Raw genomic sequence first — 241321 nt, forward strand, 5'->3', positions numbered from 1 at the left:
TACCCCGCACCTCCCCGCCTCCCGCCACAAGCCTTTCCTTACTCTTTCCTACCAATTCCCCAAGAGCTGTCTCCCTTTCTGGGACAGTGGAGGTCTCCCACACAGCTCCCAACCCTTTCTGCTCCTCCAAATCCAAGGAGCGTCCTTAGGGCAAGAGTTTATCCGCCCGTCAGATCACGGGCTGCTGTTAAAGCGCTCCTCTGAGGGAAGTGGGCTGTTTCAGAACAGACTGGAGGGACGAACCTTTAAGATCTGGTAAAAACATCCTGGTTTTTCAAGCGAACAGGTAAAAGCTGACAATAATCAAGCAATTATAAGATTCCTTCCCTAATACGGGAGGCAGCTTCACAGAACTAACTTCAACTGACTTCTTCATGGTGTGGAGTTATTGACAAGTTCTTTTAAAATTACCGGTTTGACAAACGCGTTTTAAAACATAAAACGGGCGTGCGGAAATAACAGTTGTGGTTTTTTTGTTTATTTATGAGATGGTTATTACTTCGCATGCATTTACCATGAAGGGAAGGGTTCAGGTTTCCCCCCGGCTCTGCTTCACATTCCCTTTATTCTATGTATTTATTCGAGCTGCCTGAAATCACTACTGTATTTTCATTACGTTTAACTTAAATAAAAAAATAGGAAAAGCGCAACTATTTATTATTCGCCGAGTTTATTTTAGATAAGCTGTAGGTAATGTATGAAGGTGATTTGCTACTATGAGAACAGTATCAATAAATTACCACTGGTAAAACTTCATGCACATCCACGCATTTGGGTGGTTAAGAAACATTTTATACTCAGTATTCAGGAGAAGAAATACATTTCCTTAAATTAGGAAACTTTTTAAATGATGAAGTAATTTAAATGGGCATATTCTCAAAACAGTATTTGTTAAGCATTTTTTTCCAGAAATAAAGCAAAGATGGGTTATTCTGCTAAATGCCCAGCGAGGATTCCAAATCTGCAGCGCCAGTGACTCTGAGCCAGGGACCGAGAGTGCAGCCGGTGAAATTCCAAGTCTCGTCTGTGCTATTCCAGTTCGGGAATCATCGACGTTTGAACTTCTTTCATAGTAACTCACACTTAAAATGTGTTGTATCGCGGCTTGTAAATTTGGATTAATACGGGTACATATGATACTGCCCACAAGCTTAAAATACTTTTACAAGGGTATGTAGTGATAGGACAAAGGGGAATGGCATTAATCTATAACAGTGTAGATTTAGATTAGACATCGGGAAGAATTTATTTACTGTGAGGGCAGTGAGGCACTGGCACAGGCTGCCCAAAGCTGTGGCTGCCCCATCCCTGCCAGTGTGCAAGGCTTTCAGCAACCTGGTCTGGTGGAAGGTGTCTCTGGCCCTGGCAGGGAGTTGGAACTGGATGAGGTTTGAATTCCCTTTCAACCCAAACGGTTCTGAGATTCTATGAATACCAAGATGCTGTTTTTATCCAAGTGTCTTACATAGAACTGAAGATCCGGAGGCGAGAGCCCAGGCGTGTTAAAAGCCCCGCTGCTGCCCGACCCGCGCACGAACAGCCGGTCGGGCGCCGCCACACCGAAAAGCCGGGTGCGCTCGATCTTGTCGCACTACCCCTGCACCGCCCGCTGTCTTCTTCGCACACCGGCAATACGATTCAGCCGAAAGCTTGAGCGTTTAACAAATGCCACCGAATATTCTGCGCTTTCGTCATAAGCGGTTAACGCTCACACTCGTTATAAAAGCATTTATTTCTTTCTCGGCTTCACTACCGAGAGGGGAGGAGGCTGAAGGTGTCGGGATTAACCTGCCGCGCAGAGATTACCCGTGTCGTGCGCACTTCAGCTCTGCCGGCCGGTACCACAGCGGCACGCCCTGGTGTGCAGGGCGGCACTGGCGCACGGTGTGTCGTCATCAGCCGGCGCCGTGGGCAGAGCGGGGCGGGTGGAGTTGCTGTGGAGGCGAGTGGTGGTCTGGGTTTTGTTTGGGGGTTCTGGGATTCTCCCGTCGCAGCCGGTAGTCCCCTTCGGAGCGGGAGCGGGGAGGTGCAGAGACCGTGGCGAGTAGGGAAAGGCCTGGCCTAGCCTCGACCTTTGCTCCTGCGTAAAGCCCCCCGGGGAGGTAGGGAAGGCGCCGGTGCGGAACTGGGGCGGGCTGTTGTTCCTGCAGTTGAGGAAGGCCGCTGGCCGTCCCCCTCTGTGGGTGCTACGGGACGTAAAGTAGCGGGTTCGTCTCTCACAGATACGTAATAGCTCGGCCGGCGTCTCGCGTCTTGGCGGTAGATGGCGGCTGCAGCCGGGTGCATCGCTGTGTGCCTTTTGCCTGTGGCACCTCGGCAGCACTTGTAGTTGCAGGGTACGTGGAGGCCGGCCAATCCATGGCACCTCACTGCAAAATACATAGCTGTAGTCTTTAGTAGCAGTATTATTTTGTTGCATGAGCAGCACTCAGTGTACTACTGCAGCTGTGGTCCTTAGTTCAGCTCTCTGGCTTGGAAATTGCTCTTTTCAAGTGCTAATGAATTACTATAGTATATTTTACTATAACGTACTGTTACTATAATTATCACTGTAATGTTAATCTTACTATAGTGTACTGACACAAAAAGGCTATAACACCTGTGGATCGAGTTGCCACTGTGGTTAAGGTAGAGCAAAACCTTACTTGAAAGCTGTAGAGTTTAATGAATTATTTCCAGTTCCCTCAAATGGAGTGGCATAATGAGATTTTAAAAAGGTGGTTTGTTAGGTGCTGATTAGACTCTTAAACAAAAACATGTACAACTAGATCCTAGTCTAGTCTTGAATTGTGTGGAAAAAAAGTATTGATTATCTGTCTAGAGGTTACAGGAGCAACCTTGAAACTTATGGTTGCAGCCATATTTCTGTGTTAGAATAGGATTACTTAAAGGTTAGTAGCATGTTTTTGGAGGATATGTAACTATTTAGTCTGATATACTGCAAAGGAATGCTTGTCTTTAAATAAATCCAAACAATAAAAAATGTCATAGGGCATTAAGTGTTTGAAGAGTATCACTGCGTTACCAAACTCTTGATCAGTTTTGTGATTGTCCACACCTATGTTAGGATTCTGAGGGTGGAATTTCTTCTCTCTGCCCCTTGACACCCCCCCCCCCCCCCCCCCCCCCTTTTTTTTTTTTTATTCCTCTTCTACCTACAGTCTGTTCCAAGGATTTATAATTCCTTAAATCAATGAAAAGGTAGATTAGGTTAGCTAGTGTTGTATCAGAGGGTGAAAGGGAAAATGCAAAGCTTATCTTGTTTTATGATAACACTGTTGATAATAGTGTTACATAAGAAATAATTTCTTTTTATGTTTTTAGTAGGGCATTGGCAAGAGGTAGGAGTAAAATATTAATTGGGCTTTAATGTTTAGAATCTCATTAAATAGAAAATGTCATGCTGTCTGCTGTAGAGTCCTCAGTACAGGAAAGTCATGCACCTGTTGGAGGGGGTCCAGAGGAGGCCACAGAAGTAATCAGGGGGATGGAGCACTTCTGCTATGAGGAAAGGCTGAGAAAGTTGCGCATGTTCAGCCTGGAGAAGACTCTGGGGAGACCTTATTGCAGCCTTTCAGTTCTTAAAAGGGGCTTATAAGAAAGATGAGAAGAGACATTTTAGCAGGGCCTGTTGCTATAGGATGAGGGGTGATGGGTTTAAACTGAAAGAAGGGAGATTCAGGCTGGACATGAAGAAAAATTTTTACAGTGAGGGTGGTAAAATGCTGGCACAGGTTGTCCAGAGAGGTGGTGGATGCACTGTCCCAGGAGACATTCAAGGCCAGGCTGGATGTGGTTCTGAGCAACCTGATCTAATTGGAGATGTCCCTGTTCATTGCAGGGGGTTTGGACTGGATGACCTTTGAAGGTCCCTTCAAACTATTGTATGATTCTATGATCTTTGGAGGTTTTCTATACCAGATTGGTAAAGCTCTGAGAAACCTGATGTGACTTTGGTTTTGAGAAGCTGAGCTTTAGACTGAGATATTGAAATGATTATGTACGCCTTGAAAAAGTAATTAAAAAAATACATGATGTGCATGTGTGTTTTGTTTAGAGCATGGATTCACAGAAGGATGTTCAGCCTCCAAAGCAGCAGCCAATGATTTACATTTGTGGAGGTAAAGAAAAGACATCAATTTTTTTACTTGTTACTGGAGATTTGGTGTTTTAATAATGAAGAATGCCTAATCATTATACTGAAGAGTGCATAAATATGAATAGTTGTAGTGTGGTTCCTGGTGTTCTTTAAAGTTTTACACACTGATGGTACCATATACATGGAGTGTATTTGGATAGCAATGTGGAAGTAATTCATAAGAGCTTGTGGAGATTGCTGCGCGGAGGTCATCCACCTCCAGAGGATGCTTTCTCCAAGTGTCTGCTTGTGGTGCAGACAGTGGACCTTCTATTTAGTGCACTTCAAGAGTTTTTTGAAAGTGCTAGGTGCACAGATGCTACTCATCTTTTCTTGAAGTGCAGTAGTCAAATCTCTCTTATCTATATATGTCAACAACTTAAGAACTGGTGATTTTGAGCCATCACTTTGGGAATACCTGAAGTATTTTGTCTTTAAGAAAATAAACTTGGGTTGGGAGAATGAGCTGAAGATTTCATTAGTAGGCAGTCTAGTTGTATCAAGAGTGGAATATATTCTGTACAGTAACAATCTGGTGATTTTTAGCAAGATCCTCTTTGATCTTAATAGAACTGAAGATTGTGAATTTCTTTTTTTATGCAGTATCTTGATACCATTCAGCTCTTGCTACAGATCCTCCGCAGCTGGTTTTTGTTACATTTGCCACAAATAGGAATTTGACTGTTACGATTTTTGAAAGTTACTGGTTTTGTTTAACCACTCTCTTTATCTTCATCATGTCAGAATGTCATACAGAAAATGAAATAAAGGCAAGAGATCCCATCAGATGCAGAGAATGTGGCTACAGAATAATGTACAAGAAAAGGACAAAAAGATGTATCCTTTTACACATGCACTTGACAGCATTTGGAAAGTTGTGGATGGAGACAAGGTATATATAAGGGCAACAGAGTGGAAGATTTGAGTAAGGATGTAAGAATCTTTCAAGGCCAGAAATCAGTATAGTAGAGCAAAGTACTATAGGGAAATCTCTGCAGTGTGATTGGGCGCCTTGTACTTTTTCCTGGCACTTTCTCTCTTTTTGACATTTTCTATGCAAAATATATTAAGCTATGATAGTATGCTGGGTGGTGTACTATGGATTGTTGGTATTATTCAGCCTTTTAAGAAAAGATGCTGTGGGGTTAATTAAAGATGAGTTTTGAAATGCTTTTATGTAGTTACTTGTGATTTTAGATTTAGACAATCTTCTTCCCCCCCATCTTTTTGTTTTCAACCACAATGCATTTTTTTTTCTTTAACTGCACTATTTCAGTGGTGGTTTTTGATGCCCGATAATGTCTGCTGAAGATACAGTGATGTCATGAGGGCAGTTTAATCTTTCTGATAACTTTGCTTTGTAAATTCATTCATGTACAAATGCACACTGTTATTTGTGTTTTAAGAGATTGAAATATTAAAGTTTACTGTTATACTAAATTATGTCTCTATTGTCTTCCAGCAGTAGATTTCTAAACTTATCCTTTAAATTGTAGTTGGAGTATGCAGTGGTCATTTAAAGTTCAGTGGTATTGTGTTCTTTTTGAGTTAACCTCGTTTTCATTACTCTCATCTAAACATTATTTGCATTTTAACTTCTGTTACATGTTCTCTGGACTTTTATAGACTCCATAAAGTAACAGTGGTTTGAATAAATTCTACTGAAAATAAACAGGTTACACAAGGCTAGGCCTGGAATGCAAATCTCCATTTCAAACGAGCAAATCTCAAAGGACTCAAAAGCACCCAGTTCAGGCACCTGTTTGTAAAGGAAGTGTCAAAAAAATAATCTCTCGGAAAAGAAGAGGGGAGGCAAGGTAAACATCAGGAACAATGTGTAAATGGGAATTCCAGTGTGCTTCTTGTCTTGGTTGTGCCTGGGAAAGAATTAGATCTGTGCTATAATTTGGGTAGTGTCCCAAAACAAAAAATAGCATCTTGTTTTGTTTTTCTGGTGGCTTCTCAGGGGACTGTAATAAAAACATCAAAGTGGTTTTGTATTGATGAGCCAGTACTTTTTTTTTCACCTGTTTGGAGTGTGTGTTAAGATAGTTTATCTCTTATCATTATAGTGAGGTATCCTTGTGCCAGACTGCATGGCCATGTACTGGCTCATAAATGAACTGCAGTGGGTCATTTCCTCTGATAAAAAAGCATTCTTGAGATTGTATTTTGGAGCTGTTTGATAAATATTGTCTTGGGTATCTTATCTCATTTTAGCTGTAAATACATTTCTCATCTCATTTCTTGGAAGCCAGATACACTTCGGTGTAAATGCATGAGAATACAGCAATTTTACTGCACAGTTGCAATCGGTTTGTTCTCCCTACTGGCACACGTAGCATGCAGTGTGTGCCTGCACAACAGCAACGAGGGCTCGAAGGCTTCTGAGAGCTGCCCGCTGGGGAGAGGGCAGTTTTCATGCTGCAAGCGGCCTGCTGGCACGAAGGCACGGGCTCTGCGGGGCTGTGGGCAAAGGCACAGATGAGCATCTGCTCCCATTAGGAAGTGGTGCGGACGTGCTTCACAGAGCAGTGCTGGGGGCTGCAGGGCAGCACCACTGCAGGCACCAGAGTTGGGAGGGGATTGTTCTAAGCTAAATAAAATACTACATTGTATACTGTAGTATACAGTAGGGCTGTAGTTTTAATACAACATAACCTAAATGTTGTGTTTCTGTGTCGTGACCCCGGCCACGCCGTGCGAGGGAGAGGAGCGACCCCGACGCCATTCTCCTTAGGCCTAGCGTTTCGCTCCCGCCCCTCACCCTCCACTCCACACGGCTCAGCAGCGCATGCGCAGCGGGAGGCGGGTATTGGCTGAGGCGAGGCCTAGGTTGCGCTCGTCTCCCGGAGGCAGTGCGGCACCAGGTAGGTGAGTGCGGGTGTGCGCTGCGGCGGTGGCGCCGCTGCTGCTGCTGGAGCTCAGCGGGGCTGTGCGGAAGCCTCGCAAGGCGGTCACCGAGGGGGGCAGCTGCACTGCCCTGCCGTTGCCCCGCGCCCGTCCGTGCGAGCCGCCGGCCGCCATGTTGTACGTGGCAACAGTTGCTAGGGACCTGGTGGCCGCGCTGTGGTGCTAGGGGAGCCGGCGGTGTCGGCTTTAGAGTAAATTCCTGACGCCGTGGGTAAAGACGGTACTCTCAGAGCCGCGGAGCAGGGCTCGGCGGTGCGGCTGCGGGGAGCTGCCCGCAGGCGAGGAGCGCGCTGGGCTGCGGCGGTGCCGTGCGACCGAGGGGTACGTGTCACCGCCTGGCCCGAGAGCTGCTCCGGGCAGCTGCCTGACAGGTACGGAAATACTGACACGGGAGAAAGTGCTGCAGTCTGTGATGAGTGCCTTTCTTGCTTTTTACTCCTATTGTTTCCTGTATTGCTCTGTTTCTCCTCTACTGAAACCGCACATTCTCAGGACAGAATCCTGTCTTTATGCAATACCTAATTACGACCAATTACAATCGAGTATTGCTTAAATAATAAACTTTTTTTGTGCAACTAAAAATTAATGTAATTGTGTTACTTTAATTGAGTTTATACGTTGCTATTATTGTGTACTAGCTAGCTGTTCTTGTTAAAATAACATCACTTTACGCACTATATAACATGGGGAGGAAAAAAAGAATAACATCTGCTTCACAGAGCTTGAAATCAAAATAGAAGAAGATGCAGATAAGCAGTTCAAAGGTACAGGGAGACAGGAAGTGTCCCATTTGAAAACCTCATTTCATCAGCTAGAGACTTACTGGAAAAGATTTAGATTGGTAAACTAAGATAATCAGAGGTCTAGAAAATGCAGTTAGTGAAGAAAGACAATTGGTTTTATTTTGGCTAAAGAGAAGGCAAAAGTTACCACACCATTACATGCACTGAGTTGGTTAACATCTTGCCTCTGAAAAAAAGTACAGGGTACTGCACCATCCACACCACACTTGCTTAAAATAGATAATACCATACTGTGTTTAAAGAATAATGGAGAATCTAGTAGGCAAAAATTGATATCTTTAAGCACTCTTTCTGACATGTTCTGCCTTGCAGAATCAGTAGGCTTGTCCATATTCTTTTTTCCAAAGCATATCTCATAACTGTACTTCTGTAAGAAAATCTCTCTGAAAACCAGTTTGTGTGGTCAGGTCTTAAAATTTGAATTTTTTCTTTTGTGGCAATAGTTCTGCTTGCATAACAGAGTAGTACTTCTGAGCATGAGTAGAGTTATTTCTTAAATTAGCATTGCTTTAAAATATAACTGCCTATGGAATTGCTACATTTGTTTCTTTTTAATATTTAGTTATGGGTGATGAGTCAGTACCATTTTTTATGGATCAAGGAACCACTAAAACATTTCAAATACCCATTGGTCACTTGGACTACAAGTTCATTGAAAAATGCACAGACGTTAAACACCTGGAAAAGATTCTCAGGATATTAAGGTAAACATATTTTCTTACCTTCATTACTAATTATATTAATGCTCTGTAAAATTCAACAGAACCTGTACCTAAATATTCTATTTGTCTTGAACCTTTTTGTGACTCTCTAATTAAAAAAAAAAAAAAATTTTGTTAAAAGTGTCCGAATGATAATGCTAGAAATCCAAGTCTTGTTCTAACCATCCAAAAGATTTGAGTAACCCAGTGCCAGTTTTTCTCAAATACTGCCATCTTGCCTGAGTGTGGTCATTTCAGGTGAAATTCTTGTTTAAATTCTACAGAAAAAAAAAACACAATCATTTTTTCCTGAGCACTGTGATGATAATTTTGAACTGTGTATGTATGTGCATTGGAAAGTGGTTGAAGCCTAGCTGACTGGAATTTTCTGGTTATAGTCCTGAACCCAGGACAAATTGTAACAGGAAAATACTCTTCTTCAGTCTCTGTGATGACTATACATGAAGAGAAATATGGAAGATCCAGTGCAGTTCAGTTCTGTAACTTTTATATCTTTGAATTTTAAAGGTCTGGTGAGGAGGGATGTTATCCTGAACTGACATTGTTTTGTGAAAAGCGTATTGAGCGCTTAGATCCAAGGAGCAGGGCTCTGAGAAAAGAAAAGCCTGCAGCCACAGCTTCTGATTTCACAGCTGAAGAATGGGAGATAATTAATGGTGAACTGATGGTACAGTATAACTAATTTATAATGGTCATAATACAATCTCATTGATGTTATCAATCTTCCTCTTCTTGTGCATAAGTAGAATGCAATTGTTTGATTAAATGAGGAAGTGATCAAAAGATTATGGTGGTGGTTTTATTATTTTCTTGAGTTGGTGTCATTGAATCTTTACTCTCCTTTTTAGCTCTACAAATTTTTTTTGTAGATTTCTTTTTATTCAAAAAAGCACAATTGCTTTTTGTCTTAATTGCTTTCCCCATTAAGAGCACTGTATTATAAAGACAGTTATTAGTGTCATTGTAGACTATGAAGTATATCTGCTTTACTGCCTTAACGTACAGATACTTATTTTTTTTCAGAGCTGGGTGACAGAAATGAATGAAGATTATAAGAAACCGCAATTCCTGAGAACAGATCCACTACATGAAAGACAAGATAATTTGCCTCCTATTCGTTGTTCCAGTTGTTTTCCTGCTAATCAGGTATCTCTAGTTTTCTATTGTGTATTAATCATATGCCTTTCTAAAATCTGGAAATTTTATCTCCATAGACTTCCAGCCACTGAGCCTTTCTTACTAGTTTCATTTTGTTAACCAGGAAATATAAACCTTTTAAGTTTCTCTACAAAAGACTAATGTGCCTCCTTAGTACTAGCAGGTGTCTTGTAATAATGTTTTAATTCTGATGAAGCAATCACTCTGGAGCAAATCTTCTTAAATACCCTTTTATGTTCTTTGATTCACATTTCAAAGTGGTGTTAAGCATATGAGCTAGGTTCCTTTTGGAGAAGATTTTCTCCAGCTGCCAGTAGGCTTTTGTTCCATGAGACCAGACAGGAGCTAGTCCTGTTTGTTTGGAAGTGAGAAATTTTATAAAAGGATCCTTATAGGTCATGTGATATTTTTTATTAATTGATAATTTGAAAAAAATTTTTGGAATAATTATTTATTATTATAACTTTTGTTTTCCATACAAGGTTGAGGTGTTAGCATTATTACCCAGAAAACCTAGATACAGCTTTATGCCTTGCCTGTGGTATATAATTTCCATCCCTTTTGTCCAAGCAGATGGCTTCAGAAGTAATTGTAACCTGTCCTGGAAGAGTTCTAGAATTCAGTCTTTTAATATAGCAGTGTGGTTATAGCACTACTAGATAAGTACTGAATAAAAAGAAGCTGTTTCTATAGTATGCACTAAATTTATACCTGTAAATATAGATTTTTTTTTTCCTTTTTTCTTTTTTTTCTTGCTGATAAAGCTGGGTGTAATTTCACAAATTTTAAACAGTTTTTTGCTAGTCATTTAGGACTGTAATTATTATTTACACTGGCATCACATAATTTTGCAATGTGGTATCAAGTACAAAGTCGGGATGATAAATTTCTACTCTCTACTAGAAGAAAATCCACAAGCCCTTCTATAATTTTATGTTGTTATTTGATTGGAGACTCTTCATCTGATCTGATGCATAAAAAGTTCAGTATCTTCAATGAAGCCAATTCTGGAGAAAACCTTACTGACCCTAAAACAGTGGATTGTACCAATGGGTACGAGTTTGGTAAATGAAAGCATCTTGTGTCTGTAACCAGATTTTCTTGCTGATGTAGGTACAGTTTCAATTCACTACTAATAGCTTATAACTCTAGATGGTGGTCTCTTTTTATTGATGTGGCGTCATAGGGAATATTTTCCAAAAAAAAGAATAGAGTGAACTTTATGCCATATTTCCCTCTTTAACACAGTATGGAATTTTCTTATACCCCTGTTTTTCTTTCACACTGCCCAGAACTGTGAGGTTATATGTATACCCCAAAAGAAAAGAGGACTGGAGAGACAGCTTGAGTTTTTCTGTTCTTTACTGTCCACATTGTTTAACTGTTACTTTTGCTGCTTCACTTTTTCCAGGACAGAACTAAAGCATTGGTTTAAAGATACTTCCCAATGACTGCTGATGGGATTTCAACAGACTTGGGTTCCTTTGCCAAACACAGTTCTTAATACTATTCCAGAATGATTTCTGTCTTCAGATACCTCCTCACACTAAAGTCCAAGTTTTATGTTACAGAAATCCACTGTGATAGTATCTGTAGTGCCTTCATATATTTTGGATATTCTGAATTAAAAAGGAATACCGGTTAGCTGACACCGAGTAGTAATGTCTTACACCATAACAGAAAGCCCAGAAGAGAGCCAAGGCCTAATTCTGTGTCATCTGTACTGAAGCCAGTCCATGTTTTGATATTTGGTCTAGAAATTGTTTACTGGGCTTCAAAACCTGTGGGATCAATGCATTGTGAGTTGTGGCAAAAAGAGGACAAGGGCAGAGATTTTTTTGTTTCAGTTTCTTAGCATGCAAATGATCATTTTTCACCAAAGCCTCTTGGATGGGATGTTCTGAAGTATTACTCATTGAGAAATTCCTGACTCTCCTGGAGCTACAACGTGGTTACAGTGGTCCCAAGAATGAGACCTAGAACTTTAAAAATCATGCATTTTGAGTAAACTCTTCTGCCTTAGTCCTTAAAAGGACGTAGAATCATACAATCATAGAATGGTTTGGTTGGAAGGGACCTTGAGATCACCTTGAAGGTGTCACAGGCAGGGACACCTTCCACTAGACAAGGTTGCTCCGAGCCCCATCCAGCTTGGCCTTGAACACTACCAGGGATGGAGCATTCACATGCTGTAGTTTTCTCCCTAAATTAAAGTTGCATTAGTAAATACCTTAAATGAGTTTTCTTCAGAAAGTTTCACTATTTTTGTGTTCCTTTAAGATAAGGACTTCTTGTTTAAAAAAAAAAGATTTAACATTTATTAAATTCCTAAGTTTGTAATATAAGCCAGGATGTAGAATGGTAACTCATGTTTCAGGAAGCCATATTTAGGAGTTACCTCCTCCAAACATGCATTTAGACAAAATGTGTTTCTCATTTTGTCTAGCTTGTCATAGAATGGTTTGGGTTGGAAAGGATCTTAAGATCGTCTAGTTCCAACCCCCTTGCAGGGAAGCCTCACACTAGACCATGTTGCCCAAGGCTCTGTCCAACCTGGCCTGGAAGCTTCTATAAAGACTCAGAGCATTAAGAGTAATTCTGAAGTTGCATACTGTAAAAGTTTGTGTAACCAAACTTTATAGTTAGAAGTGTTCACAGGAAGGGCCACATTTGCATTATGTAAATTGCGGTGTTTACTTCAACTGCAGAGGTATTTCCTAGTTACAGTGTCACCACTGGTAAAGCTAGTTTAAGAGGTTGCTGCTTGTTTCTTTGGTCCAGTTTATCATGTGCTCAGTTGAAGTGCTACAGATATTTAGGGATTGTGCTGCAATTTCTATCAAATTGTATATTTGATCCCAGAAAATTGTAAATCTGCAACTCTACAAACAATTGCAGTGCAGCTCAGTGGATGTTGGATTGCAAGGTTAAGAAGAGGGCTGAACGGCCAGGACAGAGTAGATGGTAATATTTTGAACTGAGTGTTCTACCTGTTTGGAACCACACCTTGCTATTAAGTATTGTTGAAGTCAACAAGAAGAGAGGGACATAGCAGAAATATAGTCTCAGGACAGAGGTAGAAGGGTTGACAAAGGTGCCAGCTATGGAAATAGGTGCCATTAGTGTAGGAGATGGGTTGTGATACAAGCTAGTTGAATCTGTTACTGGGACTGATTGTTGCAGGAAGGTCCTAAGGATGAATTTTAGGTAAGGCAAACCTCAATGATGGATCTTATTTAAAAGCTAGAATGAGTGTAAATTATCTTGGGAATTTGCTTGAATGGAGTGTGACATAGTCAAAAGAAGTCCAGACACTATTTTGAAGTCAAAACATTGTAAATTTGTTTTGAGGGTTCCAGGGACAATATTAATCTGTGCATTGCATTATCTTGGGAATGGCGAGCCTAAAACAAGGTTACTGCTGCCAAACACCTCATCACAAGGCTGTGTTTTCCCAACACTGAGTTTTCCTTTGCTGTGTTGAAAAGATGGTTTGCAAGGTGGCAGCACAAGATACTAATTAAGAAGAGCAGTTTCCTATCTGAAATTTTTATCCTATTCCTCTGTGACATTACCGGCCAGTGAAGATAAAGTGTGAGGCTGAAGAGTTCCTCAGATTACTAGGATATGTGAAATACATGAAGATTTTCTTTAAAGCAAGACAAAGTTTTGAAGACTATGCTGAGAAGAGTCATGAATAGTGTCAGTTACTAGGAATATGTATTGCAGAAACAAAACAAAAGGCTGTGAATTTCCACTTCAGAAACTTGTTTTACAGGCTGGCTGTTTCTTTTTCAGAACAAAAATTTACAGAACAAAGAAAGAAACAAGAAAAACACACCACGGGATTACAGTGAATGGGAAAAGTATGTTAAATCTTTTATATATATATTTAATCTTATTTATTTGTTAAATGGAATATTGGTTGTTGGGATGAGGGAGAGAGGAAGTAATGTAAAAGCAGGGCAAGTGCACACACACGCAAAAGAAGCCAACACAAGGAAAGGAGATAAGATGAAACATCTTCTTCCTAAATAGTCATGGATAACTGAACACAGCCTTAAACTCTCTTTTCCTTTGGTTTATAATAGAAATATAGTAACCCTTTCTATTAGTAAAGGAGTCTTGTTATGCAGTATCATTAAATCTGTAATTTTATTAATTTAAGGTTCGATGTGGAAAAGGAGTGTTCAAAAATTGATGAAAGCTGCGAAGAAAGTAACTCAAAAGCAAGATTCTTTAGCAGGCCAAGTCCACCTATAATCAAAAAGAAAATAGACACAACTGGTAATGTCTTAGAAACGTACAGTTTTTCTTCAATTGTAATACTGTGTTGTAGAGTGTGAATACAAATTATAGAGTTGAAGGTTTCTATCTGCTTCTCAGTCCCTAGAGATGTGAAACATTAGGAGGTCAACTGAACATGAAGCCATATTTGAAATAAAATCTAGTCTTGGTGTTGATAATCAGTTAAATATTTATGTTGTGTTTAGGTTGAGAGTGCTAATTAAAGAAGTAGAGCATACATCTGTTACAAACCAGTGGTAGAGGTTAGCTGAGTGCTTTCATCTTGCACTCTGAATGCTCATTGGAAGAATTATTTTTAGAATAATTTAGAATAATTTTTATTCTAGAAAATACAATACAAATTTGTCTTTTAGTAAGTCATGTTCTTTTAAAAAATAATAAAGATTATGGCATTCAGAATATTTTAGCTGATAGTGTTTTGATTACATCTGTGCCAGTTATTAGTTTTTTATGTATAAATATTTATTTTTCTAGGCATGACAAAGAAGGAGAAGATTTTTATTGCTACTCGTGAAAAAGAAAAGGGCAATGAAGCCTTTGCCAGTGGTGATTATGTGGAAGCAGTGACATATTATACTCGGTGAGTAAATACTGTTGTGTTCTTTCATTTTAATGGCTATTACTTCTGAATATTATTTTTAGAGCAATGTAATTAAAGCAGCTTCTTACTGAGACAAATAGTGACAATTAGATTATTTTTTAAAAGGGCAAAAAGGTTTGACAGAAGAATCCTTAAAGCATTGTTGCATCCTGATAGTAATTTTTATTTATCAGGAAGAGAAATGGTTAAATAGTGATGGGATGTAATTTGCAGGTTTCACAAACTTCCTCAGATTTTTCAAACCCTGTGAGAGTCAAGGGCAAGTTTACAAAAATAAAAGGATAAGCAGTGTGCTGAAAAACTAAATTCATTACAAATTAATTGTAAAAAACCATATTGGTAGGATTGCTTCAGTTGGTAATAAGTAAAATTAATAACCTCTTCTTAGGAGAAAGAAAAATCACTGTGTACAGCATCACCATAATACAGTCTGTAATTAGCAGCAGTCCAGAAAAAAAGTATATAGACAGAGGATTAAAAAGAATTAAGACTCTTTCAGGTTACCTTATTTAGTGCTCAGTGCACTACATTCAGACATCGGCTTTATATTAATAGAGGTTGTTGCTACAAGATCTCTGTTGTATTTGTTTCAAAAGAAGAAGAGCATAAGATGGACAGAACAGACAACAGGAAGAGAAGGATACGATGGGGCAGCCACAGCTTCTCTCAGCAACCTTTGCCAGTGCCTCACCACCCTTACAGTGAAGAAAGTTTTCCTTGTATCTCTTGCAGTATGCTGTCACCCTGACACTTCCCTATTGTCCCCTCTTCACGGTGAAGAGTCCTTCTTGCTAGGTTAGCAAGGGTGTGGGCAAAGATCCTCTTGTACTATGTCATATGCATCCCAGTTGTCCTTGTTCATCAGAGATGATCCTGTTGTTATAGAAACTAAAGCCCTACCTGCAATACCAGCCACATAGCCAAACCTGGAAAATTCATCCACTGACACCTGGGTCTTTCCCTTTTACAAGCAAGATCAAGGAGAAGCTCGTGTGCCCTCCCGTTATAACTTCCAAAGATCTGTAGTTAACTCTTGATACTCTCAAAGGTTTCATTTGACAGTTTTATTAAAGACTAGATGGATGGTAGCAAGAGGTAACAGTTTAAGTGATAGGTGAGCCATAGCATCTTTCTGCAGCTTCTCAGACCTAAGCCCTGGCAAGCAACAGACCTCTGAAGATGGTAAATCTAGTTGGTGGATGGTTGCCTCTGGTCTCACAGGAAGGAGTTTAGAGTATCAGTACTAATATTGTTATAATACTGTTTTCAGCTTCTAATAGCAAAGTATTTCTACATTCAGGCTTTCTAGCTATGAGCCTACCATAGTCAATATTCCCTTCTTTCAGAAGTATATCAGTAATACCCACTGCAGCTGCATATAACAACAAAGCTCAAGCAGAAATCAAACTTCAGAACTGGGACAGTGCTTTGCAGGATTGTGAGAAGGTACTAGATATGGAACCTGGCAACTTAAAAGGTAAAGGAGAACATAAACTTGCTCTTCTATGTGGTACTTTATTTCTAGCAAATAAAATAGTACATGTCTATTCATGTTGTCCATTGACTTAACTGAGCTTTAGATCAGGTCCAAGTATGAATAAGGAAACAGATGAGCTCCCCAAAGTAATTTTAATAGTATTTCTGAGGTCAGGGAAGTTTTAGGCAGTTCATTCTGTTGATCTGTAATGCATATTCTTATGTGGTAGCATGGGGCTAACTTGTTTTTCATATGACGACTTAAGCCCTCTTTTGTGCATGCAATGCACTGTTTCCATAATACCCACACTGAAGTTTTAATTACTTTAAAAGCAACATGAAAACAATAGAAGTTGCTGATTTAATCTTTTCTGAAGGAAATGGCTATATTTGCATGGGTGGAGGAGAAGAGTTGGAAAAATGTAAAAAGATGCTTCACAGTTCATGATTGGCATCTCAAAAGGCATTATGTGAAATTGCATCATTAAAAATGATCAAGAGAACAGACACACTAATACAGTCATTATGAAGTAAATGCAGAATTTTAAAAACTGGTTTACTCTTGAAAAAAAGTGTATTTTTATCCACTTTGTGATTCAAATACATAAATAATACTCTTTGTTCCTTTGTAGCTCTTATGCGTCGTGCTACTGTACACAGTCAGCTGCAGAATTACCAGGCAGCTACAGAGGACCTGAACAGAGTATTAGGTGTTGAACCACAAAATGCTATAGCTAAGGTAAAGACCAGTGAGTTTACTATGTCTAGCAACAGGCTGTATGCAGTTGTAGCATGAAGTACGTAGAGCTTATATTGTTTGATTTGAATATGAGTTTTGAGGACGTGCTCTGCTGTGACAGCAGTCAGTTTCTCAAGATCACATAGGTACCTGTGGTGGAAATTAGGTACTTGAATGTGACCAGATCTTCAGCCTACTGAAGTACCTTTACTACTTAATTGTGAGAACTTGTAGGCACTCAAGTCTTCTCTACCAGTGTAATTTAGGTGCCTGAATTTTTGCTGCTGAACATGATTACAGTATTAGTGTCTTAGCTGATCAAAGTTACTTGGACATTTGGCTCAAGAAGATCCCTGGGATAGGTATATTTAAACCTGACACATAATTCACACGAAAAATCTAAAGAGATGATAAGCTTTTATTGTTAACCTAAAAGGAGATTACTTGGGTTCTGTCCTTAGTTCAGCATGATGTTATAAATCCTCATTTCTCACCCCCAGGCTAGAATGAAAAACCTTTCATACCTTCTGATGAACCTGGACCCTCCTTAGCCAATTTTGGATCTAAGAAAGCCAGAAGCTTTCTTTGGAAACTCAAGGTCAGGATGTGGTCCTTGTACGACTATTACTTCAGCTATTTAGGAGAGGATTGTTTGTGTCCTTTCATTGGTAGCTTCTTAGGGGTGTTTTGTGGGTTAGAACCTAAGCCTTGCATTTGGGCTCTTCTGTGTCCTGAGAATCTTCAGGACCAGGCAGTTCTGATACTAAATGTCTCTTTGTCAATTAGGAATCCATCAAACTGCTACATTCCCTTGCTTTTTTTCTTTTTTTTTTTTTTTTTACATATGACTTCTGGATGCTGTGCAATTGCCTCATCACCTGAATTCTGTTCAGCTGCTTTTGGCACATTTTGCCCTGCTATCAACTTGCTGATTGCTGCTTTTTTCCATGGAATTATATGATCGCTGCTATTGCTTGCACCAGTGAGGGAGGTCCAAGCCTATTATGTCAAATTCACTATATACAGCATTCATCCCTTTTAGAGCATTCTTGGAACTGAATTCCTGTCCAGAGTCCTGTTCCACAGTTTCACATCAACCAAGGAATCAACCTGCCTGATTTCCCCCTCCTTTCTTTTTAAACACCTGTCTCTAGATTTGAATTCTGAAAGGGCTTTTGGGATTTTTTTTTTTTCAGTCTGCAAGACTGAACCACTAAATAGCTTGTGAGTCTGTGTTGACAAACTCCACAACAGTCTGTGAAAAGATTGTCAAATCGGCTGTACTGACACTTGTTATAATATCAGGCATAAGGTACTCCTTCATTTTGAGTACTCTTCCAGAGATGTAAATTCATTAGTAGCTTTGCTGAGTAATGCTTCTGTAGCTGAAAGCAGATGTCTGTACTTTGTTCTTATCTCTGCCTGCTACTATGCCTTGGCTGAGACATTTAGAAGTGACAAGTGCTCGACAGGGAATTTTGTCAGTTGGTCTTTGCTTGAAGGATCCTCAAAACCCTCTTCAGATAAATATGAATGTACTGAAGACATGTAGAGTTAATGTTTATGTGCAGAGTCACTAATATAAAGGTAAATTGATTGTCTCTAACTGGAATTCTTCAATATACTTTGTTCACATGAATCATTGCCTGTTCCTGTCCTTGTTTTACCTTTTCCTTGAGGAAGTGGGTACTGAAATGGCATTTCCTTTTACAGCATTGAATTCAATTCAGAATAGTGCATAATGTTGGGTCTCTGCTCTGGAAGTGTAAAGTGCAGTTGGAGTATTTTATCTTGAGTAATCAAAAATGTTTATGGAATGAGAGGCTGTTTGGTCATCTAATTTGCAGTTCTTACAAGAGGAGCAAACCTTTTCATTATTCAACAGTGTCCTTCTGCTAACTGCCAGAAACCATAGCATAAATTTTGCTAAACTGATTTTAGGGGTTTTTTTTTGAGATTCTGGAAATAATCCACTAGAAATAATCTGTTTTCTTACTCTTTTGAGTAGACCATGCCAGATACTGCTATAATGCAGTTTGCTCTTTTTCTGTCTGGGTTTTGGTTGGTTGTGTTTGTGTTTTTGTTTTGTTTGATTGTTTGGTTTAGGTTGGTTTTTTTTTTTCTCTTGAGCAGTTCATTCAAGAAAAGTATTTGTGTGATATCTTCCGAGTTTCTAAGAGACAGAAGTAGAGTGTTAATCTTGGTTTTGATACTGTCTCTTGGAAAAGTAATGTCATGTTTTTTTTCTGTGTTTTTATATTGCAGAAAAATCTGCTAGAGGTTGAAAAGAAACTGAAAGGTTTAAAGCCTATATCTGAGACTCAAGGCAAAGGAAAAAGGATACTTATTCAAGACATAGAGGATTCAGAAAGTGATGAAGAAAGAGGTGAAAATACAGTTGAATGTGAAAGAAGCAGTGGAAATAAAAGTAATGTCAGGTTACTTTCTGTTTACTTTCAATCTGAGAAAAAAATCTTTGCCTTTGTTATTGCTATCTTTATTCACACAATTCATCCATATTTGCTTGCAAAGAATTTTGCCTGTTTGAAGACTAAAATTGCCTTCACTACTTAAATTTGAGTGAAATCTAGAATTAAGTTTTATTACACATCTTTGGAATTATTTCTAGAAGGCGTATAATGGATGGATGGAAAATATTGCTATAAATCACCTAATTCCCTGAGTTCTGTATAATTTTATACCTATCCTTTGGTGTGGACCCAGTTGGGAATGTTCTCGGGTATTAGAGAACATTGTGTGTTCCTTAGCTCTTTCTCTCACACAGGTCTCCTGCCTTCCCATCATTGCATTTTTCTTCTGCATGTTTCTTCCCGTAACTGGATCAGAGGGTGTAAAAATAACCAAATGGCATGTAATTTGGTTATTTTGCTGCTGTTTGTTTTGAAATCTATCAATCTTTGTTTGTTTGTTTGTTTGTTTAACCTAACAGATCATCTGGTCTGAAAGTATGTATTAGAGGTGAACAATATGTAATTCTTGTACTGTATATAGTTTCCAAGCAGCTGAATGCAGCTCCTGTTCCTGGATTAGTGTGTGAATAACTGCAAGACTGCTGAGATGAAGCTACTGGTATAATCAGAATATATGACTTGGAGGAGGAAGGGAAGCAATAGGTGCTACTGAGGCTTGCACTGGCAGGTTGTTTTTAGATTCAGCTGCATGTCTGGGCTCCGGCCTTCGACAGAGTGACATCCTTAGGTTGATTCCCACCCTTTCTCCTTTCTGTTGGTTCTTTAAGGTAATGTGGCTTGACAACTGTGACTTCTGTGTTTTCTGTTGTCGATGTAGCTCTTTATCTTGAAATTAAATCAGTGTGTGGCTTTTACAGGTTAATTGTAAATATTAAACTGTGCATGTGTGAGTTAATAATGCCTTATTTGCAAAGAAATTTAAGGAAAATATATTTTTCAAAATCAGTAGGTATCTACTAAGTCACCTCAGCTAAAACCCTGGAAGAAAAGACGGATCATGTCCTTAGTCTTAAATACTAGTTAATTTGGGGCTGCTTTCATTGGGAGCGTTCAGATGACTAAGTGCCTTCTAGCACCATAGGAAGACTCCCATTCTGTTGATGAAAGGTTAGGCTTTTAAACAGGGGATTGTCAACTGACGTAAATGTCGCATGTGTTCATGTAGGTATTTCTGAGATTTAGGAGACAAGCACCTTCATATATTACTCTGTTTTCAAGTACAACTAGAAGCAAATACAAACTCAGTTCAGTTATTGAATAAATCTGGTATGTTCCATGAACCTAACAGCACTAAATAGACTAAACGTCTTATCTGTCTTTTTTATACATCTAGTCATGTAGTCACAGTCAGTCCAGTAGTCCATGTAGTCCAGTCATGTAGTCACACTGATTTCACATTCTAGTTGGTAAGCGTTGTGCATTCCTACTAAACTTATAGCATGGAGATTGGAAGAAAACAAAATATTTTTGTTTTCCTCAGCTCTGAAAAGTTGATTTCTCAGACAAAACAGTATATATAAAGAGTGTAGTCTCTCTTCATCTGTGTAACTGAGAGGAAAAGTAAATCCTTTCTGTACAATAGAAATGGAAAATTGCTTATGTCTTAAGACTGTAAAAACTAGCAGACACTGTAAAAACTAAAGATCTTGTATGTGACAAAGCGCCTGATATTTTGACATGTTTATAGAAGTCATACAGTGATAAATACGGTTTAAAGATAAATGTATTTTAAGTAGCCCTTTTAATTCATAAAAATTTGCTGACCATATAAAAAAAAAAGGAAAAAGAAAAATTATTATTAAAATTTAATCTGTGGAAATGTGGACCATTCCAGTTGTCTTCATATATAGCCAGTCCAGTGTGGATAAAAGACTTGGAAGTGTTTCCTGGCTTCATAATAAATGAATTAACTGTGAATTGAACTTAGATACTTTTCATTCTGCCACCATTATTTTTGTGCCATGCTTCTGGAGAATAAAAACTTTGTATAGTTGGAAACTACTTTCAAATGAAAGACAATGTCATCCATTAAAAAACCCCAAACAAATATTCCTTTTGGAGTATTCAGTAGCTTTTGTTTAATGACATTCCTTCCAATTTAAGTTTGCTATTTTAATGATAACATGAATTAAAATTCTTGCTAGTTTGTATTTGCTGTCATTCTAATCAAAATCCTGCCCACACTTTTCACTTTTTATACTTTAATTTTCAGTAACTTTTCTTTGGAATTTATGATCTATCCAGAGGGGTTTTTTTTGGGTTGTTTTTTTTTTTTTTTTTAAGCAAAGTTTGTAAGTGCTTTTTTTTTATTTATTTTTTTTTCCTATGACAAGCCCAGAATACTGCTTTCATTAATATATTTCTCTGCAGCGACCAATACAAGAGTAGCGGTTATGTTATTAAGAGCGAAAGTGAAAAACAGTGAGAATGAGATTTGAGAAATATATATCTGAGCAATTTTGTGCATGGTGTTCACTCAGTTCAGAAATACTTAGGCAGTTAGCATAACCTGACAGCTAAACCCGTTGACTATAACTACTCGTATTATCAGGAGGGCTCCTGATAATAAGGCTATAAATGTCTCCTGTCCATCCAGGATCAGTTCTCTGCACTTTATCTTCAGGAAATTTTCTGCTGTGTTCAGAAAGTGATGTTCATATTAATGACATTCACGTCATTACCTGTCATTATTCACACATTATCGACTTTTCTGTGGCTCAGAAAGTTGGGCTGTGCTTCTAGAGTGTTTCACTGCCTTTTCTAAAATCTTGTCAAATTGCCTGTTTGTCCATGGCATTTAAAATGTTGGGGTTTTTTTTCCTTTATTTTGCTAGAAGGTGTACAGAGTATTGTCTGGTTTCGTGGATGTAAAGCAAAAAGTATTTTAGCATGTATCCTAAGGAAATTACTGTGATACTATCACTGGCTTCGCTCATTGGCCTAGCTAGCTTTTCTCCCCTCATCCTCTCAACCAAATGGACTTTAAACCTTTTTGGCATATTGGGCACTGCCTAACTGCATGGATGGATGTATGTCTCAAATAGAAATAATTTAAGTTTTATAAGGAGTCTGTGTGAGTAGAATAGATGTATCCTATCATTGTTCCCACTGTGTAGTATGAACTTATTATTAAACATGCTATTTCAAGACAGAGGCCAGAGCTAGGAAGGACAGTTGGAGCTTTTGTCTATTAGGCACAAGAGAATCAATTGTTTTTAAACCTCTTATGTTTTGCCATTCTTTTCAGTTTGATTTCAGTAGCATGTTGTGCCTTAAAAAAATAATAATCCTGTAATTTGGAACAACCTGGAATTCATCCATATTAAATCAACTTCATAAGTTTAGTTTGAATTATTGGAAGTGTCACTGCAATATACAAAGGCACAAAAAATGCTGTTGGACAGATGAACACATCAAGTTAAGGGAAGGTGAAATCCCAGCACCCCAGAATACCAAACACAGAGTTGCCTTTGTGTGACTGGTACTATCACTAGTCAGGCATTCTGCAGAAATCTGTATTTGAATACTGTGGTGGCAATCTGGTAGGAATTCAGGTGAAGAAGGAATATATATGTTAATATCTGATACTTATATGATTTTTCTGAATTAAACGAGTAATAAAGAATAGTGAAAGTTGAATCATCAGGATTATTTGTAAAAGGCTTTTTGACACTATGTTTAAATGAAACCTCTGAGAATGATTTATAAGCTTTTATGCCTCTTATGTTGTATTTGAGAGTTTTGAAGTGTGCAACATTACTGGTTTCCTAGCAGTGTGTTTTAATTTTAACATGCAAGCATTTTGATTTGGTCACGGAAAATCGAAGTACTAATACTGCAATAGCCAGTATGTAAAGAGTTAATTTCAAGGTGAACTCTGTACCATTCTGACACCACAGAACAGGGGTTTATAGTGTGCCCGGTGAGGGGAAATTACATTTCATAGTAATACCTTCTCAGTAATAATTGCAAGTTAGTTGTAAGTAGGAAATTTATCTGTGTTCTTGAAAGTGTTTTCTAAGGCAAATAAATCTTTATAACACTAGGATGCCTGAAGGATTTGGTCTTTAGCTGTGCACCCCTCTTTTGCCAGGACGATAGTTTCTCCTGATGATGCAAGCTCTAACTCAGCTCATTAACTTCCTTGTAGGAATTGGCGTGCCAGTCGGAGGAGAGGCGGCAGCGGGAGAGGCTGCAATGGGCAACGCGCTGAGGAAGTTTCATAGCAAAGGAGGGGGCAGTAAGGCGGAGGACAGGGAGACACAGAAGCAGAAGGAATCCACTGAGAGCAGATTAAAAAAAGGCACATCAGAGAAAAATACGCAGAGGCAGTTGTCAGACTGTGAAGGTGAAGTTAATGGCTGTTTACACAGTGATCAAAAAAGTGAAAGCCCTGAAGCTGAGGAGGTCTCCGGATCGCTTGAAGCAGGGTCTCCGTCGGCTGGTGGTGGCAATTCCATTTCACTTCCTCCTGCTGCAGCAAAACTAAAAAGTGAAGGAAACGAGTTATTTAAGAGTGGGCAGTTTGGAGAAGCTGTGTTCAAATACTCGGAAGCAATTGAGTATGTCAATGGTCTAGGTGAGTGTAATACCTTATACTTAAATCTAGGATTGTTGTCTAGATTATTTAAAGGGAATACAAATGAACTAGCCTAGCCTAACCCTGGATTTTTGGCAAGAGTTACTGAGCAGTAAATTCTTCGTGATTTCAGTGAAGGACAGTTTACATGACACGAAATAGAAGATTATGACTGAAACAATACTTTTAACTTCCTAGGGCAGAGCTGTTTGTATTTATTTATGTGTTTGAATAATTACATATTCTAAGTGACGTGATAAAGGAAAGCTGCTTGCAGCTTTGCATTGTCAGCAAACTACATCACTGCAGTGTCACAGTATGTGAGTCTTTAATTTTTGAATGTCATTTTAGTAACCATCTTTGATTTTAATTGTAACTTCTTCTAGGAGAACAGAGTCCAGATGATTTAAGTATCTTGTACTCAAACAGAGCAGCATGTTACCTCAAAGAAGGGAACTGCAGTGACTGCATTCAGGATTGTAACAGGTAAATTGCAACCTCCCATGTGGGGCGACAGCATTCCTGATGATGAGTAAACATTTTAACTGATATATTGTTATTGTAGTTTGACTTTAGAACAGTCAGTAAAGACTGATTCCCTAAATCTGATCTCTCTAAATAAGGGAGATCTTTGTCAGTTATGTAAACAATCACATGGAACCTAGGGACAGAGTAGCTTTTAACTTCCTGTCTTATGTGAGTGCAGTTGTTTGTTAGGCTTCTTGTGTATGCAGAAATGCATATCAGGATTAAAACTTCTAAGACAAATGCAGGTTTATTTCAGTGATGCTCTGTAATAACTTATGTGCAGAAACTTCGTTAAGCCAGATGGATATCACAGTGTTGGAGATTGCTTACAAGCATGTGCATGGTGTACATGTGTGTATTCTCTGTGTTTGGTTTGTTGTTTTGGTTTGGGTTTTTATTTAATACATACTTGTCATAGTTATAAACAGTAATTACAGCTGTTCAGGAATTGAGCTAAAATCCTTTCTGCTTATTGTGGCTTTTAAGGATACCAGATTTAGAGAAGATTAGACACCTTCAACAACTTTGAAACACTGCCTTCCACTAAATTATTAGTATATTTCTAGAAGTCTTTTTTTATATTTTCATAGTTAGGCTTAGTAAGACTGATGCTTAACATGCAAGAAAGGATCCCAAGGCAGTTAGAAATCATACTAATTAATAATTTTTTTTACAGCATAACCCAACTGTTGCAAATCCCCCAAAAATAAAAAAAAAATAAAGTACTTTTGTATTAATTAAATATTTGACTTACTGTATATATTCTGCCTGACAGAAAAGTTTTCTGAAAATGTAATCTGAAAAAAAAAAAGAATGACTTGTAAATAATATTTTGTTAAAATAGATGAAGGACCAAGCACAGCTGGCTGGTAAAACAAGGCATACTTAACAGCCATTGCATTTTTCAGGAGGTTTGAAGTATGTAAGACTTCAGTTGAAATCAGTAATAGGACAGGGGGTTTTGGATTCTTACCAGTTGGAAGCTTATTTTCTTACTGCGTAATGATAGTGTCCTTAATGTCATGCATATTTTACAGTTACACAAGGAGCCATGATGCCTAGTGAGCACAGCAGCGGTAGAAGTAATTTAGACTGGGAAGCAGAACTGCAAAACTGCAAATACACAGGAACCGGGAAATGTCAATTAAATGTTCTCTAGGCAGCACAACACAAAGAATGATCTATGAATAGGTTACTTGATTTCAAAGTAAAAAGTGGTGTAGTCCTTATATTCATGGCATAAAAATAAGTACTGAACATTTTATCTTTTATTAAGTTCTGGCTATTTAGGGCTTAGAAGTGTATAAAACCCCCTCTGTTGGATCTTGGTTTGTAGTGCCTTTTGATTCTTACTACAGAGGTGAAATAGAGCTTCTATGCACTAATGTTAATTTATTTAGTACTGTAGTGTGGTTTGGTCCCTGGCTGTATAGTTGCATTCTACTCTGGAACTGTACTTTCCCATTCCCACAGATGCTGTTCTTCAGGCTGTGGCTTCCTCTAAACTTATTTATAGTTGTTTTTTTTTTTTCTTGATGTTAGGAACCTGAAATCACATCAATACTCTTCTGAGTTACAGAATGTCAAGCATTTTTGCAAAGGTTTGCAGGTGCTATGATGTTGTGTGCTGTTGTAATTTTCAAATGCATCCAGCAATTTGCAAATGCAATCCAACATAAAGACAAATGGAACAGTAGTGATATTTATGAAATGGAAATTGGAAATATTTTTTCTAGTAATCTTTTTTCTCTAGCTTTAGGAAGAGTAATGGTGCAAAGCCAGTTCACAGAAAGGGCAGCCAGCAGCCTCCTGGGTTTCATATGAACAGGAGCACAGCCACTGGACTGAGGGAAGTGATTATCCCCTTGTACTCAGCCCTTGTTAGGCAATATCTAACTAAATTAGATGTTGTCTAACTGTGCTGGTTTTGAGCTTCACCAGTACAAGAAAGACAGTGATCAGCTGGAGTGAGTGAGTTCAATGAAGTGTCACTGAGGTGGTTGTGAACTCTGGAGCACTTGCCTGGAGAGGAGAGTCTGAGGGAGCTGGGTTTGTTCAGCTTAGAGAATGGCTTCTAGAGGTCCTAACAGCAGCCTGACAGTACCTGTGAGGAGGGGTACCTAGAGGATGGATTCTGACTCACTCTGGCAGCGGCAGGACAAGAGTCAACAGGCAAAACCACAAGGTTCCAACTTTGTTTTAGGAGAGATCTTTTCCCCATGAACAGTGTGGGGCATAGCAGCAGGTTGCTCAGAGATGTGCAGAGATTCCTTTAAAGGTTTTCAGGGCCTGACTGGATAAGGCCCTGAGCAACCTTGGCTGATCTCAGGGCTGACCCCACCTATAGCAGATGGTTGGACTAGGAGTCTCTCAGCTTTAATTACTTTACGATTCCATAAAATCAAATTGGCTAGATGCATCTTAATTTCAGTATTTCAAAATTTATATCTCTTCCTCTGTAGTAAGAATCACTGATTTATAGAAGGTAGTCTTTAATAAATAAGGCCTTTGTGGACTGCTTCTTCATATTGCTGTAAAAGCACATGGTATTTGGGAGGCGCTATGATTGCACTGTCAGGAGTTGAGCTCAATGTTGACTAGGCACACAATCAAAAGAGTAAACAGGCAAAAGACAGGCAAAACAAAAACAAAACAAAAAGTCAAAAATAGGTGCATATTCATGTCTTATTAAATGTATTTTTTACATGCACGCTTCCATGTAAGGAAGAAGGATGGAAAATCATGTAGGCAAAAGCACCCTGTACTTGAAATCCCCATACGTCTTGGCATTGAAAAGAAAGATAGGTTTTGACTTAAGAAAGTTAGCTTTTGCTCTTGAACAGCTACCATTACAGTAATCTTTTCTCTCTGCTAAAAGCAGTTTTCCAGATGGAAGATGGGGATTTGAGTAGAGTAAGTTGTAAAAGCACTAACAGTTTCAGAAATGTGTGTCATTTGGAGTATTAATATAAACCACTTAGTGCCATTTTCCTTGCTTGTGTTAGTGTAAGACCCATCTGAAATAGCAAAGTTTTTGTGTATATCATAAAAGAATATTACTAATATTATTTCAGTTACTCTGTTTCAATCCTGCATTTTTCTTCTTTTCCTCCAGAGCTCTGGAGCTTCAGCCGTTTTCCCTTAAGCCTCTTCTACGACGAGCAATGGCAAATGAGTGTATGGAGCGATATCGACAGGCATACATAGATTATAAAACAGTCCTACAAATAGACAGCAGCATCCAAGCAGCAAATGATAGTGCTAATAGGTAACTCCACTTACAAATCTCGTATCAGTCCAAACAGAAAAGTAGAATTCAGTAGTGTTTGTTTTACACACACCCTCAGTTCAAAGTCAGGATCCTCACAAATAGTGTTATAACTAGAGGGCTGGCTGTCTCATTTGTTTTCCTGTAGCTTCACAGTTTTCCTCTGCCAGCAGTAGGTCGCTTTCTGTTTTAAAAACATATTTTAAAGTTTTTTTTTCTGGCACTTCAACATGTTTTCTTTCTTTTATTTGATACCACATAAAGTAGTTCTTTAAGGTCCATATTTTTTATCTGACATTTCTGTTTCCTTTTCATATTAGCAGTCTTCCTGTGGCAGCTGGAGATTTATGTTAAGTGTGAATCCTTCAGCATGCTGCAGTTATGGAAACACTGAGGGAGCTTGATACAGTGTTTGGCTGCAAAACTTAAAGGTGTAAAAAATAGGACTGAATATTATCTTAAACTGAAATGTTAATACTTCCAACATGAATTTTTGCTGCCAAGAGAGACTTCTCAATTTCTGTAATTATATTTTAATAGTGTAAAATTGGTGTATACACACCATAGTGACTGTCTTATTAACCCATAGTAAGTATTTAAGTGCATGAATGATAGGTTTTTCCAATCCCTTTTCTTTCCTTTTTTTCTTTAATGGGCAAAAAAAAAAGTATTTATGAAAGTGTAAGAGCCATTAATTGTTGAGCAGGAGCCCACATGCATGCAAGTCTTAACAATGGAACCTAGTACCTTTTTAAGACAAAGTCACGAGCACTTACATTATGGCTTCATTAAAAAGTGGATAATATCTTTAAATTCTGCTTACTTGACCAGAGGTGGACATGATGACACTTTATCATCTGCTCTTAGAAATCTTATTTTTGATAGCAACAAATTGTTACTGATCTCCTATATCTGTCCCAGTAATGGAGCACTTGGATTGGTGGGATGCATAACTGCTTGTCCTTGTATCTGTGCAATTATTATACTTTCTTTTTTTTAAATCTTACTGGCTTATTTTATCTCCAGATACTCTTTTCATACTTCTTGACTTGTAACTTGCTTAGTAATAAGCTTATTTCCCTTTATTTCTCCTAACACTCTTCCTTTTCTCCTCTCTAGGCCTTCCTTATACTTTTAGCTTCACTGCTCATTACTCTTTCCTCCCTGGCAGCCCATCACCTTATTTCAGCTGCTTCTTCCTTCTCTTCTGCTGGTAATTCATTTTTGCTTGCAGATACTTAGTTTCTAAAGCATAGACCTCCCGCATAAGTGAACTTTTGCTATAATTTATTTTTTTAATATTTATGAATTAAGCTGAAATTGTTTCCCAAAGTATTATTTCCAAAGAGACCTTTTTTAAAAATAAATGTTAACAAAAAATGCTATTTCCTCTACTGCCTTTTAACTTAAAGGGACAACCCCAAAACATAGTTCAATTTATTTTCTTTTTTCATTATTTTAGGAATGTCAGGTCTTAACAACCTGTTTTTATTGAATAATTTCTTTGTTTTTAATTTCTGGTGGGAAATCGGGTGGTGATGCTGAAGGAGAGGAAAAACTCATCATCCTGCTTGTGTCTGAGGGTGGGTTTGATAAATCATGTTAAGGCTTGTCTTTCTGTACTTCCCTAACTAAGCAGGCTTTCCAGAAATCTTAGAATGGAATGAGTGTTCAGTCTGATAGTTTTAATCTCACGTAAAAGACAAATATAATTTTTAATATAAACCCTTTACCTGGTTATTTTGCAATCAAAAGGAAATAATGATTATCATCAAATACTGTGGGATTCTTTCTGCTGATCTAATTCTAGATCAGGTTTTTCCTCAAACTTTTTAAGCCCATTATGATAAATAGAGAAAAATTGAACAGTGGCAGCATGTTTTACTGTAGAACTCTTGGTTTACTTTGTGGGACTTTCTAAAAGACCAAAACTAAGCAAGAAAACTGGATTGGATCCTTTATACTCATTCTAGTTCATTCTTCATGTCACATTCTAGGTTAGTTCTTTTTTGGGGAGATGTGTATTCATATAGTGGTTTTTATACCTGTGTTAGATAGAAGTACACCTAATACACAGATTTCAGGTTTATTTGCTGTGGTATCATGTAACTTGACCTGCTACTCAATTCAGAATTTTTCTTTGTTAAAGTAGATATTAGACTTGTCCCCAGTTGAACTTGACTCTTAAGATCACTTTGAGATTAGAAGATGTTTACCCCACTGTTATTTTCATTCTCATAATTGATGAATATGTTTTGGGTTTTCTCTTGGTTTGGTTTTCTTTTTTTTTAACATCACAGAAGTTGTAATGGAGCCATGAAATCTTATATGGCTTTAATCATTATATTGACTTAGGACTTATTCCAAAATGTATCACAGCAATGGGTAACTCCCACTTGAATGGATTTTGAATTGAACCTCTCATGTACAGAAATAGTTGACCTATATATACATGTACATATAATACATATATAGAAAATAATATATAATATATATGTTATATGTAATGCATACTGTATAATGGCTAATACATAATGTATAATATATAAACGTGTGTGTTGTAAATAGTTTTAATATATTTTATTATTTCCCATTTTTAAATGGGGATAAACAATGATTGATTGATAAATATCTGACTATTATTTAAAATGCAGCTTAATACCTGCTTTGTGACCTGCACTAGTTATTTAGAAAACTGTTGTGTAAGAGATTTCATCTGATATTGGCAAATCTAGGTATCACACTTTGAGGGTGTTGTAATCTACACTTGTTACAAATAACCTCTATGAACAGGTGAGAAAAGTAAACAAAATAAATCTTTTTTTCCGATTTATTTATAGCATGTGGTAGGCAGCATTTCAAGCTTAGTTGCAAAATCACTTGCTTAAATATTTACAGATCCTGCTGAACTCAGCTTCTTACCTTCTAAATGCTAACATAAATACTCTAAAAAGCAGAAAAAGTATAAATCTGAAACGAATGCAGCACCACCACTGACTGCTGTGACAGTCGTTTAAACTTATGCTTCAGGATAACTGCTTGGTTGTTTTTTTTAAAATGAGAACATCGCATTATTTAATTTGGGTGTAAGTCATTGAAGTGTGAGTTAACTATGTGAAAAGTCATGTTGGTGGGACTTTCCTCTTTCAGAATAACGAAGGCATTAATAGATCAGGATGGTCCCAGTTGGAGGGAGAAACTGCCACCAATTCCAGTTGTCCCAGTTGCTGCTCAGCTACACAAATGGGATGGAGGAAACTTTACTTCAGAAAATATGCCAAGATGTCCTACAGAGAGCGAAAGAGAACGGTTGTCGATGAATTGTACGTATAGCAAATGCATATATTTTGTGTGTGTGTGTGTATATATATATATATATATACATACAAAAAAGGAAAATGGCTTCTTGGCCTTTTGGCTAAAATCAAGTGTAGTATCTGTTCTTACCAGTTTAATGTCTGATATGATGAGAGGACTTCGCATTAAGTGACTTTTTGTCACTAGGAGTTGAAGCTGGAGCTTGCTCCTTTTTTTTGGACTTGATGACCTTAAAGATCTTTTCCAACCTAGTTGATTCTAAGAAAGATCCTAATTATAAAATGGAATAAGATTTAATAATGTCAAAGAAACTGCTTTAGAAAATATTTACCAGAGACCTTTGTGATAAACCAATTTAGGTGATTGTCATTTACATGATTTGGTTTCATGTGCTTCAGGGAGCCACAGATATGATTTATTTTAATTTCTTTTAAATTTTTATTTTAATTTCTTTTTTTAAACTAAGTGATGTAGTTTGCAGCATGTAATTTCCGAAGTTACATAAAATACATCAGAAATACTCATCATCGGTATACTGAGTCCTCTCACAAGTATCAGTGGTTTCCCTGACATCATACTACAGTTATATACAGTTTTAACCCCAAAAAACACCACACAAACAATCACTCGGTAACATAATCAGCTGCATAATCTGTAGCTGTCATTTAATTCTTCATGAAAGCATTACTCAGTTCTTCAGACTAGAAAGGGTAGACTTGTAGATGATAGTTGTTTGTGACATGGGCTATAGGAAAACACTTCTGAGTTTTACTTTTTTACAATGGATTCTAGCTATGACAGTGGCCAGTAGTCACCTTTCAAAGGTGTTAGTTCTAGATTTGTTTGTATATAAGCAGTGTGTGCTTAACTCCTTTAGGATACGTTCTTCCTTTTGACTTTTTTTTTTATTGCAGTTTCTATTTTTCTCTTCCTGTAAATCAGGTGAAGGAACCTTCCTGGAGCATTCTTTTTGCAAAGGCCTTAACTATGATTTTTCACTCAACTATTAATAGGTTCCCCTTCGAGTTTATTTAAATATAAAGAAAAATAGTGTTGAAGATAATCTTCACCTTGATTAATGCAGGGGAGGCTGCAATGCTAACTACTGGGTTGCTGGCTAAATAAGTAGCAGTGATTGGGTTATCTGTCCATAACACATTACTGCAGTAATGCATGTCCTCAAATAATCTGCACTTTTGGGCACTACAGATTTAATTACTTTAAAAAAATCTTTCAAATAGTATTGAATTTATTTGTACCTGATGTAAAACAACAGGCAACTTACATGTTTGTGAAAACTGGATGTTTTTCTCAGGAATAAGATGTAGTTCTAGAAACTTGCAGTAATGTGGTTAAGAAATTATTTGAATAGTAGTGTGTACTAAGCTTCAGTAATGCTACAGAAAATTGTTTTTCATTAAAGAAACGTGAGGCATGATGCTGTATAATTTAAGCTCAATTAAACTGATAAAAACTTTACTTTTTTTAAGATGTCCAATGTCAAGTATTTTCATTACAGTTGCCACTATATGTTGTTACTGATTCATGGATCTTAAGGAACAGGCAGCAATTGGGTTTAACACTTGGATTATTTTAATGAAATAGAAAACTGATACCTTACAGTCATTGCTATTAAACATAAATGCTTAGCTAGAAAAGTGCTCTTTGTTGTACTGATTGTACTCCAGGCTTTTTCTGCTATTAAAGAATATGACTTGTTGGATTTTTATTTCAGTGTATAACCAACCTTCTTAAACCTTTCAAGTAGTAAGTTTGGATCTGTGTAACCTTGTGTAATTTTGTCAAGAGAGAATTTGAAGATGCTTGTAGTGAAAGGTATACACATGAGTGACTCCTGAGAACAGTGGTGATCATGTTTAGCCTGTTACAAAAGTTAACAAAACCAGCCATCACTGTGTTTATGAAGTGCGGTATTTTGATGCAAAACATGCCTCGGTCTGTTTCAGATAGAGTGGGACTTTGGTTAGGCTTTGAGTTTAGAAGTACTAAATGAAGACTTTATTTTCTTCACTGCAGGCTGACCCTAAGGTTGTGGTTGCCTAGTTCGGCCTGTACTAAATCACTGGGACCTGTGCTGATGGCACAAGCATGCCAGCAATAATGATCAGTCAGTAGTTAAAAATTTCTCATGAATTTAATTAAATTAGTAAGTAAGGCTTTCTGTTGCATGACAGGGGTTTTTTGCAAGTTGTCTGTTGTTTTTTCTGTTTTACAACTTGAGTTATAATTTAGTTGTGTTTCTTGCAAAATTTAGTTCTGGTTTCTTGTTAATTTTTGACCCAACCACGCATGTAGTTTTTTGGCATAGAGGACTGCTATATTTTTATGAAAGAACTCACTGAGTTCAGTTATTGGTTAAAAATAACTGGTTATATCCATCATTTAAAACGTGATGGTTATTCTTTAGCAAAGTACAAAAAATAGATTTTTCCATTATGATTTACTTAGAGCTATGTTACTAATTACTGTTTGCTCACAACAGAGACATGAAACTGCAGTCAGGATTGGTTTTCCACTGCAAACATAGCTAAAAGTTGTAGTCTAACCCAGAAACATATGTAAGAAATGATGGGGAGTTTTGAAGGAAAGAGAGTTACAAAAGAACATAATATTAATAAAAAACCCCTAGTTAGGTGTTTTGAGGTTCTTCAAAGCATCTTTTATAAATAGTTATTAACAGGATATTACTGATAAATCACTAACCCCTGCTGATGTGATGATTTGTTTGTCGTTTGTCAGTTTAGCATAGTAATTGTGATAGATAGTTGCTTGTAGAAAGAACATTAGCTCAAATCATGGCCACCTTGGTGTGATGGTGGAGATTTAGAAGGCTTTTAATCTTGTTGATTAAATCTCCACCATTGTAAATAAAACTGGTATCCCAGTAGAGATACACAGTCCCTCTGCACACAGAAAGTGTAGAAAGAGGGAGATGAAAGCATAGAGCTGTCTGTTGCATTCCTGTTATTTTCAGCAAGGTAGTTACACTGGTAGATGGGGAAATATGTGTTGTGCCAAATACAGACATGGTAGTTCATGCCTTTCTTAGAGCAGGAGATCTGGGACAGAAATGGCAATGTGCAGACCAATAGATACTCCAGTTGCCAGGCATTTATTTTTAGTGTGGGTAGGTTATTCAGCTACCATTAATGAACTGACCTTCTTATGTAACACTGTGATCCTTTTGTAATATAGGTGAAGAAGCTGAGCAGAAGTTCAAGACTTTAAAAACTGAAGGGAATGGTTTTGTAAAAGAGGGTAAATATGAAGAAGCTGTAAACAAATACAACGAATGCATGAAGTTAAATACCAAGGAATGTGCAATCTACACTAACAGGTAAAGATGCAAAATATAAACCCACTTTTAGTGGTAGTAGTTGTATTTTCTCACTGGAAATACAGATTTTTGCATCCCTTCAGTCACTGTTGTAAAAAAAGGAATTTTTTTTTCCCACTTGATGAGTGTTTCTAACTGATCTTTTTGTTAAACCACATTATTCTTCAAGGGGATCAAGTAATAATGCCACTAACACGTATCTTTATATATCTCTATATAAATAGAGTATGCAATAGTGAAAGTTACAATAAGTGTAGCATTTTGCAGCATTTTGGAGAATACTGATACGACTTTAATGAAAAGCTAACGTGCAGTAGCAGTATCTCAGATATGAAAAGGAATAATTGAGAGAAAATGTACATTTTTGAGAAAATGAAAGTAGGAACATGGCCATACAACAGCGTTATTTTAAAGTTTGACCTAATTCTGCATCATAATTCTTTATGCTGCAGTCTTACCAGCTTTCACAAACTAAGAAGGATTTGATAAGGCTACTACTTGAAGAGGAGACTTCCAAGTAATAATTACGTGCAGAAAGAAGTATTGTTTATTTAATCTAGAACACTTCTATCAGCTACTGTACTATGATATTGTACTAGCATAGGCTCTGCCTTTAAAATACTTACATATCTGCCTAATTTCAAGCATTAGTCATACTTGAATTTTGACTTTTATTGCAGGAATTGACCTTCTCTATGCAGAGATGTCATTACTACCTACTGGGTTTTATGTGCTTTAAAAAATAACCACATTGAGAGTGAATTATGAGAAGTATTATAATGAGCATTTATGAGTCAGATACTGTTGGCACTACAGCACTGTAGAATTTACTTATGTTGCAGTGTATTCTGTTTTTCTGTGTTAGAGCTCTCTGTTACTTGAAACTGTGTAAATATGAAGAGGCTAAGCAAGATTGTGATTGTGTTCTTCAGATAGAAGATTCTAATATTAAAGCTTTTTATAGAAGAGCACTAGCGTACAAAGGATTACAGGTGAGGAAAAACAACATGGCAGGTATTCTTAAGCACTTCTAAACTTGCTTATCCTCTTCAAAGACAATCAGGTAGTTGCACTCAATAGGTGAATACAAAAATACAGAAGTATGCCATGCTGATGTTTTATTACTTTTTAGAGCATTAGGCATACATAAAATCTTATATAAATATTTTTGCAACATAAAAACCTGTTGACTTTATTACAGGAACATTGGAATAAATGAGGTTTGACTGGAGATTGGTTATGCAAGTTTCAGCTCTGTTCTAATGTTCTAATATTCTTCTGGGTATCCCAGTCTGTTTTTTCTATCAAGGTGTTCACTGTATCTTTGCTGATGACAAATGGATTCTCTTCAAGTCTGCCTGCCACTGTCCATACTCAAATCTCAAGCTGTCTTTTGGCATCTGCTCATATTTGAGTGCTTGTCATTATTAAACCAGGGTTTTAATTATCTCAGTTTTCTCTCCCTTCCTGAAGCACATTAAGAACCTTTGTTAGTGATCTACTTTCTCACTTTCTGGACAGTGTTGGTATTCAGCCTTTTCCATCTACACATTGGTGGTGGTTTCCATACTGTGCTCATCTTACAGTTTTTTGAGTATCCTTTTACTTGATCATCATAAATGCAGGCTTACATTGCTCATATCCATCCTAAATGTGACTGCAAATCTCGTGTTCCATCACTTGAATGACTTCATTCCTTTTGTCCCTGTTGGTTCCCATTCTTCAGTGGTGTTAATTAGCCCCTGCACTTCGTAATCCTTTGATAGCAGTCTTTACCCTATCTGTCAGCACTTACCTGGTATTGAATTATCAGCTTCTCACTTCTGTTGGCTCATGATGGCAGCTATCCTCATCTACTTTGTATGAAATTTTACAAGTGTCTTTTAAACAAGCATCTCACCAGCTTTCTCCCACGCTGCTCTTCATGACTGGAAGTGATCACTCCAGGCATCCACCAAGGTTTGGCAGTGCCTATCAAGTGAATACTTACCTCAGACCTCTGTTATATTTAATGTCTTAATAATTACCTGATGGTCTCTCAGCCCTTGAATCACCTGAGGAGGATTGTGCTTAGCCTTATAATAGGCCATTCTTGTCCCATGTTACAGTTCCAAATGCAAGTCATAGAAGCCATGAGATCTTCTGTTTGTGATAAATTTGTTCCTTTGTTGCAGTAGCTATGAAATTTTGAAAGTTTGCTTTAATTTTCAAAGGTGTTGAAAAGTCTTATTTTTCCATAAAATTTTTTCCATAATTACACCAAGCTACCCAGTATTAATCATCTGTAACCTTATGCTGTTGAAGTTGATAAAAAATTAGTATAAATATGAGGAAAGGCAGATAGTGATTCTATCAGTCAAAATAAAGGTAATTACCCGGTAGTGAAGAATGTTAAGGATTAGAGAATTTACGGCTTTTTGAATATCCTAGGAAAAAAATGCTGGTTTTGTATTATTGAAGACATAACGTGAAACACACTGCTTATGGATTCTTTCAGAACAGTCTCTGCTGGGGACTCCCAAAATACTCTGTTGTGGTTGGATTTAATGCCTTCATTGTTGCTAATTCCAGGAATGTGAGTGATTTGGAAAGCCAGAGAAAATAACAAAAGTGATTTGAAGTTGACTAATGATTCCGTTATGAAAAAATTTAAGAGCTAAAAGCATGTAGCTTGGCAAAGAACTGTGCTGGGAACTGGTTTTCCTGTATAAATATGCAGATACTTAACCACAAAGACTGCAGTGGAATTTAATGGAGTAAATGAGATTTTTTTAATAGATTGACTGAGATGTATTTAAGAGAAGATCTTGAAAAAAATCATGCTTGTGTGATGAATCAAGCCTGTAACGTAGGACAAACATAGTACATTTAGAGGACCCTGGTCTGCGTGTCCTTATAGTCTGGCTTATAGTCCAGTCTCTTGCTTTGGGTACAGCCTTTTTGTATGATTTTTGTTGAGAAGTCCGTCAGGCTGTATTTTTAAATCCGGGAGAGTTGGTTGTTTGCTGACCATTGTGATCATTTCCAGAAGACTGTTCCAAAATCTCGTTTCTCTGTAGTTGTGAATGCTCATACCTGTAGTTCAAATGGTTTAGCTTAATTAGTAGCTATGTCCTGATTGAAGCAGTATGCCCCTTCCTGCATTCATTTGCTAAAGCTAAATAATTCTAGTTCACTTAGTTCATGCTATAGCAGGCTTCAGTTCACTTACAGACTTATTGCAGTGTCTCTGCACCTTGAATACTGGTCATCAGTTTTGAACAAAATAGTTCGTGTAGGAAACAGAAAATGAGTGACTTGTATACTAGTGCTTTTATTTCAGTTGAGATGCTGAGGAAATACCTCAGCTGGTACATGAGGATTTTTTTTCATGCTAATATACATTACTTATAGTAACTTGATGATACTGCTTAGCAACAGAAGAAATATGAGGTCCCTCACACAAAGAAATGACATCGATCTTTTAATGTCTGCATGGTCTTCTACTATTTGCTGCTACATTTCATCCTTATTTTTAACTGCGGCCATCAAGGTGTCTTGATTTTCCTGTGGTATTCTAATCTTCCACAGAATTGATGCTGTTAACTTTGTCTCTCCAGAAAATTTAGTCTAAACCCCCATAATTTTTAATGGTAATATTTGAAATAAAAACATTAAACACAGGTCTGAGTCCTAATAACACTCTACGGCTGTGTTTGCCCTCCTAAACCTGTTCATCTCAGAGTTCATAACGTCATCCCAGTCTTCTTAAGTATTACCAAAAATTTACAGTGTTACACTGTAAGCAGTTGTGCTTAAAAGCAGCAATCTTCAATAATCTATTCTCTCATATAGGGAATTTCCCCTGAAACCATAATGAAATTACACTGTCTGTATTTAGATTATTTTTGTCTGCTTAATGTTGAGATCCCAGTATTTTTATTCTCCTTAATTGTAAAGGAAGTTATGGGTAGTTCACATTTGTTTTTCTAGTGGTGTGCATATGAAAAAAGTATTTTTCCTTCTGCTTATAGAATTATCAAGCCAGCATTGATGATTTGAACAGAGTACTTCTAATAGATCCAAACGTTCTCGAAGCAAAAAAGGAACTAGAGGAGGTAACCCAGCTGCTTAACGTTGACAGCAGTGCTGCAGCTGGCAGTCAGGAAAAGCAAAGGAGGAAAATAACCATACAAGAGGTATGTGTGTTCATTTGTAACAGCAGGCAGTATAGAAACCACACATTTGAGAAGATAATACTGAATCTTTTGGTTTGCACTTCTTAGCTCTAGCTTTTTTGGGTGTTGGGATTGTATTTTTCATGTTATCTTGAGGGCATGTTGGAGGATTCTTGCCATATGTATTGAGTGTCCATTATATTCCCTAGTAAAGCTTGGACTGCTTTGAAGTGTGTTCAGAACCATAGCAGGAATGGAGAAAGTACATTTAGAGGCCACGAAACTTGAGGGTGTGCTCCTTGTAAACAAAAACTGCTTAGACTTAGAGTACCTGTTTTACAGAATGTAACAGCAGTTGTGCTCTTAAATTCCGTGCTACTCAGGAAGCCTCTGGGGTTGTGCTGGCAGAGGTTCATTGTGTTCATAAAGTTTCTGAAGAATGAAGTCCCGCCTTAAAGAGCAAAAGTATGGGTAAAACATCTGTAGGATCTTGTAAAAGAAATACGTGATGTAATGTTCCGTACTGGATCAAAATGTTAGCATTGCAGAGTTCTGGATAGAATTAGGCGACGAAAGGATTTTCTCAGTCATCTGATATTTTTGGATTGTAGCTTTGCTTGTCCTTTAAGAATGTTTCGGGTTTGGGGTTTTTTCCCATTTAATTTTGAAACAGATAAATACATAGTTCCCAGTCTGTATGGTGATACTGTAATTTGATAACATAATTTCAAAATGCTGGTGTAATGGAAACCTCAGTTATTAATACAGAAAAAAATTGTTTTACTGAAACACTTCACATTGTCGCGAGTTCATGGGATTTTATGTAACTGGCGTAAGCTGAGTGTAGTGTTAGTTAAGCTCTCAGTTGTGACAAACAAAGGGTCCTGGAGAGTGTTCACAGGAGGTTTGGGAAGTGACCACATTGTTCAGGGACTACGTTACTGGCAATGGTAATTTTTCCAGGGGTGGGGCAGGAATCATTCATGTTTGCTGTCATAATTATAGCTGCCCTCTTAAGAGAGCTTTCCCTAGCTCATCTGCTGTAGTATAAGCTAGGTCCATGAAAACAGGCTGCAAAGTAAAGAAAGTCAGAAATTGGGATTTATCGTTATTATTCCATTTTAATCAAGCTATAAATATATGAGACAATCAAGATTTCTCTTGTGATAGTAAAGATTGTTGAAAAACAGAACAAAATGGCTGTAAGCCCAGTGCAGTATTTTCCAAAAAAACCAACTTAGCCCCCCTGTACTGTGCAATACAGTGCCTTAGACTTTCTAAAACACTTGTCCTCCTTTGAAGAGACCCTGTTTAATGAGTTTTAGTCAGTTTATACAAATTCCATGACTCCTGGTAACTTGAAATAGAATTTAGAAAATGTAGTTGGACCCATGGTTAATTTTCTAGTGACCGATTCATGAACCTCTTTGCAGGCTGCACACTTGGGAGAAGTTAAGTGGGTATTCAGGCAGTCAGACCATGCTGAGCTTTCTCTTCCACAGCGAGGCTTCACCAGCAACCTGATGTAGCTGCCATATATAGCTGTGCTGTTCTGAAGGCACAGCAGTGATGAAATGGAACATTGGTGTCTGATGACTTGACTTGCATGTAGAGTCCTCCTTAGATTTCTCCCAGTGGTCTTCAGTTCTCTTTCTACAGTGGAATGCCAAGCAGTGAAAGGAAATGTAAAATACACACTTTTGACTACAAACCTTTAAAGATGAATTAGAGAGGTACTATTCTGGGGGGAAGTAGAACATAAAAGAGCATGGGTGCCTTTCTTTTATGAAGAGTAAAATGCTGACTTTAATGTGGTGACATTGATGGATTATATGCATATAGTTTATGAAGCTTCAGGTTGTCTGTATGTGCACGTTAAAATGATTTGTTGCCATTTTGTTTGTGAAGGTGACTGGATCTGATGAAGAGGAAGAGGGACTGTTTGCTACATCAGATGTGACTGATGGCATTACTTCTAAAGAAGCAGTTCAGGAGAGTGTGTCACTGAAGACCTCTGAGAAACTGCCTATTTCTGAACCAACTAATGCTTATGACTTCGGTCAGATTATAAATGCAGTGAACAGCAATAATGATAAAGCTGCTTGTGCAGATCTTTTAACAATTACTGATCCCAAAAAATTGCCAGTGCTGCTAAGTAACAAACTTGAAGGAGAAATCTTTCTGTTTTTCATCCAGTCACTGGAATATTATGTAGTTGGAAAAGATCCTGGTCTTGTATATCAGCACCTTTTCTACTTGAGCAAAGCAGAAAGATTTAAGGTAAGAACCTGGACTGAATGTGTGCTTCAGTTGCATGGAAACCTAAAGGAAATTTTCATATCTTAAAAGGAAACAGTACACAGATTTTGGCTCTGTCAGATACTATGATTTTCAATCAACCTATGCTAATTATAAAATAATCTGCTTTTTCAGGTGGTGCTGGCCCTTCTTAGCAAAAATGAGAAGGAACAGGTTCAACAGCTGTTCAATTTACTTCCAGAAAACCAGAATAATCAGTACTCTTCAGAAGATCTTGAGAGCCTTAAAAAGGTTTATGAACTTTAAGAACTTAAAATGTATTGGTTGCATGCATATAGTTGATGTTTAGAAGATGGATGTTTGAACTCTGAAGACTTGCATGGGTTGCAGTGGGTCTTTACCCAGGCTGTTTGAAATCTGTTTTGTTTTGACAGCATATGCACATTTAAAATTCGCTGCTCTTTTTTTTTTTTTCTTGTAGTTGTATACATTTTTAATCTCCAGAATTTAATACGTATCGTTGTGTTCAGTAGCAGAGTTCATGTAGTTTAGCATACTGATTTTATTTAGACTGGTTTAATTATATACCTAATGTAAAATATATTTTCATATATATAATGTGAAATATCTTGATGGTACGACAGAGAGCACTGTTAGTCATCACTTGTTATATCATTTTGTGAGTTGTATGTTCTTGTGATAAAGAAGTGTCTTCAAACTAAACGGGTCAGTTAGCAATAGCTTGTCATGGAACACTTTAAATCACAATAATTAATTATTAAATAGTTATCAAATGGGTATGGATTTTGGCAAGCAAGTAGTTTTCAGTGCACAGAGAATTCTGCTTTTTCTCTGTGTGTGGAAGGACCACTGGTTCATGTGGCCTTTGAGGTGGCAGTTACACACAGAACAAGCGGCTGCGCTTAGCAATAAAAGTACTTAACTCTGAGTTCCTTAATCAGATTATGTCAGACACCAGCTATTTCTGTTTACGGACATTGATAAAGCCAAAAGTAAAACCATTCTGTGGACCAGTATGACTTTTTTTTTTATTTCAGGCAGTACTTTCATGTTTTATATTGGATTCTGACAAAGCTCCTTTTTTAAAGATAAAGCTTTTAAAATATCCCAATGCCTTCTTTGCACATGTGATACAAATGTCAAACTCACTGGCACTGCAGAGATAGCAGCAAGAATGTTGTTCTAATGAAAATATTGCTCAGGTGTAGATTAACTAAAAAAAATAAAGGTTTTTTTTTTCTTGAAAAGTGTAATTCTGGAATCTCTTTCCTGGTTCTATACTCTTAAGGCTTGTAATCCTGACATGTGGAGTATGGCAGAAGTAGAGTGCCGAGAACAAGGCACTCTAAGGCAATTCCTAAAACAACTTAGGATTTTTCTTTTTAAATGCCCTCTTTTTATGAGGTTCTCATGTTCAGGAGAGATCAGTCACTCACCTGTCTCTGTGTGACCCATTGTACTTAACCAGCAAAGAGCCAGTTTCAGTCATGGTGGAAGGTACCTTCACTAATTTCTGTGTTAGCGATTGCAGTCTGCAGTTTAGTATGTTCAGAGAACATTCATGTGTGCAGCTTACTGACATGGTTTAGAAAACTTAATCCATTTTCATTTAGTAGAATTCAGAGTGGTTTTAATAACAGTAAGTAATAAGTTGGAGGATTGTATTAATAATACATGGATTAGGAAAAAGTTACTTTGCCTAAAAGAAAGCATAAAACCCAGCTATGTAGTCCTAACAGTTTTAGTTGCTTGGAAACTGTAGTTGAGTAAGAGCCAGTGGCAAAAGCCACCACATCAGAAAAGCTCATGATGAAATTAAGTATTTTTTCATGCCACCCAAACCCCCAAGTATTAAAAACTCCAGATATCTTCTGAGAAGCAGCCCTGACTGCTGAAGTTGGTATTTCATATGTACAGTTCCTTTTGATGCTAAAGACAAACATCAGAATAGTTGTAGCAGTAAATCAAGAAGGAATTTAGCACATCTAGGAGACAAGACAGACATTATTAGAAATACAAAGATTTTAAATAGAGTATTCTTGATAAATCTTTTATCCATGAAGAAAAAGAAATGTGCTGTCATAGATGGGTGTACAGTATCACAGCAAAGCTTTGGTCAGTCCCTAGCAATTAAACTAGAAAAAGTAATTCAGGGAAAAGTAGCCCAGTAGTCCAGGAGGATACCTTTTCCTGTAATACCTTCCACTTGATTGTCAGCTGAACCAGAGGTTAACTGGGTTTGAGGTGGAAATGATGGAGATGAACAGATCAGGAAGCTAAAATTACCCCTTGGTAAGAAGTCCTAAATGAAGAACTGTGGCAGTGCTGGTAGGAGGGAGCTGTTGCTGCAAGCAGGGCTCTGTACCCACGTGTCTCGCATGTGGTCAGCAGGAGATTAACAGGAATCCTCTGATTCAAAAAACCAGCACTTTGCTGTGAAGTCACCCATCTCCTACAGCAAAGAGCTGATCAGGAGCGTGTCTGTCTTCAGTAACAGGAGGGCAGGATTTCCTGGAGAGCTTAAACTTGGCCCTAACAAAACAAATAGGTTTTCATTTTCTGTGTGTGATTAAGCCTGATCTCCTCAGTCTTGAGGCAGGCTATAAGCTTTGGCTGGTTGAGTATTTAGACAACCTCCAACCTACCCCAGCCACTCTGTGTTAGACATCCCCTTTCCTAGAGCTTGACACTGATCTCAGCCACCATTACAGTATGTTCCCAGCATTTGTTGCATACCAGGAGCTGCTTTTTAATATCTTTAAGCTCATTCCAGTCCATGATCCCAAAGGGAGTAGACATGTTGTTGAAGTCATGAGTTCTTGAAGCTGCCACCAGGCCGGGCACACACTCACAGCAGCTCCAGGGCATCAGCTGCAGCTCTGAGAGATGTCTGAATTTCCTCCAGCACCGTATTCCTCACCTCCCTCTGAAGTGAACCTGTGACACAGAAGACCTTTAACAGCCACTGATGCAGTAATTACGAATGCCCTGCAGTACGAGTAGTATACCTTTAAAGCTGTAGCTGTGTTAAACCTTTGCTACGTCTATTCTTAAAGTATCAGGTCAGCTGTATTACCTGCACGCCTTGTCCGATGTGCCTCATACCTGTCTCAATCAGAAACTTTTGGTCTCAGCTTCCAAAGTTAAAGAAATACGTGAACTACAAGGGAATAAAAAAGAAACTGAAATGTTTCTTATTTTAATAACAGAAAGACTAAGTCAAATATGTATTTCTTAAACAAGTTAGCAACTCTCAAATGTAAGAAAAATGGCTCAGTTTGCCAGGTGAGCTGTTTGTCTGTCACACCACCAGTGGGCTAGCTGTGGTTGCAGTCATTTTGGTGGTGGTCCTACCTCATTCAGATTTCATTGAGATTGGCTGCTTAGTTCAGACTGGCACCGGGAGGGCTGGACTGACAGGCAGAAAGATTCCTAGAGACGTAGAATGAACTTCCAAGAAAAGTCAACTCAAACATCTCGTTAGGGCCTGTACTGATTTGGCCTGAACAGATCAAGCTGAAGCCACGAGGCTTCAAAGCCTGCCCCTTCTGCAGGGCAGTGTTTGACTGCTGGAAGTCATCCTGGGGGCACAGGGGGTGAAAAGGAAAACTTCCAGATGATGTCCTAAACCCACTTACTTGGCAGGTGAGGGCTGCCTAAACCTGTGCCTCCTGGGAACATCTGGGGAAACCTCATCAGGGCCAGAGGGAGGAACCTCTGCAGCCCTCAACAGCTGATGCGTGTTTTGAACACTCCCTTCCTTGCACATGCATACAAACCCTGTTTTTAACGCCAGTGGAGGCAGTGAGTTTCTGTAACTACTGGAAAGATGGCTGGTGTCCAGGGAACAGGGCCTGCCGGGAACCAGGGCTTCACTGCTGTTGCTTCGATCCATTCAAAGTATTTCTGAAATCCACAGGGAAGCAGCTCCAGGTGGAACCGCTGCTGCCACCCAGAGAGGTGCTCCAGGGGATGAGCATCATTACAGCACCATTGTGTCACTGGCCAAAAAGCTGGTTTACTGCAGCGCCCTCGCCACCATTCCCTACCACTCTTCCCGCACAGCAGTGCGGGCAGCAGAGACCTGTGGGAGCCCAGTTACTGGCAAACCACACACTTTGCTCTGATGTCTTTTTCCACTCACCAGAACCCGCTCTGCTTTATGTAACACAGCTGCCCAACTACAGAGCTACTCCCCGTGGCTGCCAGGCCTTTCATAAGCAAACTGAAGTATTTGCACTTGTTCATTACAATAAACAAAAATAAATATTTGTGAACAGCAGGGAACCAGACTCCTTCCCCTCTTGTAAATGGAGGTGTGTGACCTGGGTCAGTGTCACTGCTCGCTGCCTGCGAGCTGCAGCTACCCAAGGATGAAGGGCAGGCACCTCGGAGCGGGTTCAAACCCCAATGCCTGGCTGAAGGGGCATTAAACATCACTTCTCCAGGAGTGCTCCCTTGCTCAATGGGGCTCTGCCCATGCGGCACTGTTTTCCTACACACATCCCAGTGCAAGGCACATCCTCCAGCTGCAGCAGTGCAGGGCCCTGGTGTCAGTTCCTTGCAGCCCAGTGCTATTTCTCAGTTGCTGCTTGCTAAATAAATAAATTGTAAATAAATTCAGCAAGAGAGTGTTTTTGTTAGGAAGCAAGAGGGATTATAGGGGGATAAAGTTCTTGGCCCAGAATGGTGGGTTCAGAAACAACTTGAGCACACAGCCTGTGAGGAAAGGGTAGCTTGAGCCACATAAACCCCATCGTGCTGATGGTCTGCTGCCTAAACCCAACCGCTCTAATTCAGGCTGTTGTGAATTTTAATTTCCTTATTGTGATAGGCAATAACAGTCCTTTTGTCAAGCACACTCAACAGGATCTGGTGACAGGAGAGCTGTGCCTGGTCAGCTGGATGGCTTTGTCCACGATGGATGGCTGCTGCTGGTACCTGGTGTGCAGGCAGGTGCTGAAGCAGTCATGTCTCAAGTTTATGCACTGACCCGGCCTGGCCCATGAGCGAGGTGTGACAGCAACTCTGTGGTTGTGGTTGAGCTTCCGGCTGCTCCGAAGAGGCAGGATTCTGTGCCAGGAGGATACCTGCCCCCTCTGCTGCCTCAGCCAAACCCAGAACATCTCAGGGGCAGCCGAGTGCAACAGCTTCACTTGTTGGTATCAGCCCAGAGGTTGGCAATGGAATGCTCTGCCCCTCCTGTGCTCCCAGAGAGCATACAGTTGGAACATCACAGCTGGGTGCTGCTGGTGGGGCAGCAGTGCTGGCAGGAGCTTCACACACAGCTGCCTGTGACTGAGGAGCAGCAGGACAGACTTCCTCAGCCATACAGTCCCACTCACTTCGGGCCTCCCGTGTCGCTAAGTGGCAGCTCCATGTTAGTGCTGGCACCAGAGCAGTGCTCAGCCCTAGCCCCATGCCCACCATCCATCAGTTCATATTTTTCAGCCATCTGCTCGGTTACCTTTATAAAGCACTGCTACCCACAGGAGTGATGCCATCACTAAATAGGCAACTATTTAATTTGGATTTTCAGATCAAAATGATTGGAAGCGGTACAAGCCATGCAAAAGATGTTTTCATGCCACTAAAAAGGTGCCAGCTCACTCATGAAGAAGTTTGTGGCACTGATTCAATGAAAAGGGATGTAAAACTCCAGATGCTTTACTGCCAAAAAAGGCAGCTATTGCTTGAGACATCAGATTCAAAACTAAACCAAAAATAAAAGCCAAAGGGGAGGTTCACCTTCTGCTACATGGCATGGAGCAAAGAACATCTGGCTTAAAATGACAAACTGAAGGTGGTCGAGTGAGACTGAAATTTGACTTACTTGGAGGTTTAGAAACAGGTCTTGCAGGACATTCAAGCAGCTGGACTGCCTGTCACTGTGCAGAGACAGAAGCACGACTGGCTCACCAAGGCATGTTTTACTGTGTTCTCTGGCCCCTGGATGAGAATCAGTTAACACTTCAGTTCATGACTAACAGACATTTCTGTACAGGCCTGAAAAATCACAGTGGAATTCACACACTGGTGCTTCATTCAGTTAATGTTGACCTTAATTCAATACAATTAATCTTCGGGAACAATGTCCTTTATAAAAGCATTCAGATGGGGCGGTATCAATCAAGAACAAAACACAAAAAGGAGCTGTCAACACAAACCTCCCCACAGAACAAAATTTGCATCTGCGTCCAATTCAGAGTGCCTGATGACATGGCAAAAACTGCCCATGTGCCTTGCTGCCATTTCTAGGGCACACTGCACCACTTACCTGTTACATCTCTCTTTGAGCTTCTGCCACTGGAAGTGGAATAGACAATGCTCCAACTGTAGCTTTAGACTTGACCCAGCATAACAGTTCTCCTCTTGTTATTCCCTTTGATATATATATCTTACATATGGGTTTGGGATGAAGTAGATTCAGCTGTGTGTTCTGTAAGGCATCCCAACCAGTTTCAGTTTCTTACTTCCTGAGTCTGTCACAATGCAGTGAGGAAATAAGCCTAATGAATAATAGGCTGTTCAGCCAAGCAAGAAGTACCAGTCGTCACCCAGAAACTCTGGCCAGCCTGCAGAGTTTCACACGTAACTTCATACAGACTGTGGAACTGAGAAGAGCATCACTTTAGATGCAGAAAGTAGAGTTTGAGTTTAGTGCCACAATCTCACCACAGCCTGTCTACTTGTGCCAAGGCAGTGCAATTTTGTTTAAACAGTAATACACTTATGCCTCTCAAAGCTATTCTATGTCCTGCCTGCCACAGAGGCTGCTCAGATTGCTCCCTTCTGTAGAAAGAAATCAGGCTAAAGTCTTCTACAAAATGCAGCTTTAGATCTTGTATTTCAAGGTATCAGAGCATTCAGCTGCCAAAGGACACATCAATAAAAATGTTTGAAGGCAACAAGAGATGTCAGCAGTCGGCACCTTACAGGAAAGGAAAGGCCTCACAGCTCCTTCTGGGAACAGACACATTCTCATACAGCTCATCAGCACAGCAAGCAAAGGACCACTAGAAGTCAGTATTTAGACATTTATTTCAGATATGCAGTTTACACGCATATTACTGAGGAAACTGAACTGCAAATATACAAATACTGTAACAAGCATTACCAAATAACAGAACTGGCACTAGTGTTATAAGCATATTACTGAAACTGGTGAGGATAAGTCATGGAAAAGGACTGTAGCTCATGGCATGTTCTTTGTATCCAACCAAACTTCCAGTAGCACCATAATGGCAATACATGAAACACAAGACAGAACACTGTTAACTGTTATTCTGATATTCACAAGGGTTTTTCCTTTTTTTTTTTGTCTTTTTCTTTTTTTCCTCCATATTAGTGAATTACATAGCAAAAACCAATGTTAACGGTGCAGGCGCTTTGGACAACTTCGGCCTGTGTTCAGCTGTACAGCTTCCAAATGCAAAAGGAAAAGAAAAAAGCCAGCATATTTGGAACCCATCTTTGCAGTCGGACAGTCATTGCACTGCACTTTGATGTTGGGACTGAAGGTACACATGTCTTGCAAAGAGATGTCATGTCCGCTAAAGCCTGAGTGAGTCTTTGGTAGGCTAATACTTCAGTATTACTATACATTAATCTACCACAGTCATTTTATTTACTAGAGTTTTCTTTTGAGATGCAAGGTGGCCAGAGAGGACATTTTGGAAAACATTACAGTAACATCCTCAAACGACCAGGCACTTCAAACCCAGTCTTTTCCAAAGGCACCAAGAATGGATGGGGCACTGTTTTTCCCCCTACTGAAAGGTGACTGCACCTGCTTCTCTACAATGCTTATAAATCACTGGATTGGTATTTTACAGTTTTTATACACTATATAGTAGACCTTATCTGCTGTGTGGTCGGTTGCATGAATAAATAACCCCACTGTTCTTCACAGGCGATGTCTCCGTTACACCACATATTTAAGTACCAATTGCTTCTGGTTTAAAATTATGTAAAATGCCATAACCCTGCTCAAAATGTACACACACACAAACTTCTGACACAGGCTACATCCATCTGAAGAGACGCAGTTCCTTATACATGCATTCTAAATAGTGTGTCCAATTATGAAACAAAACTGTCATTGCGAGTATTCACCGTAGAAATATGTTTGTCCAGGTCTCTGCAGAACCTTTGCTTCCCTTAAATAGAGTTCACACAAGAATGGTTTTAAGTCACTAACTCTCAGCTAACACCCATTTAACCCAAACCCCATATTTTCCAAGTGAACAGTGCAGGACATATTATTCATTTCAGCATTTAACATAGTAAGAATTTACCAGTTTTTATCTAAATACACCAAGTATATGCTTTCAAGCAAAGTTGTGGCAAAAACCCAAAACATGGACGTATCTGTACTGCTGTAATGCACTTGGTTAAAGCCTTCATGTCTCTTCACACAGGTCTAAGATCCATATTAAGTTTTTTGCCTTATCAGACAATGCAGTTATATCAAAACCTCGCTTCTGCTGGTCACCTGAAGCTTACAGAAGTCATATGTAATTCAACCAGCTTTCAGACAGGGTTCTTTAGTGGTAAGTATATATTTGCAGCACTTATAGACTTAAATTTCAGTCTGAATAGCAGTGCTTAATTCCACAGCATGTTGTGAATGGTTGTTGTTTGTTTCTTTCAGTGTTTCACCAACACCTAAACCTACATCCATTGAAGATCCGTTGTTAATGCTCTCCTCGGCAATGTAACTCAGTTGTGGAACATCAGTGCTTGGGGCTGTTGGAACAGGCACAGGGATTCCACTTGGCTGTGGAGAGTTTTCCAAGCGATCATTTTCCACCTCTGGGAGAACACTGACTGTGGTAAAGCGAGTGTGATAGTCACTGGAACCATGGCTACAGGAAGTCTTCATACTTTCCATATCTGAGCAACTAAACTCAGAAAAATGACTCGAGTGCGAATCTGCTACAGATGGAATACTATCGCTAAGAGAGGGAGAGTCAAATTCACTGGAGTTTGTGCTTTGCTGTTCCAACAGCTGAGCATCCATGTCCTCTCTTGTCTCGTTTATCTTCATGCTACTCTTCTTTCTCAGCTTACCTTTACTTTTTTTCCCTGCTGTTGTTTCTTTGGACCACTTGGTGGCACTAGATTTACTTTCTGGCATGCAGGCGGATGAGGAACCGGCATTACTACGACCTGCAGCACTGCCGTCGTCAACACTACTGCTGCCGCTGTTGTGTCTGAATTTGGCTGGCTTTGACTCAATGTCCACTTGCACTTCCATACTGTTGCCTTCCCTAGAACAAGGCAGACTCGTGAGTTTAAGTGTTAATCTAAGACAAGCCAGCTAACACAGCAGAACAAACTCCCACTACTTTCCGAAACGCATAGCAAAACAGAGTTAGAGGGCCATTAACATATTTTAAAGAAGTGTTTAACCAAATAAATAGCCCAAAGAAAAACACAAAGTCTGAAGACCAAACACTTCACTGTGCTGCCGTGATAGCATTTCTCTCTGGAAATAACCTTGGCAAAATGTAAGCAGTCACATGTAATTCAGTTTGTAACAAAATCCGCAGTTTCAAAGGGTCATAATTAAAGCAGAGCAGCTGAGTCATGCTTAGAATATCCTTTAATAAAAGCAAGGCTTATTAATCTGCTGTTTTCACCACATTTCTTTTACCTGTCCAAAGGGATGTAGGAGTTCAGAATGGATCCTGCCATTGCTTTGGTACTGGCATTGTCACTAACTGTTCCCAAGCTAACAGTGCCAGATTCTCCACTCAGACTGTATCGTTCTTTCTGCACATCTGCTTGTACTTCCAGTCTGGGAGAGAAAGACAAAGACTTGCATGTACTGTTACTGCAGTTAAAGCATACTAGGTGAAAATTAGTGTCACCTTGTAGAGTTCCTCCCCCATTCAGTAGTAAGAGTTTTAGTTACTCCAGATGCACGTATTTACCTTATTGAAACAGGTTCTCTCTTCCCACTATCAAAAATGACTGGTTTTTGACTAAGAGACAAACAAACTAAAACAGCTCATAGTAAAACCAGATTAATTTCCCAAAAAGCAAAATACTGTGTGTTAACCAGAGCTCCTGGATTCTTTCCTCCCTGAGATTTACAAACAACTACAATTCTTTTACAGGTAAGCGTCCTGTACCTTAAAGATGGAAAAAAACAAATCAGAAGGGTATAAGGTCAAGAAATTACACTACCCATGCTTCTCCAGCTGCAAAATTATTACTAACCAAATAACAGACAGAACTGTGTTCTGTACTCTGCTTTATATTGTACTATTATCAATTGCAACAGGAATAATAGAAACCTGAGCAATCTTAAATTGGGCTGAGCAGATAAGCCAGAAATCTAATCACAAGCTTTTTTCCCTATGCCTTCTTTACCTACGCTGTGTCAGTGAACTGGAAGCAAGCTTTTGTTCTGTTTTGTTTCCACTCTTGGCTCTCTAAAGAAAAGGACAGGTATTCCTCACTCAGCAGTCAGAGCCTGGAACACTGTCCCAGCCTAAGGGATCTCTTGATGCTAACCTGCACTCCTGAGCACACCGGGATTTCCAAATTACTCAAGAAAAAATCAGCAGTGTTAGCACCTTGTTCAAGGAGCAAAATCTACCCTGAACCATAAATGTTAACAATCCTTTCCAGATACTCCCTTTCTCTCCAGGGTGCAGGACAGCCAACAAACAGTAAGGCCCCAATTCACAGGAGGCATTGAGCACATTAAGTGACAAGAAGCTGCCACCTCAGCAAGGCCAACTGCCCAATTGCCTCTCTTCCTGGCTATGTCCATTCTGAATCCACACTCCACCCAGGTGTTCTGAAGGCACAGCTTGGTACTTGCAGACTACTGAACAAGTCAGCAGTTCTGACTTCAGGGCGAGATAGCCCACAAAACACAACTGTGTTAGTTAGACATGAGGTGCTGCCCTCTGACTCCTGGGTAGAGGCTGTTCTCCTGGGAAGCAGGAACAACATCTCACACCCTGCTCACCCTGAAAAAAAATGCAAACTCTCTTTTGAGCCCTGTGGTCTGGCAGGATCTACTAGAAGCCAGCAACTTTATCAGAGATAAACTGTCTCTATCTCCCAGACATAGCTCCTTTTCATAGAAACCAGTTTTAAAAAACTAAAACCAAAAAGCCTAGTAATACCATTTTGCCTGCTTACATGTAGAGCAGGATACTGTATGGCAAGAAGAACGTCTCTTACCTGTTAAAGCAGTTAACCATTGCACTTCCTGAGAGACTCCCAGTTATACTGGCCCCAGCCAGGGCCATGGTACTGGCGGTTTCGCTTAGGTTGTCTCGAATGGCTCCAATTCTATCCATGTGGCTACCGCTTGCACTCAAGCTGCCAGTCAGGCCTCCAACACTTCCTTCACCTATACTGGGGTTGTGACGTGCCTCTGCTACTGACGTGGTATCTAGACAGAAATAAAGAAGGCTTCTCAGTTATGGAAGTAGAGCATAGTAGTTTCCAGAATGTGACCATGGAAAGCATTCCTGAAATTATGATGACAGAAAGGATTTATTAAACATACTGTCACAAAAGAATAGCTTGGGGGGGGGGGGGGGGGGGGGGAAGAAGGAAGAGAAGTAAAAGAGACCATCACATAAGGTTCCAAATACCAAAATGTTAACCAGGGATATGACAGGTAACCTGCAGTAAAGGAACACAGAGACACCCTATCACAAAGAATATTGCCATGTAATTAAAAAATAAGCTATCAGATCATGATTCAGTTCCCCAGTTCCCTCTATTGTAGCAAAAAAAAGGCATCCAGCTTCCACAAAATCAGGATGCTAAAAAAAACCCCAGCATTAATTTTACCTTAAAACTTGCCTGTGGAAAAGACTTGAGCCTGGCTTTGATTAAAGTGGGCAAGAAAATTCATGATGCTTGTATTACAGCAGAGCATCCCTGAAGACATTCAAGGACAGGCTGGATGGGGTTCTGGGCAACCTTATCTAGTTGGAGATGTCCCTGCTCACTGCAGGGGGGTTGGACTGGATGACCTTTGAAGGTCCCTTCCAACATGAACTATTCTATGATTCTATGAACACAGAGAAGCTACCCTCATCTAGAGGTGGTCTTCCAGCAATAAGAAGTAGTTGTCCTAACTGCAAATAAGTACTCTAGTATCTAAGGCCAAACAGAAGCCAAAATCCATATTTATAGAAAATGAAACACTGAATTTTCTTACCTACAGCCGCATTTGTTCCACCAACATTTATATCATTTTCATCATCGAATTCTATCCTGACACCTTTTCCATTGCCTGCTGACACACCACAGCCTCCACTTCGGCAGAGGGAAATTGGAACCACTCCATACACATAAGCCAGCATAATAGGAACACCAATACCTACACAGGAAAATACAGTCTTTTATTAAATGTGATATTTTAGAGCCTTTCATAAAAGCAGTTCCATTTTCCACGATTACTTAGTATTTTACACTTGAAAGAAATCAGGAGGAAACAAAATTAAGATAGATTGGTAAATCACCAAGGTGAAATGACAGAAAAGTACTTCCAGTAGGCAGAGTGCCTTCCATCAGCATTGGCAGGTAGAGAAGCTTAATGCTTGATGAATTAATACTTCCGGTACATCCATAACAACTTTTACAAACAAAGTACTTTAAAGGTTTATATAAACTCCATTGGGGACTGTGTAATAATGTGCTACTTCAGAAGCAGAAATCTACTACAAATGTTATCCAACTAGAAGTGTTAGTACCTCTACTAATTTAATAAGGGGCTTGATTTTGCATCCACTCAAGTCAGACACAGCTTTGCTATCAATTTACTAGGACTTAACATTAATGTTACTGTGGGATCTTTCATATTAATTGTATCAGACTGGTTCAATTTGAAATTTAATTATGCAAGTTTTCCTTAAAAGAAAACAATTCTGTGGAGCAAGATGGCAAGAGCTAAGGGAAACCAGTGAAAGCGCATACTATATACACACACATCCATCCCACCACTGCTAGTGGACTGTCAAAATTACTCCTTTGGCATATGAATTACAGCATTCTGTAGTTCTGCTGATGGAAGTACACAGAAGGTATGGAAAAATGGCAGACTGAAAAACACCGTGGTGGAGGCAGACCCAATGCAAAGGCTCTGCAGTCTAACCTAAAAGAAGGGTTCCAGTTATAGGGAAGCCCCTTCACTAGAAATTCCACAGCATTCAAGGAGGAAATCCATGTTCTCAAGGCCATTATTTTGGAAGCCATATAATGCCCTGAGACTGGAGGACACATGTTAATGGCAATGGGCCAAGAGCAAAAACTTCACAAAATAAAACACAACTGCTTTCCCTAAGAAGACTGGTCAGGAATAAGAAACAGCTTGAAAGAACGAGGCAAAGCACAGCCATAAATACAACTATGAGACTGTGTCCCACTGCCTGTTTAGTAGGGATCCGACATCACAGCTACGTGAGAACAATGCAACCAGAGGCAGTTTTGACTAGCACATCTGCATTTGCACAGCAGTCCACCAATGTTAACAAGCAGTTTAAAGCCAGAGTTTCATGGCAATTTAAACTACCACTTGCTAAAAGCAGCACTGTCTTCCTGACACCACTCATTCCTCTCTAAGCATTACTTCTGACACAGGGGGGAACACAACTGCATGATGAACTGGATCAGGGGGCTGAGCCGGCTTAAAACTAAATGGTGGATCATAACGTTAATCAGTCCTACACAGGAGCTTGCTGTGCAACTGTAAAGATGCCTGTCCTCCAACAAAGGAGGAGCAAGGCAGCGCTGGGCAAGTCCTCAAAAAAAATGAGGGCTTGTTTACAGTGATCTGGAAATTACATGGTAAGATGAGACAGGTGTTCTGTAATGTACAGCCACCAGATTTTCCTCAAATGCTATTCTCAACATTACCTATGAGAAAAAATGTGATAGAATTCAAACTGACTCCTAGAGCATAACAAATAGTTTGTCAGCTACTGTAACATTAAGTGTAAGAGACTGTATTTGTCTCCTGCATTGAGAAAAGTTTAATATGAAGCTATTAAAACACAAACAGACTCTGTGGCAAGTTTTTTCTTGGTCAATCATTTTAAAAAATCTTTATGTACTTCAGCTTTAAAAGCCAGATATGATAATGTGATAACTTCAGTTTGCAAGATAAAAATTATATTTAATATAATTTAATATTATTTTTCTCCAGGAAATGCTGCATTCAAATTAAGTACTGAATCTTCCATTTTCCCTTAATAAATATATAGTCTCAGACTCCTCGTTGTCTTGGTTCCTTCACCTTTAAAAGGAAACTACAGGACTTCCCAGCTGTTTTATTCAAAAGTGCTTACAGAGTTCTGGTTGCAAGGTGCTACCAGTACACAAAATAATATTTGCTTACCTACAGTTACTGCAGCTACAACTGGAGAAACAATTACAGATAAGGTTACACCACCCGCGATAGCCAAGTTTCGCTTGTGCTTTGAAATGTCTTTGCCTTCATATCGATTGTGAATCTGAAGAAAAGGGAAAGAGGTTTTAGAGTATTATCATCAGTAATATATTGCTTCAGGGATGGAAGAACCAACATAGTTTGGAACCTGTACCCTGCTCTCTTTCAGAAAGATCACATTCTATGTCACAATTTACTCTTTATCTCAAAGAAAAATTCTTCATTTTAGACAACTTCTTAAAAGCTAGAAGTCCTCCCATCCACCAATTAAGCATTTACTTTCAGCCTCAAGTTAGAAGAGCCAAATCACAAAAACAGCTGTTTTTGTTTGTTTAATCACTACTCCAGCTTACAAGGTTGGGAAAAGCAGACTATTTTCAAGATCAAAGAATTACCACGTCTGATCACATTGATACTTCTTATTCCCAGCCATCTTTCCCCTGAACAATACAGAGTGAAACTTTCACAGAAACATGAAAACAGAGGTTGACATAACACAGGCACAAAATCCTTGTAGTAAGGCATCCTTCACCAAACATAGCCTGGGAGGAAGGGAGACCAAGCACTCCATTGCTTTGGCACCCCTCATGACAATCTATTGACACAAGAAATATTTCAGCAAACCTGTTTTTGCTGTGCTACTATTTACCAAGGAATCTGCTAAGCAGTATCCTTACTGATGGCTCAAGCCTGCAGCAACTCTGAAATGTTACTGCCTCAAACTTATCTGCCAGAAACCCCACATGAACCTGGAAGGCCTTCAAAGATCAGTGTTTTACAGGGTTTTCCCACTTTTTGCGAGCTTCATTTACTCTCTCTGAGAATGTGGCTTTCCAGGGATATGTGCTTCATCTGTCATCATTCTTGCTTAAGACATAATTACAAAAGAACAATAGGTCGCTATCTTAATGGATGTCATAAAGTTAAATTAATCCTCACCACATCTCAGGAGGAACATACAAAATATTGTAATTATTCTAATTTTTACCAATATGCTACTGCAAAAAGAATGACATGAGTGGAAGTCTTAAGTATTTGGTTTCTAAGTTAAAATTTTAATTAGAGATTTGGTAGGGTAGTCTTCATTTTGGAATAAATGTAAAATATTTGTATTTGTTCAGGCAAGACAATGAAAGAAAGGGCAGAGAAGACGCTGCATTCCATATAAAGAGAATGCATTTACTTGCTCTGAGGTACATTTTGCGACTGAACGTGGAACATAGCTACTTGCGGATTAAAAAGGAGAAACTGAACAGTATGAGTGTATAAGAGTTTCAAACCCAGGGAAATCAGGTTTAATGGGGCTCTGAGCAATTAGCAGGATCACCTCAGGCACTGACTTTTACTGTTAAGTACAGTTCTAAGTACCAAAACAAAAGGCATACAACTATGTATAAAGGCTACTGGATTCCTTAAATGTAAAGCAATAAAAAGGACTGGAAGGGAGAGGTTGCAGAGAAGAAACTGATTGAAAATACTGAGATATAAGGTTACACTGGTAGGAATGATCATGGAAGAAGACTTCAGACTTTTTTTCAAATAAAAAAAAATAAAACAACAAAAAACTGGGCCAGAAGAAGAGGGATTTTCAATAAATGTCTGGTAGGTTACAAGACATATCTATAAAAAGAAAGCACTAGCACTTCCTTAACAAAGCTCCATCAAAGCACAAACACAAACTCTTCCAATGCAAAGGACAGACAGAATGTTTTAAAAGAACAAGAAAGCTTCCTTTACCAAAGCAGCAGCAGCAATAAGAAAATAGAAAGTAGGTCAGATTACTATGAATGGATAGAAAGAAACAGCATGAAGGTGTCAGGACAAAATCAGAAAGGTTAAAACAGAGGAGACAAAAAGCAAGGGACATCAAAGTCGACAAGAAATTATTCTGCAAGTACACTGCTAGTAAGAGGAAGACCAAAATGGATCAATCTGCCATTTAACAAAAAGAAAAGACAGCCAGCAGACAAAACTGGAGCCCTGTTCAGTTTTTTTCCTCTCTAGTTGTCACTGAAGATCAACTGTGAGCCAAGTGACTAGTGACAAAGGAGTAAGATCTGTAGGAAAACAGCAGGTTAGAGTGTACATACATGAACTGATCTAAAAAACACCTCAGCAGGCACAATTTCAGAGAGCCTAATAATAATTTTCAAAAATTATTATCCATAGAAGATGTCAAAAAAACAAACAAACAAAAAAAAACCCAGTTAAATTGCAATGAGTCTTTAAAAAGGTGTAAAACAAGAGGCTGGGGAATTCAAGACCAGTGAACTCAACTTTAATTTCCTGAGAACTGAAAACTGAGAACTTGTAGATACCAAAGCAATAGGAATAAAGAGGCTAACTGATTTGGTTTTTTTCAAGTAGAAATCATGATGATCTAATTTTCTTCTGTGACAAGAAGCCTTGAGGATAGGGAGAAACAGATGTCATGCACTCATTCAAACAAAATTCTGACATTTTCTTGTATTACACACAAACAGGTTATAATAGTCCAGACTGAAAAATGGATTAGAGAAATCTATTAGCTTCAAGGAAAATTGACAGAAAACATCTGAGTTGTGATTAGTTTCTTTTACTCCCCAGACTGAAACTATTCACTCTGTACTTTTCTTCCCCAAGAGATATACCCTGGATCCAATAGCATTAAACATTTTCATTAACCAGGAGTATGGAAGAACATGTGTGTTGAATTTCAGGTCAATACAATTTGGCAAGGTTGCAAGAATGCCAGAGTTCATACGAGCCTTGAGAAGCTGACAAATGACTAAGATGCAGCACAACAGCAATGAGCTCTACACTACCCTTAGGAAGAAACCAAGAGCCTAAATTACCAGTATGGTGGGGAAGTGTATGTGTTTTAGAGTATACAAAATGAAAATAGCATGTTGTTGAGAGAAGTAACTGGCAGTTACATGCAGAGGATCACCCTTTCATTTCACTCAGCAGTAGTAATGCTTCAGCTTCACTGCTATATTCAAACTGTACAAAACCAAAGGTGGTATGAACAGCTGGAAGGAAATCCAGAAAAGATGAAAATCAGAAGTCTCAAACCATGTGGTTTCTCGAGAAGTGGGCAAGAAAAACTGGAAGTGCTGTTTGTTTAGAGATAAGACTTAAAGTGGACTTAAAAATTATCAAATATGTAATGGGATATTGTAAAACAAAAGGATTCTTTATGTCAGCTGAAGACAGAATAATACGAATTTCATGTAGGAAGACAATGTTAGGCCTATCCCAAAATCTAATGAGTAAGAGCAGAACACACAACAGCAATCTGAAACAGGTAACTGCTGCCTTCTTCCTCTTACCCTTCATACAGTTCTAATGACTGTATGTGACTAAGATAAAACAGAACAAAAGGGTCAAAAAAAACCCACAGCAGAAGGTAGGAGTACTTGCTTGAAAGTAAAAAGTAAAAAGAATACAATTGAAAAGCTGCATCTCTGGACTTTGGCAGCAACAGCTCATGTGAAAGAAACACCCTCCCCTCCACTCCAAGTAAAAGTAGAATTATGTGCCTGTGCCAGTCACTGTGAGAATCCATGCTGATAAAAGCAGAAACACCATTCTGATTATGCCATCCAGGACATGTAACTGAACACTCAGTGCCTACTAAAGCAAGTCATCATTTCAGAAAGTCCATTTCCAAAAGACTTGAATAACTTACTACTTTATCCTAAATAGGAGATGGAATTCTCTTTTCTTCTCTTTGCAATCTGTCATTTATTTTATCATAAAAAAATGCTACATTTTTTAGGGGAAATACATAAACTACCTTATGATTAACATCATCATTCCTAGCTGATTCCCACAAACACTAAATGAAGACAGATGCAGGCTAGCTACCTGCATGGAACACTGCTCCATATAGTGGACTGGCCCAATGCAACCAACGAGCTGTTGAGTATAAATGCTTAAATGTGTACAGGCAAACACCTATACTACCAGAACTTTGTACTAAAATACTGCTAACTACCCGTTTTTAAGAAAAATAAGGATACCTTTTTTGCTTTCCTTCTTTTCTGTTGTTTAATTCTAAGGGGCACAAGGGAAAACAGTAATTAAAAACAAAGCAACTTGGAAAAAGAAGCATGCAGGAACTTCCATGGCAAGATGCAGAAATTGGAAGTTGTTAGTGTTTTGCTCTGCCTGTTTTAAGAGGAACTGCATTCTTAAACACACTGCTTCTCCTTCCTGTACAACTGAAATAAGTTGTACAAGTTGAACAATTCAGAGGTTGGTTGGTGTGTCTTCTGGGGGGTTGGTCTGTTTCTGTTTTCAGGGTGGTTTTTTTTTTAACACGGGGGAAGACTGCCTAAGTCATACAAAGCAGGAGGTAAAAAAACCTGAAGCATGTTAGGAGTTGTAGTACATTTTACCTTGCGCCCCACATACACAGGGATTCCAATAATCATAGCAGGAATAGCAATGCCAGCTATTAAGGCAATTCCTACAGGAGCTCCAACAAGTGTTCCTAGCTGCCAGAGTATCTTCTTCTTACGGCTCCATGGTTTCTTTCCCCAAAATGTGCAACCTGAAGGGCTAATAGAAAGAAGTGTAAAGAAATTGTAAACAAATCAACATAACTATACGCTACTGTTCTTTAGTTCCAGAATTATTAGATTGAAATTACAGATGTTATGGATACCAAACATCAGTTATTTGTGGTTTTTTTTCTTTATAGCATATTTTGCAACACGAAGAGAAGCATTTTGTGTATTCATAGAATCATAGAATAGTTAGGGTTGGAAATGACCTTAAGATCATCTAGTTCCAACCCCCCTGCCATGGGCAGGGACACCTCACACTTAACCATATCACCCAAGGCCTCATCCAACCTGGTCTTGAACACTTCCAGGGATGGAGCATTCACAACCTCCCTGGGCAGCCTATTCCAGTGCCTCACCACCCTAACAGGAAAGCATTTCCTTCTTATATTCAATCTAAACTTCCCTGTTTAAGTTTTAACCCGTTACCCCTTGTCCTATCACTACAGTCTCTAATGAAGAGTCCCTCCCCAGCATCCCTATAGGCCCCCTTCAGATACTGGAAGGCTGCTATGAGGTCTCCACACAGCCTTCTCTTCTCTACATGCTTATGATAGCTTATATAAACAGAGTTTCTGTATGACTATGAAGACAATACAGCAGTATATAAAAACATCAGTGAAAATAGTAGGTATGTTAATCTAAACCCTCATTTGTTCTACTAAGTACATGTTGCATGCATGAAACTTAAGAAGGTATTTTAAGATAAAAATGTCACAGCACTAATTTTAATACATGCATTAAAAACTTAACTTCTCAGATATAGATACTTCAACTGTGATTCCCAAACAGGAAGAAAGTCAGACTTACAGCACCCAAGAATCTACTTTTAAGCATTCTGGAAAACAAATTGCCAACAACACAGGTATTTTTTGTTCTATGTACCTTAAATAATGTAAATCTGAGATCTCTTTCATACACAGCCAACAGAATTCACAGCCACAAACAGCACAAGTCATATGATTGCAGCTTCCATCATTCATTTTTATTATATAAGCAGCACAACGGGGGCATGGCTTTATGTCATCAGCTGTTTAAAAATGAATATTAAGATCATATCAGTTCTTGATCAAGCAGATTTAATCAAAATAGACATTTGTTTGAGAAAACTGACTGAACCATTATATGAAAAATGGAAGAAGTTTATTGTAAGTTTGCTTTACACATCCTGATTTGGCAATGACTTGATATCTTTTTGTATTTGTAAACCTTGGACTGAGTAGAACTAAAGAAAACAAGGCATATCACCTCACATTCAAGTAATTGAATAGTTCATGCACTCGGTTCAAGGATTTTCTAAGCTTAATGCAACATATATTAGAATCAGACATTAAACATGTATGTTAATACAGGACTGATAATATCGTCTCTTTAAATATAATCCTGTTTTACATTTTATGCTGTTATCAATGCTTTACTTGAATACTGAGTCTCCATTCTTATTTCTTCTTATCTTAAATCCATCCCCCCTTCCACATCAAATATGTTTCTTTGGTATCACGAACCTCCTCTTGAGTCCTTTTCACAGCCCTACTTAGTACTTACTCCCTACAAAAAAAAATATTGTAGCAAGAAGAAAATTCTGGAAGTTCTCCTTGCTCCCAGGTCAAATACTGAAAAACATGGATAAGGGACCAGCTCTGTCATTAACAAACAAGGGGTCACTGATCAACAGTGAAACACTTGTATGCTGACACAGCCATAGTTGTCATCTTCACATTACTGGTTAGCACCCGCACTTTGGGACAAGCTATTTATTCACAGCAGCAGAAACACCCTGCAGTGCCTAGTTCAGATGTCCAAGTGTACTGCCCCTGTGCTACTAGGCAAGACAAAGGGAAAAGAAGGAATATACTTGGTATAAAATATATCCAAAGAGGTGCAGAACCAGCACAAAACAGTAACTCTACCAACTCCAGTGCACAGGGACAGACAGTGAAAGAACACAATAGCTACTCCCAGATGGGAACAGATGCACCATATATAGGGCAGTTACTAAACTGAGCAAGTTCCTGCAGCACAGGGCTGCTGCTGCTCATGTTGGGAGGGACTGAAAGGTCCAGGAAAGAGCTGGCATGCCCATTTATTTGAATTTTATTATTTGAACATATTTGATAACTAGAGCAGGATGCCAATTTTTAAGGCAAGATGGGGTGCCTTGTTAAAATAAGCCAGCAAGAAAAACAAATCAGTCTCTGAAGTCTAGGGCTGGAGAACAACAGCTTCATTCTAGGTCCAAGAGAGACTCGCTATAGGTACAAGAGAGAGTCCACCAGGTATTTACCCTGATTGATCAGGCAGACACAAAGTTGCCAAATAAACCAGAGTCTGGTGTAATTGGAGCCAATTCTTACCAATAGCAAACTGGACTCTTGCGCTGGAAAATACTACTCTAAATAGTTTATCCTCTTTTTGGCAGGAGGTACAAACAAGCTCGATTTTAAGATACAGAATGGCCTGCTTTCTAGTAGACGAGCATTTTACTGAAAAACAGAAATTAGTACTAACAAACATAGATGTCAAACATCAGAGCTGGCATCAGACTAACAGCCTATTTTGAAAGCAGAAAGTAAGTAGTTTTATTTTTAACAGCTTTTTTTATTGGCAGCTCTCTGAAATTTCACCTACAGTGGAGAAAGTAAGTGTTCCCAGTGTGTGATGTAACTAATAAAGGCAGTGTGCCAAACACAGAGAATGCTTTGCAGAGCTCCTTCGACTTTTGTATTTTTCAGCTAAGTAGTAAGAATTTAAAATGCCTCCAAGAGTGAAGTCAGGTGCTCTGGTCACAGAATACTTCAAATTATAACATTTAAAATTTGAATTCTATCTTAAAATAGTAATCCTATGTTTCTGAAATATAAAGACAAAGCAGCTAGTATCTACCATGCTACTATTTAGTCCCTTTGCTTTTTAGGCTTAATTGCGCAAATGTATGAAAAAAGATATTTTACAGACACAGTATCTTAACCATAAATACCTGCTGCTCCAGATTCCTGGCTATAACTAATAGATGAAGAACGAATTGTTCTCAGGCGCAGACTCTGAGCTCTCTCCTGGCGAGCAGCATCGCAGGTCTGGTTGGGATGCCAAATCTGCTTACAGTGGTAGCAAAACTCAGTTCCACAGCCTTCTCGTCCACACGTAAGCTTGGGACAGCTGGCACATCCAAAAGCGATCACAGCATATCTTGAATGATCAAGAGGGGCAAGAGAGAATTTTGTTAATAAAACCAATTCTATCTATAGACCAAAGCAGACAAGACAGCTGCCAGAGCAGCTGAAACAGGTACAGAGGCAGGACACATCAGGAGCTGACATTAGCTTCCTTACCACCTCCTTCCACAACTATCACATTAGACTGTGGTTGTACAGAAATATTACAACCAGTGCAACACTTTGCTAATCCCCACCTTAATAACTTAAATCAGTACTGAAATATTCTGTATTTAAGGCTGAACGTACCACTGTAACCTTCACAGTCACAAAGCACCAGAGTTTAGAAGAATGGGACAACAAAATCAGAGAAGGTATTTAAGCAAACAGAAAAAGTTATAGTTTCAAAAGTGTCCCAGTCACTATGAACATGTTTAAGCTTGATCCTTTTTATATCTGTGAGGATCCCTGCTAAGTGATCTGTCACAAATAAATTGCTCCATCAGGTTTGCATTTTAAAGTTTACAGGATGAAAATACAGTGTGTATTACAGTTAATATTAATCCTAAATATATATATATACACATGCAAACATACATGCCTTAATTCCTACCCATTGTAATTTTTTCAATTATTTTATGCAATAGCTTTCTTTTAAATTAACTAAGTCCACTGGTATGAGCACTTAGAACTTTTCACATGAACAGTCCCCCTGAATAGACTTCAACAGACTTATAAATGCAGTAGGGCTTAAATTTATGGCTATTCAAATGAAGGTATTTCCATTTTAGAAGACTAAATTGTTTTTTTTCTACCCTCTTCTCAATTTATAGCAGTTGTATAAATTAACTCAAAATATTCTTTATCAGTAATGATACTAAAATTATCCCCACTCATATATGTACCTGCACATTTAGCTATTACTCATTTTAGAGTAGCTAGATCTGGAGCTCTAAAGTTAATGCAAATCCTACCCCTTTCGTTGGTGTTTTGAAACAGTGTGTTTGAGCTTCACTCCCCCCAGAAGTTCTGCAAACAACTAGGAGTTTTCAGCCTTTAAGATGATGCAGTGACAAATAAAAATGAGATATGTGCTTGCCTGTTTTCAAATATTTCTTACTTTCCAAGTAAAAATTTGTTTCAGTAATTGCTAGACTCTTCTATATTGTTGCCAAGTTAATCGGCTCTATTATCCCCACTTACTGCAACTGAGAAGATAATTGCTTTGTGTGTACACAAAGAGACACTGATCCAAATGCTTCTTCAGTACACACGGACACATTCAGGATCCACTAATGTATCAAAGAATCTCAACTGTAGACCACAGAACAAAGTATCAATCTATATCCTGCCTCCCACTGCTAATAAAGAATGGGCACATATCTGAAAGCACTCCCCATTTGGGTCTGATTTATTACCTTTAGAAAGTAACTTTTTAAACCAAAGTTATTCTCAGTTCAAACTGTACAAGATTACAGATTTAATTTCAACATTTTGCATTCATTTTACAGGCGATGTAAAAGCCAAAAGTTCTTGTCAGGCTGAGAGAAGGGACAACCAACCAAATTCAAAGTAATAATGAGTAAAACAAAAACCAGAGACAAACAGCAATTAATTAGAATCATAGAATAGTTAGGGTTGGAAAGGACCTTAAGATCATCTAGTTCCAACCCCCCTGCCATGGGCAGGGACACCTGACACTAAAATGTATCACCCACGGCCTCGTCCAACCTGGTCTTCAACACTGCCAGGGCTGAAGCATTCACAATCTCCCTGGGCAATTGAAGAAAGGATGTACAGCAAGAGGAAGAATGAAGGAATTTGCACTTTTTTGCCCAATCTGCTTTTTGCTTGACAAAGATAAACGATAGGAAGGGAAGAGAATACAACATCTCACCACCAGCTGACCGATAACTCACTCCCCCCCAGCCCGACCAAGCTCTGACCGATGTCTCCTCCAACCCCACAGTCCCCCAGCCCTTCCGGCTAACTCCCAGTTACATCCTGGGCATGACGTGCTGTGGTATGGAATACCTCTTTGGCTAGCTTGGGCCAGGTGTCCTGTCTCTGCTTCCTCCCGGCTTCCCCTCCTCCCTGGCAGAGCATGAGGCTCACAAAGTCCTTGGCCAAACCAAAACATCATTGTTATCAGCTCTGTTCCCGAGCTGAAAGTCAAAACACAGCAGTGCACCAGCTACCAAGAAGGAGAAAAATGACTGCTGCTGCTGAACCCAGGACATTATCCAGCCCTTACTCCATACCATTCACGTCATGCTCAGACCCCACATTTTCAATACACTACCATCACTCTTATCTAAGTGCATGCACCAGTCCCTATAAAGCTGTTGAGTCCATCTGGTCCATGATGTCAGGCTCCATCCCTTGTAACAGTCTTCCAGAGCAGGAGAGACTGTGTGCAGTGTTCACACTCGTGAATAACCTGGGCAATAGTGTCCATTGCTAAGTCCACCCCTCTATCAGGAGTCCATCTCTATGTTGCATTTCTGCCCTGATGGCCTGAATGTCATGGGCCCACCAGCCTCAAAATAATTCACAGTCCCCTTAAGCAGTTTCTGCAGCTTGTTTCTGGGGACTCCATACAGCTGCCTTCCATCTCCGACACTTCCAAAGCACTGGAGGGGCCTAGTGGACTAGATACTTGCCCATACTGTCCCACACACCCTGCCACTCATGACTGTCCAGCCTTGGGGAAAATCTCCTGGTCCTCCTATATAGTCGTCTAACCCCAGACAAGACCCAAACCTGACTCTGCTTAACTTCTGAGATCAGACAAAATGGTCGTGGGTAGCACACAGTCTGTGTGTGCGTCAACATGCTGATCCCCATCACAATCAGCAGGCAGGTCCCAAGGGCACCCAAAGGCCATTCAAAACCTTCAGAACTCTCAGTTGATGCTGCTGCACTTGTCACTGGGGCTGGTGTAGCTGCTGTGCTTGCCGGCTCTCCCACCACCAGCTCCTCTTTTCCCGAGTCCAGCTCTTCCTCCTCTGCCTTGCTGGGAAATGCTGCGTGGTCTCCTGCACCCTCCTGGGGGTCGGCGGGCAGCTTCCGGGGATGCTCTCGGCCGTCGTGGGGCTGGGCTCGGCTGCGGGGCTCAGCTCCTCCGCCGCCTTCTCCCTCTGCTCGGCGGCCGCCTCCTTCCGCTCCTCGACCGCCCCGACCTCCTCCACCGGCAGCCGTCCCCTCCGGCCTCCGGCCCCGCTCCCGCCGCCGTTCGGTCCCCGGGGCCGCTCTCCCGGGCCGCTTCAGCAGCCGCCGGCTCCCGGGGCCGCTCCCCCTCGGCTCCCCGCGGCCTCACCAAGAGGGAAGCGAGGGCCAAGACGGTGAAGAGCAGCCGGACGGCCAGGTACAAGTCCACGGCCACGTCTGTCCCGCCCTGCTGCTGGAGCCCGCCCGTATTACAAGTCATTGCCATAAAGCACAGTGAGACAAGAACCTTAGCCCAAGCCCCACACTTGATAAACACTATCACAGCAAATACAGGCTGTAAGTAAGTTACAACATTCTGAAACTGTGAGATCAACGAGAACAACTCTGAGAGCCAGTAAATCAGCATTGTGACGAGTGACTATTAATCCGGTCAGATCTGTCATTATCTCAACCCCTCTTGCCCCACGTTGGGCACCAAAAGAACTGTCGTGGTTTAAACCCTAGCCAGATAGCTTGTTCACTCACTCCCCCCCCCCTCTTGCTCTCCCCCTACTCCCAGAGAGACAAACAGGAGAATCGAAACAAATGCAACTCCCACGGGTTGAGATAAGAACAGTTTAGTAACTAAGGTATAACACAAATCACTACTGCTACCACCAATAATAACAATGATAAAGAAAATAACAAGGGAAGAGAATACAACATCTCACCACCAGCTGACCGATAACTCACTCCCCCCCAGCCCGACCAAGCTCTGACCGATGTCTCCTCCAACCCCACAGTCCCCCAGCCCTTCCGGCTAACTCCCAGTTACATCCTGGGCATGACGTGCTGTGGTATGGAATACCTCTTTGGCTAGCCTGGGCCAGGTGTCCTGTCCCTGCTTCCTCCCGGCTTCCCCTCCTCCCTGGCAGAGCATGAGGCTCACAAAGTCCTTGGCCAGACCAAAACATCATTGTTATCAGCTCTGTTCCCGAGCTGAAAGTCAAAACACAGCAGTGCACCAGCTACCAAGAAGGAGAAAAATGACTGCTACTGCTGAACCCAGGACACCTAGCTTCCTTTTTTTTTTTCTTCCCTTTCCTCATTATTTCCCCATCAGGGATCAAAGTCTTTAGAATTATTTTCTCTTTATCTGGTCCAGATCTTCGTCCAAGTGTGATGCCCAAACCCCGGAATGATAATTACATGGGATGTTTTGTCAATGCTGAGGGGAGCCTAAACACTGTCATGCACTATCCACTCAATTCCTTCTTACCTATTTGTGCAGTAGTTTTTTTCTTCCTGAGATGCTCTACTTTCCACCTATTCCCTACTTATTACAGTACTTATTTTACTTATTTTTAATTTTAAAGACAACTTTAGGAAATAATGCTACCCCCTAAAGTTATTGCACGTCTTCTACTTTGGGATTAACTGCAAGTTCAGTAAATGCATTCCATCCAGCTCCTTCATGAAATATTTGACCCATGCTAAAATCAGTTCAGCTATCATCGTAACCCCAATGCATTCTGCCAGCACTACGTATCAAAAACTGTTCAGAAATAAAGCCCTCAATTTCAATTGCATATTATACAAGTTGATTACAGTTGCCAAAGCAATGAAAAACTGAACTGCTATTGTATCACGTAACTGTTAAAGTGAGCATCTGCTGATGTGAAGCTTGTGCATACTGTGCATGATACCTCATCATTAAACAATGCTGACATAGGCTGTTCAGTGGAAGTCTGAATAGCACTTGCATCCCTAATCCTCACACCTATACTATTCCTTCATCCCCCTCCTACGCTCCTCAACAACATTAAGTCCCTGTTACTACATTCTATACCTCTGCCACTTCTCCCCACCTCCCTGTGCTTTCTCTCATCTCCGCAGCTGATGGTGAGGTGAGAGACCAGTGCTGCAGCAGGCTCCCAGCCAGGCACATACCAGCTTGCAGACACTGCTGCAGTGGCTGCCTGAAAGGCCGAATTGAAAAAGGTCACTGTAGGATATACATGCAGTTATTTACTTCACTTGGAGGCATTACTGATGTCCTCTCACTTGCTCAAGTAATATGTGGGGTTTTTCCCCAAAAGTTCTTAGATTAGCTTATGCTGAGTGCTCACCCCTCTCTGCCCAACATATCTGAAGGTGCTAAAGGTTTCAAAAGTGACCAGGATAAGGTTGGAAAAAAAAGACAAAACATGATCACACAAGCTCTTGTTTCTTTAGGATGACAACCATAATGAATGATCCTGCGGAGAAGTATCCAAGTAACCAACTTCATCCAACTTTATACTAGTAATCTAGTAATGAGAACTCCCCTCACACAAACACTGCATTAGTTTAGCTTCCTGGCAGCATACTGTGTTTTCCACAGGATTCACTCTCAGAGTAAGGAGCATGCAGGAGGCAGTTCTGGAGCAGCAACTTAAATATTTGCTGTGGTTGCACATGATTGTGCTTAACTTTCACTCTGAAGATCCACTTTTTATAATGGTATATTACCTATAGCAGTTATCATTACAGCTTCTGACCATTTAAAGGTACTTCGGATTTACTTTATAAGAGATGACTTATGCACAATAAATAAGCACAGTGAAGAGTCTCTATTAAACAAATCTGACTTTGACTACTTACAGAAGTACTAAATCAGTATCTGAATCACCAAATCATGGTTTAACAGAAAATGATTTAACAGTTCTTACATACTTCCCATTACCCTGAGTAACATTTGTCCAGAACACAAACACTCAGGGAAAGTTGAGCAAAGCATACCTATCTAATAAAGCCTTCTAGTGGTTGTTTCCTTTTGCAGTATCAAAATATTACAGGCAAGCTATAACTGGTTCTGCCCACATGGCTGTTAAATGCTTAGGCAACCAATCCATCTCTCAAGTAATTTTCCTTTTCAAACTATACCACAGGAATGCCATCCACTTTGGACCAGAGCACATAAGGGACTATCACCTTCTCGGCCCCTGCTTTTGACCCACATTAGCAAATTTTGTTTCATTTAAAGTATGAAAGCAAAACTGCATTTCAAGTAAGTTTCTTAACATACAGGTTAAATTTGAAGGCCTCCTAAACATTTAGACACCTAAACATTAATATATGAATACTTAATCTACCTAACAGTCTACAATTTATATAGTCACCAATTTGCTTTTTACCTTCCAACATTCTTCCTTTTCTTCTTTCTACTTACTGCTCATCTGTGAGATTTTGAAACAGATGTCACCTTCTTCGTTTCCAGTGTGCACTGCACATCCGGACTGTAGTCATGGCTATAACCTTTAGACATTATAACAACACACACAATCTCTAAAATAGCAACTTGAAGGGCATTATGAGACACCAGCAGCAGAAAAGTGTGATGAGCTGCTCAGCAGCATTCAGCCTACTCACATCAGAATTCAGAATGGTTTCAGAACTGCTGAAGTATTAAAGCAATGATAAAACACTATGTTCCCCAGATAATAAGCAGGAACAAACTGATTATTATCTTACATTACAATCCTGTTGACAGGCAACAGGCAGTGTCTCAACCAGTCACAAGATGGATGATATCTAAGGCTGGAAAGGCTTTTTTATCAAAAAAAAAATCTTCAATCATTTTTTCACACTTAAAACCCACCAAAATACCCACTGTGCTTTAACAAATGGACTAAGTTAAAAGTACAGCCACCAAGTTTTCACCTCTCTTTAGCTGGAGATTTGCACTGTTGCCTTGGAAGTGCAACATCTCAATTTTTTTTTGCCTGACGAAGGTACGTAGCAACTACCTACCACTAAGTTTCATGACACTGCTGTAATTCCCTGTTTAGAAAAAAATCCTACTTGAGGATGAATTTTACATTGGAAAGTGGGCCGTGGCTTAAGGAGGGGTTTTTTGTTGTTCTGGTTTTCATTTGTTGTGTTGTTTTGGGTTTTAACAGAATTCTGCCTACCACCTACTCAAACACCACAAAACAGAATACTAAAGCAAAGCAAGTAACTTTTCAAAAAGCATAATGTTATGAATATTATTTATGCTGTCACTTTTTTGCAGATATTGGGAAACAAAGTACATACCCACAATCCGGAGCTGGGCACCACCTACAATCAGGATCCGCAACCAGCCAGCGCCTAAGCATAAACTCTTCGTATTTTTCCATCAAGATGTCATCATTTAGTATCAAACGAATATCATGAGGATTAAATCGTTCTGAGCATTCTGGACAGCTAATATTAACTCTGCTCTCAGAGATCTCTATCCGGAGATACTGACGCAAACAATCCACACATGATCTATGGTGACAAGTCATTATCTCCGGGAACCTGTCCTTGGAGTGCCGCAAAAGGCACAAGGGGCATTCCATGAAGTCTCCGCTTGGTTTGCTGCTAGAGGTTGTTCCGTTATCAGACGAGGTACACGTGGAGAAAATAGAGTTCTTGTCTGTACACATTTCTGAATGAATACTTTCAATACTTGCAATTCCATCAACACCTCCATTTAAATCCCTAGACTTGCGTTTTGTGTCTTTTTTTCTCCGAAAAAGAGAGCCCAGTGAAATTCTTCTTTTCTTTGGTGCCTTTTTAACTGATGGCAAGCTCACAGAGGAGGCAGAAGACTGGAGGTCCCGATCAGAACCCATTTGCCGATGTAAACTCATGTCTAGGTCACTCATCAGAAATGGTTTAAATTTCATATACAACGTTAATCATTTTTAAGGATCAAAATAACAGAGAATACAGGCATATTATTATGTAATCCAGTTTGAGAGTTTTCATGCAGAAAATTCACATGAAACCGCTTCCAGCATATTCTTCAAAGGAATTCCCTGTATTAGAAGGAAAGATGAAAAAACAAACAAAAAATCAGATTAGAAACACACCCATCGCTTTCGGTTCTGAAAGGCCACAGCACTCTAATGACTTGTTATTCGTATTACTACCATCTTGTCACCATCTGACATGATACTTTTTCTGTCAGCTTGTTCTATCCTTTACATCCTTCTCATCTTAACAAGCCTGAAATTTCCCTGTGGTCAAGGAATATCCTTACAACACTTAAGTAAGTGCTGAGAACGGCATCTTTACTCCCCTGCTCCCTAAGGGAGATGGTATGTGTGCATGTGTAGAAATTACCATATCCCAAGGTGACAACTAAGAAGTGTATAACAAGTTCTTCTACAAAGCCTAGTAATAGGCTTAGAGCATTGGAAACTTTTCTGTTTTCTCTATGTTACACGTTCCATATGTCATGTACAAACCCTACATAGTTAATTAGAAGAAAGATGTGTCTATCTGGAATCCATTTAGACAGCAGGAACTGAATCACTGTGGATAAACAACTCAAGATATTCTCAAAATGTAAGGGTTCTCAGGGAAGTACCCAGATGCATTTTTATCATGCAAGGCACCTGAATATTTCAGGAAGCAGAGCCACATAGTGAGTGACAGCCAATGCTGTCTTGCCCTTCAACTTCCGTATTGCTATTCAAGCAATCAGTAGTTAAGGTGACATTTGATTTTCTCATTATACTGACTTTTATTAAAAAAAGCCCCAAACCCCAGATTCTCATCACATATAAAGCTTCAACTATTTCCAACTATTTCCTGTCTTCAGGACAGGATCACTGAAATGACAGGGTCAAGACCAGGAAGTTTCAGAGGAAGGCTGACCACCAGCAGCAGGAATCCCTCTCTGAAGAGGAAACATAGAAATAGCCCACGGGCTGTTCAGCTCACCAAAGCAACATGTGCATCACACCCACTGCTGGGTCCTCTGCAGACTGCTGTAGCTTGATATTATATACATACCAGCAGGTAGCCAAGTCAACATTACTCTATTTATACTTTCATCTAGTACAGTAGTACCCTACCATAATACTACAGTAGTACCTACCAGAATACTTCCTTCCTCAAGTGTAAGAATTTAAAAAGAAAAAAAAAACAAACTAACCAAACAAAAAAATCCACCCAAACAAAAAAGGGAACCCACCCATAAAAAACATAGTACCCACACCCCCCTCTCATCTGACTTGTAAAATAGAGGTCATGTGTTTTAGACCACTAGACTGTTTGATTTTTAAGAAAGTTTAAAAGCCACTATAGTCTGGTTTTTTTTAAATGCTGAATTAGTATTACCTCCCTCCCAAAGGAAAATCTTACCTCTGTGGAACACTATCCAAAAAAATCTTATTTTATTAAAGCATATTTCAAGAACATAACCCACTCTTCATTCCCTCCTAAGGGAACATTTTCAGCCTAAAATCTAGTCAAAAGGAATCTTGGATACTTTACCTGCTTCTGTTCCCAGAACAAATTTAATAGCTTTATAGCTGCTGTTTCTCATTAAATGAGCTAAAGCATTCCCTTATCTAAAGGGAAAAGGTGAAATAAATGAAACTGCTCAACAGTGATGACAGAAAGGACATCCTTCTCTCGCGGACTTTGACATGATGTTCTAGATACATACAGTTGGTGGACAGTATCCAATACACAAATCCTATAGCCCATGGCTGGTGATAAATTATATCTGTATGTTTTGGAAGTACAAGACTAACCTTGAAAGCATTATTATAACTACATTCTTACTAACATTCGTATGTTCACACAGATCCTACCAGACAGTGGAAATTGCCATCCTCTCCAAGCATTCATTTCAGGCAAGACAGTGGTTGGTTGGTTGGTTGTGGGTTTGGTGTTGTTTTTTTTGTTGTTTGTTTTTTTTTTTTTTTTTTGGGGGGGGGGGGGGGGGGGGTTGGTGTGTTTGTTTTTGTTTTTTTTTAAAGAAAAATAATAGAAAAAAAAAGTAGGAAATAAACACAATACTACAGCCAAGCCTGTGACCACAAGCCTTCCCCTCCTCCCTTTCTCTGGAGAGGAAAGAATGTGTACTACAGCATTTTTGCCAGTTCCAACAGATGTACAAAATCAAGAAATCAAGAAATAACAGCTCTGGTGATGAACCAGTTTTACTTTTTTTTTTTTTAAACAAAGATTCTCCCGTGTTCTAAAGAAAGAGACCATTAGTTCTATAGTTCTCTGTGTGTAATGGGATCTGATAAGCAGTCTTTCAGAAATAGCAGACTGCTCTTCTAAAGAAAATAGTTAAAACTTTGTCAGGGTTTTGAATAGGAAAGTTGCCAGTTATTTCAGACAATCATCAATTATGCTCTCTAGATTTAAATGCATAAAGCCAGTTTTAAAAGCCATACTCTTCCTTATATAGTAATTTTGGATTACGATTTTAGTGACATTCAAAGATGACTTTGCTGAAAAGATACAGCAGATGATTTATTACAGGAAAAAATGAAGACAAATGTTACAATGCTAAAAACCATAAAAGCCTTACTAGCACCATCTGGAGCACTGGCCAGTTCTCATGTTGCCCAACCCAACACAGCATCTGCATGATTTTACTGACAAAAAGAAGGAAAAAAATGATCTGATTCTGTACAGCCAGAGAACACAGCGCCTGTATTATTCCAGTAAGTGTGTCCACATGAAATACACTGTGTGAAAAATGAAATTCCGAATCAAGTAAGTCTTGAAACAAGCCAAGACACACAATTAGGGTAATAACAACAAAGGATCTGATTTTGACCAGCAACATTCTGCAAGTTCTGCCCCATCTGACTAGTATAAACTCCATCAACATACAAAGGAAACTAACATGGGCAACGGCAAAGGGTTAGGAAAACCGCACACAGAGTATCTAAAAATGTAAGTTCACCACTGTCCTCAACATTTCCTCAAAAGCGCTTAACTGACTAGAGAAAAACCATGTTTCTGGCTTCCTGCCATCCCTAAAGCCCTACCACAAATCCAAATTCCAAGCACGCTTCGCATTCTGCTCATGCCACAGACTACCACAAAACACCAGTTGCCAAAGCACAAACACACCTTGTCATTTGAAGAGCTCCAAAAGCACAAAATGACGTTTAAAGATGTAACTCTCAAAAAGCTCAATACTTAACTGCAATCTGTTCCTTCAGAAATCCTTCCTAAACTGTTTGCTGAGGAAAATTAACTAACATCCAGCTAATGTCCTTCTAGAATTCTTCTTGACCATGCTGCTTTAAGTATGTGCTATCACTGACCATATAGCAGAGGGGGAGAGAAAGGAAAATCAGAATAATCTTGTAAAGGGAGAAATTTTCAGCTGACAAAATCACAGGGGTAAAAAGTATCTTCTGGTATAGCTCTCCATGACAGAACTTTTCTTTGTCTCATCTTACAAATTTCCAAACTTTTTTGAAAATTTCCAAACTTTTTTGGGTAGCCAAGTACAACCCTACAGATTTTGCAAGAAAAAGCCCTACACTTCTATAAGCCAGCTGCTGTGGAAGACTAACTCCCTCATGCTCCAAACACACCAGAGGCACAAGTTCATTGTTCTGCCTGCTCTTCCACTACACCTTCAACTGAGCATACCGGACCAACAAACGTGGGAGTCTGCTATCAGGCCAAGCAGCTTCATACACATTTGCAAAATGAAGGCAGGCTTAAACATTTGTCTAGCAAAGGAGAAAAATCACCATTAACACAGATACAGCTACATCCTCACTAAAATACTCAAACATTCCCTCATGTAATTGGTGCTTAAATGGCAAATGAAGACTTTCTGTATTGCAAAAAAAAAAACACCAAAAAAACCCACTCTTCATTTCAGGCATTTGCTCTTCCTTGCAATTTAACCATGCACCATCTTTATGTTAGCATACTGAAAGCTACTGCTTTATTAAAACTGACTGCTACCAGCTTCATTCTCTTACATTTCTAATTTCTAACATCTATGCTCTGTAGCTGCTTTTTGAGATGCTTAAACTGCTCCAGCTTAAAGAGAGCTGAAAAGAAAAAAAAGAAAAAAAAAACAGAGCTCAAAGTTCATCCACTGACAATGCATCACAGATCTAAAATACATTTCTGCCTTCCTCTTCCAAGGAGCATCTCCTGTCAATCACATAGTATCCTGGAATTTCTAAGTTATGATGTTAACATCAAGGTTATCTTTAAGCATCTATAAAGAGGCATCAAAACCGCATTTTGCTTCTTGTTTATGGTGCAAAAATTGTAAAACTAGTGGAATGAAATGTAGAAAATATTCAAAAGCTTAAACTACTAAATTAAACTGGGGGAAAAGAAACACTTGCCTGAGGATTTCTAGAAGAACATACCCCTGCTCGCTCTACACATGCCTCAGGTTCAGCTAAAAAATCTGGCATGGCTAAAACAGTAAGGAACAGTCTGAAAGAGCTAAACAATTTTGACAGCTATGTGCTTTTGCAGCACTATGTCCCACTGAAAAACCCCACCGTATTCACATCAATGCATATGGTCTCAGAGCATGCTAAGGCTGTTAGGTGGTTTAATCACAGATGATTTAGTACAAGCAGAACCAACACTTTGCAACTTGGAAGTAAACAAATGAAAATTATGTGGAAACAACAAACGTTCTGGCAGAGCTTTTATACACACCAAGTTGAAAACTAAAATCCTTTAATGGTAACATAACACAGTATAAGTGAAATGCTTGACTGCAGTAAGTGCTTTCTGCTAATTGTGACTCCTTCAATGTATTTCCCCTCAAAAACCGAAACCAAGAATAGCAATGTTTTCCATTGCATCTTTAGAAGACTGACTTCTAAACGTGTTTAATTGCTGTGGCTTTTTTGGATGACTTCTAAGTTTGATTTCTAATAAAAGGTGAAATAAAAGGGTTGATAATATTTGGATTAAGCTGAAAAGTTTATTCTATAAAACAAAGTTAACAAATTTGTATCAGGAGATTTCTCAAGCTTTTAAACCAAACTTAAACCTACAGATACTTATCAGACATTTACAGTGATTTGTTAGGGTTACGCCAGGATGCAAAAAATGTAAAGTCGAAGTGACTTAAGTCATTTAACTCAAACTGAGCTGTGTAAAATGACTTTAAAAATATACTCATGTAAATGTCACTTCATTACGGCTTTCCTCTTTTGAAAAGAGGGCACTGATATGGTAGTTCACATTTTATGAAGTTTATCTAAGCAAAAAAGTAATTTTAGTATCTCAGACACTTTTTTCAGGAAGGTATTTTTACTCTTTATTCTAGGAGCCACACAGGTGAATGCTTCTCTTAAAGCATGAAGACCATTCATTATGGAAGCTACCAGAGTTGCTTCTACTTCTAGTAAATCTTTTTCAGAGTTAAAATTACTTGATCATTCAGTTAATTAGGCTCTCATTTCTTTATACTTCGTATAGCCTATTGAAATAATGGTCCCTGCGCAGCTGTCAAAACCAGGACTCCCCTGATCAAAGACAAGTTTTTGAAAGCCTTTAGGAATCTGCCATGTCAAGTCTCAAATTTTACGTATCTTCAAACAACAGAAGAACAGGTTCAGTGAAATAATCTTATGTTTTTAATTTGTGCATATTCCAAACACTGGGAGTTAAGCTGCCCACACTTATTGTACCAGGCATTCACTGACCAGTTTCACACTGGTGTTTGCATCAGGCTCAGCAAAGGTGCTGACAAGATCTGGGACATACCCATACCAGCACAGAACTGATAAGCAGAACAGAGTAGGGCCCACATCCCTAATCTGAAAAGAAGTTAAACTCTCTTGGACAAGCCCACTTGACACATGTAGACCACTAGACCAGTGCCGAGTGAGAAACATGAGGTCTTCCAGGAGCAAAAGGACATTCTTTGGTGTTCCTATAAACAGACTCTGCATTACTTTTGGGAAGTCTTGTAATAATTGGGATCAGCTCACAGACGCTATGTAAAATGCCTTGTAAAAATTAAATAAAAGACTATCACTAGGTACCAAAAGCAGACAAAAGGCTGGAGTAATTCCCTTATCACATGCAAGCTTTTCTTTTCAGGTGATAATCTACATTTCAACTGGGATGTTCACTAAAGCAAGGAGACTGCTATTTATTTGTAAAGTATCTTTCAAAAAACACTGAATTAAAACATTATGGTTTCTCTAATCAACTTTCTGTCCAGATTGTTACTTCATATTCCAAATCATGTTATAAGAAAATCCGCTATTCAGAGATACTGTTATACAAGAATTTAAGAGAAAAGCACTTGCGAGACAGAGATATTTTAATCTCTTAAAAATCTACATACTGCACTGTTACCATGTCCCAGTTTATTCTGACTGCACTTTATTTTTCCTTAAAGTCCTGTGTCAATTATCTGGAAATTCTACTTTCACTTCCAGAACAAAGCAATATTGTTTGTAAAACAATAAAGCAAACACACAGACTAGGAAACCACTTAGGTTCAAAGCCTGAGACAGCCAGACTGACCAGGCACTAAAGTCAAAAGATTGACCGTATTTAAAAGACACAGAAGCCTGCAGAGTACACGCTGCAGAACTGCCAAATGTTAACTGATATACAGTGTTCTATTTTAAAAGTCACAGTGACATGACAAACCAATCCTGAAGCTAGAAAAATCTTCAACAGCTTATTAATAAAACAAGTTATGCTTCTTCCTTAGAAATTTCTGTGCAATACATTCTGCATCATGTGTCCATGACAGCTGCTATTAGGAAAGGAAGTCTCACAAGCTGCTTCAACTCATTCCGAAAGTCTCTGAATGACTGATTGCCAACTCCAGCAAAACTGTTCCTCTTGCACATAACGCTTGTTAAAGAAGAGAGTTCACTTCAAGCACCTCCCCTCAGTCTGGTGACAAACAAGCAAAAATTCCTTAAATTGTAAAAACATTAATTTTCCAAACCAGCAGCATTAAATCTGGGTATTGAGTGCAATGGTTGATCAAAGCTAAGAACTCACTGGAGAGCTGCTTCTTTGTGAATCTTCAGGCCTACATCTTTCTCAAATAAGACTAGTAGGATCAATTTTCCCTTATCTAACTCAGCAGAGCAGTCTTAGTTCAACTATGTGCTTGCTTGCTGTGTTGAAAAGCTTATCCTATGCACTGTAAGCAAATGTACACCAAACTCAGCCAACAGAAACCAAAGTCTTGGAAAGACAAGGAGAGGAAGGAAGGAAAACAAAACATCACCAGAACTTTTAACTATGTTAATCCTTTAATCATTAGAATCCTCACACTAGCATAATTATTTTCTTGCCTAAGTGATGGGAATACATTCTCTGGGCAATGTTGAGCATGTACTTTCATTTCTAAATATTGTGGGGAGATTGATTTTTTCTATGTATACACTGAAGTAATGTTCCAGAATATCTGACAATTCCAAAATATAGCTAGAGATATGGAATGTGGAAGCAGCACTCCAGGATTAAAAACCGCACAAGCTGCCTATGCACAAAAAAAAGTTTTAATCTAACTGTATTAGAGCGTTCTTTATGACCATCAGCTGAAAATTAGCCAGTATGAACACATCATTCAAAAGACTGACAGATGACTTTGCCTGAGACAAATACAAAAATTCAAACCCAAAGTCTTCCCCACCCCTAAAGTGAAAATATATTGTAAATTCTGCTTTTAAAATCCTAATCATCTGTAAGAGCAGTCAATATAAAAGAGCTAAGGAACTTAATTCTGAATTATGTCTTCTGAGAAGGCTTATATGGTATGAACAGACTGATTCACCAATGCAGCCTGAAACTATAAATAAAACAAAGCACATTATCTGGCAACTACTATAGCAAAATAATCCCAAAGCAAGCGTTCAGGTTTTCAGCTCTGTATTTATTCTAGTTAAAAGCAAGTATCCACCACTTCGGGTTTTACTCTTTACTACTGCTGAATGATACCCTGGAATTTCCTGCAGCTGCTTTTTATTCCAAACTATACATTGCACAATAACTGGAATAAATATACACACCAGTGAAACAACTTCAGAAAGTTTTGCTTCCAGCAGTGTCACCAATCCTGCAAGTAGAAAACACTGCAACACTCCTGAATGCCGAGATCATTCCTATAGAAAAGCATTCCCAAATGTCATTTCAGATCTGTAGTTTTGCCCAATCAAACAGTAATGGCTATATATTGAATTCTGACAAGCTTTTGTTTTCCACCAGGCTTTAAAGTTTGTCCTACTAGAAAAACAAACCAGATATAAGCGTATCAAGATACAAGGTGAGACATATTGTAGTAGAGGGATCTGAAATCAATAACAGAATTTCCAGAGACACTACACACAGAATCTGAACATTACGCCACAGAGACGGCAGTCTGGAAGGATATATAAGAGTTAGCAGATCTCAGTTCCTGGCCCCTATTGATTCTTAAATTCAACAAGGGCCAGAAGTTTGTCTTGAACTGAAGATATTCTTGATCAGCTAACAGGCAGCCTCTTCCAGCTCTGTCTTTTCTCTGGCATAAAATTAACCTCTATTTTCAGGGTGGGGGAGAAAGAAAGAAAAATATATTAATAAACAAAAACAAAAATAAACAAAGCCACCCCACACACTGATCTTGAAACAGCTTTGCCTCAACACAGAAGTGCTGGAAACTATTAATGGATTTTTTTTTAATCCTCTGGTGCTATTTTCCCAGTTTCATTAACAAAACAGATATACTTTGGATAAAACTTGTAAACTAAAACAGTTAAAAAGAGCAAGTTAGTAACAGTTCTGAATTCTTCCAGTGAGATCAAGTTTGGCTGTGTTACCTTACCATGGGCTGTCATAAGAACCGGGTTAGTTTCTAAAAGCCACTGTGATGACTTACAGCAATTTACTAAACCACTGTAGACTGACAATATCTCGGCCCTTGAGAACTGAATAGCCACTGTGTATTGATCTCGGCTGATGCCTCTTTACAGAGAAACTACTAATTCTGGTAAATATAATTCAATATAAAATTTTCAGAAAGACCTGGGTGATTGCGTGTCTATTTTAGCAGCATCAAGCCCATGATACAGACAAGAACTATGAGTTTTCTGAATTCTGCTATGGCTAATCCCATAACTGCTGCAACTGCTCTCAGGTCAGGTACAAAGGTACCCCAGTGTAACTAACTGCTCCTGTTCACCCAAGAAATGAGATTAGAGCAAAGCCTAGTATAATATACCCAATCCTACTGCTGCCTGGCCTGTGAATTTATTCCGTTAGTATGTTACTGAAAAACTCTGCATGGATGTATTTTCAAATCACCAAGTCCATTTTTTGTTTAATGATAGCTCTGGTTAAACTGGTGCAATTTCAAATACAGACCAAAATGAAAACAAAACAAAACAAAAAACAAAAGAGAGACAAAAACAAAGACAGGGAAAGATCTAGCCAGGGAAACAAAAATACTTCATCCTGCCAGGAACACTGCCTCTAGCTTCCAGACAGGAAACACTCACTGCCTCCAGAAAAACCATTGGCGTCAGGAAATGGCAAAAGTACCACGAAACTTATGTCAATGCCAAACCTAATGTAGAACAAAAGGAGAACATTACAAGAGGAAGGTAAAGACAAACTGACTAGGCATCAAGCACTGATGTATTTGCTTGTGAATACATGAGGTGAAAATTCCAGTGTTACTGACGTTTCTTTGGGGGCAAGTCAGTGGAAAGGATTCTTCCAGTCCTGCTGAAAATAAATAAATAAAAAAGACCAGGCTGAAAAGCTAGAGCCCATTCAGCATAGACAGCGCAAGAGAAGGGGAATTATCTGGCAGCCTTTACAGAAAGAGTCTACTAGCACTATAAACAGTGTAACCAGTAGTTAAAAAGCACAAAGCAAGAGAAAGCTGAATGAGTGACATTTAAAGTGTACCTGAGGCTGTACCTATGCTGGAAATACAATGTATGTCAACCAGAGGAGTTATTCTGCCAGCACAGTTATTCCACCTACAACAGCGTAATTTCCAATGCCAAAAAAATATGCTATGTCAGCACACAGCAAGGCTTAGCCAGTTTTAATGCAAGTTTTTCCAAACATTTTTCACTGACAGCAACACAGTGTAACTGCAACCAACTGGGGAGTAAGCAGTTTCTCTACGCTCAAAAACCTGCCAATGGCTAGAAAATTTTGTGCAAAAACACCCACTCTTGGCTTTAAAGACTTACTCTTGTGAAACTTCTAACTGTTGCCTTGTAAACGGCACCCAAGCATACAGCAATACAGGAGAGTTTGTGAATCCTCTGCAAGCCACTGCGCATTTGCGCATTAGCCAGCGGTCATACAGTCTTTCATGTCAGAAGACACTGCATCACACAGTGGTGATGAAACCCTGGCAATGCTGTGATATTCTGGATTGTCAGAATGCTTCACAACAAACTTGTAAAAAAACCCCAGCATTCCAAGGTTCCCTGCTGTGCTCAATACACTTAACAACTGAATACAAAGTCAGAAGAAAATGCACAGGACCTGGAGTGATTCCACCCTGCCAGCTGAGGAGTGCTGCAGCAGTGCTTGCTGGCACACTTGGTGAGCAGCTGCCGGAAAGCAGAAAATAAGTGTGGGTCAAGATGTATTTGCACTATTCCACTTACTCCATGACTTTTAAATTAGCAAGCTACACCTTCACTGCCAGGCCCCATAACACAGGGAGTATTTCTGAAATACAGCTCCCCTGCCCTCATGCTTTTGAGCAGAGAGCCTTTTTCCCCCTAATACCTTCCCCCTCCATATTTACATGTGCAATCTCACATATGCTAACACATCTTTAAATACACTTTTGGTGGATGTTACTCTTTTCTTCCACATAGCATCATCTTAAACAGCTCTTTCTACACAATTATGGAATCATCATTAGTTAGGCCCCTTTGTTGGACAGACTGTGACACATCATCCATTTCAAAGAATTACAGGCACAAAAGTTCACACATAAATCAAGCATCAGGCAATTCCTAGAAAAGCAACTGTGCTTTTCTCCATTACTGTGAACAGCTAAACACTTTCTAATTACAGTCTCCAAGCAAACCTGTGCTATTTCAGGCTCTGAGGTAAAAACCGTACTTTGTGGTTTTCAAACAGCAACACTGGTAATACGCCTTCAACTATACCCTTTTTAGTAAAACTCTAAAAAAAACCCCAACACCTTAAGTCAGATATAAAAGCTTCCTAGACCACAGAAACATAACATTTGGTAAACTGAATGAGTGCAGAAGATGCTGCCTCTGGCCAAGAGTACTTGCTAGCCTAAACCTGAGATAGTCCTCAAATGCTGGGATGATTTTTTTCCCTTTAAAAACCAGAGTAAGTAAGCACTACAAAAGCTTTTTGCTTATTTTTTTACATCAGCTGCAGTCTTCCAGCCAGACTTTGAATCCCATCACAGTGACACAAACAATTCTGTTCAGGCCTTACACAGCTCTCCTGAGCTGTTTGCAGCCAGATAAATCCCAGACGAAACAAGTATCTTACACTGAATATAAAGCACAGGCTTTCATATTTAAACAAACCTCTTTGACTTAGAAATGATCAACAATAACAAAAGTCAATTCTTTGTTCATCTTAAAAGTAAAATACAGCTTTCTCTGGCAGCTCATGAATTCACAGTTTTTAAGTCTTTGCTTTCTACTTGGAAGTCAACCACTAGGAATTTCAAATTGCAGTAGATGAATACTGTTTTTTTTCTGCTTATCTAAACCTCATGTTAACACTGGGGAAAAAAACAAAAAAACAAAACAACAAAAACAAAAACAACAAAACCTTTAGCAATACATGGGGTTTGCTGCTCAAAAATACTTTCGCATGGAACACCAGCAAAGAACTGCTACTATAATCACAGTTTAAAGAGCTAAAAGCAATATCCTGCAAGCAGAGTGTCAGGCATAAATATTTACAAAACAATCTGAAATGCCTGTAATAAACAAATGGGACAACATATAGTTTGTCAAGTACATTTTCTACCCACAAAACACATACACCTAGAAGTAATGCTACAAACACCATTCACAATGATTCCACACACCACCACCACCACCACCCCCCCACCACACCCCTCCAAATCCTGCTTCAATTCCTACATGCCATTATCCACACCAGCCGGAGTGGTTGCATGTGCACAATGCAAACCTCACCCTAACTCTGCTGACGTCAAAGTTTTCTTGCCAGCAAATGCTTCTGAAGTAGTTACATTAAGCCTTCATTGTGCTGTGTAACTCAGAGGTTAGATTCCTGAATCGAGAAACAAATGCAGAAGAGCAGGAAGTGAGAGAGGACAATTCAATTTTTCAGTCCGAGACTGCTGCTGTATCGGGCACAGTCTCTTCATCTAACTGGCTCATTTTCCAGGCTTCAGGTAATTCTCTGTATCAATCAAAGGCAGAGGGAGAACAAAGCAGTGCCCATGAAAACTGAAGAGGTCAGCTGAAGCAACCAGCTAAGCAGTGACCAGAGAGTAGGCAACACAGAGGCACAGCCTGCTGCCCTGTTTATGTCCTCCTGTCCCATCATAGCAGCTCAGCCGGAACCAGCACAAGCCCTCAACTAGCACACCTTGTCCTTTCGAGTCAAGCAGCCTGACCCAGACAGAGGGAGGGCAGACAGCAGTGCACTTGTCTTCTTTTCCATCTTCAAAAACAAAGCAGATGCCTCAAGTAAGAACATCTGAAATACTCTAAAAGCAGAAATTGGAGCCAAAGCTAACAGTTTGTATGCTCCGCAGATCATTTTAAAAAGATTCCTGAAACTGCCTGCAGACACTGTGTCTATGATGGTGGCAGAATACCTCACACTAGCTATTTGGGGAATGAACAATAATACTAAAAAGATCTCAGAAATTAACTCAAAAGGCTCCTCTATGCACTCGGCTTTTCACAGCTACCAGGGTTCACCTCTGCACCAATCCAACAATGACAACATTCTGAATTTTCACTCAAACATAGCAAGCCACACACAGACATGAAGGCACATTCACAAGTGGGACTGCTCATGTCTCAGATCCTCAAGCTCAAGTCTGTACACAAAAGAACACTTGCAGTCCACTAATGGCACTAGGACCTTGCAAACCATCCTCACACCTCACTCTCAGCTACCCCCATACATTTACAATTAAAGGCTCCTCATTTCTATCAGAGCTTCTGTCTGACATATTGAGAGTCCCACACAAAAGACAAGACCCTTCACAGAGGACAGCAGTAGCTGAAACAGACTTTAAATGGATTTTACAAACCTGCACACGAACATTCAAGGGTAACAGCACTCAGCTTCCCCAGCCACTGACAACATTACTGTTCTCGAAAGAAAATCAGTTTCTGGGAGAAAAATGAGCATCTGGCAGAGAAACCAGACAAACCAGAGATGATGTTGACATTTGAACAAAAAACAAACCCAAAGAGCTTCAAGTTTCATGTTCACAAAGGGCCACGTCGGCCTCTAGATAACCTGGTGACACTATCAAACATTACCTGGAGTTAACAGCGGTCAACTGTTCAAGCTCAATGGACTGTGATCTGGACAAACCTGAATGTGTTTGCCATCTCCCAGCAAGACTGGAAAAATATAAAATACCTGGACCCAATGCCAGCTGCACCTTGGAAAGTCCAGCTATCACAGCTTACTTCCCCTCAGTTGTAAGAATCACTATACAGGTATGAATCCTAGGCTTTAGTCTCAACCCAGACCTTTCCTCTGGCTACCAAAACCAATTCAACAAACACTGTTATGTGTATTCAGGAGGGTGGTGAAGAGGAGGAAACAGCCAGGGTAAACAAACTCCAAAACTCTTTGAGGTTTCAAGAATGGAGTATTATCACCAGCTCCATTCTTCAGCCGGCACGCAATTGCCTACGGCAAAGGTAAAACATCTGCCAAGAGATTAATTTTCCCCCAGATCTGCTTTATAACACAGGACGAAAGTTCAACAGTATTAATAAATATCCTTGATGACTGTTTCATATTTGATTTGAAATATACTTCTCTAACCTTGTTATGCTGCAATATGCTTGTGGTTTCCTTGCTAGCATGAGACAAAAATGAATCATACACTGTACCAGTGCCAAAACAGAGTAATACAGGCCCAATAACCGTTACTGAGGAACTAAAGTCCCCTGCAAATCCCTGAGCTGCACAACTGTTTCCACTGTAGGATTAACTTTTGAAGTAATTTTGAAATTTAACAATTTTGCCCCCAAAAAGACACAAGATGTCAAAGTTCTATTAGTCTAGAAGTGAGACGTTTTAATCAGATCACTTTAACATAAGTTGTTAAAATAGGAATTTTTATGATTTGTTATTTAGAAGCTTCAAGTCTGTGATTCGAAATAGTAGATACTTCCACAAATTTTACTTACTTAAAAAAGTCAATTTTTTCCATTTCTGGTATATTAAAGTATTTCAGTAAGGAGGGTTTAGAGGCTAGTCTCTAACCAGAGGATAGCCTATAAACATTGCACTAAAAAAAAAAAGTAATCAAAAGCTGTAACTGAAATGTTATTCAGAAATTTAATTCTGAGGTTTTAGCAGCTCTTTTTCCTGCTTACATCTTTTAAGAATACCATTATTAAGAAAGTATTAATGACAATTCTCTTTCTGTCCTTATTTTTCACCTTTTTCATGTGCATTCCCACTGTTTAGCAGTCATCCTCAAATCATTCTACTGACTGGAAGCTATCAAATACTGGATTGAAGGAACATAAATGACTCCTCACTCTGAAACAGCATGCAACTACAGAAGTAGTCTGCTGCAAATTTTTAACCATTATTATTAAAGAATCCTCTTTAGAAGAGCAAAACTGTTGCCACCCAGCAAAAGGAAATTGTCACCTTGTAGTATCACAGTTGGATACCTGTGAGAGGTGGGCAATGGAATTTAAGAAGGCAATAAGGCCATGGCACATTCAAAAGGATTCTAACATGAAAGCAGGTAGAGAATGTGAATAATAAATGCAAATAAACAAGAAAACCAATCTGCCAAGCCAACACTCATGTCACAATGCAAGACTTCCATTATTTACCTATACTAGCAAGCCTTAACTCAAATTGAAATGTACACTGAGTGCAGCCTTTATAAATAACCGCTGGTCAGGATGACATTGTTCCGTACAGGGAAGATAACAGCTACATTTAAAAAGATACCGCTTTGTTCAGATTCAATTTTTTATGTAACTGGAGTAGTTTATATCTGCCCACACTTCTCCATTAGAGAGGTTACAGCAGCTTCAGCTACATTTGCAGCTTTCCAACGGAACGGCAAAGAGTTTGTGTCAGAAGCAACTAACAAGTTATTAAAGCCTTCCCTGTCTGGACACAATCCCTCTCCTTTCCATTTAATGTCCTCCAAATGTCCAGTCACATAGTCACCTCTAGAATCACAATCCTAGAGAGAGGATTGTGCTCCTCAGACAGAAGGAGGGCGAGGCAAAGGAGACAGGCAGAAGAAATACAAAATGGGTGGAGTGAAAGATAAGCTACCAGAGAAATCACAAGTGTCTAGAACTGGCACACTGCTGCAGCATTATTTGTTCACCAATTTCATTTCACAGTAACAATATGGCATACAGATTACTGAGAGGAGGGAAGGGGGGGGGGGGAAGATATGACACGAACTGATCTCAAGACAGTAAGAAAAAAAACGTACAGGTTTTTAGAAGCTGCCCTTTTTTTCATTTGTACTCTTACACAATTATTTTACACTAGGCTAAGCGACACCTTCGACTCCATGCCTATGTTTCAGCATTTGTGACAACTTTAACTTTCTATCCTAATGACATCTTTTCTAATCCTTTTACATTTGTCTGGAGTACCAAAATACAACAAGAAAGCTGAGACACCGAGTTTTTTTCGAGCAACCAGGGCAATAAAACTGTTACATTAAGATGATCTTTTTCATGTAGAATCAAGTATTTCCCATTGTGTACTGAACTGTATTACATAAACTCCAATGCAGCCATGCCGTACCTAGCCAGAATTGCATAGCAAGGCTACCATAATCATATTGCAAGTGTGGTTACAAGAGAGACAATCTTATCCTTCTTCTGGCCCCAAAAAAGTCCTTGCTGCAATAAATACATTATCTGCTTCTGACATACAACATTATCAAATATTCTATGGATAACAGAAGCACACAGAGCTAAATTAAGAACTGTCTGGACATCTAACACTGTACACTTGAGTGCTCAAAAATTAAGGGTAACAGAATGCAAGTTGTCCATAAAAACTAAATTCAGCATCTCCTGTCCATACATTTAAGTGTGTAGTTGCTGCATTGGAAGACAATGCAAATGCTGCTCTAGTATCCAGCCATTATATGTGCTGACGGGACTATCTGATCTTTGTCACCATTTTCAGGGACATCTCCTCCCCTGTCCTCAGAGATGCAACTGCAAGGGTGCTGTGGCAGACTAATTGGGGCCAGCTGCTTCCCACCCATGCAGCTGGCTGATTACTAGAGGAACAAGTTGCAAGTATAATACCATGTAGGTGAACTCGAGTGAGAGAAGATGGAAGACTACTGCTCTCTGGATGCCACTTAGTGCTCTAGCAGCCTGTTCCAAGTCTTCGGGAGAAGGGCACGAAGCCAGATGGAAATATCCTAAAGGCTGAGTCTGGCTTCTGAACTTCCTATAGGATCACACAGACATACTGATTTTTCTGGAGCCAGCCACCCATAGAAAGGCATCATTTCTCATTTCCCTATTAAAGGTCACGTACATTATATATTGTAAATTTTTTTTGCTTTACAACAGCATTATACAACACTGAACTCACAAATACCACCCAAGTCTGCAAGACATATTTACCAGATTAATGGCTTCAAAACCATTAACAAATCAATCTTGAGAGCACTCCTGTGAAATCTTCATGGTAATTCTGCAATGGAAAAGTATGTTTTCAAAATGTGCAAAATGGGAAACAAACATGAAGGCTGAAATTGTCACCTGAAATAAGATTAAGATACTGCAGTCTGCCGCAGTTGTAAGGTTGTTTTGTCTCATATAGAAATGTATAGGTTCAAAACTTATACTGAGCACTGACAGCAGTAGGTACCTACAGATCAACACCTGAACGTCTAAAGATAGGCATAAAGGAAAAACACCAAACTACTCTATAATGGCCTTGCCCAACACCAGATAAACACTCTACAACTAGGGCTACCACAGACACCTCATTCCAGCATTTCCTACCCTAAGTTTATAACCCAACATGCTCCACATAATGTGGCTGTTGTCTATAATGATTTAAATGTGAGCAATACTTTGTTCTGTTGATATGGCATAAGAATTTCTCTTACAAAATTTTATAGAATTTAGTTATGTGCAGACACCAAATGAGAAGACTTAGCTAGCATTAGCCAGAATTAGCTTTTATTACAGATTTTATTAATACTGGCTCATGGGTTTCTAAAAAGGAAAATAAACCTAGAAGAATGCCTTCCCTTATGGAGACTACAATCTGCTCCAGTGGTATTCAAACTAGAGGTTGTGGAATACATCTCAGTGGAAGAATACAAGAAATTGAAAAATAAATCCATGCACCTGCAACAGCAGACACAGGGTATTAAGAGAGCTATCCAAGGCTAAGCTTCATTTAACCTCCCACTCCTCCATCCCCAGGAACCAAATCCACATGACATGCTGGCCCTGATGTTGGCCAGTACTTAGCAGAGGTTAAAGATAATATCTGCGAGCAGTCCCTTCTTTCCTACTATCATTTTCTTTTGCAGATGCTGAAGTTTGAAAGCTACAGAAATACATGTGTGGCAGGAGGGGAGCAATAAGGGGAAATAGGGAAAGCTATCATAAAAAGGGAGATTCGATCTGAAAAAAAAATTAAAAGCAGCTGTTTCAGTATTTTCAGTCTTCATAGTTGTTCTATCTCAGCATGCAACCTTTTCTTCCTGATCTTCCTCATAACCTACACTTATCTCTTTGCTTTCTCCCTCCTCTGTTGCCTCTACTCACTACCTTTTCTCCTACCTCCTCTGAACTGGAGGTAGGCATCTTCCATTTTAAGCCTCTTGACCTAGCAGAGGAAGCATTTCCCCCTCTCACTTGGGTCTCTAATGACTCGATGCCTGGCAGCTGGGAGACAAAATTTAACTATCTCACCAGTTGCTGCAATAGCTGAAAAAGCCTAGTTGTATGTGAAATATTCAGGAATTTAGGTGCACACCAACCAGTGTTTAAGGAAAATACTCAAAACCATTTTCTAAAAATTTGCCATTCTTTTCAAGTTTTCCCAAGGAAAGAATAAATATGGAATAAGGCTTCTTTAAAGAGAAAATTAAAAATAAAAAAACGATAAAAAGACAACCACCTCTGCTCCCAAACACAGACATTATATATAACTTTCTCAGAACAGTTGCAAGGGATTATATTTTTAAGCAGTAAGAAAACCTTTTCTCTGCATTCACAGAAACAATATTTGGTAAGGTTTTTGTTTGTTTAAATATCCACATTGGGCCACAAAATATAGATGCTTCAGACCAACTACATTTTGAATTAAATATAATAAAAAACCTGGATGCCTGGTTTCATAATGTAAGTATTTAAACAGTCTTAAACAATCTTATTTATAGAAAATACGGTCAGTTCCAAGCATCGTATGCACATACAGCCATACACTCTTGAATAGATGAATTTTTGCTTACTTGATGATAGCAGCCCTACACCTACCAGGACCATTTCCACTACATTGTACACTTGGCATATATGTTTCTTTTCATATAGTGTTAATTCTAAACACAAAACACGAAGGATGTATTGCTCTTATTTCACAGGTAGGAGGTTGAGGCAGATGGATAATGTGACTTCCCAAACTCTCACACAGACAACACACAGAACAGCCTAATGGCAGACAGAATGTGTCTTATATCACAGTCAGCCCGGGATTGCACAAGCGGTCAGCCTCCTGTGTCTGAGTTACTAAGCATTAAGGCACAGTAACTTCACAATTCGCATTCATTTGCCTGTACTCTAAAACATATAGCACACCAGTCCAGTCTCATCACCATGGCTATCCTTAGAATCATTTGTAGATCCCACCACCATTTGCAGCACAAATAAAGCATACATATCCCCATAGTTTCTCAAATATCCACCTATGTCATCAGAAAAAATTTTGTTTCTCCCTTTTATTCACTGCTCATTTTACAGTACAATATCCCCCATATGACTGACATCACTGCAGAAAGAGCCCTTAAATTTTCCTTTTCTCAGCAAAATACATGGTCTGTAATGGTAGCCTGGAAATATTTGATGTCATTCAAGAGTACGTCTTTCGCATCCTTGAAGGACCCACATACCTAGAAGGAAGACAAATACCTGATAAAAAAAAAAAGACAAAAACAATTCCAAAGAACTTAATGACATTTCCAGTACTAACTTCATAAACCATAACAGAAAAAGGTCAGTACTTTTAGATAAAATTTTTTGTTGTTAAGCGCCTAATAAAACAACCTACACATACAAAAGTTCACTATAAAAAGAATCTAAAAGCTTGAAGGTCTTGCCTTTGTTTCTCCAAAGTAAAGCAGCCTTCCCCAACTGAGAAATAAATATAAGACCAAGCCTGCTATACCATCTCTCAAACTAATTCTGAAAGACAAATTCAAAAGGACTTTAAATACTATACTACTGTAACCCCAAACTTAATTTTAAAAAGCCATTTAAGCAATTATTTCATTTGGTTATGTTTTGTAGAAGAAACTGCAAACTTTCAACTATCTCTTAGTTCAAAAATTTGTGAATTACAGCTTGAACTATAGAATCATATATACACCCTACCGGAAGCGCTTATCTTTTCCCAAGCCTTTGCTAGAAAAGGGATGGGATTTAGCCTTTATGTAAGACAATCTTTTGATACACCTTTAACATATTGCATATCTGTATTTTACTCAAACAGCATAAATTTTAGAATTTATTAAAATGTTACAATTTTAGTATAGTTCTAGATATCAGTAATGATGAGAAAAAACACACTTTTATTTCAATAATCACTGACATTCCCAACTATCCTCAAAGGTCACTAGAACATAAGAACACAAGTTGCATGAGTACAGGATCCTGTTTCCAGAGCATGCAGGACTCTACGGTACAGATGAAAGGTGAAAGGCATCTCCCATTGGGCTCATGCCCTAAACATGAACTCTTAACCTCAGACTGCTTTGAAATCCAGAAAGTAAGTTTATCTCCATGTCAGTATGTTCTAGCACTTTCTATATTGCCATCCATATAAATATCAAATCTCAATGCAGTGAATCCCCAAGAAGGTCTACGGCAAGGAGATCAACAGCCTAATGAAACACAGCTCAAAAATAAAATTACTCCTTTAAAATCAGTACTTAATTTACTACTAGTATTACTCCATATCTTCTTGTTGTCATGAGAAAAGTTCTAACTTGTCCTCATCCTTCTCATACCTGAATAGAATTGTCACCTAGAGAGATGCAAGACCTTGGAGCAGCAAGGTTAGCCAGGGAAGCAAGTGCATGACCAGAGTACTGGCAGAGGGGACTACTGTATAAAGTTCTGCATCATTTGCAGCTACACACAGCCACTTGCAATACAGCAGATTACATATTTTCTAGATTTACAAAGTATTGAAGGGTATTTGTTTCTGCGTTTGTCGGCGCATTAACAGAAAAACAGGAAATGAATCAGACTGCAATAATAAACCTTTAGAAGAAACACCATGAAATTTTTTGGTCTTACATAAAATTCATTCTCTTTTAAAGTGACAGGAACTTCGACAAGCTGATCTAAAAAAACTGGTTTTAACAGTTAGCAACAATGGATTGTTCAGAGAAGAAAAACAAATTTGGGTCTTTTTCTTTATTATGACATATCACAGGTTTCTTCCACAGTCTTTCTGATGCATCACATTTTCAGCTGGCTGTGGAATAAATGGGACTTAAGCGATCCATATATAAGTGCACTGACTGAGGGAATAGCAGCCAAGATAAGAAAAGCCAAATAAACATGTGAAAGAAAAGCCAAATTACAGTGAACCCTTCATTTTCCTTCCAGCTGTGCACATGACAGGCTTTATTTTGTACTCCAGGCCTCTGTTTTACAGATATGCTAGTGATACAGCACTTGCATCCCACTAAGATTTCCTTCAATGAAATAAGATTACAACAACTGAAATAAACCTCAAGTTCTGAAATCACTTTCTCATGCAAGTGCAAAAGCCTGTTATCCTTGAGCACCACTTCAAGACTGTCTCATCTCTTATTTAAGAGGATAAAAAACAACTGTAAAAAAGTATATAGAAAAGCCAATTTCTCATGAAAATGTCTTTCCACAAAAATTAAAATGGCAGTCAAAAGCCAGATTGAATCAGGATGTCACAGTACATTTTAAGATGACTGTGTAGTTGCATATGCAGAGGAACAGAATCAGACTATAACCACAGCTAGGTACCACACCACTTTCAGTTTTGGACTAAAATATTTTTCCCCCATAATCCAAACTAGTATACAAGGGGGAAAAAAACAAGCAGAACTTCATCCTAAGAAGATATGTTTTTTGTAAAGCATTATTAAACTTGTAATAGAATCCCCTTGGAACATGCTGGATGTCTTTCAGCTGACACTGGTATCCGATTCAGTGATTTAATCCCAGGCTGCAAAGCTTTCACCGGCCACCTGCAGGGGTCAGAAGTCATTGTGTCTCCCCAGCCCAATGCCTGACTTCTGTCCTCTCCCAGTCTGGACTGGGGAAGGGACTTGGATTTGGTTTGGTTTTGTTGTAAAGGCAGAGGGAAATATGACTTCTTGTCAATCACTGTATCAGCTACATTAAAAAAAAAAAAAAAGAGATACAGCAGGAGCATTCTGATACTCTGCATATTGCTACCAGGTAAAGCACAGTCAAACCAGGTACCATACTGTAGCTCAGAGGTGAATTCCCTTCCTTTGTTTCCTTTACAGCAGACAGTGAAATAACTCCCGCATACTCTATCAAAAAATCACTGAATTAAAGAAAATATCTAATACTGTAATAGCAACCCAATTATGCAAAACAATTGCTTTTACTCTAAATCTTTTTTTTTTTTTTCAATCATTATTTTAAAAGCCTCAGATGTTTTAATTAGCCATAAACTAGTCTGCAACCACAACTGGCAAGAGGGAAAATTTTTCAAACTGATGGCTTGGGTTTCAGATGCTCCAATAATTCAAAGTTTTGCCTTTGAAAAGAGTATTAGTATATAATTTTTGGTGAGGAGTGTGAACTCACTCAGAGTTAACTGTTAGCTTAAAGCTCAAGAGTGTTAAATCAGCCTTGAGACTGTTAAATTAGCTTTGGAGCTAAAATTTTAGGGCCACCTAAATATACATCAGTACTTTAGTTTTCTAACAAATGTTTTCTTAAAAAACAGCCTTCCAAAAATACCAAACACAGGATGGAAAGCAATGGACTTTATTACAATGTAAGCATACTAGCCTACTCTAACTAATACTAAGCTTGTGAAGAAAAGCTTCATTTAAAAACAAACAAACAAACAAAAACCCAAGTAACTTTATTCTAAGGTAACAAAGTACACTTTTATCTACTGTGACAGGGATTTTTTCCCAATGATTAAAAAACTTTGATTTATGACATTTAATAATATGTCCTGATTAAAAGCAAGAAGTAGCCAGACCAATTACTGAGCTAGGGACAGTATTTAGTATATAAAACATACTCCTAGTATTCATATGTAATTTACAGCTGGTCTGGCTTGTCAAGAAGAATAAACTATTTCAGTCATCATGGACTCAGAAATGTTTCTCCCATCTACGAAAAAACTGCTGTGAAGTAAAGCTGAGCTGATAGAAATCTTAAAAATGATGCTATCTCCAGGAGATGAAAGCACTGTATTACAGAGGGTAGGATTAAAGGAGCACACTTTAATAAAAAGTCTGGATAACAGACCAGAACAAAAAAATAAAAAAAAAAAAAAGCATCAAGTTTTTGAAAATGTTAAACATACACTTACAAACACAGCAAAGAGCACACACACTCAGCATCCTAAGAGGATGGGGGAACTGGTCCTTATAGGTCAGGTATGCAGAAGAAATCTAACCAGGACAGAATTTCAGAAGCATTCAATACTGTAATTATAATAAGAACAATGAAAAGAAATGGGTGTTCAACACTTTTGAACATTTGATCTGTGTGTATACATAAGCTTATTTGAAGATCAAATATCTTGCAGGCATCCTAATTAAGCAGCCTTTGCCAGTAAAAACTATTATGTTTTAATTATATTCCTTAAGTAATGTGTTGGTTAAGCACAGCATGAGAACAGATGCTATCTAGTCTATTTTTGGGATACTCTAAGTAAGGAGTCACTGAAGAAGAGACACTGCCCTGCAGCCTCACTACAGAAAAAATCACCTGTAGCACCTCTTCTCATCTGGGGAGCTCATCTCCAAGGAGAACTTTTCTTTTTGCATCACTATAATAAAGATAGGTAACAGATGAGAATAAATTAAGTAAATATTTTCCAACACTAATTCACAGAAGCATTTTGGTTGGAATAGACCCTCAAGATTATTTCGTCCAACCATTACAGAAGCATAGAATCAAACAGGATGGAAAAGCTGCACGTCAAATCCTGCGTTCAGTTCTGGGCCCTTCACTACAAGAGGGACATGGAGGTCCTGGAGGAGGTCCAGAGAAGGGCAACAGACCTGGTGAAGGGTCTGGAGTACAAGTGTGATGAGGAATGACTGAAGGAACTGAGGGGTTTAGTCTGAAGAAGGGAAGACTCAGGGGGGACCTTACTTGGGGGTGTTGGTAGATGAGAAAATGAACATGAGCTGGCTTCAGTGTGCACTTGCAGAAAGCCAACCATATCCTGGGCTGCATTAAAAGGAGCGTGACCAGCAGGTAGAAGGAGGTGATCCTGCCCCTCTACTCTGCTCTCATGAGACCTCACTTGGAGTATTCTGTGCAGTTCTGGTGTCCTCAACATAAACAGGACACGGAACTGCTGGAACAAGTCCACAGAAGGGCAATGAGGACGATCAGGGGGCTGGAGCACCTCCCGTACGAAGATAGGCTGAGAAAGTTGGGGCTGTTCAGCCTGGAGAAGGCTGCTTGGAGACCTCACAGCAGCCTTCCAGTATTTGAAGGGGGCCTATAGGGATGCTGGGGACTGTAGTGATAGCACAAGGGGTAACCAGCTAAAACTTAAACAGGGGAAGTTTAGATTAGATATATCTAGTGCCTCACCACCCTTTCCTGTTAGAGAGGTGAGGCACTGGAATAGGTTGCCCAGGGAGGTTGTGAATGCTCCATCCCTGGCAGAGTTCAAGGCCAGGCTGGACAAAGCCTTGGGTGGTATGGTTTAGTGTCAGGGGTCCCTGCCCATGGTAGGGGGTTTGGAACTAGATAATCTTAAGGTCATTTCCAACCCTAACTATTCTATGATTCTACTGCTCTCTACAACTACCTGAAAGGTAGTTTTCATCACAAAGAGGGTGGTCAGGCATTGGAATAGGGTGCCCAGGGCAGCGGTGGAGTCACCGTCCCTGCAAGTGTTCATAAACTGTGTAGACAAGGCCCTCAGTGACGTGGTTTAGTGGTAGCCTTGGCTGTGCTGGTGGAACAGGTGGACTTGATGATCTTAAAGGTTAACCTAACACTACCAAGTCTACCACTAAACCATATCTTCCATGTAACCTTATTCAAGGCATCCTATACTAATAATTATTTTCCTATAAAAGACCCAAGATGAAAATCCCTTTAGATCTATACACATTAATGAAACATATAACAAAGTAAGTTACATTTGGGTTTTATTCATTTAAGAAAGGAAAGTGAAGTTATTTCACTTTTGAAGGAAGTTCTTTGAAGTCAGGAGCTTTGCTGTTTATTTGAAACCCTTTATTTCCTCCTACAGTTCCAAAGAAAATAGTTACACAAATACATTAGAGGAAGCAGGTGTGTAATTTCATTGAAAATCTATTTAGTTTCTTAAAAAAAGAAACTTCATGTCAGCACAGGAGATCCTTCAAACATTTCTTTAAGTTACCTGCTAGAACATACACTTCAACATTTATCTTACTACTTTACAAAAGGAAAGTGACCACAGTTATTCCACAGTACTAGCAAGCATTCTGTAGTATGGCCTAAGCACAAAATTAAACAACAGTACCAGAAAAACACCAATGTCACTTCAAGTTGTAAATACATGAAGAAAATCCTGAACATCACTACAATTAAACAGTAAAATACCTAGGGACATGACAGTTATAAACAAAACCCAAACCCTTTAAGCCTGACTGCAGAATTCCGTAAGACACTACCCTGTTTTCCAGATGCCCTCAGTTTTAGTTCAAACTTACTGTATAAACCAGTTAGCACAAGTTACAGTAACACCTGGAGTTAAAACTAATTAAGATATATATAACTTTAAGAAACTTACTTTGGTGGGGGAAAAAAAAATACATTTAACAAAATTATATTAATGTGCAGGTAGGCAACTTGCAGAGGTTTTATATTTTAATATAACTTCCTCCAACAATGCACACAGCAACTTGATGTGGACAGAAACATGGCAGACAAGTTCTACAGGAATGCAGACAGATAAGATGTTATTTTCCTGCATTTTAAAATGTTGAATACTAAAGGGAATGAGTCTTCTCCAATGCTCAAAGCAAGATGCTCTGGTATACAGGGATGGTATGCTCAGTAAGCTTCACTACATAGTTTGAGAGTCCTACAGATGAAGCCCTACTTAACCAGCCTAAAGTGTTTAAATTACTACAGGTAGTTGCCCATGCTGTCTCAGTTGTAGATTAACCTACCCTGCAACAGAAATTGAGAACAGGGCCACCTTGCACTCTTCTGATGTTCAGTTTAAAGTGCCTATAAAATAGGTTAAAGCTGTATCTCCATATCTGAATGGAAACAGGGGCATTCATTTCATTATAGATGGCTGTAGGTTAGTAAATTCCAAGAAGACATTAATAAATAGGAAGTGGCAACAGGTTTAACATTTTAAACCACTGTGGCTATTTGTGAAATTAAGAATCTCTTTACAATACCAGCTAAGCTTCTGAAGTAGCTTCTTACACTGCTCTGTGGGACTAACTCTCAAAAGGCAATCATTTACCAGAACTTACTCTACAGGCCAGATACGAGCAGCATAAAAGAGTGCAGTACGCCTACAAAAAGCAACAGCAGGCTTAAAGCAAGGATGGATATAGCACTTCACGGTTAAACAGCAGATGTTATGGGGGAGGAGAATGTAAGCAGACAGTCAGATTAAGTCAAATTGGAAAATATAACCATGCTATTGAAAACAAAAGCTAAAGTAATAAGTTAAATTCACTGTGACTCACCTAATTTTTACAGTTAAGTCATTCACTTATTTCAAAAGACAATCATTTCTTCTTAAAAGAAAGGCTAGCAACTCTTATCATTATGATTGACTGACACTTCCAACTATTTCCAAAGCTGCTCAGAATCTTTTCAGGCAAAACTGGGCTGAAAGTTGTGTACTATGATCTTCTTCAGCATTCTTGTTTCAACCAAGCTACTTAAGCCAATAACAAATAAAACCCCACACATCTTAAACACAACATTTTAGTAAAGAAAATCTTATAAAAGACAAAAAACTTTCAGTATTTCCTCTGAAAAGGTTTAGCACAAGCACACTTCAAAGCTGGAATTTGAACTCTGGCCTATGTATCTAGGATGTGCATTTTATGAGCCTTCCAGAAATGCAAATACAGCAAATATTGCAAGTTTGGGGGAATGTGAGAGGAAGATATACAGTTTTCAGCAAAAAAGCATGTATTTTAATCTGCTAAAAGCTCTCCCAAACTTGATCCAGCCTGGAATCAGACTCTCCCTTTCACTTCCAGGCATAAAATATGCTGGGCCAAAACACCAGAAAATAAAGCTAAGAAGCTGATTTACCCTAAGATCCCACTACAAAGTAGCAGCAACGTAGAAAATACTCTTATGGCGGGGGAAGGCCCAGGATTCAAATCGTGGAGGGAGGAGGGGCCGGGGGGGGGGAAATAATAAAAAATGGCTATAGTCCAAACTTGCTTAGACACAATCCTGAGCAACCTGACCAGGAATAGCCCTGCTTTGAGCAAGGGCTGTGCTCCAAAAGCCTCTTTCAACCCAAACCATGCTGCAATTCTAACAACAGTGGAAGTGGTGGCTGCCAGAAGGGCAACCGAAGTCTGCACCAGAACTCCTCCATGGCTGAACTCCACCACAGTGCTAGAAAGAATTTAAATTAAAAAAAAAAAACAAAACAACACGGAGCACAGAGTGAGGAGAGGGACAGGAGCTGTTCAAGGGAAGTAACCTGGGAACTCCAGCACAGGTAAGAAACACAACATATCTCATGAAAAATCCAGTGAGGCAGGAGAACTGACTAGCTAATCACAACACTAGAAGGTATCAATTACAGGGGAAAGGTAAGAGAGACCCTAAAAGAGCAATTGAACTGGAAACAGGGAGCATCCTCAAATGACAAGACAGAGGCATCAGATTAGGCACTGAAAAGGATATGAGTTTAGGCTGGCTAAGATATCTTCCTAATAAAAATCCTGACTACACACAAACAGGATTTGGAAAAAACACTATGAAGTATGTAGAAAGCAAAAGGTATGCTGTTAGTAACAAATTAAAAAAAGCTGCCAAAGCAGCTTGCACTATCAAAGCATGGCTTCCTCTAGGGCCCATCCTTCACAGTCCAAAGACATCCATAAAACCCTCTGCATAAGCACATGGATCATACCGTCTAGGGTTGATCCCTATAAAGCATGAAAGAGTATTATTAGATACCACTAGCTCAAATAGCAGCAGTCTGCCTAGTGGGTAGCTCCTAAACCTGCTGATATGATTGCAATTATTATTTTTAACAGCTAGGACAGCACACAAACTACATTAGAAGTAACTTCATAAAGTAAACAGAATTGAGCCCTGGAGTGTGGATATGAGTGCTGAAGTACATGATGACAGTTTAACTGCATGGCTCTTACCCCTTTCACCCCATAGAAACTTTGCCAGGTTCACATTTAATCAGGTCACTACTCAATATTTTATTTGTTCTTACTGATCATACCCTCTTATCTAATTAAAAAAACACACTAAAACAAAACAAACAAACAAAACAAACCCACAAAAAACAAAACCCCCAACATATATATATATATAAACAAACCTGCATATAAATGGGCCACTGCAGAGCACAGATATGTTAGATTAATACTGCTGAAATAGTCAAATGGCATATTCATCCCACTGAAGTAGCATAGGTATAATTCCTATTAACAGACACAATATTAAAGCATATGATTAAGGATGGATTTATTTACCAACCTCAGGTGCTTGATCCGAGATACCCAAGAACTTAATTTTGTTTAGGCTATGCTACACAGCAAATTATATGTTCAAAGACACCTGCAGTATCAATTTTGTACACACACACGCCACCCCAACCAAACCAGTAACTACCAAAACACATAGCCAGGATTCAGATAGCTCCATCAGGGATGAAGAAAATCTTTTAAGTCTTCTGCTTTATTTTCATTGTATCTCCAAACTTATTCAAAGGAAACAACTGCCCCAGAGACTAGGTTTATTGCTGTCCAACCTAGATAGACTCACCAGTGGACAGGGCAAAGCATTCTAAAGAATGCTCCTGCAAGGAAGAAACCAGAAAGTCACAGCTATGTATTTAAGGACTACAACTTAATAAAAGTAGGCACAAAAAGCAAGCTAACTATGGTTGCTTCTTCAGCCTTAATTCTGGCTTTTCTTAACATTTGAGAATTTGACCTGAAACATTAACATGACAATAAACTGTATGCAATGGCAGAATCAGTTTCGCTTTGACATGTGCAATCCTTCACATTAAAAAAAACAGGGCAAATAAGTCACCTAATCACTGCTGAAGCCATACCTACCTATTTCTAGTATTTCTAGTGCATTCACCATCATGTTTTCTGAGAAACAAAGTTGAACTATCAGCATCCTAAGGCACCTTCCTTGTCTTTACACTAGAAAAAGTTCTTGCATGCCACACACCATTAAAGCCTGAGCCACTCTTCACCTTCAAAATGCAGTTTTGCAGAATGCCTATTACATAATTTAAAATTACTGCATGTATGCACACAGACAATATTTACTCAAAGCCATACTCTAGTCAACTCCTTTGATGACTTGACAATTACATGATAATGAAGGTATATCCAATCTCCCTTTCTGAAGAAAATCAAATCAAACCAAGGTTTACTTTTCCTCATCAAATAATCCAAAGCCAGCCATATTCTGTTACTAGTCTACAGTAATACTGCACAAACGAAGCACACATTTCAGACAGCTGAACTTTAAAGGTGAATAGTTCTAACTTCAGAAGGACTACATTTTACAGACAGCTTCAGTACCTCCATTGCTTTTTTACAGATGAAAGCATCAATCTACCAAAGTTTTCCATGAAGTGTTGTATTTTTGCTCATTGTACGGCCAACTGGAAGCTCCCTCCTTTCAGAGTTCTAATTTGTTCTTGCACTGAATGACTTTCAGTACATAAAAATGTTATGCATACTCTGAAGAGGTGCATTTCACGTGTGTCAGGAGGAACCCCAACCATATCAAAATACATTTGTTGGGTTTTGTTGTTTTTTTTTAATTTTCAACCAGAGATGAACAAAGGCAAATTTACAGAAGGTTTAAAAGAATCTGTCCCACAAATGCAGCATATTGTGGCTCTACATTTATTGTGCATATGCCATTTTCCATGTAATGGCTTTGAAAGCCATACAGTGCAAATATCCCCACAGCTTGCAGGAGATAATCCAGGCTGAAACTGACTTAGAAATTATTTGTTACCCTTAAAACAGAAAGGTAATATAGCATGAACTTTGAGATGAAGATATGATTATATAGCCCTAAAAAAAAATAGGGCAGTACTTCATACATCAAACAACAGAGGAAAAAAAAACAAAAAAAACAACAAAAAAAACCCCAACCAATGAAAACAAAACCATGTCACTGTCTTCATATTTTACTGAAACAACACTTCTTGGCCTAGATCCAGCCATGATATTATGTTGATTAGGGCAGGGTGTAGGAGGTGGAAAGAAACCATTTTCACTCCTTACTGTTTTAGAGAAAAAGCTGGGCAGGACTAAACAGGATGCTGCTTTTTCTTAACCCATGCCCCAGTAAACACCACCTCCTTGCAAAGCTTCAATTCAACAGCAAGAGATAAGGTATAGTATGTGCCAGATATACCTTATCTACTAACTAAATTAACACTGAAAAGAGGAGAGCTTGTACTGCCTTTTTCAGACAGGCAGGCAGCATGTAATCCTAATAATCAGGATCTTTCTCTTTGTTTATCCTTGTTCTCTTTTCATCAGTTAGTTACTCCATTACCTAATTCATCTTGGAATCATCTTTAATTGTTAATAATGGAAAGACTCAGGAGTCCTGTGTTGAGCTTACAGGGCCCTCTTCTATTCTTACCCTGGCTGAGTTTCTGCCTGGTGTCAGGTCACAGAAGGAAAAGTCTACTTTTCTGCAGCTACATACCACCACCAAAGATAAAGTCTGACCAAAAGCAAACTGCCACATAAAGGGGTAAAAAAATAAAAAGCAAGAGCAAATAGGAACAGGAAGCAGAAGGAAAAAAAAAAAGGTAACTTGTTAGGCAGGAACTTAAAAGAGGAAAATACTTTTGGTCACTAGTTAAAAAATTCCTCAGTCTAAATGGAGATGGCTTAAAACCATGATATTGCAAAATTAAGAAAAACAGTGAGCACAACAGAACGTTATATGTTGTCCCACAGATAAACTTACATTGACTGCAGAATCTTACACTTTCAGGAAAGCAACAGCCTGGCTTCACAGACTATAAGCACTAAAGATCCCTTTGCTTAAAAAGGACCTAGAAGTTTGATACCTCCATCTCTGACCCTGAGTAAAAGGGCTTCTGGCCTCCCACGATGTATTTTTAGCTGTGTCATATAAAGGAAAGCTTGACTCCTTTTTTTGAAAATGCAAAGTCAATCAAAAAGAAAGTATCAGATAAAGCTTCACATGTACAATGAAACTGAGAAGGTAACTGTTCTTCTCAGGAAACTGAAGCAAGGTCTTTAATTTAAAAAAAAAAAAAAAGAAGTAATTTTAAAGGCTTTATTCTGTTTATATTTGACTTAAGACAGAGGAACACAAACTCAGAACACCTCCATCAGGACACACAGTGGAGAAATCTCTGATAAGTTATTTTTCCAGTACACATTCTAAAAATAAAGTCTTAACCTTGAATACACTTCACCTGACAGTCACATTTCTTTGCATTGATCAACATATTATATTACTTATTATGAAAATATGAAAGGCAAACCAAAAGTAAGATACTTTCCCATGGCTGACCTGACAAAATGTTTCTCAGCAAGCTCCACCTTTGCCAGTTGGGTGGTCTCACTACAGCCACTATTTATTGACATCCAACTGTTCTTCCACTATCAAATGTTTGAGGGACAACTGGATACTCACTACATGTAACATTTTGATACGAAGGAGAAAAGCCAAACAGTATGCAGCAGCAACTGCTGTCAGCTTCTTCACTTATATACAGTTCCCTTACAGATGTTAATACTTACAAAAACATATACTGTCAAGGTACAATTAGAGCTTAATATAAGGAAGAGCTGCAGCACCAAATATAGACTGAGCATATGGCCTCCAATTTTCAGGTCATAAAAAGCCCAAAGCATTCATGAACTATTTAATTCACAGAATAAAAGCCTTTTATTTCCTAAAAAAGGTATAAATCTTTATTCTGCAGATTGATACTGCACTAGATCTGCCAGAACATCACTCCCCTTGTACAGTTGCACTGAAAGATACTGCAAGTTCTGTGCACCATGTACTTTCAGCAAAGAAAATATGACGCATATAAGCGTGGCACCACTGGTAGTCTCTTCCTCTGGAATGCAACCATTATGGTGCCAAGACAGACTCTTATTTGTCTAAAAGCAGACAGTTAACTAGGCTATTTTATATAAATATTTAAAAACAAAACCAAGGTGCAGCAACACTACTGCTGTGATGTCATATCCAAAATGCTAGCCAGGCAGTGCTGCAAAATCTTCATGCATCAACTACAACCTTCAGCCCCACCCGAACCTCTGCTATTCAGCAGATCTTCCAAGGTGCAGGACCACTTCACACTCCCTACAAACTATTTCTTGAAAATATAGATGATGTAAATTTGTCTCACTGGAAGTCTAACACAGGGCACTTAACAGTATAGCTGGAACTGTCTTACAGATTAGGTATTTTCAGATAAAAATAGAACTTAACTCTGCGGCTTGCAGAGTCTGGTTTTATGTGAAAAACCTGATCATTAACTGGGAAATTTAAAAGCGATACGTTGATTTATTAAGGATATGCAGCATCAGTGAAACACAATGAGAATAAAGCAACATGATTCTTACTTTAGACAGTTCCTCCAGTTAGTTCTTTTGCTGAAGCAGTTCTTCATTCACTAAATGGAACAAATGAAGGGGACAGCCGGGGCTCCAATTTAGAATATGAGGTCTAATCTGCCTTACATGAGTAGCTAAAGGACCTATGGAAAAACGTTTAACGGCAATTTGTCTCAACTATAAATGGAAACAGAACTGACACGGTCCCACAATGACAGTTTGGGCTGAACAATAACAGGATACTTGCATTAACAAGGGTTGTGTTCTACTTAGGAAGCAAAACCAAGCAACTATACCAAATAGAATTGGTACAAACACTTGTTTCTGCAAGATGCCCTTCAAATGTCTTGCTGAAGATATCATTAGGGGATATGCTGGCCTCTAAAGAGAGGAAGTTTTAATGCCTGAGGAAACACCTGTGTATATGTAACTTTTATTTAAGCTCATTCCATTAGGTCTCTTTGCTAAACTGCTTTAGGTTAATGCAACCCTTACATGAACTTTCTAGACTGGTGAAATGTATCTAGATGTGAAGTGAACCTGATGGAAACTTGCCCTTTAGAAAAAAAAAAAAGGAAAAGCTACAGCTGATCTTGTCTTGTAAATGGCAATTACAGCTGGCAGTGTTCTGACTACCTGTCCAATAAGATGCTAGTTAGTCACCCAGCAGGTAACTGACTTCAGTCCACAGTTCAAGAATGGAAAAGCCCAGAGCAAACTTCCCACTGGAAAAAAAAAAGTAAACTAAACCAGAAATACTCCTACTTCTTATTTCATGGATAAACCTATAGGTAGGGTTAACTATGCCACAACTTCCATGAAAGTGAAGCAAACCACAGTCAAGACCAGCCCAACCTACCTTAATGAGGAAAGATCTAAGGGTGACATCACAAATGACACCTCATGACTTTTTTTCCTTCTCTGAATTCTGCTTTGAGGAACTCAAAGACTATCCAAAGCTGGTATAAGCCACATTCACAGCAGGAAGAAAATTTCTAGTACAGCCCTGTAATATTCTAGTCCCACATAAAATTTACATCTCTTTTTAGATAGCCATTGCTTTATTTTGGATCCTTGAGTACCTGCATTAAAAAAGAAGCAACTCACCACACCAGAAAAGGACCAGCAATCAAAACCAAGATAAAGCATAGTTCTTCAGTGCCTGAGAAGTGCCAGAAATGTACATGAAACAAGCAGAGATCACTGAAGACTAAGCTGCCTTATGACTCCGAGAAGCAAAGACTCTTCACACAGACTCTTCTCATCAACTAAAGAATAAACTTGTAAGAAAATCTGAGATGAGGTGAACATTAGCTAACATAAGTTTGGAAAAAATCCATCAATCGATAAGTATCAGCAACAGACCAAATCCCTACTTACACAGTAACTCATCACAAAGCACTGAGAATTAAAAAATGAGTGCCTGAAGAAGTCTTTTGAAGTAACCTTCATAGGGAAGACTGAAATTCTACTCTAAATTCTACTCTTTAGTTCAAACTCACAGTTGTTTACCTGGATTTTTATTTATTTCTGAGTTGAAGCAGATCACACCACGTCTGAAAACTAATCTATATACAACACAAAAAGGTTTCGATTTTTCTTTAAATATTTCACGGAAGATTTAAAAGACAAACTACCAGAAATGAACTATCAGACTAAATCACAGTTAAAACTTCCACTTCAGAAACTCAGAAATAAAAGGAAGTCTCCTCTTGTGAAAAAAATAGGAACACTCAATTTAAAAACAAAAAACGGTTTTGAGGTACTAATGCACCCTCTTCCACATTCTTCCTATGGAGTGGGATCATACACTGCAACACTACTTACAGCAACCAGTTCTCTAAAGATGAATGTAACATTTTACCTTCTTGGTGGAAGTCTACCTCCAGGTGCTTTCAGCAATGGGAGATCCAACACCATTCTCAGTATCTTGAAGCTGTGTTTCGGACACCGATTCCTTCAGCTACACATCTTCCAACAGTTAACACAGAAGGGACAATGGAAACTTAGAGCTAAGACAAATGCAAAAAGAGAAACATCTGAAATCAACTTCTTTATGGATAAGCCAGTGTTAGAATATTATTACTAGTCCTTCAAAGAATCTTTTCTCATCTTAAGCAAAAAATCAGACTGAGTCGCAACTCAGCTGCAAGTCAGAATCACTTTAAAAAGAGTAAAGCCTAAACATGTATCCATCAACTCAGTTAAGTCAGGTGGTATAATTTATTCTACTAGGCTGGTATGTGGTATTTACATACAATTCAGAAAACAAATCACAACACTAACTATGATGTCTGACCATGGGCCAGAATAAACTGACCTCACAGTGAATACAGTTGTATTTCAGCATTCAAAATTCTTTCTTAGCACCTCCAAACTGGGATTCAGAAGTCCAGTGAAAAAAAACGTAGGCATCCTACTTTGTTTCCCTGGAAAGAAGTGTGTGGAGGGGGAATCTTTGTGAGAAATACTGCAGCATGACTAAATAAGGATCAAAAAAGCCCAAGCAAACAGGAAAAAACAAACCCTGGACTGGTTAGGGAGAATCCCCTGCCCACTGAACAAAATCAGTCTTTAGTTTTTGTCAGGGAGAGTAGCACCTAAATGCTGGTAACTAATAAAAGGAAAAAGAAAAAAAAAAGGTATATTCATTTTCCACCACAAAAGGCTCTACCCAACTGCCAAAAGAATTCAAGGGCTTGTGTTCTTTCACATGTTGATAATGTTCACATAAAGCAAGTTTTCCTAATGCATATATTAATGCTGGCTGTGAATCCCATAGCTGAGGGAGTGTTAATGATTCATTTACTAATGGAGAGACCAGGATTTGTACACACTACAAAGGTAAACAAATACATCTGTCAAGCATCTTCCTCCTGAGGCTCAGCAAGCATAATTAATCAAAATCTGATGATTGCTCTGTGTAAGAAATGTCATTTGTCTGACAGATTTTAAGGAAAGGGGGAGAAAAGAAAACCACATACACACTTCAACTCCCTCTTTTAGAAAAGATGATCTGATGTCCTCGAACTTAAAAACAGCTGACAACAGCTAGAATTCAGCACTTTATTGTGTAAAACAGTTGAAACTCTGGCACACTTCAAGAAATACGGATATAGAGTTGTGTGTGGAAGCCTTTTAGTGGATTCATTTTTAAGAGTTGTATTACTGCCATTATGCAAAAGTGAAACTTTCATTTTCTGATCCAAAAAGGCCTCCTTCACATACAATTTAAAAAAGTGCTCTCTCAGCTCTCAGAAAGCTTAAACTGCAACCATTCAAACGTTTATAGGCAACAATGGCAAGATTTTGGAAACTTAAGTAATGTTACACTGCCGTCATTTCTAAGCATGCAAGTGAATTCTGTTAGGTAGGCAATTCAGAATTTATACTTCAGTTTAATTTAGGTATTAAACTGAAAACCTTCTTTTCCAATGAACTTGGTAAATAATATTTCATCAGATACTGAAACGTGGTTCTTCAGCTGGGAAAAAAAAACAAACCAAAAATACACACACACAAAAAAACCCTCCACCAACAGTTTGAAAGAAAAAAAGAAAAAAATATTTTTTTAAATCATCAGTAGCTTTGTCTACAGTGCGAGACACCTCCCAAACTGCCTTTTGCTTTTTATAAATAACGCTGTCCTTGATGGCAATTGAGATAAAACACTAATCAATACCGGTGCCAACTACGGTATTTTAACAGAAACAAGATTTGTCGTGCTCCTCACAGAGAAACACAGGCACATTTCCAGTAAGCAACCACAAGGGCATGCAGGCTTCAAATTTTGATTTCTGTGCTCAGCAGTAACTGCATTCTACTGCTGTCCCTTTGGCACATCCCCATAACTGCTCCACTACTATCCCTCTGGCAAAGCCCCATTTCCTTCTGTCAGGGAGCACTGGAGCAGAAGGGGAGAGGCAGAAGGACACTTCCCTTTTGCCAACCATCACCTCCTCAGCTCACGTACACACACGCTGGATTTCAAACTGTTTGTTACCCCTTTTTCCCCTATCCCTCCAAGCTGCGCCTGCAACAGTCCACTGCTAGGTGGAAAACTCCCAGCTCCGCAGAAGGACCTGGGCAAGGAAAACACTCAGCAAGACGCTGGCTACCGCAACTGCTTGTGTCCCCAGCGCCTTTACAGCCGAGATTCAATATCCGCGGCCACTCGAAACGCCTCCACTTCCCCCGGTTCACCAGACCCTAGATGGACGGCAGAGCAGAGAAATAAACGAACTAGAAACTCTCAGAGGCGAGCGGGCGAACCCTGACCCGCTCTGCGCCGAAGGCTCGGGAGTGGCAAGCACTGCTCTCCCTGTGCCCTGCAAGTTCAAGTGCGAGACTTCCCAGGGCCGCTGCCGGGCGGCAGGAGGGAGGCGCCCGCCGAAGGGCCCCCCGCGGCGCCGCGGCCCACCCGGGCGGCAAACAGCTCCCCCCGACAAACCCCCACCCGCCTTTCCAAGGCCAGACGAAACCCACCCAGCAGCTCCCCCACTTCGCCAGCCCCCCGGGCCTGCCGTGCCCCCCTCCTCCGCCAAGGCTCGGGGCGGGACGGCCCCCTCGCTCCGCCCGGGGGGAACCGAGGGGAGACAATGGGCGCGATGACTTCACCCTCCAGCAATGTGAGGAGCAGCGGCGGACGCCGCCAGCTTCCTCCCGGGCCTCGGGACACCCCCAGGCCGCGGCTCCCCCGGACGCGGCTGAGACCAACCCGCGCCCTCTCCCACCCGAGCTCGGGCCCCCGCCCAGAGGCGGCTCCGGCTCAACGGCTCCGCTCCACCCCTCACCCTCCGCCACGCTCAGGGCGGCGGCTGCCGGCCGCCGGCTGAGGCCCGAGGCGGGGGACGCCCTGCGCCACAGCCGAACCCCTCCGCACCCGCTGCCCCGTCGCGGGCTCACCCCCGGTACCTGCGAGTCGGCGGGAGGAAGCGACGCCGCTCCGCCCGCCCGGGCCCGGCCCCGCGCAGGAAGCTCCTGTGTGTGTGTATGCGCGTCTGTGTGTGTGTGTGTGTGTGTGTGTGTGTGTGTGTGTGTGTGTGTGTGTGTGTGTGTGAGGCGCGGAGGGGGGCGGTGCTGCGCGGGCGGGGCGGGACAGGGGCGGTGCTGCCCGCAGAGGGGAGGTGCTGCCCGCGTGGGTGGTTTCCGCGACGCGCTGAGCTCACGCGCACGGCGGTGCCGCCCCCTCGCCCTCTCCCGGCGGCCGTTGCGGGCGGGGCGATCCCCTCGTGGCGCTGGGGACCGGCGGTGCGTGCCCGTCTTTCTGCTACCCGCCGCGCTCGGGCTCGGTGTGGCTCTGCCCGGCCATGACCGGCGGGTGCGGTGTCCGCTCCCCGGTGGCGCTCAGGTCGCTGGGCCGGTGAGTGCGGACTCCGCAGCGCTGCCCACAGAAGCGGCAATGCGGAGTAATTATTGACTGTTCCGTGGGCTCCGTTCCGGTTAAAATGTGAAAGCGCACGGAGAGGAGTGACCTGTCGAGGCGTGTCGATAAGGTTATGACGCCGATTCACTCGCCGAAGCGGCAACGCGCCTACTCCGTGCTGTAAAATACAGGCGGATCTTCCTTTTCACCACCCTTTTTGACATTTGGAACGAATTTCGCCCAGCAGCCCCCAGCTTCCCTGCCGTGGCATGTCCCTGCGCTCCGTGGTGAGCTGCAGCCAGCCCCGGGCACCGGCCACCCGCTGTGGTCCCGGTCGGCCCCGGGCCGGGCTGTGTAGCTCACCCGTCCCCACCTCTCGGTTTTACGTCTGTTTTCAATACCGACCTTCACACGGCCTTCCACGGGATTCCCTGTTTCAGCTGCTGCCCTCTCCCACAGTCTGTCTGCTCCTGACCTGTGCTTCTGGATGAGCTCCGAACCCCTGTTCCCTGTCCTCTGGCACATCGTAAGAACTTGTTGCACACAAAAATACCACGTTGGTTTAAAATCGTGCGGGTTTGTTTTGTTTTGTTTTGTTTTTCTTCTATAGTTAATCATTCATACTGTCTCATGTCATCTCTGAATTCTCTGGAACTGGGGTTTATCCTGTGGTGCCTCTGTTAAGCTGGTATGAAACCTGAAAGCTCACTCTGGAAAAAGTTATTGATTACCCAGCCGGCATTTACCATGTGCAAATATTGTAAAATGAATAAAATGTACTGTGCTTTTCCTGCGTGATTTGCGGTGTACAGTCTGATAAAGGCTTGTATGTATACCTACCTTTATTTGTGTGCATAGTTCCATTTAAGTCAATAGGACTACTTCCAGCACATCAAATTAGGAGTGAATACAAGTCATTCCTGGTGAGATACTTAATCTGAAATGACAGAATAGGCGATTACAACAAACGGGGTGGGGAAGTGGAAAATGAGGGTAACAGCAATGAGATTACACTGGAATTTTGGTATGCTGTATACAAACCACAGCAGTTCCTTTACTTCTAAAAAGCAGTAGCTAGGTGAGTTAGTTAGGCTCCTAAAAGGCGGTAGCTAGGTCAGTTACTTAGACTGCAGTACTGCAAACATGTACATGTAATTCAAGGCATGTAAATGGTGCCATTGTATTCAGATAGATAAGATAACGCAGAAGAATATAGTGTTTACACAGGGTGACTGGCCACTTTCTTACGTATGGGATTTGGTACAGAGAACTGGAACTGGAGAACTGAAGTTCATAAAATGAGAGGAGAAAAAGGAAAGGCAAGAGTGGAGGTAAATGATGGAAAGATGAAGGGGGGAACAGCAAGATTAGTGTGTAGAATAGCACAATAGGACAGTGAACATGTTTGGACTGGAACAGGAACAGCTAACCATTTTACCAGTTCAAATGTAATGCAACCACCAATAAAACAAAGGCCAGCAACAAGGAATGCAAAGCAATGCAGTAATGTATTACTTTCTAAATGACCAAAGGGATTCAGCAAATCAGCACAAATACCCTGAAGTCTCTTGGCTAATGCTAGAAGTCCAGGGTTTTAAAATTCGGCACCAGGAGATTGAACAGACACTGTGGTGGTCAATGAGGGACAAAGCAAACCCCCAAGCAGCCGCCCTCCTGAGAGCTCTGCTGCAGAGAGCCTGCAGCCAAGTAGGTGCTTTTCATCAGAAGCATTCAAAACAGTCAATTAACAAAACACAGAAAGCACAGGGAGGAAAGAGAATCTTTCCTGCACAAAGCTGTACGCAAAACCTGACAGTGGTTTGTTATGATATGTAGGGAAGATAAGTTTGCTTGCTTGCTTGCTTGCTTGCTTATTATCCTAGAAGAGGATAGGTATTAAAGAAAAGTTGAGGCTGCTCAAACCCTTTAACACGCACACTGCATTTTGTGAAGCATACAAGATTTATGAAAGCAAACAAGCCTGTCTTTCCAAAACACTTGCTGGAGAACATCTAGAATTAAAACGTTCTGGTATTTAATTCAGCTGCTGGCACAGAAGTTCAAAATATTGTATCAGAATACAAAAATACTGCCTTTCAAGCAAATCATTGGTAGTTCTAAGGAGGCATAAGTGCGCACAGCACATGGTCAAACATGGAAGGCAAAAATTGTATCATTAAGAGAAGTGAGCACACAGGGCTGAGAAAAAAGTGCTTTTTTTCTTAGTGGTAGAGAATGTTGAAAGTGCATGATATGGACAACCTTATCTTAATTTAGTATAACCTCTCTCAATCTCTGCTCATATAGAGCGCTGGCCTCTGTATAGTTTCAGTACTTACAGATGAAACACTGCTATCTCATATGAAAAGGCACTGTAAAATCCATTGCCTTGGGTGAGAATTTCATGTGTGTATGGTCTTTTCTTTAAACTTATGTTGGAAGAGTATCAAATATGATGGGTAAATATTTCCATGTCTCTGATCCCACATCTGAATAACTCTTAGAAATCTTTATCTGAATATTCAACCATCATCTTCAACGTAAAATTGTCAGTCTTTTTTCTATAGATAATTGTGTATTTCCTGCAGCCTATGCCATCATCTGGTCTCCAGTCCATCATTTTTAAGGGAAAAAGAGACTTCCTCAACCTTTCCCCTTTTGACACACACATTTGTGTCCCTGACCTTTCGTTCATCTTGTTCTGAAGAACACCCTTTGTTTGGGGATTCACCGCTCTCCTACATTTTCCAGCTCAACTGTCTTGCCAATTTATTTTTTTTTTCTGGAGAGTTTATTTTTAGCACCCCTGATTTTAGCAATCTGTCTTACAGTGTTGCCCCACAGATGGCTGCATTTGCACAAAAAGCATAGAAGAAGATTGATGTGGCAGCAGGAACAAGTGGCATAGGGAAGGAAAAGAACTGTCTAGATCAATTTTGCCACTGGAGAAAATATAATATAAAAATGCATTCTGACTTGCAACTAAAGAAGGAAGGAGAAAAGCCTTTGATGAACTAAAATGTCTACAATATCCATTGATAGATAAACATATCTTTCAACCAGGCATGCAAAAAATGACAATACTGACGAATACCAGTACGTAACTGATAAATGTCTTGTTACATATTAGTATAGCCTAAGATACAAATTGCATAAACAGTAATAAGTGTTGAATTCTGTCAGGCTTCTTGTTTACCCTCTGTGAAAGATTGCCATACACTGATTGTCATTGATTGTATTGAGCACAGTAGACTAAAACATGCATACTTTGTAAGAAATCTAGGTTAGGATTTTCTCAAAAGGCATCATTAGAATAGAATCATAGAATCATAGAATCATATCCTGAAGATAAAATGAAAGTATATTCAAATAGAGGGTACCATGATGACAAACCTAGGGTAATAAGTCAAATAGAGCTATCTGATGTATATGCAACCTCACTGATCCAAGTTAGAAAGTGGTAAGATACCAGTAAGCAATGTGCAGGCTGAGAACTTTCCAAAATATCAGCATGTCATAAAACATTAAAGATGAAGGCTTCTATAGCCATTTCAAACTTCTCAGATATCTTACAGTTACATCATCTCATCCAATCAGTTCCTGTCATGGTCAATAAAGAAAAAGCAAGGGTAGAAAATTTAGGATATCTACAACCAAAACATGTCTATTGCAAGAAAGAAATCTGTTTGAATCAATTAAATAGGTTTATTGACAGCCCCAAAGAGAGAGAAGAGAGAAATCTGGATGCCTGAATACCGGAAGTTGCTCCTAAACACGTATCAGTTGTTAGCCTTAGAAGGCTCCAGAAGGCTGTAAAAGACTGGTTTCTGGTTTATGAGCTTAATAGTTCTCTAACACCTAAAACCCCACTCCTGGATGTAATATTTAAACTCTGGAAACTATTCTGGAAGTCAGATGCCTAACTGTGAGGAGCTGCAAGATGCATGCGTGATACCTATGTAATTTTTTAGAGATAGCCCTTTTTAAAGGTCAGTTGCTATAACTGTCTGTATCCTTAGGTAGCTTTAATTTGTTAGAAAAATTAATGAAAAGCAAGTAAGAGTTACATAGTGAAAAGCAGCAGACTATCATTTCTGTTGCACAACACTCTTTCAATTCTAGTCCCCTGGGCCTTCCTCCTCTGTTACTCAGAAAAGCCTGAAACTTCTGGTTTTCTGGGTTGAGACTTTGTGTGCTTAGGCTCTGCCCAAAGGTGAAATAGTTTCTGCAAAGCTTGAGCAAGAATGTTTTTGCTGTTCTAAGTGTGAAAACAGTGGGTTAGGAGGAAACACTGCATAAAGGTAAAAGTGCTTGAGGGTTTTCTAAATAACTTTTTCATCAGCATCAATAAATGTGAAGAGATTCAAATCATGGTGGAAATAACCCTGCTCAGGAAAGGCCTGTACTTTTTCTAAAGCTGGTCTCAATTCAGTCAGAGGGACCTTCAGGTAGTTCATCTACAGTCCATCTTCGGCAGAGCCAGAGGACATCTAGACTTGCCCTTCCCTGAGGAGCTAATCAGATTTAGCTGTCCTTTGAGTCACAGTTACTCAAAGGTTTGTCTTTGCCTCCATATTTTCATGGTGACACACTGCCCTAAGCCAGGCCAGCTGGGGGGGACAGGGACAGCCCCAGTCCTGGACATCAGGCACCTCCCTGGGGACAGGCTGAGGCCAGGCTGGGATGTGAGCCCACAGCTGGGCCTGGCTCAGTGGGACCCATGGATGGGGAGGGCAGCGCTGTGGCCCTGCTGCAGTGTCACTGGGGCAGGGGCTAATGGCCCCAGGGGGCTGTAGTGGGGTCCCTGGGGAGGGGACAGTCAGGACTGTGGGTGCCCTCAGGGTCCCAGCACAGTCTTAATGGAGAGACTGCACATGGCTTTGGCCATTGCTGACTTCAAGAGGTGCTTGCACAGGCAGGGCTCTGTCAGGAGCACTGATGTGTGCAGCCACATTGGTGGTGGAAAAGAGCAGAGGTGGGGGGCAGTGAGGAGTGGTTGCCTTTAGTCCCAGTTTAGAGGGTACGTGGTTCTGATACAGTGGCTGAGGCTGTGAGAGCCAAAAGACAAGCAGCAGTAGGACACAGGACCTCTGTACAGGGAGAGCTTTCCAGAACAGCATCACCCTTCCTGGCCTCAGCAGGGTAGATAGGCCATTCATGGGGAGAGTTGCCTGCTCTACATGGGAGCTGCAGACACTGCTCTGCCAGATTGGCTGGCAATTCCTGCTTGCAATAAAGCATCCTGCAGCCCCAGCTGCTGTCCAAGGGTGGAGGATGCGAGCAGGACACTGAGGTAGCCTGGTCCTCCCCAGCACCAGCAGGTGAATTGTACATGCCTGTGTACAGCTGCTCTTCTCTACGCCCTGAGGCCGCCACCAGGGTGCCAGTTTCACCACAAGCACTGCACTTGTGACCATGCCTGCCTTCCTGCCAACATCTCTGGCAGGTTTGCTCTTTATTGTGGTTGCGCTCAGCGTGACCCTCATGAGGCAGCAATTGTGGCTTTTGCCTCTTGCCCAGAAGTCTCCTCTGTTGTCTCTCCTTCCTCAGGTTAGCCAGGAGCAGGCCCCCCCCAGACTGCCTCCAGAGTAAAGTGGGAACCTCTTACTTCCTTGCATGAAGCTGACTCCAGATGTAAGGTAGTTACAGAAATTTCCCCGGGTCAGGAGCATCCAACTCCAATAATCCCTCCAACAGCTCCCAAGACTTCAAGACCCTTTTGGGGCAGTCATTGCACAGAGAGAGGGCAGTGACTGCAGCGCTGTGAGATTATGCAGGAATGGTATATAGTTAAACCTGTGACAGAGAGCTCTAAATAGTTTTGATTCATGGTAGGCAGCATACCAGAACAGGCCTAGTTTGGCGTGACTGGAAGATAGCTACTGGTCTCAAATGTCTTTTCCACATGCAAGGGAAGTATTTGAAGCAGCCAAAGGTTTTCACTCTAGTCACCACTCAGACCATGCTACAGAGAAGGAGAAATATCAATGAAGACCACTGACATAATGCTCCAAACATTTGGTACAGATTAGCTTTGTGTATTAAGCTTCTTCATTTTGCAGTCTAAGCTAGTGCTCACAGAAATGTGCATTGTCTAGGGCTGAGCCCCACTTCCTGATACCTCTTCCAGATACTTCCAGATACTCTGTTAGCTTTGGAGAACTACTCCAAATAGCACTTTGAGGATGCAGATTGCAAAGGGTTGAGCCAAGCCTCTGCATCCATACACAAGGCTGCAGAGGGTGCACCTATCTTCAAGAGCCATGTTCCAGTGGGGCCTGGAGAGCATTACAACAAAGGAGTGGCAACAGAGCTATCTCCAGCAGCATTGCCATCAGCTGCAAATCCAGCCGTTATGGTAATCTTTTCTCCTGTGTATGAAAGGCAGCTGAGCTGGCAAAGGAACCATGAAGCGTTTGTTCTGAGACTTCAAGGGCTGCCACTGTGAGCTCCAAGCCTGAAGGGAGATGAAGAGACCGCTTCCCACAGGCTTCATCCTTTTAGGTCCATAGCAGTCAGCCTGCACACTGAGAGGGCTTGTGAGGGGTGAGAAGTCCACAGGAGCATTGTGGGAGTCCTTTCTTTTAGTTTGCTTAAAGACCAACTTACTTCATGGTGAAAGGGTATTTTAAATAGCTTTTTTAAAACTATTAATATTTGTTACAGAATTTGAATTACTTTTGTCTACTTTCTAGCTTCTCTGCATTCTTGAAGCCTTTGACAGCTCAGTTTCTTGCCTGCATGGGGATGAGCCAGCCACCTTTACTCAGAGGAAGAACACATGGGTTCTGGACCCATGAAAGACAAGAAGTGAATCCTACTGGGTTCATTGAAAAGGCCTATTTCTTTTGTCATCCATTAGCCACGTAACTACATAGTTGGCAGAACATTCCTGGGCATATATCAGATTGGCTACAGACCATGGTAACTGGGAGAAGACGAGCTGTGTGTTGTTAAGAATGGGCAGTGGGTCTTCATCCATAACAGCTTCCATGCTAACGACCTTCTAGATCAGCTATGGGATAATCCTCTGAACCACATCTTACAGAGTCTTGTTCAGTTCAGTCTATTTATCATGCTTAAAACTATAGGACTAGAAAACATATGCAGTTTGCGCATTTTATGTGCAGTTGCATTCCTGGCAAAGTGAGGAAAATGCTGTGCTGTGTTTTCTTCCCCCTGCTGTCTAACAAAGTCCCCAGGAGCTGACCCTCCACCTGGCTTCACCTCTGCCACCTCTGCCATGCTACAAATGAGTGATACAGCTCTTGGTTGGTGTGCCGACTTTGCCTGTCCTCAGAAAGAAAACTGAATTGATTTAAAGCATATTTAACATATGTTTTTAAGGCTGCAGTTGTTAATTTCTAGAACCAGATGTCTTGAGTTAGCCTCTTTCTTTCTTTCATGCTAGAATTTGTCTACTGTCCTGAAGTAATCAAGGCAGGAATCAGTGGATTTGGCTTCTTTGAGGAGTTGTGTCTGCCTCCGGTCCTGCAGAAAGTGCTCTGTGTGTTGGTGTTGCTTCCCTTTTTTTACCCTTGGCCTGTCTTCACAGGGTTTCTTTCCCCCTGATTCCTTTCTATTTTTGCATTAGATCAGCTAAACATGACACCTAAGACTTCATTCACTCTGCCCCTCTTCACCCCCTGCACTCAGGTCTGGCCAAGATACAGGGACAGAGATTTCCTCTCACCCAAGGGTAATGAGTCACAAAGTCTGGATGATGAGAAGGAAGGATTAGAGTTTCACCTGCCTTCTGGGAGATCATTTTCTCCTCCAGATTCCATTCCTAATCCTATACTCACTGCAGATGCAGTCTACCATAAGACCTGCAGAAGTGGGTCCTCTCTGGAGACTGCAGTTCTACCTGTCGCTTTCTGGAAGGTCTGCAGTGCTACTCATTGTTTTCTGGAAGGTGTTCATGCACCATATTTATTTCTAAAGGTTTAGAACTGACACTTGACACTGAAACTTGTTCAATTTTTTGTTTTGTTTCAAGTTTTGATTAAATTTAACCACTGAGATAGTCCAGGTTTCTATTTGAAGCAACAAAAGGGCAGCCATACTGCTCAGCAAGCAGACTCTCGGACATTGTTGTGGGTTTATCTATAATGCGGGGGATGAGGATGCATTTGGGCTAGCTCTACATGGGTTCAGCCAGCCGTGCAACCACAGAGCACAGAGCCCAGTGATGAACAACAGCTCACCAGCCTTCCAAGCAGAGAAGTGCTGTGCTGTTGCAGCATTAATGCTGAAGTAACTGAGTCAGTTGAGATCTTGATAACCTAGTCTTGCCATTGATGCATGATTGTTTTCTCCTTCACTTCAGTAGGGAATGATGAGTTAGAACAAAGCAAAGATTATGGGATTTGGTACAAATTTATCTCCTGGAACAGTAACTGGAAACACAAATCTTTGCTCATATGGGGGTCTTTCTGCAATGCCAGGAGTGTGTGTTTTAAGCTTTAGGTCACCCCAGTTCATGATGTATTTAGCTGTCAGATCTGGGCCATGCAATCTACTAACCACCAACCAGGAAAGAATTTGCCCCTCCACACGTGCATTCAGTCTTCATAGTAGAACAGTTCCTCTGGAGCCTTTGATAGTGTCCATTGCTAGAGACAGGGCTCAATGAAGCAATTACTTTAGTCATAATGACAGTCCAATGCCATCAATGTTTGCCATCCCGTTTGTAGTGCTGAATTACAGCTTAACAGCAGAGATTTCATGACACACTCCTGCTTTTGATTCCCTACCTCCCTTGTGACAGCTGTATTGCTTGGTTACATGAAAAAACGTCACTGCCTAAGAAATGACAATAAACTTTTATGAAATCTTTAGGCTCTTTGCCATTTCCTATTTTCTTTTTGCATTTTTTTTGTTTTTCCGTTTTGCAGGATTTTGCATTTATTGGGAGTGAATCTTTTCATTGCTTTGTAACTTCCTATTGCTCTGAAGTGATCACTTTCCAGTTTGCAGTTTCTTTCTGTGTGCTGCTAGAAGTTAGAGTCCAGTGTCACCACTGGCATTTTACTAGGTTGTAATTTACACCAGTGAAACACCTTTCCACCCTAAAAGTGAGGTTAAGGTAGTTGTCAAAGCATGGAAGGATGCTTGCTTATTTTAGTTTTGTTGACAAAAAGGGAAAAATATCTCCAACTCACAAACTGTGTTCCTGTCATCTGATAATAGGAACGCAGAAAGACTATGGGTTTAGTTTTATTAACTTTTTTTTTACTTATCATGATAAGAAAAAACACTTGGAGCCTGAGCACCTGAAATTAGGATATGAAGGATATACCCTGCTGTTCTGAAGGCTGGAGATACTTAGTTTATATTCTGACACTGAAGTCATAGGCTAATGTAAACATTTTATCATATATGTAAGTCATGCCATTTTCCCATGACATACTATAACCTCATGTAAACTAGTTGTCTATGAAACACCTTCTGGCTCTGTCTGTCTCTCTTCTTCCAGCATAGAGAAAGCACAGATTATGATCTTAGATTCATGCTTACCACTTGAACAGTTACGGTTAGGTAAGATGAATTCTGCCCTCAAATTAGTCAAATGGCAGAAGATATCAAATGTTCCTTTCTTCCTTCTTCCACAGCATTACTAAAAATCTAGATAGTGATTCTTGCAGAGTTATTTGGTATAATAAATGCTCGTACTTAAAAGCAAAGTGCTGTAATTAGTCAGTGATGATAGCTTACATAGTTTAATTTGCAAACAAACTCTTATCCCATTTCTAAGACCCTTAAACCAATTTTTCCACAGCTGGAGGATTTTGTCAGCCACATCACAACGGGCAACTGGAGGGAGGCAATGAGGCAATCTTCAAGGATTTCTTTTTTTTTTTGTTGTTGTTGCTATGGAAGGATGTGAGCAAACAATTTGGTGGCTTTTATTCCTTTTTATTACACATGAAATCTTGATGTAGTGCTTGTGCAATACCAGAGGCATGTAAAGGACACTATAGCCAAGTAAAAGCCATTGAGAGTACCCTGTTTGGTACTAAAGCATATCAGGACTAATGGGGAGTTAGAATGAATAGAAGGAGAAAGTGCAAGATCACAGGTACTTCTCACCATACTGAACTGTTGTGTTTACCCTTTCAGAGTCCCTTTTTCCTGAAGAGTCCAGGCTGAGCTATCAAGCTTACTATCGAAGGTAGGACTCCCCAAAAGACCATTTGTGTCTCCTGCTTGAAGAGAGGAAGGGGCTGGCATGTGTGATGCAGCTAGCATGGGCACCCAGACCCAACAGCTCACAGGCATTAGTTCTGCCTTTGTAGCTCTTAGCCATCCTTGAAGATAAGTGGTAGGCTGTTCAGCAGTGAATAAACTGACAAGAGGAGGCTTTCTACAACTCCCTTCAGTTATAGCTGAGGCTTCAATGGGATAAATGGTATAAAAGCAGGAGACAGAATGCTACTCTGGAGCATCTGCTCTTGAGCCTCATTGCATTTCTGAGTCCAAGCCCATGTTCCCCGCACAGAAGCCAGAAAAGAATAATTCTAAACATGTTGCTATAAAACAAGAATCAACCTCAATACTGATAGGTTAGGATGAGCTCAGTGTTAACATCCTCATAACACATGATGGCCTGCTTTCTTTTAGTGCTTACTGCTAAGCAAAATACAGGATGCATAAATAGAAACACTGAATATAGCATGCTGGAGATTATTTTAGCATACTATGAAGACATGATGCCGGTAAACCTGTAATATTTTTGTTGCAAGATATAGTGTTCTGTTTTACACACAGACACATATATATAACAAGAGAAGTGAAGCTGTCAATTATGGCCATCTCAGCAGTATTGCAGAATTCTGAAGATGATGACAAAATGTTGCATTCAGTTGAGAAGTCAATTTAAGCAAAATACTTAGAGAAAAGATTGTTGCCTATAGAAAATGAAAAATTAAGAACAAGTAGAACTTCACTAAAGTATGTCCTGCTTTGGAGAAAACAGAGGAATTCTAAACCACAACTGGAGTTGAGCAAGTTGACAAGTTAAACAAGTTGAGCAATTAAACTTGTTGAGCTAGTTTAATTACAAGAAGAATAATCCATAATATCTAAATATTATGTTTCCTGAAACTGAAATGGACACTAGCAGAGTATATGGTACTTCTATACCAACTGTCAAAGAAATATTCAGAATAATCCATGTGTGGAATGAAGTAGCAGAGCAACAAGAAAACCAGATGCAATGTTTTAACAGGACTTAGGCAAATCTTTGGGCATCCAAACTGACTAGTGCTTCTGTTGCTAAATAAAAGTACCTAGATGTACCTTCTGAACATTTTCCATTTCCAAGTTCCTTCATCCCTGTTGCTCAAGGATCTCTCCACATTAGAATATACACTCTGGGGAGAAGGGTTTGATTGATAAATAAAACTGATCATAGTTACATCTCTAATCCTAGTGCCATTCTTTGGAGCCAGGTAAATGAAAGACAGTTTGAAAATAGCTGTGTGGAAAGAAGACTCTTTCCTTCCCTTCTTTCATGTGCACAAATATGCTTGGAGGAGAGTATTGATGGCATTTTCTTTCCTTTGGGAAATACAGGAAGCTGTTCCAACTGGCTTGGCCAGTTTGACAGAGCACAGCCCTGCCATGCACCCCCAGTTCTCTGAAGCTTGGTCACTTCCCCAACTCTTATGTCCCTACCAATTTAATGACATTATTTTCCCTTAGTGTTTTGCAGGTTTTTCCTGTCCCTTTTTTGGTTTTCAAATTAATAATCGTGCTTAACTAACATCTTACCCAAAAGGGCAAGACTTCAATACAGCTTTGGAAATGCTGCATGCCGTGAGCATTCATTTGCCTGCTCTTTGAGCCTGACTTTAGATTATTGATAAATTCAGAAAAATCATAATCCATATAATACTCTGCTAAATATCCTTCTTGGCACAACTAGACAGTGTCGGTGCACAGAGGAACAGTGAGACCAGTTCTTTTCAACCTGTCTAGAAATTTCCAACTGTGATCTATGGAGAGCTGCCTGGGGGTCCCCACAGACTCTTCTGATCACATGTTGCTGGCTCCGCATCTTTTCCAGCTGCTAGTTTCTAATAAAAGCAGGGGGAAAACGGTATTCCACAGAAGTAATGAATATGACTGCCCCAGGAGTATTGTGAATGTGTACTGGAGAAAAAATGATCTCCACAACCCTGAAAGCAGGGGAGATAGAGTTTGCAAGACAGTCTTTTTGTTGACCTGTGATCTACCATACAGAAAAGCTGGATATTTGAGTGGCCTATTAAGTCCTAGTTTGATTAGCCTCTCTGGGGCCATTCTTTAACCTCATCTTCTTCCCTACAGTTGCAATACACTGTTATAAAGCACTTTTCCTCTAAACCTAGATCCCTGGAAACTACATGTACAATAAGAGCCTTAGTTCCTGAGGCAGAGCCATTTCTCTGCCAATACAGGACTTTTTAATAGCCCTACTCTTAATCTAATTACTTCTCCAGTCTAGTTTAAAATTTTCTCAGTCAGTGCAGAATTCAAACAAAATTGTAGGCTGTATGAATAAGCTCAGCCAAATGGGAATTTTATCTGACTAAAAGGTCAGGTTTGGCCTCTGAAGAACAGCCTGTGTAGTAATGAGCATTGGGCTCCCTTGAAAATTGCAGTTGTATGGAAATGTCACAAGAATACATGCATCTTCATTTAAAGAACTTTTTTCTTCTCCTGTCTGGGTTGCTTCAAACCATGACTGAGGTATTTTACACTGCAGCTTTTACAGATGATCAATGTAGAGTCATAGAATGGTTTGGGTTGGAAGGGACCTTAATGATCATCTAGTTCCACCCCCATCCCATGGGCAGGGACACCTTCTGCTAGACCAGGTTGCTCCAAGCACCATCCAACCTGGCCTTTAGTGCTGCCAAGGATGGGACAGCCACAACTTCTCTGGGTAACCTGTTCCAAGTGCTTCAGCACCCTCATAGTGACAAATTTATTTCTAATAACTACTCAAAATCTACTCTCAGTTTAACATCTCTTTTACAATCAGAGGGTGGCATTGAAAGTAGCAGATCTTCAGGTAAGAGAAAAATCAGTTGTAGCTGTGCTTAGGTTTGTCACTTACTTCTTTTTTCAGAAGATGATGTGGGTCAAATCCTGCCTTCACACCCATGGGACCTCACTGCAGGCTGGAGAGTGGAGGGGCTCAGCCTGGCTCCACACACCACCCACTGAGGGGCTGCCTGGAATTCAGCCTCCTGAGACGCCACTCACCTCCAAGCGCTGAAGGTGGGGAGACCCCCTTTCATTTCAGATCCTCAGGACAGTGAGAAGAGCGTGCAGCAAGCTCACTGCCCTGGACTCCAAGAGAGCAGACTTCGGCCTCTTCAGGAACCTGCTTAGTAAGGTTCCATGGGATATAGCCCTAGAGGGCAGGGGGTCCCAAGACTGTTGGTTGATATTCAAGGATCACCTACTACAAGCTCAGGAGTGTTGCATCCCAACTGGAAGGAAGGGCAGCAGGAGGGCCGGGAGACCTCCTTGGATGGGTTAGGAGCTGCTGAGGAAACTTCGAAGGAAAAAAGAGGCTTACAAAAGGTGGAAGCAAGGACAGGCAGCCTGGGAAGAATACAGGGATGTTGTCCAGGAAGCTAGGGACTGGGTTAGGAAAGCTAAGGCCCAGTTAGAATTAAACTTGGCTAGGCATGTGAAAGATAACAGGAAGGGATTCTATAGTTACATTGCAAATATGAGACAGACTAGGGACAACGTGGGCCCTCTCCTGAAGCTATCAGGAGAACTGGCTACCCTGGATTTGGAGAAGGCTGAGGTTCTTAATGACTTCTTTGCCTCGGTCTTCACTGGCAAATGCTCTGACCACACCACCCAAGTCTTGGAAGGCAGATGCAGGGACTGTGAGAATGAAGACCTCGGGCCCACTGTAGGAGAGGATCTGGTTCAAGACCATCTTAAAAACCTGAATGTACACAAGTCCATGGGACCTAATGAAATCCATCTGCGGGTCCTGAAGGAGCTGGCGAATGAAGTTGAGAAGCCACTGGCCATCATATTTGAAAAATCATGGCAGTCAAGTGGAGTTCACTATGACTGGAAAAAGGGAAATATAACCCCCATTTTCAAGAAGGGGAAAATGGATGACCCGAGGAATTACAGACCAGTCAGTCTCACCTCTGTGCCTGGCAAAATCTTGGAGCAGATTCTCCTGGAAGGCATGCTAAGGCACATGAAAAACAACAAGGTGCTTGGTGACAGCCAGCATGGCTTCACTAAGGGGAAATCCTGCCTGACCAGTTTGGTGGCCTTCTATGATGGGGCTACAGAACTGATGGACAGGGGCAGAGCAGTTGGTGTCATCTACCCGGACTTGTGCAAAGCATTCGACACTGTCCCACACAACATCCTTGTCTCTAAATTGGAGCAACATCAATTTGATGGATGGACCACTCGGTGGATAAAGAACTGGCTGGATGGCCGCACACAAAGATTTGTTATCAATGCCTCAATGTCCGGCTAGAGACAACTAACAAGTGCTGTCCCTCAGGGATCGGTGTTAGGACCGGTCTTGTTTAACATCTTTGTTGGTGACATGGACAGTGGGATTGAGTGCGCCCTCAGCAAGTTTGCCGATGACACCAAGCTGTGTGGTTCAGTTCATACCCTGGAGGGAAGGAATGCCATCCAGAGGGACCTTGACACGCTTGTGAGGTGGGCTGATGCCAACCTCATGAAGTTTAACCATGCCAAGTGCAAGGTCCTACATCTGGGTTGGAGCAATCCCAGGCACAGCTACAGGTTGGGCAGAGAAGAGATTCAGAGCAGCCCTGCGGAGAAGGACTTGGAGGTGCTGGTTGGTGAGAAAATGAACATGAGCTGGCATCAGTGTGCGCCCACAGCCCAGAAAGCCAACCGTATCCTGGGCTGCATCAAAAGGAGCGTGACCAGCAGGTAGAAGGAGGTGATCCTGCCCCTCTACTCTGCTCTTGTGAGACCTCACTTGGAGTATTGTGTGCAGTTCTGGTGTCCTCAACATAAAAAGGACATGGAACTGTTGGAACAAGTCCAGAGGAGGGCCACAAGGATGATCAGGGGACTGGAGCACCTCCCATATGAAGATAGGCTGAGGAAGTTGGGGCTGTTCAGCCTGGAGAAGAGAAGGCTGCGTGGAGACCTCATAGCAGCCTTCCAGTATCTGAAGGGGGCCTATAGGGATGCTGGGGAGGGACTCTTCATTAGAGATTGTAGTGATAGGACAAGGGGTAATGGGTTAAAACTTAAACAGGGGAAGTTTAGATTGGATATAAAGAAGAAATTCTTTCCTGTTAGGGTGGTGAGGCACTGGAATAAGTTGCCCAGGTAAGTTGTGAATGCTCCATCCCATTCAAGGCCAGGTTGGACGAAGCCTTGGGTGATACGGTTTAGTGTGAGGTGTCCCTGGGGGTTGGAACTAGCTGATATTAAGGTCCTTCCCAACCCTAACTATTCTATGATTCTATGCTACAATGCCTTTCACATGACTCAGGCACTGCCCCATACTAAATTCAATGTTCTGTTTAATTATATTCTCTCTGTACCTGTCTTCCTCTCCAGTTTCATGCTCTAGAACAAATGGTGATCATGGCATGTCCTTAGGCTAAAAGAGATTTATTTTAGCTAAAAGAAAACACACAAGAGAGTCTCAAGTAGCTACTACTGATGAGCAAATAGCTTTTATTCCAAAAGAAAACATGATGCAAAAAAGTATCCTTCAGAGAGAGGATTGTGGAGGCATATCAGTGGATGTTCACACTCAGCATGGCACTTATTGCTACTCTTTCAACAATTATCACCTCCTGGGTGTAACTTCGGGGCTGCTGAGCTGGCAGAGCTGGCTCTCCCACCACACAGGGTGCCAGTGGGGTTAAACATATCACTGAAGGGGCAATGTCTTTCTGATGTGCCGCTGGAGCAGAGCCGTGGCCATTCTCAGCTCATCTCAGGCAGCTGCAGAGCACCACTCTTCCCTGTCACCCCAGTGCCCTTCCTTCCCCAGAGCACAAGCCCCACTTTTTGCTAGTTCTGAGCATCATATACTAATGATGCCAGCCCAAATGCTTGCTAACAGCATGGCAGGTCCTGTGAAGCAGTTCTAGCCATAGTCAAGTTATAGTTTCTCCTTGTAAGTGACTGCATAGAGAAAGGGAACTTTCTGGAAAGGAAATGAAAGCAGCAAGGTGGATAGCCAGACAGCGATGTAGGGGTCAGACAGGGCCTAAACATTCAATATTCACATTTTGAAATATTCTTTTAATTCTGCAGCCATAAAGATTAGACATTTTACAGTTTTGTAAATGAAAGTGAACTATACAATAACTTGCAGAGGCATATAATAGCTTTTTACAGGAGGCATAGACAATTTTCTGACTATTGCTAAGCTGTAATGAATGTAAAAAAACTCACACTGGCACACAAGAAAGGGAGGAGGAAGACAAAAGAAAGCCTATTTGCTTTTAAAGGCATGTCGGCGGCTAACATAAGATAAAAATTTAGGTTTTGAGAAACAGTACATTTTACCAGGCAAAATCTAATGAGGCTGATTTTTAAACAACTTAGCACAATTACATTGATTGCAAGAGAAATTTGGGTAATTATATGTGGAAATAACCATAATTAGCCAAAAACGAGCAAGAACCTTGCAAGTGTTCCTATATAGAAGAGTTTCTTCATCTTTCCATGAGATATTCTGTGCTCAGTACAAGTTTCTTTCTTTAAGCCAATAAAAAGGTGTGGTTAGATTAAAGACAGAGTCTGTTGTCTGTTCATAAATGGTGTATCATAATTCAGACACCCAAAAGCACCAAAGTTTGGGGACATTTCTGAATTGTCACACATTATTGGATTTTTTGGGGAAGACTGCATGTCCACTGTTACAGTAGCAGTGTCTAGTGATACATGGAGCAGCACTGAGGTATGCAAATGTGGAGGGGGAGGAATTGTGCATTTTGTATTGAAGTTCTGCCTGGCATCATGTCAAAAAGTTAATTTGAGTGTGTTAAGAAGAGCAAAGAACAATTTTAGGAAGGGTTTGATATTTTATTCATATTTAGATTAGGTCCAGAGAGATGATGAGAATGTTAATTGGTCTCTCTGAAGAGACAGACATTCTCACCAAGAAGAAAAATCATCTCAAGCAATTGGGTCTTTTTTTCTTCATTATTTCTTTTTCTGTTTTAATCTTCTCTGTACAAAGCTGAAGAGAAGCTGAAGAAAGCCAGGCCAAATGGCAAGAAAATAAGCACAGGAACAGAAGAGACTTCAACTCATGAAGGGAACTCTGGACAGCAGGGACAATAGTCAAAGCAGGTTCTATCTTTATGGATAGAAATGAGTTGGCTAGGACCTTTCATAATTGTTTATGATCGGTTATTATTGTTATTATCATTATAGATCTCTAAAGAGAGAGGGAAGTAGCTGATGGAAAGTTATGGTAACTTCAGAGATAAAATAGTGACTGTAGAAATTTCCCTGCTAAAAAGCCACGTTGTGTGGTTGTAAGAATCTTCTCTGTTCAAACAAGTGGTCCTGGTGATAAAGCAGAATGCTCAAAATAAGAGTCTGCAGTGACTATCACTATAAAACTCAACAGACAGCTAGCAGAGTTGTTTTTTTTGGCAAGATTCACCCCAGTGTTGACCAACATAGTGAACTTTCTCTGTAAAACTCATCCATGACCCAGCTGGACAAGATTCATAAAGTAAATACAGCAAAGTAGATTAGCTGTAAAGATCGAACTAAGAGGTAGCAAAACCAGGGAGGACTGTGCCGAAGCCCTGTTTTTCAGCTGTGACAGCCTATCTCCTAGATTAATAGCAATTTTCCAATGTTCAGTGTTATTTCAGCTGGCTAGAGTACTCTTGTTTCCTGGTGGTGTTCCATCTCTGTTAACATTTTATATCTGCCTTTGGACTATTTTTTTCCACTGAACTCTTCTGCTTCCTTAGCATTGCTACTAAACATGATGCATGAGCCTGGTAGATGTTTCTGGGGCAGTTGACTTTGCTAGGACCTGATGCCCAGCTCAGTCCCACCATGTCTGGCTTGGCCAAGCCCTGGTAGCCTGAGGAAGAACAGCAACCATGTCATAACTAATGTGAAATACATCCCTTTGTTATGATAGCAAAGGGCAAACCAACCCTACATGACGAGGGTGAGTAGAAACACTGCCTGCTTTTGGAATCTTCAGGTAAAGAAATTACAGACAAGGAGTGAAAGTGAGAAGCTGTTTGCAGGCCTTCTTCCCCAGCAGGGGACTCACTGCTCTCCCTGCTGCTGCCAAATGCTTGAACAGTGGGAGTCAAAACTGAGCAATTTGCAGGGGGCTGAGGAGACGGACGTCTCTGTTTATCCAGCCAGAAGCAGTGGGGGACGGCAGCCATCCAGCCTAACAGGTTTCCCCCAAGAGTCAAGCTGTGGGTTGACTGCTTGTCTTTGGGGAGCTTTTTCTGTTCTTCATCTTTCCTGCCCAATAAACTCCTGTTTGGTCAAGTCCATCTGTTTGATTTTCCTCTGGAGATGTGACATGCCAGGCATTTGGGTAGGAAGAGGATGGTTTCCCTCAGAGGCTGGCTGGGAGCTTGAGCTGATGTTTCCTTTCTCTCACTCCTGAGAGTGAGCCTGGCAGTGGGGTGATGTGTATCTCTAAGCTGGAAACATCTCCAAAAAGAAGTACATGTGGTAGGAGACTGGGCTTGATGGCCTCACAAGCTCAAGGCAGTCATATCCTTGTCGTCTCCTGTCCTCTCCTTTCCTACCCTCCTTCTTCTGTTGTAGTTCATGCTACAGTTTCTGAAGAGGCAGAAAAGGCAGCATTCAATTACATTTTTCCACCTGGGTAGGATACAATATCTGATGAGAGTTGTCTCTTTATGGATACTACTTAAATGTATGGTAAGCTGGAATATAGCATTCTGATTTAAGTAAGAAAAATGTTAATTTAAAAGAAAATGCTTAGTTTGCCATTTCAGGGAGTGGATCAGCGCTTCATCTGGTCCATGACTGCAAGACTCCATCAAAAAGGTATTAATGTACGTACCAACAAATGGGCTGTCTTGAACACTATGATTACTTTTGGCCCATATTCTCTATTCTTACTTTGCAAATGAAGTGAGTCTGCTTGTAAAGTAAACACCCATAATGCTGCATGAAAGACTTGGGAAGCAGCAATGCCTGCCTGAAATGCGCACCCATGTAGCTCAGTTTCATATGTAGGTGTCAATGGCTGTTTTATGGGCTGCTTGGGATACATTAGATGTATATTATACCCTCTTTTGCTACAGTGCCACTGAGTCTGGCCCAGCTGTTTAAAGCTCAGCCCCATAGTCTATGGTGATCATTTTCATCACTTGTTTTGGCAAACTTTCATAACCTGGAGAGGTTCAACTGCAGTAGCTTCAGTAGTGTAAAATTAATTACTTTTGTATATTCCTGTGCTGTAAGTACTGGGTGCAGCTACTGTGCTGTAATATTAGATTAAACTGAATACATTATTAGCTTTATCAATGATTCATTACAATCTTAATGCCAACCAAAAGGACACAGAGTACCCATTTACCAGTGTGCCTCTAGCAAACACTGCCACACATACAGGCACCTTTTTTGGAAGCACCTTTATCAAGAAATATGAAGTAGTCAAAGTTTCCTGAGTCAAGTACATGTTTTTTAAGTAGCTTATATCAGAAATAGGACAAAACTCCCTGTGTTTAACTTTAGACTTAAGGCAAGGTGCTCAAAATGGGACTCAGCCATCAGGATTAGTACAAAATCTGTGTGAGAGCAGACAACAGCAGACTGAGAGCTAGATCATTTGTAACACTGATTGACAATTGTGCTTATGTAAGTCTGGAGCAACTGAATGCAGCTGTGAAATAAAGTTGAATGAAAAAGAAGAGATTTGCAAAGACTCGCAGATGCATGTGGCATGTGAATGATTGCCTCTTCTCAGCCCTCCCTTCCTTGTCTTTCCCCCACGTTTTGGAAAGCACTGTCTCCCACATTGGACCCACATAGGTCCATCAGTTTCCTCCTCTGAAAAATCATTCCTCTTTCAGTCATACCTGCATAGCAGGCTGGGAAGGAAGGGTGGGCGCTTTGAGTGCTATTAATATGTAGAGAAGTGCTAACCAATAACAAAATAAAGACAAGGTAATTTTTCTCTTCCCTTTTGGGTCAGAATGAGAAGGGGTATTTCAAAGCCCAGAGTTTAGCTGGTACAGATGCAATACACAATTTCAAGGCTTCTCAGTCTTTTTGAAAGCTGAGGCGTTGGCCTGAGATACGCACACTTGTCAACAACTGTATATTCACCCCTGTGGGCTTGAATCAGGTCCTACTACACCCCAGTTTGTCACTGGTATAACCACTGATTTCAGTTAAATTAGTCTTTATTTACACTGGTGAGTATGAAGAAAGGCAGGTTTGCTAAGTACAGCAGATCACACAAAACCAGTCCTTTTCTTCAAGGGAGGCATTAGTCACCACTGCAGGCACTTTGATTTGTTAGTCTGTACACAGCAAAAGAAGGCTTTTGAGAAAGCAAAAGAGTGTTTGTGTGGGTTTCCTGGTACGTTCAGTGCTCTTGTAAACCCTCATGTTGGGTTTGGTAAGGTTGGTTGAAATAGATAATTGTTCACTTAAAAAATGAATCAACAAAACTCCAGAAATAAACTACAATGGAGGTTAGAAGCAAGGGCTGCTATGTGTGAGACTGACATGGAAATACATGTCCTAAGAATAGCCCACAGGTGTTTACAGGACATCTCTATTAGGACCTAAAGGATGGGAGTAGTGCATGTGTCTCAATATGAACGTATTATAAATATTACTCACTGGTAACCATTTGAATGTGCCTCACAGAGCTCACAGTCCTTCCAAGAAAATAAATAGTTATTAATGATAAAAATTACATTACTAGGGTCTTTGGAGCCTTTCTGGGGTCCTCTGACCCAGAATGAGGAGTTTCAGTAACCCATGAATGAGAAAATTGCACTTCCTGTGATTATGTTTCATTTCACTCTAGATGAATCTGTATTTCCACTGGAAAACACTTAGGGTTTAATGATTCAAAAATAACTGAAAACTACTGAGTACCACTTTTGCTATTTGCAGATGAAAGCAAATGATAAATTAGAAATCTAAATCATGAGAATTCTATATTTAGCCCAAATGAACAGAATCACAGAGTAGTTGAGGTTGGAAGGGACTTCTAGAGGTTATCTGGTCCAGCCTGCTCAAGCAGGGGCATTTACAGCCAGCTGTCCAGGACTGTGTCCAGGCAGGTTTTGAATGTCTCCAAGGGTGGAGACTCTACAAATTCCCTGGGCAGCCTGCACCAGTGCGTGTTCACCCTCACAGTGGAAAAGTGTTTCTTTATGTTAAAACTCATACATTGAGTTTTCATGTGATGCACACACAAATCATTTTGGAAACCAAAAAACCAGGGTTTGCTCTCTCTCCTTCAAAACTGAGTAATCAAAATGAATGATTTCTACAAAAAGACAAGTAAGTAGAAGAAATATAAAAATCATTTCCCATTGAAATGCTTCTTCAAAACATTTTCATTCAAACCTAATTATAAATGTAATTTCCTAGAAGCTTTCAGAAAATTTGCCCATTCCTTTCACATACACTTTTTGCAGTATCATCCCACTTGACCATATATATGGAACATCTCCCCGAAAATCTGGAAGGCTGTGTCTTTGATATGCCTCTTGCAGCTCGCTGATGCTATGACACCAGCAGGAAAACCAGCCACTGTATGTTAGCAAGGCTACGAGGCAGCTGGGGAAAGGCAGTGCTTCCGTAAATACTCAAGACATATACACAAATAATTATATATATTCTGCAGATGCCCATGCATATACATATCTAAATGAGTACATATATAACATCTATCTATACATACATGCACTTTTGTGTATGTGAATGTGCATGTGCATATATATATTCACACACAACAATATGTATTTAAGCTTATTTTTTTCCCCTACATCCTCTTCCTTCTATACTAGTCTCTTCAGATTGTAAACTTGCTGGATCGGATGCTGTGCATGTAGTGGTGCATCTTATCTCACCCTTATCTTATAAGGGGAAAATTAGGGTATTCCTGTAATATAAATACTCATTTATAACCCAAAATCTCTTTTCAAAGAATACTAAGGCTGCAGAGTCAATCAGCCAGAGATAGGAAAGACCAGGATTAGGGAGTCCTGCGCCACTTCAATTCAGTCTTTTTTGCACACTGCTGATTACCTGATCATGTATTCTGCTTTTTCCTTTTTCATTGCCTCATTCAGTGTATGCAATGTGCAGTACTAACTTATTGAGCAATGAGGCAAGATTGGTTTTCCTCAGCTGTTCCACTTGTGAATTTACTGCATGCTGTTCAAACCCTGCTTCCGAGACAAAATTATTTTCTCATTTCTTTATTATCATTGCTGCTCATCTCTATCACCTGGGAATGCCTCATGAGTTTCTGTGCATAACACCCTGTCTTCAGTGGGAGTGATGTGCATCGCTGATGGCAAACTGAGCTAGCTTTTAAGGTAAGGTAGATTTGATTAGGTGAAACTGAGATAGATTAAGGTGAGAAATTAAAAAGCTTGGGGGACACAGTTTAAGATATGCCTCATTTTTCACACTATCCGTCACCAAATAATACTTATAATTTCAAAGCTCAGCTCCCAGAAACTTCAGTTTGGTGCTCATCCCTTCTGAAAAATGAGCCCAAGGAGCACCAAGACAGACCTTTAACTTCAGATCACAGGCCCAAGCTGCAGAGTCGTGGGAACCCAGGCATGTGCCTCACAGTTATGTTCAGACACACAGAAAGTGGAAGAGTGTTCTTCAAGCTCTTCCCATCCTGTGGTGAGAATCCTTGATTCTGTGCTGCACCGGGTCAGCGCACGTCACAGGATCCACAAATGGAGTTTTGGAATTAATTAAATATGAAAATGAATAATGAACCTGTGCAGTGCTCCTGGGGAGACATAGTTTGAGACCACATTTAATTTCATGCTCCTCTTCAATATTACATTGTTGTTGCACTACAGAATTCTAAAGCAAAAGTGCTGGGCTACGTCCCGGGAGTGGAGGCAGAGGTTTTAGCAGCCAGTCAGGGAGGATCAGAGCTACCAGCCCTTGGGAAGGTAGCAGGGACACTGTGAGGGGTGGAACGGGTGAGCTGCCTCGAAACTTCATGAAAGTCATCCTCTTGACACCATTTCTGGTGTTCAGGTCGGACTTGTTGTGACTAAGTTTCAAAGTCAATCTTGGGTATATTTCTGTGGGGCTGCCATTTCGCATAAAGATTCTCTAGCTTTTCACAGGCTCTGACATACTCGCATCTGTTTGACTCACTTTGGGCTCAGAAGCATTTCTCCAGATCAGGAGCAAGTTGGGTGAATTTCTCTGTAAGAAGAGGTGGATTTCTCAAGCACAATTTTTTAGCATTGCAGAAAAAAAGTGCAGTTTGTAAGAAATTTGTCTCCTTTCAAGCCTTTGGGCTGATTTTATTTTCACAGCATCTTTGGCTCTGCTCTCTGCTCCCTGTGAGCTGTTCCTGGCTCAGCTGGTACAGTCACCCTTCGTGCATGACTGCAAGAGCCTCTGCAGCTCTTGTGACCTTTGCATTCATGCCTACCCACAGAGTGGTCCCCAAGCTGCTGTGTACTGGTTCAGATCCAGCCTTTAAGGACTACCTGAGGTGCGGCACCAGCTGAAGAACATCACCGGGGCTGTTTTTTGGACATTACCCACAACCACCCCATAAGTTTTTCCTTCTTGTAATTCATAGAAGAGATATGAGCTGTGTCTGGATGGTGCCCCATGCCTGCACCTTTCTGGTACCAATCAGTCCCATAGGACAGTACAAGCAGAGAGAGGAAGTAAATAGGCTTCCATGTCACAGGTCTTGCTGTCTTCTCACCTCTTTTGGATCACCTGTTGGCTGTGGAGCTGACACTGCAGCCAAATGCTCAGCAGGTAACAGGGAAGGTAGAAGTCTGAAGTGCAGAAGATTGTTGGGGAAGAAGCATACCAGGTGACAGCATGAGTGGCTAGAGACATGAGGAGCAGAGAGGCTCAGGTGTGTAGCAGAGAGATGAGGGAGAACAGAGTCCTTGGCATGGGGCAGGATGTGAAGGATGTGAAGAGGGTCCACTGTAGGAAACTGGCAATTAAGGATTTCAAGAGGGATCAGAGGGGATCACAGGCCTGGCTGCAGGAGCAACAAGGGGTACAACCTTATGTAGCTAAGAATTAAGGCTAAGGAACAAGAGTGCCGGGGAAATTTGGAGACTTTTCAGGGACACATGAAAACCTTAGGGACTCCAAAAAGTGGATGTATGGTGAAAATCCAGCTCCCGCACACACAGAGAGGCTGAGCAGCCTAGCCACCATGTGATGTGTGGTGTCACAGGGCTGGGGTGCCAGGGGAAGGTCCTGTCTGAAAATTCACACTGGGAATGAAGACACAATGCTTGTGGCAGTGAGGGGCTAAGCTTCATGAACCTAGGAGCTCCTTCTAGCCCTTTTTCTCTAGCTCAGGTATACATATTGCTGTCTGACACCTCATATGGGTTCATTAGGTTCATACAGCAAACATAGGATCTCTGCCAAGCCCAGAAGCGGGACTGACCTCTATATATGGCCTTTCTGCGTCTTCTGCTAAAGAAGAGGTGTGGAGGGAGGTACACTATTTTCCTATGTACTTTCTATGTACTATGCATCCTTTCTGATGCCTGTACACTGGATCAGGGTCTGCACTGGAGCTAGTTCTCCTACTGACCATCAACAAAACTCCTACTGGCTTTAGGAGGAGCATGAGTGGTCTGAGGAACCTGTGAAATTTTGATTTGAGGTAAGAGGGACTTATGTACCACTAAATGTGAAAATTAAAACATATCCAAGAAAACACTAGGAGGGAAGCAGCTGCCTTGGAACTGGGCTTTTTTCTATGCTTACTTAGAGGCAGAGCTCTTCATTTTGTTTGTCAATGGATAAGAGAAAATAACCCTTCATAATGGAGTTACCTGACTCTACAGCCACTGCAGTAAATCATTGCTTTTTTTTTTCTACCTTGTCTGATAGGAACTGAAAATCTGTTACCTGGGCTTCAGGAACAAGCCAGGAGCATGGCATTTAGGCACCTGCTCCTCCAGTTTGTGTGTGTTATAAATCAGTAGTGTGGACCACTGTGAATTAATTACTCCTCTCTTTTATGTACTTTAGCTGGCTACAGCTGCTCAAGACACTTTTAAATATCCCAACAACTCCAGTGTTGTTTGCAGACACTTTCTAAATTCTTTGTTCGGCATTTGGTTGTCTTGACAGCATCAAATGTCCTGTTCCACTTGGAGTCAGCCAAAGGCTTTGGTTAAGGGCCTGTACAGGTGTTACGGAAATAATCTAGGGCAATTGGAGTAGCGTCTAAAGGCCATACTGTTTATTCTTCTGTACACACAGGCTGCTTATCACTGCCACCTGGAAAATTACACACGTGCAATTGCCCCAGAATGGATGGGGCTTTGTGACATTGCAAGAGAAATGTTTTTTTTCATTTTATTGACTGGCAGTGAGTCTCCAGTAGGTAAAAGTAATATTTGGTTTAGAGTAGAAAGGCAGAAGGATGAGAGAGCACTTTAAATTAAACAGGAAACTTTGTTGGCATAAAAGATTAACCCAAATTTCTGCTGTTGGTAGCCAGAAACCTGCTCTCTTGCCATGACCCCAGCTCCCATCATCAGTGTATGCTTGTCTGGAGTTTTGTTGTGTGTAGGTTACAGCTGTATGCATTTGCGCCAGGGCTATGTCAGTACAACTCGGTATATTGACAGCTTACACAGAAACACCCTCTCATGGGTGCAAAGCACTTGCTTTCTCTGTTGCTTATTCCTCGGCCCAGCCAAGGTGGTAGCCTTGGGACACAAAAGGAGAGGAGGGTGTTGGTGCAGGTGGGAAAGGAAAGGCAGAGCACACCAAGTGAGTGCCCAGGGCAGGGCTTACCTGTGGATGGCCACAGTACCTAAAGGGCCCAAGGGTGTCCCAGGCTGAGCTGCCAGGTCTGCCCTGTCCAGCTCTTTCACAGTAATGAACTGGAACCCAAGGCAATAAATGAGGCTGAGGCTGGGGTCGAGTGGCCTGTTCTGTGCCTGAAGCATTGCGTGGGGCCACTGTCTCAGAAACAGCGTAAGCAAGAAATCATGAGCCAGGAAAGCAAGAGGTACAGGTGATATGCTCTTCACTCCTACTACACACACAGAGTGAGTAATGTGCTCTTACCTGTTGGTTCTGCTGAGAGGTGTTTTGGGATGGCTGAAATGGCATTGTAAAACCTGTCCTGCCTTTCACCTACTTTCTTTGATAGGGCAGCATATTACTCTCTGCAAAGCCATTCCCTTCCTCCTCCACCTCAGTCTTCAGCCTTCAGCCCTTTCTTGTGCAAACATGTGTAGGGTTGGAAACAGCTGTAATCTGAGTGACAGTATGTCCATGAGAAACCAGTTTCTCATTGTTTGATCAATGAGAAGCTGCACATGAGCCGGCAGTGCGTGCTTGCAGCCCAGAAAGCCAGCCGTATCCTGGGCTGCATCAAAAGGAGCGTGACCAGCAGGTAGAAGGAGGTGATCCTGCCCCTCTACTCTGCTCTCATGAGACCTCACTTGGAGTATTGTGTGCAGTTCTGGTGTCCTCAACATAAAAAGGACATGGAACTGTTGGAACAAGTCCAGAGAAGGGCCATGAGGATGATCAGGGGACTGGAGCACCTCCTGTATGAAGACAGGCTGAGGAAGTTGGGGCTGTTCAGCCTGGAGAAGAGAAGGCTGCGTGGAGACCTCATAGCAGCCTTCCAGTATCTGAGGAGGGGCTATAGGGATGCTGGAGAGGGACTCTTTTCAGTGACTGTAGTAACAGGGCGAGGGGTAATGGGTTTAAACTTAAACATGGAAAGTTTAGATTGGATGTAAGGATATATGGTGAGGGTGGTGAGGCACTGGCACAGGTTTCCAAGGAAGCTGTGAATGCTCCATCCCCGGCAGTGTTCAAGGCCAGGCTGGACAGAGACGTGGGCAACATGTTCTAGTGTGAGGCATCACTGCTCATGGCAAGGGGCTCAGAACTCGATGATCTTAAGGTCCTTTCCAACCCAAAACGTTCTATGAGTCTGATTCCTGGGTGACCTGGAGCATGTGTGCCACAGCAGTTGATGCTAATAAGGAATAGGAAAGCTGTGGCTCATTTTTTTATCCTTGTAATCCTGCAAAATGGTGTGTGTCTGTGTGTACTTCCTCTCCCTGCTATATCCCTGGTCTGCCGCATAACCAGTGTTACAGAGCTAGACTGTTTAAGGACGCATGCCACCACCGCTCAGAGATGGTTCAGCTGGATAGATGTCCAGGCTGAAAATCAGTATACGAGGGAATGCAATGCAACACATTAATGCAATAAAGTCACAAGTGTCTCTGGAACTTATCCCAAAACCATCCAGATGGCATAAGATGGTGACTTTCCCACAGATGTTTCAAGCCCCCCCCATAATGACTGGTATACTCATCATAAAGTTTTCTGTGGCAGCACCCAGATTTGACTTTTCCTCTGCAGTGTAAACCTCTTTACTCTGTTTTGGCTCTGCTTCGGCTCTGCTTCCTCCTTTAACGTATTCTTCATTGTACAACTGGTTTTGCATGTCCCCTGTGATCAATCACATCACTATTATCTTCCTTATTAATCACATCTGACATTCAGTTGGCATATTTTGACAACCTTATCAGTAAGATTTGTGTCCTCATTTGACCTCAGCCTGTAGGAGATGGGAGGACAGGGAGTCCTTGAACAAGCCTCAGCCGTAAAGATAAATACTGAACAGAAGAGACATCTTTCTTTGTGATGTCTTGCCATGCTCTGTGAGAAATAATGGGTCAGCCTATTACTAGGCTGAGTGCCTGAACTAAATGCCTCAGGACCCCTTGCCTTCACTGGGTTCACCAGGCACAGCCAGAACACACAGTGTACTACACCGTGTAGTACTTAATCATCTGGTTTAGTGCAAGGAATCCCATCCCTGTTCTTTCCCATCTCTCTCTCTCTGTCCCACGAGTATGGTTGAGTCAGCGCCTGCCATCACTTTATGAACACCATAAAGTGGTGTCTGGTCTGAAGCTGCCCTGCCATTCCTCCTGTCAGGTCTCACCAGTAAACATGGAAGAGTGGTCTGGTACCTTAGCTTTCTGAAGGGATTCACAACACTGGATTTCTGCTCGGAGAAAGCAGGACACCCATGCTCAAAGTGTTTAGCCACTGTTTCGATTCCAGAAAAATTACTGAGCAAGGCCTTCAGGATTAAGCCCATGAATTGTGATTCTTGTAGCACACACAGATCCTGAGTTAATTTGAACTAAAATCATGTCAACGAGGTCTCCTCTTGCTTCTGTTCCTGGTGGGGCAATAGTCTTAATGTCTGTAGCTCTCACATTAATTGCAAGTTGTTGCACAGGAAGCAATTACAGACAAGGCCAGAGCTGCCCAGCTTCACGGCTGCTTTCCTGGGTCTCGTTAAGCATCTGAGGACAATTGGATGGATGGAATGTGCTAACAAACATATTCCCCTGCACCTGGCTTGTCCTACTGCTTACATCAGTCACATGCTGGAGCCAGGGCAAACCAGGCGAGTCAGGTAAAGGTCTCAGTGGGGGATTGTCTTCAAGCAGCAAATGCTGAGGTGCATGTGTACTTCAGCCCTGCACAGAGCAACCTGGGGAGGGGGGTCTGGAATATAAGGACTTTTACTGTAGCTGTCCTGTGAAAGGCTGCCTTGTGAAGGAAGCTCCTGGAAAGAGGAGGCTACGTCTCCTTACATTTTCCTAAATCACTGGATGACACTACAGAATATGCAAGGTCAGACAAAATTGTCTGGGTGTCCTGCAAGAGAGAAGCCAGCTGAACTAGCTGTAATGTGGTGTAGACTGCAAACGCGGACCATGCACACAAGCTTGGTTTTGGTCTGGAACACGTTGTACCCTCTTTTCTCAAGCCCACTGCCAATGTGCCAGGCTGTCAGTGAGGGTTACACAAATCTCACATGGGGTGTCTCTACCAAGCAGGTTATCCCTTACCCAGTAATAAGCTGTCCTGAAAGAGGTTCCCATTATTTTTACCCTCCCTCTGATGACACATTTTCTGCACTACAAAGCTGCTTTGATCTGGGCAACTCAAGAGTCATGCTGTGCTGTGGGATTTCCCTTTAAAACTCTTGGCAATTTCTCACACTGGCAGCTATGCTTCCCCTGTGGGCCACTGCTCAGAGGTCCTCCAAACCTCTGAGCAGTGGGCTGGGTGCTTTTGTACAGTTCTGGACCTTTTTTCTTCCCGTGGCCTTCATCTGCTTGTCCTTGAGACTTGGCTGCCCTTAATGGTTGCAACTAGTAGCATACTTGAGTCCAAACCTTCCATGTATACAGGAACTTAATCTGATGTAAGCCTTGTACTGCTGACTCCTTCCTCGCGTTCATCCTCTGCAGCCAGGTCAGCACACAGAGCTTTTGCAATGTGGCGCTCCTGTTTCATGACCCACATGGATTAGGCGCAACTGGACAGACCTATCCATGATTCTTTGAAAAGCTGCCTCTGACTTTGGGTTTAGGACAGGAGAAAGGCTAGCTTGATCTTGTGTGGTGCTACCATGTGTGTCAGGGAAATAATACTTGGAGATCTGCTTATTTAAATGGAGACTTTGGCTTCATCCGACCTGGGTTTAGTCATGTTGCTGACTGAAGGGCTGCTGCTTTGGGTTTTGATTCCAGTTTCTGGAGCAGATGGTGTACGGGAGGCTGTGTGCTAGCTTTCTGTCTGTTTCTGCCTTAGCTGGATGTGGTCCTGGAATATCCTTTTGGTAATAACCATGAGGCACCAGCAGAGCCAAACCATTGTGCCTGGCAGCCTATTTGGGAAGGCTGTCCCTGCTGTCCAGCAAGGATTTTGGAACTACTGTTTAAAGATACCCTGCCACCAGGACAGCATTGCAGAAGCCAACATGGGTTTCAGGCACAGAAAATGCAGCTTTTCCTGATTTTGTTCTTGACCTCATTAGAAAAGAGGGAAAGTTTTCAGCTGCCACGTGGTCTGCAGATGTGTAATTGGTGGTGTCCATCAATTTCCCCAAGGGCACTCATCCACGCAAAAGCTGCCACCAGCCACCTCCGCAACTAGGCTACGTGACAGCAGTCCTGGCTCCTGATGGCAGGAGGCTGCCTGAGCACCCAGGGTATGGTGTGCCTCACTGCCTCTTTTAGAGGCACACCAGGGCCCTCTGTGCCAATTAGAGGTCTCTGAGCCAGACAGCAGCTCCCTGCCTGGGACAGTGGCCTGCCCCTTTACCTTTATCATCGGCCATGAAGTGTCAATCGGTGGACTCTACTAACAAGGACTTCAGCTCACTCTAAGAGCATGCAGTCGCTTCATGCAACGCTAATCCTGCGGGACTTTCCAGCTGTGTCACTCCTCTCTTCACTTTCTCTGCTGCAGCAGTGTATAGAAGCAAAAGTGAACGAGATTCCTCTCTTTCTCCCACCTTCCATTCAGTCCTGCTCACGCTCCCAAACATGCCTCCTCTTCCCTGTTGTCTGGTTTATAAAGGGTTCCAGTTTCTCCAAGCTCAGTTGATTTCCCACCTGCTCCTTGCCTGCCTTTCTGGGCCCTGTTCGGCAACAAGTGTGAGCTATGAAAAACGCTTGTCTCCCATCAGGTGTAAACAGATATTACCGTCACTTCTGCCCAGCTCCACTGCCAGTAATAAGGATGTAAATAATGCATGAGCTGATGCTAGAGGAGGATCAAATATGTGCAGCTGTGAGTTATTATGTGGTACTGTGCTTTAAGGTTGGTGAAAAGAGCCACTTTACAGCTACTTAGGAGTTTTGTATTCTCTTCCCAGGAGCTTTCATCTGAATGTGCTCACAAGATAACATCTTAATTAGTCACAGTCCTTCATTTCAGTTTTTGTTTGGCTCTTGGTTAAACAGCTGGGGTCTCCCTGGATCAGGGTCACAACAAAGCCAGTGGGAGGTGGGTGATAATGGCTGTGGAGACTCTTTCACTGCAGAAGGACAAGCGGAAAGGTGAAAGGGGAGGACTGTTACAAGCTCCTCGTCTCCCCCTCACTCAGAAGTGCCTTGAATAATATAGCCTAAACCATGCCTATCTTGAGGCCTATGGAAACCTCCCATCTTTGACTGCAGGATGGAGAAAGTTCACCCTGGGCAGGATGTTAGCACTCGGAAATGAAGCAACCATTTATCTCTCCAGAACGTTTTGACTGTGCTTCCTGTTCAAGTTTTCATCTTCTGTGAAATGATGGGCAAATCAGGCACAACACAAAACAAATCGTCTCCCAAGCTATCAAAATTGCCACTTTTGGGCACTTTTTTGTTCAGCTATTACAAATATGCTTTCTAAATCTTTTTCTGTCTTTGTTGATGTCACTGCTTGCTCACTGAGAGACATCAAAAGGCTTGCAATGCTCCTTTTTTCTCCAGTGCAAAAGGCATCTGTGCCTCATGCTGATCTGTTTCCAGTGCTCTTGACATGATTTAGTGTGAGGTGTTCCTGGCATCGCAGAGGGGCTGGAACTTGATGATCTTAAGGTGCTTTCCAACCCTAACTATTCTATGATTCTATGACACATACAAGTCAAATGATTTCTCTCCTGCTTCTGAGGTTGTGCATCATGAACCAGCTTACACATGTATTTCCACAGCCCAGGGCAGGCAGGCAGCATGGCCAAAAAAACATGAGCTCAGGTCAGGAAGGCTTTGCTTTGCAAATCATCTCACCAGGGGCAACCTAACCCCAACACAGGCATGTGCTTAGATGGGGGGCACCATCATGAGATTTCCACCCTTCCCAGATGGGAAACTGCAGGCAGCCAGAGTGAATGTCAGAGGGTCAGAGTGGAGATGCCATGTTCCCAGGATGTTTTAATATGATAAAGAATGTTTTAGGGTTATACGTAAGGTACTCTGGGAGCAGAGGAGGCTGAAAGGCCTGTCCTTCTAGCTGGTCCCTATTCTCCCCAGAACCGGGATGGTGTCTGTGGGACAAAGTGGGGTCCTTGCTTCAGGATGCTGCTTCTCATGTGGGAGCAGAGGGCAGGGTTAGGACTGCCCAGGGGCAAGGACCTAGGCCTTAAACTGTAGGGAGAAGCTTGGGCACAGCACTTCATTCATGGCCTATCACAGTGTGCTAGGGTCTTGGTGAAGACATAGTGTGCAGTGATGTGGGGAAAGACTATTGCAATGCACAACATTAAGCTGAGGAGGTTCAGCATTTACGTGAGCTTTTTGGGTTATGTCACTTTGCAGTTTCTAACAGTTTTTCATCTCATCTTGTACATGGCATTTCTGTCCCCAGCTAAACTGTTGCTTTGCTCCTAGCGATAGCTCCAGGATGTTGTTCTCTCAAGAACTGTAATTAAATCAAGTGCCTTAAATTAACCTTCCTTTAGGTGGACAGAGTCATGTTATGCTGTTCTTCACTGGAGTACCAACTGCAGGCTAACACAAGGCACCAACTTGGGTCACAGGAAGGACAGCCTCCATGACGGAAGGCAGACGGTCAGCGGCCCAGCAGCATTTCTCCCTCAAGACATGGACACCACCTTTTGCCAGTGTGAGAGCAGGGGTGGGCAGAAGGGGTCTGTGTGTCTCTAGTGATGACTCTGCAAAGGAATGTGTGTTTTCTTTAGCTTTGTCATGGGGAGAGGCTTCTGGCCTGGCCATCTGCGTCCAGGCTGCCTCTCAGTGCTGTGGAGGGCATTGCCTGGGAAAAATCAAGACCAATAGAAGAAAAACAGTTGGAAAGATTGTGACTTGTCAGTGCCCAAAGCCTAGGCAGGAGAAGAGGACACCAGCAAGCAGTGCTCTGGCAACGACTCTGGGAGATGAAATGAGAAGCCATTAGAGGAGCCCATCTCTCTATGGCTCAGAGCTAAGCTCATGAGAGCAGGAGAGAGATTTCAGAATGACCTGAGAACTGCAGGGAGTGCTGCTGGTGCTGGCCATTTGTTTGGCTCATCTTCCTCTGTAACACTCTATTACACCATCACAGAGGCGAGAGGCCTGGATCCTATTTATCTGTGGTCATTAGAAATCCCTTTTTAATTTTGCTGAGAAAAAATGGTCCATCCAGCACCCTCCAGTTATGTTTCGCCTAATGGCATACTTTTGGCTGAAGGATTTTCAGTGGTGTTTAAAACTGTTACATGTACAGCACTTCCATAGCTTCCTGGGTGATGCGCACCAGATTGTTGCATTGGGAATATCTGGAAATCCTGCTGGGATCCTTCCTAGTTTTCCTCTGCTCCATGGTGCTGCAGTAAGCATTCCCAACCACACCCACAGACATGGTCACATCCCTCTCCCATTTGCTGACATATGGAATTAATAGCTAGCAGCTTTATTGACATTTCTATAAAGGGTGCAACTGTCATAATAAAAAGATACTCGGGCATCCAATTTAGCTGCAAATTTACCTCTGCCACGCAGCCCTTAGGCCTGCAATTCCAAAACACACTGCCATAACAAATACCAGGTTTTTCCAGTATAGATACTGTGAAGTTCAAGTATTCCCACATACTGTCATCCTTTCTGAATCTTTTTTTCTTTTATATTTTGAGTCTGAGGTAATACAGCAAATCAGTAGTAAAGCACTTGTATGACTTCTATGTCAACGCTTAAGAAAACAGTGTCAGAACTTGGGACAGAACTCAAAAAGAAGAGGGTTTTAATTTCATTTAATGATGTCTACTAATATTTGCAATGTCAGAAGATGAAGCAACATCATCTACATCTGGAGAAAAGGAAATAGTTGTAGTTGCAGTTTCAAATCCTAAAGCTTATGAAGTGACAAATGGTGTTTATCCTATCTGGAAAAAATGTTATTCTTAATTGTTATACTGTCACCGTTGCCAGCTCTCACAGCTTCAGTGTGTGGCTCATGACAAATGGTGTCTTTTCCAGCCCTGTTTTGGGTATATAGGAATCTCAACAATGCTTGTTTTTTAAGCTTGAAAGTATATTCCAGAGCAGAACCTGAAGGCTGAAAAAGTGGAAGACAGGGAATTCCCTATATGTTGACTTTTTAAAATCTCATCATTTTTAAGAAAGTGTCATCATTTTGTCTTATTTTTTAGTTTTCCAAGATAGTAACACCACAGGACAGGAATGCACAATATGCACATGTGCGTATACATACATGTCACTTCAGTTGTTTTGCCATGGCTCTCTGCAGAGAATATCCTTTGGTTTTGCTTTTATCATGTTTTTACATGTAAGCCTTGTAGCTTTACATACCTACTGGACCTTTACATGTATAGAAGGTGCAAGAATATATAATTGTACTTCTGTTTGTTCACCTAGGTACGTTTCCTCGGCTAGTCTGAGAAGCTGCATGCCATATGTAATACCTTGAGGAGTATTCATACCATAGGATCATGAGGATAAACTTTCTGGGAGACATCTAATAATGTGGTTTAAAAACCCAAAAAGAACCTGAAAAAAAAAACCAGCTCATCAGACACTAGATTTTGACACGGAGATACAGAGAAACTAGAAATGAAGGAGTTTCCAGGAGATGTTTCTCTGCTGCTGAAGATTGGTGGGAACATGCAGGTAAGTCAGATGCTTAGATCAGGGCAGCTGGTACACGTATTTTAGCATATATATTTTTATTGGACATCAGAGAGCATTAAAAAGTGGAACTGCCCTAGAAGTGCTGGCCACTCATTCATGTGTAGAGCAGCAATGCTTCTTAGGCACTGAGCCACCACTGACTCCCTGTGCAGAGAGAATGCTGTTGTAGGATGCAGGAATGCCTGTCTGTGAGGTTTTGACTTGAAATAGACCTTGGTCCAGTCTGAGCAAACATTTTCATGCTTAGGCACAGAAAGAAGTTGTCAAGACGATGGTTTCACACACTGAAATTAGAATATTTCTTGTAAATAGTAGCCTGACTTTGTTCCTTTGAATGTGGAGGGGCCTCGCCACAGGAGAACACAGAGTTTATGGTCATGCTGGCACTCTTCCTGTGACAAACAGGAAGAGCAGCAAAAGCAGCAAACCCAGGAAGATAAAGCCAGGCAGAGAGGAGGGGAGCTATGGGAGCTGGGGAAGCAGGACAGAGGTCAGGCTCTGTTTCAGTCACCTCAGTCGCTGCTAGCTGCTCCTTCAGAGAAGGGACAGGTATCCACAGGTGCTGAGGTTTGCTTGTGGACACTTTTGTGGGAGTATAACCTCTGGGATGCTTTTAACAGGTTGGCTGGATTTTGCCCTTTGTTTTTTCCCTGCCAGGATGGGAGCCCATTCAGTCACTGTGCTGAGTGCCCTCAGCTCTTTCTGCCACTGGCTGTAGCTGAGGGTGTTCCATCACTGGTGAGAGGTACAGCAATGCATCCTTGGACCAAAATAGCTCCATTACTATGGCTCCAAGCTGAGGCTTTTCATGGTCCCCCTCTTGGAAGGCTGCTGATGAGATTGCGCTCATTTACCTCTATGAAGAGCTTTGAGATCCTCGCTTGGACCATGATGTGGAAGCATAACATCTTGTAGATAACAGTGCCCTGAATGGAAAATTCAGCAGGAGCCTGGCCAGAGGCAGCTTTTGGAGTCACTTGGAAGGAGTAGTTCAAGCATGCTGTCTGGCACTCAGCAGCAGGGAGCGTGAGGGTGAGAACTTGGCTGCTCAGCCCCCATGCACTGGCACACTGCTAGGGCGGGCATTCATTTGGGCCATCCCTCACCTTTTGGGGTCAAAAGGAGTTAAATTGTCAAGCCAACAGATGATTTAAACTGCCTGATCTCACCCAGCTCATTCTGACGGAAGGACATTTGGGAGCAGCATCAGCATGTTGAAGTGAGAGCAGTATCCATCAGAGATGAGCAGTTTGTATCTATTTGATTTGAACTACTTGATTTGAAGATGTCAGGGTAAAACATGTCCTTCTAGAAACAAACACAGGATATGTAGAAGATGGGGGCGCTCATTTCCTTCTGGGATTTCAAGCAAAGGCTTGGTGGTGGCTGTATTTACCAGGCAGCTGTCTACTGTGAACTAGACAACATGGTTTACAAACTGTCAAAACACAAGGGTGCTGGTACACTGCTGATGTGTGGGATTCAGACCAACACCCTTCGTGGCACTGTACTTCATGCTCCTAGCAGACCCCATCTGTACCTAGAGCAATTTACAGGAATCAATAGACTCTGTTTGCATTTAGACCGGAATAGGACAGCAGAAGCCCCTGAGAAGTTCATGTCCCCAGAAGAGCCGTGTGCTTTAGTACAAAGCACACCCACCCTTTTCTCTGGCCTCTGTCTTGAGGATGACTCACGCAGACTTCTGCTTGCTGTTGCCTTCTGTAATTCCAGTGAGTCTGCTGTGATTCAGTCGTTCTCATTTTGAACTCCCTCAGAGCATTCAGTCAATTCCAGCTTACCAAGGTTGGAAACTAATGAAAACAACATGATACAATTTCCAGAGATGCTTGGTACCCTTGGTGCTCAGCCACCTTTCTCTGCTGAATCGTCAGGCAGCTTCTCTGCAGGAGCATGATTAACTCCCACACTGGGTGGGACAGCAGACATGGGGATGTTTGCCACCATCTTCAGTGCTTTTTGCCACATGTTATGAAGAAAATACGACATATATATGCACAGAAGTATTTGGGAATATTGTTTTAATGGGCCAGATGGTATAGCGCTGTCACTGGTGGCCTTGAGAGTCATGGCTTTCCATTAAAAAGCAGATGTCCTGTCTGAAACAGGAAGATGCAAAATTAAGAAAGATAAAAGGTTCAGCATCTCCAAAAGTGTTCAGTATGTGGAGCAGATGTGGCGGAAACTCCTCCAAGTAGACCTGGAAAGCTGAGAGAGGGTCACATCTAGGAGCTCAAGTACAAGCTTGAGTGGAAAAATATGTATGCAGGAGATCCTGAGAAGAACAGCTGATAGGGAGAACTAGGGAAATAAGCCTACAAATCAGCATGGTGTTTTTGCGGTAAACAACATAAATGGATACTTGAACAGGCAACAAGTTACTTTAAATGGGAAGAGATGAAAGAAAAGAAAAAAACAGGTTTTGTTGCTTAGAAAGTTCCACTGCATTTAGCACAGGGCTGAAGAAAGTATGGGATGAGGAAAGACTTGTTTTGGGGAAGGTTGCCAACTGAGCTGTGATGTTATTGTGAGAACCTATTTTGGGGCTTGCGCAAGTATTGGGAGGCAGTTTTTAAAAATTCCAGGGAAAAAGGAAACCAAAGCAACAAGCTCTGGTGAAATCTCTTTTCTGCCTGCTTTTGTGAGCAATACCAACTCAAGTTACAACTGAAGATTATTCGTATTTGAGATTCAGCACACTACCTTTTCATTTCCAGTGAGAGAATTTCCAGTGCACATCTGTGAACGGTCTAATAAGTCCTACAGCAAAAACAGGAAAGATGAATGATGACATTAACCAGTAAAACAAAACAAGGCAAAAAATCCAAAGACAACCAAAAAAATCCTGTTTGGAAGGAAACTCAAAACAAAGGACTCCCCCTCTCCTCCACCACCCCACCCCCCCCCCACCCCACCCTTTTTTTTTATATATCCTATAAAGAGCATAAAGGGCACACATAGAACTTCTTTTCCTTTGGGACACAACTGCAAACCACATAATAGCAAAAGACACTCAAAACAAGTTGGCCAGAAGACTGGAGCAAATGCCTTGCTCTAATGGAAATGCCTCAGCACTGATTGCAGGACCTCTGCTGCTTCTCAACTAAAAAGCTACTGCACACCCATGGGCTGGGTCGGTCCTTGGCTCAAGGGTGACAGAACAAAAACTTGACTTCCTGCAGAACACATGACATTGCTTAGCCATCTGCAGAGCCTTCTGGGTGCAGGGTGTGATGAGATCAGAGGAACAACCCCAGTCCCTGTGACAAGTTCCTTTGGGGGACTACCAACACCATCAACAAACCTCTTTGGCTTCCTGGAAACAATTGCTTTTCTTTTTAGCTAGTTGCTCCCTCACTGCCAGGTGACCAGATTTCACACCCGGCTCTATACTCTGAAAGATAAGAGTACAAAGAAGTCTTGATCACTCCCCAGCCATCTCCTCTCTAATGTGAACAATCCTGGCGTTCCAGTCTTTCCTCTTAAGGAAGCTGAACCCCTTGGCACTTCTGGTTGCCCTTCTATAACCTGCTGTATCCTGCAGATGCAGCGGCCAGAATTACACACCCTTCCTCAGATGTGGGTGCACCAAGCTGGAGCAGCAAAATGGTGCCCTCCATCTTCTTCTCAGCAGATTCCCTGAGGATGCTCACCATTTTCCCAGCTTTCTGGCTGCCACCAACCACTGAGCCAAGGTTTTCAGGGAACTGTCAATGGTGACTCCAAGAGCTGTTCCTTGAGTAATGGCTGCCAACTGTGAGTTCAGCACCAGGTGAGCATGATTTAGATCATTCTTCCCAAAACATTGTCTTGCCTTTGTGTGACCTGAAAAGTCAGTGTTGAGCCCTAACCTTTCCACTTTCAGATTACAAAAGGACCCTTTTTCCCCATCCATGGTGATTTAGTATCTTTATAGCCTTTGTTGAGAAACTGTCAAAGCTATCTGAAAATCCAAATACATTATGTCCAACTTATCTATGTACTTGTTATTCCGCCAAGGAGTTCCAGCAGACTGATGAGGCAGGATTGTCCCTTAAAGCAATCATGTTGACTGCTTCCCTTGACATCATCTTTCTCTGTGTGTACAGCAGTCTTACGGCTCTGCTGTCACAGGAGGGATGGAAGTCAGACTCATTGGTCTGTTGTTACCCAAGACCCCTCTAGCTGGGAGCTACACTGGCAACTCTGCACTCCTCTGGCACAGAGGCCATCTGTAATGACAGTTTATACACCTACAGCTTCACATGGGAACTATCATGTAAATAGTGCCTGGTCCTGCTGGTTTACTGACCTCCAGCTCTCTGTTTGGGCTGATATTTCCTGTAAATTAAGTTCAGATTGGTCTAGCTCTTCTAATGAAATGCTATCAAGTATCTGTTGGGTTTGGGGCTCTCCCAGGGGCTCTTTATGTACCAGGAAAGACTGGTACATAAAACTCACTGAGCATTTCTGCTGATTCCTTGTCTTCCCTGAGTGCCCTTTTACATATTTGTCATCAAATTAGCTGGCTTCCTGCCTTTGCTATATAAAGAACTATTTACTATCAGCCTTTGCAAGACTCAACTCACATTCTTTTTTAAGCCCTTTTTCATTTCTGGTATCTGGTTGACTTGCCATATTTTATGGGCTTTCTTGTTCAAATTCAGGTAAGCTTCTAATTTTTTAAACATTAACTTATTATCTGTGATACCATCCTTAATGTTCCTGCTGAGCCATGAAGCGGCCTTTTTGGACCACATTGTTTTCTTTTCAAATTGTGGCATGACTTTTACCTGGGATTTTAATATAAGAATTTTTAACAGCAGCTCAGTTGCCTGTCCTCTTCTTGATTTTTCACAGCTCTTTTTAAGGTTTGCTTTCTTTCTCTCTCTCTTTTTTTTTTTTACTTCATATTTTATTCAATCTCATTTTGAAATACTCTTGAAATTGAATATTGGGTCGTTCTTTCCCATTGCAACACTGATCTAACTGTACTGTGATTATTATCACAGAACTGCTCTCCCATTAACATTTGAAGGAGGTTCTGTGTGCCATCCACATTAAATCCGGAATAGCATCTTTTTGTGGGTTCTAGGATAGGGTTTTTAGGAAATGATACTTTATTGTATCTCTGGATCTCATATTGATGAGGCATTGATCCAAATGTGGGTAATAGAAATTCCCTCTTCCTATAACCTGCCTTATAGCTTCTTTAATCCCACTTAGCAGTTCACAGGATCACAGAATAGATGAGGTTGAAAGACATCGCTGGAGACCCATGCATCAGCCTACCCCTGCTCAAAGAAGGGTCAGCCACAGCAGGTTGCTCAGGACCATGTTCAGCTGGGATCTGAGCATCTCCAAAGATGGAGGCTTCACAACCCCTCTGGCAAACTGAATGGTATTAGACCATCTGCACAGTATGATGTCATTTTCCTTACATTTAAATGGAGTTTCCTGTATTTCAGTTTGTGTCCATTGTCTCTTGTCCTTTCACTAAATATCACTGAGAAGAGTCTGGCCCTGTCTTCTTTTCCTTGGCTTTCTCAGAAAGGTAGGAGAAAGGGTCAGTAGCATGCTAATTAAATCATAATCAGTTTACATTGGAAGGAACATCTAATTCACACCCCCCCTCCTGAAGTGAGCAGGGGCATTTTAATTAGAATGGGTTGCACGGAGCCCTGTCCAACTTGACCTTGAATGTTTCCAAGGATGGGGCACCTACCGTTTCTAGGCAGCCTGTTCCACTGTTTGACCACCCTCATCATAAAGAATGTCTTCCTTATATCTAGTCTAAATCTCTTTCAGTTTAAAACCACTATTGCTTATCCTATTGCAACAGGCCTTACTAAAAAGTCTTTCCCCATCTTTCTCATAAGCCTTCTTTAAGTAATTGCAGTGATGGAGTTCTCAGAGAGTTCAGCACAGCCTGGTCAGGTTTGTAATTCATGATAGTACTTTTCCTTGTAAGGATCCATGTAAAGGTCCCCTTTGTTTTGTACTTGTGGGACTGCATTCGGAGTACTGTGTTTGGTTTGGGCCTCCTAATAAAAGAAGGACATTGACAAATTAGAAACAGTCCAGTAGAGGGTCACCACCCAAGATGGTCATGGTGCTGCAGCACACACTGCGGGAGGAGGGACTGCAAAAACTGGATTTGTTAACCCTGGAGAAGAGAAGGCTGAGGGAGGGTCTTCATGCTGCCTACATCTACTGAATAGGAAGTTACAGCAAAGACCGAGTTACGTGCTTCTTGGATATGCACAGCAAAAGGAGAACAGATGTGGTTACAGTTTGCAAGAGAAATTCCAGCCGGACATGCAGAAAACGTTTTCACAAGAGTACTTAACCAGTGGAACAGGTTGCCCAGAAAGGTGGTGGGATCTCCATGCTTGGAGGTACTCAAGTATGGCTGAACTGGACCCTGAGAAACATGAAGTCACTTTGAAATTAGTTATACTTCGAGCAGTAATTCTTACTCCTCCCTTCTCTGTTGGCATTCCTTTCCCTGAAAACTCACCTATAACTTATGGCAAGGTAATTGCCTTCTCTGGGCAGAAGCATTTGTGAATGCCAGGCTTCATTACCAGCCAGTGCAAAGAACACATTTAATGATACAGCTGTCTGGTAATAGAACGAGTTTGGCATCTCACAGTGCCTCACAGTGCCTCGGAACATAAAGCTGAGTGCCCTCCAGGGTAGAAAGGGCAAGGCTAAAATGAATAACTCATCCAAGCAAGGCAAGATGGAAAAGACTCCAGAACAGACATGGAGATGTTGCTCCTTTGCAGGCAAACTAATCCCTGCTTTCCCATCCTTTCATGTAATCCACCCACCACAGAAAGTTGCTAACTAGGACTTGGAAAGTAAAATGTGCCTTAAATGAATGGGTTTGGGAACATCTGTTTGTGAGTAACTTCTTGTTCTCTACATATGATAATGGTTATGAATTAGTGTGCAGAATACCAAACTTGTTTACAGCTCTAGGAACTGTATGTTTTGAATCATTAATAATGAATGGTTTTAAATGCTGAATTTCTCATCTATATGAGCATTGCTGTTTTCCCCCTCCCTAAATAGGTGCAACTCAGTTTGCAAATTAAATATCAGTGAGATTCACTCACTGCCACTATTTCAGCAGCCACACAGATCAACACTTTTATTATCACAGTCTGTTCTACTTGATATATTGATATTCATGACAGTTACCCAGCAAAAATAGAACCATTTTCACATGATCTGTAGAAGATAGTACAAGTTTAATCTGACATGACACCAAAGGAAGCAGGAAATATTTAGTGGGAGGTGGTGGGGTCTGCTTGTTTAAAGTATACCTGGGAAACAAAGAACCTAAAATGAAATTATCCCTAGCTCAGAATATATGTATTTGCCCTTTTTTCTCCATACAGCAGGGTAGTCCTTCCAAGGGAGATGGGCTAACCAGAAGATTCAGGAAGAGGACTCTGCGTCAAATACTCTGCCTCAATGAGTTTTCTATGATCTAATTCTCACCTTACTCAGCTCAGACGCTTCTTTTTCCCTTTGCTTTTCAAACTATACTTTAGGCAGCCATTCTGTTGTGGGGCTACCACCTTTAAAAGCAACAAAAATAAGTTCTTAGTGGAAGGACGTGTGTGTAAATCCCATCTAATCATTACACTGACTTAAGCTCTGGCTAGTGTTAGGGGCAGATTTGTGGAGCTGTGGATTTGCTGAGCTCCCCACACACAGCACATGGTTTTGCTTCTTCCTTCCTGTCACTTTCATCTGATATTGCCCCTGCCTTGATGCTTATTTTCTCTAGGTTGCAACGTGAGCCCTGCGAATGCTGCCACTCCTGTGTGTGACTGGGAGGTCTGCATTCCAGCTCCCCATCTGAAGCCTGTCAGAGCTGGGAGCGAGAATAGTCCGTGACATATTCCAGCAGGAATGCCTTTTTAAAAGAGTTTTTCTGGCAGCCCTCCAAACACAGCAAGTGCGGGATGGGGATCTGGTTTCACCTCTAATGCAAGAAATATTCATGTGAAAACTTCTCTTCCACAGAAGAGATTGCAACAGCAGTTAAAAGTTGTAATTAGTTTCCTGGTGTTATCTGATTTTGATAAGCATACCCATGCACCGCACCCACATAACCACACTCACACCCTCTCATAGCTAAATTAACCTGAAGGGAATCAATAGTGTGATTTTTCTTGTGTCAGAAAAGACACTCAAAATGGCTTAGGGATGGCTGCACTAGTTTATCAGACAAGTTGAGATGACAGGAAAAAAATACCAAATAATGAGAAAATTCACTTTGTGAATATATAGACTATATTTTGGATTTCTTATTACTTATTTGGATTTTATTATTATCTTCCCCAGTGCAGAATTTGAGGGGGGAAGACTCTAGCTGTGATGTGCTACAGTCTCTGAGGGAGCGAGCCCATGACCACTGCCCACCAGGATGACCTCTCCCAGACAGCCTTTAAACCAGCTTCCCATGAGAGAATATTTTTCATGAAAAAAAGCAGCCCACCTCTGCTCACCTTCTTGAAAAAAACCTACCAAAAATAAACCTAGGAAACGATATTTACCTCTGCTAGCCACTGAAAATCAGCACAGATGTGTGCTTCATGTCATCCTGCACTGTTTCACCCACTAATCCCTCTTGGTCCTCAGGTGCTCCCTACCTGTTGCTGGACCACCCAAGCATATCACCTCTCCCGTTGCCAACTCCCTCTGTGGTCTGTCAGTGTCATTACCTTAGTCTATTAAAAGTACCTTATTGAAAGTCAACTGATCTCAAAGCGATCCTTCCCAACCAGTACCATGAAAACTGCAGTTTCTAGCTCAGACTTGTAAAAAAGATCTTGGTTGTCCAAAGATTTTGTATAGTTTTTGATGGCATAGGTTGGTCTCATGAAAAATTAAACTTACAGTCCTCTCCTTATTTGTTTCCTTACACCTTCAGACCTATTACAATGATAAGTAACATTATGGGCTAGACATAGCCACTTCCCAGCATTATAGAAAGGCTTAGGCTTAGGCTCCCTTCTGGAATGAAATCACTCCAACAACAGAGATTTCTCCTCATAACAAAGGCAGAGTGTCTCCTTTGCTGTCTCTGGTGGTTTGTGTGAGTGTAAAAGACATGCAGACACAGCAGAGAAAAAAAAAGATAGCAGCTAAGTGTAGACAAACATAGACATCTTCATAGCAGGAAAAATCTCTCCCCCCACCCTAGCACAGACTTTTGGCTGGAAGATAATGCCTTTGTTCCCAGCTCCAAGATGCTGTCTCTCCTATTTCATTTCTTCTGCTCTGAAAGAAACAGATTTCTGCACATGCTTTGTAAATGAAAGGGATTGTGTTAAAAACTTTATTGTTATTTTTTCTTCTTAATAGACAGTGCCTGCAGGTCCCTCATTTCAGCCAACAGCCTGTCAGAATGCAGCAATAGTATGCTGAAGGAGTTTGATGTGGTACCTTCATCCTTATTAGCCATTATTGATCCAAAGGAAGAAGAAGCAAGTTGTACTGGGTGGATGTTGGAGTATCTGCGCAGAGGCTGTCTATATAGAAACTGATCAGGTATTTGAGCTTTGGTATCTTTGTAGATAAATCTTCCAAGACGTTGTCAAAGGGTCCCCATAGAGGGTACAGCCTGTGGTGGTTATAAGCCTGAGAGGTCCTCTTAAAAAGATTAAATCTACCTCCTCCTCTAGGGAGATTTGCACATTCCAACCCATCTTCCAGAAACAAGACCACATATCAATATGTTATAATCCAGTCATGCATATTTTAAAAAGCTCAAGAAGAGTAGTCCATCCAGCTGGGCCTCAAATTGTTATATAATATGTATATTATACAAAATACACTAGAACATGATGGGCTCATTTTGCAAATAAGAAATTCTGAAGCTTCAAGAGTTAAACACCTTTAAACAGTTTAAACACCATCTTCTACAATGCTGGACACTGGATAATTCAGAAATACAATTAAGAAACTCAAATATCTTAAACTCTGCCTTGCTTCTCACTGTATCATGTCTATTTTTTATGGTGAAGACTCCAGGGTTACAGAGATGTAAAAGGAGGCAACAGGAGAGAATAACGGTATGTAACATCAGCCCCTGATGATGCCTACCACACTGGCACAGTTGTACAAGTTTGAGGTGCCATGGCAATTAGGTTCCTGACCTTGTCCCCTGGCTCCAGACCGTAAGAAACTCTCGTTATTTAACTGTAATTATGGGACTTCTTATGTCTGTTGCCACAGGCTTATCAGAAATACTAGTCTTTTCACCATGAGCTAAAACTACTTATTAAGGCTCATAGATTAACAGCTAACATGCCCCTGCCAAACTGTGCAAAACCTCTCACACACATGACTTTATAAACCTAGAGATTTATTAAAAGGGAAAGAAGAAATGAAAGTATCAAAGTGATGGAAAGAAACTGAAAACCCTTTGACTGTCACCTCTCTGAATGTGTCAGGCAGCACGTTTTCTGCCGCCAGCCATAGCAGGCAGATCTGGAGCAAGCTGTACACTGAGATTATAAACACGAGATAAGAACTGCTCCAGAACGGACGGCTGCGTCACTGCACGCTGCCGGCATCTTTCACTTTAAGCAGGCACCCCAGAGCAGAGGGGCAAAGGATGGGAGCCTGCTGGTAAACAGGACTGTGTGGCTGGGACAGGGGCCTGTGTTGAACTCTTGAAGACAAAAGGCTTTGCTGTACATGAAGAGCATTTTAAAAGCTCCCTCTCATGGCCTGGGAGCTGGTAAACAGGCTGTGCTAAGGCTATTTAAAAACTTTCCTTGCCCGATTTGGACACAGTGGCCCTGTTCAAGAAAGCAGTTGTTTTTCTCTAGAGATGCATCCTGGCTTTGGATGTGAAGCATTTTCTGAGGAAGACTTCGTTAGCGGTCTAGCAGGGATGTTTTCCCCCTCCGCACCAAGAGAGGACGTGGGGCGGGCAGGGCCAGTGTGAATGGCTGCGGCAGGAAACAGACAACTGGGGAGGGGAGTGGGATCCAGGAGTCAAAGGAAGGATCCAGGATCTGTGTTTGAACAGAACCAGAATGAAGACTGTAAACAAAAGACTCCCTGGGATTCCCAGAGTGGTTGTGGGAAGCCAAGTGTTCACAGGTTCTTTGGGAACTCCCAAATGTGCCTGTGATGGCAAAGTGCATCTTTAAGCATCCTTGGGCCTCACCCAAGCGCCAGCGAGCTACGAGTCAGGATGGTCAACTTTTGACCATCAAATCCGTTCAGAATAATCTTCCCTGTATTCACCAAGCAATTTGGGAACTGAATAAAAAGTCTTTGCAATATTCAAGACAACATAGTATATAACACTGCTGGCTAATATGTAGCATGGCAGCATGGTTTTGTTGTTCTACATGGTCTCCCCAAATGCCCTGTTACCACCAGCACAAAAATAACTTCCTCCTGGTTCTCATTTTGCTACCACCATTATCCACAGTGCCCACAATGGATAGCTGGGGATAAGTATTCTCTATTGTGGTAGTGGCTGTGGTAGACGCTCGTCACTCAGGCAGAGGCAATGCCTGCCCTGAAGAGCTCAAGACTGCAACGGAAGATTAAAATGGAAAGATAAAGTATCAAATTTTCAACTAAATTCAGCTGGAAGAGAGGCAATAAAAATCACAAGGGCCAGTTTTTCCCCATGTTCGCCTCTTCAGACTTGGCTGAAGTGTGGGACACTGTCACGCAGGTGAGAGCATTTTCCAGCTCTCACCAACATCTCCGGCAAAAGGAGTGATGAAAAAGCAGTGAGCAAAGATTTCATCTGACATTTAGGACAGATTTACATCTCTTTGCACTGTTTGAGTGATGCAGTAAGATAAAGGCAGCAACCTTTGTCACTGAAAGCATCTTTATTTTGTAGTTGCTCACAAAGTCTGCTCCCAAACTGCAGTTAACACTGCCCCTCTTGCCACACATGGAAGCATCACAGTCACAAGGTGCCTGATGACCACATGAATTCTTACTTTTTTTTCTGTGGGAAATCACTGCTCAGATCGAATAAATCATTACTGCATGAGACACAAAAGCAAAGCTCTGTCATTATGATTATAATCTGTCCTGGCACATATTTCACATTTCAGAGGTGTTAATCCCAAAATACCGGCCAACTTCTTTGTCCCCAGTTTCCTTCTGTGCCAGAAATAGAGCCATTGCAATGTGAGCAAGTTTTTTCTTCACTGTTTGTACTGAAGCTGCTGCATGGTTCTGCACTGCAGGCAGCAGATAGGCCTGGTCAGAAATTTCTTACTAAAGTATTTTCCTCACTTACTCTTTTCAGAGCTACTTTTCCAGATGGAGCATGTGCTGTGCCAAGGAAAGTGGAGGGAGGTTAGCACTTCCTGGCATGAAGATCAGGGCACTCTTCTTGGATGAAAGAACTCCAGGTTCAGGTTCAATTACTATTTTATAACCAGACAAATAGCTTATCTTTTCTCATGTTCTTTTAGAGAAACAAAACCCAAACTAGATAAAACCTAGACAAAACCTAGAAAGGCTCTGTCTGCCTCTCTTCAAACATTATGTTTGGTGCTCCTGCCCCCACACCATCCTGGAGAGCCCCTGCTGCTCTTGCTCCAGTTTGCCAATGAACTTGTTGAATGGGGGAACCCCACAATGGACACAGTACTCCAGCTGTGGTTTCACAAGTGTGGAATAATAGAGAAGAATGACCTCTCCTGACCTGCTGGCTATACTCTTGCTAATACAGCCCAACACGGTTGGTCTTAACTACTGTGGCATTGCTGCCACATGCTCAGCTTGATGCCCACCACAACACCCATTCTAAAAAGCTGCTTTCTAGACAGTTGGCCAGATTTAACCATTGCACAAGGTTATTCCATCCCATGTGAAGGGCCTGGCATTCGTCTTTGCTGATTGTCATGAGGCTCCTGTCAGACTATTCCTCCCACTGTCATGGTCCCTCTGGATAGCAGCCCTGCCCTCCAACGTATCACCCACATCCCTGCAATTTGGTGTCATACAAAGGTTCCAGTTCTCAATAAATGCATTTGGCAGTGTTGGCCCCAGTATCCATCCCAGAGGGACACCACTAGTAGTAACCTGCCACTAGACGGATTTTGTACTGCTGATCCCAACCTTTTGAGTGAGGCAGTCCAGCCAATTTTCCATCCACTTTACTGACAATTATCCCATTTATATCTCACCTTCTTACAGAGGTGTAGTAAAGATTATGGGGTGTTAGTAAGATGCTTTGAGAGCTGCAGCCCCTGTATAAAAAACCACAATCAATTTCAACAGAAACATATTTGTAACATTGAGTGTTTGACTTTGCAAATTAACTGAGGTTTTATTTATATCATTTATTTATATTTATACCAAGTGGGAATTGTTGATTTGGGGCTCAAAATCTTTCACATATTGGGGGTTTCTTAGTGGCTTCTGTTTGTTTGCTTGTTTTTCCAGTAGGTGCTTTGAAATCCCATGCTTAAAAGATGCTGCAGGAATAACTGTGAGTGATCATTCCCAATGAATCTCACTAACTGCAACTATAGTGACCAATACTCTTAATGTACTAATTTTCCACAAGACTGCTGCCTGCTGTAGTGGATGATGTAGTTATTCAGGTTTTTCTCCATTTGCTGTGTAGCTCCATGCCCGTTGCTCTTCTCCGTGTCACCTGTGGTTCATGAAGACAGCCCACCTGACTGCAGCAAGTCACTACTATGTCCTCTTCCCTTTCCATTGGCAATGGCAGAAGCAGCGCATCTGACTGCAGGCTCACCCCAGTCGTTCACTCTGTTCTTTCAGTTCTCACATTAGGCCAGGCCATCCTTGCAACAGCGAAAATCAGTTTCATTTGCACTGCTGAGAAACTTAGAGCTCAGTTTGAACAGATGATTAATTTGCTTCACAACCATGACTCATTCCTACCACTGAATGGGACAGCGGGGGGGATGGAAAAACTGTGCTACAAGGGGGATGGCTTTTTGCAAAGAAACTGAAGAAATCTAACTGAAGAAACTGAGGAAATCTAACTGAAGAAACTGAGGAGATCTTTACTGTGCCAAAAAGGCAGACAGGGCTTTTGGTGACACTGTTAGTTGTTGTCTTCCAAAGACAAAACATCCACTTCTGAAGAAGAGGCTTTTGTGCTGGAGGAGTAGCTGTAGGCATCTGGGGCAGGTTTAGATGGTGGAAAGCCCCACACATCACAACAGGCACATGAAAAGAAGGTCAGTTGCCAAATGGGTCAAACACAGTGGAGTCAATGCAGCTCGACTGCTGTCACTGCCCATTAGGAGTGAGTCTCACTGTCAGAAGAGCTATCCCAGAACTGCAGGCTCATAGCAGAAGTGGTTTTGAGATGGTCACACATAGTGGAATTTCTGTTTTGTTTCTGCTTGGGCTATGAGAAGAGCTTAGTGACAGCTTTCCAACAACCAAAATTAGGGAACTATTCAAGGCCTTAGGAGGCAGGAAAAAGAAATAGAACACAAATTGACAGAAGAGCTATTTTGAGAAAAAGAAGTCTGTATCTTCCCACACAGCAACTGCAACTGCAGAAGCTACTCAGCAGCCTCCTAAGCTGCTTTGGATATCTGGGTGAAGATAGGCATTATCTGAGAAAGTGAGGCCTGAGCGAAAATAGCAGGAAGCAGAGTCTAGAGAGACTGACACTTTTTTGTTGGAAAGCTCAACTGGAAAGCATGGACACATGGCAACAGTGAGTGAACAAGCCCCACTGGACAGATGTTGGGCGAAGGGCTTAAGGCATCACTGGAATGCACTCGGAGATGACGGAGATGTGGCTAGTCATAAAAGCCCACGTAGAATGAAAGCTTTGTAAAACCGGGCTCTGCTGTAAGCTCAGATAGGTGTGTCTTAGGATAGAAAACAGTTTCTTGCTTTCATCATTGAGTTTACAACATATATTTGGGACAGAGAGGCCCAAGAGAGCCATGGCTTTCTGTGTTCTTCCTCTGTGAGGACCATCAGCACAGCAAGCCATGTACCTGGTGGCTGGATAGTACAAGTGATGGTTTTTATTTAATGCTAATGCAAGTGTTTTTGTGATATTTAAAAAATATCCAGTAACATGAATGGCATGTGTCATAAGAAATCCCAAAGCTGATTGAAATTAATGCCATAGACAGGAAACAGACCAAAGTAACTTGTGGGGTGGAAAATGACAATTGTCCAAACAGCATAATGATGTATTCACATGCTTGTCAGAGAATAAGGAATACTAAAGTCAGCTCAAATGGCTTGTGCTTTCATTCTGTTTAGCATGAAAAGTGGAAGCCCTGGTCAGGACTTACTGTTTTCTACTCAGCTGAGATGGCAGACGAACTTTCCCTGCCCTACGGAGAGATGCCTTTACCTTCATTTACTTTACAATATGCTATTCTGAATAATTTTCCTACATTCAGGAACTAGTCTTCAAACCACCTCATTATTAAATGATTTTTGCTATCTACAGAAAAAGTCTTGCTGACTTCTGCAGATGATGGCTCAAACTCCTGTAATGTCAGTTGGTGTCTTTCCAGAAATAATTTACTTCCTGATGCACTTCCTGAAGATATAACACACCCATTATTGTTACCAAGCTTTGCCATCAGCAGTGCCAGCTCCAGGGAACCATGATGATTAATATATGGGGTATGTCTGAACAGGGTTTGCATGCTATGGAGGAACAGGATGCTTGTGCCATGCCTAACACAAACTGGTCCCGTTCTCAGTTGGGGAACCCCAGGCTACACAGGCTAGAGAACATGAATAATCTTTGTAAAATGGTGAATCATGTTACCCTGATAGAAAGAGGACGTGTCAGGGCCAAGAACTAAAAGACTACAGAGAAGCATGAAGTCAGTGCTTAAGGCCTGATGCAGCTTTCAGGTAACAGGTATTAAAATCCAGAGTAACTCCATGAACACTGTATCTATTTGCCTAATTTTAGTTTGACAGAATTTTCACTATTCTTTATTTTACAATCCAAAGCTCAAAGAGAATGGGTTTTACCCATAATATTTATGCTGCATAGCTCTGTGCAAAGCACACTGCATGCGTTCCCTGACAGAGGAATCCATAAAGACTGCATTGCCATTAGCTGGAACAAGAGCCAGTTTCTCTCAGGAATCCAGTACCTGCAAGGTCTCTGGAAATCTTTTGTGATGATAACCTCACTCACAACAGCCTTTTTGGAACTACACTGCCTGTGACTTACAAAGCCTATGCTGGACTCTCTCCATTATTAGCACAGCGGAAAAGAGATACAGGGTACATAAACTAAGAAAACAGCATAAAATGTATTCTTTCCCTTTTTAATAACCCTAAAGTAATCATGGCAGGATAATATCACTTTCTCACAAAGAGGCCTTTAGTGTAATATAAATTATGAATAAACATGGCAAGTAAAGACAAAGCCACTGCAAGTTCATGAGGCAGGGTGCCATTAAAATGGGGCGAGGGAATGACAGAACTGAATTCTAATGTTAAAAAGAATCATACTTCATTGTTCCCAGTGAAACAGTATTTTCCTTTCCTGAATCACATGGCCGTTTACCCTCTTTATATAGGAAGACACATTTGGTCTAATTCTTTTAGACTTCCTGTTTTCTACCCAGCTGAGATGGCAAACGAACTCTCCCTGCCCTATGGAGAGATGCCTTTGCCTTCATTGACTTTCCAGTATGCTATTCGGAATAATTTTCCTGCACTCAGGACTCGTTTCAGGACTTGGTCTTCAAACCACCCCATCATTAAAACTCCAAGTTCCCTCCTTTGCTTTTTTTCTTTTCTCCAATACAAAGAAAGTGCATTCAGAGTTTAAAGCTAAAGATGTTGCAAGCAGAGCCCAAGCATTTTAATCAACATTTAATTTAGACAGATTTGCCAGTTAACACTGGGTAGCCAAGTTCCACCCATTAAGAATTATCTTGCACCTCCAAGTTTTACAAGCAGTTTTTTACCAATACAAGCACTAGGAATCCCAGCACACCAGCACCTGCATCTGCAAGGACTGAGAGAACAGGCTGGAGGCTTGCACTTCACACTTGTTATAGATGTTTTTCTTAGAATTGCTTAAGAAAGGATTAAGATCCTTTTTCTGTTAAACCATCTCTTCCAAAACTTAAGCTTATTCTGGTGTTGCAGACAGCAGAATGGACCTAAACTGAAAAAGATTTTGGAAAGCCTCATCCTGCTTGCCAGTACAGTTCATCCAAAGGATCAGATCTATAGCCTAGACTCAGAAAAGGAGGCAAGAACCTCATCTTAGAGATGGGTGATTAAAAACCACCCCAACAAAACAGCAGTTCAGCTTTGGCAGAGTAAAAAGGGTGTCAACATGGCCAGTGCAGCAGGGTGCCGAGGGGACGCACTGACTGAATATGTCACTGGCTGAGCTGTGATTTGTAATGGCAAATAAATTTCTTTGTTTGCAAATTGTAACAACTCCTGGAAGAGTATTTGGCAACAGAAACCAGCTCATCAACGCAACTCAGCTCACCTATGTCTCCCCCATTCTCAGAGAAACTGTCAATCAGTATTGCCACCCTTTTGTGTTCCTGTCAGAAATTATAACCAGATGTTTACACTGACAGAGCCGCTGTAACAAAATCCACTAGGTGAGTTACTTGCTAGCTTCCCTGCTAAGGCACAGCAGTATCTCTGATGAATTGATGAGCTGCCCATATCCAAAAATACTTTTCTGGACTGTGAATTGTTGGAAAGTTGCCTGCAATTCACACAGCTGGAAAGAGACAGTTTTGTTTCTTACACAGTTTTGTCAATCTCTGTGGGACATCTCTATGTACAATGAGCCTCAAGATAATAAAGATGGGCAAATCCATAGTCAGAAGCTTGAGTAATAGCACTGTTTCAGTGGAGTTACTCTGGATTTACAGTGGTGAAAGTCAGATTGGAATCTGGACAACTACTGAGGGGCTAGTAAGTCCTTTTCTCACCTTTTTTACCCCTAAGACAGACAATGAAGCTAATAAAAATGATACTGGGCTGAAAGGAAAGTGAAGTGGCTGTTGCACACAACCCTGCACACGGAGTTCTCATAAACGACAGGGATTTTCCACCTGGGAAATTCCTAAAACTGTTTATCCTCACGGAAAACGAGCAAGCAGCCAAGTGAGGGAATGCACAGGGTACAGTTGCTCCAAAGGAAGATGGATCTTTGGTTGCAGAGGGAGAAAGATTTTTCTAGAATCAGAATTACTATTCTTTTTAAATCACAGAATCAAGTAGGTTGGAAAAGACCTTTAAGATCATAAAGTCTAACCTTTATCCCAGGACTGCCAAGACCACCATTAAACCATGTCACTGAGTGCCTCATCTACACGGCTTTTGAACACTTCCAGGGATGGTGACTGCACCACTGCCCTGGGCAGCCTGTTCCAGTGCCTGAGCACCCTCTCGGTGAGGAAATTTTTCCCAATATCCAATCTAAACCTCCGCTGGTGCAGCTTGAGGCCGTTACCTCTTGTCCTATCACTGGTTACTTGGGAAAAGAAACCAGCCACCTCCAACAATCAATGTGACAGATCACTTAGTGGTCAATGTGGCCAATGTAGGCTGAGGCATGCACACCAACGAGAGGGATTCACACTTGATCTTGCCCCAGCCCAGGGCAATAGTCTGTGGTAAAGGACATTTTATAAAGCACAACACAATAGAAAATAGGAACAGGGAATCTTACACAGGAGCTCTAAGACTGCCTAACTTGTACCTTCTGTAGGCTTAGGAATACTCTTGAGTCTGGGTGTTTCCATAGCAGACAGGTGTCTCTCATGATTGCTATGCTGCACCAAGAGCCCCACCAAAATCAAAGTGATATTTCCAGGCAACTTTTCTCAATGCAGCAGCTTAAACAGGAATTCTGTTCCCACAGCCCAATACCATGCACAGTGGTGGTGAAAGCAATGAATTTTGCAGCCAGAATAAAGCCTCATAAAGTACTACCTGCCATCAGGGTCTTGAGTGCCCTTTACTTGTCCTCCCTCCTGTCTCCCAGTGGATTCTTGATTGCTTTTACCTTTTTTATCATTTTTTTTTTCTTTCCTTTCCTTGAAGTTTCCTGATCTTCATCCTTCTGGATACCAAAGGACATGTTGGACCACAAGCCCCTGCCTCCTGCATGGCTGTGAGCGGTTTTGGCACTAACCTCTACAGCACAGGACCCAGTGCTGGCAAGGGCTGTATGACAGCTGAATAGGGCCTTTAAGATATGGTCCTGGGTGAGTGCCTGGGCTGGCAACCCAGCAAGCAGAACAGGTAAGACTTGGAAATGCCATGAGAAAGCGAGCAGCCCCTCTTTAGAAACTCATCTTCACGCTGTGAAAGTTGAGTAACTGTGGGATTGGAGAAATCTGAGCAAAGCAGCTCCCCAATGAGTCCATGGCATGGCTGGAGAGCATTCCCCTAGCTTCCTGCACACAAACATGCAGTGTCTGGCTTGACTTCTGAGACTGGGCACTGGATTTAGGACCTGGCCATCAAGTGCTGTTGTTGAATGATGTGCTAAGAATGGAGAAATGTCACTGGAGACCTTCCAAAGCTCTGATTCCATAGCTCATACATCCTCCTGCTGCCAAACTTGTTTCCAGAGTGAAAACTGATCGCCTGCTCAACAGGGAAATGTGAGAGCCCCTACATCCACCAGAAAGAAGAAAGGGAAGTGCCTTGCTCACAGTCCTTCCTACTCTGTCTACACTGAACTGCAGCCAGAGGCACTGAACCTCGGAATGGGTTTCTTAAGAACTTCAGGAAATGGCAGACACCCGTCTCAGCTTCTGTATTTCAGTCGCCTTCCATTTTCATTATGTCGAGCTGAAAACAGGCAGGTCTTCCATACTGGGCCATGATTCTGGGTCTAAATCACCTCTGGACACCCACTGCGCTTGCCCACAGCCACTGAAATCAATGGGACTTCACACACAGGTGCATGAGTCTCAGCTGGAAAGTGATGATGTGAGATCAGAGCTTTTGTCTGCAATCCATGCGTGCCTAAGAGTGCTCGAGAAACAACAGGAAACAACGAGCTTAATAATTGACATATCAAAGGCTATCTATTCCTTTGTCATTAGATTATGTTTAGTATATGTTGGGTAAAAAGAATACAATTACTGAGTAAAAAAGCCTACAGGCTGTCAGCACCAGCATTTGTTTTTAAAGTCCTTTTATGCATATTAATGACAACATCTCTCAAAGATTTATAAGTTATTCCGATTTTACTGGTGGGGAAGCAGAGGTTAAGTAAGGTTTTTAAGGCCACACAGCAAGTGCTTGGATTTATAACTCCCAAGTCTGCCTTCTGCTCAGCCCAGCAGGCTATGCTGACTCACTGTGGAATGCATGTTTCCAGCAGACCATTACGGGACAAGAGGAATCAAAAGGAACAAAAGGTACAGATAAAGTAAGCATTAATTCTAAGACATAAATGTTTTCTGCCATTCAAGAAACCTGAGCCAACTTCTGTTTGTCAGACCTCACCAGCACTTAGCCCGGAACAGGAGCGCTAGAATAACAGGAGGGAGAGTGTTCCAACAGTGTTTCTAGCAAAACTGAAAGTCAGACACAACAGCCTGATGTCATGAGATTTCAATACAAACAAAATCCAGTCCGTGTCTGAGATTTCACATGAAGTTTATGGAGATTTACCCCAAGGTCGCTTTTAAGTCCAGAGAAGTCACAACTGCTCCTTCCTTCTGTGCAGACCCTGGCATCCACAAGGCTGTAAAAACCCACAGTGATACTGTTATCCCAGTTTCTGGACTATTATTTCTGTGCTTCTACTCTACATTATACAAGTCTGCTCCTCAATGTCAGACCTATCTGTATGTACTGGAACACTTAAAAAACCCCACCAACCCATTTGAAACAAATCAGGAATTGAAATATTAATTTACTCCTCTTAAAGATGAAATATTTTAGGGAAACTAAGAAAATTAAATGGAACTGACCCTGCAATTTCAAAGACTTTCTGTGAGACATTAACCAAGATGAGTGTGAAAGGAAGTGCCGATTATGTGATAATACTATAACCAGACGGTCTGGAATTTGGCTCTGGAGTGGGAATAAAGAATTCATTTTCATTCCATTAAGAGTCTCCATCCATAAAAAGTTCATTTCCTTTTATAGGTAAAGAGAAGGGAGATGCCCAACCTGACATAGCTCCCTGAGTAATCAGACGGGAGCTGTAAAGGCCTTAATGCACAGAGCAGTTCAAGCTGCAAGCTACCTGCTCCATGTACTCTCTTCCAACTGCATCTCATTTATGCTTATGCAACTTATGTCACAGCATTAATCCCAGCCTGTTGCTGGTAGATTCAGATTTAAGTATCTACAGCAATCTTTTTTTGTGCACTGAGAGGTAGAGACTGAGATCTGAGTGACAAAGTATAAACAATAAAACCCCAGAAAGTAGAGAATAAACTGAACAGCCCTGTTTGAACTTGGCTTTGGTTAAAGTCAAGCAGCCAAAAGTGCTCCTGATCCAATACACACATGTAGAAAATAGATGGGGAAATCACTTATTCTGATACTGAATTTAGAGCCTGGCATTCTAAACTTACTCTGTGGGTAGGTAAGTCAGAACCAGACACTACTCCTGCTATACATTATCATTTCAGATGCGTGGCCTTCTGAGTCCCAGTATACAGAAATGCTTTAAATGATGTTACAAATAAAATTCACAATAAAAATCTGATCAGTTTTAGTCAAGAGGGAAAACTCCAATTCTGCTTATGTTTCTTACTACAAAACTGGGACTGTTTTGCTCGTTTTGAAAGCTCTGGTAAAATGACACTTGGATATTTACAACTGGAAGAATGAAAATGAAAAGATCTTCCCAAAACTGTTCTCTTTGCCAGGAGCACATCTGCATCTGCCTACTTCTCCTTGGAAACATCTGCAGTTTCTAAGGAAGTTGCTAATCTCTCTCTGAATCTTCCTCCTTACTCTTTTTGATCCATTACTTTCAGCATTCTTCCTGCATGTGCCAAAAAGTCACACTGAACCGCACATCCTAATGCTTGCTTGCCTACCAAAAACCCCCAAACCGGGGAAGTTGCCCATATAAAATGTTATGAAGAAGCTGTGCTCACTCTTGCACACCAGTGAGTTTCACATGTGGTTGGTGAACTTCAACCTGCTCGCTAACTGGCCATGCAGAGACAACTGAGTGCACAGCTCAGACCCCACTTCCTCTCCTCCCTGCCTCTGCAGCAGATGTGTGTCCGTGTCTCATCTGTGCAGTACAGGGCACAGCTGAAAAAGCTGAGGTACCATCATAACCCATGGCCCATGTGAAGCTGGTTGTACCAGATCACTGATACGTGGCGGTACTGGTCTCATCTCTTAACATCTCTTTTGGCCTCATAGACTAACTCTGCCCTATGTAAAAAGTCTTGCAACAGAAGGGGAGTGTCTCCAGTGGTGTATGTCCACTCTAGAAGCCACTTCAGCATCCTCTGTGTGACCAGCATAAGTCTATTATGGAGCCATAGCCAAGAGTGGCGAATGCGGGACATCCCTATGTGCTGCTCTTGTGATCTGTACTGCTTTTGTAGACTACAGGAGCCCAGAGGCTACAATACCCTGTTCAGGAGAGACTGGTCTCCATCCAGTCCCACTATACAGAGTCTCACAAGCGGCGCACAGACTCCTCATACCAAGCTCAGCTTGTTCACAAGTCATATTTCAGACATTTTCTAATGAAAGATGAAGCAATCCACACATGACTTAAGTCTGATTTAATGAAAGTACCAACAGAATCAACTACAGCGCTAGAAAAAGGAAGTAAAAACCGAAAACAAGACTCATACAATGTTAGCTTCTTGTTTCTTTATTACAGGAAGGTAGAAAGATGACTACTACTGGTAGCAATGGACTGGTGAATTACAGCAAACTGATACCCTTTCTTCAAAGCATGGTATCTTCCACCTCCTCAACAGCTTTCAGCATAGACTCGGCTAGGCTTGGCTCAAATAAGATGGGTTATGGAGTGCTGTAAGCAATGAAGATGACAAGATGAAATTATGTGAGAGAAACATCTTTGATGAACAAAATCTCTGGTGCATCAGAAATGGTGTAAACCTCAAGTCAAGGTGAAGCACGAGAGAGGCCTGGACTGGAGGGCAGGTGATGAAATGACAGAGAGGGGCAGAGATGAGAAGAATGCAGTGGGAGTGGGAGGGCTAACTGGCACAGCTTCCCAGTGCAGGTCCCTGGGTCAGATGTGTGCTAGCATTAGTGCCAGGGCAGGGAAGCACATGGGGAATGAAACAGCAGGTGCCTGAGCGCCCACAGGAGGTAAAGTCTGAGTCCTTGTACCCTTACGTTAGTTAAGATTTACAAACTGACTTGCAGTTAGATTGCTTACTTGGCTTAAAAATACTGCTCTATGGGAGCATCGCTTGTTGCCTGGAGGAAGACAAGAGCTTACAAAACTGTTCACCTTTGAATTTTGGAACATATAAAGGCCAGAAGTTTCTACAAAGCTGTCGTCCTTCTGGCAGTGACTCCAAATACCCAATATGAAATGCCCAGGGTCCTGAAGTGTGAAAATGCAGGGAATAGACACCTCTACAGACACCTCTCCAGCTTTATTCCTTTTAATCCTCAAAGTGTTTGCTCCATCTGCAGAGGCTTTCTGGAGGATCAGGTTAAACCAGGGCCAACAGCTCCCCTGACCACTGCTGCGTTCCACATGAAAAATGGACAAACCAACCAAGCCTTAACTAAGCAAACTGTCCTGTACTAGCAATCGAGGTGCTCACTTTGCAAATCAGACAGCGCAACTCTGAAAACCAAAGAGAATTAAATAACATTCTGAAACAAGAATTCACTTACCATCAGCATAATGGCACGTTGGTGGGTGTAGCACACCTTTGTGAGGTAGGTAACACGATCTATACTTCCCAAACTGTATCACTGGGACCAAGAAAATACATTAAGTCTGTGCAACGAATAAAACCGGAGCTGGTGGTACACTAAACAGCAACCTGGCAGTATACTAAACACCAACCTGGTGATCAAAAGCCCCAGAATTCCTTAAATCAGCCTTATTTCAAAGTGATCTCACTGGAGGCCTTGTTTGCTTTTCCTAAACCTCCTTTTGGCATAGGAGTGCAGAGGGTAAGGACACACACATGCTCATTATCTGTGCACATTTGCAGGCTGTAATTCTAGTAAACATTAGAGAGAGAGAAAAAAAAGAGAGCTCCTTGAACTCTGAAATAAAGACTAAAGCTTTGCCTTCTGTTCCAATTAAAATGTTTGAAAACAGCCTTCAGTTCAGGCCCTGGTTAACCACTGTTCATGGACTGACACAAGGACTCAAACCAGCAAGGTATATGGGAAACCCACTGGTTTGTAAGGAATGCATCTGGCAGGACAAACCAGTCCACACAGAAGCTGCCGTGACTTTCACTGGGGTACTCCATTAGTCTCTATGTCTCCTACAGAAATGGTGGTTGCCAGCTTAAACCTATGGATGTCTACATGCTTCAATTTTTGTCCGAAAGTATCTGTACCAAATGAAACCAAGCCAGATGTTCAGCCTGCAATGAGACAACAGCAGCATGAGGATGAGCATATGGCATTCCAGTTCTTACTTGCTAGCAGAAATCCAGCAGAAATTATTAACTAGTTTGTTTCAATATGCACAACTTCATTAGGCCAGTGCAACCTTTACACATTCATACCTTCACACCAATGCAAGGCTCTCAGCCTCTCTTCCAGAACACTTACCTGACAGAGATTGTGTTATTTGAAAAAGTCCTCATATGAAGGAATTTGGCTCAATAACGAATTCATATTCTACAGTTCAAACCAAACTTACTAGGATTTTCTTACTGCTTTACATTAAGAGGATATTATCTGGTCTTTTTTTTTTTTTGGCAAAGAAAGATACTACTGTATATACTTGATCCTTCATTTGGATTCCTGCCTTCTGATATTTAGATAAACATAATTTAATACACCAGAAATATTTAATGTTTTACAAAGAGCTTCAGTTCACATTTGGTGGAACTTCTTTTGCTAACCTGTGTGCAAAAGGATTCTTGTATGAGAGGAACCAGTTCGGGCTCCACACGAGCAGCTGTTAATGTAGGCACACATTCAAGCACGCCGTTGTCTGAAATAGCAGCGCTCTAGACGTTGAAAGTCAAGAAGGCCAGCTCAGGTTGCAGGGCTGCATGGCCACCCCTATGCCATGGTGTCATCACCAGCCAGTGAAATACTCCTCCTGCTAGCAGGCTGTTACTGGTCACTCCTCACGCTTCTTACAGGCATTAGGATTGGCCTTTAAGCAGTGATTCATGAAGGTACCACACTGCTCTGCCTCTCCTGCTGCTGTCTTGGCTCACTGCATTCACTTCCCTCCTGTTTTCTGCAAACCACCACACAACAAATTCTGTTTCAAACGTCTCCCCATTTTTCCTTATCCAGAAGGTAGTTTAAAATCACAGACAGAAAGAACGTGTCACTTGAAGCCACAGCTGTGACTTGTTCTTCCACTTGTTGTTGACTTTAGAAGAAATCCTGATTTGTTGATTTTTAGTTGTGGCAATTTCCAGTAGATTTCCCATTCCCTTGGCAGTAATGAAGAACAATCGGTTTGTCTCATCACAGTCATTAGGAAATGCTTATTGCTTAACGCTTAGTTACAATGATTTACAAACTATAAACGCCTACAGCAGAAACACATTTTTCAGGGTTCTGCACACAGACTGCTTCAGCTGCAACACCAGAGTGTCAGTTCTGCTTTGTGTGAGAGCACAGGCTGCACCACATCACTGTCAGATGGAGACTTCCAGTTTTCATCTCAGATTTCTGTAACAGAGTGACCGCAGGAACACTCTGCTCCTTGGCAGTGAATTCCCAGCAAAGACCTACCAATTGGTTGCATTTGTCTCCCAATACTGTGTGTCTTAGAAGTGTTCCTCCTTTGAAGCATTTGCAAGAGCAATACAAAGATGTCAGGCAACACAAAACTCAGCCAAAGCACTTGAATAAGTTCAAGATAACAGGTGAATCACACTACCCTCTGAGTGCGGGTACAGAATTATCTCTACTGCCACCAGAAATTAATTGCATCATGTTAACAGAGATTTGAGATTCGTGATTCAACATCTGCACCTGCAGCAACTTGCTGCAAGTTTCAGCACTTGCAGGGAACTGTGAGTTATGAAACTGTGCAATGACGTTTGAATTCTTCCAGAAAGCCCCAACACCAGGGATGAGAAATGCAGCAACAATTTGCAACAATTTCTACATCATTCTGGATGATTTAGGAAAGTGCATCCCAAGTAACCAACCCCCAAGGATTAACGGTGAAATGTAAGAAATGAACACCGAGCGAAGAAAAAGCACTCTGATGTAATTCTCACGTCATTTAAGACTTATTTTAATCACCAATGCAAATCTGAGTTAAACAAAGAGCTGGCTTCAGCAACAGGAACAACTTCAAAAACAACTGGCTTAGAGAATCAAGTTAGCTTGTGTGTCAGCCGAGGAAGAAATCAGTTCTGTTAAAATTCAACTCCAGGTAACATTTAAACATATGCTAGACTTGCAAATTCTGAATGTGATGACATTACCCATTTTTTTTTGAGTTTGCAGAGAGTTTCAATTGCAATTTGCACCTTTAGTATTACTTTAAAATGATGTTATGGAATTTCTGAATAAATTAATTTGCATTTCTCTAAAGTACTATGACCAAACACATTTCGATTAGAAAATCAGCTACCTAGCTAACTAGCCCATCTACAATAGATGGTCAAGGTGATAATTTTGACTTACTTAAGTTATTAAAAACAGACAGAGAGATGGCTCATGCTAAAAATCAATCTTCAGACCAGCTGCAGAGCCCAAAAACTGACTAAATCTTCTGTTTCAATAATTTAAAGTGCAACAACATTCTTTCTCTCATAGCAGCTTTCCATGATAGTACTCCTCACAGTGCCAGGTATGTCCAGTAATGAAATACCTGTCGTATTGTTGCAACCAGAAACACCCCATGACAGTCACAGAACAGATCATCCCCTTCCACAAAGCAAACTACCAATATGAGTGAAAACAGAAGCCCTTGAAGATAAAAATATATGGTACATGAACAAGCTACTACAATGTAAGACAGGTGTGGAATAACTGTGAGCGCAGGGACAGCCCACTGCAGTACAGCCTAAATGCATCTATTTTACACTCCAGTTTACCTTGCATGATCTTGTCCACCAAGTTTTATAACACTGGAAAAAATTACTTCATCCGTCCATGATCATTTCCCCTCTCAATTACTTACTCTGTTTTAGCTCATAAGCTTGAGAACAGCTTGAAACAGCAATCTGCCTTGGATTTGAAGAATGCTTTAGCAAAATGGAGTCCCTAGATCAAGGTATGCAGACTGCAACAATAACTAAATAAATCTTACTGACCTATAGACAATCTGAACAATCTATGCCATTATGCTCTAACAGTGAAACTCCTTATGACAACAGTTTCAAGAGGAAGCAGGCTAAAGTCTGTTCCTGTAGGAAAGACAGATTGTATTCCTTGGAATCTAGTGTAAAGGAGGTAAATTAATTCTTTAGAATCAACCTTTGAAAAGGAAGATGTTAATGTTTACAGGTATATTGAAAGGCAGAGCTGCCCTTTTTCAGTAACAGAGGTATATCCAGATCAAACTCCTCTTGTAGTCAGATGTTTATCACATCCTTATTTCAAAGAGCAGCAGTCATTACACAGTGAATTTCAAACACTGCTTTGGATCTCTTTGGGTTTAAAAAGTGAAAATATGTTCATTTGGAACATACACACAATTTTTTCAGACCTTTTCAATGCACAGCTCTGAAGCTGCATAAGCAGCTGTTGCATACAGCATAAGCAAAGTACAGCAAAGTAGGAAAGGCTACTTGAGGCTCAAGCTTTGTTTTCTTGGTTATATTTTGCACCCCTTTATAGATAATCTTAAATCTCGAGGGACCTCTTTAGCACAGGTTCAGTACCTGAAATCTTATGTAAGAGAGAGACAGGCCAGACAGCAACTTCAATTCAGTAACACCAGTGAAAATAAACCAGGCAAATCTAAAGAAACCATGCTCTAAAACCTCATTTATACTGAGAGCGTGGCTGCCATTTGTCTGGGTGGGAACCTCCACGCTTCTGAAAAGCTCATTAACAATGCACAACAACCAACCAAGCTCAGTAAGATGGGGTAGCATCATTACCATGCACTAATGTAATAACAAACAAAACCATATTTACTACATTTATTTATTTGTGGCATTCACCCATACAAGAATACAGTTACAAATTATGGAGATAGTACACACTGAGAGACGACATGATTATCCAAGACACAGTGTATTATTAACAGAAATGTACTTACTGAGAGAAGGGAATGTGATTTAGGTATCTAAGAGTTTATAACTCTCTGTTCATGACCAGACATATAATAATTGAAATATTCAGAAGAGGAGCATGCACTGGGGCCTTTTTTTGTTTGGTTTGTTGTATTCTCCCTCAGAGGCTTTCCTTCCTGCAGCACTGCAGCTGCTAGAAAAGTATCGTTTCATTAACCTTTGACTTAACAAATGAGATCAAGGATTATTCAGATGCAATTTAGAATGGGGCCCAGCTCAGTGAAGCCCATGTCACACATCAAAACACAGACAACAACCCTCTTTACTCAAACCCATAAACAAGACAGAAAAATACATGTGGTAGCAGAACAGAGAGATGTCGGTTACTTCTGCCAATACTTAATCATTTAAAATTTCTTAACTGTTATATGTTATTTAGCAACAATTCAGGAGTGGCTAAGTCAAAAAACAACGATTCATTAGGTTTGCAGAATTCATTTTGGTTGGGATTTTCAAGGCAATAGCAAGCAAGAGAGTCAGCTGTCTGATCAGCATGGGAGGAGAGAATCTGCTCTTTGAAAGCCTCCAACTTACTGCCTAGTACCTTTCTAGCTTTCATAAAAGAGTAACTGATTCATATCCCTAGGCTATTTACAAACAAAGGATGTCACAGCTAAGTACAGAATGGGTCAAGATTTCATTTAATTTCATACAATGTTCCTAAATAGTAACATTTAAAATCCTTTTATTCTGCATATTCAGAAAATAATCCATAAGCCTGTAAGTGTTGTCTGAAAACAACCGAAATGGAAAACAATTCTAGAAAGGAATCCTATGCAGTCGAGTCCTCTCCACAAACACAAAACCAATACTAATTGTATGGTTCACTCTGTCCCTGTGGGCGGAATAAGAAGTTATCCTTCATGACATATTTCACAATGACCTTACAGAATTATTATATACAGAGCAGAACACCTAAATCACTTTTTAATCACCCTCACAAAGAAAGGCTTGCTTAGTAACATTGCAACAAAAAGGCAAAATTTTCAGCCTAAGGCTGAAACAACTTTACTTCCAAAGCACAAAAAACAGCTTTGTTCTACAAGATTTACTTCAGGCAGGTATTAACAACATTAAATCCATGTAGAGAAGAAACATTACATTAACCTAATAAATAAAGGAGTGATCTACTCATTAAAGACATAGAAAAACTCAAACGATTTCTCATTCTTTTCATAAGCTAGCAGATATGAAGCTATGGAGCGGCATTAAAAGAACTACAAAGTTGCAGCTTATTACTGTCTATATATCAGTATGCATTATTATATTATCCAGATTTCTTGAGGAGGACTTACAAAAGAATATTTTTGTTTCAACCGGAGCACACACAAAAAAATCCAACAATAGATTTATCTCTTCATAGGGAAAATAAATCAAATTTGGTTCTGTACTAGGATATACTTCTTACGCCCAGGAATTTAGTATTTATTAGGAAAGGCCTTTTCTAATCATAATATTTTATCAACAGAGAGGATTATCTGCACATCTTATCTGCAAGTCAAGGTAAGTCAGAGGTAGCTTAGGAATGCTTTAGAATTTAGTGTTTTCCTTGAAATGAATGAATCCCTCTTTCAAAGGGGTTAATAATAAGTACAAAAGGCAAACAGTATCTACAGCTGCCACTGCCTGCACCAAGAGAATAATTCCAAGAAGCTCAAAATAACATTAGAACAGGGAAAACCATGGTGCACTTCTGCACATTTGCTTCAGTGCACCAGTTCAGGCTGGTTTTCTACAAAAGGAAGCACCCCACTAACATAGTACGCTATGCCAAGCGACAGAAGAGCAATGACAATGACGAGGAGCAGGACCCTCCAGAAGCCCAGGTCTTCCACAAACTCTTGCCACGTTGTCCGGAAACTGGAAAGAACTCCTTCACCTTGCTGTAGGTTTGGATTAAGGAGGGAATGGCTTTCCATCGCACTACAAAGGATTAAAGTTAAAAATACATCAGAGCAAAAGAATGTACCTTTAAGTATGACAGTAATCCTACTAAGAGCAACTGAAACATTCTAAATTAAAAACTACATCTAAACTACAGATTTATAGCATTGCCTCTGCTAAGTCAAGACAAAGCAGATCAGGAAAAGACTCCTAACTCTAAACTTACTTAGTTGAAAGGATGTTTTATTAACCTGTGTAAAAAGAATGCTATTTGTTTGTAGGCTTGCCACCTAGAAGACTTCAAAAGTCAGTTCTCATAATTACTACTAAATACAGCTTAGTAAACTTTAATGGAGCATAAGCTAAAACCTCAAGGGGCACAGCTCTTGTTAACAAATTATGATGTAAAAATAACCTCTGACTAATAAAATGGAAACTTTGACCAATATAATTTACGTTCTGAAATCTGTGGTGATCTTTACTACTCTTCTGAATCTCTTTGTTCCAGAGGCCTCTTCTCTAGCATAAAAACATCACAGAAAACAATAAATTTGGGTAACAAGAAGTTCAGAAACTTTCTGATCTTCAAGACAAATTGGCATTGCTGTGTTTTCTATCCTATGGTGCTCAGCAACTGCTCTGATATTTAACATTCCACTACCAATTCATCAGGCCCTCTTAAATTGTGAGACTATAAATTAGGGACTGGAACTCTCACTTTTAAATGAGAAACAAATATAAAATCAGAATGAAGCTGTCATCTTGACAATGAATCTCCTTCAGGAAAACACAAGTTGTTTCAAATACTGCGTGGCTTCTTGTATCATTCTCCTTATTTTGCTGGTTTCACAACTAGTCTGTAACAGGAAACTGTTGCTGTATGAAAAACCTCACATAGAATAGGGAAACTTTCTCATCGCTTGATTTTACTTACATAAAATTTTAGCCATCTGCACAGTCCTGTTACTTCTCACTTAAGTGAAATTACACACACAGGTGTTTACAGGATCAGGCTTTGACAAGCACAGAAAAGAAGTGGTGAAACCAACTACGTACATGATGATGTCAATAGCAGAAGGCAAGCAGAGAAAACCCAGTTTTTTCTCCCCTTCTAATTGCTTTCAGTTACCACATTCCTATATATCTCTTATAGCAACAATAAAAGAAAACATTTCAGGGAAAAGTAATTTCCACGTCAAAACTAACTGCAGAAATGCCATTGTTCTTGGTGACAATAATAAATTGACAAATGATTGTTATCAGAAAAAGGTCTCACTTATAAATCTTTCTCCTAAGATTACACCACTGAAAAACTTCCCACTATTCATAAGGTATTTTTTCTTAGGAAGTACAGCCACTGAAGAATAATTAGCCTGAACTCCCGTAGCTTGCTTGAGGATTGCAGCATCATGAGCAGAAGATTTCAGGAACTGCCTATTAAATAGCTTGGCTTTTTTGGGTTTTAGATATTTACCCACTGTAAAGCTCTGTTTGCTTGCCTATAGCTGCAAGATTTAGTCATCTTCCTTGCTTATTATGGTTTCCCAAGCGAAACAAAAGGTTTAATAAGACAGCCATTGGTGTCGAACAGAACTACATTCATTAAGTACTAACTAGTTAATACATAACCACACAGAGGTTAAATAAAGGTGCAATGCAATTTAAGTGAAAAGATCACGCTTGCTCATTAAATAGAAAAGGGTACATAGAAAACACTTTTGCTATTTTATATCACAACCCAATTAAAATCAATCTCATTGCCCTGTCCTGCCACAGGCAGGGACATCTTCCACCAGAACAGCCTGCTCTAAGCCCCATCCAACACTGCAAGGGATGGGGCAGCCAGAGCTTCTCTGGGCATCCTGTGCCAGTGCCTCACCACCCTCATAGTGAAGAATTTTTTTCCTAATATCTGATCTAAATCTTCCCTATTTCAGTTTAAAGCCATCCCCACTTGTCCTATCCCTACATACCACTGTAAAAAGGCCCTCTCCAGATTTCTTGTTGGTCCCCTTCAGGTACTGGAAGGATGCTCTAAGGTCTCCCTGGAACCTTCTCTTCTCCATTTGTTCTTATTATGAATTACAGCTGCTTAAGATGGTAAAGGTAATGCAGCAGTGCATCCTACAGAAGAGGTTTGTGTCCCACAGCCCAGACAGATGTTTTCTTCTGTTTCCAACACAACGTAGAACTGACATTTGGATGCACCTGCGGGCACAGCCACAGGTCACGCTGTGCTGCGTACATGGACAGACTGTCTGCACTGGAAGATGGACAGAGCGAGCTCTGCCTCCAAAGGGCACAGTGCCACTCCTCACCGGGAGGAGTGCCAAGCAAGTGAAAATGAATTTGACTCAGGAACCTAGCTCTGGCCTCTGCTTCCAGAGCAGCAGCACTGCATGTAATAAGGAGCAGAAAACTTAAGCCAGAGACTGTTTTCAGAAAGAGCAACCATTATTTCTCCATAGGTTCATACATAATGTAAGAGAGTTGGTGCGCTGGGAGAGGACAGAAGACATTCATCTAAGTGTCTCTAAAATGTGAAAATAATACTAAGAGGGAGGAACGAAACTGCAGAGGTCTCAAAAGCCAACCGTTATGAAGACATTATTTATTTACAAAGCAAACAGCAGACAAGCTCACTTCTCTCGCTGCTGTAGGCATCTGTTATTTGTTATTTTAAAAATAATGTATTTCAGACATTTTAAACACGTTCACAAACATGCTGGGTAGTGCGCTGTTTATGTCTCTGTGCCTCTCCCCAAGGAGAGTTGCTGACTTCCTTGCCAAAGCAAACAATATAACATTTATGAAGGTCAAATAACAGAAAGGAAGCTATGTTCATTAAAGGGACACTATCGAATCAAAAACTGGAACTTAAATGAGGCTGAGCTGTTGGTCCATATGTTTAAACAAAACCAGCATAAACGCATTGCTGTGTGACAAGCAACCTTCATAGAAATGCAGTTAAGATAACATGCATGAATTCTTTTTATACCCGTGTCATTTTGAGAATAATATTAAATTTTCTATTTCAGGGCTTAAAACAGTCTCTCTGATGACTGAGGTCACTAATGGATAAGAATGAACTTCCAATCTGCTCACTGAGAGTATCTTAGATAACAACTCCATCTACAGGGTTTAATTTTCATTTACGGTACCAGCTGTGTGCATTTTGACACAAGCTGAACAACAATTATGTGACAAAACTCCCTGTCTTCTGTGACACACTGTTCCAACAGTCACAGTTCATGCTCATTAGTAGACAATAAAATAAATACATTATAAAAGCAAGTATTCCAAGCAACACTGATATTCTGTTTCCAATATCATTTAAAAAAAAACACAAACAAGCAAACAAAATACCCACAACAAAACAACCCCCCACAACACAACACAACACAACAAACAGTACTGGAAAGATCTCTTGCATTATTAATCTGAGACCCATGTTCTGTCATGTTTACTGGCAATTCAGTGATCTCTTGCTGCAAGAGAATCAGCCTCCTTGGAAATGTGCAAGGCTTCTTGCCTCATCTAAATCCTACAAGAAGGCTGTCTTGGAAGCTCACGGTAAAAAACCACTCCCAATTTTCCATCAGAAAAGTATTTGTGGTTTATCTGTGTCTTTTTTCTCCTGCGCTATCATCATCTTTTGTCTTAAATAGTCACTTTATGTTGTCCAAAACCAGTATTTCTTGTCAGCAGCCACACACCTTAGCCTTCCCTCTGCCAGGCTACACAGACCTCTAGTTGCCTTCTTTCGCAAGGAGATGCACTGTTGCCTTGAGCACTGAAGTAACGCTTCTCCACGCTTCTTAAGGGATAAAACTTATTTTGACTGGGGCTAAAGAGCATTATAGACTGTAATACACAACATAGGTTACACTGCTTTTTACGACAGCACTGGCAGCTTTACGCAGTGGACATATGTCACTTTATGCTTTGTAGGACTTCACTGTGTTTTCAGGGTAGCATCAACTCCTAGAAATGACTTCACTACTTCCACATGAACTACATCAAGCCTATTCTCCTATACCACTTTCCAGTGACGAAGTTCCGTTTTACAGCATACAGCTTTAGGTAAATGAAGTTCCAGTTTGTGCTCCTGAACCACAATTTATCCCTACTAATTTCCTCTCCCTTGCCATCCCAGGTTTTTGTCTGTGCCATCCCAGTTTTCCTCTGGGTTGCCTGTATCTCACTTCTTAGTCCCACTAATTTGCTACTACTTTCTGTGCCAGTACAATTTATGCAAATTCTAAATAAGCACATTCCCAGAATCAGACCTTTACGAATTCATCTGTAACTTCCCTCTAACCCAACACATTCCCTGAAATTGTCAGCAATCTTCCTGAAATCTTCAGTTCTCCTTTAACTATCAAGTCAATCACAGAAATGGAAAAGCCATTAATATTATTTCTCCTAGTAATTATTTTTGTTTTGTAAATACCTTTCGCTTTCTGCAGTTTGCATTGTTTCCAGCTTTGAGTGAGCTCCTCTGTTAAATCCTTTCACCTCTTGCTCCTCTAAAGATTCCAGCAGTCTAATCACATCTTTATTCACTCCCCTTCGTTTTGCAAGAACAAGTGGTGTTGCACCTTGGTGATTGCTAAAATGACCCCACAAAAGGAAATGAGAAGAGAAGAAAAGAAACTTTTAATATAGAAATTTTGTAACAAGACAACTCAGTATAAAACATTACAATTAATTAAGTCCCCAGAACTATTTTCTGTCATACCAGACAGTAAGAAATTCCCATTTATACAAGTTACAACATAATTGACTATACAAGAAAATTGGTATGTTTAGGTTTGAAACTACACAACTCTTCTAAATACTATTGAAATTCCTAGTACTGTAACCTAATAGGAATCTCTGGGTGTTAGAACAAAAAAATAAGCAGTAGATTTATGGCAGTATTCAAATTTAAACTTAATTTCAAGAAGGAATTGTGCAATCTGGTTCCTCATAGTTCCTTTTCCATGGGAGTATTAGGACATCAGGCAAAAATGAAATAAAATACAGATGGTCCCTCTGCTGTTATTAAAATCGTACCGAATAGGAGTGGAGCTGCCTTCAGACTAAGCATTTTCACCAGTTGTTTGAAATGAGGACAAAGAAAGCCAAAGCCACAGCCCTTAAAGAATCTGGTCTTTTGCTGAGTTGAAAACATTAATGAGGTACAGGTGAAAAAGCAACAGATTAAAAAACCGAGAGGTTTTGAAGTTACTACTGGTTTTGCACATGTTGTAAGTATGCAAAAGTGCCACAAACAAAACAATTCCATTACTGCAATGAAATAGCTAGTTATTTTGCAGCTTGAGAGCTTACATCTGAGCCCTGGCATCTGACAGCTGCTGGAAGCCAGAAGGAAAGACTATACAATATTTAAAAGAAGAACTGAGTCACAGACTTTGAGGGAGGGGGAAAGCACTGAAAGGAAGCATTGTTACCAAAGGAGTATGGGAATGAACTGACACACACATACACTGTATTTCCTTTGTCTCATACAGTGCAACAATTAAAACAATAGAACTGGAGTGGAGAAAATTCTTTTAGAGCAGTCAATGTGTTTTTTCCTTCGGTGCCAACCACCCACACCTGGCTGTCTGGCTAACCCACGGTTGCAATGTCAGCGGTGAGGCAGGATTAGCTCCAACAGCCCCCACCAGCAGCTGCTCTGTTTATTTGCTTTGCCTGTTGCACAGACCAGCAGAAGCGGCCTCTTATTGTTTTCCTGCCTTCTTAATTTTGTGGGATTTTTAAAAGATGTCTTAAAGTGGAATTGCACCACATACTACATTTCAGCAAGAAATTAATACGGAAGGCTCTGGCAAGATAAGACTAATGTGTTACATATAGGGACGCTGGGGAGGGACTCTTCATTAGGGACTCTAGTGATAGGACAAGGGGTAACGGGTTAACACTTAAACAGGGGAAGTTTAGACTGGATATAAGGAGGAAATTCTTTCCTGTTAGGGTGGTGAGGCACTGGAATGGGTTGCCCAGGGAGGTTGTGAATGCTCCATCCCTGGCAGTGTTCAAGACCAGGCTGGACAGAGCCTTTGGTGACATGGTTTAGTGTGAGGTGTCCCTGCCTATGGCAGGGTGGTTGGAAATAGATGATCTTAAGGTCCTTTCCAACCCTAACTATTGATTCTATGATTCCATGTACACATAAAACATTAAACTTTAAAATAAGTTTAAAGTAAAAAAATAGAAATAAAATAAAGTGGCTTACCAAATATCAATTTTAAGTCCATTAGAAACTAGGAACTGGATGGTGTCCACATGCCCACACAGGTGAAGGGCTGTGTTACCCTGGTAGTCGGTGGCTAGTAAGTCAGCGCCAAATTTATGCAAGAGTTGACAGATGTCTACGTTTCCTCTGGCTGCAGCAAGGTGAAGGCCAGTTCGGCCTCGGCTGTCACGAATATTGGGGTCGAAACCGCTCTCTAGCAGTCGTCTGGAATAGTTAAAATCTCCATCGATGCAAGCTTGCAGCAGTGGCACATTTGTCTGGGAAGAGTCGTTTACAAACACGTAGGACATCGTTCTGATTCTCTTTGGAGCAGGTGACTGACCTGCAAATAAAGTGGGAAGAAATTATGGTGAAGCCAGGCAAATAAACACGATTTGGTAGTCCTCAGCTTTCCCAAGCAAAAATGCAAACTAGCTCATAAACCAACTCTGAAATCTTCATATTGTACATACTAACTTTGTGTGCTGCATTCCCTTTCGGTAATATGGAAAGAGCCCCTTTCAGTCTACACCTCTGGAAACAGCAGCAAAGCTTTACTATTACAGAAAATGGATAAGATCAACGTCACAAATGCAAGACAAGCCATTAGCTTTCAACCAGTAAAGGATCACATGTAGTGGTATTGGTACTAAAGGGCAAAACACTGGAGATCAGAACTGAAAGGAAGAGCCACGTTTCATAAACTGGGAAACCGTGTACAATCCAGTCAACAGTGATGCTAACTACAGTTTTTACTAGCGATAAGCAAAGCTCCAGCATGATTTCTACCATTTGAATCTGAACTTGATGTACAAAGTACAGTCAGTTGCTGAAAATGCGTGATTACTATAAATACTAAGTCCTTCATTCTGCAAGAAACGTATTTTTCAATAGTCTTTGCAGAACATTATTTTTATAGTGCCGCAGATATACAGACTACTGAAAAGCAAGAATAGCAACACTGACCATAGAAAACTGAAACTACCCACCTGAAAGTGGAAACTGGAAGTGGGTACAAGAAGGACAATGGTAAAATCAAGTACAGAGCTACTGTGGGTTCAACTAGAACCTCTATATAAGGAAACACAAATGTAGTTTCTCTGACTTACTATTAAAAAAAGGATTAAGTCCCTTTCTGTATCAGGCCCTAAAAGAGGAAGATGAATGTTTCACCATGGATTTCTTGATAGAGAGTATTTAATGAACAGTGATTTAAGTTTTGCAGAATAATATTTTAAAAATGAGTCAAATTATGAGGTTATGAATGACAGCGCGCTTATGGGACACAAGAAAAAGTGATTTTACAAGATAAACTTTGAATGGAAACTGAACTGAAACTTCACTTGAAACAGTGTATTTCACTTGCCCTGGGGTTTGTATTTTGGGCTCATGATGTAGCAGTGTTCTGAATAGCCCTTGTTAAGTCTGCTATATGCAGATTTACATTTTCTCATCTATATAAGGTATCCTTCCACACCAGTGCACTCATTCGGCCAGGAGAACGGAAACATGGCCTACAGCCAAAGAATCAGATTTAAAACCTCTCCTTTTTTTCAAGAGTTTATAACGTCTGTATTCTACAGCTCTTCCCCCATGTTTTAGATCAAATTCCAGATCAAAGTACCTACAAAAGTAATTTCAAAATGTTTACACTCTGGTCTGATTAACAGCTGCAGCATCTGGGGCTGTTGAGGTTAGTAAATCATATTTAAACTTCATTATTGTATTTCCTATCTGGACAAATTCTGCTACATGTGGCAACACTGTCTAGATTCCCAGCGCAGGAATGCACAACTGGTTTTTTTTATTCTTGGATGCAGAAGAGATGGGAATAACTTCTACATCCTGGTATCTGTATGAGGAATGATCTTAAGCAGAGTACATTCGCCTAGGCTGCAAGCGTGTTTTTAAGCACGTGACGGTGTATCACTGGCTCAGGCACCCTTTTCCACAGTCATTTCCAATAGCAAAAGCCAGTTCACTGATGCACCATAAAACATTTCACGCAAGACTGGTGTCATTTAGGGCACTAACAGCTTTCTTATTACTCTACCCAAGAAGAAAGCAAAATGTACTTACTCATATTTCTGATGAATAAGTTACAAAACCCCTCAGTGTTGTAAAGCTGGAATTCCCAGCTGACAGCAATTTCAATTTTCTTGCCTACTGCCCACCCAAGTCATAAATGATAAAAGAATTTCCCTTCAACTCTGTTAGTCTCTTTGCTGAGAAAAACATTGGGCACAGTTTCTGTACAATGTGATTGTGACCTTTACATTCTGAACTAAATCTTCCCTAAAGCCAGGTCATAAATCATTTAAAAACCTCTGATTATTAGCCATAGTAACAGCATATCAAGAGCGCAAAACCCTACCTGTACTTGATAAAACAATGGAGGTTCACTTGTAAAGTAATATTTGAGTGTTTAGACCTGTTTTATACACGGCCTAACATAACACAACAGCAGAATATTATGCCGGAAGAAATGCATGCTATTTGAGAAACATTATAGCACACTCTGTTAAACGTAAGCTAATGTTTACACTTTCATACCAGATGTGTATATCTACTAAACCCTTACAGAATTCCCTGTCACTTCACATATAAATCTGATGAAACATTAGCTAATAATACCAGAAAAAAAGCTGTCACTGCCTTATCTTCTCAGGAAAGGAAGCACAAAGATTAGCAGTTATCAGAAAGTGTGGCTGGAAGTCATTCTGATTCAGAATTTATTATCACCAGAATCTTTCAGAATGGATCACTGAAGTGTAGAAGGCTAATGTGAAACCTTAGTGTTTCACATAAAGAAAGACAAAATCCCAACAAATCCTTCTTCCCAAGGCAAAAATTCTGGACCATCTGGTTTGATTTATCTTTGTGATTAAAAAGATTTTTTCCTACAAACACAATTCTATTTCACATATGGCTACCTAACCAATGCCAGATACAAGCTGCATACAAAGCTGAGCTATACACCATCTTTAAAATGCCAGTCTCCAAATGATACATTCTTTCCCCAAATTTAACCCAATTTAGCAGTATTTCTTGTCTAGCAAAACTCAGAACAAATACAATAGCCAACTTAATTAGACATTTTTGTATAAGCAAACTGTGGTTACATTTCTGACCACAGTATGTATCAAAAAGCTTATTGCTGTAATGAATATCTAATGCAATGGATTTAGAAACAAAATTTCAAAGCACTGGCCATTCTCTTCAAATCGCTTCTGAAAGATGAATTGGATAACAACTCTGAACCTGCCTAGGAGCTGGTACACCTACGTTAAGCACTGATGGCACAGGCATATATTAGGACAAACAGACTTGCATTAGGAACAAGACATGAAAGTATTGCAAACTGAGCGTTCTTAATATCTCTATGTATTCCTGCTACTACTGGAGTTAATTATATCTGATTTGGTTCAGTAAATGACTGCTTCTAAAAATGGATCAGTGCCTAATTAAAATACATATTTTAAATGATAGGGTTTTAAAAAAAGAAAAAATGTTTTGATGTTAATAACTTGGTCCTTTGATAGAAAATTAGTTTTTGTGAAAAAAAAAGTAAATCAAAGATGCTCTCCCAACCAAAAAGGATTGCCATTAGAAAGGCATAATATAAGAATACATTTTCCCTAAATTTATACAACTTGGATACGGCCTCGACACAGCGTACTCTTATTAACAGAACTTCAGAAATTATGCTGTAAGCACGGGCGCTAGTAGAGGATAAGAAAATTTAACTGAATGTTCTGCTTTCAGAAGGAATGCTTATATTGAGTGATTCTGTGCGAATTATTTACTTATCTGTATTAGAAGCCAGTTGTCTCTTACGAGTACTGTGTACAACAGTAACTCAGGGTCACACATTGATCTGTTGTACAACACATTCACACCTGCAGAAGTCAGGAGTGATCTTGAGTAACTCAAACCATAGAGGCTAGATACAAGTTCTGTCACTTCTTAAAGTAGTCCTAAATTTGCGCTAACCATGGACAGTTTTATTTTGCAGTAAATGTATGCTGTTGCCTCTGCCTTCTCATTTTAAGTTACCAAATAGCTCTGGAAAAAGGAGAGAACAGCTAGATTGTGAGACAGAATCACTAATGGGACCCATCTCTCCACTGCAAAAATGTGAATGAACTTGACAAGCTGTAATTTATGAGCCAGTCACTGCTACATGGGATATCCAGTTCTGCAAAACTTCGATGTTTCCAGGAACATTCAGACAAACTGAATTGTCCCTGTTTTAAAACAATACATCAGGACAAGGGAACAATACCAGATTGCTCAGTACTTGACACTTCCTCAACACACTTCAACATCTAGAACTGGCGCATCAGTAAGACTACAAAAGAAACTGCCTCCTCCAAGAAATGGAAACTAAAAGTCAAGAAAGAGTGCATTTTGAGAGTACTTCAGTGGCAGTGGCTTGCGAAGCTCTTCCTCTTCAGTCTTTAAATGAATGAAAAACATTCTAGTCCTTTGCTTAAACTGAAAGCTCATGATCTCTGAAGACAATGTTTCCTGGTCAAATGGGACCACTATGTGAACATAAGCTCTATTTGCATATACAAGATTAATTTTTTAAGTAGGCTTAACTTAATCATTTAAAACAAACAAACAAACCCCACCACATTACCTTGTGCTTCCTCTGAACATCGACCAATTGCTGAAATATAAACCCAACAATATTATGCTCTTCTTTCTAGGTAGGCTGAGGGAGAAATTCCTTGCACACATTTTCATGCATACATGTATTTATGTGCAAGTCACTGAGAAGTCATTTAACTGAGTCAATGTTATGTTGAGCAAAGTATCATATGATCAGTTATAATTTCTGTTTAGGAAAGAGCCCCTTTATCTACATGAAGCTTCACTGAGAGCTCTGTATCTTCCATTAAAAACCTGTATCTTATGAATTCAACAGGAACAGAGTTTTACTGCTTCACTAATAAGGATTTGCTGCTAAAAGCATCATCTCAGATTCAGTACAGCACAATGTCTGTCAGCTACACAGAGCTATATTTTGCAGCATTTTAGTTATTTTTCCAACAGTTCCCGGATTCAATGTAACAGCAGGTTCATAAGACCTACCTCTCTCTTCTCATCCCTAGCCAGACACATGGGTGGCAATACAAGAACATTATTTATACCATTTGTTTTCAGTCATTCCCTTCTGCAGACATGAGCCATACAGGTATACTCTCCTGATGTCAGGACCATCCTGTGAGCAGAAACTCTGGTGTACTGCACATACCTAGTGCTTTGCATGTACAGGCTACAAAGCGCTTTACGAAAAAAATCAGAATAACTATTGCTGCTCGTCTATGGATCAGCAGACAGTGGCATTGAGAAACAGGAAGCTTTGCTCATCAATGTAGAGTATGCCAACATTACAAGATAAAAAATGAACAAGATCTCAAATACCATTCCAGGGTTGCAGAATACTTCCCCAGATAATATAGTACATGCATTGTGTATTTATGTATACAGACCAAGGGAACAACAGGAAAGAGATCATTCTTTTAAAGCACCTTTATTGACAAGCAGATTCACAAACATTTTATCCTTACTACATTTAAATGGCAAATCAATTGCATCACGTTTCAGTGCAGTTAACTTCTATCAAATATACATTTAGGCATTTTTGAACCTTGCTCATTTTTCATCTTCCACAAAGGAACTATTGAGGAAGAAAGGCAATTTATAGTTTTCTTCAAATCAGCTGTAAATTCAATACCCCACAACTAGCTCAGATAAGTCAGTACATAACTGCAGTACTTCCCTGATCACTGTGGTCAGTTTGCACACATCTGCTTTTATAGGAAGTTACCGAATCACTTACATTGATCATATTTATCAACCTCTTCGCAGACCTTTATTCAAATTCCTTCTTTGTCTCTGCTGGGAACAGGGAGGGTGCTAGTATACGCTAATCAAGAAATCATCAAAGGTCACTGCATATTGTTTGGCGGTTGGTTTATCTGTTTGTTTTAACAGACCAGAGAGAATTCGTCCCACTCCTAATGAAGTGTCTGCATTTAAACTTGCTGCAGAGCTCGAAGCAGCCCTCGGCAAGAGAAGGCAGCGGCCAGCGAGGAGCAGCGAGGGATGCAGGCAGGGGAACACTGCCGCCACGCGGGGTGAGAGCTAACCGCGGCCCGAAACCCACTCACACACCCCCCGCACTGTTGTGTTTTCCTGAGAAGGAAGCGGTGGGAGGCCTGAAAGAAGATTTTATAAAGCCTGATGAAAAAGACTTCTGGAATCCAAACTGCTATTCCCCTGTGGTACAAAGAGCAACCTCCTTTAAGCTCTGCTGCTGTATTTGTGAAATGAGGACTGTGGTTATGTGGCTTGAGCTCTGAAGACAAAGGTATTTCCTTTAAAAACGTATGCATTTATGCCAGTTTCTTTAAAAAAAACCATGAAAACTAAACCCAAAACACCTCCCAAAATCTCAGACCCTTCCTAGACAAACAGTAACTCTGAGATGACAAGTTTACTAAAATGGGAAAAACTTTCAGTGTCCAGCAGGAATCAGCAGAAGTCAGAGCTTAGCTTTATTCCAGCAATAAAGTAAACTAACAGCCAAGAACCTGTCACTAAACCACTTATTACTGTACAGTCCATATTTTCTCACTTTATTTCTTATAATATATATAATACCTTATGTCATCTTAGTCATACATAACCTTCATGACATGACCTTAGTAACATATGCAACACTAAATCCAACAGCTCATGAACAAAAGCAGGTCATTTTAGAAAGCAGATGTTGCCTAAATTTATAAGTCATTTATATAGAACTGTATCTTTGTCTTTACCTTTAAAATATTACTCTGCTTGTTCATTAGTTTGTTATTTCACATTAATCATTAAACCAGTTTATCAAACCCAAATAGTTAATTACTACTTGCAAATATTCTAAATCTCTATCAATACAGCATGACTTTAAATATTTAATTGGATCATGTTGGTTCACGTTACATGACATGATAAGTAAGATGATATGGTAACACTATCAAGGTCATATTTCTAATTAATATATATTGATATTTTTCATAAACAGTTACTTTACCATGCTTAGGCTCAAAATATTTTTCCATGTAGGCAAACCTGTAGTAGTACTGTCTGCCAACACTATGTCTTAATGAACTGAAGGGGGTAAATCAGCAGTCTACAGGTTCCAGGGACAACTGGCATGTCCAAGGAGAATCAGGGAGGCCATCCTTAAGCTCCTGATGTGCACAAAGGCTGGAATTGACTAGAAATATAATGGAAAATTACTGGAAAGATGTGAAATAGATTTGGAATTGTAACTATGGCACCTGAGAATGAAGCAGCTCAACTAATGTTTACCAATTTCATCAAAGGATCCTGCTGAGCCTACAAACAGAAAACATCACCTGTACAGGGAAAACTTCCACCTTCAAATAACTTTGTAAATGCTAGTAACTTACGTGAAAAAGACTATACTCAACACGAAAGCTGCTGCCCAGACACTGAACAGCAATAGCCACGTTTCTTTAAAGAGGTTTGGCAGGTGGTACTCAGTCCTATTTGAGAAAGGGTGGAAAAAACCCACACAGAAGAAAGTCCATGTTGACTGTCACTCCCGTAAATAAGAAGCTCACGTAAAAGCAGCTACAGGAGATCACAGCAAAGGTCCATTTAAGCCTAGCATTATTTTTCAAATGGTGGCTAAAAGCAAAGACCAGGGGAAAAAAAAAAAAGAAAAAGAATAGGGCAAGTGTTTGCATTTTCCATTCAAATCCTTTCTCATCTGAATGGGGTTCCTGTATATTTAGCACCCCTCAGTGCCCACCCTGTGAACCTCCCCACTCTCCTCTTCAACACATATAATATCCACAACATACTCTGGTAAGTTCTCCAACTCAATTCTCTGTGAAGAACTACATCTTTTGATCTTGCTGAATCAAAGCCTCATTAGCTTCACTTGTGGACCAGATCTCCTGCTGGAAAAATGGGCAGTTGACCCCTGCTTGTTCTTTCCCTGCAACTCGTGATTCTACAGGTCTCATCATATCCTCCTCAGAAATCAGGATGAATTTTACAGTTTCAGCTTTCTTGGCCATTCTCTATATGGAAGGGGGTCTGTGTCTTTGACCATTCTTGCTTTGCTTCTCCTAATCTCGCTATTTTTTACTATATGCTTTCTGAGCTGGAAGATGGAGTGGGGGAACCACACAGGGCGTTTGAGGTTAACCATGGATTAACACAGTGGCACAACAAGATTCTCTGGTTTGTTGTTTATGTGTTTCCCAATAATACTCACTATCTGATCTGCCTTTTTGACTGCTGCTGATTATTGTGGTTACATTTTCATGGAACCATACAATGTAACTACAAAATACTGCTCATTACTGTGAGACCAGTATTTCATATGGGAAGTTAGGATTCTTTTTATGCTATCTGAATCACTCTCCCTATACTAAATTCATGTGCCATTACATTTAGTAATCAATTACTCAGACTTACAGGGTCCTTCTGCAGCTCTTCATAGCAAATCTTATCTTTGCTACCCGTTATCAGCCAACACTAGCACCTTGTTGCTCACTGCCTTTTCTAGGCTGTTCATGGAAATGCTAACAGTTCAGAAGCCAGAACTAAACCCTGCAGAACAAAAATTCTCCCACTGAAAAGACTGATCACAAGCTCACAGGAACTGCTGTCCTGGATGAGACTGATCAAGCTTGCCTAGCACTCTGCTTTCAGCAATCAGAGATCCGTCTTTGGGAGAGCACATGAGCCTGGCTGCAATCTGCAGCCCATTCCCCAAACACACCCCAGCAGCCACCTCCCACTCGTCCTTTTAGCAGCCCCTCAACAGACTTCCTGTCAGCTTTTCTAATCCCTTGCTGAACCTGCCCACACTGTCTCCACAACTCCCCATCACACCCACTGAAGTCCTTGCCTATAGCCATCTTAAACTGCCCTGCCAGCCGCCCCAGCAAGCAACCCCCATCCCAGTGCTGCAAGACTGGATGAAATAACTTTTGTTTTATCCACTGCCTTCATTTCGTAAGTCTTGGTCATACCCCAGCCGTCTCCTCTCTAATGTGAGCAATCCTGGCTTTCCAGTCCTTTGGCCCTTTCAGTTGTCCTTCTATAACCTGCTGTATCCTTCAGATGCAGAGATCAGAAACACACGCACTTCCCCAGATGTGGGTTCACCAAGTTGGAGCAGCAAAGTGGTGCCCTCTGTCGTCTTGATTTAGGTGACAGCGGAATCTCAGTAAACGCCACGACTGAAATTTGCTGGACAAGGCCCATGCACTCAAAGATAGGCCTATGAGCCTGTCTGTCATCTGTACTACAGAAAGCTGAATGGATCAGGGATCATGTATCATTGTATACGTATAAAGCAATGCCTCCTGAAATATTCCATGTGCTTATACGTACACCCTGTGACTACCTAAAACATATTTTGGGTTTGTGTTGCTTTCAAAGGGTAAGAACTTCATCTATAAACTGTGTGCTTCCCATGCAAGCCCATGCTCTTTAAATTGTTATTGTTCTTATTTCAAACTCCAGCCCTCAGGATCACTAAATTCTCTTTGTCTAGTACTGTAACCCTCTTCTGTATTGCCAATGCCTCCCAACCCTTCATCACTACCAAATTAAACCACTGAAGTTTTAATTGCTACATTATGATCTTTATTTAAATTTTCATACGATTGGTCTCAAGATAGATCTTCAAAGAACTAATTTTATAATCTTTTATTCTCAGACTTGATGGAGTTTCTTTTCAATACTGCTCACCAGTTTGTCTCAAGTTATTTCCCCATCCTCTTTACAACTCAGGTATAATCCTTATTTTTTCAGCACAATACTAAGTCCCTTTGCAGCAGCTGATCAAAAACTTTAGTGTTGTCTAAGGAAAAAAAGTAACTACTCCATTTCCCTTAAAGACAGCAATTACTTTATCAAAGACAGCTTTGAGGACAGGTTGAAAAGCAAAAACACACACTGCCTTTTAGTCTCTTTTATCGCCTGTTACCCCCCAGCAATACGCTCAAACAGGCCGCAGGCGCTGCACGCTCACTAAAGCCCTGTCAGGACGCAGCCCCTGTCCTGCCGCCGTCCCCCTCCCGCGGCCGCAGCTCCCGCAGCGCTCGCCGTTCCCAAAACCCACCAGCGCGGCACCGACACCGCTCCCCAGCAGGTCTCGGCCCAGTGTCGCTCCTGCCGCCGCTCGCCGTGCTTGTCACGGCCGGGCCCTCCCCGCGCTCCCCCGGCCGAGCCGCCGCCGCCCTCACCGGCGGCCTGGGGCAGGGATGCGGCCTGGAGCAGGGATGCGGCCCGCTCCCCGCCGCCGCTCCGGCCACAGCGCTGCCGCCTCGGGGCGGCCGGTGCCGCTGCTCTTTACCCCCACTCCGCGGCGCGCAGTGCTCGGCAAGGCCCGGGCACGGCGCCCACCCCACCCCACCCCTCCGCTCCCGGACAGACCGGCCCACCGCGGCGCTCCCCGCAGGCCGCCCGTCCCCGCGGGCCGGCAGACGGATCCCCCGCCGTACCTACCCCTCGGCGGCGGCTCGGCGCGGGTCAGCCGAGCCAACAGGGAAGGAGAAGCGCGGTGGAGACCGCGCGCGCCCCCTGCTGGGCGGAGGTCGCTCCAAGCTCCCGCTACGCGCGGCTCGGAGAGGAGCGGACACACGGCGGCTCACAGCGCTGCCACCGCCCCGGAGCCGCGGTGGGGAGGCGCCGCCTTCTCCGGCCCCGAGAGGAGGGTGCGGTTACAGCTGCTGCTGTGCTCTGAGTCGCTTACCCGGCTGCATCGGGAAATAAACCCTGCAGCGGGAGCGAGGGCTGCAACGGGACCCTCGACCCCTCCCCTGGGACGTCCTTGGCAGAGTAGGAAAGGAAGAGCGAGAGACAGAAAATGACGGGAGAGGGGCAACAGCCCGAATGGAACGAACCGAGGGGTTGGGGGATAGAAGAACAAAATTAACAAAAATGGAGTAGTTGACTGTTTTTGTTAAAGGAAACGTCACGAAGTTGTTTTAACTACCCCTTGGGGGAAACTGTGTCTTTTATACCGCTGCGTGTGCTACTGCATAGCTGAAAACGCAGGCAAGGGTATAGCTCCTCTGCCCTTGGAGAGTGTCCAGCATCAAGGTGCTGTGAGTATAAGTATACAAAAGGGCCGAAGGTATTTGACTTCCCCCAAAATACATTAGTGGGGCTTTGGTGTTTGTTGGGGTCTTTTTTAATTCTTATGATTTTCACTTACTTCCTTCCCCTTTTCTCACAGCTGATCCTGCCTTTCAAAGGCAGAACACTAAGAAGAACCCCAGATCCTTCTGGTATGGAGAGTATCACGGTTTAGGCTCTTGAGTCTCCTTGCAGTAGTAGCCAAGTTAGGCATGTGGCTAATGGCATGCCTACCTTTATCCAGCTACCTCGGGTACTTACTTTCCTCAGTGTCATCAGTGTGAACCAGCACAACTTCTGATGTAGTGACATAGGTTAACTTCAATTCTCCAAAGCATAGCAGCTTCTGAATCAGCACTGACTCAACAGGTCACTAAGGGCATCACATCAGCACCACATTCCAGAAAGGAACGACTGGCCCCGATAAGAGGGATGATTGTAGGAAATCCTTTTCCACTCATTAGGAATGCCTTTTCCAGACAAATGTCTAGGTGGCAACAGCCTGCTCAGCCATCACCCTAACCCCGATACTCAAAGAAACATAACTGATAGGTAAATATTTTTTCCTTCTCTAATAGCACCATTTCTAATTAGCCCTCCCCTTTCTGCTCCAACATTTTCAGTATGGGGGGAAAAAAGCCAAAAAAGTATCCATGTAAGACATCTCCAAGTTCTCAGTACCTTTTCAAACTGGTTCAGTAGAGTTGTAAATACTACAAAGGACTCTGCAAAGGCAAGGAATTACACTGAAGATTGCGGAAATTTTTTTTGCCCTTAGAGTTCAAAGTTTCAACTACAGCTTTATTATTCCCAGACAATTAATTTTGAAAGAAAAAATCCAAAATAAATTATTACAGGTCCTCTTCTCCTATTTTCTCAAATACACAGTCATCTTCATTTGGCCTAACCAAAAATCTTTTCCTTGATATAAAACCCAAATGAACTACCTGCAGTGAAACAATAGTTAAAGAGTATATGTATTTCAGTAATTATAGGCAAATACAAAATTAAGCTAGGAAGTCTGACATGATACTGTTAAGGAGCAGTGATTGATCTCTCTAAGAGATACTTGAGAGAACAGATTTTATTTTCCCTGCTGGAATAGGACAAAAGAACAGTTGTTTCTGCTCTTAAGGCGTATTGCAGTGTACTACGTGTGGTGCAGATTGAATGGCAGTTCCAAATGTGGTAACACATCATAGAATCGTATTGTAGAATGCTTTGGGTTGGAAGGGACCTTAAAGATCATCTAATTCCAGCCCCTCTGCCACAGGCAGGGACACCTTCCACTAGATCAGGTTGCTCCAAACCTCATCCAACCTGGTATTGAACACTGCCAGGGATGGGGCATCATCAGCTTCTCTGGACAGCCTGTTCCCATGCCTCACCATCCTTACACTTAAAAACTTCTTCCTAATATTTAATCTACCCTCTTTGTAGGAGTACAGTGATAATAACAGATCAGCATAACAGCTGATAAATTATTGTTTGAATAGACAATCCAGTGCAGCAGTCAGATTTCGTAGGAAAATCAAGATCAATCCACATGCATAAACAATCCCAGTGTGGAATCCAAGTACATCAACTACATCAGGGGTTGCATATATACTGTATATACTCTCTTTAACCTCAAGTGTCTCATTCAGAAACACCTTCAAACAGCAATAAAATGAAGCAAGTTGTCATTAAACCCAAACCAAAATTTTTTCATTCAGGCATGTTTCTTGCCCTCTTCTTTCTCCATAAGTTCAAGCTTAGCTTCTTTTGCTGCCTGAAGAAGTTCATATTAAATTTATTAGGAGTCTCCCTAACCAGAAAAACAGAGGTTGGGCTAAACAGCACTAGCAAGCACTACACGCAGTATTTACATCTTGGAGACAATTTCTCACTCACTAACCTGCTTTTGTTGGATGCTGGATTTCTTACTATTTAATCATGCATTCAGGCATCTTCATCTCCTAAACAGATTGAAAAATTTAAGTTTACAATAAGATTGAATGCTCCCCCAACTACTGTAATAAATTACACTGAGCAAAGCAGCATTCAGTTAAACCCAGCAGAAAGTGTAGGAAATGAACTAGCATAGTTAACTTTCTCGTAATTCTGTTTTAGTCCAAGCTAATCAAGTCCAAGCAATGCTAGCAACAGCTGAATATTAAAGTAATGAATGGTCATCTTCATAATTAAATGTTTACTGTACTTCCACTACAAATAAACTGGGAGAGGTCAAATCTATTCCAAAATTAAAATTGGTCTTTTCTTCTGAATCATTTACAGTTTAAAACTATGAAATAACACGCTGTTCACTGCCTCATTGCTCACTGTAATCAGCATGGGTCTAGAAGATCACACATGTTCCTTCCCTTTTTTCTCTTCAGAAGTTTTCAGTTAGCAGACATTCAAAATCTTTAGATAGCACAAGGTTAAACAAAGCCATTATTAATGCTGGAAATTATTTCTTCAAATAACAAGTATCTAAACATTTTCATCCTTAAAGGCTACACAAAAGATAGCAGAAGTATTTTAGCTACAAACCTGAATTTCATTTAATTAACACTTCTATTTAAACCCAAAATGTTTCTCAGTGTGAATGTCACAGATCTCAAATTGGTCTAACATTGCAGCAGATGGAGCAAGCAAGTGAAGTGGGGGAAAAATGCAGAAGCCAGAAATGGATACAACAGGGTAGTGCAGAACATATGAAAATTATGCCACAGATATCCTTTATCATACACAGCAAAAATTTAAGTCAAGGAGGGAAGGCGAAACAGATTATTAAATCTCTGATGATAGTATTTTAAATGTTAAAGGTGGTTTATTTCTGTAAAACTGACCAAAGATGTACTTTTTAGTCAATTCATTCTCTACTGAAATGTTGGAACATGTAAGATCCTTTTTCTCTGGGACTTCTCTCAGCACATTTGAAAGAATGTTAGAGTAGCAGGCTTATTTCTTTTAAATACAAATTCTGACACCAACAAACACACATGCTCACCGTTTCTTGGCTTTCTTTGGCTGCCTTTATCATCTGCTCTGATACCATTTTCTTCAAGCAGCTACTGAGCAAAAAGGCCTAAAGAGGATAAACGGATAAACCACAGAACATTCTGATTTCTTCTATTAAAAGATGTACTCAACTCTTCCATTTGTCCTCCACCAGAAAACTGCAGTCCCCAATACTTCCCTGAGTCAGTTAATTTTACTCTGTGCTTAGCATCCTCACAGTGCACCAGATTTGCTGCAGTTGCTTAAAGCCCAGCCTCAGCATGACTAACCCTCACAGCAATGCTCAGACTCGAGAATAAGAATTTTTATGACTGGCTTTGTAAGGCAAGTTATTCTCTCTAGTTGTTTGTGGCTCCTACCTTAAAGGCTGCTAAATTAAACCAAGGACTAAGTAAGGTTAATCAAAAGCATCAAGACCACTTCAACAAATGAAGCAAGCTGGAGTTCACAGGCACTCGGCACTGTCAAAAATCAAAGGCCTGGTGGTTACGTGAGAAGGCTGCAGCTGTTTGTAGACCATCTCAGACTCACATCTTGCATACCTAATACGAACAGAGCAGTATGCACTCATCCAACATATTGGGTACCTAACAAAGGCACCTCAGAGAGGAGTGGTGGTGTTCTTAGCTCCTTAGGCTGTCTGATAAGCCTGTACAACTCGTTGGGATACTGCAGCCCAAGTTAAGTTCTGAATTTCACTCTGAATTGCACCTCACTGTTTACTCTCCAAAAAGCAGCATCTCAGGTAGGGTATCAAGCACCAAAAGATGAATTGAAGACAAAACATTCTACAACATCAGTGATGAAGGGGGGAACCATCTCTGTTTAAGCTCCAAATCATCCAGTCATGCCATTTTCTGCAGTGGGCTCTTGCATCAAACCCTTCTTTCTTCCACATAGAAGCATATTTCTGGCCTTTAGCTCTTCCTCACACTTCTGAGCAAAATGGGACACAGGGTTGCTAATCAACATGTCAGGGCATCAAGCACAACCCTAATGGATTTCACAGAGAATTTATACTGAATTAAGTTGGTTTGGGGTTGTTTTTTCTCTCCAGCAGCAAAGAAATTAGAAAGCTTACTGCTTATGGCTCATGCTCTCATAAAACCTAAGTGTGGAAGGAAAATAACACTTACTAAATAGCTGTGTGAACTACATCATCACCCTGGAATTAAGAAGTCATGTGTGATAAATTAAGCATTTTGGCTTTACTTGAAAAATCCTTTCTGCTGCTGGGTTGGTCTCAGAAGCAAGAAAGAGAAGCAGTTTACTTGAATAGCAGGCTATGCACTTTTTATAGAAGCTCTGTACCTAAACTGAGACTGGTGCTGTCTTTGATATCGCAGAGTCTGGATTATTTGCTAGGCAGCATAACCACAGATGGATGACTTGAATTCCTGGATATCTTTAAAGAGCTGCCTGAAAAGTAGGAGGACTGGCACCCTATAAAATCTTATTTAAGAATTATTTATATGTAAAATAAAATATACTTACAATGCCATATATTCACACCCTCCATTAACCTGTGTTAACATGGCATATTTATACTTGAACAATAAGATTTTTGTGTAAAATGGGAGCCCTTGACCTTAGGTAGGTCTGACCAATTAATGATTTTGGATACTTACTGAGACCAGTATATAAATGGCTCCTGTCCGCACTTCATCCCAGGCTTGCTGCTGATTGCTAGACATTTCTCTTCAATGGAAAACAAAAATTCTCCTCCTCTTACACTAGGAACTCAAACGCTTTCTCCCACATAACTCTGTCACCAGGCTAACCTGCTTGAAAGCATCACTGCTGCTCTCTGGTAGAGATAGATCAGCCACTTCTGAAGATGCCTTATGGCTGAAGATGATACATTTTAATCTGATCCTACCCTAAAAGGACTGGGAACTGACCTGTTTTGTGTACAAAATTATCCACTGCCATGTGCCCGAGTCATTGTACTCAAATCTAACCTCCAGAGTGTCTTCTTCACCATCCTTTGTAGCACTCTGTAAAACAAAACCAAAACCATCCAATGGACAGAAGAAACTACTAAAAGCAACATCAAGGTGTTCAGCCTTAAATCAGAATTAATCAATTAGGTTCATTTTATATAGCATATAAATAAAGCAGGGTGCAAGTGGGAGGTAGGACAATGGGGTCTTTAGAAGTCTAAAGATGGCTAAAGCAGTTTTGCTCCCATGCAAAACTCTCTTGACAACTCTAACTTCAACAGGAAAGCAAAGTGGCAGATACAGTATAACATGGAATACCACAGAAGGGAGAAATATAGCAGAGTAAGCTTAGATGGTTACTGCTATAAAGGCTGCTAAGGGAGTATGTTTCAGAACAGGTTTGGAGGGGAATATGGGCAAGTGAAAGGGATTTAAAACAGACCACCCCTTCTCCCCAGATCTGCCCTTCCCTGTCTACCTTAGTTTTATGAAGAAAAAATGAATTCAGATACAGAATCGGTGAAGTACTTACAAGAAAAGTAACCTGCCAGCTTCTTAACCTGTTGATTTTAAAGCTGACCTCTTTGGTCTGGTTAGTAGGAAGTTTTATGCAGCAGTGAATCTCATTATTGCCGACAACGATGTCAGCTGAACAGCCTTCTTCTGGATAGTCACAAATGCAAGGATCAATCCCTACGCATCCATAGAACTGCATTTCTCAAATCAGCTCCAGGAACTGCACCAAAAAGACAGAACTGAAATGATTTTCTGTAAAGACAAGTGAAATCTAGTGACTTATAAAGACAAATCTTTCAGAGTCCTAACACTTTCTCCTGGGAGGACATAGATTCACCACAGTATGTCGGTGCTTGATTCAGAGAATAGTACTCACGGTCCAGACTTGGAAACTTCATTTCTACACACACACACATTGAATACAATGAGTTGAGTCTTTTGGATGCTTATGAGATATGATGATAGGAAGACAAAAAACTAACCAGTAAGAACTATGAGAACAGTAGTCCCAGCACTCTGAATTTCCATCTGATGTCCTAATCTGTATGACAAAACTTTGCACCTGAGTTCAGCAAATAAAAAATAGCATTCACAGTCAAAAACTTCCTGCTAACCTTCATGATCCAAGGAATTCTGTTCAGTTATTTTAAAATGCTAGCAGGGATGGTAACCTCCTTTCCTATTGGTGGCTCAGTATCTGACCAGGATATGGGAGACCTGGCTCTCTAGCTCAAACCACTCCACAAAACCGCGCTCTATTTTTAAAGTCACATCATTGCTTCAAAACCCACCCCTTTCATCTGTTTATGTTATTTTTAGGATAACATTTTACCTTTACTTTGTTTGCCTTTTTTTTTTGTAGGAATCCAAGTTCCTGCATCTGCTCTTCTGTTGGTTTAACCCAATTCCTCTCAACTTCCTGGATTGCCTTAAGAGAGTTTTTTAAAATAGCCAAAGAAGTCAACAAAAACGTATTTCCTTTTGCGCACAAACATTTAGAAACACACACAGAGGGCTTTTTTTAAACAAGGCCTTTGATTTTAGGTCAAGTTCACTCCACACTATTCTTTCCTCCTGAATTAACAGTTTCCAAAGCTAGTACAGTTCAACACACCTACAGTTCAGAAATCAAATGCTCTCACAGCACAGCAGAGTGCCTACATATTACAGATACAGATACATCCGTATACACTTGAAAACAGAGGAGACAAATACCTAAATATCCTAAATGTGTCTTTTTTTATTCAATACTTTTCCCATGCACAAAACATAGATGAGTTAGAATCTCTAGCACATGATTTTGGAGGGGAAAAGGAATATGATCAACCACAGCTACACCCAGCACTTAGAAAAGCACAACAAAGCAGTGCTAAACAGGAACCATTTACAAACATTTCAAGAAATATTAATATTGGAAAGATAGATAGCTTTCAAAATTACAAACACCTTTCAGCTTTACCTGCATATATAGCAAATTCAGTGAAGCTGTACAATCCATCAGCAGTGTGTCAAGAGAAGAATCCATATACCTTTTCCAAGCAAACGGGAAAAAAGAAAAGTAATAAAATATGTAGATATGCTTCTAAGCATGGCATTGTGATTTTTCAGATAAATATGATGGGAGCACAACCTGGAAAGATCCCATTACTTACCAGATTAACAAAACAAAAACCAGTTATGCCTCTGAAGTGTGTACTATGCTTATTCTTTATACACTGTAGCAGAATGGAAATAAACTGAAGTCTGGTGATCCAGTCTCTCCACCTTGATTTTGGTGGTACCAAACATAACAGCTGCAGTTTAGAACTAAAACTTCCCTCTTCCTTTGCTCAAGCAGCTCAAGGTTTGTCTACATAAAAGTTGGTAAGACTCTCAGAGCATCCAGTGCCATGCTGCAGTGCTGACATACAAGACCGTCCACCAGCCAGCTGCAATACCAGCTACTGTAGAATTGCTGTAGTACAGCAACAAAGCAAGTTAAATACTCAGTTATCCAAGTGCCATGCTGCAACAGTTAGTAGCTTGAGCTGTCTTCTGGAAGACAGCTTAGGTAAGTCTACATGACAGAATGAATACAGCAGGCCAGCTGCATTACATTGAGCAGGTAATACACTTCCTGCAGCACACAAACCACCCCAGAGCTGCCATTTCCTACCTCTGTGATTTGCAGCTGCATGAGAGAAGTATCTCCTCCTACAGTCACTTTGTCATGCCTTAGAACCACACAGTTCTTTTATTAGGCTGCTAGGTTTTGCAGTTTGTAAGGGCAGATATAAAGAAACAGAGAAAGCTTTGCAGAGGTCAAGCTCTAGCCCAGTAGATCTAAACCAGACAAGTTACAAGCATCAAACAAGTTTCTGTTGTTTGATGTTTGCTATCACCAAAAGATATGGTCTGTTCTTCCTCTTCTGTTCCCAATCATGGTTGTTGCTCTAGCACTCATTTGATGCAGCCAATACAACTCACTAAGCATGCAAAAACCTTTTTTTTTCTTCTTCATTGTAGGGAGCAGACCATGCCACAGTCACAGTTGACAGCCATTAGCCTGGCTCAGCTATACTGCCTAACTGCACCCCCAGGGCACTATTTGACAAGCAAGACTTTGGCACCAGATTCCCTGTCCCCGGGGTTTATCCTCACCCACCAGTCAGCATAACTGCTTGCTGCACAGCAAACAAGACTGGGGAACTGACCAGGGCCAAAAATAGGTCGGCAAAACCAAATAAATTTTACAGCCAGCAACTTGTTTTTAGGCCAGGCTAGCTCTCCACTCCAGCTCACCATGTCTGCCACACAGTTCTACCAGCATAACTGAGGAGGAGCCCAAGGTCTGAGCAAATGAAAGGGGAAGAGTGCACTGCTGCTTAAGCCAGGCCACTTACCAAAAGAAATGTTCAAGCTATGGCCTCAGGTATCTTTTGTATTAGCGTATAGAAATGAGCACTTCTGATATAAAATAACCTCTCTCTGCCCAGAGTTGCAGCTTGCAACTCAGAACTTAAAGTTCTTTTCTATATAGTTTACAAGTATATTCCAATTTGTGATCACTGCATTATGCAGGTATAAAAGTTAGGAGGAAAGCAGCCACAAAGTACCTCTCTAGGTTCTGAAAGAATAGAGGGAATAAATAACTAGTTGCAGAAAAGGACACTTTCAGTGATAAAATATAAAACCTGCAGGGCCAGCCAATTTCAGTAACAAATTGGCCTCAGAGAAAAATAGGTAAGTTGCTGAGGCTTAAAGACTTTGTAGCCAAGTTATTCAAGGGATTTGTTCCTCCATTCATGCATCTTGGTAGTTTCTCTTAAGCTTGTTGCTCACCATTTTCTGATCCCAAGCTTACAGTACAACTCCTTCATGCTCTGAAGACTCACATAAGGAAGTTCAAATTCTGCCACTTTTTTCATCACTGGGAAAAGAAGAAAAAACAGAGACAGTCAGTGAAACAGCCCCGCTGCTTTCATTTATCAGTTAGTACTGGTTACCAGTGTGCTTTTGGAGAAGCAGGAAACTTGACAAAATTAAATTCTGGGTAAAGCATGGAGAGAGGTTAGTTATCTTCCTCACTTCGAGTGTAAACTTACATAGCTCTATTACTTACAGAATATCTCTGCTCCCTTAGACTATGGTCTTACAGAATATCCTTTTCTCAGAACACAGCTAAGCAGGATAGATGTTTCTGCATTGAAAAGATGTTGATGCAAGCTCCCAGGACTGGTGTTTTTCTTGAACACCAGAACACCAGACAAGCAGTATAACTAACGTACAGCAAGAAAAGCATGTCACTCTTCAGAAGTCACTACTTTCCTGCTCACTCTTAAAAAGGTCTGAAGGCCCAAACCTGTAACCAATTATTTCTAAGCTAATACCACAATTCAGCAGAACACCTAAACATGTCATTTTAAGCATATAAGCATCAAACATTTTTTGGCAGTGGACTGTGGGTTACATTTGGACCTGATGTATTTGAAAGGAATATTGAAGATGCATTGAAATTTAATTAACTGAAAGACTTTTATCTTATGCTGTGTATCTGATTATATCTCAGTGCAAGGAAAAAATAATTCCATCTGCAACCACAGAAGAGTATATAAATGTGTTATATCCAGAGACATGAGACACAGTAATAGCCAGTGATTCTGTATACTCAGAGATACCTTTCACAGACAGAGAGAAAGGGGCAGGGGAACAACATATCAAATAGACACAAGAATAAAGTTCCTATGCCACTGAGTAAGCCTGATTTTACTACTGGACCTTCATCTAGAAAAGGTTCAGAAGAGCATTAACACCTTTATACCAATGAGAAGAAAAAAGGCTAAATGACTTGTTAAGGCCACACAGAGAGGCTGCAAAGCCAAACTTTTCTCCAGTCAAAAAACAAACACTGTGTTCACTTCCCTGATGTGACCCGAGCCTATCCCATCCCAGGTCTGGATCCAGCCTCATCCACACAGCTGCCCACAGGGGAAACAGGACATCAACAGACCAATGAGGACAGAAAAGCTCCTTCACACTGACCACGGAGACTCACAAAACTGAGATATAGCTTGCTCAGTGCCCTCGTGGTTAAACTTACATTTCTGTCAGTTAAGAAAGGAAACATGTCATAATACAAAGGAAAGTAAGCCACAGACATTGTTTAGAAATATAACAAAAGAGTTTCCTGTCCCATTGTTAAACTCAGCATGTGATCTGTAAATTAAGAACTGTTTCATGTAGGTATGGCCATCTGATTAAATACCTACCGAGAAGATACACCCAATAGTTCCCATGTGGTAAAAGTTGCTACATGTTGCGTAAACCAAAAGGAACATGATACTTGTATGTGAAGGTCTCACCCCTGTACCACACAATGTACTGCCATACTTCGCTCCCCACTACCACTCTTTCCAAGCTACGTGGAGAGAGGAATGGAGGGGGTTTATCAGACAGGGTGGGTCTTTCAGCCTGAGCAGGCTCATACAAGCTCTGTTCAGACTCCAGGTTCAGTCACTTCAGACAACACAACATCTAAGGGAGGGCTGGTTTAAGCACAATGTAAAACTTACCAGAGAGCACTCCATTGTCATGATCTTGAAAGAAAAATAAGCTAAAATACTTCATTAATTCTCTTGATAGCCCCTATCTCAAATAATGTAACCTTTAAAAACAAAGATCAGGAACTTAGCTACCCATTAGCAGGAATATGTTAGAAAGTATTGAACATTTTTTTCATTATGTCCCATTTAATTGCCTGTTTAAAAGCAAATATAACCACTCCTGTATTGCAGCATTTGAGTTTGTGAGGAGTTTCAAACTTAAAAAAGGAGTTTCTAAGTTTCAAAAAAACATAAAAATGTAACAAACCAGAAAATGTTTACTGCTCTGCTATGCATTTAAGTATCCTCTACCACAAGGCATCTGCCATGTTCTTCCAAATCTTTTATTCCTAAATCCTCACATCGTGTTGTACAGTGAGCACTGTGTGCTATGAGCTAACAACATTGCTCAGGAAAATTACAAATATGTATGTTTACAGGATGTGTGCATCTTCTGAGCTGATAGAGTCCTCTGTTTTTCTAGGAAATATCTAAGACCCCTGCCTATTTATTGAAAGCACTGGTCTTACTTGCAGGATTCTACAATTCTGCAAGAGGGCTTCTGACAAGAGCAGACTTGAGGTCCATTGAGCTTTCATTATTGCATACAGAGGAAAAATTCTACCCAGCTTGACATCTGGATTTGTTTTAGCTTGCTCTGCCCTCTCAGAGGATATGAAGCAGCAGCAACAGAAGATGAACTTATTTGCAGGACCAGCTGCAGAATGGGTTAATGGAGACAGAAAAATCAGGCAGAGGTGAGCACAGAAACTGCTAAATCAGATGGGGGCAATTGTCTTGTTCTGGTTTAGGTCCTGAAAAATCAAAGCATAAGTCAAAGCAGCCGTAACCTAAAAGAGCACAGTGCCATCAGAGCATTCCTAAATCCTGCAGTGACCATAATCTCCCGAGATCTCTCAGGAAAGTGGTGTGGCAGCTGTAAGAAAACTTTCCACCCCCAAGAATACTCCTGCCATAGCTCATGTGGCAGATTGTGCAACCTGATGGAGGAGTCATGCTGTGGTCAAAGAAGCTGGACTTTCTTTGAGCATAAGGTGGAAATACAGGTTTTCAGTCTTCTTCCAAAGGGTGACCATCCCAAACCACTTCTATGTGGTAGCATTGTAAATTCAATCATCTCCACAGTTCAGAAGGGTTTTCTTCAGCTGTATCAGCTGGTTTAAAAAGCAGGCATTTTTTTTTGTGCATGGAAAAAAGTAGACATTGAGCTCAATATAGGTTGGGAAGAACTGTTCCAAGTTAAAGTTGAAGAACACATTCATGAAGTTTTCCTTATACTTGTTAATATGAGGGCTGTTACCAGAGAGGGCAGCAGAGCATAAAAATCACTTGCCTCACACTCAGTTCAGACACCAAATATAACGGGAAGAGAGTTACAGAAGTTCAAAAAGTATAAAAGACATAAAAGTGAGTATTAGCAGCACCATCTTCCATTCTTTCTGCCTCTGTGCTAAGAAGTCCCCTTTGTACCAAAATACTAAGGACACTGGATGGCATTTCCCAGGAATGTCAAACACACATCTTTCATTCAGTAGGATTTTGACTTATTTTATTTCTCGGATCAAAAAACAAGCTGGTATATGCTGCCTGAGCACCAGGATGTTAGGGAATGTCCATTGCAAAATCTACCTGCACTGCAAAAAAGACAGTCAGTGTAGCAGCACATATACAACCACAGGAGTTAAATAGTGCTTAGAAGTTCTATCATCTCAACCTTAAGGTCTTCTTAAGGAAGAAATGGTGTCTGCGGTATTTAACATGCCATTGTTTCTTTACTGCACCACATAAACATTAGGTGTCTATAAATGCAATAGACAAAGCAACATACAACACCACTGCCCGGCTTGGAAGTTATCTGGATCCACTGCAAGCTAACAAGTTAATCAAGCCCAAATTATTACTATTTTTTAAAGTATATTAGCAAATCCTTTCCTTACTTAAGGTCCCTAAGCAAGTCTCTTATCTAAAAGATGTCTCCTTACTTCTTCCAATCTATTATACTGCTCTCCCCCAAAATCAAAATTCCTAACTTCCTGCAATCCCCAACACTTTTTGCCTTCAGCATTTCCCACACCACAAGTCTCCTGTTGCAGGGTCTAAGGCCAACTCTGACACCTTCCCATGGAAGAACCAGTCCTAGCATTGCCTCAGGTGATGCAAACCCCAGGGCAGAACAAAGCCAGCAAGGGGTTACCTTGTGTTATCCAACTCATGGTAACTGTGCACAGATACTGCGTGTATCTGACATGGCCAGACCATGCCAGCTTGATGGAGGAAAGCAAACACATGTTCAGCTTGCTGGTACCTATGGCCAGCTGAGAACTACCTCCACAAACTCAGACTGCAAAGGCACAGCAGAAATACAGCATACAGTTTCCTGCATGATGAGAGGAAATTTCAAATTCCCATAAAAAATGAGCTCCCATCTGGCAGGTGTATGCTTTGTTATTGCTGTAAAGATTAGGAAATTGAAGCAACCAAGGCAGAGACTTCAGCCTTGCTTGTGCACACACACATGCAAATACACAAAACATGCAGAGTCACCACTGCTCCCCCTCTCCTGGCATATGAAGGGAGTCCCATCTGAAAGTTTCAGATGCAAGCCAACCAGTTGTATAAACAACGTTTGGTTGCTCCTGGTTTCAAAATGCAACTAGCAAGTGTTTACTGTATGTATTACAACAGCTGTTACGGACATCCCACAGCCACAGTACTTGAACTGCACCAACAGGAAGTCCCACAGTTTCACAGCAAACATCAGGGGAGGGTTACCAAGCATTGGAACAGGCTCCACAGGGAAGTGGTGGAGTTCACCATCCCTAGAGGTATTTAAAAAGACGTGTAGATGTCATGGGGGATATGGTCTAGTGGTAGATTTGGCAGTGCTGGGTTAACGGTTGGACTAGATCTTTTCCAACCTAAATGATTCTGTGACACAAAACAAGTAAAGGAGAAGTATGCAGAAAAACACAACATATCAGTTGCACACCAAGTTCTAACAGCAGCGCGCCAGCCAGGACATAAGTCAAGACTAGACCATCATTTCTTAAGGTCCTTTCCAACCCTAAGTGTTCTATGATTCTATGGTGCTATGTTTAGCACTTTCATTATGCCAAGCCAAAAGGAAGAGTTAATTAAGAGTGTGCCCCTATATGAAATAGTATATCTTTTCTATCATGTATGAAGGAAATCTGAATTTGACAACCAAATGCCATAGAAGCAGAGGGTGTGTAACATTAAGATGAGGCAAATTACAGACAAGTTCAAGAACCAAAACCGCTCATAACAAAATGAGCAATGCCTCCCACCCCAATAAACCCCCCCAAAAAACACAAAAGATTTTTTTGAATGTCTTCAAATAGGGTCTTTTATAACTTCCTGACCGAAATTATCTTCTTTTTTCCCCCCACTTCTCAGAAATGGAAGTTTCAACATAATTCTAGAAACCCATTACCTCTAATATTCTTTCTGCAGTGTCCAGTGTCTGGATCTCAAGTCTATTATTGCTGCCATCAGCGAGGTAAACATCCAAAAAGGCTCTCTTGGTTTGGATCTTAAATGTATCCTGTTAGGTAGAAACAAAACACTGTTTAATTGCTTTTCATATTGCTGGAGCTCTTTTGAAGATGCTGATGCTCCATTTCCCTATTTACGCAAGTAAAATAAACAATTCAGATTACTGTTTAGTAAACACCCAAACATATGCAGAACTGCAAGTGGGAAGATACTGCAGAATTAGAGGAAAGTCACTTTGAAGTTAAGCTGAGCACAAGTTAGTGTCTCAGCAGCTGTAGGAATGATGCAGTCACTGTCCTAGGAAGTAGAGACTCCAAAAAGAGGAGGTGGATAAGCAGCTGCATGCAAGTATTCAAAGCCACAATCTTGCCAAAAGGTAAAAAATGCACCCCTGTACCTATAAATAGGAAAATCTCTAGTGAGAATAACGAAGCTATGGTATCTTAACAGAGACACTGCTACTGTGCAGTGCCAGTGCTCAAGATTCAAAGCCACCACAAATGGAGAGGGTATAAGAAGAAACCTGAAAGTGTTTAGGTCATGAGAAAAAAGCTCTCAAGTAAGTGACCTCAGAGAAATGTCATATGTCTAGACATAATAAAGGGGTGATTTGCAATCTGGAAAACTGAAGTACAGAAGCCAGATCCATGGCCTGTCATTTGATCATAGATGCAGTCAGACTAGAAGTAAAGCATGCATTTCTAACAGTGAGGCAGTGCACAGGAATGGGGTATTTTCCACTGGGTTTATATCAAGATTTTATTTCTCTAAAAGATTTTCCTGAACTCAAACTCAGAAAGCCCCATGCCTTGCTATGTATAAGAAATCAGTTTCTTTTTTCAAGAGAATGGAGATTAGTTTGAGAATTCCCTTGGGGATGCTTCTGGACGAGGCAACAGAAACTCATCACTGCAGCTCCTCTTCCTGTTAACTGCTCTGTACCAGAGGACAGCAATGGTCTTCCTGGCATTTTAAGTCATTAAGGTGAGGTACTTCCCTTGCGACAAATAGTGGAGGAAAATGCTGCAATTCTACATACTGCATGCAACATTAATTTTTAATTTCTTGTATCCACCTAGCCTGGTGGAAGGTATGGGAGTACTTAAAAAGATCTGGGAGCCCTTAGGTTTCAAGTACTCTCAGGATCTTGCTGCAGAGTCTTCATGGTGCCTGCATATAGGAGCATCTCCTGACTCCACCATCAACAAGAGCAGGGTGGCAAGGCTGACATTTATGCTGGGTACTCCACTGCCGCTCTTTGGCTGCCCTGGAGAACATAGTAGGATGGATCACCATATCTGGTGCTTACCTGAGTACTTTACCACTTTCCTGAAGTGGGAAGGAGCAGACACTTCTTACAAATGCCTTTGGCACACATATTTCGGCATGAAACATTTCACAGGCGATAAATAAAGATGTATGTGAAACTCAGAACAAACATGGGATGCAAACAGCAGAATGAGGTAAAGACACGTAGCTCATCACCGACTCTTGACAAAGAGCAAGCAGATCACTATATAGCATGTTTACTACCCAGGCCTCAGCAGTACTGGGTGAAGGTGAGGGCAAAGGCTCACACACCTCAGTAAGCACTTCTGAGTGTGGGCTGATAATGTGGAAGCTCCCATAGGGAAAGCACATAGAAGACTTCATGCACCTGCTTCTGCCAGATCCTCACTGCTGCTACTGTAGCTTTCACAGGCTGGGTATAGGCCACCTCATCCACTGTGGCAGCCCAGAGTCAAAGACATAAAGGTCACTTTACCCTTCTGCCACACCAAGGGAGTCACATGTCGCAGCATCCTACCCTGCTGACTACCTCAGTGTTCAGCAATCATGAGAGGAAGAAAAAGGGCACTTTCAAGCCACTTCCTAATAGTTTGAGTTCTCCAAGAACACGGTGGAACCTAACAGTAGGCAGATTAATTTGAAGATCTACAAGAAAGAATGTGTTAGAAAAAAGAAAATCTCAGTCCCATCTACAATGGTCACATTAAATATCACTGTTTAATATGCAATCCAGTGGTTTAGACAGTCTTTTAAAAAACTGCTTTGTTTACCTTATTTGACTCTTGAACTACAGGCACAGCTTCATTTCATGGTCTTGGGGATAAATTCCCTACTTTCTTATCTCCAACTTTTGATCACTGGTCTCTTACTATGGCTATGACATAGCAATTCAAAAATAAGAATTAAACTGTTGGGTTTGGGGATTTTGTTCCCACTTTACCACATGCTTCTGCACAGAAGACAGAACTGTCTATGCCAGAAGCTCCACACATTGTTCAGTGTTATAAATATTTGTGTTTAGCCTCTTATCAGCAAAGTATTGTTGAGACCAAAAAAATTTACTTACAGAAAAATGAAAGGAGGAAACAGTGCAGGCTGTAAGGCAGAAGACAGTATTAAGTGAAGAAATACAAATAGACACGAGAATCCAGAATAAGTTTAGTAGAAATACAAAGGGAAGAGCATTTATCAGCATTAGCAATAATCCATTTAGTAAGTGCCCATGGCAATCCCAATCACTTCCACCACAGACACAAAAACACTCTTGAAAGGAATTTGCAGCAGTGAGTCAGAGAAGTTCAGATCTTCTCGAAGGCTGCTGTTTAGGTTTTGGAAAAAGTAAGTAAGAGTCACTGTCTCATCTACTCAAAGCAGGCACCAACACAACGCCCACACCACCACCACCACCCTGCCCCCATGTTTTGCCAACAAGTTCAGCAGTACTTTCCACATTTCTTACCCTACTGCTCCTGAAATTCAGGGAATGTGCCATGTAACTAGAATTGGACACTTTCTTGCACTGCTTCTTTGAATCTTCCCTTCATGATGCTACTATCCTGCAGTAGAATCTCCTGTAACATCCAGAACTGCTGCCTACTCCCCACTTGCTGGCTCCTGTAGCTTGAAGCAGAGCTCAGTCATTAACATAGGAATACAGAATAACATAGAGGTGGTGAGGGGTTTCCTGTGTGTTTTGGTTTTGGTGAAAAGAACAAATTCTTTTAACAAACAAAATAAAAACCTCAAATGAATTAAAAACTGCAAATAAAGGAACCAAAAGGAATATCTATTACACAGTTCTCCACTGGCAACTACATCTTTCCTCACAGTTTTCCATTAGAAAACTTAAGTGATTTTGTTTTAACAGAAGTCAATGCCAACCTGAACCCTCAGCAAACTCTCAAGGGATTTGTTGCTCAGCTAAGAAGAGTGTGCCGTAAAAGGAGAAAGGGTGAGAACGGAGGCCCTTATTACAACATGGTTGAAAAGAACAGCAGGTCAGGGCACTGAACTGAATCTTAACATAGAAAAATAAACCAGACATCCTTGAATTAAAATTCTTCAGAGTTTTCTATGCCAGAAACCTCCCCCCCCAGCCAGAACACAAGAAATGGGAACTTTGCACATGAAATTCAGATTTCAGGCCAGCTGTACTTTTAAAATAGAAGTTAATAAATAAGAAACCCAACCTGGTTTGATATGAGGAAATAACATTCTTAGAGCAGTGCTTAAATTGTAGCTATTCAGCCTGACTCCTGTTTGTGTACATACACATCCAAACACATTTGTGAGTTACAGGATTGTTAAACATGCATTCCTCCACTGCCTGCACAATGCCCAGTGTGTTGCAAGGGCAGAGAAGAAGGAGCTGCATCATCAGAGACATGGTCTCTGTCCAACAAAATGCAACCCATGATCAGACCGACTTTGATTCCTGGCAACACCTGCAGATTTCTGGCTTGCATTTTACCTACACTTTCAATAGTACACACACCACAGCTCTCATGTTATTCGGTCCTTGACCTCATGCTTGCTTTTCAGAAGGAAAAGCACATTACAGAGTCCTTTGATGAAGGACTACATAAGAACTCTGCTTTTTGCCTGTTATCAGGCACTGGTTCGCACTATTTGTTCAAGTTCTCAGAAATTTCTCATCTGTCCTTTCACCAACACCTGAATCCTTTTGCACATGCTAAAAGCTGCTGTACTGGAAAAGGTCAGCCTGCTATATCACTGACTTGAAACCTCTGCTGCTGCAAGAATAAGTGTCTCAATTTTATTCATAAATGCATAATGACTGACTGTCCTCACAGCTACATCCCAAAGAAACCACCTTATTCCATGGGTGCCTAATACAGAGACATACCATGATCTTGAATTCCATTCAAGGATATAGTGGACTTCCATTAAAAGGAGACTGTTAGGGTTGCATGTAACTGCTCATACTGTCTTTCTCCTGATGAAAAAGAAGACACAACACAGCCACAAAAGTCACATCTTGTTAATGACTTCTTGCAAGAACTGTGCCATTTGTCTTTAGGGGCTGCAGGTAGCAGGGCATATACTGAAGCGTGGTCACTGGCCAAGTCTGCAGAGTTTGGAAGAGTGGAGGTGCAGGAGAGTTATGGGTTCAGTTGTTCAACTCCACTACATACCATTGGAAATATTCCAGCAATGCTCATTCTGAGCAAAGCATCCATTGTGCCAAGCTGCTTCCCCATGTGTCAGGAGTCCTCCTGTCCCCTGACAACTCCTCCCATGAAACTAGGTTGCTGAGGAAACAGCCAGAGCATGCCTGTTATAAGGAGCAAACCATAACAACCTATGCAAGAGGTATAGGTGTTGCTGGGCCAAAAGAGGGGCTTGGAAAGCAGGGTTAACCTGCATGGCTTTGTACCCACTTGAAAAGTTTGCCTTGTTAGATATGATACAGGGGGCAGCATGATGTTGAGGGCAGATACAAAAGAGTCATATTCACTACTGTCAGGCAGATGCAGTAAAGCCATGATCCTTGCGCAGCCTTCCCGCTCCAGTGAGCGCTCATCTCTGCACAGCCGTCACATTCAGAAGAAAAACACAGGACAAGGACCAAAAGGGTCTCAAATTCAGTTTGATTTTCTTTTGCATCTTCTATTTCAGTCAGTGACATACACAAATCTCTTCAGTGAGAAGCTTAAATACTGCCTGTTTTAAGACAAGCCAAGAAAACAAACCAAGCACTAGTAGGCTACCTGAGAGAACAGCTCTACTCTCTCTCATAATGAAAGATAGAAGTGAAGGTGAAAACAAATCAGTGGTAGAATTTTTAGGAAAAAACCCTAGCTTAGCAATCTTATCCCTCTCAATCTACTAAAACTTTTCTATTACAAAAGCTGGTTTTACCTTCAGACAGATCTGTGCTCAATAAATAGCTGTGGTGGCAGAAGAGTGGCCAACTGCTTCCTGTTCATCACCACCTGCAGTGTGGTTCCTTTGTCACTTCTCCTACATTAGCTGGCAGGTTGCTTGTACAGGTGTGCACTAACTTGTTTCAGGTAGCCAAGACTGCCTAATAAAAGCCGGTCCATGCCACTGACAGAAAAGGAGCATGCTATTTCATCACTTTAATGATGCTTTGTTCTTGAATCTTTCATTAATCATCCCTCTTGCAATGTAACATAAACAAGAGCAAGTTTGGGGTAATGCCTGGTTTCAACATGAAGTAGCAGTAACACTGAAACCCTCGTAAGCAACATGCAGCACTTGGCATCCTACAACACATCTGCAACATCTGCAACATCTTCAACAACATCTTCAACAATGAATAAGGAAAGAGCAATACCAAGGTGCTTTAAAGATGAACTTCACTCCATGTCTTCAATGCTGTCACAGAAGTTTCATCACTCTGCCATGAACACATCTCACAAGTCCCAGTATACTGATAAATACTGGAACATGCACACCAAAGCCAGTCTGTTGAGCGAGATTCTTCAAAAGCCAAAATGAATACTTATTCAACCACCAGTTACACCAATTAAAGGCACCATGCACAGCTAATGACAGTGGATGCGCTTCTGTCTCTCACAGAATTATTTGATCTCTCTTAGGAGTTTGTTCTTTGCCATAATGAAAGACCACATAAAGCACTACTGCTATTTGTATTAGGAAGCAGTAATTTACGTATGCACAACCCTTTTTAGTTTAAATTGTTAACAAATAAAAGCTGGAGAACTCCTGTCTTTGCCAAGCAGTAAGCCTAAACATCATGTATGAAACTCCATTGTATTACGGAACAGAAATTTGGGGTAATTTTATGTCTTGAGAATGTACTAACCTTGCACTAACATTTAAGGTATAATTTAGTGCCTACCTTGAACTCTACAAAATAACTGATTGCTTTTGGCAGCACAGTCGTCACATGCCTTAATAAGCACAAATACATAGATAACCTATAAATCAAGTATTACACATGTACTTATCAAGTCACCCCTCCTCACCAAAAGGGCCTATAGTACAGAAAATCCTAAATATACAACATCATTTCTGATGGGGTGTTGAGAGAAATCTACTGGCATGCCAAAAGACATCTTTAAACACTGCAAATATGCATTTTGAGGAGTTATTTCCTGCCAGAATGTTGCCAAAAATAAAGCAATTGGCAGTGTTTGAAGGCAAATTGCAGGCATTCCCGATGGATTTAACTTTCTTTAGCAGACCTGTTATCAGTCTCATCAAAAGTAATTAAGACTCAGCAGTAATTGCTGGGAGTCATCCATAGGGCTATAGCTGGCACTGGATCAGAACTAAAGAGAGACTACTCCTCACAAAAGAAATCACAAAAGAAATCTGAAAGGGACTTTTAATTCACTGTCTTGAGCATTTTAGTAGGTCTGAATTTAAAAGACTGCAAATAAACTGTCTTTTTGTCTACAAAGTACATAGGCAAAACCTTTCTAGAGTTTGTTAGGAATACTTAATTTCCTAAGTGTTTCTGAACTTCCTTTAATCATACATAGCAAGCAAAGAGCTCTCAAGTCACAAACCTCTTACATGCTCCTTCAAAACATTTCCTCTCTCCAGAATAACTCACCACAAGTGGGGTTACAGCAGCACCAGAAGCATGCCAAGCACTTCCCAGAAAAGTAAGCAGCATCCCATCCTTGAAAATACTGTTGGAGTCATACTGCACCCACCTGCTCCAAACCACCACCATCCTCATAAGAACAACAGCAGCTGGAGAGGTGGTAAGGGAGAAAAAGAGAAATACAGCACCTTGCAGTAGTCAGACACAAGCAAGAGCTATCCAAGCCTGCCAAGGATCATACATGTCATGGAGCACATGAAAATGGATTTGCAAGAGTTATCTAGGTTGCACCAGCCCAAATACAATGCCAGATTCTGCCCATCACTACAGTTGCAAGAAAAGAGAACATGACATTTTCACAGCAGTCATCAATACACTTATCAGTCCAAAGCACTGACACTACCAAAAAGCATTTACAGCTGCAAAATCCAAGCATGTGTGTAATCCTCCTATTGAGCTCTCACAAAGACTCTTCTGGGAACGGTTTAGATTCATCAGATACACCACAGGATATAAAACCAAAGCAAACAGTTCTTTCCATGTGAGAAAGAAGTTCATATATGGACAAAACAATAATACCATTATTATTATTGCCACCCAGGCTTCACAGAGAGCACTCTGTCATCGGAGCTCACTGCTTTACAAGACAGAGAAATACTCTAAGAACACAAGGAAGATAGCAAAGGAAGCCTTGAACTCAGGAGGTAGGATATTTCAACTCTTTCATATAACAAACTATTTGTCTGAAAAATTCAAAACTTGCCTGCCGTAGCTTTCAAAAAAACCCTCTGAAGACATCACTATTGGTAATATTTGAATTCAAAGTAACTGAAAAACAAGAGGAAAACAGGGAGGGAGGAAGCCAAGCTTAGCCAAAAGATGGCTAATGTCTAAAAAGTTGTATATATGACTGCTGGTTAAACTACTTAGCCTTTGGTTTCTGGCACAGCTACCTTTACTAGCCTGCTGTTAAATCATTGAAGCTATGACAGGTGCAAAACACATGTAGTGTTGCTATTCTCCCAAAGCAAAACTACAGGAAGGTGCTTGGCCACATAAATCCATGGTCATTCTGGGCCTCTAATGCCAAAAGTAACTGTTGAATACTTAAGCGAGAAAGATCAAATAATCAGCAAGTTTTAAAGACTAATCTTAAGGTTTTGTTTTGTAAATCCTGGCCCAAAGTATTTGAGGCCAGAGGCTACAAAACCTCTTCAAGCTCATCCCTTCACACACTCTTCTTTTGAGGTAGTTGAATATTTTTATTTAGTTAATTTCCTGGCTTATATGAATCTCCTGAGATGCATTCTAAGATCCTGCAAACCTAGTTTATAAAACAACACATTCTGCCTGAGATTTTTCTACAACCTCATTATAATTATGACAAGTCAACCTGGAAACTCTTAAAGGGAAGACTTGATACAGAGCCCAGTTCCATATTACGTTTCCACCAGTCCAAGTGCCTGCCTTTTTTTGCCTTCCTCTTTTACCCACCAGCCACGAGTTCTCACACCCAGCCCAATGTCAGCTTTGGCAGCTGTGAAGCAGCAGAGATGCTTAGCTCAGCTCACTGATCTGGAAGAACAGTTGAAAGTCAGACCACAGGCTGTCACTGAAAGGCTAAAGTGAATTAAGTTTAGTGTGAAACTGCACCTTTACATTTTGGGAAAGCTGCAGAAAGGCAGCTTCTTCAGAAATAAGAGAAATAAGATATGCTGCTGTTCTACAAGCAGTAAACCAGACAGGACAGGGCTGCAACATCTAGTCCCAGCCTTTTAGACACAGCCTTACTCAACAGAGAATAGAAGGTAAAGCACCCTGCAGTCACAATTAGAGACACATCCTCAAAGGTTTTAGCCTTCTGTATGAAAGGTGATCAGGTTGGTCTAGCCAAGCTTACCATTCTGAAGGTACTGCTCCAGTTGAGATCATCTCCCATCTGCCATTGAATTGGTCATTGCCAGGTAAAACCTTAGAGGAAAAGCAGGCACAGCCAGCCAAAGGAAAGCTACAGATCAGTGAAGAAACAGTCACAGTTTCCAAGGAATTTTCAATGCTCTCTTGTTTTGACAGTGAGACACGATGACCTACAAAGGGCACAGGGTACCCACCCAGCACCTCCCTGGGGGCCATCAGGGACCACAGCAAGGGCAAAGCTTTTGCCTGGGCAACCACCAGAAGCAGCCCAACTGAGCAGCCTCTTTTGACAGGTTTCTCATTTTCAGTCTTACCACCTCTGATCTCCTGTTCCGAGACAGAAAAGTAGCATTGTATTAACCTTATCAGCTAGGTCTTATACACCTCATGGACAAACAAGGTACAGTTAGAGATGTCTTCTTTTCCCAATACGTCCATACAGGATTTCTTTGATCTATATCCACAGAACTACATTTTAAGAGCTGGTGAGTTCTGCCCTTGATTAGTGCTACCTCAGATGCTTTTATTATTTTGTCTGTGAGAGGTAGTAACTTTTATCAGATAATCTAATACTGTCAAAGAAAAAAAAAAAAACAAACCCAAACCACACATACACATAAAACCCCAAACAAACAAAAAACAGAGACTCTTTCAGGAACACAAACTACCTGAAAGTTTGATTCTTGCTCCAGCTGTATTAGCTGGCTAACAAGAGCATGATGTCTTTGTATAAACACTACCACTGCATGTATAACCACACCTGTAAGGACTGGAGAACCACAATTACCTTATGCTAACACAAGCAGTTATAAGATAAATTTGGGCAGTAGTTGGTCACTTGGAAGTGTAAAAATTCTCTGCCATAGGCAAATTATCTCAAGAGAAGGATTAGCTATTTCTTCACCTAAATAAAATCAATATAGCATCTGATCAGGAAAATGAGACTCCTGTAGTTTGCTGAGACATTCCTACTAATTAAATTTTAAGCACCAGTATTCAACTCAGCAATTAGCATCATTAAATCCTGTGAAAAATGACATTTTCCCTCTGGCCCCAGCTGCCCTTGTCTTTCACATTACTTCAGCAACTGAAGCTTGAAGAAAAACCAAAGTTTACTCCTGCAAGAATTAGCAATACGTTTTCCTGCCCATTGGTTAAAACCAGGAGTAAGGCATATTCTGACAGATCCACTTTCCCTACAGTGGCCACACATTGCCAGTTCTGAGTTCTTGTTTATTAGATATGCATGAACCACTCAAGAGATACAGTAGCAAAAAGAGTTAGGTAGCACTACATGCTTTGGTTCTGTGTAAAGCTAAGCGTAATAGCTAAGTATAGAGGGCTTTTAATCTCCAAAGTCCTTCATGTATGTGATCTTCCCCCAGGGACTGAAAAATATTATCTCTGCTCCACAGGCAGGCAAACTGAGGAGATACAGCAAAAAAAAACCTGCCAGAAGTCAGAAAGGCAGAGCTACACTGACAACAAGGAGGTCCCTTCTCTTCCCTCTGTGTTCAGGCCATGCCTCACCTACACAGAGTGGTACCATCTGTTATCATCTGTTTGCACAAGCTGAGACTCTGGCCTACTTAGAGTAAAATAAACTAAAATGAATTTATCTCAGTGACAACTGCTTGGTCAGTTTCCTGAACCACAGTTGTGTGTCCCCAAGATTTGGGCTACAAAGAAAAGAAACTTCTCCCACCAATTAAAGAAAACTACCTGTCAACTAAGTGTGTATTTGTGTACAGTGCTGAAAGTCCACCAGACTATCAGCAACCAGCATGGAATTTCATTCTAGCAGAATGAAACTGGACAGCATTTGTCTTCACAAACTCAATCTACATTACAAATGCAAGTCATCAATGCTATACCTGGTGGTGCCAGGTGCCTGCTGCCCTGCCACATGAAAGCCACAATAAGAGATGGATCCCCTACCCAAAACCTGCTGCTGACCTTCCCTCTTCTTCCCCCTTCAAGGCTTTAGGTTTCTTTCTGCAACCTAAAGCCACCCCACAGAAAAAACATATCTCAGCCCCAAGCACTGCCATTTTCTCTTAGCTGGACCTACCTGACCAGGCAGCTATCCAGATCCATCAGTGCTGCATTTCACTCTTAACCCTACATAGGATGCATCCTATTTACTCCCTGTTTGAAATACAGCAGTGAAAGCTTTAAAAATATGCAAGAAATAATCTGTTCCTTTCAGTCCTACAACAGAACATAGATTCATTATTATGATATTTGTTTAGAGATCAGCTGCCAAACTAAAAAGCCAAACTAAAAAGTACAGTTGTGCAAGAATCTGTCCACAAGGGAAGCTTATTCCTAATTCTTATCCACCACAGAAATGCTGCATGTGTGGGACACACTGATCACGAGGCTTGAATTACTGTATCCTGGAGTTTAAGACTTCTTTATGTGTGCATTTCTCTACCTTAACAAAATATTTAAAGCAAAATAAGCAGAACAGGATGTAATGATTATAGACAAGCATCTCGCATAAGGATAGAGAAGGCAATTAAGGGACAGCAGTGTAGTTGTAAGCTTCAAGACAGAGTATGGCAGTTGCCAACAGCAGGAATGAAGCAATTAAAAATAAAAATCACCTAACAAGTTGTAAAGCCCAGCAAGGGGCAAACTGTTAGTAACACAGTATGCAGGGAAGGAGAAGATTTTGCTGAGCGTGTTAATGAAGTTAAACTCTTGAGCAAGAAACCGTAAGCCTTGAAGAAAAAGCATGCAAATACATAAGCTGGTTTATTAGCTCAGATATGTTATCCAAAATGCTCCATTAACCAAAGCAAAATATTACAGTGAGAGCTCCCACAGGGAAAAGAATTGCAGAGTTTGGGGCACAAAAGCACACCTCAGCAAACACAGCTTCCCGTAGCAACCCTGCTGCTGACTCAGCTGTTTTCTAGCTTTGCAGCTTCAACTGCTTGTTCAGTCACACAGAGTTGGGAGAGATGGATCCATCTCCATCTGGAGTTACCTGGCTGGCTGTAAGAACTGCTCCACAGTGGTTCTATCATTGCAACTGAGAGCACAGAGAGAAGGCTGCCAAGAGAAGGAGCACCTACTTAACCCACTACCACGAGGAGTATTAATCAAACAGGGGCCTAAAATAGGGTTGTCAAAATAAAATGTAAAATAAGGCTGCTCAGCAAGGACGACCCACACTGACAGAAGAGCTGGGAGAGATCTTGTGTGGAGCCAAGGACTGGTGAAGGCCAGAGAGATCAGGCTAGCAAAGAGAAGGCTGGCAGCCATTCTGCTTCCATGAAAAAGCTCAAATCACATGCTCCCTTTTATCATCCTAAAAAAAAAATGAAACAGAGGATAGAGGGGAAAGGGACAGAGGCAACTCAACAAGAAACAAAACAAAAGCAGAAATAAACAGGCAGGGTCACTCTGAAATACTCCACATTATTTCCTAACGCCCACTGTTCCTTTGAATACTCCAGGCCTGTGATCCAGCTGTTTTGTAATTGCCTTTGGGGAAAGGGTCACTCCTGAGGTATCCACTTAGGCAATTCAGGCCAAAGGATCCAACACTCAGTTAACTCCTGCATTGTCCAAAACACCCTGCCTTGACTGTGCAGCTTGCACGGACCGACCTCTACACACTTAGACTTGTTCACAGGGTTAAAGTCCTCTTACAGGAGTGCAGTTGCACCTCTCTCCCAGAGCCCAAGGAAAAGAGGCATTTGGAGCCCACAACTTGGCCAGTGCATCCCACTAAGCCAGCTTACCGTACCCTTCTGTCACATCTCTTGGCTTTCTTTGGATTTGCCTCTCATTTGTTGCTGGATTTCACCCTGCAGACACGAGTGCCACGCAAGCAGAAGCTCTGCCTTTCTAACAGCCCATCACTGAGGGGACCAGGCATATGCTCCCTGCGAGATCAGCATGAAGGAAACTTTAACAACACGCATTTGGGCGGAAACAACTCGCCGTCCTCATCCCACACTGGGTCTGCGAGGGCAAGGAGAGCCCCTCCTGCCCTGCAGCCCTCACGGGGCGCGGCCTGACGCAGATCCCGCTGGTCCCCCTCAGGCTGCCCCGCCGAGGCTTTCCGGGGTGCCCCTCTTCCCGCCATCCCCCGGCCGGCCTCACCCGCGCTTCCCACCGGCGGAGCTGGCTGTACCGCGCCTTGCCGAGCAGGAAGCCCTGCAGACACACCGAGTACACCTGCAAGCACACCGCGCCCGGCCCGAACCACCCCGCCGCCAGCTCCACTCCCCGCGCCCCCCCACGCCTGTCCCGCAGCTCCTCGGCGGCAGCGATGCTGAAGTGCAGCTTCATGGCGGGGCCCAGCCGGGCCATCCCCTCGCGGCTGCGGCGGGGCTGAGGGAGACACCGGGCGGCGCGGGTAGGAGCTGCCGCGGCGCCAGGAGGCGCTGCAACAGCGCGGGCGCTGAGACGGAACGGTCCTTGAGGCGCTATCTCGGCGGCGGCTTTTAATTAACATCCCTCCGGGAAAGGTTAATTAACACCCTCCGAAACAGGGGCCTGTGGTGGGGTGGTTCCGCGGCAGAGCCTTGGTAGGGTGATGGGGGAAGCGAATGGCCTGCAGGGAAAGGGGGCTGGAAGGGCAGCAGGGGTGACGGGCACTGGTCGGTGCGGAGCAGTGAAGCAGGTGTGAGTAGCACAGGGAAGTGGGGTACAAAGTGACAATTCACTATGAAGTGATGATAATTCGCTGGTTTTCAAGGAACAGGAACTAGGAACCAACTGGTGAGAGCGATATGCAGCAAGTTCAGAAGAAAATAAAGTGATTTTTCCCCACAGTGCCTCACTGAAGGTCAAATACAATTAAAACAGCAGGTCCATCTCTGCCATGGGACTTTCATATATCGCTAATTGCCAGACAATAAAGATGAGTTACAATTGCTGTGTTTCATAGTGTATTTCTGGTACCCCTGAAGGAAAAGCGCTGCAGGAACCACTGTGGGAGTTCTCACAGCCTTACCCAAGCAGTGTGAGCTGTTGGGGGCATGAAATGAGTTCATCAGCGTGGCAACAATGCAGCTGAAATGGCTCTGCTGCGGACTGGGACCTGGCATAAGTGCAGTGCTCTGCCCTCACCAAAAGGAAGACAATTACTCCAGGAGGGCCGTGGCTCACTAACTGACCTGGGGAAAACCCTTCCCAGTGGAACAAGAAGTGTTTTTTAACTGTGAGCATTCTTGAGCAAATGGAGAAGACTCGGTAAAATAACATTGTGCAACATGTTTGATAACTTGACTTGTTTCTCTTCTTCGTCTGTGCAAATATAACCAGTCTGATGACTTGTGGAGCACCCATTGTAACCTCCCTGTTACGGAGCAAATGCTGCAGCTCCTGGTGCCACAGCTGCCCTGTTGCACCTGGCAGATGAGGCACCCATGCTCTGGGAAGCTTCGGAAGAACTTTCTTTCCCCTCCTGAGCAAGGCTGTGTGCATCCTTGTTTGCATACCAGGCCACTCTTGTAGCTGGGATGTGGCAAACATGGCAATTCCCCATCGTTACTTGTAACCCAGGAGACAAAGTGGCTGCAGAATCAGTTTGATGGAAAAAACCGGGGGTACAGGCAGGCAGAGGAAAGCTCTTTGCCCTGGGACATGGGCAGGAATTTTCCACTTCTGCTGCCATTCCAGGTTGGTGGTCTCTTCTCATCTGCCTGAATCTGGTTCCCCTCTGGAAAACTATGGGAGGGACAATGAGCACCCTTTTGTGGCAAATCTCTCTAACAGTGGCAAGGGACAGGATTAAGCAACCTTCTGCCTACAGATGTGGCAATGCGATATGTTGGGGGGGCACTTTTTGAACTGTAATCCCTGTTTTATGTCATCTGCTGACTTCAGGTTTAACCTAGAACATGTGTAACCCAAGGTCCCAGTTACCACAATGTGATACAACCAGTTAACATGCCCTGGACATTATTTTTGTTTTCTGGATGCTCAGATATCAAAAGGAAACATTTATGTGCCCTCAGAGCTATAAGAAAGTACATACCTCTGGACAGCTATATCCAGCTGGAACATGACTTGATCAGGGATGTTTCTTTAGCAGATTATGTGGGAAGCAGGAGACTCCTCTTAGTACTTACTGTGCAACAGGCCAGTTATGTTGGCCCAGCTTGTCATTTCCTTCTTTCTTAATGATTACATTCAACCCCAATACAAGTGAGAAATCTAAGTTTCAGATTATTTTGTTGAAAACATTTTTCCCTTGCTCTTGTTGCCCAAATCCGGCTACCTGTGCTCCTTGTGGCCTTACTGCAGCTGAAAATATGTTTCAAATTTGTATACACTTCAAAGGCCATGCCCTAAGGATCCGCAACCCTGCCAGCTGCATTTTCCTGTGGGTACAGCTGCTATCTGTCATTACTGACCGCATTCTACAGAAGGTAAAAAGCTTTCCTTCTCAGAGGTGGTTGTACCACAAGGACTCGCAGTTGCCTAAGGAACGTCATTTAGTTTGCTGGTGTCTGCCTGCCTTGTGGAGGAATCGTATCTTGGTGGGGCTTTTGTGTACTTCTGGTTCATCAGTTGAGGGAAAACCTCTGAGGAGGGGAGGCAGTGGCTCAGAAGAGACAGGAACCCAGACGAAAATGGTCCCCTGGCAGGAGTAAGGTGTACAAGGATTCCCCACTCTTCAAGCCTTCACATGAGAACAGGGAGGTCCCAGACACCTCCTCCTGAGGACCAGCAGTTGAGCTGCAGGTCCTCTTCTAGTCAGCATGCTGCCTTTGAAACACAGCCAGAGACAACCTGCAGCATTTCCCAGCCAGACCCTGTAGCCTTCCTACAGCTTTCACTGCAGAGGTGGTGTGAGGCTCTTAGTATTGCTTGCCCTCACATTGATGAGACAGCTAATGATGTAGCAGGATGTAGTGTTTCTCTTTGTAAGGAAAGGACTAGTTGAAGGGACAAGAGGAACAGGGTGGTTTAATTCAAAGTGCATACTCACACCAAAAAGTAACCTGAGAGAAGAACTGAGACTTTTTCAAGAGTAGCTGCTGGTTCCAGTAAATCCAAGACTGTGCTGGGTTTGCTCAGAAGACATTTCTAACCTCAAATCACCTCTCAGGGGCAACTTGTGTATGTGGAAAGCTATGAAATGTTCAGTAGTAGTTTAAACTACTTCTGCAGGGAGTGAAAACGGAATGCTAAGTCACAGAAATGGAGTTTCCTACTGAATCCCAAGTGAGATGGGCCAGGAACACGTAACTGTGAAAGCCTAGGGAATTGTGGTCCCAAGGACAAGACTGTGACTCGCTCTCACTTTGGACCATAGCTCCTGGGCCTACTGAGAATGAATACAAATCCTCATTGGGTTTAGAAAGTTTGGTGGAGTTTTCTCGGTATGTGTGTCTCCAGTTATTCCTAGAATCCTAGAATGCTTTGGGCTGGAAGGGACCTTAAAGATCATCCAGGCATCCCTGCCATGGGTAGGGACACCTCACACTAGGCTAGGTTGCTCAAAGCTCCATCCAGCCTGGCCTTAATTTCCTTAAAGACACAAACAAAATCCCCTCAATGTGGAACCAGAGCACATACCAGTTATGCGAACAGGTATGCTCGTGTACACTACCAAAGGTGAAATCTGTCTGTTAGATACAGAATTCATAGAATCATAGAATAGCTAGGGTTGGAAAGGACCTTAAGATCATCAAGTTCCAACCCCCCTGCCATGGGCAAGGACACCTCACACTAAACCATGTCACCCAAGGCTTCGTCCAACCTGGCCTTGAACACCACCAGGGATGGAGCATTCACAACCTCCCTGGGCAACCCATTCCAGTGCCTCACCACCCTGACAGGAAAGAATTTCCTCCTTATATCCAATCTAAACTTCCCCTGTTTAAGTTTTAACCCGTTACCCCTTGTCCTGTAACTACAGACCCTAACGAAGAGTCCCTCCCCAGCACCTCTATAGGCCCCCTTCAGATACTGGAAGCCTTTTTGCTGAGAATCCTAATCCAAATCAGTGTCTGTTTTTCAGCATCCAGTTATCCATAACAATCATGAACAGTGGTCCTGAGAAGAAAATGCTTTTAGGTGCAAAGACTGAAGACATCCTTTATTCAAGGATGTAAACCATTAGTGTAAACCAGCACCTGTACTGACTTCGCTCAACTCAAGAACATCTTGATTTCCATGACCTTGCCACTCCTGCCCCGGGACCTAGTGAAATCCAGGTTTCCTAACCTGCAGAGCAGCAAAGAGAACACATGCAATCCCAATTACCTGTGCACACAACCTTTGATTTGGTTGCCTGTAAAGCCACTCTGCTTGGGAAAGCAGATGGTGAGTTCAAATTGCCATTAATTTCTGCAGCAGGCTTTTCAGTGCTGCTAAACTCTGAAGTGTTTGCTGTGGTTAGAGTGGAAGGCAGGGAAGGACTGAAGGAATGAAATACCAGAGGAGACAGCAAAATCAGCTTAGTGCTGGGTGGCTGCAGGGCAGTAGAGGATCAGTGTAAGCCTCTGACACATGTGGCAGAATGAAGTGACTGCCAGTGAGTCTGCTCTTTAACACAAGAGAACAGGGCTTTACTGCTACTGAAGAAATGGATTTTTCTCTGTGGTACGTTGTTTTACAGTAGTACTCTAAAAACACATCGATAAATGTGCTAACACACATATTATCTCTTAAGATTAAAAAATCCCCAAACAAGCAAACCACCTTTAAGACATTGGTTAAACAGGTGCCTGTGGTATAGAGTGGGCAATTACTGCTTAAGCAAGAGTGGGAAGAAACCCAACCAACCCAGGGTTTTGTTTTCTTAAACTGTCATGACTGCCTCAGCAGAATTGCCTCACTGTGCTGTTCCACCACAAACGTTTCCAAGTATTTCAGGCTGGTACAGATGCTGGTGCTAGACACACCCACAAAAGCCCGGTACAGAGCTGGAAGAGCCTTTCTTTTCCTCCTTTCTCAGTTTCCACATATGCAAGAGGCTAAAGAACTTCATTCTTACAAAACACAAAGATTAGTTTGGTGAACTCCAGCACACTCACCAAAGACATTACCTCTTATCTGAGGAAACAAGCAGAACTGAGGTGGGCTCTTACTTTCCCTGGTAGGGCCCTAAACTCCTGCAAATAGGTCTTTACATCATCCTTTAGACCTTCTGTTAAACTTTTAATGTCATCTGATTCTTCAGCATTTCTATTGCTAAATACTTTTAGCAATAAAAGTATTTTAGTGCTTAAAGCTATCTCCGAAGCTTCAATGTTTTTGCAGTTGAAATTACATGAAATTACAGTTGTACATTCAATCTCTTATCCTGTATGGATCTGTCTGAACCATCTCCTCCGTAAATTTACCATTCGATTAAAAAATTCTTAATTATAGTCATACACTTCAGGACTGCAAATTCAAGGCTAACCCAGCCTACCTACATCAGGACAGGACTGAACATAAGGCTTGTACAAGCTTAACCTAATGCTTTTGTAGTGAACTGAGAGATTTTAAATAGGGTTCATTTACGCCAGACCGATTTCACCTCTCTAGGTTAGAATTATTTCTTAAATTCACTTCCAAAAACTCTGGTCTAAAAATCTTTGCACAAGGGGAAAAATAAGGGCACTCTTGAATTCTTTTGTGTCAGTTCAGAAAGCATGCTGAAGGGCTTTAAGACTGCAACAACAGGGTCAAAGAACACTGGCATTTTTCCTATAAAACAAGGATTTTGGGGACCCTTCCAGAAAGAACTCACTAGCCCTTTCCTGCAATTCTGTAAAACTCTGACCTTCAAGTACAGCAACAGGAGCCCATTGGACTGCCATGGATAAGAATCATGCCATCCTCTGCAACAGCTTTGTCCCTTCCTCTCATTGCCAGCCTGCCAGTTTTCCATTGTCTGTAAGAGGAGAACTTGCCATCTTCACTACCTCCTTTCTCCCCTGTATTATCAATTTTGATTAAGGAGCTTACAGAGCCAATTATGGGCTAAACTAAGTGGAAAATGCCTCTCAATTTCTGCAAGTCTGCACAACATATTCCCCTGAAGGAGGGGGGAGGGTTGGAAGGCAAGACAGCAACTGTAAAATAATCTGTCTGTAGATGGCCAACTTCAATGTTATCTGCTAACTTACACAGTTTTACAACAAAAGCGCTTGTTACTCTGTCTTGATTAGGCATTTAAGTTTTAAGCCTACAAAGCTCTCAGCCTCAATAAGGTCCTGTAGCAAATTGAGCAGCTCACATGCTAGTGTTGGCTCTGCTCACTTTTGCTGCCACTGCTTTTTAGTGACTAACACATAAGCGGACCTGAAGGTCCTATCAGCCCCGAGTGAAGAGAGGGTTATTGCTATGGTCAGTTATATTTCAATTATAAAGTATGGGCAATTATTATTTCAAGGCCAGGTTGGATTAGGCTTTGAGCAACCTGGACTAGTGGAAAGTGTCCCTGCCCATGAGCAGGGAGGTGGAACTAGATGATCTTTAAGGCCCCTTCCAACCCAAACCATTCTATGATTCTATGGTATTGTACACTAGAGCAGATTTAGACCAAGCAGCAGTTTTTTTAAACGAGGGACTCCACCCCCCTTCAACTATATTTTTTAATGTCAAACATAAGGATGAACCAGGAGCTCACCTTTTGCAGGAAGATGATTTCTGGAGCTACTAAAATTGCCAGAATTATTTCTCCATGCACAAAATTTGATAAAACAACACCCAACCCACCCAGTTTTGCATTAGGTCACTGTATGCAGAGCTTAGACACATTACAACTGGAAGTTATGGACAAGATCTCTAGAGTCAAGTAATAAGGAACGTCATTCAATTTCAGATCTCTTTCAAACAGTTTCAAAACTGCTGATTTAAATCACCCCAACTGTATCCTTTTTCAGTAATAATTCAGTAATTTACTTACCAAAGAGCTAGCCAAGACTTTCAGAGTTGCCTCTGACAAGAAGGTTCAGCACATAAAAAAAACCCACAAAATGTACCAAAGTTAAACCAATTGTTCTCTCAATAGCAGATTAAAAAGGAAAAGCTAACAGTAGCCATCCACTTGTTAGCATCCACAGCACTAGAAATCTCCTCCTCAGAGGATTAAGCAGTCCTGTCCACAGAGGAATTTACTGTGTATAGTAACAGTATTTTTGTTACTATGCATTCAGTTCTCAATATATTGCCACCTGGAAGCCTCACCTTTTCTGTTCTAGGAACACCCTGTGTTCTTATACTCACAATAGTGGTATTTCACAACACTGCCTATTGCAGGCAGTCCTTGCTCCTTCACCTCTATCCATACGTGACTGTGCCTCCATCTTGCAGTTCACTGGCCAGCTAAAGACACAGCCAGAGACCTAAGCAAACTGTTCCTTCCACCAAAACCTGCACCATGCACACACGGCCAAATGGGATCGTGTGAAGGTGTGTTACGCAACTCCAATGCAGGCCTTTCACACTTCTTACCAATAATCAAAAAGCAGGGTATTTAAAGGTCTATTTCAAATTTGACAATGACAAGAGCTCAGGTATCATGCTATTCAGGATTTAAAACCCAGATATGGATCTAGCTTTTTGTCTGTTTTAATGCTTAAGTTTGTATTATCAGTAGCAGATGGCTAAATGTAAGTTTAGCTCCAGAAACACACTATAGAGTGGGATTCTAACTTGGCACCCTGAACAAACACCTTATGAGAAGCACACTGTACAAAAGAAACTGCCACAAGTCAGTCAGTGTTTAAGGAATTTTTATTAAACCAAGAATTTTATAATCCAAATTACGTTTCTTTGCTCAGCTATCAATTCTCACTGTCAACTAAAACAGTGGTGATATTCTGAGCTTTTCCACAGTAAAGAATTACAAAATTAAAGAAAGGAATGCTTTAAATTTTTGTACTGTGCTGAAAATTCTTTTCCCCCGGGTTTATAAAACATTAATTTGTATTTTTTATTTTACTATTTTTTTTAGATTTTAAATCAATAAGTAATCTAGGACTAGCACTTGTTTTGCTAGCCCCGGCGTTGCTCTGTACATAAGCTTCAAAGTTTCCTTTCCTTTTTTTAGTTATTTTATATTTTGCAATGTTTTTCTCAATATTTAATAGTTTTTCCATGTTTAGATTTTTTTTTCTTCGGTGAAGCGAAGTTCTAGATTGTAGTCCCGGATCTTTCTGCAAACAAAAACAACGTTGTTAGGCTGTAAATTAAAGCAGCACCTTATGTTTCCTGACATGCCTTCTGCAACGCTAAGCCTAACAGCACTTTGGGGTTTTGCAGTATCAATCACACCAAAGTGATTGATACCATCACACAGCCTCACACAATTAACTTGTTACTGTAAGTAACCTAAGTAACTCTACTCTTAACACCAACATACTAAGGCTCAGCAAATAACTACACCAGCAGTGTAATTTCCAACTACTAAACCCTCATGAAGCATATAGAGTATTGGTCTCAAAGCAGTGTGAAAGTGTCGTGGAGAAAGCAAGAAGTGTGGGAAAAACATAACTCAAATTCTGGCTCCAAAAGGAAAGTTGCAGAAATGAAGACCAAGAAAAAAAAAGGGGCAATTTTAAGTGATCAAATATTAAAGCAGGCATCTTCAATTGATGGCTATAAATATGGGAAGTAAATTCATAGGCAAAACCTAACTAGACTGAACAAAGAATAGACTCCTATATTATCTTTAACTCCACAACATTTTCCCCTTTCAACATTGTGAAGATGCTACCTTTTGCCTCTTCCTGTCATGCAAATTAAGACACTAACCCCACAGGAAGCAGTAAAGAGAATCAGAATTTTAACTGACATCAAAGTTAAATTCACCAAAATGTGAAGTCAAGACAATACGAAGTTTTAATTACTGTATAATTTTAGATTTTGGCAAATGTATACAAATTATAGTGTGAATAAGGTACTTCATTTCTAAGGAAAAATAAAGTTGCAGTACCGTTTTAAGCTTACGTCACAAGTTCCTCTGGAACAACAGTATGAATAGCAGCACTTGACAGAACTGCTTGTTTCTGCACACATACCTAGAACTAATTCCAGCTAAATATGCTGTTAAAACCAATGCTCTAATACCAGCTAAATATGCAAGACATACCAGTAGCATTTGCTAACCACGAGCTACATAGCTGGACAAGAGGATTTAGTACAATATTTGTTAACAAATGTGACCATAGGTGCCACTTGCTGTAGCTGCAAATGATTCAGAGACTGGAAGCAAGCTGCTTGGAAGGCCATGGACTAAGGGCTACTGCCCCAATCAACCTATAAAACCACACTGCTCAGAAAACTTACTTATTAAACACTTGGAACCCCAGTGGGATTATTAACTGCCTTTTGAGCAGCCTCTTTAGCTTGGTGGGCTTGTAGTACGGCTACAGCTTCATCAACCTGTTAAGAAGGAAAATTAATTAAGGGAAGCTTAGTCATTTCTGCATATTTAAGATAATGAAACAGTTTAAATTATATATACAAACAATGCCTGCACTGTTAAAAAGAATGGGATAACATTACAGTTGCAGTTCGTGCTAATTTAAGTCACTGCCACCCCCTGAAAGAGGATATTCTAACTTCTTGCCCTGGGCCACCGTTGCATTGCTGCTACTCTACTGTGCCAGCATAAACAGCTGTTCAATCAGTGTAGACTTAACTGCTGATAGAACTAGAGTGAAGCAGTCCACCTACCTTCGAACGAAGAGACTCAGGAGACTCAAGCATGTGGAGGAGTTCAGAGTTGTCAATCTCCAACAACATCCCAGTGATCTTACCCGCCAAAGTAGGGTGCATGCTTTGAATGAGAGGAAAGAGACGTTCACCTAGAGAGATAAAAGTTAATCTGAGTGACCAATCTCATCGGACAAACAGCCTAGATTCAAGAGAAAGGGAAACAAACACCTGTTCTAGTGATAAAACCAGTTATTTCACATTTTAACAGTGGTAAGACTACTTTGACTACCCGGCTACAAGGCATAGAGAAACATACTGTGTACATACCTAACATCTGCTTTTGTTCTTGTGGAGGGGCAGAAGCCAACATGGAAGCAGTCAAGGGTTCCTGACCTTGCACATGGACAGCAGGCTGCAAATTTAATTTAACACCATTTCAAAATTAAATTCTAGTTCATAATTAGGTGCAGCTTACGATGCCCAATGTTTCACAACTCAACATAAACAATGCTTGTACTGTCAGGCATGGAAGAAATTACAAATAAGCACTTTAATCAAATACAGCTGGTTAGAGCCAAGTGATACTAGAAGTTAGTATCAACCACTTCACCGTGGAGCAGGCACGAACAGAATTCAGGCTAAGGTAGCAAGCAACTGGAAAATATAAAGCAACATGGGATCACATCCTGTCCCAGGTGAACTTGAAATATACTTAAAACCTCAAGGCTCTAATTCTGCTGCCATAACGCAGGGCTTCAATTCTAGAATAACAAAGACAACTCAACCACAAGTGCTCCCACTCACCATATTCCTTTGCAAAAAGCATCATCAAAAGCATGGACCAGTTCCTGAAGTCACATACCTGCTGCATGGCCACCTGTGGCTGTGTGTTAAGATGCTGCTGAGGATTACGAACACCTGCAGCGTATTTGTACTGTGGTACTGTGCGTACAGCAGGAGTAGCTGCAGTAGCTGCTGCTGCAGGACGTGGACCCATGGTTTGTGTTGCTGTATTAGCTGAAAAAAGTAACATAATTCTGTGTATAATTCATTTTTCTACTTAGTCTACGCTTGCAAGTTAAAGAAAAAAAACAAACTAACAAATCAGCCCAAACTGAATACTTAATATACGTACTGCATTATAGATTCATCTCAATTGCTTTGTCAACTGTCATATCACTGGTTGTATCTGCAAACCTCAAAGTTTAGTGGAGGTTACTTTCCAGTCACTTTTCTAATGAACTGCTTTTCCCACATGCTATTGAAAGATCTGTGAGACAACATCCACATTGGTTGAGTATTAATTCAATTTCACTCTAACCTCAAACAACACTTTATTTCCTGAGCAATTTATGTCAACAGCCTAAAAAAGATGCTTTCATGAAGCAGATAGCTAAAAAAAATACTACTGCCTAATACATTCTGAGAGAATTAAGACTCTATTATAATCAATTCTGGTTTATTCAGTGATGTGCAGATTCTGCATAAACGATACCGGCTCACAGTAATCTATGACAAAATAATAAATGCTAAAATCATGCCATCTCACTATTTCTACATGCAACCTATTAGAACTGCCATAACAATGTTTAGAAATGGCAGCTGTCACGCAGCATTATTGAATTGCATACTAAAAGAAGAAATGCTTCTTGCCAAAGAGATGCGATTACAGCAGCCATCTCTGCTGGGACAATATTTAAAGCAACTACTAATTTACTCATTTAGTAAGAGCCAGGGAGGAGGGAAGTGTTACCACTTGTGATACTGAAGTTATGAATGCGCGAGAGATCGTTCTGAATGAGCAAAATAAAAAGTCTAATACTTGAAGTTTGCATAAATCAAACTCACCAACACGTTGTGCTGACATGACTCGTGGAACTTGTGAAGAAGCTGGTCTCATGGCACTAAATGGTGGCCTAGGTGCTGCTGGGCGGATAGCACCAGGCATGTTTTGGAATGCTATGTTTTAGAAAAAATATACCAAGTTACATGCTGAAACAATGGACGTCAAAGAACAGTTCAGAAGTTATATCACTATCATGACAAAGAAGACTCATCCTATAATGCCGTGAAAACGTATTTAAAGCTCAAAGGTAAATGCTTTGGAGTTTACCACAGTCACTGGGAAGAGGTGAGGAAGTGACTTACGATGAGGTCTGGCACCCTGAGCAGTCCAGCGAGGACTAGGTCTAGCAAGCTGAGCAAGTTGATTAGTAGGGTAGTATGCAGCACGGTTTTGAGTCTGTCAAACAAAAACACTGGGTAACTACATTAGCTTTGAAAGGCATACTGAACAGTCCACCACCTTTCTGCTAGGACATTAGAATGCTGAGATTCTGGACACCTGCTAATAGTTATATTAACTGTTAAATCTAAACAGATTTTATCCACAGAACAAAACGTTCAGTTACTCATCTCCACACATACCTGTGGGATAGCTGCCATGAAGTAACCTGAAGGAGGTGCTGGTTGGTATGGATTGATTACAGGATTAGGTACTGCTCTTACGCTTGCCATTCTCTGCATATACTGGTTGGTGAGATGAGCCTGACGCTCTTCTTTACGCTGGGCTAGAGCTACATATAATGGTTTAGTAGCCACAATTCTACCATTCATTTCTGTGACAGCTTTGGTGGCTTCTTCTGGTGATGAAAAGCATACAAATCCAAATCCTTTGCTGCGGCCACCTTCCATCATGACCTGTCAGCACAAAATTTAGTTTTAAAACAAGAGGATGTTGTATCTACTCAACTTGCATGAGTTTCATTCTTCAGCTCACTAGAAGTGAGCTGCAATTTTTCTACTGAATTGATTTATAAAAAGGAATATAACTGCTTAACTAATCGCTGTTTACTGAATAGAGATTAAAATCTCAATGAAATAATGATAAACATATTACTCTAATGAAGAGATGTCATTTTCTCACATTAATATTAGTACCCAGTTTATTTCAAGAAAGGATGATCATATGCATTTAACCTGAGATGTACAATAATCAAGAAAGCAGGTGTCCACATATATATATAGGGAGAACAGTAGCAGTGATAAATGACTGGGTCACATCTGTTGTCAGTGAAATGAATCATTCTTCCTTGGTGAAGGAAAATGGAAACTGTTCATTTTTAGAGAAAGGATGAGCACCATCTATGAACTTTACCTTTGCACTAGTGATTGTACCAAATGGGGAGAATTCTTTTCGAAGACGCTCATCATCAATCCCATCATCAAGATTTTTCACATAAAGGTTTACACCCTAAAATAAATAAAAAAGGCAAATTATTTTTGAAAGCAAATGACCTGTGTAAAGCTAAAAATATTGTAGAATAAAATTACTCCTCTTGAATTAAAACTGAACCTGGTATCTGGTGATCCTGTCCTGCTTCATCTGTTCAAACTTGCGCTTCAGCTCCGTTTGTCTTTCCACCTTTTTCTGAGCCCGGCCAACATAGATTTGTTTCCCATTAAGTTCTTTCCCATTCATCTCATCCACAGCCTTCATTAAAAAACAAGAAGTTAGCAGTGCTTTGTATTCCAGTGTTTTTCAGGCATGCAAAAAAACTACGTAATTCCAATACAAAAAGTTATGTAAGTATTCCAGAAAAACAGCCAATCTATTTAAAATACCACTAGCTGACACAAAATAACCCAAGACTTTCTTGATAAAGTAAAATGGAAATTGCTTTCAGAAGGTCTTCCTTCCAGTTAAAGTGACAAGGGATGCAAAAATCTATTCTGATATGGGAGAAAGAAATAACTCACATAAGGTATGTTAAGCTACAGCTGGTATATATGGCTTTTTTTAAAACTAATTTTTAATTTTTCATTAAGGAAATACTTACAGTATAAAAAATAAACTTTTTCCTCCTTACGTTGTTTTGAGTTACAACTATTAACAGATGAAAATTCTGGCATAGGTTTATTCAACTGATTTCAAACCAAAAGTCACCAGCTTATTATGTACCTTCCTGATCAAAGCCATTAAATATATATATATATACTAAGATATTAGAATTTTATGTTATCTGAAACATTAAATAGTGATTCTGACTACTATAAGAGAATCGATTCATCAATGAATGTATACAAGACTGAACAATGTAGATGCAAGACAAAAAGGATTTGTTCTAATCTCTTGCTTGTACACTTGCAGTACTGACAAATCACCAAAATGCCTTTTGAAAAGCAAATTTCATCTGCTACCCCAATTCATTCTGTGCTGGGTTTTTCTCTACTGCCGCAGTCAACTGACACATCAAGGCAAACAGCTGACAAAGGATTAAGCTGTACAGCACACTGGCACGTTATAGACACATATACGAATCAAAAGAACCCTTCTTTCAAAGTTACTCTTCACAGTAAAAGCAACATCTTTCTTATAGCTGTGCTAAAGATGCTTCATAGAACTATTAGCTTTCTCGCTGACTTTGCAGTACTTAAGTCTGAAAACACAATCCTTTCTGCCTTGCACAAATGTTTTGTGCAACCAAATTGGATCCACCGATTCATCTGGGTTTTGCAGAGATGTAATAATTTATTATGCTTGTATGTTGCCCAGCATGACAGAGTGCAAATCTTTAGCAAGACCTTTAAGCACACAACTACAATAACTTACTAAATTTTTCAAGATTCCCCATTTCTACACTAGTTCTAGCTGTCTCACAGAGTATCTTGACTTAACAGGCTCCTCAAATCAACTGACATTTGCTCCTAAGAGAGCATTCTAAATGACAGAAACTATGCTAAGTTATTTAGGAAGCTGACACCTGCTTTTTCTGCAGTGTTCTTGACCAATTAAAAGCCCTTAATGAATTCACAGGATTTCAGATCACTTAATGAAACATATTATTTGGGTCTCAGCTTCAGAATTCCTAAAATGAAGACCAAAAGCTTACTTTTTGGGCATCTTCATGTCTTTCAAAACTAACGAAGCCAAAGCCTTTGGATTTCCCACTCTCATCAGTCATAACTTTCACACTTAGGGCAGGACCTAAAAAGAGAATGAAATACTTACACTTTGCCTACAGAGGATATTCTCACCTTTCCAAAGTCCTGTTTAGAAGTCCTAACATTTAGTTTGTTTCACTCGTATTACAAATTACTCCTGCAGCAATAACAGTATTTAGGAAACAGTACCCATCAATACAAAATCGCTAATTTGCCCTGGTGGTGAACTTCAGCCTTTATGAGGGAAGTCTGCCATGCTGAATTTCTCCCCTACTGTGTTTTCAACCAAAGTGGGGTCAGAATTTCATCTCTACGTTAATTAAATTGGTTTGGCATTAGAAACTATGACATTTAAAAAGCATTAGTAGGGCTTCCATCCTCTGAAATAGATACTGAAAGCTGAAGAGGAAGCCTTTCTGTCAGGTATGTGCTTCACCATTTATTCTGGTGAAAGACCATTCCAGTTCAGCAATTCCAAATAGCTGAAAAATTGCAGTTCACAGACTAAATTGTGACAGACATTAGCAGCTAAATTTGCTACCATTCCAACCACAGACACTTCAATAGTGGAAAGGAATTTCCTGTAAATGCTGCAAACTCATTTGTCATATAACCTGTAGTGAACTCATCGATATATACTAAACCAGAAAATACTTCTATTTGCAACATCAAAATAAAAACTCAAAGACATCCCAAGACATATTCTAGACATCATTTTCAGATTACTGGGAACAATTCCGATGGCAGGATTATATATGCTATTCAGCATTTTTAAAATTTTGCAGTGGCTATTACTGCACTTTGAAATTGGAATTAAGTGCCAACAGCCAGCTGATTCCTTGTATTATAAAGAATCCTACTGATAAAATAGAAGCTGAAGTTCACTCGTGTTTATATAAACTTAAGGTTTAAGACATTACCAAACTTGCCAAAGAGTTCCTTAAGTCTTTCATCATCCATGTCTTCTCCAAAATTCTTGATGTAAACATTGGTGAACTCCTTTGCTCTGGCTCCAAGCTCTGCCTCACGTTCCTTGCGAGATTTAAACCTTCCAACAAATCTGGTTGCAGAACAGAATAATGTAGATTAAAGCATGTCTGTCAAGTTTCAAAAATGTACTTTAATCCTCTGCCATAAATATTTTAATCTTAATAGGTTTTGTTGTTCATTATATGCATGAAATTCTTTAGATAAAATATTGACCATAAAACTTCATCAGAAAACCAGTTTCACTATCCATTGCTACATCAGTGTGCATATCGCAGTTACTAGCACAAAAATGCTTTCAAGGCATTGGCAAGATTGTTTACTCTTACAAAACAGCGTTTGATAATAAGAACTGGACAATAGGCGGGTGAAGTGGCTAAAGAGAAATTCTAGGTATCAGCATAATGCCTCTGACAGACTAAAACTTAGCAGCCTTAAAGCAGTTGCCATTCTCTCATCCACTGGCTCAGTTTTAAGCAAAGGATATTTAACTAACCCCTTACACAACTTCCAAGCCTCTAACAAAACAAGATATTTGTTTGTCTGGGGGCTGGTTTGTTTTTTTAAATAGACACAGGTAAATAGCAAACTGGCTGCGAACAGCAAAGGTCAGTTCACACAGAGAAAGCCAGAAGCTGAACCCAGCACTCTGTAACCCAACGAACTGCTCTAGTACAGACGTTATACAGCAACCACTCATTTCTGACTGTAGTAGACTTCTGCTCAAATTTTATTGTACTGTCCAACTTTACAGTTCCAAACATGATAAATCCAATGAAATAGCACACAGTAACTCAGTATTTTCTCAAACTTTGTCAACTTTGCCCCATTTATAGTAATCAAGGGATGGCAAGAATGATAGTGCAATGTGGTGCAGATTTTGACTGTGAGTGAAATACTTTAACTTCTAAAAGCCTAGCCTGAATAGAAATTCAAGGCAAAATCATCTCTTGTGATGTAATTTACCAAAGTTTACATAGATCACGTGCTTTTACGACTACATGCTGACTTTATTTTTTTACTATTTTAAAAAGGTTTAAATTCTATTTAAAGGTAGAATTTGATTAAAAGAATCCACAGTATGCCAGTCAAGAATAAGCAGGACTAACTGTATGGTCTCCCTGTATGTGACTTGATCTATCCATCTCTACATGTAGAAGTAATCCACGATGGTAAGCTGATGCTGATTTCTGTTTTTCTTTTTCCAAACCCTCCCAAGTATTTACAGAGCTATTTTGCAACTATGCCAAATACCATAATGATCCCTCAGGCATAGCTGTGAGGCACATTCATCCCCCTACCCCCAGCCTAGATATCACTAACCAAGTAGCAAATACCTTCCCCCTTAGTATAGAACAGCAATGTTTAAAAAAATTGTGTTTCTGTAAGGTTTATTTTCTACTACTATTCCCTAGATATGCCTATTAATAGACATTCATATAAATACATTAGTGTAACCTGACCACTATTCAGGACTAAGTAACTCTAGAGCTTTAAGTTTCATCCCCAAAAATGGACCATATATCTAACTCACTCTTACAAAGGAAGCATTATTCAGAATATCTGATGGATTGCATTTTATCTCAGACCAGTAAGATCAGAAAACCAGAGAAGTTCCCAGATCCTCATTACAGCATTGGCTTGAGACACAATTTTTTCCTTTAGAGTCAGTTATCGGCCTTTTCTGAACTTAATTCTGCCTTTAGAATATGCAGGTGATACAATTCATAGTACTCCTAGCACTACAATTCTAAATTCTCTTCTGAATTAAAGATTTCTAGAACAGCTTGTCTTTTCTAGGTGAGTTTTAAGCATTTATCTGCTGTAAAGTAAATTTCAGTCTGTCGACCCCCAATTACATATATATGTACTTACACTTTGCGGTCGTTAAGCAGCATACCATTCATTTTTTCAATGGCTCTTTCTGCAGCTTCTTGTGTCTCAAAATGTACAAATCCATAACCCTTGGATCCATTTTCATCACATACCACCTATCAAAGAGAAAGCCTGTTGTAAAACCCATGGAAAGTTTCCAGCATGAACTTGAGGTTTTTGTGTTAAACCATTAAACACACCAATAATTTTCAACTCACCTTACAAGACAGGATGTTTCCAAAAGCAGAAAATGTGTCATACAAAGCTTTGTTATCAATTGATTTGTCCAAGTTTTTGATGAAGATGTTTCCTACACCGCTTTTGCGTAGAGATGGATCACGCTGAGACCACATGATGCGCACCGGTTTGCCCTTAATGACATCAAAGTTCATGGTATCCAAAGCTCGTTCAGCTGGAAAAACATCATGAAATTAGTAGGAAGCACGAAATTTATCTTAATGAGCAAACAAACAGCATCTGAAGTACAATTCTTCAGAAAACTTTTACCATTTTAAGTCAAGCACCACCATTTAGATGCAAACCCAAACCCTCCAATGTAAATACACCCCACTGTTTTAAGCAAATAAAAACTGGCAAAAACTCCTCAGCAAAAGCTGCACTCAGGACAGGAAGGAGCACAAGTCAGCTGAACAGGCTGTAGAAATGCTAGTAAGCTAAGGATCAGACTCCACTATGAAAAGACAGCACAGTAACAGGAGAAAATACATTGAGTGATGGCAGTTACAACCTGTTCCATAAGAAGTTTAAACATTTATCTCTGAAAAACAGCAGGCCACTCCCACACCACACAGATGTGTTATCATATCAGTAACAATGCTTTTAGGGGTACGGCTGGTGCCTACATGAGGCCTTTTGAAAACATTAATATAAGAACTCCTAAATCACCAATAACCCTAAACTGACAAAATATCTTTGCTAGGTGGAGTTCAAGCCTGGCTCTTGCAGCTGTTCCACACAACTCCTTCCTTAGTGACAAAAAAAAAAAATATCTGTAATGGATTTCTGGGAAAGGGACAGTTCAAAGAGCTCAATTTTCAAAATCTGAAATGATATGTATATTAAAAGCTATGATGAAATACATACAAGCTCAGTGAAGGAGCAAACATTAAAACAGCAAAAACAATAAACCAGGTTTTGTTACTCCAATTGAGCAGTTTTTAACAGTAGAACTCTGTAATTAACTTTTCAAATCCTGAACTTAAGATCTCAGTATACTTAGATAAGAAGTAGCAAGAGTTCTTCAGTTTTCATATGCCCCTTCAAAGCAACAAGACATGCCTGTAAGGTTTTAAGTCAACAAGCTATTAAGCAATGATCTCCTGCATTAACTCCTTTTTGTCATTCTTCCTGTATGTCTGGAAGAACACTGAAAAAAGTCCCAGTGAATACCTGAAGTCACACCTAAGTCACTTCACTGCAATTTGCATATAGCAGAGCCATATGATGTTAACAAGACTGAAATCAGTTCAGTGTTCGTTTAAAAACCATGTCATTAATTGCTATTCTTAGAAGGACCAAGAGCCAATCTCATTGTGGAAACCCCTATTTTATGTTTTTGCTCTTTAAGTGCTTTTTTTATCTTCATGGTAAAACAAAATCTGCTGTCAGCCTCTGGTTCAGGTGGCACACCCTGCTTTACATCCTTTCCTGCCACATTTTCAGATTACAAGCGCATTTGAAGCTCATTCTCTGAAAGACACCTGTAGAAATTAACAAAACAAACATCTAACATTTGTTTGTGAAAAAATTACCTGTTGATAATATCACCATATTCACACAACAGTAGCAAGTCAACAACCAATTTATGTTGAAGACACAAAAAAATTTAAACATTGCCAGTCTTTTAAATAAGTTAACAAAGCTTTCACAAACTTTAATATAAATTAAGCAGGAGGGAAAAGACAACCTAGATACTGATGAGAAACAAAAAGCATTGGAAGGCTTTACATTACAAACGGGGAAAAAAAAAACCCCAAAGATGGCCGAAAAAGTAAGAACTGTGGATAATCAGGCTAGCTACAGTAGAAACATTGAACACACTGCTACTGCCTTGAAAGTAATTAGAATTATTACTGCCAGCACGTATAAAAGTGCCAGCAACAAACAGTTCATTATTTCCAGAAGCAGTAACAGGACTTCCTTTACTAGAAAAGAGGCTTTTCTAATTCATGCTAATTGCTTCTAGAATAATCCCAACACTCCCTCAAAAATGTGCGTTCCTGGACACATTTCCCAAACATCTGACTCAAAGTTGGTCCCTCCCAGCCTTTGCAAGCATTGCCACTCTTAACTAGCTGCAAGCTTGCACTTAGACCAATGCAGTTCCTCCACAAAGACAAGGACTGCATGGAAACTCGTAACACCTCCCTCACCTCTGCTGTGGAGCAGAAATAGAAGTTTAAAGATTCCTGCTTAGCCAACACCACATCGTCATTCCACTATAGATTTTAATGCATTACTGGAATACATCTGACAACAGGTTTGAGCCAGTCTCATTAAAATTCATAACTAGTAAAACTGGCTTACTTTCATTGCAGTTCAACCAGGAAAGGCTGCATGCTGGCGAGACAATTCCATCCAGCAGTTAACTTGTTACCAAGTGGACACACCTACCCCATGCTGTACTTCTGCTGATTCTGCTGGAGCTTTTACTGAATGAGTCACCAGTTCCCTTTTTAGTTGTGAGCAACTGGACAGTCCACTAAATTTAAAAAAATCACAGGAAATATACACTTAATGCTAAGCTGTGCTGAACATGCACAGCAACAGCTGTAAGATAAGAAACCTCTGGAAACATAACCACTCGAAAAATGTGACGGGAGAGGCACAGTTTCAGATTACTCAAGAATATTTCTAGTTTAGTGATTAAACAAGAGTGGCTGGGTTTTTGCTCCAGACTGTGACTCAAATCTGAAAAGTCACAATTATGAAATGTGTGCATACCTCACCAATGTGTCATCAGGTCTAATGAGGTTTTGGGAGAGCTTTGAGATCTCCGGTTTACAGACAGCTGGTGATGTCAAACACACCTTCAAAGACATTTTTCTAAACCCCAGCTATTTGTTGCTAGCTTTTTAATAAGCATAGCTGGAGATATAGCTAAGAATTAGGCTAAACCAAGAAAAGGCAGCTACTCTGGAATAAAAATAAAACCAGTGTAAGAATAATCCTGCTATTTCACCAATCTCCCTCTTACTTGAAGGTTTCAGTAAATGGATAGAATGATCTATAAAGAAGGAAAAAACATCAAATGCTTTCTAGGTATTTGCCAAGAATATCAAATCATGTTGCAAAAGTATGATCACACAATATCATTTAAGTATATTTTAAACAAATGCTTACGGATACGTGCCAGCTGCAAGTTTGATACAGATGAGAAATGCTTTTAGCTGAACGGGACTAAGTGTACAATAAAATATGTGCACTTCCTGAAGTCTGAAACGTATGTACCAACATTTGGAGTAACAGCATTTTTGTAAGAGGCACATTCTCAAACTCTGAATGCAAGCACTGCTCAGGTGAATAAGCTGCATTTTTTTCCCATATCTGACAAATTACAAAGCAAGTCGCAAATCCTAGGGTTGAACAGGTTGCTCAACTAATGACGATAAAGTTGCCCTTACAGAATTCTGTCATCACTAAGCAGCAGAAGTGTTTGAATCACCATCAATTTCTGCCTTGACATTATCAGAGCACTGATAATATCACTGAACTGTGCTAACCCTTTATTTTTCTTTGAGTAAACTGTACTGCAGTTTTTTATGGAATGAAAGCAAGGTATGTTAAAACAAGCATTCAAATTGTCTCATCCTAAACAATGGCTAGATAAATTAAAAGTTTTCTGAAGTGAGTGAGCTGATAGCAGGTGAAATACCTGCCCATTACAAAGATGAGACAATAACTTTTACCACTTAGATACAGATATCAGTGGTACACCAAAGTCTGATCTGATAATGACTATATAGTGAAGCAAATTTTGCAAGTCAGTTAATCTAACTGCTTGAAAAGCTTGTAATTCAAATACCTCACTTTTATATCCTTGAAAATAAAACCATTATAATAGAAAGTTCTTTACTGTACTTGAAATCAAACATGTTCTAGCTGGTCGCTATGGGGTTTTACTGTTGTTTTGGGGTTTTCTTCCTTTTAATTGTACTCCACAAAACTTAGAATCAGTCACATTTGGTTCTTTTATTGAAGTGCCTCCCAAATGAACAGGCCTGTTTGCCCAACTTAGCACAAACATGACCAGAACTACATGGAAAGTTTCTCTACTGATACCAGCAACACGTTGTGAAAAGCAAGTTTAATAAAGAGTTCACTGTAAAGAGAAATGGATCAGCGTACAGCCTGCCACATGAAGGGCAAGCAAAGGAGGCCCAAGTGACTTCACCCCCTCCCCTACATGTGACAGACATGCCATGGTGTCCTAACATGCTACGCTTTGGCCTATGCTTTGACTGGACATCTGTGGAACTACCAAACCATCCTGGTACGTCCTGCTTCCTTCTTTTTGGCTTCTTAATCACGCATACACACCCAGCTCCAGCGTAGTTATTAAAAGATGCTAATGACTATGATGCTTTCTTCAAGCTAGCCTTCATCCCAGATTCCTCATGCAGCCGCGCACGGACGTGCCCTGCCCGCCTGTGGAAAAGCCGCCCGTACACACACACACGCTCACTCACCCCCACCCCACCCCGCGGCCCGGCCGGGGCAGCTCCACCATGCGGGGGCCCTTCCCCGCCCGTCGCCGGCTTTCGGTTCCCGGCGGCGGAAGCGCCTCCCCCCCCATCTCCTCCCCGCCACGAGGCGCGGGCGGCCCGAGGCCGCGTGTCAGCCAGCAGCGGCCCCGCCGCAAACTTCCCCCGCGCGGCGGCAAGTTTGCCCGTCCCGGCAGCGCCAGAGCCCGCTTCGGCAGCGCCGGGATGGGAAAATGGACGCGGGGCGGCGGCGGCCCGGGAGGGGGGTGGGGAAGGAGGGAGGGGGACCGCGCCGAGCCGTGGTGGGGGCGGGGGAGAAACATGGCTCCTCCGCCGGCGGCCGCCCCGGCTAGCCCCACGGCCCGGCCCCCCAGTACTCACCGTCGGCGGGCTGCTGGAAGTTGACATAGGCGTAGCCGAGCGACCGGCGGGTGATCATGTCCCTGCAGACGCGAATGGAGAGGATGGGCCCGGCAGGGCTGAACTTCTCGTAGAGCATGGCCTCCGTCACGTCGGGGTGCAGGTCCCCCACGTAGAGGGAGGCCATAGGGTAGCTGGGGGCGCTGGGGTTCATCCTGCCGCCGTCTCCCGGCGCGGGAGGGCAAGAGGAGGGCGCTGACGAGGCGAGGAGGCCGCGGCGGCCCGGCGGTCCGTGAGGGCTGGGGCCGGCAGTGGCGGCACGAGGGACGGGGGTAGGGGGGGAGCACGCCGAAGGCGGATTCGAAACTTAACGGCTGCGGGAGGCTGCTGCGAGGCGGCGGCGGCGGGTGAAAGGGCGGGAGGGGTCTGGCTCACTCCGTGCCGGGCCTGGCGGAGGTGGCGGCGGCGGCTGTTGTGGCCTCGGCGGGGGTCGGGCTCGCTCGGTGTCTCCTCTCGGCTGCGCCGGGTCCGGGGACTTCGCTTCACCGGGTTATTTTATATCAAACCGGCCGGTTGCAGAAGGTTGTCGGGAGGCGGAAGAAAGGAGGGTTGTTTTTTTTTTTAAAGGTATTTTTTAGGATTTTTGGATTTTTTTTGGCTTTTTATATATTTTTAGTAATAAATGGTGCGGCGGGGCCGGGCCGGCGTGTCCGGGTGTCCGGAGCACACGCACTGCGCACACAGC

The 241321-nt window shown here is 41.0% G+C and overlaps 6 protein-coding genes, 2 long non-coding RNA genes and 1 pseudogene across 13 annotated transcripts; 4 read left to right on the forward strand and 5 right to left on the reverse strand.

The window, feature by feature from the left end:
• The first annotated feature begins 3372 nt into the window (after positions 1-3372).
• Positions 3373-5578, forward strand: POLR2K (RNA polymerase II, I and III subunit K). The gene is made up of 3 exons (XM_057400560.1): positions 3373-4121; positions 4883-4975; positions 5415-5578. The coding sequence occupies exons 1-3, from the start codon at positions 4061-4063 to the stop codon at positions 5435-5437; spliced, it is 177 nt and encodes a 58-aa protein (XP_057256543.1). The 5' UTR covers positions 3373-4060; the 3' UTR covers positions 5438-5578.
• Positions 5579-6989: 1411 nt separating this feature from the next.
• On the forward strand, positions 6990-41403 carry SPAG1 (sperm associated antigen 1). The gene is made up of 19 exons (XM_057400562.1): positions 6990-7008; positions 8417-8558; positions 9084-9243; positions 9600-9722; positions 13533-13600; positions 13903-14021; positions 14517-14622; positions 15990-16120; positions 16752-16858; positions 19124-19286; positions 23501-23929; positions 24316-24415; positions 27573-27725; positions 30876-31048; positions 34260-34401; positions 35267-35393; positions 38415-38579; positions 40467-40838; positions 40992-41403. Exons 2-19 carry the CDS (start codon positions 8419-8421, stop codon positions 41121-41123), a joined length of 2910 nt encoding a protein of 969 aa, XP_057256545.1. The 5' UTR covers positions 6990-7008; positions 8417-8418; the 3' UTR covers positions 41124-41403.
• LOC130594579 (U2 spliceosomal RNA) lies at positions 31124-31286 on the forward strand (annotated as a pseudogene).
• A 6458-nt stretch (positions 41404-47861) lies between the features above and the next one.
• RNF19A (ring finger protein 19A, RBR E3 ubiquitin protein ligase) lies at positions 47862-108384 on the reverse strand. 2 transcript variants are annotated; one of them, XM_057400554.1, is made up of 11 exons: positions 108294-108384; positions 105244-105391; positions 70196-70944; positions 62794-63002; positions 60702-60846; positions 59649-59811; positions 55216-55330; positions 53038-53199; positions 52044-52257; positions 50497-50640; positions 47862-50110 (listed from the first exon to the last, which is right to left on the reverse strand). In XM_057400554.1, exons 3-11 carry the CDS (start codon positions 70810-70812, stop codon positions 49420-49422), a joined length of 2460 nt encoding a protein of 819 aa, XP_057256537.1. In that variant the 5' UTR covers positions 70813-70944; positions 105244-105391; positions 108294-108384; the 3' UTR covers positions 47862-49419. The 2 variants fall into 2 exon arrangements, with proteins under 2 accessions (XP_057256537.1, XP_057256536.1); XM_057400553.1 differs by lacking the exon at positions 108294-108384 and adding an exon at positions 107865-108128.
• A 263-nt stretch (positions 108385-108647) lies between these two features.
• LOC130594575 (uncharacterized) lies at positions 108648-109584 on the forward strand. The gene is made up of 2 exons (XR_008971119.1): positions 108648-108741; positions 109355-109584. It is a non-coding gene; the product is annotated as an uncharacterized LOC130594575 (long non-coding RNA).
• A 62407-nt stretch (positions 109585-171991) lies between these two features.
• On the reverse strand, positions 171992-190662 carry ANKRD46 (ankyrin repeat domain 46). 2 transcript variants are annotated; one of them, XM_057400557.1, is made up of 4 exons: positions 190572-190662; positions 180021-180363; positions 178230-178388; positions 171992-173815 (listed from the first exon to the last, which is right to left on the reverse strand). In XM_057400557.1, the coding sequence occupies exons 2-4, from the start codon at positions 180329-180331 to the stop codon at positions 173599-173601; spliced, it is 687 nt and encodes a 228-aa protein (XP_057256540.1). In that variant the 5' UTR covers positions 180332-180363; positions 190572-190662; the 3' UTR covers positions 171992-173598. The 2 variants fall into 2 exon arrangements, with proteins under 2 accessions (XP_057256540.1, XP_057256541.1); XM_057400558.1 differs by having other exon boundaries at positions 190568-190598.
• Positions 190663-191984: 1322 nt separating this feature from the next.
• SNX31 (sorting nexin 31) lies at positions 191985-218458 on the reverse strand. The gene is given in 16 exon segments (XM_057400568.1): positions 191985-192151; positions 193102-193137; positions 193139-193162; positions 194200-194277; positions 196112-196207; positions 196686-196889; positions 197502-197597; positions 198129-198198; positions 199991-200078; positions 201721-201793; positions 203377-203400; positions 205226-205336; positions 212904-212968; positions 214041-214148; positions 216925-216940; positions 218309-218458. Coding segments are annotated over 16 exon segments (1263 nt in total). The 5' UTR covers positions 218387-218458; the 3' UTR covers positions 191985-192055.
• Positions 217212-218222, reverse strand: LOC130594574 (uncharacterized). Its single transcript, XR_008971118.1, has 3 exons — positions 218177-218222; positions 217813-217956; positions 217212-217376 (listed from the first exon to the last, which is right to left on the reverse strand). It is a non-coding gene; the product is annotated as an uncharacterized LOC130594574 (long non-coding RNA).
• Positions 218459-225742: 7284 nt separating the features above from the next.
• Positions 225743-241315, reverse strand: PABPC1 (poly(A) binding protein cytoplasmic 1). Of its 4 annotated transcripts, none has more exons than XM_057400564.1 (15): positions 240598-241315; positions 235711-235904; positions 235493-235608; positions 233560-233690; positions 232579-232673; positions 231042-231179; positions 230844-230939; positions 230114-230386; positions 229835-229928; positions 229535-229645; positions 228549-228703; positions 228014-228098; positions 227705-227835; positions 227315-227410; positions 225743-226182 (listed from the first exon to the last, which is right to left on the reverse strand). In XM_057400564.1, the coding sequence occupies exons 1-14, from the start codon at positions 240788-240790 to the stop codon at positions 227318-227320; spliced, it is 1905 nt and encodes a 634-aa protein (XP_057256547.1). In that variant the 5' UTR covers positions 240791-241315; the 3' UTR covers positions 225743-226182; positions 227315-227317. The 4 variants fall into 4 exon arrangements, with proteins under 4 accessions (XP_057256547.1, XP_057256546.1, XP_057256550.1 ...); XM_057400563.1 differs by having other exon boundaries at positions 233551-233690; XM_057400567.1 differs by lacking the exon at positions 231042-231179.
• Between the last annotated feature and the right edge of the window lie 6 nt (positions 241316-241321).

This window comes from Pezoporus wallicus, unplaced genomic scaffold (genome assembly GCF_028554395.1).
Source record: "Pezoporus wallicus isolate ANWC-B61680 ecotype Strahan unplaced genomic scaffold, APGP_CSIRO_Pwel_v1 contig_7985, whole genome shotgun sequence".
NCBI lineage: Eukaryota > Metazoa > Chordata > Aves > Psittaciformes > Psittacidae > Pezoporus > Pezoporus wallicus.

Bases quoted from the DNA above. Each gene is read 5' to 3' on its own strand.
- POLR2K (XM_057400560.1), top strand. From the start codon at position 4,061: ATGGATTCACAGAAGGATGTTCAGCCTCCAAAGCAGCAGCCAATGATT. The intron at 4,122-4,882 runs GTAAAGAAAAGA...TCATCATGTCAG, and splicing joins AATGATTTACATTTGTGGAG to AATGTCATACAGAAAATGAA. The intron at 4,976-5,414 runs GTATCCTTTTAC...GCACTATTTCAG, and splicing joins CAAGAAAAGGACAAAAAGAT to TGGTGGTTTTTGATGCCCGA.
- SPAG1 (XM_057400562.1), top strand. From the start codon at position 8,419: ATGGGTGATGAGTCAGTACCATTTTTTATGGATCAAGGAACCACTAAA. The intron at 14,022-14,516 runs GTAATGTCTTAG...TTATTTTTCTAG, and splicing joins AAAGAAAATAGACACAACTG to GCATGACAAAGAAGGAGAAG. The intron at 23,930-24,315 runs GTGAGTGTAATA...AACTTCTTCTAG, and splicing joins TGAGTATGTCAATGGTCTAG to GAGAACAGAGTCCAGATGAT.
- RNF19A (XM_057400554.1), bottom strand. From the start codon at position 70,812: ATGAAATTTAAACCATTTCTGATGAGTGACCTAGACATGAGTTTACAT. The intron at 60,847-62,793 runs GTATTTATGGTT...ATTTTTAAACAG, and splicing joins CCAGGAATCTGGAGCAGCAG to CTGATGACATAAAGCCATGC. The intron at 50,111-50,496 runs GTAAAAGAAATG...GCCTTGTTCTAG, and splicing joins TCCTACATCCCTTTGGACAG to GGAAGGCAACAGTATGGAAG.
- ANKRD46 (XM_057400557.1), bottom strand. From the start codon at position 180,331: ATGTCCTACGTGTTTGTAAACGACTCTTCCCAGACAAATGTGCCACTG. The intron at 178,389-180,020 runs GTAAGCCACTTT...GGGTCATTTTAG, and splicing joins GGACTTAAAATTGATATTTG to CAATCACCAAGGTGCAACAC. The intron at 173,816-178,229 runs GTATTTACAAAA...AATCCTTTGTAG, and splicing joins CAAACTGCAGAAAGCGAAAG to TGCGATGGAAAGCCATTCCC.
- PABPC1 (XM_057400563.1), bottom strand. From the start codon at position 240,790: ATGAACCCCAGCGCCCCCAGCTACCCTATGGCCTCCCTCTACGTGGGG. The intron at 228,704-229,534 runs GTGAGTTTGATT...TACTTTTTTCAG, and splicing joins CATGTCAGCACAACGTGTTG to CTAATACAGCAACACAAACC. The intron at 227,836-228,013 runs GTATGTACACAG...TTATCTCTCTAG, and splicing joins AGAACAAAAGCAGATGTTAG to GTGAACGTCTCTTTCCTCTC.